Source organism: Thamnophis sirtalis, unplaced genomic scaffold (genome assembly GCF_051295495.1).
Source record: "Thamnophis sirtalis isolate CommonGarterSnake01/CBP01778 unplaced genomic scaffold, rThaSir2_p1.2 scaffold_3, whole genome shotgun sequence".
Taxonomy (NCBI): Eukaryota; Metazoa; Chordata; class Lepidosauria; order Squamata; family Natricidae; genus Thamnophis; species Thamnophis sirtalis.
In genome coordinates this window covers 1,342,452-1,552,071 of record NW_028261383.1, presented here as the reverse complement: position 1 = coordinate 1,552,071, position 209,620 = coordinate 1,342,452, and the positions used below count along the sequence as shown (strand labels likewise).

General features: G+C 45.3%; 6 protein-coding genes, 1 long non-coding RNA gene and 3 pseudogenes across 7 annotated transcripts; 8 read left to right on the top strand and 2 right to left on the bottom strand.

Annotated features, from left to right (window-relative positions):
• Positions 1-6,640: 6,640 nt before the first annotated feature.
• LOC148047000 (uncharacterized) lies at positions 6,641-7,828 on the top strand (annotated as a pseudogene).
• A 14,850-nt stretch (positions 7,829-22,678) lies between these two features.
• LOC148046999 (uncharacterized) lies at positions 22,679-24,147 on the top strand. Its single transcript, XM_087711789.1, has 2 exons — positions 22,679-23,917; positions 23,992-24,147. Exons 1-2 carry the CDS (start codon positions 22,679-22,681, stop codon positions 24,145-24,147), a joined length of 1,395 nt encoding a protein of 464 aa, XP_087567915.1.
• Positions 24,148-40,079: 15,932 nt separating this feature from the next.
• On the top strand, positions 40,080-87,493 carry LOC148046998 (uncharacterized). Its single transcript, XM_087711788.1, is given in 9 exon segments — positions 40,080-40,760; positions 40,842-41,310; positions 54,218-54,301; positions 54,350-55,395; positions 55,470-55,564; positions 77,754-77,833; positions 86,446-86,556; positions 86,614-87,396; positions 87,399-87,493. Coding segments are annotated over 9 exon segments (3,444 nt in total).
• On the bottom strand, positions 62,192-69,393 carry LOC106555408 (uncharacterized). The gene is made up of 2 exons (XM_087711205.1): positions 69,313-69,393; positions 62,192-63,969 (listed from the first exon to the last, which is right to left on the bottom strand). Exon 2 carries the CDS (start codon positions 63,942-63,944, stop codon positions 62,700-62,702), a length of 1,245 nt encoding a protein of 414 aa, XP_087567331.1. The 5' UTR covers positions 63,945-63,969; positions 69,313-69,393; the 3' UTR covers positions 62,192-62,699.
• Positions 87,494-91,717: 4,224 nt separating the features above from the next.
• LOC148046997 (uncharacterized) lies at positions 91,718-98,019 on the bottom strand. The gene is made up of 4 exons (XR_015696103.1): positions 97,922-98,019; positions 95,167-95,255; positions 94,329-94,442; positions 91,718-93,617 (listed from the first exon to the last, which is right to left on the bottom strand). It is a non-coding gene; the product is annotated as an uncharacterized LOC148046997 (long non-coding RNA).
• Positions 98,020-106,929: 8,910 nt separating this feature from the next.
• Positions 106,930-119,309, top strand: LOC148046996 (uncharacterized). Its single transcript, XM_087711204.1, has 2 exons — positions 106,930-108,526; positions 118,939-119,309. The coding sequence occupies exon 1, from the start codon at positions 106,930-106,932 to the stop codon at positions 108,238-108,240; it is 1,311 nt and encodes a 436-aa protein (XP_087567330.1). The 3' UTR covers positions 108,241-108,526; positions 118,939-119,309.
• On the top strand, positions 116,211-127,902 carry LOC148046995 (uncharacterized). Its single transcript, XM_087711785.1, has 3 exons — positions 116,211-118,758; positions 123,841-123,954; positions 125,903-127,902. The coding sequence occupies exons 1-3, from the start codon at positions 116,773-116,775 to the stop codon at positions 127,262-127,264; spliced, it is 3,462 nt and encodes a 1,153-aa protein (XP_087567911.1). The 5' UTR covers positions 116,211-116,772; the 3' UTR covers positions 127,265-127,902.
• A 5,553-nt stretch (positions 127,903-133,455) lies between these two features.
• On the top strand, positions 133,456-161,527 carry LOC148046994 (uncharacterized; annotated as a pseudogene).
• A 6,482-nt stretch (positions 161,528-168,009) lies between these two features.
• Positions 168,010-178,532, top strand: LOC148046993 (uncharacterized; annotated as a pseudogene).
• Positions 178,533-183,726: 5,194 nt separating this feature from the next.
• LOC148046992 (uncharacterized) lies at positions 183,727-196,733 on the top strand. Its single transcript, XM_087711227.1, has 2 exons — positions 183,727-184,932; positions 195,245-196,733. Exons 1-2 carry the CDS (start codon positions 183,812-183,814, stop codon positions 196,272-196,274), a joined length of 2,151 nt encoding a protein of 716 aa, XP_087567353.1. The 5' UTR covers positions 183,727-183,811; the 3' UTR covers positions 196,275-196,733.
• The last annotated feature ends 12,887 nt before the right edge of the window (positions 196,734-209,620 follow it).

The following is a 209,620-nucleotide window of genomic DNA, read 5'->3' as shown; positions in this document are numbered from 1 at the left end:
CCTCTTCAATCAATCAACTGTAACTGTTCTGGACTGGCTACGCAACCTCCCGTTTCAGTTATAAATTTAAATATCTTGGCAAAATGTAGATTGGGGGTGGGGAGTCATAAATGCTTATTTATTTTTACTTATCTATCAAATTATTTTATTCCAATCTCATTTTAAATTCTATTCTCTTCCAATCTTGTTTGATTGAATTTTGATAATAATTTATGTTTGGAATGCTGCACTTTGATACGGCCTAATGGACTAATTAATAAAGTAAAGTAAACCTTGACAAAATGCCCAGGGAAGTCGAAACTGAAATATTGTGCAGTTACACTTGCTTTGTCTGTGAAATGGGATGACATGTTTTGCCCAGAGGCTTTTTCTGAGAGAGGAACCAGAAGGAATTCTGGAAGGAAGGTGAAATTCTGGCTGAGTTAGGAGGAGAAGAGAGGAAGGACATGTTGACCAAAGAGAAAAAACACTTGGAAATTATGTTTGCTTCAGCACTGCCTAGGAGGAGACCCCCACCCAAACACCTGAATAGTATCCATGAGCTGGAAGGGACCTTCTAGTGCAGCCCTCCTCTCAAGCAGGAAAACTGTAGGAAGTTATCACCCAGCCCTCTCCCAGAAAAATGAAATATCCTAGGAAATATTGAAAAGGCAGAATATTATATTTCCCTGGATGTGAAAAGGAAGAAAGATGTTTTAAGAGAGAATAGCTCCTTGTAGCTTCCTGCCCCCACCCACTTTGTCAATGGGCCATTAAGATGGCCAAGCTAGTCCCTTTACATAATAAAGAGTTCTCCCCTTCAGCTCCAGGGGGATGGGATTAAGGCAGTGTTTCTCAACCTTGGCAACTTGAAGATGTCTGGACTTCAACTCCCAGAATTCCCCAGCCAGCATTCGCTGGCTGGGGAATTCTGAGAGTTGAAGTCCAGACATCTTCAAGTTGCCAAGGTTGGGAAACACTGGATTAAGGCATGATGATAATATTGGCCCTTTACCCAACTCGCCACATGGCATCTGAGAACTCAACCAAACCTGGATTCAAAACGCAGCCTAGAGAGTTGTCCCTGCATGGGCCCATGGGAGTCTGACAACCAATCAGAATACAAGATGAAAGGCCAGAGAGGGCATAAAACCAGGGACTTTCAGCATCTCAGCCTTCCCTTCTCTTTTCTCCACCAAGATAGAAGCATGTGATCACATTTTCTGTTCAGGACTCAAGCCATGTGGTCGTGTCCACCATTAAAACCATCTTTCCAAGCAGCCTCCATGTCTCCAGTGTCTTTTTCCCCACTTGGAGCTGAACCCAGAAGGACATTTCTTTCATCAAAACCTATACTATTTTAGATTAGCAACTGTCTAGTCCATCAAGTGCCCAAACTGCAATGCGTGTGCATGCAGATGCATGGGCGTGCGCCGGAAATCTAAAAACCAGCTGGTCAGTGCGCATCTATGTGCCAGCCAGCTTGCCTATTGGTTTCCAGCACATACATCCATGTTGGCCAGCTGGAGGACCAGAAACCCGAAGACCAACTGGCCGGTGCACGCACGCATTTTTTTGGCTGGTTTTTTTTCGGGGGGGGGGGGCTTATTCTGGGCCATTTTTCAGACTTTTCAGACCATTTTTCGCGCATTTGGGGGGCCAGAACAGCCCCAAAATGTCCTGAAAATAGCCCAAAAGCAGCCTGGAAAACAGCGCCAGCAAAGACCAGCTGGCAGCCAGAGGAGCATATGTGCATGTCACCTCTGGAATCATGGGTCTAGTCTTCTCTTAAAAACCTCCAGAGATGAAGCACCCACAACTTCTAAAAGCAAGCTATTCCACTGGTCAACTGTCCTCACTGTTAGCAAGTTTCTCCTTAATTCCAGGTTGCTTCTCTCCTTGATTAGTTTCCAACTATTGTTTCTTGTCCTGCCCTCTGGTGCTGTGGAGAATAGTTTGACCCCCTTTTCTTTGTGGCAGGCCCTCAAATACTGGAATACTGCTATCATGCCTCTCCTAGTCCTTCTTTTCTTTAGACTAGCCAAGCCCAAATCTTGCGGCCATTTTTAATATGTTTTAGTCTCCAGGCCTTTGATCATCTTAGTTGCTTTTCTCTGATATTTTTTCCCAAAGTCTCAACATCTTTTTTTGTAGTATGGTGGCCAAAATTGGTTGCAGTATTCCAGGTGAGGTCGTACTAAGGCTTTATATGGCGGTAGTTATACTTCACGTGATCTTGATTCTATTTATAGAACCCAGGATTGTATTTTTTGGAGGTGGCTGCACACTGCTGGCTCATATTCAAGTGATCGTCCACTAGGACTCCAAGGTCCCTCTCACAGTGTACTGGCTTTGAGCCAGGTCTCACCTAATCCATACTTATACCTGATGAAAGAAATGTCCTCCTGGGTTCAGCTCCAGAGATGAAAAGTTCTTCCTCCCGAGAGCCCAGAGTGAAGGAGCCTCCAGATAAGTTCCCCCCAAGCCCACCCCCAGGAGAGACGTCCCTTCAGCACCAAGGACTCTGCGTTGGCCTGTGGGACAGACCCTCCCTCCAGAAGTTGCTTCCTGCTGCAGCTGCCCTGGGACTACAATTGAGGAATGGGAAGGCAAAGTTCTCTCCTTGGGGGGCCAGCTGGTCCTGAGTTCAAATCCCGATGCTGCCAATCTCACCTTTGAGCCTGCTATGGCCTGGCCCAGGTCCTGCTTTGATCAAAGGTCCGCAGAGCCAGGTCGGATGATCTCCGAGGAAAAGGCTTGATTGAAGGGGGTGAGTCTGGGGGACCTGAGGAGCCCCTTTCTCCCTCCTCCTTCTCTCACAAGAACTGAGGGCGCCTCTCAGGCGCGCTCCTCCTGCAGACAAGCCCCCTCCTTACGGGGAGCCTCCTTCCCCGCTTCGCTTCCAGGGAGCCAGCACCCCCCTCCCCCGCAGCAACATCGGGGGAATCCTAGCAGAGCCCATCGATGCTGCCACACAAGCGCTCCCAAAGAGAGGGGAGAAAGACGCAGATGGTCCCAGCCCCAGAGGCCGCATCTGTGGGTCTGGATTGGGGGGAAGGGAGCGTTCTCCTTGAATTTGGGAGTAGCCGCGAAAGCGAAATTACCAATTGGAATTCTCCTTTCTGCAGCGTCATCAGTCTCCGGGCAGAGTCTCTTGTCTTCAAACGCTGGAGAGTTCAGTCTTTCAGCGCAGCTCGAGCGGGTCGTTCATTGCAGACGCAAAGGAGAGCGTGGACTTCTTATTGCCCTCCCCACCGATCAGGCGTGGCGTGGGGCTTCATTGGATGAAAAAAGGGGAGGCGCAGCCCCAGAGTTCGTGAAGACTTTGGGGGTTTCTGAGTCGATGATTGCGGAGTCCTTGGGCACCTTAACACACACAAATGCAATTTCCCGCGTGGGAGAGTCCCTCCCCTAATCACGTGGGGTCGCTGAGACCCCCCGCCCCTCCCGAAAACTCCCCCCCCCCAACAGCTACTCCCAGCCCCCTCCCCTGTTTAATGGAGAATCCTCCGCTCGGCTGTCTCGGGAAAGGCGCCGCTTCCAAGGAGAGGGAAAAAAAGCGAGTTCCTTTCTTGAAACCCGTGTCTCCCCTGCACTGAACGTCTGGAAGGAGCGGCTTCTTCGGATTTCCCGCCCCTCGACCCCACATGTGAAGCTATTTCCCTCTTTCTGTGGTTCGGGATCCCATTTTTTGCTGGCAAAAAGGACCCGAATGAAGATCCCGGAATAAAGTTTGGCCATTTCTCCTTCGTTTTTTTCGGATAACTTCCACCACTTCTTCCCCTAATCTCCTCTTCAGCAGAAAAACAGATGAAGTGGCAGAGGGGGCTGGGGGGGGGGGCTGCCTTTAAAAGGGAGGGAACTTCAGCTGTCAATATTGTCAAAGGGAGACAAATCAATATTATAAAAAAAACTCTACTCTGCAGAGGACTAGCAGGGTTCCCAGGCCTCTTTCCCCTCTCAGATGCTGAGCTGCCCCCATGGGAACAAAGATGCGCGCGCACACAGACACACACAGAGACACACACACAAAATCACAGACACTGGAAGAAGTCTCGGAGCACGTCCTCCTGGCTGGAAAGGGAGATTAGAGGGGAGGGGCGGAGGGGGGCCAAGGGGCGGGGCCGCAAAGTGGGGGGCGGAGCCCGAGGGGATAATATTATACTCCCCCGCCTCCCCCGCGCAACGCAAGCTGGATCTCCGGTTCCTGCCTCCAGTTCCGCTTCTTCCTTGGAGGATCGGCGTTAGATGCCCCGGGAGAGGCTTCTGGATCCCTCTCAGGTAAGGCTGTTCTCCCTCCAGGCCGCCCCTCCAGCCAGGAGATCTCCTGACCCCCAGGAGGAAGGGAGCTGCGGATCCCACTCAGGGTTTTCCTCGGGGAGATCCGGCTCCGGCGTTGCCTGCAGGGAGGGAATCCCTCCCTTCCCTCCAGAGGGGCAAAAGGGGGAGTCCGTCAGCACATGGAAAAATGGAGCTTTAAAACCTTTGTTGAGACTAAGCTCATTGCAATGGGGAGGGGGAGGGTTTGGGAGGGAGGGAAAGTTTAAATAGAATTGAGTTCCTGTTTCTTTCCTCTCAATATAAAAGGGGAACAATGAAATCCTTTGCTTTTTTTACTGATGATTACTTTGCTTCTGATTTTAAAAGCTGGGTAGAGTCAGTAGGGCTGAAAGCCCTATGAAGCGGTATATAAGCAAGCAAACAAACAAATAAACAAACAAACAAATAAATAAATAATAAATAATAAATTTATTTTCCTCCTTCTTCCCGGAAGTGGCAGCCCTTCCTGATGGATGTTTTACAAAGCACAAATTCTAAGGATGTGTGGGAAGTACACCCCAAAAGGACAGTGCCAGGAACCTCATAGCACCAGAAACCTCATTAAAAAGTGCCAAGAAACTCCAGTCAGCCCTTCCCCCTTTAAGGAAACCCCAGGCAGAAGCACTGGCTGAAAGAAAACCCCAGAGCAGCTCTGCTAACAGAGCTGACAATGGAAACACTTTTTAAAACTTATAGCCTGGGCACTGCACACACACTTCCCGCCCCTCTGCCTATTCCCTCTTCCTGGATTCACTCACAGTTTTTAAGGCTCACAGCCTGTGCACAGCATACACTCTTCCAGCCCCGGGACTCCGTTCTAGAGAATTTGGAAATCATGGCTCAGTTGGAGAAGCGGCTTCCTGTGCAAAGGGCCAATCAGTTAAGGAGAAATCAAACTGGCCAGTGCTTACGGTCATATTCCATTAATTCTGTCACTTGGTCAAAGAATGCAATAAGGTTTCTCTGCCATGGTCTGTTTTTGACCAACCCATGTTGGATTCTAGTAATAGCTTTGCTTGTTTCTAGACTTCCCCAGATCCCTTGCTTGATTATCTTTCCCAGGATCTTCCCAGGTACTGATGTCAGGCTGTTGAGCAATTTCACGGGTCATTAAGCAGACAAAGTCCCAGATAAGCAATCTGATGTTCTCTTATGTGGGAGGAGAGGCCATGTGAGTCCTGGCACAGGACATGGGCCGGTTGAGTGGGTCCTGAAGAAGCTTTGGAGATGCTTTGGGAGATGTTGCTTGGAAACAAACTGGAATATGTAGCTTGGAGAATGGCAGAAGACTGCAGAAGGCCATCGGTCTCAGCATTAAGGCTGCATTTAACACAGGAAGTGGGGACACTGGGCTGAAGTCCAGTCAGTGGCAGCTGGCTGAAAGTGGTGAGGGCCTCCATTTAAGGCCCAACCCCAGCATTGCTGTCAGTCAGGGCACTTTGCATGGCTGGGCTGAGGCGACTGTGGTTTCCAGGAGTGGCTGCAGCTTGGCATCCTATTTCAGGACCCCCAATTCATGTGGAGGGCTATTCCATGGCTCCAGGAGAGACCCCCCCCCCACCCTACAGACCCCCTCCACATCCATTGGCTGGGCTTTTCTCCACTTAAAAAAACCATCATATCACTTAATATCCGCAAACAGGAGTTTGGGATTACGGTGGTTGAGACCTGATCCCTCATTTACCGACTGTTTCACTGAATGACCAAGATTCCAGTCTCAATTGTAGCTACATTCAGATTTCCTTTTCACTGTGTCAAGGGGCAGAAACCAAGGAGGAAAAGATAAGAGTCAAGGATCAGCAGAAGAGTTTGCCTCCTAGGCGTGTGGGGTGACAAAAATAACTGGAGGTTTCGTCTCAGGTGTCCTGGGGGCCCATGTCCCATTTTGGAGGAGGAGGCAAGACTGGAAGACCTTCAAGGTCCCCTCCAAATGTAAGTTTTTGTGATTCTCTGTGTTTCTCAAAAGAAAATACAATTCTTTTGTTCTTCTTTCCAGCAGGAAAACAGCTGTGACCAAAGATGTACCCACAAGATACTATCTGCTATCAGTAGATAGTAGGAATTCAGAAAAGCCGCCACCGCCAGAAAGCATGGAGGGTGGGAAACTCTGGGATCCCCCGTCAGACACAAGCAGCACCCCAAAAGATCACAAAAGAACCCATGAATGCTCAGAGTGTGGGAAATCTTTTAGTCTCCACTCCCTCCTTTTGACCCACAGGGAGGTCCATGTGGGAAGTAGATCCAGTCAAGGTTTGGAAGAAGAGAAATCCTTCTCTGGAAAAGCCAAAGTTCTCAGAAGATCCCTGAGACTAAAACCCTATAAATGTGAGACTTGTGACTTATGCTTTCGGCAAAAGTCATACCTTCGTGCACATCAGAAAATCCACACTGGAAAGAAACCTCATCAATGTCTGGAATGTGGGAAATTTTTCCGTAAAAAAGCCTATCTCAGAAAGCACGAGAGCATTCACACCAAACCTTACAAGTGTTGGGAATGTGGGAAGAGCTATTCTCAGGAGTCAGATCTTCAGCGCCATAAAAAGATTCATTTGGGAATAAAGCCTTACAAATGCTTTGAGTGTGGCAACGGTTTTACCCTGAGTTCATCTCTTCGCAGTCATTTGAAAATACACACAGGGGAGAAAAACGAAAAGTGCCTCGAATGTGGGAAATGTTTTATCCATAAATCATCCCTGGTGCGACATCAGAGAATTCACACCGGAGAGAAACCCTATGAATGCCCAGAATGTGAGAGACGATTTGTGGATTCTTCTCACCTTCGTATGCACCAGAAGAGGCATGACGGGGGGAAAACCTATCAATGTGGGGAGTGTGGGAAACAGTTTCTTACACAAGGAGAGGTCCAGGTTCATGAGAGGAGCCACACGGGGGAGAAGATATTCAAATGCGGGAAGTGTGGGAAAAGTTACCCTACACAACGAGAGATCCAGGTTCATGAGAGGAGCCACACGGGGGAGAAGCCGTTCAGATGTGAGGAGTGTGGGAAATGCTTCTTCCGAAAACACCACCTTGAAAGCCATCAGAGCATCCACACGGGAGAGAAGCCTTACAGATGCGTAGAATGTGGAAAAGGCTTTCGATTCGTGGGAGAGCTTTCGATACATCATAAAACCCACGCAGGGGAGATGCCATATCAATGCAACGAATGTGGAAGCTTTTATATTTCCATATCAGCCTTTAGAAGTCACGTGGAGAGTCACACAGAGGAAAAAACTACACATGTTTAGACTGTGGGAAAGCATTTGCTCATTAATTTTCACTTAAGAGTTCATAGCCGAATCCATAAGGAGGGAAACCTCACAAATGCTCAGAGTATGATAAATGTTTTTCACGGAAAGATTTTCTTGTGCTGCATCAATGAATCCACACTGGGAAGAAAAAAGTCTGCAATGTGGGAAATGTTTTGCCCAACCTTCAGAACTTTGCAGTCCCACCAGAAATCAGTCAGGAGACTGGCATCACAAGTGTGCAGAGTGTGAGAAACCTTTTCATTGTAAATCAGAACTAAAAATGTACCAGAAAGTCCATAGCAGAGATAAATCTGTTCAGTTGGGAACAAGGTGGAAACTTTTTTTCCCCAAAAATCACACCTTACCGTTCATCAGCAATTTCACAGTGACAGGAGGGAAATCCTACAATTATTTGGTATTAGGAGTGTGAGGGTGTTTTGCTGACAAAGCTGAATTAGTAACTTACCACCATGATGTCACAAAAGACCTACGAGGGTTTGGAGATTATATATAATGTTTTGCAGAGTATAGATAGTCCTCAAGTTATGTCCATAACTGGGAATGGATTTCCAGTCATCAATCAAAGCACACAGGTGTTTTTGTTAATTCTTACTAGAGCTTTGTTGATTCATGAGGAGAACCGGAGATTCAGAAAGGAGAAAAATGGGATGAGGCTTGAATGAAGATCCATCTGGTTTTTTATTTGGAGATAAATTATAGAGGTGGTTCTTTTAGGGTTGAAGTTGAATTTGCTGGCTGAGGATGAAGAGGGAAAGTTATTTTTTCCCTTTATCTTTTTTGGAGAGGTTTATTTCTCTTTTCACCTTGTCTTTTTCATATATTCACTGACATATATTTGTATTATGTTTCTTTGTTTGATCTCTGTATGCAATCCTTAATAAAATTATTGTTCAAAATAATCAAGAGAACTGCTTTCAGGATACGGGCTGGGAGTTCAAAAAAGTCGAGATGGCCGATAGATTGTGCCATGCTTTGCAGTCAAAGTTCTGCTGATTTTTAGCTTTATATGTGATGCCCTTTAAAACAGCCGCCATCTTGATTCTTTTGACTCCATCTTCTCTAGTTGGACACTACTAACTTAAAAGAAGTTGATTTTGGATGAACTTTAGGGAAAATGTTCTGAAGATTTGGATGGACTCCTGCTCCTAAAGGCAGATCATTGTTGGTTACCTACATGTGCCTGACACATTCATGATTAATTGGACCACATCTTACTTAGAACATATAGGTCACCGGAAGTACGACTTTGAATTATGTAATCAGTTTTGTGTGAATAGTTAATTGATAACAGGTTGCATTTTAGGCACCCCAACATTCAGTGAATGTCAGGCTAGTTAGTTTCAAGTGCTCATAATGGAGGGTCACACAAGCACCATACTAGTGGCTGTTATAGACCACACTAAGACCTGAAGATACCTGAATTTTTTAAAAATCCCAAGGGTTAAAATAAAATGTTTACCATTCACTTAAGAGAGAACACCAACAAAGTTTTCAAGCAGCTGCCAAAAAAGCCAGCTTTAAATTGCTGGGACTCACCGGCACTTTGAAGTGCAGCTTAGAGGTTGGTTCCAACTGTATCAGAGATGTCCGCCCAGAGAAGCTGCCTTTATTAAGAGACAGTCAAAGGCCTTTCCCACCTTCCTCCCTCCTGGGGGTTAGATAAGGAGGTCGTGGGTGAAGGCTGTAGAAAGCCAAAGACTCAATGTTCCTAGGAGATCTCTCCTTTGACCGACAGCCCCAGTCCAGCCCAGGAATGGATGAGGTTTCAGTCTCAATGGATGGTGGGAAGAGAAGCTCCGTGGACTGAGATAACAGGGGCTCTTTGGCCAGACATAAGGTGGGGCAGCAACACCGTTGTTAAGTGAATCTCTGGCTTTCCCATTGATTTTGCTTGTCAGAAGGTCACAAAAGGTGATGACCCTGGGACATTGCAATCTTCAGCAATAGAAACAAGTTGTTAAGCATCTTAATGTCAATCACATGTCCATGGGGCTCCTGAAATGGTCACAAGTGTGATAAACTTTATTTATAAATAAATAAATAAATAAACAAACTAAACTAAACGGTCATAAGTCACTTTTTTCAGGGCAATTGCAACCTTGAAAGGACACTAAATGAAGTTGTTGCAAGTCGAGGACTACCTGTGCTTGTAGTGGCCCAATGAGAACAAGCAAGAGATCTGGGCTGCTCCCCAAAACTCCACTCCTTCCTGTCCCAGGGGCTCTGCCGATTGGGAGATGACCAACCCAGAGGGCGAGATTGCAGGAAACTCACCCAGGCTCATGGTCTTCAGAGAACCCCCCCCCCCCAAAATCAATTTAAATTTTCACCATGGAGGATCATCATGTAACCTTTGCACCAGAGGCTACTACAGATCAGTATAAGGCTTAATGATAGCTGAGAGTAAAATTAAGCATTTACTATCCAGTTAGTTGGAATCACCAACCCAGTTTTCTAGCAGGAAGAAAAAAGGCGACAGAAGATGGCTGGGACTTCCTGGCCCTTTGAACCGAGTTTTCTTTAACATAAAATAAACCGAAAAGGGGGAATCTCTCTTTTGGCCTCTCTGCCTGCCCTCCTATACAAGTTGTTAGCCGCCTTGAGTCCCCTCAGGGAAAAGGGCGGCCTATAAATAAACTCAACTGAACTGAACTCACCCAGGTCCTTTCTGGAATATTTCTTGGCAAATGGCCAAGCACTTTAAAAAGAGTTTCTTTGTGAACATCTTGAAAAGTTGCCGCTTAGCTTAATGGCCCAGTTTTGGCTACACACAATATCACAAACACACAAACACTGGAAGAAGCTTCGGAGCACGTGGCCCAGGCTGGAAAGGGAGATTAGAGGGGAGGGGCCTAGAGAAGAAGAGGGGGAGGCCAAGGGGCGGGGCTGAAAGGCGAGAGGCGGGGCCCGAGGGGATAATATTACCCGCCCCACTGCTTCCCCCCCCCCCCCCACTGCTGGATCTCCGGTTTCTGCCACGTGTTCAGCTTCTTCCTTAGAGGGTCGGCGCTGGATCTCCCGGGAGAAGCTTCTGGATGCCACTCAGGTAAGGCTGTTCTCCCTCCAGCCAGGAGATCTCCTGCCCCCCAGGAGGAAGAGAGCTGCGGATCCCGCTCTTCGGCTCGCAGGGTTTTCCTCGGTGAGATCCGGCTCCGGCGTTGCCTGCAGGGAGCGAATCCCCCCCTTCCCTCCAGGGGGACAAAGGGGGGAGACTTTCCCTGGGCTGGATCTGCCCCCACCTTGCCCGGGCAAAGCTATCCTGGGGGGATCTGTGAAGGAGCTTCGGGGGAGGTTGCTTTCAGAAGATCTCTGTGGTCCGTTGGAGCACGAGGTCTCTGAGCATGCAGATCTCGGAAAGCCCGTTGCAGGAACGGAGCTTTGGAGCATTTCTTGAGATTCCTAGTGTGGCATTAAAACGCCCCGACCTCGTTTCAATGGGGTGGGGAGAGTTTGGGGGAAAGGAAAGGTTTAAATCCACCGAATTGAGCTCAGGTTGTCTTAGCCCACCTGAGATCCTCTTTTTTCTGCTCCGTCTAAAAGGCGAGCAAGGAAACCAATGGCTTTTTTTTTTTAATTGAAAATTTTAAAAACAAAACTTTTACAAATATTTACCTCCCTCCCCCTACGTTTCCAACCATGTTCTTTTTGCTGCCAATGTCAACAATTTTATTATCACTTTGTTCATATTTTTCTTCATTTTTTTAACTCTATCCTCAAATTTCATCGTTTTATAAATATTTTCAACTCTTCCCTCTATTTTTTCTGTTTTTTGTTCTATGTTCTCCATCCTCTTTTCAATGTTTTTGTGCTTATTTATACTTTTTGAATTTCAAACAGAATCATTGGCAATGCTAATTCTTTTTCTTCTTCATGTTGCGCCATTCTTCCAGGTTATAAACACTGCCACTAAAACATCCAAAGCTTGAGTCTGACCACCATTTCGGCTTCGCCTTCCAGGAGCCTGCTGCTTCCCCCTCAGGTAAGCAACTAAGCCCCGGCGGCGGGACTCGGGAGGCTTCGGGTGGGCGGCCCGGCCTAGCTTTCGCAAAAACTGTGGGCTGGCGGCGAAGGCGGCCTAGCTTTCCCCCCCCCGCCCCCCTCTCCAGACCTGCTTAGTGACCCTAGCCTTGTTGTCCCTCCACAGTCCAGTCCAGTGTCTTACCTGTTCCTGCTGCCTCTCTGCCTGCCTGCTCCCTGTTGCTTCCATCCATTGCTGCAAGGATCCATCGCATCGGAGTTCTGTTGATTTTGCCTGTTGGTAAGTGACCCAGGTTTTTTTCTTTTAATGTATTTTAAAATAATATTTTATTTATTGTGCATAGGATTTTTTAAAATAGTTTTATTCTGTGTGGATTCTTTTTTAAAATTGTCTTAGACTATTTAAAAAAAGATTCTATCCAAAATAAATGAAAATAAACCATTTTTAAAAATTCTATATTGTGCATAGGATTTTTAAAAATGCTTTATTTTAATTTATTTTGGATAGAATCTTTTTTTAAATAGTCTAAGACAATTTTAAAAAAGAATCCACACAGAATAAATTGAAGTTAAACATTTCAAACTATTCCACACAGAATAAATTGAAGTACAACTATTTTAAAAAATTCTATGCACATTACATTTCAAAATATTGAGTATAGAATTTTTAAAAATAGTTTTACTTCAATTTATTCTGTGTGGAATAGTTTGAAATGGTTACAGTGTAAATTATTGCTGGTGTAATACTTAATAATGGTTTTTAAGGATTTCTTTTATTTATAGAATATCTTTTAAAATTATTTTTGGGGGAATTTTATTTTTTAATTGTTTATAAAATATATTTACTACAAGAAATGTTCCTTTTTGCAAATGTTTTCTTTGTGATGCAATATGTTCAGACCAGGTTTATGTGTCTCAAAGTGGCTGCTATTCTATGGGCAGGCCAGGTTGGTGCAAGGCAGCTTTGCCAGATTGAGTGTGTTTCACCCTCATTGAATTTTATATCGTATAAAATCGTATAATTTTAATTTTTTTTTAGATTATTAACATAATGAGTAAGAAAAGAGGATGCAAATTCAACGATGATCTAAGAAGAGAATTTCCTTTCCTTAAAAAAACCAAAAGCGATCACATGGTTAAATGTGAGAAATGTAATGGTGAATTTTCTATTTTGCACGGCGGGAAGAATGATATTTCAAAGCACTTGGACACACAGAAACATAAAAGATATTTAAATGCTGCTGCATCTTCCTCCAAAATACAGGATTTTTTTGGGAAAACAACTTATGGAGACGAAGAAAAGAAATTAGCATTAGCAGAAGGACTTATGTCTTTTCATGCTATTAATCACCATTCCTTCAGATCTATGGACTGTACATCACAAGTTGTCAAAACGTTAGTCAACAAAAATTTTTCCTGCGCTAGAACAAAATCAGAGGCAATTGTGTGTAATGTGCTTTCCCCATATGCATTTTCAGAATTAAACAAAAATCTAGAAAAAATTAATTTTATATCCATATATTCTAATACATCTAATCATAAGGATATAAAGTTATTTCCAACCATTATTAGATTTTTTGATTCGGAAACTGGAATACAAATTAGAATTTTAGATTTTGTTTCTTTGCCCGGCGAAACTTCTGAAATAATTTTCAGTTCCTTTATTAATATTTTGGAAAAAAACAATTTAAAACATAAAATAATTGCACATTGTGGAGACAACACGAACACAAATTTTGGAGGAAAACCAAGAAGAGATACAAATAATATTTTTTATAAATTAAACAAAAACCTTAATCAAAACATTATTGGTGTTGGTTGTGCAGTGCACATAATACATCACGCTATTCAAACAGCTGCTGATTTGTTGCCCGTAGATGTGGGAAATATTGTTCTTAAAATATATTCTTATTTCTATACATACACTGTGCGCGTTGAAATGCTTAAAGAATTTTGTGAAACTGTGGAAGTCGAATATCAGAAAATACTTGGATGCAGTAAAACGCCCTGGTTAGCTCTTTTGCCAGCTGTCGAAAGAATTTTGAAAATATACGATCCTTTGAAGTCCTACTTTCTATCACAGGATAAATGTCCTAGATTTTTAGAAGAGTTTTTTGAAAAAGAATCTTCAAAAATTTGGCTAGAGTTTGTACACAATCAAGCAGCTGTTTTTCAAAACAGTATAAAACTTATTGAAGGTGACAAAATTTCGGTAATCGAAGTAGCGAATGAAGTTAATAATTTAAAATTTCAGTATCAAGAGCGGTTAGAAAATATTTTTATTCCCATAACTATCCGTAATAGTATAAGCCAGCTAGAAGAACAAGGTGCAATAAATCATGCAGAGATCATCAATGACATTCAAAAGTTCTATAGTAACTGCATAGATTATTTAGAAGAGTGGACGGTACAGTACAATGATATTGAACATTTTCATTGGGTTGCATTAAAACAAGAACTTAATTGGAATGATGTGCAAAACTCATTCGATCATATTAATCAAAATTTCCCAAATAGTAATATTTCTGAAAGTAATCTTTTGGATGAGATATCATTATTAAAAATATATATTGATAAGGAAAAGGTTGAATCTTGGGCATCAGCAAAAATCACAATAGAGAACAAATGGCTAGAAATATTTCATCATTTTCAAACAAACCATATTTCATACAATAATGTATTAAAAATTGTGGAATACGCGCTGTCCTTACCAGGAACTAATGCTGCGACTGAACGCGTTTTTTCTATGGTAAATGAAGTGTGGACATCAGAAAAATCACAATTAAGTGTTGAGACTTTGAAAGCCATTTTATGTGTGAAATATAATTTAACAAATTCTTGTGAAGAATTTCATGACCTTTTAAACAACGACAGCAATCTACTAAAAAAAATTCAGTCAAGTGAGAAATATGACAAAGAATAAAATAATACTGTATATAATTTTGGTAAATATATTTATAAATGTAAATGTAAATAAATGTATTATATTTGTAAATTATAGTTATGTTGAAATAAATATATATATATATATATATTACAATACTATTTTTGCGTTCTATGAAAATTTTTGTTGCTCCATGTAAAATTTTTAATCAAAACACACACACACACACACACACACACACACACACACGGTCAATGGTGTCCCTCTTTACAAATATGAATATCTGGTCACCTTACATTAGGCTCCTCTCCAGATTATAAAAAGACTGCTTGTGCACACGCCCCTCTTGCAGAAGTCAACGCAGGAACTAATGTTGGAGAACATTATGGTGAGCTTGGCAGGCTGGATTGCTGCCACGTCTTATCTGTGCTGGATTGCTGCCCAAGCTTGTCTGTGCCGGTTTGCTGCCAAGGACCTGTCTTTCTGTTAATTAAATGCCGTAACTTATCTTTGGCTCGGAGTGTCTGTTGGTGTGGAACGAGGGGGTCAGAACACATAACTATTGTTTTTAAAGATCAAAACATTTAATAAAAAAAATTTAAAAAAATAAACAACACATACAAATAAAACTTTTCTTTGTTTTGCTCCTGGGGGAGTTTTATTTGCTTTTGATTCCATGTTGCTCTTTTGGTTGATTTTTCTTTTTACTAGATGGTTCTTTTAACTTGTTCAGAAGGCCTCCGCACAGCCTGTTTTTGAGAAAGTTTTTTTTCTTGCTATTCTCTTTTTTTTGGAGGGATTCATTTCAAAGAGCCGAGGTGGCACAGTGGTTAAATGCAGCACTGCAGGCTACTTCAGCTGACTGCTAGTTCAGCAGTTCAGCTGTTCAAATCTCACCGGCTCAAGGTTGACTCAGCCTTCCATCCTTCCGAGGTGGGTAAAATGAGGACCCGGATTGTTGTTGGGGGCAATATGCTGACTCTGTAAACCGCTTAGAGAGGGCTGAAAGCCCTATGAAGCGGTATATAAGTCTAACTGCTATTGCTACTGCTATTTCCCTTTTTTCATTGTCTTTTTCATATATTTACACACAGATATTTGTATTCTTTCTGTGCATATAATCCTTAATAAAAGTATTGCTCAAACCAATCAGGAGGGCCTTTTTCAGGAGACGCACTGGGAGGGGCCACGACAGACAAGATGGCTGTGCAGTCAAAGTGGGGGGAGGAAGTGGGTCTCAGATCTCCACTGGAGCAGGAAATGAGGGGCAAGGAGGAGGAGGAACCCATCAGGGAGTCCAGGGCCCATAGTTCCCAGCAGCTATTTAAGAGGAGGGAGCCACACTTCTCAGAGGAGGGGCAGGAAACATGAGAAAAAGGCTTCAGGACGATGCCCCCTTGAGGAGAAATGGGGAATTGTCTCTTCCAGAGAGATCCACTTTTGGTGGGGGGTCTGGAGGGGGGAGGAAAATGAGGGGAAGGGGAGGCACTTCCTGATGCGCTGCTTCCACCTTCCCAGAGTAGAAAAGGGCAGGCAGACGCTCAAATGGTCCAGCAGTCCTCCTAGCATTCTGGAGGGGCCCTTGGATCATGGTGGGGCCTTGGTGAGGGGGATTACAATAAGGATACTTACCCCCATCCTCCTGGGTTCTTCCAGCGCTTCAACCCCCACCTATCCTGGATACACCAAACGTTTCTTTTACTAGACGGGAGGGCAGTGTGGGCTTCCTCCCCCCCCCACTCTCAACCGGAATCATCTGATTGGAGGGGTGGACTAGATGCCCCCTTAAGTACTTTTAAGGCCCTCACGAGTCCAGGTTGGGTCTGCCAAGATTTCAAAAGGGGAAAGTGGAGCCAGGGGTCTCTATGGAGAGCCTCCATCCTCCAGGTCATGGTTGTCCCTAAGATGCTTTTCCAAAAGGAAACCGGACTTTCTTGGGTTTTTTCCCCCTGAAAACGTTTCCCTTCTCATCCCAGAAGCTTCTCCAGTTCTGACTGAGTGGTGGAGGATGGAAAGATTGATATTCCTTGCAGTCCTTTGGTTCTGAATCAGGGTGCAAAGGGGTGCGGAGCCTTCCTGAGGCTGCTGAAAGGACCCTGTTGTAGACCGTAGGAGGGGGGGGGCTCCTTTCCACCCTCCCTCTGTTGTGGGAGGGTTCCTCATTTTGGCAAAGATGGCCGCTTTGGCCCTTCTCTCCATCCAGGGCTCCTCTCTGTCCAGAAGGTGGACGTGGCTGTCCCAGAAAGAGCCACCCAGGTCTTTTCAGGTGCCGATGGGCCTCTCCTCCTGATGGGTTTCTCCTTTGAGACACAATACAAATCCTTCCTTTCTCCCCCCCCCCTCCCAGTCAGTCAGAACTGCAGAAGCTTCTTAGATGAGAAGTGAAACATTTTCAAGGATTCTTTTTTCCTTCTGACTCAGTCCCGGGTGGGGGGGGAGCCCCCAACAGCGGCCAGTCCGGAGTCTTTTTTAGAGGATAACAGGAGGGGGGAAGGCAGAGAGACGCTGGGGCCCCCAGACACCCCTCCCTGCAGCCCTGTTTCTGCCTGCATTGGCTGGCTAAATTTTCAAGTTTCCGTCGGAGCAGCAGCGATGAAAAGTTCTTCCTCCCGAGAGCCCAGAGTGAAGGAGCCTCCAGATAAGTTCCCCCCAAGCCCACCCCCAGGAGAGACGTCCCTTCAGCACCAAGGACTCTGTGTTGGCCTGTGGGACAAACCTTCCCTCCAGAAGTTGCTTCCTGCTGCAGCTGCCCTGGGACTACAGTTGAGGAATGGGAAGCCAAAGTTCTCTCCTTGGGGGGGCCAGCTGGTCCTGGGTTCAAATCCCGATGCTCCCAACCTCACCTTTGAGCCTGGTATGGTCTGGCCCAGGTCCTGCTTTGATCAAAGGTCCGTAGAGCCAGGTCGGATGATCTCCGGGGAAGGAGCTTATTGAAGGGGGTGAGTCGGGACCCTGAGGAGCCCCTTTCTCCCTCCTCCTTCTCTCACAAGTACTGAGGGTGCCTCTCAGGCCCCCCTCCTCCCACAGACAAGCCCCCTCCTTACGGGGAGTCTCCTTCCCCGCTTCGCTTCCAGGGAGCCAGCACCCCCCTCCCCCGCAGCAACATCGGGGGAATCCTAGCAGAGCCCATCGATGCTGCCCCACAAGCTCCCCCAAAGAAAGGCGAGAAAGACGCAGATGGTCCCAGCCCCAGAGGCCGCATCTGTGGGTCTGGATTGTGGGGAAGGGAGCGTTCTCCTTGGACTTGGGAATTGGGAGTAGCCGCGAAAGCGAAAGGACCAATGGGAATTCTCCTTTCTGCAGCGTCATCAGTCTCCGGGCAGAGTCTCTTGTCTTCACACGCTGGAGGAGAGAGTTCAGTCTTTGGGGAGGGGGCGCAGCTCGAGGGGGGCGTTCATTTCAGAGCCAGAGGAGAGCGTGGACTTCTTTTACCCCTCCCCACCGATCAGACGTGGAGTGGGGCTGCATTGGATGAAAAAAGAGGAGGCGCAGCCCAAGAGCCCATGAAGACTTGGGGTTTCAGAGTCTGAAATTGGCTGGTTAAATTCCCTGTCTCAGCATCAACTCCTGGAGAGATAAAACGCCCCCCCCCAAGAGCCTAGAGTGAAGGAGCCCCCAGGAGATGCCCCCCAAGGAGAGACACCCCTTCAGCAGCAAGGACCCTGTTCTACGCCTGTGGGACAGACCCTCCCTCCAGAAGTTGCTTCTTGCTGCAGCAATCCCGGGCGACAGATGAGGAATTAGAGGCGAAGGTTCTCCCCTTAGGGAGCCAGCTGGTCCTGCGTTCAAATCCTGATGCTGCTGTGGCCTGGCCCAGGTCCTGCTTTGAGCAACAGTCCTGCAGAACCAGTTCAGATGATTTGGGGGGGGAGGCTTGACTGCAGGGGGTGTATGGGTGATGTGAGAAGGGGACTCCCAGATTCCCTGGTTATACCCAACTTTTCTTCTCCCCACAACTTGTCCTACTATCAGCATTTCCATGAAGTTGGGGTTCATTCCTCTGTCCCCTACAGCCCCCCAAGGTCATCTTAAAGGGAGGGTGTCCAGGGCCCCTCAACAAAGGAAGTTTGTGGGACCCAATTCAGGGGAGCAACCCCCCCCCATATGCTTCTTCCTCAATTTCCACTTCCCATCCAGGTTCGGATTCAGCAATGGGGCATTATAGGATTGGGGGGGGGGGTCTGGGTCTCCTCAAATTCAGGATCTCCCCCCAAAAGGGAATTGAAGCTCAATTTCCCACACCTTAAAAATGGAGATTCAGAAGAAAAACTGAAGTTGCAAAAACACTTTTGCCAAAAAAAAAAAAAGCATCTTTTTCGATGCAGGAAACTCAGTCTCTATTTCAGGCTCCGGAAGATCCCACTCCCACCCAGCGACGAGTGGCGGGGGGGCATGTCTTATCCACATCGGGGGGCCTCTCCGCCACCCCTTCCCACCTCGGCCACAACAAGGGAATGGGGGGGGGCTCCCTCTTCGTCCAGCGTGGGGGGATTGCGACAAGCAAGGGGGCGGAGACCATGCGGAGATCGAGATTCCTGCAGGATCCCGCCTCTCTTGCTCAGAACGTCTGGAGGGAGCGGCTCCTCCGCATTTCCCGCCCCTCGACCCCAAACGTGACACAGATACCTATCGGAGGATCAGAGGAGGATTCGGAGCACGTGGTCCTAACTGGGGGCGATATTGGACTGAAGGGGCAAAGAGAGGAAGAGGCTAAGGGGCGGGGCTTCAGGGCGGGGGCCGAGAGGAGAACAGAAGCCCCGCCCCATCCCATCCCCCCTACCGGATCTCCATTTCCCTCCGCGTGTCCCGTTTCGACGCTGGATCCCTCGGGAGAGATTCCTGAATCCCGCTCGGGTCAGGTAGGGCTTCTCTCCCTCCAGCCTGGAGATCTTTTCCCTGCCAGGAGGGAGGGAGCTGCGGATCCCGCTCTTAGGTTTGCAGGGTTTTCCTCGGGTAGATCCGGCTCTTGCGTTCCCTGCAGGTAGGGATCCCTCCCTTCCCTCCAGGGAGACAAAAGGGGTTCCGTCCACGCCTGGATCTGCCCCCTCCTCGCCAAGGCTCTTCGGGGAGCTCCGGGTGGAGCCGGGAAGGAGCTTTGGGGAAGTCGCTTTCAGAAGGTCCCTCTATGATCCGTCAGAGCATGAGGTCTCTGAGGAATCCTATCCAGCACGTGCACGTGGAAAAATGGAGCTTTAAAACCTTTGTTGAGACTAATCCCATTGCAGTAGGGAGGGGGAGGGTTTTGGAGGAAATAAAAGTTTAAATAGAATTGAGTCCCTCTTTCTTTCTTCCCAATATAAAAGGTGAACAATGAAATCCTTTGCTTTTTCACTGATGATTATTTTGCTTCTGATTTTAAAAGCTGGGTAGAGTCAGTAAATACCAGCATTTTCCTTCTTCTTCCCTGAAAGGGCTATGAAGTGGCAGCCCCTTCTTGATGGATTTTAGGTTCCACCACAAAACCGCGATGCCCTTATCCGCGCCGACATAAGTGCGGAGGCAAATCCGCGGCGTCCGAAGCACTAATAAAAAAACGACCCTACCGCCGCGACAACAGCGCGGTGACAGAAGGGCGTTCTACATGCTTCGTTCTTTGCCTCCAAAGGTAGCCCTCCTCCTCCAGCTGACAGCGGCAGCGGGCACGGGGCAAAGCGGGCTGCCCAGCAGCAGCAGCCCGCGGGAAGGGTCCAGCACAGCCGCGGGGGGCATCAGGAAGCGGAGGAGGACGTGGCAGCGGCGGCGGCTGAGGCTCTCCCGGGCCGGCGAAGCGGGCTTGCCCGGCAGAGGCAGGCTGCCTTCTTCTTCCTCAACAACATCTCCTTGGACGGGCGGCCTGTGCCGCCGGCGCCTCCCCCGGAGGAAGAGGCAGGGCGGGCGGCGGCGGCGGCGGCTGAGGCTCTCCTGGGGCCGGCGAAGCGGGCTTGCCCGGTGGCGGCGGCCGCCCATCCAAGGAGATGTTGTTGAGGAAAAAGAGGGCAGCCTGCCTCTGCCGGGCAAGCCCGCTTCGCCGGCCCCGGGAGAGCCTCAGCCACTGCCGCTGCTGCGTCCTCCTCCGCCGCCAGCGTCGGCGGCCCTGCTCGGGCCCCCCGCGGGCTTCCTGCTGCCCTCCGCGGCTGAGCTGGACCCTTCCCGCGGGCTGCTGCTGCTGGGCAGCCCGCCTTGCCCCGTGCCCGCTGCCGCTGTCAGCTGGAGGAGGAGGGCTACCTTTGGAGGCAAAGAACGAAGCATGTAGAACGCCCTTCTGTCACCGCGCTGTTGTCCCCGCGGTGATGACGCGCGATGATGACGTCGCGACTTTAGTGACGCGATTTAATCTCCGCTATTTTGCGTAGCGCGGTTTTGTCGTGCCACGGGATTTTATACAAAGCACAAATTCTAAGGACGTTTTGAGGCAGGTCTTGTAAAGCAGGTAACAGAATAAACTGATGGCCAAAATTTGGCTGCCTTTCATCATTGTAAATATTTCCCAAAAGGCCTATCCAAGATGGCTCTAGGGCCCAGGAAGCCTTGGATATTTGCAGCCTCCAAAAGAGCAGGAAAAAGCAGCCCTTTTCACACCTGCTCTTCCTCATCTGATCTCTCTCACCTTCCTTTGAGTTTCTCTACTCACAACTATGCATTGGTCCCTCCTGGGCTTCCACATTGCTGGTTTCTTCCATGTTGGCTTATCAAGATCTTCTTGAATTTTAGATCCTCTCTCCGTTATTTGTAACATAAACAATTAATTCCATTTCCTCCTCCCTCTTCCAGGTCATTTATAGACTATCTTCAACATTACAGTCAGCATCTGAGTCTCTTTCATTTCTCTTTGCAGGAGACCAGTGAGGATGTCTCTATGAACTCCAAAGAGGGGAAAGGGGCTTTGTGGGATCACAACCCACAAGTTTTATCTGTGACTCCGTTCTAGAGAATTTGGAAATCTTGGCTCAGTTGGAGAAGCAGCTTCCTGCGCAAAGGGCCAATCAATTAAGGAGAAATCAAACTGGTCAGTGGTTACGGTCATACCTGGCCTTGACCCAGAGGTGTAACAAGTAACCTAGAGACCTCTTAACTGCAAATTTAAAAGTGAGTAAATAAATCTTGGTGACATCTTGATTTGGAAAATATGCATTTTTATCTTTAGTGGACAAATGAGCAATGTAGAAAAATTGGCTTTTGCTCCAAAGGTGCTGAATGAAAGTAAAATATAGTTCCATTCGGGTCTACACATTGAGTGCTATTGGTCAGCCAGTTATAAATCCATCTGGTGGTGATGCTGTCAATCCCTCATTTTTCTTCTTTTGCAAAGAAGTAGGCCGGGGTCTACTTTGTCACACCCCTTCCCGAAATCCAAGTATATTGTCTGCACTGGATGTTCCTGTTCCATTAATTCTGTCACTTGGTCAAAGAATGCAATAAGGTTTCTCTGCCATGGTCTGTTTTTGACCAACCCATGTTGGATTCTAGTAATAGCTTTGCTTGTTTCTAGACTTCCCCAGATCCCTTGCTTGATTATCTTTCCCAGGATCTTCCCAGGTACTGATGTCAGGCTGTTGAGCAATTTCACGGGTCATTAAGCAGACAAGGTCCCAGGTAAGCAATCTGGGGTTGCCTTATGTGGGAGGAGAGGCCATGTGAGTCCTGGCACAGGACATGGGCCGGTTGAGGGGCTCCTGAAGAAGCTTTGGAGATGCTTTGTCTCAAAGGACCTCCCCTGCCGCAGAGACTCCCCTGCATCCCCTGGCTGGGCCTTCCTCCACTTAAGAACCCATCAGATCACTTAATATGATCCCAAACAGGAGTTTGGGATTATGATTGTTCAGACCTGACCCCTCATTTACTGAATGCTTCACTGAATGACCAAGATTCCAGTCCCAATTGTAGCCATAAGTTGAGGACTAGCTACATTCAGAGCTTCCTTTTCACTGTGTCAAGGGACAGGAACCAAGGAGAAAAAGATAAGAGTCAAGGAACAGCAGAAGAATTTGCTTCCTAGGTGTGTGGGGTGACCAAAATAACTGGGTATTTCATCTTCGGTGTCCTGGGGGCCCATGTCCCATTTTGGAGGAGGAGGCAAGACTGGAAGACCTTCAAGGTCCCCTCCAAATGTAAGTTTTTGTGATTCTCTGTGTTTCTCAAAAGAAAATACAATTCTTTTGTTCTTCTTTCCAGCAGGAAAACAACTGTGACCAAAGATGTACCCACAAGATACTATCTGCTATCAGTAGATAGTAGGAATTCAGAAAAGCCGCCACCGCCAGAAAGCATGGAGGGTGGGAAACTCTGGGATCCCCCATCAGACACAAGCAGCACCCCAAAAAATCACAAAGGAACCCATGAATGCTCAGAGTGTGGGAAATCATTTGATTTTCAGTCCCTCCTTTTGATCCACAGGAAGGTCCATGTGGAAAATGGATCCAGTCAAGATTTGGAGGAAGAGAAATCCTTCTCTGGAAAAGATGCCAAAGTTCTCAGAAGTCCCCCAAGACTAAAACCCTATAAATGCGTGGAATGTGACTTATGCTTTGATCAAAAATCAAACCTCCTTACACATCAGAAAATCCACACAGGAAAGAAACCTCATCAATGTCAGGAATGTGGGAAATTTTTCGGTCAAAAAGCCGACCTCAGAAACCATGAGAGGATTCACACAGGGGAGAAACCTTACAAGTGTTGGGAATGCAGGAAGAGCTTTTTTTACGAGTCAGGTCTTCGGCGCCATGAGAAGATTCATTTGGGAATAAAGCCTTACAAATGTTTTGAGTGTGGGAATTGTTTCACCCGGAGTACATCTCTTCACAATCATTGGAAAATACACACAGGGGAGAAAAATGAAAAGTGCCTCGAATGTGGGAAATGTTTTATCCAGAAATCACACCTGCGGCGACATCAGAGAATTCACACCGGAGAGAAACCCTATGAATGCTCAGAATGTGAGAGACGATTTGTGGATTCTTCTGAACTTCAGACACACCAGAAGAGGCACAAGGGGGAGAAACCCTATCAGTGTGGGGAGTGTCGGAAACAGTTTCTTACTCAAGGAGAGATCCAGATTCATGAGAGGAGCCACACGGGGGAGAAGCCGTACGAGTGTGGGGAGTGTGGGAAATGCTTCTCCACAAAACAACACCTTGGAAGGCATCAGAGGGTCCACACAGGAGAGAAGCCATACAGATGCATAGAATGTGAGAAATACTTTCGATTCGTGGGAGACCTTTCAATACATCATAGAACCCACACAGGGGAGAAGCCATATCAATGCAACGAATGTGGAAGATTTTATCGTAGCTCATCAGCCCTTAGAAGTCATGTGAAGATTCACACAGGAGAAAAAAACTACAAATGTTTGGACTGTGGGAAAGCATTTGCTCATTCATCCCGCTTTAGAAGTCACAGCCGAATCCATACAGGAGAGAAACCTCACAAATGCTCAGAGTGTGATAAATGTTTTTCACGGAAAGATTCTCTTGTGCTGCATCAACGAATTCACACTGGAGGAAAAAATGTCTGCAATGTGGGAAATGTTTTGCCCAACTTTCAGAACTTTGCAGAAATCACGCAGGAGACTGGCATCACAAGTGTGCAGAGAGTGAGAAATTTTTTCATTGTAAATCAGAACTAAAAATGTACCAGAAAGTCCATAGCAGAGATAAATCTCTTCAGTTGGGAACAAGGCGGAAACATATTTTTTTCAAAAATCACACCTTACCGTCCATCAGCAATTTCACACAGTGACAGGAGGGAAATCCTACAATTGTTTGTTATTAGGAGTGTGAGGGTGTTTTGCTGACAAAGCTGAATTAGTAACTTACCACCATGATGTCACAAAAGACCTACGAGGGTTTGGAGATTATTATATATAATGTTTTGCAGAGTATAGATAGTCCTCACGTTATGTCCATAACTGGGAATGGATTTCCAGTCATCAATCAAAGCACACAGGTGTTTTTGTTAATTCTTACTAGAGCTTTGTTGATTCATGAGGAGAACCCGAGATTCAGAGAGGAGAAAAATGGGATGAGGCTTGAATGAAGATCCATCTGGTTTTTTATTTGGAGATAAATTATAGAGGTGGTTCTTTTAGGGTTGAAGTTGAATTTGCTGGCTGAGGATGAAGAGGGAAAGTTTATTTTTCCCATTATCTTTTTTTGAGAGGCTAATTTCTCTTTTCACCTTGTCTTTTTCATATATTCACTGACATATATTTGTATTATGTTTCTTTGTTTGATCTCTGTATAACATCCTTAATAAAATTATTGTTCAAAATAATCAAGAGAACTGTTTTCAGGATATGGGCTGGGAGTTCAAAAAAGTCAAGATGGCCGATAGATTGTGCCATGATTTGCAGTCAAAGTTCTGCTGATTTTTAGCTTTATATGTGATTCCCTTTAAAACAGCCACCATCTTGATTCTTTTGACTCCATCTTCTCTAGATGGACACTGCTGACTTCCAGGGTGGAATCAAAAGGAGTAGATTTCTGGTGAACTTTAGGGAAAGTTTCCTGGAGATTTGGATGGACTCCTGCTCCTAAAGGCAGATCATTGTTGGCTACCTACATGTGCCCGACACATTCATGATTAATTGGACCATATCTTACTTAGAACATATAGGTCACCGAAAGTACGACTTTGAATTATGTAATCGGTTTGGTGTGAATAGTTCATTGATAACAGGTTGCATTTCAGGCACCCCAAAATTCTGTGAATGATATGCTAGTGCAGTGGTCCCCAACCTTTTTATCGCCGCGGACCAGTCAGCCTTTGATAATTTTACCGTGGCCCGCTGAGCGCGCGCAGGGGCACACGAGGCTCTCTTCCCTGGAGCCTTTGCGCTGCAGCCTGGTCCTTCGCCTCCCCCCCCATTTAATTTCAACTTCACCCACTTCTTCTCCATTAGCCATAAGCTTTGCTTTCCAGAGGTTCATTGAAGTTGCACAACTTTCTTCTTAAGATATATGATGTTCCTAGTGGCGCAGTTTTCTGCAGTTCCACTGGTGTTATTGCAGTAAGCTTCAGTTTATTGATGTGTTTTGTAAAACATGGTACCAAGTGCCCCATTGGCAATGGGTATCACTATTACAAATTTCTTCCATAACCGTGTAGTTTCAATGGCCAGGTTGCGATATTTGGTGATTTTTTCCAGTTCTTATTCTCCTGGCACACCAATATCAATAAATAATTCCTCCTCTTCCTCTTCCTCCTCCTCCTCCTCTCCTTCTCCTTCTCCTTGGTTGCATGGTCACCCTGATATTTAGACTGGTATTGGAATTTTTGTTCTTGCATTGAGTCTTTCGGTGCGGGCTGGAAGCCAGGTGGCGCCTCAGAAGTAAAGCTGCCGCCGCTGACACCGTTCCTTAGAAGCGACGGAGCGGCTGAGGCAGGAAGGCGCACGGCGGTGGCAGCTGTTCAGCCAGCCGCCTCGCAGGAGAAGAGCCGCTCTTGGGTTTCGCAGGGGGCGGCACTGGCGGCGGTACCAGCAGCGCCCGGGGATTCCACCAGCGCGCGCGCAGACCTTTGGGCAGCTGTTCAGCCAGCCGCCTCGCAGGAGAAGAGCCGCTCTTGGGTTTCGCAGGGGGCGGCGGTGGCGGCGGTACCAGCAGCGCCCGGGGATTCCACCAGCGCGCGCGCGGACCTTTGGGCAGCTGTTCATGTCCCCCGGCCGCTGCGTGGCCCGGTGCCAGGTACTCCACGGCCCGGCACCGGTCCGCGGACCGGGGGTTGGGGACCACTGTGCTAGTGTGTTAATTTCAAGTGCTCATAATGGAGGGTCACACAAGCCCCATACTAGTGGCTGTTATAGACCAGTCTAAGACCTGAAGATACCTGAATTTTTAAAAAATCCCAAGGGTTAAAATAAAATGTTTACCATCCACTTAAGAGGGAACACCAACAAAATCTTCAAGCAGCTGCCAAAAAAGCAAGCTGTAGATTGCTAGGACTCATTGGCACTTTGAAGTGCAACTTTGAGGTTGGTTCCAACTGTATCAGAAATGAAACACAGGCCAGATGTCCCCCCAGAGAAGCTGCCTATATTAAGAGGCAGTCAAAGGCCTTTCCCACCTCCCTCCCTCCTGGGGGTTAGATACGGAGGTCGTGGGTGAAGGCTGTAGAAAGCCAAAGGCTTAATGCTCCTAGGAGATCTCTTCTTTGACCAACAGTCCCATCAGGAAACCCACCCAGGCTCATGGTCTTCAGAGCCCTCCCCCCAATTTAAATTCTCACAATGGAATTATCATCATATAACCTCTGAGGAGCTCTTTGACCAGACATAAGGTGGGGCAGCAATACTGTTGTTAAGTGAATCTCTGGCTTTCCCATTGATTTTGCTTGTCAGAAGGTCACAAAAAGTGATGACCCTGGGACACTGCAATCTTCAGCAATAGAAACAAGTTGTTAAGCATCTTAATGTCAATCACATGTCCATGGGGCTCCTGAAATGGTCACAAGTGTGATAAACGGTCATAAGTCACTTTTTCAGGGCAATTGCAACCTTGAAAGGACACTAAATGAAGTTGTTGCAAGTCGAGGACTACCTGTGCTTGTATTGGCCCAATGAGAACAAGCAAGAGATCTGGGCTGCTCCCCAAAACTCCACTCCTTCCTGTCCCAGGGGCTCTGCCGATTGGGAGATGACCAACCCAAAGAGGGTGAGGTTGCAGGAAACTCACCCAGGTTCATAGTCTTCAGAGACACCCCCAAAATCGATTTAATGTCTCATCATGGAGGATCATCATGTAACCTCTACACCAGAGGCTACTACAGATCAGCGTAAGACTTAACGATCACTGAGAGTAAAATTAAGCATGTACTATCCAGTTAGTTGGAATCACCAACCCAGTTTTCTAGCAGGAAGGAAAAAAGGCGACAGAAGATGGCTGGGACTTCCTGGCCCTTTGAACCGAGTTTTCCTTAACATAAAATAAACCGAAAAGGGGGAATCTCTCTTTTGGCCTCTCTGCCTGCCCTCCTCAACCAGGTCCTTTCTGGGATATTTCTTGGCAAATGGCCAAGCACTTTAAAAAGAGTTTCTTTGTGAACATCTTGAAAAGTTCCCGCTTAGCTTAATGGCCCAGTTTTGGCTACACACAACATCACAAACACACAGACACTGGAAGAAGCTTCGGAGCACGTGGCCCAGGCTGGAAAGGGAGATTAGAGGGGAGGGGCCTAGAGAAGAAGAGGGGGAGGCCAAGGGGCGGGGCTGAGAGGCGAGGGGCGGGGCCCGAGGGGATAATATTACCCGCCCCACTGCTTCCCCCCCCACTGCTGGATCTCCGGTTTCTGCCACGTGTTCAGCTTCTTCCTTAGAGGGTCGGCGCTGGATCTCCCGGGAGAAGCTTCTGGATGCCACTCAGGTAAGGCTGTTCTCCCTCCAGCCAGGAGATCTCCTGCCCCCCAGGAGGAAGAGAGCTGCGGATCCCGCTCTTCGGCTCGCAGGGTTTTCCTCGGTGAGATCCGGCTCCGGCGTTGCCTGCAGGGAGCGAATCCCCCCCTTCCCTCCAGGGGGGCAAAGGGGGGAGACTGTCCCTGGGCTGGATCTGCCCCCACCTTGCCCGGGCAAAGCTATCCTGGGGGGATCCGTGAAGGAGCTTCGGGGGAAGTTGCTTTCAGAAGATCTCTGTGGTCCCTCGGAGCACGAGGTCTCTGAGCATGCAGATCTCGGAAGGCCCGTTGCAGGAACGGAGGAAACGGAGCTTTGGAGCATTTCTTGAGATTCGTAGTGTGGCATTAAAACGCCCCGACCTCGTTTCAATGGGGTGGGGAGAGTTTGGGGGAAAGGAAAGGTTTAAATCCACCGAATTGAGCTCAGGTTGTCTTAGCCCACCTCTTTTTTGTGCTCCATCTAAAAGGCGAGCAAGGAAACCAATGGCTTTTTTTTTTAATTGAAAATTTTCAATTTTCAATTTTTAATTGAAAATTTTAAAAACAAAACTTTTACAAATATTTACCTCCGTTTCCAACCACGTTCTTTTTTGCCAATGTCAACAATTTTATTATCACTTTGTTCATATTTTTCTTCATTTTTTTAACTCTATCCTCAAATTTTATCGTTTTATAAATATTTTCAACTCTTCCCTCTATTTTTTCTGTTTTTTGTTCTATGTTCTCCATCCTCTTTTCAATGTTTTTTGTACTTATTTATACTTTTTGAATTTCAAACATAATCATTTGCAATGTTAATTCTTTTTCTTCTTCATGTTGCGCCATTCTTCCAGGTTATAAACACTGCCACTAAAACATCCAAAGCTTGAGTCTGACCTCCATTTCGGCTTCGCCTTCCAGGAGCCTGCTGCTTCCCCCTCAGGTAAGCAACTAAGCCCCAGCAGCGGGACTCGGGAGGCTTCGGGTGGGCGGCCCGGCCTAGCTTTCGCAAAAACTGCGGGCTGACGGCGAAGGCGGCCTAGCTTTCCCCCCCCGCCCCCCTCTCCAGACCTGCTTAGTGACCCTAGCCTTGTCCCTCCACAGTCCAGTCCAGTGTCTTACCTGTTCCTGCTGCCTCTCTGCCTGCCTGCTCCCTGTTGCTTCCATCCATCGCTGCAAGGATCCATCGCATCGGAGTTCTGTTGATTTTGCCTGTTGGTAAGTGACCCAGGTTTTTTTCTTTTAATGTATTTTAAAATAATATTTTATTTATTGTGCATAGGATTTTTTAAAATAGTTTTATTCTGTGTGGATTCTTTTTTAAAATTGTCTTAGACTATTTAAAAAATGATTCTATCCAAAATAAATGAAAATAAACCATTTTTAAAAATTCTATATTGTGCATAGGATTTTTAAAAATGCTTTATTTTAATTTATTTTGGATAGAATCTTTTTTTAAATAGTCTAAGACAATTTTAAAAAAGAATCCACACAGAATAAATTGAAGTTAAACATTTCAAACTATTCCACACAGAATAAATTGAAGTACAACTATTTTTAAAAATTCTATGCACATTACATTTCAAAATATTGAGTATAGAATTTTTAAAAATAGTTTTACTTCAATTTATTCTGTGTGGAATAGTTTGAAATGGTTACAGTGTAAATTATTGCTGGTGTAATACTTAACAATGGTTTTTAAGGATTTCTTTTATTTATAGAATATCTTTTAAAATTATTTTTGGGGCAATTTTATTTTTTAATTGTTTATAAAATATATTTACTACAAGAAATGTTCCTTTTTGCAAATGTTTTCTTTGTGATGCAATATATTCAGACCAGGTTTATGTGTCTCAAAGTGGCTGCTATTCTATGGGCAGGCCAGGTTGGTGCAAGGCAGCTTTGCCAGATTGAGTGTGTTTCACCCTCATTGAATTTTATATCGTATAAAATCGTATAATTTTAATTTTTTTTTAGATTATTAACATAATGAGTAAGAAAAGAGGATGCAAATTCAACGATGATCTAAGAAGAGAATTTCCTTTCCTTAAAAAAACCAAAAGCGATCACATGGTAAAATGTGAGAAATGTAATGGTGAATTTTCTATTTTGCATGGCGGGAAGAATGATATTTCAAAGCACTTGGACACACAGAAACATAAAAGATATTTAAATGCTGCGGCATCTTCCTCCAAAATACAGGATTTTTTTGGGAAAACAACTTATGGAGACGAAGAAAAGAAATTAGCATTAGCAGAAGGACTTATGTCTTTTCATGCTATTAATCACCATTCCTTCAGATCTATGGACTGTACATCACAAGTTGTCAAAACGTTAGTCAACAAAAATTTTTCCTGCGCTAGAACAAAATCAAAGGCAATTGTGTGTAATGTGCTTTCCTCATATGCATTTTCAGAATTAAACAAAAATCTAGAAAAAATTAATTTTATATCCATATATTCTAATACATCTAATCATAAGGATATAAAGTTATTTCCAACCATTATTAGATTTTTTGATTCGGAAACTGGAATACAAATTAGAATTTTAGATTTTGTTTCTTTGCCCGGCGAAACTTCTGAAATAATTTTCAGTTCCTTTATTAATATTTTGGAAAAAAACAATTTAAAACATAAAATAATTGCACATTGTGGAGACAACACGAACACAAATTTTGGAGGAAAACCAAGAAGAGATACAAATAATATTTTTTATAAATTAAACAAAAACCTTAATCAAAACATTATTGGTGTTGGTTGTGCAGTGCACATAATACATAACGCTATTCAAACAGCTGCTGATTTGTTGCCCGTAGATGTGGGAAATATTGTTCTTAAAATATATTCTTATTTCTATACATACACTGTGCGCGTTGAAATGCTTAAAGAATTTTGTGAAACTGTGGAAGTCGAATATCAGAAAATACTTGGATGCAGTAAAACGCCCTGGTTAGCTCTTTTGCCAGCTGTCGAAAGAATTTTGAAAATATACGATCCTTTGAAGTCCTACTTTCTATCACAGGATAAATGTCCTAGATTTTTAGAAGAGTTTTTTGAAAAAGAATCTTCAAAAATTTGGCTAGAGTTTGTAGAGGTTTAGAGGTTTATTGGGATTTATATGCCGCCCTTTTCCCTAAGGGGACTCAGGGCGGCTTACAACCACAGGGGAGGGGAAGTGCAAGGTCAAAACAAAACAATTTGTGAACAAAAGAAAAATAATAAAACACAACTTTCATTCAGCAATCAAACACTCGGGCGGATGGTTGGAAACCTATTCCCAGGCCTGCTGGGAGAGCCAGATCTTGAGGGCTGCGCGGAAGGTCTGGATCGTGGTGAGGGTGCGGATCTCCATGGGGAGCTCGTTCCATAGGGTCGGGGCAGCAGCAGAGAAGGCTCTCCTCCGTGTGGTCGCCAGTCGGCATTGACTGGCTGATGGAATTCGGAGGAGGCCTAGTCTGTGCGATCTAATTGGTCGATTTAGGGAGGTAATCGGCAGAAGGCGGTCTCTCAAGTACCCAGATCCACTACCATGGAGTGCTTTAAAGGTGGTCATTAGTATCCTGAAGCGCACCCGGAGACCAACAGGTAGCCAATGCAGCTCGCGGAGGACAGGTGTAACGTGGGCGAACCGAGGTGCGCCCACTATCACTCGCGCGGCAGCATTTTGGACTAGCTGTAGTCGCCGGATGCACTTCAGGGGCAACCCCATGTAGAGCCCATTGTACACAATCAAGCAGCTGTTTTTCAAAACAGTATAAAACTTATTGAAGGTGATAAAATTTCGGTAATCGAAGTAGCGAATGAAGTTAATAATTTAAAATTTCAGTATCAAGAGCGGTTAGAAAATATTTTTATTCCCATAACTATCCGTAATAGTATAAGCCAGCTAGAAGAACAAGGTGCAATAAATCATGCAGAGATCATCAATGACATTCAAAAGTTCTATAGTAACTGCATAGATTATTTAGAAGAGTGGACGGTACAGTACAATGATATTGAACATTTTCATTGGGTTGCATTAAAACAAGAACTTAATTGGAATGATGTGCAAAACTCATTTGATCATATTAATCAACATTTCCCAAATAGTAATATTTCTGAAAGTAATCTTTTGGATGAGATATCATTATTAAAAAAATATATTGATAAGGAAAAGGTTGAATCTTGGGCATCAGCAAAAATCACAATAGAGAACAAATGGCTAGAAATATTTCATCATTTTCAAACAAACCATATTTCATACAATAATGTATTAAAAATTGTGGAATACGCGCTGTCCTTACCAGGAACTAATGCTGCGACTGAACGCGTTTTTTCTATGGTAAATGAAGTGTGGACATCAGAAAAATCACAATTAAGTGTTGAGACTTTGAAAGCCATTTTATGTGTGAAATATAATTTAACAAATTCTTGTGAAGAATTTCATGACCTTTTAAACAACGACAGCAATCTACTAAAAAAAATTCAGTCAAGTGAGAAATATGACAAAGAATAAAATAATACTGTATATAATTTTGGTAAATATATTTATAAATGTAAATGTAAATAAATGTATTATATTTGTAAATTATAGTTATGTTGAAATAAATAAATAAATATATATATATATATATTACAATACTATTTTTGCGTTCTATGAAAATTTTTGTTGCTCCATGTAAAATTTTTAATCAAAACACACACACACACACACACACACACACACACACGGTCAATGGTGTCCCTCTTTACAAATATGAATATCTGGTCACCTTACATTAGGCTCCTCTCCAGATTATAAAAAGACTGCTTGTGCACACGCCCCTCTTGCAGAAGTCAACGCAGGAACTAATGTTGGAGAACATTATGGTGAGCTTGGCAGGCTGGATTGCTGCCACGTCTTATCTGTGCTGGATTGCTGCCCAAGCTTGTCTGTGCCGGTTTGCTGCCAAGGACCTGTCTTTCTGTTAATTAAATGCCGTAACTTATCTTTGGCTCAGAGTGTCTGTTGGTGTGGAACGAGGGGGTCAGAACACATAACTATTGTTTTTAAAGATCAAAACATTTAATAAAAATTATTTTTTAAAAATAAACAACACATACAAATAAAACTTTTCTTTGTTTTGCTCCTGGGGGAGTTTTATTTGCTTTTGATTCCATGTTGCTCTTTTGGTTGATTTTTCTTTTTACTAGATGGTTCTTTTAAGTTGTTCAGAAGGCTTCCGCACAGCCTGTTTTTGGGAAAGTTTTTTTTCTTGCTATTCTCTTTTTTTTGGAGGGATTCATTTCCCTTTTTTCATTGTCTTTTTCATATATTTACACCCAGATATTTGTATTCTTTCTGTGCATATAATCTTTAATAAAAGTATTGCTCAAACCAATCAGGAGGGCCTTTTTCAGGAGACGCACTGGGAGGGGCCACAACAGACAAGATGGCTGTGCAGTCAAAGTGGGGGGAGGAAGTGGCTCTCAGATCTCCACTGGAGCAGGAAATGAGGGGCAAGGAGGAGGAGGAACCCATCAGGGAGTCCAGGGCCCATAGTTCCCAGCAGCTACTTAAGAGGAGGGAGCCACACTTCTCAGAGGAGGGGCGGGAAACATGAGAAAAAGGCTTCAGGACGATGCCCCCTTGAGGAGAAATGGGGAATTGTCTCTTCCAGAGGGATCCACCCTTGGTGGGGGTTCTGGAGGGGGGAGGAAAATGAGGGGAAGGGGAGGCACTTCCTGATGCACTGCTTCCACCTTCCCAGAGTAGAAAAGGGCAGGCAGACGCTCAAATGGTCCAGCAGTCCTCCTAACATTCTGGAGGGGCCCTTGGATCATGGTGGGGCCTTGGTGAGGGGGATTACAATAAGGATACTTACCCCCATCCTCCTGGGTTCTCCCAGCCCTTCAAGCCCCACCTATCCTGGATACACCAAACGGGAGGGCAGTGTGGGCTTCCTCCCCCCCCACTCTCAACCGGAATCATCTGATTGGAGGGGTGGACTAGATGCCCCCTTAAGGACTTTTAAGGCCCTCACGAGTCCAGGTTGGGTCTGCCAAGATTTCATAAGGGAAAAGTGGAGCCAGTGGTCTCTATGGAGAGCCTCCATCCTCCAGGTCATGGTTGTCCCTACGATTCTTCTCCAAAAGGAAACCGGACTTTCTTGGTTTTCCCCCCCCTGAAAACGTTTTCCTTCTCATCCCAGAAGCTTCCCCAGTTCTGACTGAGTGGTGGAGGATGGAAGGATTGATATTCCTTGCAGTCCTTTGATTCTGAATCAGGGTGCAAAGGGGTGCGGAGCCTTCCTGAGGCTGCTGAAAGGACTCTGTTGTAGACCGTAGGAGGGGCGTCCTTTCCCCACTTCTGTTGTGAGAGGGCTGCTGGTTTTGGCAAAGATGGCCGCTTTGGCCCTTCTCTCCATCCAGGGCTCCTCTCTGTCCAGAAGGTGGACGTGGCTGTCCCAGAAAGAGCCACCCAGGGCTTTTCAGGTGCCGATGGACCTCTCCTCCTGATGGGTTTCTCCTTTGAGACACAATACAAATCCTTCCTTTCTCCCCCCCCCCTCCCAGTCAGTCAGAACTGAAGAAGCTTCTTAGATGAGAAGTGAAACATTTTCAAGGATTCTTTTTTCCTTCTGACTCAGACCCGGGGGGGGGGAGCCCCCAACAGCGGCCAGTCCGGAGTCTTTTTTAGAAGATAACAGGAGGGGGGAGGCAGAGAGACGCTGGGGCCCCCAGACACCCCTCCCTGCAGCCCTGTTTCTGCCTGCATTGGCTGGCTAAATTCTCAAGTTTCCGTCGGAGCAGCAGCTCCTCCAGAGATGAAAAGTTCTTCCTCCCGAGAGCCCAGAGTGAAGGAACCCCCAGATAAGTTCCCCCCAAGCCCACCCCCAGGAGAGACGTCCCTTCAGCACCAAGGACTCTGCGTTGGCCTGTGGGACAGACCCTCCCTCCAGAAGTTGCTTCCTGCTGCAGCTGCCCTGGGACTACAGTTGAGGAATGGGAAGCCAAAGTTCTCTCCTCGGGGGCCAGCTGGTCCTGGGTTCAAATCCCGATGCTCCCAACCTCACCTTTGAGCCTGCTATGGCCTGGCCCAGGTCCTGCTTTGATCAAAGGTCCGTAGAGCCAGGTCGGATGATCTCCGGGGAAGGAGCTTATTGAAGGGGGTGAGTCGGGACCCTGAGGAGCCCCTTTCTCCCTCCTCCTTCTCTCACAAGTACTGAGGGTGCCTCTCAGGCCCGCTCCTCCCACAGACAAGCCCCCTCCTTACGGGGAGTCTCCTTCCCCGCTTCGCTTCCAGGGAGCCAGCACCCCCCTCCCCCGCAGCAACATCGGGGGAATCCTAGCAGAGCCCATCGATGCTGCCCCACAAGCGCCCCCAAAGAAAGGCGAGAAAGACGCAGATGGTCCCAGCCCCAGAGGCCGCATCTGTGGGTCTGGATTGAGGGGAAGGTAGCGTTCTCCTTGGACTTGGGAATTGGGAGTAGCCGCGAAAGCGAAAGGACCAATGGGAATTCTCCTTTCTGCAGCGTCATCAGTCTCCGGGCAGAATCTCTTGTCTTCACACGCTGAAGGAGAGAGTTCAGTCTTTGGGGAGGGGGCGCAGCTCGAGGGGGGCGTTCATTTCAGAGCCAGAGGAGAGCGTGGACTTCTTTTACCCCTCCCCACCGATCAGACGTGGAGTGGGGCTGCATTGGATGAAAAAAGAGGAGGCGCAGCCCAAGAGCCCGTGAAGACTTGGGGTTTTAGAGTCTGAAATTGGCTGGTTAAATTCCCTGTCTCATCATCAACTCCTGGAGAGATAAAACGCCCCCCACCAACAGCCTAGCGTGAAGGAGCCCCCAGGAGATGCCCCCCTAAGGAGAGACACCCCTTCAGCAGCAAGGACCCTGTTCTACGCCTGTGGGACAGACCCTCCCTCCAGAAGTTGCTTCTTGCTGCAGCAATTCCGGGCGACAGATGAGGAATTAGAGGCGAAGGTTCTCCCCTTAGGGAGCCAGCTGGTCCTGGGTTCAAATCCTGATGCTGCTGTGGCCTGGCCCAGGTCCTGCTTTGAGCAACAGCCCTGCAGAACCAGTTCAGATGATTTGGGGGGGGGGCTTGACTGCAGGGGGTGTCTGGGTGATGTGAGAAGGGGACTCCCAGATTCCCTGGTTATACCCAACTTTTCTTCTCCCCACAACTTGTCCTACTATCAGCATTTCCATGAAGTTGGGGTTCATTCCTCTGTCCCCTACAGCCCCCCAAGGTCATCTTAAAGGGAGGGTGTCCAGGGCCCCTCAACAAAGGAAGTTTGTGGGACCCAATTCAGGGGAGCAACCCCCCCCCCCATATGCTTCTCCCTCAATTTCCACTTCCCATCCAGGTTCGGATTCAGCAATGGGGCATTATAGGATTGGGGGGGGGGTGTCTGGGTCTCCTCAAATTCAGGATCTCCCCCCCAAAAGGGAATTGAAGCTCAATTTCCCACACCTTAAAAATGGAGATTCAGAAGAAAAACTGAAGTTGCAAAAACACTTTTGCCAAAAAAAAAAAGCATCTTTTTCGATGCAGGAAACTCCGTCTCTATTTCAGGCTCCGGAAGATCCCACTCCCACCAAGCCACGAGTGGCGGGGGGGGGCATGTCTTATCCACATCGGGGGGGACTCTCCGCCACCCCTTCCCACCTCGGCCACAACAAGGGAATGGGGGGGGGGACTCCCTCTTCGTCCAGCGTGGCGGGATTGCGACAAGCAAGGGGGCGGAGAGCACGCGGAGATCGAGATTCCTGCAGGATCCCGCCTCTCTTATCCTCGACCCCTTTTCCCACTGCGGAGATCCCAGCCTCTTTCTCCGCCCCCCACTCCTTCCCCCAGGAGCAGCGAGGGTCCCTCTCCTCCCACAGACGAGCCCCCTACTTACCCCCTTCGCTTCCAGTAGAGCCCATGGATACTGCCCCACAAGCCCCCTTAAAGAGAGGGGAGAAAGACACAGATGCTCCCAGCCCCAGAGGACGCATCGGTGGCTCTGGATTGGGTGGGGAGGGAGCGTTCACCTTGAACTTGGGAATTGGGAGTAGCCGCGAAAGCGAAAGGACCAATGGGAATTTCCCCTTTTGAAGCGTCATCAGTCTCCAGGCAGAGTCATGTGTTCACACGCTGGAGGAAAGAGTTCAGTCTTGGGGACGGGGCGCAGTTCAAAGGGGGCGTCCGTTGCAGACCCAGAGGAGAGCGTGGACTTCTTTTTGCCCTCCCCACCGATCCGGCGCGGAGTGGGGATGCAGTGGAGAAAAAAAGAGGAGGGCAGCGGCCCCAAAGCTTCAGTCTTGGGGGTCTCTGAGAGGACTGAACGGGGAATCCTTGGGCACCTTAAAACACCTGCGCACGCACAAACAGAGAGTGTGAAATTTCCCGCGTGGGAGAGTCCCTCCCCTAATCATGTAGGGTCGCTAACACCTCAGCCCTTCCCGAGCCCCCACCCAACATTCCACTCCCCTGGGAAATTCTCCGCTGCGCTCTCTCGGGAAAGGCTCAGCTTCGCTTCCCGGGAAAAAGAACCGAGATTCCTTTCTTGAAACACGTGTCTCTCTTGCTCAGAACGTCTGGAGGAAGCGGCTCCTCCGCATTTCCCGCCCCTTGACCCCAAACGTGACACAGATACCTATCGGAGGATCAGAGGAGGATTCGGAGCACGTGGTCCTAACTGGGGGCGATATTGGACTGAAGGGGCAAAGAGAGGAAGAGGCTAAGGGGCGGGGCTTCAGGGCGGGGGCGGGGGCCGAGAGGAGAACAGAAGCCCCGCCCCATCCCATCCCCCCTACTGGATCTCCATTTCCCTCCGCGTGTCCCGCTTCGACGCTGGATCCCTCGGGAGAGATTTCTGGATCCCGCTCGGGTCAGGTAGGGCTTCTCTCCCTCCAGCCTGGAGATCTTTTCCCTGCCAGGAGGGAGGGAGCTGCGGATCCCGCTCTTAGGGTTTTCCTCGGGTAGATCCGGCTCTTGCGTTCCCTGCAGGTAGGGATCCCTCCCTTCCCTCCAGGGAGACAAAGGGGGTTCCGTCCACGCCTGGATCTGCCTCCTCCTCGCCAAGGCTCCTCGGGGAGCTCCGGGTGGAGCCGGGAAGGAGCTTTGGGGAGGTCGCTTTCAGAAGGTCCCTGTATGATCCGTCAGAGCATGAGGTCTCTGAGGAATCCTATCCAGCACGTGCACGTGGAAAAATGGAGCTTTAAAACCTTTGTTGAGACTAATCCCATTGCAGTAGGGAGGGGGAGGGTTTTGGAGGAAATAAAAGTTAAAATAGAATTGAGTCCCTCTTTCTTTCTTCCCAATATATAAGGTGAACAATGAAATCCTTTGCTTTTTCACTGATGATTATTTTGCTTCTGATTTTAAAAGCTGGGTAGAGTCAGTAAATACCAGCATTTTCCTTCTTCTTCCTTGAAGGGGCTATGAAGTGGCAGCCCCTTCTTGGTGGATTTTATACAAAGCACAAATTCTAAGGACATTTTGAGGCTGGTCTTGTAAAGCAGGTAACAGAATAAACTGATGGCCAAAATTTGGCTGCCTTTCATCATTGTAAATATTTCCCAAAAGACCTATCCAAGGTAGCTCTAGGGCCCAGGTAGCCTAGAATATTTGCAGCCTCCAAAAGAGCCGGAAATAGCATCTCTTTTCACACCTGCTCTTCCTCATCTGATCTCTCTCACCTTCCTTTGAGTTTCTCTACTCACAACTATGCATTGGTCCTTCTTGGGCTTCCACATTGCTGGTTTCTTCCATGTTGGCTTATCAAGATCTTCTTGCATTTTAGATCCTCTCTCCGTTATTTGTAACATAAACAATTAATCCCATTTCCTCCTCCCTCTTCCAGGTCATTTATAGACTATGTTCAACATTACAGTCAGCATCTGAGTCTCTTTCATTTCTCTTTGCAGGAGACCAGTGAGGATGTCTCCGTGAACTCCAAAGAGGAGAAAGGGGCTTTGTGGGATCACAACCCACAAGTTTTATCTGTGACTCCGTTCTAGAGAATTTGGAAATCTTGGTTCAGTTGGAGAAGCGGCTTCCTGCGCAAAGGGCCAATCACTTAAGGAGAAATCAAACCGGTCAGTGGTTACGGTCATACCTGGCCTCGACCCAGAGGTGTAACAAGTAACCCAGAGGCCTCTTAACTGCAATTTTAAAAGTGAGTAAATAAATCTTGGTGACATCTTGATTTGGAAAATATGCATTTTTATCTTTAGTGGACAAATGAGCAATGTAGAAAAATTGGCTTTTGCTCCAAAGGTGCTGAATGAAAGTAAAATATAGTTCCATTCGGGTCTACACATTGAGTGCTATTGGTCAGCCAGTCATAAATCCATCTGGTGGTGATGCTGTCAATCCCTCATTTTTCTTCTTTTGCAAAGAAGTAGGCCGGGGTCTATTTTGTCACACTCCGTCCCGAAATCCAAGTATATTGTCTGCACTGAATGTTCCTGTTCCATTAATTCTGTCACTTGGTCAAAGAATGCAATAAGGTTTCTCTGCCATGGTCTGTTTTTGACCAACCCATGTTGGATTCTAGTAATAGCTTTGCTTGTTTCTAGACTTCCCCAGATCCCTTTTTGATTATCTTTCCCAGGATCTTCCCAGGTACTGATGTCTAGCTGATGATCAATTTCACGGGACATTAAGCAGACAAGATCCCAGGTAAACAATCTGGGGTTGCCTTATGTGGGAGGAGAGGCCATGTGAGTCCTGGCACAGGTCATATGCCAGTTGTGGGGCTCCTGGAGAAGCTTTGGAGATGCTTTGTCTCCAAAGGACCTCCCCCGCCCCAGAGACTCCCCTACATCCCCTGGCTGGGCCTTTCTCCACTTAAGAACCCATTAGATCACTTAATATCCACAAACAGGAGTTTGGGATTATGATTGTTCAGACCTGACCCCTCATTTACTGAATGCTTCACTGAATGACCAAGATTCCAGTCCCAATTGTAGCCATAAGTTGAGGACTAGCTACATTCAGAGCTTCCTTTTCACTGTGTCAAGGGACAGGAACCAAGGAGAAAAAGATAAGAGTCAAGGAACAACAGAAGAATTTGCTTCCTAGGTGTGTTGGGCGACCAAAATAATTGGATATTTCATCTTCGGTGTCCTGGGGGGCCATGTCCCATTTTGGAGGAGGAGGCAAGACTGGAAGACCTTCAAGGTCCCCTCCAAATGTAAGTTTTTGTGATTCTCTGTGTTTCTCAAAAGAAAATACAATTCTTTTGTTCTTCTTTCCAGCAGGAAAACAGCTGTGACCAAAGATGTACCCACAAGATACTATCTGCTATCAGTAGATAGTAGGAATTCAGAAAAGCCGCCACCGCCAGAAAGCATGGAGGGTGGGAAACTCTGGGATCCCCCATCAGACACAAGCAGCACCTCAAAAGATCACAAAAGAACCCATGAATGCTCAGAGTGTGGGAAATTTTTTAGTCTCCACTCCCTCCTTTTGACCCACAGGGAGGTCCATGTGGGAAGTGGATCCAGTCAAGGTTTGGAAGAAGAGAAATCCTTCTCTGGAAAAGAAGCCAAAGTTCTCAGAAGATCCCCGAGAATAAAACCCTATAAATGTGAGACTTGTGACTTATGCTTTCGTCAAAAGTCATACCTTCGTGCACATCAGAAAATCCACACTGGAAAGAAACCTCATCAATGTCTGGAATGTGGGAAATTTTTCCGTAAAAAAGCCTATCTCAGAAAGCACGAGAGCATTCACACAGGGGAGAAACCTTACAAGTGTTGGGAATGTGGGAAGAGCTATTCGCAGGAGTCAGATCTTCAGCGCCATAAAAAGATTCATTTGGGAATAAAGCCTTACAAATGCTTTGAGTGTGGGAATTGTTTTACCCTGAGTTCATCTCTTCGCAGTCATTTGAAAATACACACAGGGGAGAAAAACGAAAAGTGCCTCGAATGTGGGAAATGTTTTATCCAGAAATCACACCTGCGGCGACATCAGAGACGTCACACCGGAGAGAAACCCTATGAATGCCCAGAATGTGAGAGACGATTTGTGGATCCTTCTGACCTTCAGAGACACCAGAAGAGGCATGACGGGGGGAAACCCTATCAATGTGGGGAGTGTCGGAAACAGTTTCTTACTCAAGGAGAGATCCAGATTCATGAGAGGAGCCACACGGGGGAGAAGCCGTACAAGTGTGGGGAGTGTGGGAAATGCTTCTCCAGAAAAGACCTCCTTGGAAGGCATCAGAGGGTCCACACAGGAGAGAAGCCATACAGATGCATAGAATGTGGGAAATCTTTTGCTCAAAATGGAAACCTTTGGATCCATCATAAAACCCACACGGGGGAGAAGCCATATGAGTGCAACGAATGTGGAAGATTTTATCGTAGCTCATCAGCCCTTAGAAGTCATGTGAAGATTCACACAGGAGAAAAAAACTACAAATGTTTGGACTGTGGGAAAGCATTTGCTCATTCATCTGCCCTTAGAGTTCACAGCCGAATCCATACAGGAGAGAAACCTCACAAATGCTCAGAGTGTGATAAATGTTTTTCACGGAAAGATTCTCTTGTGCTGCATCAACGAATCCACACTGGAGGAAAAAATGTCTGCAATGTGGGAAATGTTTTGCCCAACCTTCAGAACTTTGCAGAAATCACGCAGGAGACTGGCATCACAAGTGTGCAGAGAGTGAGAAATTTTTTCATTGTAAATCAGAACTAAAAATGTACCAGAAAGTCCATAGCAGAGATAAATCTCTTCAGTTGGGAACAAGGCAGGAAACATTTTCTTTTCAAAAATCACACCTTACCGTTCATCAGGAATTTCAGTGACAGGAGGGAAATCCTACAATAGATAATTAAATTATAATGGTTGTTCTTTTAGGGTTGATGTTGAATTTGCTGGCTGAGGATGAAGAGGGAAAGTTTATTTTTTCTATTATGTTTTTTGGAAGGGTTTATTTCTGTTTTCACCTTGTCTTTTTCATATATTCGCCGATATATATTTGTATTATGTTTTTTTGATCTCTGTACAACATCCTTACTAAAATTATTGTTCAAAATAATCAGGAGAACTGTTTTCAGGATACAGGCTAGGAGTTCAAAAAAGTCAAGATGGCCGATAGATTGTGCCATGCTTTGCAGTCAAAGTCCTGCTGCTTTTTAGCTTTATATGTGATGCCCTTTAAAACAGCCGCCATCTTGATTCTTTTGACTCCATCTTCTCTAGATGGACACTGCTGACTTCCAGGGTGGAATCAAAAGGAGTAGATTTCGGGTGAACTTTAAGGAAAATGTCCTGGAGATTTGGATGGACTCCTGCTCCTAAAGGCAGATCACTGGTGGCTACCTACATGTGCCTGACACATTCATGATTATTTTGCACCACATCTTACTTAGAACATATAGGTCACCGGAAGTACGACTTTGAATTATGTAATCGGTTTGGTGTGAATAGTTAATTGGTAACAGGTTGCATCTCAGGCACTCCAAAATTTAGTGAATTTAGTTAGTTTCAAGTGCTCATAATGGAGGGTCACACAAGCACCATACTAGTGGCTATTATAGACCAGTTTATGACCTGAAGATACCTGAATTTTTTAAAAAATCCCAAGAGTTAAATTAAAATGTTTACCATCCTGTTAAGAGAGAACACCAACAAAGTCTTCAAGCAGCTTAGAGTTTGGTTCCAACTGTATGAGAGATGAAACACATGCCAGAGGTCCCCCCAGAGAAGCTGCCTTTATTAAGAGACAAAGGCCTTTCCCACCTCCCTCCCTCCTGGGGGTTAGATACAGAGGTTGTGGGTGAAGGCTGTAGAAAGCCAAAGGCTCAATGCTCCTAGGAGATCTCTTCTTTGACCAACAGCCCCATCAGGAAACCCACCCAGGCTCATGGTCTTCAGAGCCCCCCCCTCAATTTAAATTCTCACGATGGAATTATCATCATATAACCTTTGAACCGGGGGCTACTACAGATCAGTGTATGACTTAATGATTGCTGAATTAAAAGCTGCTGAGAGTAAAATTAAACATTTACTATCCAGTTAGTTGGAATCACCAACCCAGTCTTCTAGCACAGTGGTCTCCAACCTTGGCAACTTTAAGACTGTGGACTTCAACTCCCAGAGTTCCTCAGCCAGAGGAACTCTGGGAGTTGAAGTCCACAGGTCTTAAAGTTGCCAAGGTTGGAGACCACTGTTCTAGGAGAAAGAAAAAAAGGTGACTGAAGATGGCTGGGACTTCCTGCCCCTTGAACAGAGTTTTCCTAAACAAAAAATAAACTGAAAAGGGGACTCTCCCTTTTGACCTCTCTGCCTGCCCTCATCACCCAAGTCCGATCCGGGATATTGATCTCCATGGTTTTTTTTTTTACGTGTTTCTTCGTGAACACCTTGAAAAGTTCCCTGTTAGCTTAATAGCCCAGTTTTGGAGCTTTCTAACTTGCTTGTTTGTGGATTGGCCAATTGTACTGTTAAGGTTGCAACAGTTTCCTGGAGCCAGTGAAATGCCAGAGAGAGTGAGACTTGAGACGAGGCTTGCAAAAAATAATCAGCTTTTATTTATGGTTATCGTAAAGATGGTGACAAAACTATATCCAAAATATTCAAACAGATGCATGTAAGAAATATCTACACCCTGCAAGAGTGGCTCAAGAGTATTCTATACATTTTGGGCAGATAGAAACAAAGTTTAATCAGAGACAAAGATTCCTTACCAAAGTGATCTTTAAAGGGTTCTATTGTTCAAGCTCCTGTCTCTGTCTACCTTATCTGTGGAGTATTCCTATAGCCTTGTGTAGGGGATGGCTGCCCCCTTTGACCAAGTTGTTTTTCGGCAGAATGTTTTAAGGCAATGATGGCTAACCTTTTCCCCGTTGCGTGCCAAAAGAGGGGGGAGCACAGGGGGGGTCGTGCACGGGTGTGCCCACCCATAATACTATGTGTTCTGTCTCCCCTCCATCTGGTAATGAACACAGACACAGGCTTAGCTGTTTGCCACTCTTTATACACAGCAATTATAATCCTGTTGGCTGAAAGCCCAGACACAACTCACTGGCAAGATGTTAGCAGCAACCCAGACTCCCAACAGACACGGGAAAACAAGGCAGACCAGACAAGGAGTTCTCCAGATTAGTACGAATGGTTGTGTCCTGCAAAAGGACTCCTCCCAAAGTCTCTTCTTATATACTCTCTTGGGAGGGGCCAAGCCACAACCACCTGGCCTTCATTATCTCTTATGAGTCTGTCTCTGTAACTGCTGCCTCCATTTCTCTGCCCTCCGTTGCATGGCATCAGGGACAAACTCCCTTTGATCTTCCACACTGCTCCATGCCTCAGGCGCATCCTGGTGGCCAACCAGCCTCTGTGGTCCCTGCTCTGAGTCTGAACTTTGCCCAGGATCCTCCACTTCTTCCATAGCAGACTCATAGGGGTCCTCGCTATCGGTCCATCTGCAGTTCCAACTGCTCCTGCTGGGCCACAACAGCTATGCATGCAACCCCCATGCTCCCTGCTTTTGACGTGCAATGGACCCATTTTTCGCCCTTCCCAGGCTCCAGAGGCTTTCTAGGAGCCTGGGGAGGGCAAAAATTGCCCCGAGGTCCTACGGAATGTGAAAATCCAGCCCGACAGCCAAACCGGAAATCACTTCCGATTTGCTCATAGGGCCGTTTTTCGCCCTCCCTTCAGGGAAGCCTCCGGAGGGCGGAAAAGGGCCTTAAAAGATATATCTCGGAAGGCCCATTGCAGAAACGGAGTAAACAAAGTTTTAAAGCATTTCTTGAGATTCATAGTGTGGTATTAAAACGCCCCGACCTCGTTTCAATGGGGAGGAGAGAGTTTGGGGGAAAGAAAAGGTTTAAATTCACCGAATTGAGCTCAGCCCACCTGAGATCCTCTTTTTTCTGCTCCGTCTAAAAGGCGAGCAAGGAAACCAATGGCTTTTATGCGAATGTTTATCTTACGTCCGCTTTCAAAAGCTGTTTGGAGTCTGTCCAAAGCAACATTTTCCTTTTATTTTTATCTATTTTTGCCCTGAAGAGGCTGTGATGGGTCAGCCCCTTCCTGGTGGTTGTTTTACCAAGGAGAAATCCTAAGGAAGTTTAGAGGCCCATCTTACAAAGCAGGTAAGAGAAGCTGATGGCTAGAAAGGCTGCCTGAAATCATTTTCAAGTTTCAAGTTTAATTTTATTTATAGGCCCAAAATATTTTAAATATTTTGTTCAAAATGCCTATCCTATCCAAGGCAGCTCCAGAAACTGGAATACAAATTAGAATTTTAGATTTTGTTTCTTTGCCCGGCGAAACTTCCGAAATAATTTTCAGTTCCTTTATTAATATTTTGGAAAAAAACAATTTAAAACATAAAATAATTGCACATTGTGGAGACAACACGAACACAAATTTTGGAGGAAAACCAAGAAGAGATACAAATAATATTTTTTATAAATTAAACAAAAACCTTAATCAAAACATTATTGGTGTTGGTTGTGCAGTGCACATAATACATAACGCTATTCAAACAGCTGCTGATTTGTTGCCCGTAGATGTGGGAAATATTGTTCTTAAAATATATTCTTATTTCTATACATACACTGTGCGCGTTGAAATGCTTAAAGAATTTTGTGAAACTGTGGAAGTCGAATATCAGAAAATACTTGGATGCAGTAAAACGCCCTGGTTAGCTCTTTTGCCAGCTGTCGAAAGAATTTTGAAAATGTACGATCCTTTGAAGTCCTACTTTCTATCACAGGATAAATGTCCTAGATTTTTAGAAGAGTTTTTTGAAAAAGAATCTTCAAAAATTTGGCTAGAGTTTGTACACAATCAAGCAGCTGTTTTTCAAAACAGTATAAAACTTATTGAAGGTGATAAAATTTCGGTAATCGAAGTAGCGAATGAAGTTAATAATTTAAAATTTCAGTATCAAGAGCGGTTAGAAAATATTTTTATTCCCATAACTATCCGTAATAGTATAAGCCAGCTAGAAGAACAAGGTGCAATAAATCATGCAGAGATCATCAATGACATTCAAAAGTTCTATAGTAACTGCATAGATTATTTAGAAGAGTGGACGGTACAGTACAATGATATTGAACATTTTCATTGGGTTGCATTAAAACAAGAACTTAATTGGAATGATGTGCAAAACTCATTCGATCATATTAATCAAAATTTCCCAAATAGTAATATTTCTGAAAGTAATCTTTTGGATGAGATATCATTATTAAAAAAATATATTGATAAGGAAAAGGTTGAATCTTGGGCATCAGCAAAAATCACAATAGAGAACAAATGGCTAGAAATATTTCATCATTTTCAAACAAACCATATTTCATACAATAATGTATTAAAAATTGTGGAATACGCGCTGTCCTTACCAGGAACTAATGCTGCGACTGAACGCGTTTTTTCTATGGTAAATGAAGTGTGGACATCAGAAAAATCACAATTAAGTGTTGAGACTTTGAAAGCCATTTTATGTGTGAAATATAATTTAACAAATTCTTGTGAAGAATTTCATGACCTTTTAAACAACGACAGCAATCTACTAAAAAAAATTCAGTCAAGTGAGAAATATGACAAAGAATAAAATAATACTGTATATAATTTTGGTAAATATATTTATAAATGTAAATGTAAATAAATGTATTATATTTGTAAATTATAGTTATGTTGAAATAAATAAATAAATAAATATATATATATATATATATATATATATATATATATATATATATATATATATATATATATATATATATATATATATATATATATATATTACAATACTATTTTTGCGTTCTATGAAAATTTTTGTTGCTCCACGTAAAATTTTTAATCAAAACACACACACACACACACACACACACACACACACGGTCAATGGTGTCCCTCTTTACAAATATGAATATCTGGTCACCTTACATTAGGCTCCTCTCCAGATTATAAAAAGACTGCTTGTGCACACGCCCCTCTTGCAGAAGTCAACGCAGGAACTAATGTTGGAGAACATTATGGTGAGCTTGGCAGGCTGGATTGCTGCCACGTCTTATCTGTGCTGGATTGCTGCCCAAGCTTGTCTGTGCCGGTTTGCTGCCAAGGACCTGTCTTTCTGTTAATTAAATGCCGTAACTTATCTTTGGCTCAGAGTGTCTGTTGGTGTGGAACGAGGGGGTCAGAACACATAACTATTGTTTTTAAAGATCAAAACATTTAATAAAAATTATTTTTTAAAAATAAACAAGACATACAAATAAAACTTTTCTTTGTTTTGCTCCTGGGGGAGTTTTATTTGCTTTTGTTTCCATGTTGCTCTTTTGGTTGATTTTTCTTTTTACTAGATGGTTCTTTTAAGTTGTTCAGAAGGCCTCCGCACAGCCTGTTTTTGGGAAAGTTTTTTTTCTTGCTATTCTCTTTTTTTTGGAGGGATTCATTTCCCTTTTTTCATTGTCTTTTTCATATATTTACACACAGATATTTGTATTCTTTCTGTGCATATAATCCTTAATAAAACTTGCTCAAACCAATCAGGAGGGCCTTTTTCAGGAGACGCACTGGGAGGGGCCACGACTGACAAGATGGCTGTGCAGTCAAAGTGGGGGGAGGAAGTGGCTCTCAGATCTCCACTGGAGCAGGAAATGAGGGGCAAGGAGGAGGAGGAACCCATCAGGGAGTCCAGGGCCCATAGTTCCCAGCAGCTACTTAAGAGGAGGGAGCCACACCTCTCAGAGGAGGGGCAGGAAACATGAGAAAAAGGCTTCAGGACGATGCCCCCTTGAGGAGAAATGGGGAATTGTCTCTTCCAGAGGGATCCACCCTTGGTGGGGCGTCTGGAGGGGGGAGGAAAATGAGGGGAAGGGGAGGCACTTCCTGATGGACTGCTTCCACCTTCCCAGAGTAGAAAAGGGCAGGCAGACGCTCAAATGGTCCAGCAGTCCTCCTAGCATTCTGGAGGGGCCCTTGGATCATGGTGGGGCCTTGGTGGGGGGATCACAATAAGGATACCTACCCCCATCCTCCTGGGTTCTCCCAGCCCTTCAAGCCCCACCTATCCTGGATACACCAAACGTTTCTTCTACTAGACGGGAGGGCAGTGTGGGCTTCCTCCCCCACCCACTCTCAACCGGAATCATCTGATTGGAGGGGTGGACTAGATGCCCCCTTAAGGACTTTTAAGGCCAGGTTGGGTCTGCCAAGATTTCAGAAGGGAAAAGTGGAGCCAGTGGTCTCTATGGAGAGCCTCCATCCTCCAGGTCATGGTTGTCCCTAAGATTCTTTTCCAAAAGGAAACCGGACTTTCTTGGTTTTTTTCCCCTGAAAACATTTCCCTTCTCATCCAGGAAGCTTCCCCAGTTCTGACTGTGGTGGAGGATGGAAGAATTGATATTCCTTACAATCCTTTGGTTTTGAATCAGGGTGCAAAGGGGTGTGGAGCCTTCCTGAGGCTGCTGAAAGGACCCTGTTGTAGACCGTAGGAGGGGCGTCCTTTCCCCTCCCCCTGTTGTGGGAGGGCTCCTAATTTTGGCAAAGATGGCCACTTTGGCCCCTCTCCCCATCCAGGGCTCCTCTCTGTCCAGAAGGTGGACGTGGCTGTCCCAGAAAGAGCCACCCAGGGCTTTTCAGGTGCCGATGGGCCTCTCCTCCTGATGGGTTTCTCCTTTGAGACACAATACAAATCCTTCCTTTCTCCCCCCCCCCTCCCAGTCAGTCAGAACTGAAGAAGCTTCTTAGATGAGAAGTAAAACATTTTCAAGAATTCTTTTTTCCTTCTGACTCAGTCCCGGGGGGGGGGGGAGGAGCCCCCAACAGCGGCCAGTCCAGAGTCTTTTTTAAAAGATAACAGGAGGGGGGAGGCAGAGAGACGCTGGGGCCCCCAGACACCCCTCCCTGCAGCCCTGTTTCTGCCTGCATTGGCTGGCTAAATTTTCAAGTTTCCGTCGGACCAGCAGCTCCTCCAGAGATGAAAAGTTCTTCCTCCCGAGAGCCCAGAGTGAAGGAACCCCCAGATAAGTTCCCCCCAAGCCCACCCCCAGGGGAGACGTCCCTTCAGCACCAAGGACTCTGCGTTGGCCTGTGGGACAGACCCTCCCTCCAGAAGTTGCTTCCTGCTGCAGCTGCCCTGGGACTACAGTTGAGGAATGGGAAGCCAAAGTTCTCTCCTCGGGGGGCCAGCTGGTCCTGGGTTCAAATCCCGATGCTCCCAACCTCACCTTTGAGCCTGGTATGGTCTGGCCCAGGTCCTGCTTTGATCAAAGGTCCGTAGAGCCAGGTCGGATGATCTCCGGGGAAGGAGCTTATTGAAGGGGGTGAGTCGGGACCCTGAGGAGCCCCTTTCTCCCTCCTCCTTCTCTCACAAGTACTGAGGGTGCCTCTCAGGCCCCCCTCCTCCCACAGACAAGCCCCCTCCTTACGGGGAGCCTCCTTCCCCGCTTCGCTTCCAGGGAGCCAGCACCCCCCCTCCCCCGCAGCAGCATCGGGGGAATCCTAGCAGAGCCCATCGATGCTGCCCCACAAGCTCCCCCAAAGAAAGGCGAGAAAGACGCAGATGGTCCCAGCCCCAGAGGCCGCATCTGTGAGTCTGGATTGTGGGGAAGGGAGCGTTCTCCTTGGACTTGGGAATTGGGAGTAGCCGCGAAAGCGAAAGGACCAATGGGAATTCTCCTTTCTGCAGCGTCATCAGTCTCCGGGCAGAGTCTCTTGTCTTCACACGCTGGAGGAGAGAGTTCAGTCTTTGGGGAGGGGGCGCAGCTCGAGGGGGGCGTTCATTTCAGAGCCAGAGGAGAGCGTGGACTTCTTTTACCCCTCCCCACCGATCAGACGTGGAGTGGGGCTGCATTGGATGAAAAAAGAGGAGGCGCAGCCCAAGAGCCCGTGAAGACTTGGGGTTTCAGAGTCTGAAATTGGCTGGTTAAATTCCCTGTCTCAGCATCAACTCCTGGAGAGATAAAACGCCCCCCCCAAAGAGCCTAGAGTGAAGGAGCCCCCAGGAGATGCCCCCCAAGGAGAGACACCCCTTCAGCAGCAAGGACCCTGTTCTACGCCTGTGGGACAGACCCTCCCTCCAGAAGTTGCTTCTTGCTGCAGCAATCCCGGGCGACAAATGAGGAATTAGAGGCGAAGGTTCTCCCCTTAGGGAGCCAGCTGGCCCTGGGTTCAAATCCTGATGCTGCTGTGGCCTGGCCCAGGTCCTGCTTTGAGCAACAGTCCTGCAGAACCAGTTCAGATGATTTTTGGGGAGGGGAGGCTTGACTGCAGGGGGTGTCTGGGTGATGTGAGAAGGGGACTCCCAGATTCCCTGGTTATACCCAACTTTTCTTCTCCCCACAACTTGTCCTACTATCAGCATTTCCATGAAGTTGGGGTTCATTCCTCTACAGCCCCCCAAGGTCATCTTAAAGGGAGGGTGTCCAGGGCCCCTCAACAAAGGAAGTTTGTGGGACCCAATTCAGGGGAGCAACCCCCCATATGCTTCTCCCTCGATTTCCACTTCCCATCCAGGTTCGGATTCAGCAATGGGGCATTATAGGATTGGGGGGGGGGTTTCTGGGTCTCCTCAAATTCAGGATCTCCCCCCAAAAGGGAATTGAAGCTCAATTTCCCACACCTTAAAAATGGAGATTCAGAAGAAAAACTGAAGTTGCAAAAACACTTTTGCCCCCCCAAAAAAGCATCTTTTTCGATGCAGGAAACTCAGTCTCTATTTCAGGCTCCGGAAGATCCCACTCCCACCCAGCCACGAGTGGCGGGGGGCATGTCTTATCCACATCGGGGGGCCTCTCCGCCACCCCTTCCCACCTCGGCCACAACAAGGGAATGGGGGGGGCCTCCCTCTTCGTCCAGCGTGGGGGGATTGCGACAAGCAAGGGGGCGGAGACCACGCGGAGATCGAGATTCCTGCAGGATCCCGCCTCTCTTATCCTCGACCCCTTTTCCCACTGCGGAGATCCCAGCCTCTTTCTCTCCCCCCACTCCTTCCCCCAGGAGCAGCGAGGGTCCCTCTCCTCCCACAGACGAGCCCCCTCCTTACCCCCTTCACTTCCAGTAGAGCCCCACAAGCCCCCTTAAAGAGAGGGGAGAAAGACACAGATGCTCCCAGCCCCAGAGGACGCATCGGTGGCTCTGGATTGGGTGGGGAGGGAGCGTTCACCTTGAACTTGGGAATTGGGAGTAGCCGCGAAAGCGAAAGGACCAATGGGAATTTCCCCTTTTGAAGCGTCATCAGTCTCCAGGCAGAGTCTCATGTGTTCACACGCTGGAGGAAAGAGTTCAGTCTTGGGGCGCAGTTCAAAGGGGGCGTCCGTTGCAGACCCAGAGGAGAGCGTGGACTTCTTTTTGCCCTCCCCACCGATCCGGCGCGGAGTGGGGATGCAGTGGAGGAAAAAAGAGGAGGGCAGCGGCCCCAAAGCTTCCGAAGACTTGGGGGTCTCTGAGAGGACTGAACGGGGAATCCTTGGGCACCTTAAAACACCTGCGCACGCACAAACAGAGAGTGTGAAATTTCCCGCGTGGGAGAGTCCCTCCCCTAATCATGTAGGGTCGCTGACACCTCAGCCCTTTCCGAGCCCCCCCCCCCCCAACATTCCACTCCCCTGGGAAATTCTCCGCTGCGCTCTCTCGGGAAAGGCTCAGCTTCGCTTCCCGGGAAAAAGAACCGAGATTCCTTTCTTGAAACACGTGTCTCTCTTACTCAGAACGTCTGGAGGGAGCGGCTCCTCCGCATTTCCCGCCCCTCGACCCCAAACGTGACACAGATACCTATCGGAGGATCAGAGGAGGATTCGGAGCACGTGGTCCTAACTGGGGGCGATATTGGACTGAAGGGGCAAAGAGAGGAAGAGGCTAAGGGGCGGGGCTTCAGGGCGGGGGCGGGGCCCGAGAGGAGAATAGAAGCCCCGCCCCATCCCATCCCCCCTACTGGATCTCCATTTCCCTCCGCGTGTCCCGCTTCGACGCTGGATCCCTCGGGAGAGATTCAGGTAGGGCTTCTCTCCCTCCAGCCTGGAGATCTTTTCCCCGCCAGGAGGGAGGGAGCTGCGGATCCCGCTCTTAGGGTTTTCCTCGGGTAGATCCGGCTCTTGAGTTCCCTGCAGGTAGGGATCCCTCCCTTCCCTCCAGGGAGACAAAAGGGGTTCCGTCCACGCCTGGATCTGCCCCCTCCTCGCCAAGGCTCTTCGGGGAGCTCCGGGTGGAGCCGGGAAGGAGCTTTGGGGAAGTCGCTTTCAGAAGGTCCCTCTATGATCCGTCAGAGCATGAGGTCTCTGAGGAATCCTATCCAGCACGTGCAGGTGGAAAAATGGAGCTTTAAAACCTTTGTTGAGACTAATCCCATCGCAGTAGGGAGGGGGAGGGTTTTGGAGGAAATAAAAGTTTAAATAGAATTGAGTCCCTCTTTCTTTCTTCCCAATATATAAGGTGAACAATGAAATCCTTTGCTTTTTCACTGATGATTATTTTGCTTCTGATTTTAAAAGCTGGGTAGAGTCAGTAAATACCAGCATTTTCCTTCTTCTTCCCTGAAAGGGCTATGAAGTGGCAGCCCCTTCTTGGTGGATTTTATACAAAGCACAAATTCTAAGGACATTTTGAGGCTGGTCTTGTAAAGCAGGTAACAGAATAAACTGATGGCCAAAATTTGGCTGCCTTTCATCATTGTAAATATTTCCCAAAAGACCTATCCAAGGTAGCTCTAGGGCCCAGGAAGCCTTGAATATTTGCAGCCTCCAAAAGAGCAGGAAAAAGCAGCCCTTTTCACACCTGCTCTTCCTCATCTGATCTCTCTCACCTTCCTTTGAGTTTCTCTACTCACAACTATGCATTGGTCCCTCCTGGGCTTCCACATTGCTGGTTTCTTCCATGTTGGCTTATCAAGATCTTCTTGAATTTTAGATCCTCTCTCCGTTATTTGTAACATAAACAATTAATCCCATTTCCGCCTCCCTCTTCCAGGTCATTTATAGACTACCTTCAACATTACAGTCAGCATCTGAGTCTCTTTCATTTCTCTTTGCAGGAGACCAGTGAGGATGTCTCCGTGAACTCCAAAGAGGGGAAAGGGGCTTTGTGGGATCACAACCCACAAGTTTTATCTGTGACTCCGTTCTAGAGAATTTGGAAATCTTGGTTCAGTTGGAGAAGCGGCTTCCTGCGCAAAGGGCCAATCAGTTAAGGAGAAATCAAACCGGTCAGTGGTTACGGTCATACCTGGCCTTGACCCAGAGGTGTAACAAGTAACCCAGAGACCTCTTAACTGCAAATTTAAAAGTGAGTAAATAAATCTTGGTGACATCTTGATTGGGAAAATAAGCATTTTTATCTTTAGTGGACAAATGAGCAATGTAGAAAAATTGGCTTTTGCTCCAAAGATGCTGAATGAAAGTAAAATATAGTTCCATTCGGGTCTATACATTGAGTGCTATTGGTCAGCCAGTCATAAATCCATCTGTTGGTGATGCTCTCAATCCCTCATTTTTCTTCTTTTGCAAAGAAGTAAGCCGGGGTCTACTTTGTCACACCCCTTCCCGAAATCCAAGTATATTGTCTGCACTGAATGTTCCTGTTCCATTAATTCTGTCACTTGGTCAAAGAATGCAATAAGGTTTCTCTGCCATGGTCTGTTTTTGACCAGCCCATGTTGGATTCTAGTAATAGCTTTGCTTGTTTCTAGACTTCCCCAGATCCCTTGCTTGATTATCTTTCCCAGGATCTTCCCAGGTATTGATGTCAGGCTGTTGAGCAATTTCACGGGTCATTAAGCAGACAAGGTCCCAGGTAAGCAATCTGGGGTTGCCTTATGTGGGAGGAGAGGCCATGTGAGTCTTGGCACAAGTCATAGGCTGGTTGAGGGGCTCCTGGAGAAACTTTGGAGATGCTTTGTCTTCAAAGGACCTCCCCCGCCGCAGAGACTCCCCTAACATCCCCTGGCTGGGCCTTCCTCCACTTAAGAACCCATCAGATCACTTCATATCCGCAAACAGGAGTTTGGGATTATGATTGTTCAGACCTGACCCCTCATTTACTGACTGCTTCACTGAATGACCAAGATTCCAGTCCCAATTGTAGCCATAAGTTGAGGACTAGCTACATTCAGAGCTTCCTTTTCACTGTATCAAGGGACAGGAACCAAGGAGAAAAAGATAAGAGTCAAGGAATAACAGAAGAATTTGCTTTCTAGGTGTGTGGGGTGACCAAAATAACTGGATATTTCATCTTCAGTGTCCTGGGGGGCCATGTCCCATTTTGGAGGAGGAGGCAAGACTGGAAGACCTTCAAGGTCCCCTCCAAATGTAAGTTTTTGTGATTCTCTGTGTTTCTCAAAAGAAAATACAATTCTTTTGTTCTTCTTTCCAGCAGGAAAACAACTGTGACCAAAGATGTACCCACAAGATACTATCTGCTATCAGTAGATAGTAGGAATTCAGAAAAGCCGCCACCGCCAGAAAGCATGGAGGGTGGGAAACTCTGGGATCCCCCATCAGACACAAGCAGCACCTCAAAAGATCACAAAAGAACCCATGAATGCTCAGAGTGTGGGAAATTTTTTAGTCTCCACTCCCTCCTTTTGACCCACAGGGAGGTCCATGTGGGAAGTGGATCCAGTCAAGGTTTGGAAGAAGAGAAATCCTTCTCTGGAAAAGAAGCCAAAGTTCTCAGAAGATCCCCGAGAATAAAACCCTATAAATGTGAGACTTGTGACTTATGCTTTCGTCAAAAGTCATACCTTCGTGCACATCAGAAAATCCACACTGGAAAGAAACCTCATCAATGTCTGGAATGTGGGAAATTTTTCCGTAAAAAAGCCTATCTCAGAAAGCACGAGAGCATTCACACAGGGGAGAAACCTTACAAGTGTTGGGAATGTGGGAAGAGCTATTCGCAGGAGTCAGATCTTCAGCGCCATAAAAAGATTCATTTGGGAATAAAGCCTTACAAATGCTTTGAGTGTGGGAATTGTTTTACCCTGAGTTCATCTCTTCGCAGTCATTTGAAAATACACACAGGGGAGAAAAACGAAAAGTGCCTCGAATGTGGGAAATGTTTTATCCAGAAATCACACCTGCGGCGACATCAGAGACGTCACACCGGAGAGAAACCCTATGAATGCCCAGAATGTGAGAGACGATTTGTGGATTCTTCTGAACTTCAGACACACCAGAAGAGGCACAAGGGGGAGAAACCCTATCAATGTGGGGAGTGTCGGAAACAGTTTCTTACTCAAGGAGAGATCCAGATTCATGAGAGGAGCCACACGGGGGAGAAGCCGTACAAGTGTGGGGAGTGTGGGAAATGCTTCTCCAGAAAAGACCTCCTTGGAAGGCATCAGAGGGTCCACACAGGAGAGAAGCCATACAGATGCATAGAATGTGGGAAATCTTTTGCTCAAAATGGAAACCTTTGGATCCATCATAAAACCCACACGGGGGAGAAGCCATATGAGTGCAACGAATGTGGAAGATTTTATCGTAGCTCATCAGCCCTTAGAAGTCATGTGAAGATTCACACAGGAGAAAAAAACTACAAATGTTTGGACTGTGGGAAAGCATTTGCTCATTCATCTGCCCTTAGAGTTCACAGCCGAATCCATACAGGAGAGAAACCTCACAAATGCTCAGAGTGTGATAAATGTTTTTCACGGAAAGATTCTCTTGTGCTGCATCAACGAATCCACACTGGAGGAAAAAATGTCTGCAATGTGGGAAATGTTTTGCCCAACCTTCAGAACTTTGCAGAAATCACGCAGGAGACTGGCATCACAAGTGTGCAGAGAGTGAGAAATTTTTTCATTGTAAATCAGAACTAAAAATGTACCAGAAAGTCCATAGCAGAGATAAATCTCTTCAGTTGGGAACAAGGCAGGAAACATTTTCTTTTCAAAAATCACACCTTACCGTTCATCAGGAATTTCAGTGACAGGAGGGAAATCCTACAATAGATAATTAAATTATAATGGTTGTTCTTTTAGGGTTGATGTTGAATTTGCTGGCTGAGGATGAAGAGGGAAAGTTTATTTTTTCTATTATGTTTTTTGGAAGGGTTTATTTCTGTTTTCACCTTGTCTTTTTCATATATTCGCCGATATATATTTGTATTATGTTTTTTTGATCTCTGTACAACATCCTTACTAAAATTATTGTTCAAAATAATCAGGAGAACTGTTTTCAGGATACAGGCTAGGAGTTCAAAAAAGTCAAGATGGCCGATAGATTGTGCCATGCTTTGCAGTCAAAGTCCTGCTGCTTTTTAGCTTTATATGTGATGTCCTTTAAAACACCCGCCATCTTGAATCTTTTGACTCCATCTTCTCTAGATGGACACTGCTGACTTCCAGGGTGGAATCAAAAGGAGTAGATTTCAGGTGAACTTTAGGGAAAATGTCCTGGAGATTTGGATGGACTCCTGCTCCTAAAGGCAGATCATTGGTGGCTACCTACATGTGCCTGACACATTCATGATTATTTTGCACCACATCTTACTTAGAACATATAGGTCACCAGAAGTACCACTTTGAATTATGTAATCGGTTTGGTGTGAATAGTTAATTGGTAACAGGTTGCATCTCAGGCACTCCAAAATTTAGTGAATTTAGTTAGTTTCAAGTGCTCATAATGGAGGGTCACACAAGCACCATACTAGTGGCTATTATAGACCAGTTTATGACCTGAAGATACCTGAATTTTTTAAAAAATCCCAAGAGTTAAATTAAAATGTTTACCATCCTGTTAAGAGAGAACACCAACAAAGTCTTCAAGCAGCTTAGAGTTTGGTTCCAACTGTATGAGAGATGAAACACATGCCAGAGGTCCCCCCAGAGAAGCTGCCTTTATTAAGAGACAAAGGCCTTTCCCACCTCCCTCCCTCCTGGGGGTTAGATACAGAGGTTGTGGGTGAAGGCTGTAGAAAGCCAAAGGCTCAATGCTCCTAGGAGATCTCTTCTTTGACCAACAGCCCCATCAGGAAACCCACCCAGGCTCATGGTCTTCAGAGCCCCCCCCTCAATTTAAATTCTCACGATGGAATTATCATCATATAACCTTTGAACCGGGGGCTACTACAGATCAGTGTATGACTTAATGATTGCTGAATTAAAAGCTGCTGAGAGTAAAATTAAACATTTACTATCCAGTTAGTTGGAATCACCAACCCAGTCTTCTAGCACAGTGGTCTCCAACCTTGGCAACTTTAAGACTGTGGACTTCAACTCCCAGAGTTCCTCAGCCAGAGGAACTCTGGGAGTTGAAGTCCACAGGTCTTAAAGTTGCCAAGGTTGGAGACCACTGTTCTAGCAGAAAGAAAAAAAGGTGACTGAAGATGGCTGGGACTTCCTGCCCCTTGAACAGAGTTTTCCTAAACAAAAAATAAACTGAAAAGGGGACTCTCTCTTTTGGCCTCTCTGCCTGCCCTCATCACCCAAGTCCGATCCGGGATATTGATCTCCATGGTTTTTTTTTTACGTGTTTCTTCGTGAACACCTTGAAAAGTTCCCTGTTAGCTTAATAGCCCAGTTTTGGGGTTTTCTAACGTGCTTGTTTGTGGATTGGCCAATTGTACTGTTAAGGTTGCAACAGTTTCCTGGAGCCAGTGAAATGCCAGAGAGAGTGAGACTTGAGACGAGGCTTGCAAAAAATAATCAGCTTTTATTTATGGTTATCGTAAAGATGGTGACAAAACTATATCCAAAATATTCAAACAGATGCATGTAAGAAATATCTACACCCTGCAAGAGTGGCTCAAGAGTATTCTATACATTTTGGGCAGATAGAAACAAAGTTTAATCAGAGACAAAGATTCCTTACCAAAGTGATCTTTAAAGGGTTCTATTGTTCAAGCTCCTGTCTCTGTCTACCTTATCTGTGGAGTATTCCTATAGCCTTGTGTAGGGGATGGCTGCCCCCTTTGACCAAGTTGTTTTTCGGCAGAATGTTTTAAGGCAATGATGGCTAACCTTTTCCCCGTTGCGTGCCAAAAGAGGGGGGAGCACAGGGGGGGTCGTGCACGGGTGTGCCCACCCATAATACTATGTGTTCTGTCTCCCCTCCATCTGGTAATGAACACAGACACAGGCTTAGCTGTTTGCCACTCTTTATACACAGCAATTATAATCCTGTTGGCTGAAAGCCCAGACACAACTCACTGGCAAGACGTTGGCAGCAACCCAGACTCCAACAGACACGGGAACACAAGGCAGACCAGACAAGGAGTTCTCCAGATTAGTACGAACGGTTGTGTCCTGCAAAAGGACTCCTCCCAAAGTCTCTTCTTATATACTCTCTTGGGCGGGGCCAAGCCACAACCACCTGGGCTTCATTATCTCTTATGAGTCTGTCTCTGTAACTGCTGCCTCCATTTCTCTGCCCTCCGTTGCATGGCATCAGGGACAAACTCCACACTGCTCCATGCCTCAGGCACATCCTGGTGGCCAACCAGCCTCTGTGGTCCCTGCTCTGAGTCTGAACTTTGCCCAGGATCCTCCACTTCTTCCATAGCAGACTCATAGGGGTCCTCGCTATCGGTCCATCTGCAGTTCCAACTGCTCCTGCTGGGCCACAACAGCTATGCATGCGACCCCCATGCTCCCTGCTTTTGGCGTGCAATGGACCCATTTTTCGCCCTTCGCAGGCTCCAGAGGCTTTCTAGGAGCCTGGGGAGGGCAAAAATTGCCCCAAGGTCCTCCGGAATGTGAAAATCCAGCCCAACAGCCAAACCGGAAATCACTTCCGATTTGCTCATAGGGCCGTTTTTCACCCTCCCTTCAGGGAAGCCTCCGGAGGGCGGAAAAGGGCCTTAAAAGATATATCTCGGAAGGCCCATTGCAGAAACGGAGTAAACAAAGTTTTAAAGCATTTCTTGAGATTCATAGTGTGGTATTAAAACGCCCCGACCTCGTTTCAATGGGGAGGAGAGAGTTTGGGGGAAAGAAAAGGTTTAAATTCACCGAATTGAACTCAGCCCATCTGAGATCCTCTTTTTTCTGCTCCATCTAAAAGGCGAGCAAGGAAACCAATGGCTTTTATGCGAATGTTTACCTTACTTCCGCTTTCAAAAGCTGTTTGGAGTCTGTCCAAAGCAACATTTTCCTTTTATTTTTATCTATTTTTGCCCTGAGGAGGCTGTGATGGGTCAGCCCCTTCCTGGTGGTTGTTTTACCAAGGAGAAATCCTAAGGAAGTTTAGAGGCCCATCTTACAAAGCAGGTAAGAGAAGCTGATGGCTAGAAAGGCTGCCTGAAATCATTTTCAAGTTTCAAGTTTAATTTTATTTATAGGCCCAAAATATTTTAAATATTTTGTTCAAAATGCCTATCCTATCCAAGGCAGCTCCAGAAACACAGAATTTTTGTGCTTTGCAGCCTCCAAAAAGAGCAGGAAACAACTGCCCTTTTCCCCATCTGACCTTTCAGATTTACTATTTACAACTGTTTCATCTCCTGTCCTCGACCCCTTTTCCCACTACTAAGTTTTCAAGGGGGAAAAAAATCCAAGAAAGTCCAGCTTCCTTTTGGAAAAGCATCTTAGGGACAACCATTACTTGGAGGATGGAGGCTCTCCATAGAGACCCCTGGCTCCTCTTTCCCCTTTTGAAATCTTGGCAGACCCAGCCTGGACTCCTAAGGGCCTTAAAAGTCCTCAAGGGGGCATCTAGTCCACCCCTCCAATCAGAGAAAGATTCCCGTTGAGAGTGATGGGGTGGGGGGTTGAAAAGGAAGTCCACACTGCCCTCTGGTCCTGGCATGAAGGAGCCCCCTGAAGCTGCAACACCCCCCCAGACAATATCTTCCCCTCTCTCACCTTTTCTGCTTCTATTTGAGTGGGGGTCCGAGTTTCTCTTCCAAACTCTCCCTTTGGGGCCCCCTCCCTTTGAGATGGACTTGTGGGGGCTACAAGGGAGTCTATTTGGGCGTGGGCAGGAAAGAGGCATTGAAAGTTGTTCAAAGGAAGCTCTCAGGGCTGAAGATTGCGGGGGGGGGGGGGGGGAGAAGAAAAGTTTGGGGTATCCAGGATAAGTGAGGGTTGAAGGGCTGGAATAGCAGTAGACTTATATATCACTAATTTCAATTATGTATAATCCCACCAATCATCTATCAAGTATGCTTATGTTCATTATTGTTCTATAGCAATAGCAGTAGACTTATATACCGCTTCATAGGCCTTTCAGGCCTCTCTAAGCGGTTTACAGAGAGTCAGCATATTGCCCCCAACAATCTGGGTCCTCATTTTACCCACCTCGGAAGGATGAGTCAACCCTGAGCCGGTGAGATTTGAACCGCTGACCTGCTGATCTAGCAGTAGCCTGCAGTGCTGCATTTAACCACTGCGCCACCTTGGCTCTTGGAAGAGCCCAGGAGGATGAAGGTAGGTATCCTTATTGTGACCCCCGTCCCCAGATGCCCCCCAAAGGCCCCACTGGGATCCTCTCGGCTTCCACGTTCAGCAGCAGGCTTGGTCCCTTCACAGGGTCGCTTTTCTCCGCGCCCAAGAAAGATCAAAAGGTGCGGAGCAGCAGCCTTTAAGTACAAAGCTGGCATAGCCGCCTACAGGTAAGAAAATGGACCAGTGAGGGAAGGAGCCCCCCTGAAGCTGCCGGTGTTGCAGCCATCCCCCCATCCCGCAGTTGGAGCTCCCAAGCGGAAGATGTCCTCGGCTGTTGTGAAAAAAGCGGCAGCTCTGGGTGTGCCACACTCGCTTCATCCTCGAAGAACGATTCGGGCGTGGCCCACCAGCTCCTGCCACTTCTTCGCAAAAGCTGAAGACGGAAAAGTTTGCTCAAGAGAATGCTAACATGTAAGGCGGACGCGTCACAGGGCGGCGTAGCCCAAGCTCTCTGGCACGGGTAAAGAAGTGTGCGGAGGCGAAGGGGAGAGAGAGAAGAGAGAGCGCTGGGCAGCAGCCACAGGAGGAGAAGGTCGGTTCTTCTCCTTCGCCCCTGCCTGGAATAGGATGCTCCCAGCGCAAGGAGACCGAGAGAGGGAGGCTTAAGATGGGTCTCCACCCTAACCCAGAGGCAGCTGGGGCTTGGCCTCGCCCTCGGGCTACAGGCTCCCCGCCTCCTCAAGGCTGGAAAGGAAGCCCGCTCCTCCCACCAGATCCACTCAAGGAAGGAGGGAGGGGGAGAGAGAGAGAGGGAGACCGACGGGGCCAAGCTGCCTCTCCCCGAGCCAGAAGAAGCAGCAAGCACCAGGCTGAGGCTCTTCGCTGTCATTTTTTGGGGGGGAATCCCCAGAAGCATGTGATCAGGGCGGCGTGCTGCTCCGAGAAGCCATGCTCAGCTGCCTCCCACCTGAGGATGGTGGATGGAGCGGTCCAGGTGCAGCGAGTGCCGCAGGGCCAGGAAGCACTGCCAGAGGCGGCCTATGGAGAAGCCGTGCGGGTGGGCCCAGCACTCTGCAGCAGTCCATGTGGAGCTCCGGCGGCTGCAAAGCGCGGCACGAGGGGCAGAAGCCGCCAAACCCAGCCAGGGCCCGCAGCAGCAGCAGCATCTGTCCACCTGGGATCAGGTCCGCCATGGGGGACTCGTGTGCATCGCCCGCTGCCATATCTGTCCCCGCCATGCTCCTCTCCATGCAGCAGGAGCTCTTCGCTGTCCTGCTCGGGAGACGGAGCCCGGGGAGGAAGGAAACGGCAGTCCGATTGCGGCGCGAGGGAGCCCCAGGCTGATCAGGGAAGCGTCTGCCAGCTGCCTTGGCTGCCCGGCAGTTATTGAGGGGGGGACCCCCCCCCCAACAAAACACCTTTGCCAGAGCTAAGGGAGTGCATGCAAACTACCCACCGTCACTGGGAGCGACCAATGCTGAAAACTCTGCAAAAGACGGGAGGGAAAAGGGGGTTGTTGTTATTGGTAGTAAATGGCTCTATTAAGTGTAATGCGAGAATGTGTCGTTCTCCGGCCTAGGAGGACTCGCTCTTGGCAAAGGCTGGCAGGCGAAGGCTTTTGGAAGGGAAAACCAAATCCCAAAGAGTTGAGAGAGGCACTACCTTCCCGGTTCTCCGGAGTGCAGTCAGAAAGAGTCCCAGAGATGGGCCATTTTTTGCAAAAATGGAGGTGTTTTTGCCTTCCCACAGAAGCATTCTGCAGGCTTCAACAGGGCTGGGGGAAGGCAAAAACACCTGTTTTTGCAAAAAACAACCTGTTTTCTGCCCATTTTCCGGAAAAAAAGGCCGTTTTTGCTTTCCCCCAACCCTGCAGTGTTCCTGGGGGCCAGGGAGGACAAAATCCTTTTTCCTCCTGGGTAGTTTGCAGACGCTCCCTTAGCTATGGTGAGGCTGGGGGCCCCACCCTGTCAAAACTTTTGGCCTTTCGGTGGGCATGGCTTGGTGAGGGGGTCATGTGACTGAGTGTCTGTGAGTGATGTCAACGCTCACTCAGTCACATGCCCCTCATCTAGCCACGCCCACAGAACTGGTAGTAAAAAAGTTTGAAACCCACACCTGGGGTGGATCCTATTGGACAATTCCCCATCTCTCCTCTAGGGGGCGTTGTCCGGTAGCCTTTTGTCTCATGTTCCCTGTCCCTCCTCTGAGAAGTGCGGCTCGCTCTTCTAAGAAGCCACTGGCAATGATGGGCCCTGGGCTCCTTGATGGGTTATTCCTCCTCCCTGCACCCCATTTCCTGATCCAGTGGAGGTCCAAGAGCCACTTCCTCCCCCCGCTTTGACTGCACAGCCATATTGCCTGTTCTGGCCCCTCCCAGTCCATCTCCTGAAAAAGGCCTTCTTGATTGTTTTGAAAAATACTTTTATTAATGATTATATGCACTGAAAGAAACTTAATATCTGAGTGAATATATGAAAAAGGCCATGAAAAAAGAGAATAGGAAGGATAAAAGATTCCCTCTTAAATAGAAATACAATAGCAGACCTTGGAGGTTTTCTAGTCTAACCCCCTGCCTAGGCAGGAAACCCTATACCGTTTCAGACAAATGGCTATCCAACATCATCTTAAAGACTTCCAATGTTGGGGCATTCACAACTTCTGGAGGCAAACTGTTCCACTGATTAATTGTCTTCATCCTCATTGTGTGGTTGTTCTGCGGTATGGATTCTCTGATGCTTTAAAAGAGTAACTTTCTGAGAAAAACATTTATTACACTCTGAGCATTTATAGGGCTTCTCTCCTGTATGGATTCGGCTGTGACGTATAAGGGAGCCTGACTGAATAAATGCTTTGCCGCATTCCAAACATTTGAAGTTTTTTTCCCCCGTGTGAATTTTCATATGCGTTCCAAGGGCTGATGTGGTACTATAAAACTTTCCACATTCGTTGCATTGATATGGCTTCTCCCCTGTGTGGGTCCTATGATGTATTGAAAGGTCTCCCACGAATCGAAAGCATTTTCCACATTCTACGCATCTGTAGGGCTTCTCCCCTGTGTGGATCCTCTGATGGGTTTTGAGTTGTTGTTTTAGGGAGAAACATTTCCCACACTCCCCACATTTGAATGGCTTCTCTCCCGTGTGGATAGTCTCATGATTCCGGATCTCTGTTCGTGTAAGGAAACTTTTCCCACACTCCCCACATTCATAGGGTTTTTCTCCTTTGTGCCTCCTCTGGTGTATCCGGAACTCAGAATGATCCACAAATCTTCTCTCACATTCTTCGCATTCATAGGGTCTCTCTCCAGTGTGACGTCTCTGATGTTGCACCAGGCTTGATTTAAAGATAAAACATTTCCCGCATTCGAGGCACTTTTCGTTTTTCTCCCCTTTGTGTCTTTTCTCGTGACTGTAAAGAGACTGACGCAAGGTGAAACGTTTTCCACAATCAAAGCATTTGTAAGATTTGATTCCCAAATGAATCTTCTCATGGGCCCTAAGGCTTGCCTCCTGACGAAAGCTCTTCTCACATTCCCAACACTTGTAAGGTTTCTCCCCTGTGTGAATCCTCTCATGGCTTCTGAGGTTGCCTTTTCCACGGAAACGTTTCCCACATTCCAGACACTGATAAGGTTTCTCTTCGGTGTGGATTCTCTGGTGTCTAAGAAGCTTTGACATTTGATCAAAGGGTAAGTCACATTCCTCACATTTACAAGGTTTTGGTTCTGGGGGGCTTCTGAGACCTCCGGCTTCTTTCCCAGAGGAGGATTCCACGTTCTCCAAACCTTGACTGCTTCCCACATGGACGTTCTGGTGGGTCAAAATGATGCAGCAGAGAGGGAAGGATATCCAACCCTCTGGGTGTTCCTGGTTACTTGGAGTGCTGCTTGTGTCTGATGGGGGATCCAGGAGTTTCCCTCCCTCCATCCTTTTTGGCAACTGCTGCCTCGCTCTAAGAAAGAAAGAGAGAAAGAGAGAATAATATTTCCTTTTCAGAAAACACATCTCAGCCTTAGGGACCATGAAGGTCCTCCAATCCCACCCACTGCCCAGGCTCCTCAGTACGCGCCATTAATCCAGCCCGTGTGGGACCGCTAGGCTGCCTCGCCCACCCACCTTCAGGAGGCCAGGGAGGCCTTCTGAACAACTTAAAAGAAACATCTAGCAAAAAGAGAAGTCAACCAAAAGAGCAACATGGAAACAAAAAGCAAATAAAACACCCCCAGGAGCAAAACAAATTAAAGTTTAATTTGTATGCATTGCTCAATGGCCTACGAAATTGGTCCCACTCACCCGGTCAAATGGCCACCTAGCTACCTCCCCCTCCCGCCAGCCAATCCGGGGACCATGAATTTACCCCTCGTTGAAAACGTTTGAGGACTCCTGGCCTAGGCAATAATTGTGGGGCTCCCTCGGGGTGGGGGCTGCTCCAAGACAGGGGTCTGCAACCTTAAACACCCGAAGAGCCATTCGGACCCGTCTCCCACCGAAAATAAAACACGGGGAGCTACAAAACCTGGGTGGGTGTGGCCAACTCAACATCACTCCCATCCTGTAACATCTCACACACACACACTGGAATTCCTAGCCCTCTCTCTCCCCTGCTTCTCTCACACTTTTTTCTTTTTCCTCCCCCTCTCTTTCCCTCCCCTTCTCTCTCTCTCTCTCTCTCATTTCCCTCTTACTCTCCCTCCAGCTCTCATTTCTGTGTCCCTAGCCCTCTCTCCCCCTGCTTTTCTCTTTTGTTTCTCTTTTTCCTCTCATTTTCTCCCTTCATCATTTTCTGATTTCTCTTTTTTCTCCCCTTTTTGTTGCAATACGCGCAGGCATACATTAGCTATGCTGAAACGCGTATAGAATAGAAGCAATGATTAACCATATGATTGGATCAGTAAGACCAACTGTTTACCTCCTAACACTAAGTAAGATCAGCAATCACAGACTCTTAATTATAAGCGTTGATTAAATCAGGGAGTTCGTTGATTAAATCAGGGGTTACAACTGTTTAACTCTCAAACATTAATTAAGGATTGGAAGTTTACACGATGATAAAAGGTTTATTGACTATGGGTATTCTTTAGGTCTACATGGAAGTAAATGAGTTACCATATACTGTAAGCTTGCACAATCATGATTGGTCCCCATTGGCTATGTGAATCCACCCCTCCCTTGTGTATGCTCAATAAAAAAGGACCCCCAGACTTCGTTCTGGGTCGGTTTCATCCCGAAGGAAATTCGTGTCCGAGTGTTTCTTCCACATTGGCTTCATGAACGACCCGCGGAGAAATCGCACCTTTTCTCCCTCTCATCTCTCTCTGTGCCTCCCTCTGTTTTCCTCCTTCCCTCCCTCTCGCATGTGTGTCTCTGTGTGTTTGTTTTCCCTCTTGAAACATTTCCAAAAACAGGCGAGGGTTGGGGTTTATGTTTTTTGATCATGTTCTTTCTTCTTCTTTCGGTGCTTTTTACCATATATTTTAAATCAAGAGTCATTTCAGGGTCCCAGATAAATGAAGCTTTTTCCTTCCCATGTGGCTCCCTGTCGGCTGGCTGGCCCCGCCCCTCATCCTCCCCTCCCAATCACACTTCATGTGGCCTGAGAAGGCCGATGGTGGGGATGGAAATTCACTCCACATTCCAGAGCAGGAAGAAAGCCCCCCTGTATTTGTCTCTCATCTCGCGGGCGCTTGTTGGTGCTGTGCGCACATCTTTGTCACTCGGGCAGATGCGCGACTTGATCGCCCAGCTGCAGTTGTAATGGGCTCCAGGAGGAGGAGGGACCTTCTCACGCAATGAGTGACTGGGAGGGGAAGGGGCGGGGCCATCCAGTGATGGGTTCAGCAGACAGGTAACCACACCAGCGGGAGGAAAGAGCTTCATTTATCTGGGAACCTGAAATGACTCTTGATTTAAATCATATGGTAAAAAGCACCCAAAGAAGAAGGGAAAAAAAAAACATCAGCACAAAAAAAAAAACCTTGCCTATTTTTGGAAACAGAAACATGAGACAGAGGGGGGGGAGGGAGGAAGAAATGAAAGAGTGACAAAGAGAGATGAGAGTGAGTGATGACAGAGAGAAAGAGGAGATGAGGGAGAGAGAGAGGGAGAGAAGGAGAGAGACAGAGGGGGGGGAGAAAGAGAGAGGGAGAGAGAGGGGGAGAGAGGGAGAGGGGGAGAGAGAGAGACCGAGAGGGGGGAGAAAGAGAAAGAGAGGAGGGAGAGAGAAGGAGGGAGAGGGGAGAGAGAGAGAGGGAGAAAGAGAGGGAGGGAGAGAGAGGGAGGGAGAAAGAGGGGGGGAGAGGGGGTGTTTCCTAGAGAAAATAAATACCTGGGTAGGCGTGGCCGGTTGGGGGGGGGTTCATGTGACTGGGTGGGAGTGAGTCATGTTGAGTTGGCCCAGCTAGGTTTTTTTAGCTCCCCGGTATTTTGTTTTCTGTGGGAAATGGGTCCAAATGGCTCTTTGAGTATTTAAGGTTGCAGGCCCCTGGGCTGGTGTAACCAAGCAACCCCTTTCTCATCCCCTTTTCGTCCTTCTGATTTTGTAGTTAGGAGCTCCACCCCACTATGACTATTTCATCCTGACTATCTTGGCAAATATTTTGTATATTCTACAAAATACTACCAAAAGGAAAAGCCTGGATCCGGGAAACTACAGATCAACCATCCTGATAACAAAACCTGGGAAGGGCCACCATTCTGAGGGGTTCGTTTGAGCCTGGAACTGTCTTGAAGGGACAGTGAGGAATGAGAGCAGGGGCAGAGGTGAAGGGGGGCAGCAGAGGTGAAGGGGGGCGCCACAAACCTCCCAGGACCCAGATGGGAAAAAAGACAGCCATTGTGAGTTGTCAAAAGTTGAGGCAGCTTCACAAAGGGAGAGAAAGAAAAGGCCTTGAAATGTCTAGGTGAGATCTTGTTAATACCCCAGGGGCACACTGTATTCAAAAGTTTGTTTGTTTTTCTCCCTGAATGAATGACTGAGAACAAAGAGAGAAAGCAAAAGGCCGGGGAGTAGATTACCCCTCCAGGAAGTAGTGGCAGAGAAGCAAACACCAATATAAGTAAAGGATTCAGAAAATAGTTTTGGGAGGATGGTTTAAATTTTGATATTGATATTTGAAGAAATTGATCTCCGAGATTGCTCTTGGAACTTTTTTCCTAACTACTCTTTTAAGAACTGTGCCATCTAGTGGCAACAGAGAGATATGCAACTGGGTTGGCAGGCATTTCTGTGGTATGGGAAAAATAGAATACATGGTTATTTTCAGACACTATGTAAGAAATGGTTTATACGCAGTACGGAAAAAGTAAAAGAAAAGCACTATATGGGAGTACAAATGTGGCTTTCAATGGTAGAGGCTTTGACACATCCAAATATTAGTAGTATGAAAAAGGTTATTGGGTACAAAGATATATTAACAGCACAGGGGCAACTAAAACAGATGAAAGAATTAGAAGAACAAGGGATTGATATAGGATGGTTTAAACAAATGCAAATACAAACAAGATATGAGAAAGATATCAAAGAGTATGGTTTTAATATGGAAAACTCAGAATTAGATAGGATACTCATGGGAACAGATGAAAAAATGATTTAAAAATTGTAGAATTATCTACTTAGAATATACCTAGAACAGTGTTTTTCAACCACTGTGCCGCGGCACACTAGTGTGCCGTGACATAGTGTAAGGTGTGCCGTGGGAGAATTACTTTATATATAGTCAATATAGGCACAGAGTTAAATTTTTTTAACATTTTCTAATGGTGGTGTGCCTCGTGATTTTTTTCATGAAAAAAGTGTGCCTTTGCACAAAAAAGGTTGAAAAACACTGACCTAGAAGAAGAGGTTAAAGAAACAATGATAAGATGGGCAAAAAACTTTGGATATAGAACAGAATTAGAAAAATGGCAACAACTATGGGAAAGGAATTATAATCTAACAATGGTGACAGCATATAAAGAGAATTTATATAAAATGTTTTATAGATGGCACATGACATCTGAAAGATTAGCAAAAATGTTTAAGGAAAATCAGCTAAATGTTGGAAATGTCACCAATTGCCAGGAACATATTATCATATCTGGTGGATGTGTAGGGATGCAAAAAGTATTGGGTTAAAATACAAACACGGTTAGAGAAAATGATACATAAATCCATGGAGTTTAAGCCTGAGATATTTTTATTGGGTATTCTACCAGAGAAATACAGTAAAGAAGATTCATATTTGATTGTACAAATAATAACAGCAGCTGGAATTGTATTTGTACAAAACTGGAAAGCAGACAAAATCCCATCGGTAGGGGAGGTAATAAAGAAGATATTATACTGTGCAGAAATGAATAGGTTGACATTGAGAATAAAGGACAAAGAGGAATCAGTGTGCTACAGGACATAGGGGCGATTTTATGAGTGGCTTGAAAAAGGATATAAATAGAAAGAAAAAGGAACAAAACATGAAATAAGTATCTCAGATGACACATGATTAATATAGGGGAAGGGGAAATAAGAAAACATCAAAACGTAAATATACAGGCGGAAAAATGATATGAACTATAGCAATAGCAGTTAGACGTATATACTGCTTCATAGGGCTTTCAGCCCTCTCTAAGCGGTTTACAGAGTCAGCATATTGCCCCCAACAACAATCCGGGTCCTCATTTTACCCACCTCGGAAGGATGGAAGGCTGAGTCAACCCTGAGCCTGTGAGATTTGAACAGCCGGAACTGCAGTCGCCTGCAGTGCTGCATTTAACCACTGCGCCACCTCGGCTCCATGTGTCCGAACTGACACGTGTTAAATAACAATTATAAGAATGTATATGTAAGAATGAATTTGAAAGGAAAAAAAAACTTTTTACAAAAAACCTCTGGGAAAATCCCTAAAAAGATAATCAAACAATGGATCTGTGAAAGACTAAAGACTGTGAAAAGCTAGCATTAGAGGCCAACATGAGTTGGTCAAAAACAGATCAGGGCTGTTAGAACTTATTGCATTCTTTCACCAAGTGGCAGAATTATTGGGAGCAGCAAAACTACTTGGACACAATATTATTGGAGTTCAGCAAGGAAAGTGACAAAATAAACCACAGCCTACTTCGTGGCAAGAGAGAAAAATGAGGGAGACAGAATTACTACAGATAGATTCATAACTGGCTGACCAATCGCATTCAACGTATAGTCCTCAATGGAACTAAGCTAGGCCTTCACCCAGCACCTTGGATTATTACGGCATTACTGTTTTGTCAAATGAAGATTTTAAAAATACATGCTTATTTTCCAAACCAAGATTTGTTTACTCACCTTTAAAGTTAACCTTAAGAGATCTCTGGGTCCCTTGTTACCCCTCTGAGTCAAGGCCTGGGATGACCCTCACTGCTGACTAATTAGGATTAATTGCTCCTTAATCGGCTGGCCCTTTGTGCAGGAAGCTGACTCTCCATCCGGGCCACGATTTCCAAATTCTCTAGAGGGGAACTCCGAACAAGGACGCCCCTTCTCCTCTCTGGAATTTAGGGTCTCATTCCCACTGGTCTCCTGCAAAGAGTAAAGAAAAAGGCCTGATTGCTGATGGGAATGCTGAACATAATCCATAAGAGGGAGGAGAAAATAGGACTATTTTTTGAGTATACAAAATAACAGAGAGAGAATCGCAACTTCAAGAAGGTCTTGATAAGTGAATATGGAAGAAACCATCAAGATGAAGTCCAACAGAGCCCAATGCATAGTTGTGAATAGGAAAACTCAAAGGTCCGATGGGGCACACAGCATGCGTGAAAAGGGAAGGGAGGGATACGATCCCTGCAGGCAACGCCCAAGCCGGATCCCCCTAAGGAAAAGCCTGCGAGCCGAAGAGCGGGATCCGCAGCTCCCTTCCTCCTGGGGGGCAGGAGATCTCCTGGCTGGAGGGGCGGACGGGAGGGAGAACAGCCTTACCTGAGAGGGATCCAGAAGCCTCTCCCGGGGGATCCAGCGCCGACCCTCCAAGGAAGAAGCGGAACACGAGGCAGGAACCGGAGGTCTAGTTTGGGAGAGGGGGAGGGAAGGCGGGGCGGGGGATTATACTATCTCCTCGGACTCCGCCCTCGCCTTGAAGCCCCGCCCCTTGGCCCCCCGCCTCTTCTACCCCCCCCGCCCCTCCCCACTTATCTTCCTTCCCAGCCAGGAGCGTGTGCTCCGAAACTTCTTCTGTTCCTCCGATCGGCGTCGGTGTCGAGGGTGCCTCTGCCCATGGGAAGAGTGTCCCTCTCTGCACATTGGAAGCGGGGCTGCTCCTCTTGCTCCAGGGTGTGTGTGCATGTGTGAAAGCTTAAGCTCTGCGGATGGCCCTGACAGAGTTGCGCAAAGACTGTTGGGGGGGGGGGGGTTGATGGAGAGTTGGGGGGGGGTGCATGATGGTCTCTGTGGTCGATCGGTGGGTTTGCGGCTCCGGATAAGAGGGGAGGAGGCGCACCTCGAGGCCCGATCCTGGCCCGGAGGAAGAGCAGCTCCGTCTCCCTTCGATTTAGGAGCTCCTCTTTCCTTCCATGGGGTGCCAAGGTGGGAAATCGGAGGGGGAAACCTTGAGTAGGAGGAACTCCGTTACCCGAGTGGATCAGGGATTGTTTGGGATGATGATTGGCCAGTGTTAGAACCTGGGTTGTCCTTTCCAGCTATTGTCCCTCTCGGAATGGCAGGAAACGTCATTGTGTACATTTTGAAAGGACCTGGTTGATGAGGACAGGCAGAGAGGCCAAAAGAGAGATTCCCCCTTTTCAGTTTATTTTATGTTAAGGAAAACTCGGTTCAAAGGGCCAGGAAGTCCCAGCCATCTTCAGTCAGCCTTTTTTCTCCCTACTAGAAGACTGGGTTGGTGATCCCAACTAACTGAATAGTACATGTTTAATTTTACTCTCAGGAGCTTTAAATTCAGCAATCATTAAGCCTTACACTGATCTGTAGTAGCCTCTGGTGCAGAGGTTACGTGATGATCCTCCATCGCGAGAATTTAAATCGAGGGGAGGGGGTCTCTGAAGACCATGAGCCTGGGTGGGTTTCCTGCAGTGTCACCCTCTTTGCGTTGGTCATCTCCCAAACCTCAGAACCCCCGCGACAGGAACGAGTGGAGTTTTGGGGAGCAGCCCAGATCTCTTGCTTTTTCACAGAGGGACAATACAAGCACAGGTAGTCCTCGACTTGCAACAACTTCATTGAGTGACCTTTCAAGGTTGAAATTGCCCTGGAAAAAGTGACTTTTGACCATTTATCACACCCTTTGGCCATTTCATAATATTTTTTTAAAAAATAATAAAAAGAAGAGACAAAATAGAAAGAGATAAGAAAAATACAAGAGACTAAGGATAGAACTACAGAAAGATCTGTGGGAAGTTATCATCCAGCCCTGTCCCAGAAAAATGCAATATCCTAGGAAATATTGAAAAGGCAGAATATTTCTTTGTATATGAAAACAAAGAAACATGTTTTAAAAGAGAGAATAGCTGCCTGTAGCTTCCTGCCCATCCCCAGGTTGTCAATGGGCCATTAAGAAGGCCAATCTAGTCCCTTTTACATAATAAAGACTTCTCCACTGCAGCCCCAGGGGGGATGGGAGTAAAGGCATGATAATATTGGCCCTTTACTCAACTGACCACGTGGCATCTGAGAAATCAACTAAACCTGGATTCAAAACACAGCCCAGAGAGTTGCCCCTGCATGGCCCTATGGGAGTCTGACAACCAATCAGAATACATTTCTTACACAGGAACAGGAAACAGAGAGGTGGGACTAAACAGGTTATAAAAAGCCTAGCAAGCCCCTTCCTCAGCCCTTCTCTTCTTCACCTACATCAAAGCATGTGATCACCTTTTCTGTTCAGGGCTCAAGCCATGTGGCCCTGTCCAACAATAAACCATCTTTCCAAGCAGCCTCCATATCGCCAGTGTCTTTTTCCCCACTTGGAGCTGAACCCAGAAGGACATTTCTTTCATCAGATCAACACAAAAAAAGAACCAAATCGATTTTACAAAATATGTCAATTTTGATAAAAAAAACTAGCATGAAAAATCAAGTGTTAAAGAAAATTTCTTTGAAAACGCAAATAAACTTAAGAAGATGGTTGGCATATAAATTTTAAAAAGGGAAAGAAAAGAAATTGATAGAGAAATTAGTGGACGATGAAGGAAATACTATCAAAATGACCACAAAAAGAAAGTGATTCAAAACTACTACGAGAAACTATAATCGAGATAATCTCAGAAGAAAAAATAAAACAATATTATAAAAAGCGGAACTACCGAAAATACCTGTGACACTGAAAGCAATGTTAGATGAATGTATATCAAAAGTGGAATTAATAGAAGCAATCAAGAGGCAAAAAAAAAAAAGGAAAACACCAGGTCTGGATAGATTGCCAGGGGAATTATATAAAGGCTTACAAGACACTTTTAAGTATCCCAATGTTGGAAGTATTCAACCAACTTTTGTTAGAGGCAAGGGTACCAAATTCATGGATGGAAGCATATATTACCCTCACACCGAAAGAAGATGCAGACCTACAACGGATTAAAAACTAATATAGACCGATATCTTTATTGAATGCTGATTGCAAAATATTTGCTTCAATAATTGCAGAAAGGCTAAAAAGATTTTTAAATCTATTTATACAGCCAGATCAAAATGGTTTTCTACCTAAGAGACAAATTAAAGACAATATGAGAATAATTTTAAATACATTGGAGTATTATGAAGCACATCCAGAGAAGCAAATGGTGTTGATCTTCTTAGATGCACAGAAAGCGTTTGATAATGTGAGCTGGCAATTTATGCTAGCACAAGAGATGGATTTTGGGGAGACATTTATTAACATGATTAAGATGATATATTATAAACAAGCTGCAAAGGTAATGGTAAATGGACGCTATGGAACAATCTCCCCGTGGAGATCCGCACCCTCACCACCGTCCAGGCCTTCCGCACAGCTCTCAAGATCTGGCTATCCCGTCAGGCCTGGGGATAAGACTTTACTCTCGCCCCTCCCGAATGTTGAATGAATGTTGTGTTTTTACCGCTAATTATTTTTACTCACATTTTCTTTTTGTGTTTTGTCCTGCACTCCCCTCCCCTATTATTGTAAGCCGCCCTGAGTCCCCTCAGGGAAAAGGGCGGCCTATAAATGTTTAATAAAACTAAAACTAAAACTAAACTAAACTAAATGGCGATATGACTGAGAAGGTAAGCATTAAGATAGGTACAAGACAAGGATGTCCCTTGTCTCCACTATTATTTATATTTACACTGGAAGTATTAAATAGAAACATTAGACAAGATAGAGATAAAAGGCATGGAAATAAAAGAAACGTATAAACTACAGGCGTTTGCAGATGACTTAGTTTTTTTTCTTGGAAGATCCACAAGAAACAGGGCCTAAATTAATAAAAAAGATAGAAGAATATGGAGAAGTGGTAGATCTGAAAATTAATAGAAAACTAAGATCTTAGTAAAAAAAATCTTACAGATAAGCCAAAAAAGAGTTAATGAAGAGAATAGATATTCAGATTACAAAGAAAGTAAAATACTTAGGGATTCAGCTGACAGCAAGATGTGTAACGATTAAAGAAGATAACTATAATAAATTGTTGAATTAAATTCATATAGATCTGTATAAATGGGAAAGTCTGCAATTATTAATAGGAAGAATAGCTACAGTTAATATGAACATATTGCCAAGATTATTGTACTTCTTTCAAACAATTCCGATAAAATTTGAAAAATATATTTTGAGGAACTTAACAGAATAATACATGAATACATTTGGCAAGGGGGAAAAGGAAGAATTAGCTTTAAAATGTTGCAGGATTCAAGAAGTAGCTGAGGTTTTGGGTTACCAAATTGGAAATTGTTGCAGTATAGCATAGCTGTGCTGAAACGTGTATAGAACAGAAATAATGATTAACCATATGATTGGATCAGTAAGACCAACTGTTTAACCCTTAACACTAAATAGATCAGCAATCACAGACTCTTAATTACAAGCTTGATTAAATCAGGGGTTACAACTGTTTAACTCTCAAACATTAATTAAGGATTGGAAGTTTACACGATGATAAAAGATTTATTGACTATGAGTATTCTTTAGGTCTACATGGAAGTAAATGAGTTACCATATACTGTAAGCTTGCACAATCATGATTGGTCCCCATTGGCTATGTGAATCCACCCCTCCTTTGTGTATGCTCAATAAAAAAGGACCCCCGGACTCCGTTCTGGGTCGGTTCGTCCCGAAGGGAATTCGTGTCCGAGTGTTCCTTCCACATTGGCTTCATGAACGACCCGCGGAGAAATCGCAGGAAATTGTATTATCAGGCGGCTATATTAACATGGATGAAAGAATGGATTGTATTGAGACAATCAAGATTATTGATTTTGGAAGGAAATGATTTGCAACTAGTTGGGCATGCTTTCTTGTGATATAGGGAAAGTAAGATACATGGTTATTTTCAAAGACATTACATAAGAAATAGCATTAATGTTAGTATGGGAGAAAATTGAAGAGCAACATTATTTAAAGGTACCAGTTTGGCTTTCAACAATGGAAGCACTGACTCACCCAAACATTATTAACATGGGAAATACTGTTAGTTATAAAGATATTTTGAATGAAAAGGGGGAACTCAAAACTAAACAAGAATTAAGGGATCGAGATAGTATGGTATTCACAAGTGCAGATATATTCTAGATATGAGAAAGATGTTGAGTTATATGTTTTTTTATACAGAATTAACAGAATTAGATAAAAAACACAGAGGAACAGAAGAAATATTGATAAAGAAATTGTATAGCTAGGGCATAAAACTGGAAGATGAACAAGTAAAGGAGGCAATGATAGCATGGGCAAAAATATTTAGACATACAATAAATGGCAGAAACTGGGGGATAGGAATTACAAATTAACGATGTCAACTGCATATAAAGAATATTTGTATAAGATGTTTTATAGGTAGCATTTTACACCGTCGAGGTTAGCAAAGATGTTAAAGATAAGTCCGCTAAATGTTGGAAGTGCCACCAGATACCTGGGTCTTATCATGTGTGGTGGACATGTGTAGAAGCAAAAAATATTGGACAAAAATACATACATGGTTGGAAAAAGATGATAAAACAGAACATTGATTTAATATTGCTGTTGGGGATTTTACTTGAAATTTATAGTAAAGAGAATACATATCTAATTATTCACGTATTAACTGCATCTAGAATTGTATTTGCGCAACACTGGAAAAGTGAAGAGATTCCTACTGATGACAAGGTAATTAGGAAAATATTAGAATGTGCAGAAATGAACAGATTGACGTTGGCAATTAAGGAGAAAGAACAAACTGCATTTTATACAATATGGAAATTATTGTCAGGGTTCCAAATAGCAACCAAAATTAAATCAGAGTCCAAGGCAAAGTATTGCTCAAAGTTCCAATTCATTGAGAGAGCTATGTTGGCACATCTGGGAAAACCCGAATCTGAAAGTTTCACGGTTTTCCCCACCCCGTTGAAAGTTCATGATCTTGCCTCCACACCCACAACTCCATCACATGGTCCAATCTTCCACGGCCATGCTGGCAGTTCCACCCTTCCAGTTCAGGTCAGGTGCAGAGCTGTAGAGACAAAGGATGGCCTTGGCCTTCCAGAAAGGAATTTTATTTTGGCTACATAGCATTTACCTCCGTACCATCCCCCCTCCCATTTTCCCACAATAGAAACGGCAAAGTAGAATAATAGAAAGTGTGGCAGGCCAAAGATCCCAAAGGAATATGGCTGCAGGCCTGACAATTATTTTATCAACGGTTAGAGAATAAAAATTGAAGTTGGAAATAGAAAATTAAAGAAGAGTAGAAAATATGTTAAGATATAGATATAAATAATATAATTGTTAGTATTATGATGATGATGACTCTTCTGTTTAATGTAATAATTACTTTTTATTAGAAATATGTTAAGTGGAAAAAATGAACAGGTTCACTATGTTGAATTGTTTAATATACTATAATTTGAAGATTAGATAATTAATATTAGTGTAAATGATGTAAATTTTGATAGATATTGCACAGATATTTGACACACTGTTTAAGGAAAGATGGAACGATGATGATCATATTTTTTTAAAAAAGAAATAAAAACTAAAAAAAAACACATGGACATGATTGACATTAACATGCTTAACTTGTTTATATTGATGAAGGTTGCAGTGTCCCAAGGTCATGTGATCACCTTTTGTGACCTTCTGACAAGCAAAATCAATGGGAAAGCCAGAGATTCACTTAACAATGGGGTTACAACCCCGCCTCATCTCTGGCCAACGAGCCTCTGTTGTCTCAGTCCATGGAGCGTCTCTTCCCACCATCCATTGAGACAAGCCTCATCCATTCCTGGGCTGGACTGGGGCTGTTGGTCAAAGAGATCTCGTAGGAGCATTGAGCCTTTGGCTTTCTACAGCCTTCACCCACGACCTCCGTATCTAACCCTCAGGAGGGAGGAAGGTGGGAAAGGCCTTTGACTGTCTCTTAATGAAGGCAGCTTCTCAGGGGGGACATCTGGCCTGTGTTTCATCTCTCATACGGTTGGAACCAACCTCTAAGCTGCACTTCAAAGTGCCGATGAGTCCCAGCAATCTACAGCTGCCTTTTTTGGCAACCGCTAGAAGACTTTGTTGGTGTTCTCTCTTAAGTGGATGGTAAACATTTTATTTTAACCCTTGGGATTTTTTTAAAATTCAGATATCTTCGGATCCTAGACTGGTCTATAATATCCACTGGTTGTGTGACCCTCTATAATGAGCACTTCATAATGTGAAGTGCTGAAGGTTGGGCAAAATATTTCCCACACTGCAGATATTTTCCCCCCAGTGTGGATTCGTTGATGCATCACAAGAGAATATTTCCGTGAAAAACATATATACACACTCTGAACATTTGTGAGGTTTCTCTCCTGTATGGATTCGGCTGTGAACTCTTAAGGAGAAACGAATGAGCAAATGCTCTCCCACAATCTAAACATTTGTAGTTTCTTCCTCAGTGTGACTTTCCACATGACTTCGAAAGGCTGATATGGAAATATAAAAGCTTCCACATTCGTTGCATTGATATGGCTTCTCTCCTGTGTGGGTTTTATGATGCCTTGCCAGGTGGTGTTTTCGGAAAAAACATTTCCCACACTCCTCACATCTGAATGCCTTCTCCCTGGTGTGGCTTTTCTCATGAACCTGGATCTCTCCTTGTGTAAGATAACTCTTCCCACACTTTCCACATTTGAATATCTTCTCCCCCATGTGGCTCCTCTCATGAACCTGGACCTCTCGTTGTGTAAAATAACTTTTCCCACACTCCCCGCATCGATAGGCTTTCCCCCCCTCGTGCTTCTTCTGGTGTCTCCGAAGGTCAGAAGAATCCACAAATCGTCTCTCACATTCTGGGCATTCATAGGGTTTCTCTCCGGTGTGAATTCTCTGATGTCGCATCAGGGTTGATTTCTGGATAAAACATTTCCCACATTCGTGGCACTTTTCGTTTTTCTCCCCTGTGTGTATTTTCAAATGACTGCGAAGAGATGAACCCCGGGTAAAACCATTCCCACATTCAAAGCACTTGTAAGGCTTTATTCCCAAATGAATCTTCTTATGACGCCAAAGACATGACTCCTGAGAATAGCTCTTCCCACATTCCCAGCACTTGTAAGGTTTCTCCTCTGTGTGAATGCTCCCGTGCCTTCTGAGATAGGCTTTTTTACGGAAAAATTTCCCACATTCCAGACATTGATGAGGTTTCTCTCCAGTATGGATTTTCTGATGTGCACGAAGGTATGACTTTTGCCGAAAGCATAAGTCACATTCCTCACATTTAAAGGGGTTTAGTCTTGGGGGGATTCTGAGATCTTTGGAGTTTTTCCCAGAGAAAGATTTCTCACCCTCCAAACCTTGACTGGATCCACTTCCCACATGGACCTTCCTGTGGGTCAAAAGGAGGGAGTGGAGACTAAAAAATTTCCCACACTCTGAGCATTCATGGGTTCTTTTGTGATCTTTTGGGGTGCTGCTTGTGTCTGACGGGGGATCCCAGAGTTTCCCACCCTCCATGCTTTCTGGTGGCAGCGGCTTTTCTGAATTTCTACTATCTACTGATAGCAGATAGTATCTTGTGGGTACATCTTTGGTCACAGCTGTTTTCATGCTGGAAAGAAGAACAAAGGAATTGTATTTTATTTTGAGAAACACAGAGAATCACAAAAACTTACATTTGGAGGGGACCGTGAAGGTCTTCCAGTCTCGCCTCCTCCTCCAAAATGGGACATGGGCCCTCAGGACACCAAAGATGAAATATCCAGTTATTTTTGTCACCCCACACGCCTAGGAGGCAAACTCTTCTGCTGTTCCTTGACTCTTATCCTTTCCTCCTTTGTTCCTGCCCCTTGACACAGTGAAAAGGAAGCTCTGAATGTAGTTACTCCCCAACTTATGGCTACAATTGGGACTCGAATCTTGGTCATTCACTGAAGCAGTCGGTAAATGAGCGGTGAGGTCTGAACAATCATAATCCTAAACTCCTGTTTGCGGATATGAAGTGATCTGATGGGTTCTTAAGTGAGGAAGGCCCAGGCAAGGGATGTTGGGGGTGCTGAAATAGGATGCAAAGCTGCAGCCACTCCTGGAAGTCTCAGTCACTCCATCCCAGCCATGCAAAGACCCCTGACTTGACAGCAATGTTGGGGCTGGGCCTAATGTGGAGGCCCTCAACACTTTCATCCAGCTGCCACTGACCCCAGGACTGGACTTCAGCCCAGCGTCCCCACTGCCAGTGTGAAATGCGGCTGTAATGCTGGGACTGGTGGCCTTTGCAGTCTTGTGCCATTCTCCAAGTTGCATGTTCCAGATTGTTTCCAAGCAACGTGTCCCAAAGCTTCTCCAAAGCTTCTTCAGGACCCCCTCAACCAGCCTATGACCTGTGCCAAGACTCACATGGCCTCTCCTCCCACATAAGAGAACATCAGATTGCTTACCTGGGACCTTGTCTGCTTAATGACCCGTGAAATTGCTCAACAGCCTGACATCAGTACCTGGGAAGATCCTGGGAAAGATAATCAAGCAAGGGATCTGGGGAAGTCTAGAAACAAGCAAAGCTATTAATAGAATCCAACATGGGTTGGTCAAAAACAGACCATGGCAGAGAAACCTTATTGCATTCTTTGACCAAGTGACAGAATTAATGGAACAGGAACATTCAGTGCAGACAATATACTTGGATTTCGGGACGGAGTGTGACAAAGTAGACCCCGGCCTACTTCTTTGCAAAAGAAGAAAAATGAGGGATTGACAGCATCACCACCAGATGGATTTATAACTGGCTGACCAATAGCACTCAATGTGTAGACCCGAATGGAACTATATTTTACTTTCATTCAGCACCTTTGGAGCAAAAGCCAATTTTTCTACATTGCTCATTTTCCCACCAAAAATAAAAATGCTTATTTTCCCAATCAAGATGTCACCAAGATTTATTTACTCACTTTTAAAATTGCAGTTAAGAGGCCTCTGGGTTACTTGTTACACCTCTGGGTCAAGGCCAGGTATGACCGTAACCACTGACCGGTTTGATTTCTCCTTAAGTGATTGGCCCTTTGCGCAGGAAGCCGCTTCTCCAACTGAACCAAGATTTCCAAATTCTCTAGAACGGAGTCACAGATAAAACTTGTGGGTTGTGATCCCACAAAGCCCCTTTCTCCTCTTTGGAGTTCACGGAGACATCCTCACTGGTCTCCTGCAAAGAGAAATGAAAGAGACTCAGATGCTGACTGTAATGTTGAAGATAGTCTATAAATGACCTGGAAGAGGGAGGAGGAAATGGAATTAATTGTTTATGATATAAATAATGGAGATAGGATCTAAAATTCAAGAAGATCTTGATAAGCCAACATGGAAGAAACCAGCAAGGTGGAAGCCCAGGAGGGACCAATGCATATGTGTAAGTAGAGAAACTCAAAGGACAGCGTTTCATTGTTCACCTTTTATATTGAGAAGAAAGAAAGAGGAACTCAATTCAATTTAAACTTTTCCTCCCTCCCAAACCTCCCCTCCCCATTGCAATGAGGTTAGTCTGAACAAAGGTTTTAAAGCTCCATTTTTCCAAACCTTCTGAAAGCGACCTCCCAAAAGCTCCTGCCCGGATCCACCCGGAAGTCTGGGACGGGCGAGGAGGGGGCAGATCCAGCCTAGGAACGGAGCCCCCTTTGTCCCCCTGGAGGGAAGGGAGGGAGCCTCTCCCTGCAAACAACGCCAGAGCCGGATCTCCCCGAGGAAAACCCTGCAAACCTAAGAGCGGGATCCGCAACTCCCTCCCTCCTGGCGGGGAAAAGATCTCCAGGCTGGAGGGAGAGCAGCCCTACCTGACCCGAGCGGGATCCAGGAATCTCTCCCGAGGGATCCAGCGTCGAAGCGGGACACGCGGACGGAAATGGAGATCCAGTAGGGGGATGGGATGGGGCGGGGCTTCTGCTCTCCTCCAGGCCTCCGCCCCCGCCTTGAATCTCCCCCCCCTTCGACTTCTCCTCTCCTTGCCCCTCCGCCCCTCCCAGTTAGGACCACGTGTTCCGAATCCTCCTCGGATCCTCCGATAGATGCCCGTGTCGAGGGTTCTTCTGACCATGGGAAGAGTGCCCCTCTCTGTACAGGAGGCTGCCCAACCTGCTCCAGTGTCCTTGTGTAGGAGCTGCCTTGTTTCTTGCCTTGCAGTTGTTTCTTCACCTCTTACAGTGATCTGCAAGAGCTACTGGTGCAGAGTTTATATCATGAGAATTTAGATTGGGTGGGGGTCTCTGAAGACCCTGAGCCTGGGCGGGTCTTCTGCAAAGCCTCAGGCTCTTTGGGTGGGTCATCTCCAAATCCCCAGAGCCCCCAGTATAGGAAAGAGGAGAGTTTGGGGGAGCAGCACAGATCTCATGCTTGCTCCTATGGGGGCAATACCAGTATATACTGAGAGGGGAAAGAGGCCTGGAAACCCTGCTAGGCCTCTGCAGAGCAGAGTTTTTTTCTTTATAATATTGATTTGTCTCCCACCTTTATTAGTTTTACACTCAAGGCAGTGAAGATACCCCACACATCCCCCTCCTCCTATTTTCCTCACAACGACCCTGCGAGGGGGTTCAGGCTGAGAGAGTGACCGGCCCCAGGTCTCCCCAGCTGGCTCTGATGGCCAAGGAGGGCCTGGACCTTCCTTTCTAGCCCCGGTTCATTCATTTGACCTCAGCTCCAGAATCGAGAGGGCAGCTTTTCCTGCACAGCTGAAGTTCCCTCCCTTCAAAAGCCCCCCCCCCCCCCAGCCCGCTCTGCCACTTCATCTCATTTTCTTCTGAAAGAGGGTCCCGGGAGATTAGGGGAATAAGTGGTCGAAGGTATCCCAAAAAAGCGAAGGAGAAACGGCCAAACTTTATTCCGGGATCTTCATTCGGGTCTCTTTTGCCAAAAACAAAAAACCCGGGATCCTGAACCACAGAAAGAGGGAGATTCCTTCACATGTGAGGTTGAGGGGCGGGAGCCGCTTCGTCCAGACGTTCAGTGCAGGGGAAACACGTGTTTCAAGGAAGGGACTCGCTTGTTTCTCCCGGGAAGCGGAGCTGCGTCTTTCCCGAGACAGCCGAGCGAAGGATTCCCCAGTGAAAAGGGAAGGCTGGGGGTACTGTTGAAGGGGTAGAGTTTTCGGGAGGGGCGGGGGGGGGTCTCAGCGATCCCACATGATTAGGGGAGGGACTCTCCCACGCGGGAAATTTGTGCGTTTGTGTGTGTTAAGGTGCTCAAGGACTCCGCAGTCAGACGACTCAGAAACCCACCAAGTCTTCACGGGCTCTGGGGCTGCGCCTCCTCTTTTTTCATCCCATGAAACCCCACTCCACGCCTGATCGGTGGGGAGGGCAAAAAGAAGTCCACGGCCTCCTCTAGGTCTGCAATCAACGCCCCCCTCGAGCTGCGCCCCCTCCCTAAGAACTGAACTCTCTCCTCCAGCGTTTGAAGACAAGAGACTCTGCCCGGAGACTGATGACGCTTCAGAAGGTAAGAGTCCCATTGGTACTTTCGCTTTCGCGGCTACTCCCAATTCACAAGTTCAAGGAGAACGCTCCTTTCCCCCCAATCCAGACCCACCGATGCGACCTCTGGGGCTGGGGCCATCTGTGCATTTCTCCCCTCTCTTTGGGAGCGCTTGTGGGGCAGCATCGATGGGCTCTGCTAGGATTTCCCCGATGTTGCTGCCGGGGGATGCTGGCCAGGATCCCTGGAAGCGAAGGGAGGAAGGAGACTCCCCGTAAGGGGGGGACTTGTCTGTGGGAGGAGCGGGGCTGAGAGGCGCCCTCAGTACTTGCGAGAGAAGGAGGAGGGAGAAAGATTCCCATTGGTACTTTCGCTTTCGCGGCTACTCCCAATTCCCAAATTCAAGGAGAACGCTCCCTGCCTTCCCCCCAATCCAGAGCCACCGATGCGGCCTCTGGGGCTGGGACCATCTGTGTCTTTCTCCCCTCTCTTTGAGGGGGCTTGTGGGGCAGCATCCATGGGCTCTACTGATTCTGCTGGTGGGGGCTCTGGCCCGGATCCCTGCAAGCGAAGGGGGAAAGGAGACCCCCGGTTAGAAGGGGGCTCGTCTGTGGGAGGAGAGGGGCCCTCGGTGCTCCTGGGGGAAGGAGGGAGGGAGGAGAAAGAGGCTGGGATGCCAGTAGTGGGAAAAGGGGTCGAAGACAAGAGAGGCGGGATTCTGCATGATCTCGGCGTAATCTCCGCCCCCCTCGCTCGTTGCCTTTCCCCCCGCAGGACGAAGAGGGAGTCCCACTCTCATTCCCTTGTTGTGGCCGAGGTGGGCACGGGTGGCGGAAAGGCCCCCGATGTGGATAAGAGGAAGCCGGACTCCTCTCCCGCCCCCCGTGGCTGGGTGGGAGTGGGACCTTCCGGACCCCGAAATAGAGCCTGAGCCCCAAAGTTCCCTGCCTCGAAAGAGGAAGGAGACAGAAAGCGAAAGGGAAAAAGGGAAACTGGGGTCCCCCTGATTTTGCTTGTGGGGGCTCTGGCCCGGATCCCTGCAAGGGAAGGGGGACAGGAAACCTGGATCCCCAAATTCCATCAAAAGTATATGAAAATGATGCTCTTTTTTTTTTTTTTTGCAAAAGTGTTTTTACAACTTCAGTTTTTCTTTTGCATCCCCCATTTTTTAAAGGTGCGTGAAGTTGAGCTTCAATTCCCTTCTTGGGGACACTCTGAATTTGAGGAGGGGACCCAGAACACTCTCCACCCAGTAATTCCCCATTGCTGAATCAGAACCTGGATGGGAAGTGAGAACTGAGGGAGAAGCATATTAGGGGGGTTGCTAATAGCAGCCCCTTTTTCCCTCTTCCTTCCCCCAGAAGTATTGAGGGCGCCTCGCAGCCCCGCTCCACCCCGACGAGCGCCCTCCTTACCGGGCGCCTGCTTCCCCACTTCGCTTCCAGGGATCCTGATCAGCATTTCCCGTAGCAACATCGGAGTTCAGTTTTGGGGAGGGGCGCAGCTCGGGTGGAGCTTTCGTTGCAGACCCGGAGGAGAGTGTGGGCTTCTTTTTGCCCTCCCCACCGATCCGGAATGGAGTGGGGCTGCAGTCGCTGAAAAAAGAGGAGGCGCAGCGACCCCAAGCTTCCGACCCCAAAGCTTCTTTGGCCACTTTGAAGGGAGTTCCTCAATAGAAACACAGGGAACAAGGCAGCTCCTACACAAGGACACTGGAGCAGGAGGGGCAGCCTGTACATTCCGATGTACAGAGAGGGGCACTCTTCCCATGGTCAGAGGAGACCTCGACACAGACACCTATCGGAGGATTCGGAGCACGTGGTCCTAACTGGGAGGCGATATTGGAAGGAAGGGGCAAGGAGAGGAGGAGCCTAAGGGGCGGGGCTTCACGGCGGGGGCGGAGCCCGAGAAGAGAGCAGAAGCCCCGCCCCATCCCCTCCCACCCCCCTACTGGATCTCCATTTCCCTCCGCGTGTCCCGTTTCGACGCTGGATCCCACGGGAGAGATTCCTGGATCCCGCTCGGGGCAAGTAGGGCTACTCTCCCTCCAGCCTGGAGATCTTTTCCCCGCCAGGAGGAAGGGAGCTGCGGATCCCGCTCTTCGGTTTGCAAAGTTTTCCTCGGGGAGATCCGGCTCTGGCGTTGCCTGTAGGGAGCGGCTCCTTCTCTTCCCTCCAGGGGGACAAAGGGGGCTCTGTCCCCGGGCTGGATCTGCCACCTCCCCGCTGGGCCAAAGCTCCCTGGGGGGCTCCGGGTGGATCCAGGAAGGAACTTTTTGGTAAGTTGCTTCAGAAGGTCCCTCTGTGGTCGGTCAGAGGACGAGGTCTCTGAGCAATCCTATCCAGCACGGGGAAAAATGGAGCTTTAAAACCTTTGTTGAGACTAATCCCATTGCAATAGGGAGGTGCAGGGTTTGGGAGGAAAGAAAAGTTTAAATAGAATTGAGTCCGTCCTTCTTTCTTCTCAATATAAAAAGTATGGGAAGGTTTGGAAAAATGGAGCTTTAAAACCTTTGTTGAGACTAACCTCATTGCAATTGGGAGGGGAGGGTTTAGGAGAGGGGAGTTTACATTGAATTGAGTCCCTCTTTCTTCCCTCTCAATATAAAAGGTGAACAATGAAATCCTTTGCTTTTTTCGCTGACTTTGCTTTTGATTTTAAAAGCTGGGTATAGTCAGTAAAAAACAGTATTCTCCTCCTCCTTCCATGAAGGGGCTATGAAGTGGCAGCCCTTCTTGGTGGATTTTATACAAAGCACAAATTCTAAGGATGTGTGGGAAGTAGGTTCCACCACAAAATCGCGGAGGACAAAATCGCGCTCGACGAAAGCGCGCATTTGACGTCATCACAGCGCGACGAAAACATCGCGCTGTGATCGAAAAATGTAAAAATAAAGCTAAAACCTTACCCTAACCCCCCCAAACCTAACCCTAAACCTAACCCTTAACCTAACCCTAAATCTAACCCTAAACCTAACCGTTAACGTAACGCTAAACCTAACGCTAACCCTTAACCTAACGCTAAACCTAACGCTAACGCTCTAAACCTAACCCTAACCCGTAACCTAACCCTAACCCTTACCTTTATGTGAATCGGCTTGCTTTAATTTTAATTTTATTTCAATTTTTGATTTTTTTTGTCACGCTGTGATGACGTCACATGCGCGCTTTCGTCGAGCGCGATTTTGTCCTCCACGCTTTTGACGGGTCACGTGGGAAGTGCACCCAAAAAGGACAGTGCCAGGAATCTCATAGCACCAGAAACCTCAGTAAAAAGTGCCAAGAAACTCAAGCCAGCCTTCCCCCTTAAAGGAAACACCAGGCAGAAACACCTGCTGGAAGAAACCCCCAGAGCAGCCCTACTAATGGAGCTGACAATGGAAACACTTAGAGCCATCAAGATAAGGGACATCAGGCCAAAAATAACTCACCTGGAACTTCCTTTTTCCTAGGCAGAATCACCCCCCCCCCTTTTGGGATTCATTTCTTTTCAGCCTCCCTGCTACTTCCCAGCTGGGAAGGAACCAGGGAAATTATTTGTATCATAAACAATTAATTCCATTTTCTCCTCCCTCATCCGGGTCATTTATAGACTATTTGTACAACATTCAGCATCTCAGCCTCTTTCGTTTCTCTTTCCAGGAGATCAGTGAGGATGTCCTTGTGAACTCCAGAGTGGAGAAAGGGGCTTTGTGAGATCAGAATCCGCTGGGGCAACTGAGGCTTCCAGGAGTGGCTGCAGCTTTGCATCCTAGTTCAGCACCCCCAATTCATGAAGGGGGGGGCTATTCCATGTCTCCAGGACCTCCCCCACCCCGGAGACTCCCCCACCTCCCTTGCCTCGGCCTTCCTCCACTTAAGAACCCATCAGATCACTTAATATGATCCCAAACAGGAGTTTGGGATTATGATTGTTCAGACCTGACCCCTCATCTACCAACTGCTTCACTGAGTGACCAAAATTCGAGTCCCAATTGTAGCCATAAGTTGGGGAGTAACTACATTCAGAGCTTCCTTTTCACTGTGTCAAGGGGCAGGGACCAAGGAAAAAAAGATAAGAGGCAAGGAACAGCAGAAGAGTTTGCCTCCTAGGCGTGTGGAGTGATAAAAATAACTGGAGGTTTTGTCCCTGGTGTCCTAGGGACCCATGTCCCATTTTGGAGGAGGAGGCAAGACTGGAAGACCTTCAAGGTCCCCTCCAAATGTAAGTTTTTGTGATTCTCTGTGTTTCTCAAAAGAAAATACAATTCCTGTATTCTTCTTTCCAGCAGGAAAAGATGCTGTGAGCAAAGATTTACCCACGAGATAGTATCTGCTATTAGTAGATAGTAGAAATTTAACAGAAGCCACCACCGCCAGAAAGCATGGAGGATGGGAAATTCTGGGATCCCCCGTCAGACACAAGCAGCACCCCAAAAGATCACAAAACAACCCATGAATGTTCAGAGTGTGGAAAATCCTTTAGTCTCCAGTCCCTCCTTTCGATCCACAGGAAGGTCCATGTGGGAAGTGGATCCAGTCAAGGTTCAGAGGGTGAGAAATCGTTCTCTGGTAAAAACTCCAAAGATCTCAGGAGCCCCCCAACACTAAAACCCTTTAAATGTGAGGAATGTGACTTATGCTTTGGTCAAAAGTCATACCTTCGTACACATCAGAAAATCCATAGAGGAAAGAAACCTCATCAATGTCTGGAATGTGGGAAATTTTTCCGTAAAAAAGCTCATCTCAGAGACCACAGTAGGATTCACACAGGGGAGAAACCTTACAAGTGTTTGGAATGTGGAAAGAGCTATTCTCAGGAGTCAGGTCTTCGGCGCCATAAGAAGATTCATTTGGGAATAAAGCCTTACAAATGTTTTGAGTGTGGGAATTGTTTCACCCGGAGTACATCACTTCACAGTCATTGGAAAATACACACAGGGGAGAAAAACGAAAAGTGCCTTGAATGTGGGAAATGTTTTATCCAGAAATCAACTCTGGTGCGACATCAGAGAATTCACACTAGAGAGAGACCCTATGAATGCCCAGAATGTGAGAAACGATTCGTGGATCCTTCTGACCTTCAGAGACACCAGGAGAGGCACAAGGGGGAGAAACCCTATCAATGTGCGGAGTGCGGGAAATGCTTCTTCCGAAAACACCACCTTGAAAGCCATCAGAGCATCCACACGAGAGAGAAGCCCTACAGATGCGTAGAATGTGGAAAAGGCTTTCGACTCGTGGGAGACCTTTCGATACATCATAAAACCCACACAGGGGAGATGCCATATCAATGCAACGAATGTGGAAGCTTTTATATTTCAATATCAGTCTTTAAAAGTCACGTGAAAATGCACACAGAGGAAAAAACTACAAATGTTTAGACTGTGGGAAAGCATTTGCTCATTCATTTTCCCTTAGAGTTCGCAGCCGAATCCGTACAGGAGAGAAACCTCACAAATGCTGAGTGTGATAAATGCTTTGTTTACGGAAAGATTCTTTTGATGCCTCAACGATTCCACACTGGGAAAAAAAAATCTGGAATGTGGGAAATGCTTTGCCCAACCTTCAGCACTTTCCAGGCACATCAGAAATCACGCAGGAGACTGGCATCACAAGTGTGCAGAGTGTGAGAAACCTTTTAATTGTAAATCAGAACTAAAAATGTACCAGAAAGTCAATAGCAGAGATAAATCTCTTCAGTTGTGAACAAGGCGGAAACTTTTTTCCCCCAAAAAATCGCACCTTACCGTTCATCAGCAATTTCACAGTGACAGGAGGGAAATCCTACAATTGTTTGGTATTAGGAGTGTGAGGATGTTTTGCTGACAAAGTTGCATTAGTAACTTACCACCATGATGCCACAAAAGACCTACGAGGGTTTGGAGATTATTATATATAATGTTTTGCAGAGTATAGATAGTCCTCACGTTATGTCCATAACTGGGAATGGATTTCCAGTCATAAATCAAGGCACCCAGGTGTTTTTGATAATTTTTACTAGAGCCGTGTTGATCAATGAGAACTGAAGATTCAGAGAGGAGAAAAATGGGATGAGGCTTGAATGAAGATCCCTCCGTTTGTTTTATTTAATCAGCCAGATGCATCTTCATTCAAGCCTCACTCCATTTTTATGGGGTGATAAATATAGTAGTGAATATGCTGGCTGAGGATGAAGAGGGAAACTTTATTTTTCCCATTATCTTTTTTGGAGAGGTTTATTTCTCTTTTCACCTTGTCTTTTTCATATATTCACTGACATATTTGTATTATGTTTCTTTGTTTGATCTCTGTATAACATCCTTAATAAAATTATTGTTCAAAATAATCAAGAGAACTGTTTTCAGGATAAGGGCTGGGAGTTCAAAAAAAGTCAAGATGGCCAATAGATTGTGCCATGCTTTGCAGTCAAAGTCCTGCTGCTTTTTTAGCTTTATAGATGATGCCCTTTAAAACAGCCGCCATCTTGATTCTTTTGACTCCATCTTCTCTAGATGGACACTGCTGACTTCCAGGATTGAATTAAAAGAGGTTGATTTCAAATGAACTTTAGGGAAAATGTCCTGGAGATTTGGATGGACTCCTGCTCCTAAAGGAATATCATTGGTGGCTACCTACATGTGCCCGACACACTCATGATTAATTGGACCACATCTTACTTAGAACATATAGGTCACCGGAAGTACGACTTTGAATTATGTAATCGCAGTGGTTAAAATGCAGTACTACAGGCTACTTCTGCCGACTGCCAGCAGCCTGCAATTTGACAGATCAAATCTCACCAGGCTCAAGACTGACTCAGCCTTCCATCCTTCCCAGTTCCATAAAATGGGGAAAAAAGCTGGAAACGATAACCCAGGTTCTAACACCGGCAAATCACCATTCCAAACAAGCCCTGATCCACTTTGGTAATGGGGCTCCTCGCACTTGGGGTTTCCACCTCTGATTTCCCACCTTGGCACCACATGGAAGGAAAGAGGAGCCCGTAAATCAAAGGGAGACGGAGCTGCTCTTCCTCCGTGCCATGATCGGGCCTTGAGGTGCGCCTCCTCCCCTCTTCTCCAGCGCCGCAAACCCACCAACCAACCACAGAGACCATCAAGCACCTCCCTACTCTCCATCAAACATCCCCCCCAACAGTCTTTGCGCAACTCTGTCAGGGCCATCCGCAGAGCTTAAGCTTTCACACATGCACACACCCTGGAGCAAGAGGAGCAGCCCCACTTCCAATGTGCAGAGGGACACTCTTCCCATGGGCAGAGGCACCCTTGACACCGATGCCGATTGGAGGAACAGAAGTTTCAGAGCACGCACTCCTGGCTGGGAAGGAAGATAAGAGGGGAGAGGCGGAGGGGAAAGAAGAGGCGGGGCTTCAAGGTGAGGGCGGAGTCCAAGGGGATAATATAATCCCCCACCTCCCCTTCCCTCCCCCTCTCCAAAGCTGGACGTCTGGTTCCTGCCTCCAGTTCCGCTTCTTCTTTGGAGGGTCGGCACTGGATCCCCCTGGAGAGGCTTCTGGATCCCTCTCAGGTAAGGCTGTTCTCCCTCCAGTCCGCCCCTCCAGCTAGGAGATCTCCTCCACCCATAGCAGGAAGGGAACTGCGGACCCCGGTCTTTGGCTCGCAGGCTTTTCTTTGGGGTGATCCGGCTTCGGCGTTGCCTGCAGGGAGCGGATCCCTCCCTTCCCTTTTCACACATGCTGTGCCCCATCTGACCTTTGAGTTTTCCTATTCACAACTATGCATTGTTGGACTTCATCTTGATGGTTTCTTCCAATGCACTGACCGATTTCAGAGACCTTCAAGCACCCCACCCCCCCAACTCTTGCAGTGCCTTTGCGCAATTCTTTCAGGGCTATCCGCAGAGCTTAAGCTTTCACACATGCACACACATATGCACACAATCACACAGACACATACTGGAGCAGGAAGGGCAGCCTCGCTTCCAGCCTGCAGACACTCTCCCCATGGTCAGAGAAACCTTTGTCAGGGACACACATCAGAGGAGGTTTTAGAGCATCTGATCCTGGCTGTGAGGGGAGGGGCAGAGGGGGAGGAGAAGAGGTGCTAAGGGGAGGGGATGAGAGGACGAGGTGGAGCCCAAGAGGAGTATATGAGCCCTGCCCCTCCTCTCTTGGCCCACTGGCTGGATTTCCACTAAATCCATGATTCCCGCTTCTTTCCACCACAAAAAGAAGGGGTAATTTCCACCACAAAAAGAAGGGGGGTAGGTGGGGCTACTCTCCCTCCGGCCTCCAGGCCACCCTTCTAGCCAGGAGATCTTCTCCCCACCAAGATGAAGTGTTCTGCTCTTCGGCTTGCCAGGGTTTTCCTCAGGGAGATCTGGCTCTGGCATTGCATGCAGGGAGCAGCTCCCTCCCTTCCCTCCAGGGTGGCAGAGGGGGCTCTTTCCCCTGCCTGGATCTGCCCCCACCTCGCCCAGCCAAGGCTTCCTGTGTAAATCCGGGAAGGAGCTGTGGAGAGATTGCTGTCAGAAGGTCTCTCTGTGGTCTGTCAGAACACGAGGTCTCTGAGCTTGCGTATCGCACAAGTGCATTTGAAAATATAAAGCTTTAAAGCATTTGTTGAGATGTGTAATGTGGTTTTAATACGGACTGATCTCAATGCAATGGGGAGAGAAAGGTTGTGAGGGGAGTTTAAATTATTGAATTGAGCTAATTTTGTCTTAAGGTGGAAGAATTCCTCTTTCTTTCCTCTCAATATAAAAGATGAACAATGAAATCTTTTGCTCATAAGTGTTCTTCCTCGAGTGTTGTAGGCTTACTCGGGGCATGCAGTTAATTCCACGCTTAGGAATATTCAGATCAAGTTTATTATCAGGCATTCTTAATAGCAAAACTTACAGTTCGGTATTAAAATACTTCTGATTTTCCATAATCTGTCCCATCACATGGTGTAAAAAGATGATGATTTCACTCCCATGCTGAGCGGAGATACAAAACACTACTATTCTGGTTTACAAAGGCATTTAAACTGGCCGGCTATAAACTTTGCACGCAGGCAAAATGTCCCAGTGGCCAATCAGAAACATAGATGTGATCACATGTTATGGAACTACATTTCCCCTAAGGCAATCTCTGCCTACATTTCCCATGAAATGCATTCAGCCCGCCAAAGCCATTAATCCGGCCTGCGCTGGACCACCAGGCTGCCCCGTCCACATCGCCCCACCCACCCTTTGGCTGAGCACAGGACTTACCTTCACAAGCCCCATGGGCTGGAACTGAAACAATTTTGTCCTGCAGAGAGGTTCTGGAGGCAAGGGATTTGAAAAACAGACCACACAAACACCCCAGGAGGGGGAAAATGGGCCTATTTTGCCTGTTTTTGGCTGGCAAAATGCTTCTGGAGGTAGGGAGGATGAAAAATGGGATGCACACATCCCAAGAGGCCAAAAAACTGGTGAAAAGGGCCCATTTTTCACCTCCCCTGCCTCCAGAAGAGAGGGGGGAGGAGGGAAACAGGGAGAGACAGAGAGAGACAGTGGAAGAGAGAAAGAATCAGAGAGAGAGGGAGATTTCTCAAGTTCCTTGGAGCTGAGAAGTGATGAAAGTAAGGTGACCAGATTTTCAGATTGGTAAGAGGGACACCATTGACGGGGGGGGGGGGGGGTCTTGATTAAAAATTTTATATGGAGCAACAAAATTTTTCATAGAATGCAAAAATAGTATTGTAATATATATATATTTATTTCAACATAACTACAATTTACAAATATAATACATTTATTTACGTTTATATTTATTAAATATATTTACAAAAATTATGTACAGTATTATTTTATTCTTTGGCATATTTCTCACTTGAGTGAATTTTTTTTAGTAGATTGCTGTCGTTGTTTAAAAGGTCATGAAATTTTTCACAAGAATTTGTTAAATTATAATTCACACATAAAATGGTTTTCAAAGTTTCAACACTTGATTGTGATTTTTCTGATGTTTACACTTTATTTACCGTAGAAAAAACACGGTCAGTCGCAGCATTAGTTCCTGGTAAGGACAGCGCGTATTCCACAATTTTTAATGCATTATTGTATGGAATATGGTTTGTTTGAAAATGATGAAATATTTCTAACCATTTGTTCTCTATTGTGATTTTTGCTGATGCCCAAGATTCAACCTTTTCCTTATCAATATATATTTTTAATAATGATACCTCATCAAAAAGATTATTTTCAGAAATATTATTATTTGGGAAATTTTGATTAATATGATCGAATGAGTTTTGCACATCATTCCAATCAAGTTCTTGTTTTAATGCAACCCAATGAAAATGTTCAATATCATTGTACTGTACCGCCCACTCTTCTAAATAATCTACGCAGTTACTATAGAACTTTTGAATGTCATTGATGATCTCTGCATGATTTATTGCACCTTGTTCTTCTAGCTGGCTTATACTATTACGGATAGTTATGGGAATAAAAATATTTTCTAACCGCTCTTGATACTGAAATTTTAAATTATTAACTTCATTCGCTACTTCGATTACCGAAATTTTGTCACCTTCAATAAGTTTTATACTGTTTTGAAAAACAGCTGCTTGATTGTGTACAAACTCTAGCCAAATTTTTGAAGATTCTTTTTCAAAAAACTCTTCTAAAACTCTAGGACATTTATCCTGTGATAGAAAGTAGGACTTCAAAGGATCGTATATTTTCAAAATTCTTTCGACAGCTGGCAAAAGAGCTAACCAGGGCGTTTTACTGCATCCAAGTATTTTCTGATATTCGACTTCCGGAGTTTCACAAAATTCTTTAAGCATTTCAACGCGCACAGTGTATGTATAGAAATAAGAATATATTTTAACAACAATATTTCCCACATCTACGGGCAACAAGTCAGCAGCTGTTTGAATAGCGTTATGTATTATCTGCACTGCACAACCAACACCAATAATGTTTTGATTAAGGTTTTTGTTTAATTTATAAAAAATATTATTTGTATCTCTTCTTGGTTTTCCTCCAAAATTTGTGTTCGTGTTGTCTCCACAATATGCAATTATTTTATGTTTTAAATTGTTTTTTTCCAAAATATTCATAATGGAACTGAAAATTATTTCGGAAGTTTCGCCGGGCAAAGAAACAAAATCTAAAATTCTAATTTGTATTCCAGTTTCCGAATCAAAAAATCTGATAATGGTTGGAAATAACTTTATATCCTTATTAGATATATCAGAATATATGGATATAAAATTAATTTTTTCTAGATTTTTGTTTAATTCTGAAAATGTATATGGGGAAAGCACATTACACACAATTGCCTCGGATTTTGTTCTAGCACAGGCAAAATTTTTCTTGGCTAATTTCTTTTCTTCGTCTCCATAAGTTGTTTTCCCAAAAAATTCCTGTATTTTGGAGGAAGATGCAGCAGTATCTAAATATATTTTATGTTTCTGTGTGTCCAAGTGCTTTAAAATATCATTCTTCCCGCCGTGCAAAATAGAAAATTCACCATTACATTTCTCACATTTTACCATGTGATCGCTTTTGGTTTTTTTAAGAAAAGGAAATTCACTTCTTAGATCATCGTTGAATTTGCATCCTCTTTTCTTACTCATTATGTTAATAATCTAAAAAAAAAAAAAATTATACGATTTTATACGATATAAAATTCAACGAGGGTGAAACACACTAAATCTGGCAAAGCTGGCCTGCCCATAGAATAGCAGCCACTTTGAGACACATAAACCTGGTCTGAACATATTGCATCACAAAGAAAACATTTGCAAAAAGGAACATTTCTTGTAGTAAATATATTTTATAAACAATTAATAAATAAAATTCCCCCAAAAATAATTTAAAAAGATTTTCTATAAATAAAAGAAATCCTTAAAAACCGTTGTTAAGTATTACACCAGCAATAATTTACACTGTAACCATTTCAAACTATTCCACACAGAATAAATTGAAGTACAACTATTTTTAAAAATTCTATACTCAATACTTTGAAATGTAATGTGCATAGAATTTTTAAAAATAGTTGTACTTCAATTTATTCTGTGTGGATTCTTTTTTTAAATAGTCTTAGACTATTTAAGAAAAGATTCTATCCAAAATAAATTAAAATAAACCATTTTTAAAAATGCTATGCACAATATAGAATTTTTAAAAATGGTTTATTTTAATTTATTTTGGATAGAATCTTTTTTAAATTGTCTAAGACAATTTAAAAAAAGAATCCACACAGAATAAAACTATTTTTAAAAATCCTATGCACAATAAATAAAATATTATTTTAAAATACATTAAAAAAATAAAAGAAAAAAACCCGGGTCACTTACCAGTAGACAAAATCAGCAGAACTCCGATGCGATGGATCCTTGCAGCGATGGATGGAAGCAACAGGGAGCAGGCAGGCAGAGAGGCAACACGAACAGGTAAGACACTGAACTGGACTGTGGAGGGACAACAAGGCTAGGATCACTAAGCAGGTCCGGAGAGGGGGACGGGGGGGAAGCTAGACCACTTTGGCCGCCAGCCAGCAGTTTTTGCGAAAGCTAGGCTGCGGCGGGTAATGCCTTCCCTTGCGAAAACTAGGCCGCAGCTGTTGCAGTATGATGCATAGGTATGCTGGAACACTATACAATAGCAGTAATCATTTACCATAAGACCAGAGGTCACAAACTGTTAACTCTCAGTACTAAGTAGGTCAGAGGTGACAATTGGTTAACTCTCAGCATTAACTAGGGGTCAGAAGTTTGCATGCTGACTTTGCAATATCAACTAGAGGTCAGAAGTTTGCATGCTGGTAAAAGATTTATTTGCTGACTATGGGCATTCTTTAGGTTCAGAGGTCTACATGGAAGTAAATGAGTTACCATATACCATAGACTTGTACAACCATGATTGGTCCACATAGACCATGTGACTCCACTCTTTCCTTGTGTATGCTCAATAAAAGAGGCCTCCGGATTCTATTCCGTGTTGGCTCATCCCGAGAAAGACCTGCCTCCGAGTCTTCCTTCATCATTGGCTTCATGAATGACCCGCGGAGAAATCGCACACAGCGGTTACTGCCAGCCCACGGCCTCGCTATGGAAGGCCTTCCCTTGCTAAAGCTAGGCTGCCGCCGCCCACCCGAAGCCTCCTGAGTCCCGCCACCAGGGCTTAGTTGCTTACCTGAGGGGGAGGCAGCAAGCTCCTGGAAGGCGAAGTCGAAATGGTGGTCAGACTCAAGCTTTGGATGTTTTAGTGGCAGTGTTTATAACCTGGAAGAATGGCGCAACATGAAGAAAAAGAATTAACATTGCAAATGATTATGTTTGAAATTCAAAAAGTATAGATAAGTACAAAAAACATTGAAAGGAGGATGGAGAACACAGAACAAATAACAGAAAAAATAGAGGGAAGAGTTGAAAATACTTATAAAATGATGAAATTTGAGGATAGAGTTCAAAAAAAATGAAGAAAAATATGAACAAAGTAATAACAAAATTGTTGAAATTGGCAGCAAACCGAACGTGGTTGGAAACGACAGGAGTGGAATGTTGAAAGGAGACGTTAACGAACTGGAACCCTATCTCAAACCTCAGAACATGGAAGAGGAAAAGGCAGAAACAATGAGAGAAATTCTGGCAGAAGCACCGGTAATAACTAAAGGCAAGCAGATGGAAGGAACAGATGGAGGGTTTTGAGTCTTTACAAGATACGCAAGGAACAACAAGGTGCCAAGAGAATTTCACATAAGACTTATCAAGAAAACAATTAGAATACAAATACCACAAATGGCAAGAGATATAAGACTGTACTACTACTGGAAGGATACAGGAAGATGAAATGAAATATTAGAATAAAAATTAAGTTAAACTTAGTTAAATTTAGAATATTATGTATAAAATAAAGTAATAATAGTTATTGCTAAATAAATGATTAATAATAATACATATATATATATATAATTGATTGATAGATAATATGAAATTTTATATAAATTATAGGTGAGAACTATGGAGAGGATGTTTAAAAGCTTTGTTATAAAAGATAAATAATTCTATGTAAAATAGAATATGAAGATGTAATACTATTAGATGATTTCAGGATGATGTAAATGCCATAATATAATTTTATCTTAAATTTAGAATATTTTACATAAAAGGATGTAATAATAGCTATAGTCAAATGAAAGTTTAATAACTATAACGATTGTATACATATATATTAGAATGGATGAGTCTTTATGTAAATTGCAAGTGAAGACTATTGTGAGAAAACACAAAATCGACACACTGTAAGTAATTGGAGGATTTTTATTTTGTGTGTGTTTATGTCTGTTTGTTTTATGTTTGTCTAAAAATAAAGTTTGTTGTTTTTTTAAAAAAACTTCCTTAGGTTTTCTCCTTCGTAAAACACTCAACAAAAAGGGGCTGCCCCATTCCAGCAAAAATAGATAAAATAAAAGGAAAATGTTGTTTTTGAGACTCCACACAGCTTTTGAAAGCGGAAGTAAGGTTTTCCTCGGGGAGGAAAGTATTTGCATAAAATCCAATGGTTTAATGTATTAATAGAAATGGATTTGGAAACAGAGTTAGTTAAAGACTGTATGATAAAGTGGGCACAAAATTTTGAAGAACCAATAATGTTGGATACATAGGAAAAGATTTGGGTAACAAATGTAAAATTTACACAAGCCCAAAATTTGAGAGAAAACTTTTACAAGATGTTTTATAGATGGCATTTAGATCCTTAAAAACTGGCCTCTATGTATCCGAATTTACAACCCAAATGTTGGAGATGTGATTGTCTCAATGCTACATACTATCATATATGGTGTTCTTGTAAAAAGGTAAAAGCATTTTGGATAAAAATATGGTGGATTATGCAAAATGTTCTTTAAAAAAAGATAAAGTTTACCCCTCAGTTATTCTTGTTAGGTATAATCACTGATTGTACAGTTATAGAGACTAACTTGATTTTGCATTTAATAACCGCAGCAAGACTGTTGGTGGCGCAATACTGGAAGAAGGAAGATTTGCCTACTATTCAAGAATGGACATTAAAAGTAACAAACCTAGCAGAGATGGCTAAAATATCAGCATATCTCAAGGATCACTCAAATGAGAGATATAAACTGGAGTGCAGAAGATGGATTGACTATACTCAAAATAAATATGGGAGTAAGAAATTCCAGATAGTTTATGACTGAAGAAGCAAGGAATGATATAATCTGTTTAGAGTTAGCCTAGCAAAGAGGAGTTAAATTAAAGCTCAAATGGAAGATGATATTAACTTTCAAGTTTATCTTAGAATATCTTTGTTAAAGAATTTTACCCTGTATTGGTTCTGGGAAGTCGGGGGGGGGGGGGAGGTAAATATTTGTAAAAGTTTTGTTTTTAAAATTTTCAATTAAAAAAAAGAAGCCATTGGTTTCCTTGCTCGCCTTTTAGACGGAGCAGAAAAAAGAGGATCTCAGGTGGGCTAAGACAACCTGAGCTCAATTTGGTGGATTTAAACCTTTCCTTTCCGCCCAACTCTCCCCACCCCATTGAAACGAGGTCGGGGCGTTTTAATGCCACACTACGAATCTCAAGAAATGCTCCAAAGCTCCGTTTCCTCCGTTCCTGCAACGGGCCTTCCGAGATATGCAATGCTCAGAGACCTCGCGCTCCGACAGACCACAGAGATCTTCTGAAAGCAACCTCCCCCAAAGCTCCTTCACGGATCCCCCCAGGATAGCTTTGCCCGGGCAAGGTGGGGGCAGATCCAGCCCAGGGACAGTCTCCCCCCTTTGCCCCCCTGGAGGGAAGGGGGGGATTCGCTCCCTGCAGGCAACGCCGGATCTCCCCGAGGAAAACCCTGAGAGCGGAAGAACGGGATCCGCAGCTCTCTTCCTCCTGGGGGGCAGGAGATCTCCTGGCTAGAGGGAGAACAGCCTTACCTGAGTGGGATCCAGAAGCCTCTCCCGGGGGATCCAGCGCCGACCCTCCAAGCAAGAAGCGGAACACGTGGCAGGAACCGGATGTTCAGCTTGGGAGGGGGGGCAAGGCGGTGAGGCGGGTAATATTATCCCCTCGAGCCCCGCCCCTCGCCTTTCAGCCCCGCCCCTTGGCCTCCCCCTCTTCTTCTCCCTTCGCCCCTCCCCTCTAATCTCCCTTTCCACCCCGGACCACGTTCTCCGAAGCTTCTTCCAGTCTCTGTGTGTTTGTGATATTGTGTGTAGCCAAAACTGGGCCATTAAGCTAAGCGGGAACTTTTCAAGATGTTCACAAAGAAACTTTTTTTTTAAAAGTGCTTGTCCATTTGCCAAGAAATATTCCAGAAAGGACCTGGGTGATGAGGGCAGGCAGAGAGGCCAAAAGAGAGATTCCCCCTTTTCAGTTTATTTTATGTTAAGGAAAACTCGGTTCAAAGGGCCAGGAAGTCCCAGCCATCTTCTGTCGCCTTTTTTCCTTCCTGCTAGAAAACTGGTTTGGTGATCCCAACTAACTGGATAGTACATGCTTAATTTTACTCTCAGCGATCATTAAGTCTTATACTGATCTGTAGTAGCCTCTGGTGCAAAGGTTACATCATGATCCTCCATGGTGAGAATTTAAATTGATTTTGGGGGGGGGGGGGTGTCTCTGAAGACCATGAGCCTGGGTGAGTTTCCTGCAATCTCGCCCTCTTTGGGTTGATCATCTCCCAATCGGCAGAGCCCCTGGGAAAGGAAGGAGTGGAGTTTTTGGGAGCAGCCCAGATCTCTTGCTTGTTCTCATTGGGCCACTACAAGCACAGGTAGTCCTCGACTTGCAACAACTTCATTTAGTGTCTTTTCAAGGTTGCAATTGCCCTGAAAAAAGTGACTTATGACCATTTATCACACTTGTGACCATTTCAGGACCCCCATGAACATGTGATTGACATTAAGATGCTTAACAACTTGTTTCTATTGATGAAGGTTGCAGTATCCCAGGGTCATCACCTTTTGTGACCTTCTGAAAAGCAAAATCAATGGGAAAGCCAGAGATTCACTTAACAACGGTGTTGCTGCCCCACCTTATGTCTGGCCAAAGAGCCCCTGTTATCTCAGTCCATGGAGCTTCTCTTCCCACCATCCATTGAGACTGAAACCTCATCCATTCCTGGGCTGGACTGGGGCTGGTTGGTCTGTGGGAAGTTATCATCCAGCCCTCTCCCAGAAAAATGAAATATCCTAGGAAATATTGAAAAGGCAGAATATTTCTCTGGATGTGAAAAGAAACATGTTTTAAAAGACAATAGTTGCCTATAGCTTTCTGCCCATCCCCAGCTAATGGGCCATTAAGATGGCCCGGCTAGCCCACTTTACATAATAAAGACTTCTCCTCACTGCAGCTGTAGGGGGAAGGGATATTATTCAACTGACTACAAGGCATCTGGGAACTCATCACAGCCTAGAGAGTAGCCCCTTGCATGGCACCATGGGAGTCTGACAACCAGTCAGAATACATTTCTTACACAGGAACAGGAAACAGAGAGGTGGGACTGAACAGGGTATAAAAAGCCTAGCAAGCCCCTTCCTCAGCCCTTCTCTTCTTCTCCATCAACATTGAAACATGTGATCACCTTTTCTGGTCAGGGCTCAAGCCATGTGGCCCTGTCCAACAATAAACCATCTTTCCAAGCAGCCTCCATGTCTCCAGTGTCTTCTTCCCCACTTGGAGCTGAACCCAGAAGGACATTCAACAGTCAAAGCAGAGATCTCCTAGGAGCTTTGAGCCTTTGGCTTTCTACAGCCTTCACCCACGACCTCCATATCTAACCCTCAGGAGGGAGGCAGGTGGGAAAGGCCTTTGAGTGCCTCTTAATAAAGGCAGCTTCTCTGGGGGGACATCTGGCCTGTGTTTCATCTCTGATACAGTTGGAACCAACCTCTAAGCTGCACTTCAAAGTGCCGGTGAGTCCCAGCAATCTACAGCTGGCTTTTTTGGCAGCTGCTTGAAGACTTTGTTGGTGTTCTCTCTTAAGTGGATGGTAAACATTTTATTTTAACCCTTGGGATTTTTTTAAAATTCAGGTATCTTCAGGTCTTAGACTGGTCTATAACAGCCACTAGTATAGTATATAGTATACATAATTCAAAGTCGTACTTCCGGTGAGCTATATGTTCTAAGTAAGATGTGGTCCAATTAATCATGAGTGTGTCAGGCACATGTAGGTAGCCACCAATGATCTACCTTTAGGAGCAGGAGTCCATCCAAATCTCCAGGACATTTTCCCTAAAGTTCCTCTGAAATCTATTCCTTTTGATTCCACCCTGGAAGTCAGCAGTGTCCATCTAGAGAAGATGGAGTCAAAAGAATCAAGATGGCGGCTGTTTTAAAGGGCATCACATATAAAGCTAAAAACCAGCAGGACTTTGACTGCAAAGCATGGCACAATCTATCGGCCATCTTGACTTTTTTGAACTCCCAGCCCGTATCCTGAAAACAGTTCTCTTGATTATTTTGAACAATAATTTTAGTAAGGATGTTGTACAGAGATCAAACAAAGAAACATAATACAAATATATGTCGGCGAATACATGAAAAAGACAAGGTGAAAAGAGAAACAAACCCTTCCAAAAACATAATAGAAAAAATAAACTTTCCCTCTTCATCCTCAGCCAGCAAATTCAACATCAACCCTAAAAGAAAAACCTCTATAATTTAATTATCTATTGTAGGATTTCCCTCTTCTCACTGTGTGAAATTGCTGATGAACGGTAAAGTGTGATTTTTGTTCCCGCCTTGTTCCCAACGGAAGAGATTTATCTCTGCTATGGACTTTCTGGTACATTTTTAGTTCTGATTTACAATGAAAAATTTCTCACTCTCTGCACGCTTGTGATGCCAGTCTCCTGCGTGATTTCTGCAAAGTTCTGAAGGTTGGGCAAAACATTTCCCAGATTGCAGACATTTTTCCCCCCAGTGTGGATTCGTTGATGCATCACAAGAGAATCTTTCCGTGAAAAACATTTATCACACTCTGAGCATTTGTGGGGTTTCCCTCCTGTATGGATTCGACTGTGACTTCTAAAGCGGGATGAATGAGCAAATGCTTTCACATAGTCCAAACATTTGTAGTTTTTTTCCCCTGTGTGAATCTTCACATGACTTCTAAGGGCTGATGAGGTACGATAAAATCTTCCACATTGGAATTCGGAAACAGAATTAGTTAAAGATTGTATGATAAAGTGGGCTCAAAATATTGAAGAACCAATAATGTTGGAACCATGGGAAAGAATATGGGTAACAAATGTGAAATTCACACAAGCTCAAAATCTGAGAGAAAATTTTTATAAGATGTTCTATAGATGGCATTTAGATCCTAAAAAGCTGGCTTATATGTATCTGAATGTACAGCCTAAATGTTGGAGGTGTGGTTCTCTCGATGCTACATATTATCATATATGGTGGACCTGCCAAAAGGTTAAGGCATTCTGGATAAAAATATGGTGGATTATGCAAAATATCTTTAAAAGAAGGATAAAGTTTACTCCTCAGTTATTCTTACTAGGTATATGTACTGACTTTACAGTAGTAGAGACTAACTTGATTCTGCACCTAATAACGGCAGCAAGACTGTTGGTGGCGCAATACTGGAAGAAGGAAGACTTGCCTACAACTCAAGAATGGACATTCAAAGTTACAAACTTAGCCGAGATGGCTAAAATATCGGCATATCTTAAAGATCACTCAAATGAGAGATATAAACGAGACTGGAAAAAATGGATTGACTATATACAAAATAAATACAGGATCAAGAAATTCCAGTTAGCCTATGCTTAAGATCAGAAATGATTTAAATTGTTTAAAGTTAGTTCAGCAAGAAGAAGCTAAGGTCAATGTAGAATGTCATTAATTTCTTTATTTCTTTTTTCTCAATAGATTTTAGACTGTGTTTGTTAAAAATCCATACCATGTACGGGTTCTGGGAAGTCGGGCGGGGGGGGGGAAGGAGGAGGGAGGTTGGGGGAGAGGGAGGGAGGGGTATACATTAGGCTAGACAAGAATTTGGTGGTAAACTAGAACTATTTTGACACACAAATTTTTTTACTTCGATGTCTTACTGATTGAGGAATGATGAAATGTTTGTTTTAAAAGAAATAAAACTTTTGAACCGGAAAAAAAAAATCTTCCATATTCGTTGCATTGATATGGCTTCTCCCCTGTGTGGATGTTATGATGTCTCCAAAGTCCATCCTTATCAGCAAAACCTTTGCCACATTTTCCGCATCTGTAGGGCTTCTCTCCTGTGTGGACCCTCTGATGCCTTCCAAGGTGTTGTTTTGTGGAGAAGCATTTCCCACACTTGGGGAGTTGGACAAAGTGCCAATATTATCATGCCTTAATCCCTTCACCCTGGAGCTGAAGGGGAAAACTCTTTATTATGTAAAGTGGACTAGCTCAGGCTTTAATGGCTCATTGACAAAGGGGGATGGGCAGGAAGCTGCAGGCAGCTATTCCGTCTTTTAAAACATGTTTCTTTCTTTTCACATCCAGAGAAATATTATGCGCTTTCAATATTTCCTAGAATATTTCATTTTTCTGGGAGAGGGCTGGGTGATAACTTCCTACATTACCCTTCACCAGGGACTTCACACCGTGACAGAAGAGAAATCCTACAATTGTTTGGTTTGGGGAAAATACCTTTTCTAGTCACATAACCTCAAATTCAATCAGGGAGTACATCATCAAACAGAAGTGCATACATCTCTGAAGTGTTAGGAGGTTTGGCTCACAAAGCAGCAGCACAAGTAAATTACTAGAGACATTAAATGTAAAGGTTCCCCTCGCACATATGTGCTAGTTGTTCCTGACTGTAGGAGGCAGTGCTCATCTCCGTTTCAAAGCCAAAGAGCCAGCGCTGTCTGAAGATGTATTTGTGGTCATGTGGTCAGCATGACTAAATGCCGAAGGAGCACGAAACGCTGGTCCAGTCACCTTGGGCCAGTCAATCTCTCAACCTAGCCTGCCTCACAGGGTTGTTGTCCGAAAAATAGTTGAAAGATGTGGGATATGTTCCCTGCCTTGAGTTATTTGTAATAACAATAAAGGCGGTGTTGGAAGAAATGTCCTTCTGGGTTCGGCTCCAAATGGGGAAAAAGACACTGGAGACATGTAGGCTGCTTGGAAAGATGGTTTATTGGTGGACAGGATCACATGGCTTGAGCCCTGAACAGAAAAGGTGATCACATGCTTCAATGTTGGTGGAGAAGAGAAGCAGAGTCCCTGGTTTTATGCCCTCTATGGCCTTTGATCTTAAGCTTGTATTCTGATTGGTTGTCAGACTCCCAGGGAGCCATGCAGGGGCAACTCTCTAGGTTTTGAATCTAGGTTTGGTTGAGTTCTCAGATGCCATGTGGGGAGTTGGGTAAAAGGCCAGTATTATCATGCCTTAATCCCATCACCTTGGAGCTGAAGGGGGAGAACTCTTTATTATGTAAAGGGACTGGCTTGGCCTTCTTAATGGCCCATTGACAAAGTGGGTGGGGGCAGGAAACTACAGGGAGCTATTCTCTCTTAAAATATGTTCCTTCCTTTTCACATCCAGATACATATTCTGCCTTTTCAATAATTCCTAGGATATTAAATATTTTTCTGGGAGAGGGCTGGGTGATAACTTCCAACAGTACCAAAAAAGGCAGATGTATTTTGCCTCTCCTTACTAGCACTTCAAACTGAGTTCCTCAACAGAAAGACCTAAAAAGACATCTCTCTCACTGGCCCCATACAAGCGCAACACACGCACACACAGAGACACAGAGACGGCCCCCCTTTCAGCGTGCAGAGGGACACTCTTTCCATGGGCAGAGGAACCCCGGACACGGCTGCCCAGCGGAGTAACTAGGAGTCAAGGCTCTGGAGGCAGGGAGGGGCGGAGTTGGGGCTGCCAAGGGGCGGATCCCTCGAGAGAGAAGAAGCCCCGCCTCCGTCTCTCCCCTCCCTCGGCCTGGATCTCCGCTTCCCAATGCGAGTCCCGCTTCTTCCTTGGAGTATCTGCGCTGGATCCCTCGGGAGAGGCTCCCGGATCCCGCTCGGGGCAGGTGGGGTTGCTCTCCCTCCAAACCGCCCATCCTGCCAGGAGATCCTCCCCCCGCCGGGAGGAAGGGAGCTGTGGATCCCGCTCTTCGGCTCGCCGGCTTTTCCTCGGGGAGATCTGGCTCCATTGTTGCCTGCAGAGAGCGGATCCCTCCCTTCCCTCCAGGGGGACAGAAGGGGCTCCGTCCCCGGGCTGCATCTGCCCCCTCCTCGCACGGCTTAGGCTTCTCGGGGCGGGGATACGGGGGGATAAGTGAAGAAGCTTTTGAGGAGGTCGCTTTCAGAAGGTCTCTCTGTGGTCCGTTTGAACAGGAAGCCTCTGAACCTCCGTTTCCTTCAAGTGCAGTTGCAAAAATGGAGTAAAAGGAGCCTCAAAAGGTGTTTTGCGATATGCAATATGCAATTAACCCGGACTGAGCTCATTGCAGTGGGGAGGCTGGGACCTGGCAGTTCCTCCTTGGTGGATCTTTTGGAAAGCACAAATTTTCAGGAAGTCTTGTGAGCAGCTGATAGAAGAAGCTGATGGCCAGAAGGTCGTCTTACATAATTGTAAATATTTCCAAAATCTCTGTCCAAAGTAGCTGTAGGTCCCAGGATGCCTGGAATTCTTATGGCCTTACAGCCTCCAAAAAGAGCAGGAAAGAGCAGCCCCTTTCATTGATGCCCTTCCCCCCTTTGATTCCTTTCACCTTCCTTTGAGTTTTCCTACTCACAACTATGCATTGGTCCCTCTTGGGCTTCATCCTGCTGGTTTCTTCCATTTTGTAACATCCACAAACAACCCTATTTTTCCCTTCCTCATCCAGGTCGTTTATAGATTAACTCTAGAGAAAAGAAGGACGTTATTGGATCAGAAACCACAAAATTTTGGCCGGGACTCCGTTTTAGAAAATTAAGAAATTGTGTCCTGGTTTGAGAAGCAGCTTCCTATACAAAGGACCAATCAGTTAAGGAGAAATCAAACTGGTCAGCAGTGAGGGGTCATCCCGGGCCTTGACTGAGAGGGGTAACAAGTGGCCCAGAGACCTCTTGAAGGTGAGTCAATGAAACCTGGTTTGGAAAATATGTTTTTAAAAAATCTTTATTTGGCAATGCAATGAAATTGGGTTTTTCTACCAAGGTGCAGAGTGAAGGCATAATTTGTTTATATTAGTTATAAGAAGGCACTCTTGATCAGGTTGGAGGTGGACCCTGGGCAGAAGGCTATGGAGTGGGGGAGTCACATCGGCTGGGTGGATGCAGCCCTGAAGCACAAAGAGGCTGCCTGGGGACTCAAGTGGAGGTGGGGCTGTCCCTGCTCAACTTTCATCCTGTCCCTTTATGGGGAAATGTCCTCTCAGCCCAAACTGGGTCTTGTTTCAACGATACAATTTTAGCTATGAGGTGTGCAGATTGTTCCTGTTTAGGGCTTGTCCCATAATGCACTTGGGGTTACAGTTTAGTAAGCTGAAGCGCTTAGGCCTTCTCCTAAAGGTTAAACGTTAATTGAAATTCTCTAGATCCTTTATTGCAGATCCTTTATTTGGGTCTTTTCCTTCTGAAGGTATTCAGTGAGCCCCCACCCCAATTCAGAAACTTTAGGAACAAATTTAGCCCAGGATTAAGCCATGTCACAGATTGTTGGTTTATTTATTTTTCTTCTATAGCTTTCGGGGCCAGTTGGGATAACAAACAGGATCCTTCATTTCAATTTTGGGGAGCTCTGTGTAGCTTTACTTCCTCTGATCGGCAATGATCCTTTTCAGGGTGCCTGTGCTGTCGCCTCTGGAGAAGAATGAAACGGCAAATCGGAGCCATTTCCCCATCCTCCTTTCCTGTGTGGTCTTCTAAATGTCAGGATTCCAAGTAATAGATCCATCACAAAAGCTTTATTGGAAAAATGAAATTGGCTCTTTTAATATAGTCCTTGACTTCCTTTTTTCATCTTGGGCCACCAGAACTGTCTTCTGGCCAGGCACAAGGTTTTTAAGCAACTGAAATGCCCTTTCTGCTTGGAGTCATGGCTTTGTTGGAGAAGTTGAAGCCTGGAGCAGCCCCTCGATGAGATAGGTGGCAGTTTTAAACAGCACACAAACAGCACAAAGGAGAGGAAGAGACTGAGCCGTGAAAGGGATCCATGCAGGGAGAGCCAATGTGTCACAAGGAAGCCAGGATGAAGGAGTCATGATGGGATGGAGCTCGTAAGTGGAATAATCAGAAAAGGGAAGAAAAAATGGGTTGCTTACATTCACCTCAACTCTCTTTCCTCCTCTTTGGCTTCCGTGATGCCTTAATCTTTTGGGGTGCCTGTAGGTAGTCCTCGACTTATAACTACCAATGGAATTGGAATCTCGCTTGTTTAGCAAAGTGGTCATTATGTGAGGTATCACGTGATGGCTTTGCTCAATTAGTGTAATAATTTCACTGGTCATTGAGTGGATGAAGTCCCAGGTGAGAAGCACGGCTTTGTCTTGTGGGGGAGAGAGGCCATCGGAGTCCCAGCAGAGTCTGCATTTGACTTGAGGGGTTCCTGGAGAAGCTTAGAGATGCTTTGGGACACGTTGCTTGGAAACAACATGGAACAGGCGGCTTGGAGGATGGCACGAAGGCTGCAGAGGCCTCCAGTCTGGGGATTAAGGGCACATTTCTGGGTGGCAGCAGTGACACTGGGCAGGGTCACCCCCTTCAGGCACCCCTCCACCTCTTCCCTGCGTCTGCCTTCACTTAACAACTTCCCCAAAATCACTTAATGAACACAACAGCATAAGTGTTTTCCTTCTAGAGATTTTGTGACTCTCTACATTTCCAAAAAGGAAATACTCTTCTTTTTTCCTTCCAACAGTGGATAAAAGATTGTGACCAAAGATTTACCTTGAAGACAACAGAGGGTAGAAAATCAAGACAGCAGCCGCCCAAAAGGATGATGGAGCCTGGGAAACTCTTGGATCCCCCATCAGACATAAGCAGGAGTCCGAAAAAATCCTATGAATGCTCAGAATCTGGGAAATCCTTTGCTCATGGGTCCCTCCTTTCGACCCACAGGAAGGTCCATATGGGGAGTGGATCCAGTCAAGATTTGAAGGGTCAAAAATCCTTTTCTGGAAAAAATAACGAAGATCTTAGGAGCCCCACAACACTAAAACCCTATAAATGTGAGGAATGTAACTTATCCTTTGCTCATAAGCCAAGCCTTCGTACACATCAGCGAATCCACACTGGAGAGAAACCTTATCAATGTCTGGAATGTGGGATTTTTTTCCGTGAAAAAGCCATTCTCAGAAACCACGAGAGAATACACACAGGGGAGAAACCTTACAAGTGTTGGGAATGTGGGAGGAGCTTTTCTCAGAACTCAAGTCTTTGGGCCCATGAGAAGACTCACGCAGGAATAAAATCTTACAAGTGCTTTGAGTGTGGAAAATGTTTCACCCAGAGTTCAGGTCTTCGGAGTCATTGGAAAACACACAGAGGGGAGAAAAACGAAAAGTGCCTCGAATGTGGGAAATGTTTTATGTCGAAATCAACTCTGATGCGACATCAGGGACGTCACACGGGAGAGAGACCCTATGAATGCCCAGAATGTGAGAAACGATTTGTGTATTCTTATGAACTTCGGAGTCACCAGAAAAGGCACAAAGAGGAGGATCCGAATCAATGTGGGGAGTGTGGGAAAAGTTTTTTTTCGCCAGGAGCATTACAGGTTCATCAGAGAATCCACAGGGGGGAGAAACCCTACAAATGTGGGGAGTGTGGGAAATGCTTTTCCCAAAAACAACACCTTGCAACCCATCAGAGGGTCCATACAGGAGAGAAGCCGTACAGATGCGCAGAATGTGGAAAATGTTTTGCTCAAATGGGAGTCCTTTGGACACATCATAAAACCCACACAGGGGAGAAGCCATATCAATGCAATGAATGTGGAAGATTTTATCGTACCTCATCAACCCTTAGAAATCATTTGAAAATTCACACGGGGGAAAAAAATCACAAATGTTTGGACTGTGGGAGAGCATTTGCTGAGTCATCTGCCCTTAGAGTTCACAGCCGAATCCATACAGGAGAGAAACCTCACAAATGCTCAGAGTGCAATAAATGTTTTTCACAAAAAGTGTCTCTTGTGAAGCATCAACGAATCCACACTGGAGAGAAACCATATAAATGTCTGGAATGTGGGAAATGTTTTGCCCAACCTTCAGCACTTCACATGCACACCCGAAGTCACACAGGAGAGTAGCCTCACAAGTGTGCAGAATGCAAGAAACCTTTTGCTGGTAATTCAAAGCTAAAAAAGCACCAGAAAGTCCATAGCAGAGATAAATCTCTTCAGTTGTGAACAACATTGGAAAGCCTTTTTTTTTCTATATTCAGATGTTAACATTTGCCAGGAACTTTACACAATGACTGAAGGGAAATCGAAGAAATATTTGATGTGGGGGAAATGCTTTTCCTAGTCAGGCAACCTCAAATCCCATCAGAGAGAAGACAATGAGGCAAAAGGGCATAAGTGTTGGGAGTGTGAGGTTGATTTGCTCACAAAGCCGCATTAGTAATTTATGTGGGGAATAGTTATATTGTTTTGCAGAGAACAGGAAATCCTTTGCTTAGGACCAAAACATGGAATGGATTTCCAGTCATACTGTCAGGCCTGCAACTGGTTCCTTTTTAAATCTTTGGCCTGTCACACACTATTATGTTTTTTTTTCATTAGTGGGTAATTGGGAGGGGAAATAGTAAGGAATAGAATGTGTTGTTGTCAAAATAAAAAAAAATCCTTCTAGAAGTCAAGGTCATCTACACCTCGGAGCCTGACCGGCACTGGATGGGTGGAAATGCCAGCATGGCAGTGGAAGATTGGACCATGTGATGGACTGGTGGGTGTGGGGACAAGATCATGAACTTAACACTGGGTGGGAAAACACGGGAAGTTTTCAGATTCGGGTTTTCCACAGATGTGCCAACATGTCTCTCTTAAGAAATTGGAAGTTTGAGGAAAGCTCTGCCTTGGACTCTGATTTATCAAATTTTGGATGATATTTGGAACGCTGACACATAGGTTGCTACAGTTGTAAGTGAAGGCACCCAGGTATTTTTACCAATTCTTACTAGACTTTGTTGATAAATAAGGAGAACTGAAGATTAAGAGAGGAGATAATTGGGTGAGGATGGAATGAAGATGCATCAGTTTTTCTTTTTAATTTAAGGATAAAGTGTTGATGTTGTGTATGGTTGCTAAAGATGAAGAGGAAGTTTATTTTTCTTATCATTTTTGGAGGGATTTTTTTCACATTGTCCTTTTTATGTACACAGACACACACACACCAATACTTGTATTGTTTCTTTGTTGGATCTGCAAATACAATCCTTAATAAAATTATTCTTCAAAATAATCAAGAGGACTGTTTTCAGGGTTTGGATTGGCAGGATGTCAAAAACCTCAAGAGGGCAGTCAAATTGTGCCATAGTGTTTAGTCAGAATCTTGGTTGTTTTTTTTAGCTCTGTGTGTGATGCCCTTTAAAACGGACAGGAGGCCAGTTGTTTACAAACAGCTGCCATCCCAATTCTTTGGGCTCCATCCTCCCTCCCTGGACCACTTTGTCTCCCTGTGTTGCATTCAAAGGGGAACTTTAGAAGAAATGTCTAGGGCTGGGATTTGGAGGGATCCCTGCTCTTGACTGACACACCCAGAATTAAATGAACCGCATCATACTCAGGACACACATTGTAAGTCACAAGAAGTGCTACTTTCAAAGATGTGGTTTATTTATTGCAAATTGTAAATTGACACCAAGTTGCGTTTCATGGGACCCCCAAATTCAGTTACCGTGAGGCTGTTGTGTGTGCAGTTAAGGCCACTGTATGCACACTTGTGGATTTAACCATAAATTTACATTTCTTTAAGTCTATTCTGACTCTTTACTGAGATATTACATTATTATTCCTAAATCATGTGACATTAAATATTTTATTTGCTTATTTCCATCAGTCCAAACCCAATATATCTATTTTTCATTAAAATATCACTTGAAGTAATGTACGTTTAATGAGATCTTTTTGTGGGATTCCTGAACCTCACTAAAGAGGACCTACCTTAACTCCTCGTTTGCCTTTAACCCTGGTTAATTCTCTCCTCCATCCTCCATGGAATGGCATCTCCTCAGCCCAACACAGCACAATGTTTGTCTAGCTGTTTTACCTTGGAAGTGGCCTTTTCCCTCTTGACCCCATAAAAATGTCCTTTATGACACCATTCCTGAGCTGGGATCAGCCTGACTCCTATTGGTTACTTCAGGGCCAGAAACCTCCTCCAAGCACAGGGCGGAGCCCCCTGTGAGCCCCTTGATTCTGACACCTGGTTCCCCAGAGGTGCCTGGTACCCGGATGCTCCTCAGGTCTCATGGAGGCTTTTCTTCCTCCCACACCCCCCATGTGCCTCTGTGAGCCTCCAGCTCCTCCTGCCAACAAAGGGGGTTTCATAATTTGTGGCCCTTCCTGTGTGGGGCTGTTTCCTTCCCTTCTCAACTCAAGTGGGAGAGGCTCAGATTGGGTCGGTCCCCCCTTTCAGCGCAGGGCTCATCAGGCACAGCTGGAGGGCAGAGGCAGCCATGGGGTTCACCACAGGCAGCCATCACCTTACGACCATTGGAAGTTATGATGGACACATCCCCAAATGGGACCTATGACCCAGACCCATAATGGGCAGATTCCATTAGGTCAAGGACCACTGGTGCTTATTCATTATCACATTTAGAAACTTAAAATCTCACCCACAGAGTGACTTATAGCAATAGCAGTAGACTTATATACCGCTTCATAGGCCTTTCAGGCCTCTTTAAGCGGTTTACAGAGAGTCAGCATATTGCCCCCAACAATCTGGGTCCTCATTTTACCCACCTCGGAAGGATGGAAGGCTGAGTCAACCCTGAGCCGGTGAGATTTGAACCGCTGAACTGCTGATCTAGCAGTAGCCTGCAGTGCTGCATTTAACCTCTGCGCCACCTTGGCTCTGACTTATTTGTTGGGAAAACATTTCTCCGTCCCTTTGACTTTTGTGTCCGGCCTTCTTGTGAGACACAACTTGGGAGGTTGGGGTGGTGGTGGTTTCCACAACAAAAATAAAACCAAAACCAAGAGAACCAAAAAGAATCACACACACTCCCTTGCACACACAGACACACACACACCACAATCTCCAACCCTCCATTCCCAGCCTTCCCCTGTCCCAGACATTGGGGAGGGAATCTCTAAAGCCTTCCAGAAGATGGGGGGGGGGGGAGGCTGCATTAAAGTAAAGGGTTAACATAAAATGTAAAGTTAAGCCGGACAAGAATGCCTTATCCATTCCACAGGGGATTAAATACCCTATCTACCTGACTAGGTTTAGGCAGGAAATTGGTAAGATTCTAATCCTCGTAAGGCAATCAAGATATCCTGTCACTAGGGGTTAATGTGTATGAGGCATACGTGAATGTGAAGAATGTGTATTTAGGAGAATGATCAATATCCTGCCTGATAAAGTATAAAAACCTGTAACCATCTGCCCTTCTGGGGTTCAGATTCTGCTTGAGCTATCGCTGCTGAACCTTGCGCAATAAACCTTTCCCTTCGACAAAGATCTCATTTCTGGTCTCATTTCTGCAACAGCATGGCCTTCCAGAAAGGGCTCTTCCATGGGGTAAGGGGTGCAGCAGAAAGGTCACACTCCCTGGGTCCTGCTAAATGCTGAATCTTAACCGTCAGGATCTGGGTTAATTATCACTTTCATAACAATATGTCTCCCCTTCTTCGGATGCTTGTTGCAAAAGTGAGCAAGGGCCCTGCCAGCCACACTCACCTCACACAACCTCTGGCCTTGAACTTGGGTTTGGATCCTTACATTTCTGCTTCTCCTTGAACAGGGATTGATTTTCCTAAAGATGCAGAGCCTCAAACATGCATGTTTGTCTGTATGGATGCTGGTGTATGTCAGAATTCCTCTATATTCTCAACCTTCACAACTTTTAAGATCTGTGGAGTTCCGCCCCCCGAATCCCCAAACAGGCATGAATTCTGGGAGCTGAAGGCCCCCCCATCTTCAATGATGACCATTCCCAACCAACGCCCAGGACACCCAGTAAGGCCTAGTGGTTATGGCCCTGCATTAGAAAGCCTGAGGCCATGGGTTCCAGTCCTGCCTTGGCCATGAAAGCCAGCTGGGTGACCTTGGGCCAGTCACTCTCTCAGCCTAGCCTGCCTCACAGGGTTGTTGCCGGGAAAATAGGTTGAAAGATGTGGGATAGGTTCCCTGCCTCGAGTTATTTGTAAAAATAATAAAGGCGGATGTAAACAAAAACGTAAAAATGAAATGATTTCTATTTTCAGCCATGTTTCCCTGTTGTTTTAGTCTGGCTCTATGGGCAAAATCTGAGCTGCTCCCCCAAACTCTCTTCTTTCCTGTCTTGGGGTCTCTGGGGATGAGGAAAACAAAGAATGTGAAAAGACCCCTCCATGCTCAGAGAAGCCCCCACCCCCATTTAAACTCTCAGGATGGAGGGTCATCATGTAACCTCTGAACCAGTGGCTGTCACAGATCAGTGTGAGATGTGATGGCAGCTGAATTAAAAGCTCCGGGGAGTAAAAATAAATATTTATTATCCAGTTAGGAAGGAATACCTGTAAATGGTGTAGGAAGTTATCACCCAGCCCTCTCTCCCAGAAAAATGAAATATCTTAGGAAATATTGAAAAGGCAGAATATTTCTCTGGATGTGAAAAGGAAGAAACATGTTTTAAAAGACAGAATAGCTGCCTGTAGCGTCCTGCCCATCCCCCTTTGTCAATGGGCCATTAAGAAGGCCAAGATAGTTTCTTTACATAATAAATAGTTCTTCACTTCAGCTCCAGGGGGATGGGATTAAGGCATGATAATATTGGCACTTTACTCAACTCATCACATGGCATCTGAGAGCTCAACCAATCCTGGATTCAAAACACAGCCTAGAGAGTTGCCCCTGCATGGCCCCATGGGAGTCTGACAACCAATCAGAATACAGCTCATGATCAAAGGCCAGAGAGGGCATAAAACCAGGGACTCAGCATCTCAGCCTTCCCTTCTCTTCTTCTCCACCAACATTGAAGCATGTGATCCCCCTTTTCTGTTCAGGGCTCAAGCCATGTGGCCCTGTCCACCAATAAACCATGTTTCCAAGCAGCCTCCATGTCTCCAGTGTCTTCTTCCCCACTTGGAGCCGAACCCAGAAGGACATTTCTTTCATCAATTGAAAGGTACCCAAAAAGGCAGATGTATTTTGCCTCTCCTTACTAGCACTTCAAACTGATACCTCAACAGAAAGACCTAAAAAGAGATCTCTCTCTCTCACTGGCCTCATACAAGCGCAGCTTACGCACACACGAAGACACAGAAACGGCCCCCCTTTCAGCGTGCAGAGAGGGACACTCTTTCCATGGGCAGAGGAACCCCGGACACGGCTGCCCAGCGGAGGAACAAGGAAGGAGTCAAGGCTCTGGAGGCAGGGAGGGGGCGGAGTTGGGGCTGCCAAGGGGCGGATCCCGATAGGGGAGCAAAAGCCCCACCCCCGTCTTTCCCCTCCCTCGGCCTGGATCTCCGCTTCCCACCGCGCGTCTCGCTTCTTCCTTGGAGGATCGGCGCTGGATCTCTCGGGAGAGGCTCCCGGATCCCGCTCGGGGCAGGTGGGGCTGCTCTCCCTCCAAGCCGCCCCTCCTGCCAGGAGATCCTCCCCCCTCCAGGAGGAAGGGAGCTGCGGATCCCGCTCTTCGGCTCACCGGCTTTTCCTCGAGGAGATCCGGCTCCATTGTCGCCTGCAGGGAGCGGATCCCTCCCTTCCCTCCAGGGTGACAAAGGGGGCTCCGTCCCTCGGATGGATCTGCCCCCTCCTCCCACGGCTTAGGCTTCCCGGTGGAGTATACGGGGGTGGAAATACGCGAAGAAGCTTTTGGGGAAGTTACTTTCAGAAGGTCTCTCTGTGGTGCGTTTGAACAGGAAGCCTCTGAACCTCCGTTTCCCTCAAGTGCAGTTGGAAAAATGGAGTAAAAGGAGCCTTAAAAGGTGTTTTGCGATATGCAATGTGCAATTAACCCAGACTGAGCACATTGCAATGGAGAGGCTGGGATGTGGCAGCTCCTCCTTGGTGGATCTTTTAGAAAGCACAAACTCTCAGGAAGTTTTGAGGATGGTCTTGTGAACAGCTGATAGAAGAAGCTGATGGCCAGAAGGTAATCTTACATAATTGTAAGTATTTTACAAAATCTCTGTCCAAAGTAGCTGTAGGTCCCAGGATGCCTGGAATTCTTATGGCCTTGCAGCCTCCAAAAAGAGCAGGAAAGAGGAGCCCTTTTCTGATCTCTCTCACCTTCCTTTGAGTTTTCCTACTCACAACTATGCATTGGTCCCTCTTGGGCTTCATCCTGCTGGTTTCTTCCATTTTGGCCCATCAAGATCTTAGATTCTGTCTCCTATTATTTTATATCCTCCTCAAACAACCCTGTTTTTCCCTTCCTTGTCCAGGTCATTTTTAGATTAAGAGTAGCATTGTGTCAGCATCTGAGCCTTTTTTATATCTCTTTGCAGGGGAGCAGTGAAGGTCTGGCCCTGAACTCCAGAGAGAAGAAGGACATTCTTAGATCAGAAACCACAAAATTTTGGCCTGGACTCCTTTTCAGAAAATTAGGAAATCTTGGCCTGGCTGGATTAGAAGCTTCCTGCACAAGGGGCCAATCTGTTAAGGAGAAATAAACCGGTCAGCAGTGAGGGTCATCCCTGGTCTTGACTCAGAGGGGTAACAAGTGACTCAGGGACCTCTTAAGCTGTAATTTTAAAGGTGAGTCAATGAAACTTTGTTTGGGAAATAAGCATTTTAAAAAATCTTTATGTGGCAATGCAAAACAACTAGGTTTTTCTGCCAAGGTGCAGAGTGCATAATTTGTTTAATCTATATTAGTTATAAGAGGTTGGAGGTGGACCCTGGGCAGAAGCCTAAGGAGTAGGGGAGTCGCATCGGCTGGGTGGATGCAGCCCTGAAGCCCAAAGAGGCTGTCAGGGGACTCAAGTGGAGGTGGGGGTCTCCCTGCTCAACCTTCATCCTGTCCCTTTATGGGGAAATGTTCTCTCAGCCCAAACTAGGTCTTGTTTCAATGATACAATTTTAGCTATGAGGTGTGCAGATTGTTCCTGTTTAGGCCTTGTCCCATAATGCACTTGGGGTTACAGTTTAGTAAGCTGAAGCGCTTAGGCCTCCTCCTAAATCTTAAATCTTAATTGAAATTCTGGGGATCCTTTATTTGGGCCTTTTCCTTCTGAAGGTATTCAGTGAGCTCCCACCCCCACCTCAATTCAGAAACTGTAGGATCAAGTTTACCCCAGGATTAAGCCATGTCACAGATTGTTGGTTTATTTTTTCTTCTATTACTTTCGGGGCCAGTTGGGATAACAAACAGGATCGTTCATTTCAATTCTATGCAGCTTTATTTGCTCTGATCGGCAGTGATCCTTTTCGGGGTGCTTGTGCTGTTGCCTGTGGAGAAGAATGAAACGGCAAATCAGAGCTATTTCCTGCAAGGCAAAACATGCAGAGGAAATTAGTCAAGGCTCACCTCATCCCCCTTTGCTCCCCCCCTGCCCCCGGATGCTCTTTTGGCTTTTGAGGGAACTCATCATGAAACTGCTTAATCAACCTGTCTGTTTTTACATCCCAGCTCTTGAGCCATGTGGCTTCAGAAAGGGGGTATCCCTACCAATGCACAAGGTACTGCAACCGTCCCCTATGCAGCCTTGAACCTAAAATCTCCTTTACCTCATAATGTGTCTCCCCCTGCACAACTCGGGGCTTTAGGGTTGCTCGATCTACCAGTCTGATGAGTGAGCTTATCGCTGGTTTTAACAGGCTTCTGTGAATGACCTGATGCAATTTCCCTAACAGTGGAGTGAGTTTAAGCTGTACCGAGACCGGGTTGATTATTCTCTCTATTGGGAAAGGTCCTTTCAACTTTGGTCCAACATCTTGCGTGGGAGTTCTTAGTTTAAGGTACTTTGTCAAGAGGTGGACCTTGCTCCCTACTCGGAACGGCTCTTGGGGTCTATGGCGTGTACCCGCTTTGCATTTTATAGGTTTTTGCTGCTTCCCGTAGGGCACACTCGGTATCTTCCCACCCCTCCTTCAAAGACACCATCCATTCATTTAGGGATACCGACGAGGGGGATTTCCTTAGGGAGTTTAGGTGTGGGAACGATCTCCATGCCGCTAGGGACCTGAAAAGGAGTTAGACCAGTGCTGCGATCCACAGCATTCTGGTATGCCATCTCAGCGAACAGCAGCAATTCTGCCCAATTAGACTGCTGACGGTTGACGTAACACCTTCAATATGGCTCCACCATTGCGTTTTCTCGTTCGGGGGCCCCATTGGTACTCGGATGGAAAGCCAAGCTAAGCCCCTGCAGGGACCCGCTGGACCTAACAAACTCCGTCCAGAATTTGGTAGTGAATTGGAGCCTCCTGTCAGAAATAATTCTGCTTGGGATGCCATGCAATCTGTCTTATTAATAAATAGCTTGGCAAAGTTTTCTTGCTGTGGGGAGCCCAGAGCAGGTGGTGAAGTGGGCTTTTGTGACTATACATTTCCGAAAAGGAAATACTCTTCTCTGTTTCTTTTTTCCTTCCAACAGCAGATAAAAGATTGTGACCAAAGATTTACCTTGAAGACAACTGTCAACAGATAGTAGAAAATCAACCCAAGGCAGCAGCTGCCCGAAAGGATGATGGAGCCTGGGAAACTCTTGGATCCCCCATCAGACACAAGCAGGAGTCCGAAAAAATCTTATGAATGCTCAGAATATGGGAAATCCTTTGCCCACAGGTCCCTCCTTTTGACCCACAGGAAGGTCCATGTGGGAAGTGGATCCAGTGAAGGTTTGAAGGGTCAAAAATCTTTCTCTGGGAAAAACTCCAAAGATCTCAGGAACCCCCCAATACTAAAACCCTATAAATGTGAGGAATGTGACTTATGCTTTGGACGAAGGTCACACCTTCTTAGACATCAGAAAATCCACAACGAAGAGAAACCTCATCAATGTCTAGAATGTGGGAAGTTTTTCCGTAGAAAAGACCATCTCAGAAACCATGAGAGGATTCACACAGGGGAGAAACCTTACAAGTGTTTGGAATGTGGGAAGAGCTTTTCTCAGATGTCAAATCTTATGGCCCATGTGAAGATTCATGCAGGAATAAAGTCTTACAAATGCTTTGAGTGTGGAAAATGTTTCACTCACAGTTCAGTTCTTTGGAGTCATTTGAAAACACACAGAGGTGGGGGAAAGGAAAAGTGCCTGGAATGTGGGAAATGTTTTACCTCAAAATCAATCCTGTTGCAACATCAGAGACTTCACACTGGAGAGGGACCCTATGAATACCCAGAATGTGAGAAACGATTTGTGGATTCTTCTGAACTTCAGAATCACCAGAAGAGGCACAAAGTGGAGAAACCCTACAAATGTCAGGAATGTGAGAAATCCTTTGCCCGCAGGTCCCTCCTTTTGACCCACAGGAAGGCCCATGTGGGAAGCGGATCCAGTCAAGGTTTGGATGGTGTGAAATCTTTCTCTGGAAAAGACGGCAAAGATCTCAGAAGCCCCCCAAGACTAAACCCCTATAAATGTGAAGAATGTGACTTATGCTTTGGTCAAAAGTCAAAACTTCTTACACATCAGAAAATCCACACTGGAGAAAAACCTTATCAGTGTCTGGAATGTTGGAAGTTTTTCCGTACAAAAGCCCATCTCAGAAACCATGAGAGAATTCACACAGGGGAGAAACCTTACAAGTGTTGGGAATGTGGGAAGAGCTTTTCTTGGAATTCAAATCTTTGGTCCCATAAGAAGATTCATGCAGGAATAAACTCTTACAAATGCTTTGAATGTGGAAAATGTTTCAACCAGAGTGAAGGTCTTCGGTGTCATGTGAAAATACACACAGGGGAGAAAAACGAAAAGTGTCTCGAATGCGGGAAATGTTTTACTCTGAAAGGAAATCTGGTGCGACATCAGAGAATTCATACTGGAGAGAAACCCTTTGAATGCCCAGAATGTGGGAGACGGTTTGTATATTCTTATGAACTTCGGAGTCATCAGAAGAGACACAAAGAGGAGAATCCGTATCAATGTGGGGAGTGTGGGAAAACTTTTATTAAGCCAGGACTGCTTCAGATTCATCAGAGAATCCACACAGGAGAGAAGCCGTACAAGTGTGGGGAGTGTGGGAAATGCTTCTCCAGAAAAGACCTCCTTGGAAGGCATCAGAGGGTCCACACAGGAGAGAAGCCATACAGATGCATAGAATGTGGGAAATCTTTTGCTCAAAATGGAAACCTTTGGATCCATCATAAAACCCACACAGGGGAGAAGCCATATGAGTGCAACGGATGTGGAAGATTTTATCGTACCTCATCAGCACTTAGAAATCATGTGAAAACTCACACGGGGGAAAAAAACTACAAATGTTTGGACTGTGGTAAAGCTTTTGCTCAGTCATATACCCTTAGAATTCACAGCGTAATCCATACAGGAGAGAAACCATATAAATGTCTGAAATGTGAGAAATGTTTTGCCCAACCTTCAGCCCTTCGTATCCACACCCAAAGTCACACAGGAGAGCAGCCTCACAAGTGTGCAGAGTGCAAGAAACCTTTTCCTAGTAGATCAAAGCTAAAAAAGCACCAGAAAGTCCATAGCAGAGATAAATCTCTTTAGATGTGAACAACATTTGGAACCCTTTCCCCCCCAATATTCAGATGTTAACATTTACCAGGAACGTCACACAATGACAGAAGGGAAATCGTAGAAATATTTGATGTGGGGAAAATGCTTTTCCTAGTCAAGCAACCTCAAATCCCATCAGAGAGAAGGCATAATTGTTGGGAATGTGAGGATGATTTTATTTTTTATAAACATATCAGTGTGTGAACAGTGTGGTACCTGAGTATCATACAAAAAAATTAAGAGTAATCCTATTTGTTTCATTTAATAAACTTAAATAATACTAGTAGTAATACACATCTTTATATTAAATTATAATATATCATTGTTTAGTTATTCAATATTTCAATGTTATTTTTATACCAATCGCCCTATCTTAATTATCATACCTTTTCTTATGAATAAAATGTTATCAATCATATTTGTTGCATTTAACAAACAACTAATATTAATACAAACATTTATATTACAATAAAATCTTCCATTATTTCTTATTCAACTTATTTGGTTATTCAATATTTCAATATATTGTTTTATATCAATCACCAAATTCTACATAACACAACTGAGATATTATTAATCATATTTGTTACTTAACATATATATGCATATTCATATTGAATTATCATCTTTCATTTTTGTAGTCAGTAATTCTATATATTGTTTTATGCCAATCCCCATTTTATTTAAACACACTTATTTATACCATCTTTCATAAAATATTATCGGTCCTATTAACTGGATTTAACACATTTCTATATTTAAATTAATATCATTCATTATTTGCTTATTCTTCTAATCCATCGTTTTTTAATTATTCAATGTTTCAATATGTTATGTCAATCTTCATCTACTACTTATTATAATTTTAATACAAATGAAGTATTGTTAATATATTTATTACATTTAACACATACCTGCATTCATATTGAATTATAATTTAGTAATGCCATCCTTCAAGTTTTAATTTATCCTCTTATTATTGTTTGAGAAAAATACCCCAGATATATTTTCTTTAAACGTAAAAAAACTAAACCAGGAGACTATAGACAACAAAAAGCTTTATTCATCGATAAGAGCGTATTATCGAGAGCTACCATGCGCCTGATAGGGTTCTCAAAATGAGAGGGAATAACTACAAGGTATACAAGTGGGACTTAAATACACAAATCGAAGGCTCATGAGTATTATCAAAGTGCGTCATAATACAATTACAAAAATACATGTGCGTGATCGACAACAATACTTGGCAACAATTAACCTCAGTTGGCACTTAAAATTCTGGGAACTTCAGGTGAATTCCTGTAACATGTGTGTGTCAATGTCATGTTACCAGTGACCTTTCAGAATGTCCCCCAAAAGCCTTTTATTTCCCGCTTTACAGTAGCTAGCTAATTATCAGCTTCCTGAACAACATATCAGCTTCATAATTATCAGCTTCCTGAACAACATATCTTCCTGGGTCCTGCTAGATGCTGAATCTTAACCGTCAGGATCTGGGTTGATTATCACTTTCATAACAATACGTCTCCCCTTCTTCAGATGCTTGTTGCAAAAGTGAGCAAGGGCCCTGCCAGCCAGACTCACTTCACACAACCTCTGGCCTTGAAGGTGGATTTGCATCAGAGGTGGGTTCCTACCAGTTCGCACCTATTCAGTAGAACCAGTTCGTCAAATCTACTGAACCGGTTAGAAGAGGTTCCACCAGTGGACCTGGAAAGCAGGCCACACCTACAGAAGAGGTTCTAAAATTTGTTGAAACCCACCACTGGTCCTTGGATATGATTATTCTACACTATCATGCTCATGTTTATAAAACTCAGTGCCTCTGTGAAAGGTAAGGATGACTACTGCGTTTGTGGTGCAATCAGAACATTGTGTGTGTTGAAGTTGTTTTAACACAAACCAAAGATGCCTTTTAAAAAACAAGTTTACATCATATTCTTATGCATGCCAGTACTGTGTGTGAGGTAATTTAAGGTGGTTCTGACAAGTATCCTCAGCATCTTCATATCCGGTCACATGGGCGGCAAGCCACTCCCATCCGGTCACATGGGCGGCAAGCCACTCCCACAAAGGAGGCCACACCCACAGAGTAGGTTCGAACAATTTTTGAAACCCACCACTGATTTGCATCCTTACATTTCTCCTTCTTGAACAGGGATTGATTTTCCTAAAGATGCAGAACCTCAAACATGCATGTGTGTCTGTATGGATTCTGGTGTATGTCAGTATTCCTCTATATTCTCAACCTTCACAACTTTTAAGATCTGTGGAGTTCCGCCCCCCGAATCCCTGAACAGGCATGAATTCTGGGAGCTGAAGTCCCCCCATCTTCAATGATGACCATTCCACTTGGAAAAGAAAAATGTTTTACCTATGTTTTAATTGAAGGAGTTAAGTGATAATACAATTATGTCGTGAAATGGATTAATAACGATACAATGAAAGGCTGATATATATATGAATTGAATAATTTAGATTTTTTTGTTTTAAAATGGATAAGGATAACAATGCATTTATGTATACTTGATAGAAGATTGATGATATAATGTATAACTCTAAGTATATATTATAAAGATATTCTGTTGTTGATAAATAATTTTAATTAGGAAGTAATCAAAAATTGGTATATATATGAAGTGAGTATTTATAATACCTTGTTGAAAAATGAAGGAATAACATCTTTGCTTGAATGTATGACGTACAAGAACAATAATGAACATAAGCATACTTGATAGATGATTGGTGGGATTATACATAATTGAAATTAGTGATATACAAATATAAATAGTGGGTAATTTTTTTATATTGTAAAAATATTCAGAATGGGATAAGTGATTATCTAAAGGTATATTGTTATTAAACAGACAATCAAGAATGTAAGGGAATTAGGTTTATTGAAAAAAAATATTCATCGCAACTGAATATATGTTGTACAATGAAAGTGAAGTATTTAGTTATATTAGATGGAAAATCTGTGATTGTATAGGTAATTGAGAATATGGATGCAAAAACTCTTTTAACCAAACGACATGCTGTACGTAATGGATGAGAATTTTTTAATATTTTCTTTAAATGTTTAAAAATAAAAGAAAAAAATTGAAAAAAAAATGATGACCATTCTCAACCAACGCCCAGGACACCCAGTAAGGCCTAGTGGTTATGGCCCTGCATTAGAAAGCCTGAGGCCATGGGTTCCAGTCCTGCCTTGGCCATGAAAGCCAGCTGGGTGTCCTTGGGCCAGTCAGCCTAACCTACCTCACAGGGTTGTTGCCAGGAAAATAGGTTGAAAGATGTGGGATAGGTTCCCTGCCTCGAGTTATTTGTAAAAACAATAAAGGCGGATGCAAACAAAAACGTAAAAATGAAAAATGAAGTGATTTCTATTTTCAGCCATGTTTCCCTGTTGCATTGGTCTGGATCTCTGGGGAACAAGCAGGAGATCTGAGCTGCTCCCCCAAACGCTCTTCTTTCCTGTTTTGGGGTCTCTGGGGATGAGGAAAGCAAAGAATGTGAGAAGACCCCTCCATGCTCAGAGAAGCCCCCACCCCCATTTAAACTCTCAGAATGGAGGGTCATCATGTAACCTCTGAACCAGTGGCTGTCACAGATCAGTGTGAGACGTGATGGCAGCTGAATTAAAAGCTCCGGGGAGTAAAAAATAAATATTTATTATCCAGTTAGGAAGGAACGCCTGTAAATGGAAAGGCACCAAAAAAGGCAGATGTATTTTGCCTCTCCTTACTAGCACTTCAAACTGAGTTCCTCAACAGAAAAACCTAAAAAGAGATCCCTCTAACTGGCTGTAATGGATCGCAGGATACACTGGCCTCATACAAGCACAGAGACAGGCGCGCATGCGCACACAGACACAGAAACAGACACAAAGAGACGAGAGCAGGGGCGTGCACGCCTTTCCATGGGCGGAGGAACCCCGGACACGGTTGCCCATCGGAGGAACAGGGAGTGACGGCTCTGGAGGCAGGGAGGGGGCGGAGCTGGGGCTGCTAAGGGGCGGATCCCTAGAGGAGAGGAGAAGCCCCGCCCCCGTCTCTCCCCGCCTCCGTCTCTCCCCTCCCTCGGCTTGGATCCCCGCTTTCCACCGCGTGTCCCGCTTCTTCCTTGGAGTATCTGCGCTGGATCCCTCGGAAGACGCTTCCGGATCCCTCTCGGGGCAGGTGGGGCTGCTCTCCCTCCGGCCCCCAGGCCGCCCCTCCTGTCAGGAGATCCTCCCCCCGCCAGGAGGAAGGGAGCTGCGGATCCCGCTCTTCCGCTCGCCGGCTTTTCCTCGGAGAGATCCGGCTCCATTGTCGCCTGCAGGGAGCGGATCCCTCCCTTCCCCCCAGGGGGGGCCAAAGGGGGCTCCGTCCCCGGGCATAATCTGCCCCCTCCTCGCACGGCTTAGGCTTCCCGGGGGGGGGGATACGGGGGGATAAGTGAAGAAGCTTTTGGGCAGGTCTCTTTCAGAAGGTCTCTCTGTGGTCCGTTTGAACAGGAAGCCTCTGAACCTCCGTTTCCCTCAAGTGCAGTTGCAAAAATGGAGTAAATGGGCCTTGAAAGGTGTTTTGCGATTTGCAATGTGCAATTAACCCAGACTGAGCTCATTGCATTGGGGAGGCTGTGATGTGGCAGCTCCTCCTTGGTAGATTTTTTTGGAAAGCACAAAGTCTCGGAGTCTTGTGAGCAGCTGATAGAAGAAGCTGATGGCCAGAAGGTTGTCTTACATAATTGTAAGTATTTTACAAAATCTCTGTCCAAAGTAGCTGTAGGTCCCAGGATGTCTGGAATTCTTATGGCCTTGCAGCCTCCAAAAACAGCAGGAAAGAGCAGCCCTTTTCTGATCTCTCTCACCTTCCTTTGAGTTTTCCTACTCACAACTATGCATTGGTCCCTCTTGGGCTTCATCCTGCTGGTTTCCTCCATTTTGGCCCATCAAGATCTTCGATTCTGTCTCCTATTATTTTATATCCTCCTCAAACAACCCTATTTTTCCCTTCCTTGTCCAGGTCATTTGTAGATTAAGCGTAATGTTGTGTCAGTATCTGAGCCTTTTTTTATTTCTCTTTGCAGGGGACCAGTGAAGCTCTAGCCCTGAACTCTAGAGAGGAGAAGGACATTCTTGGATCAGAAACCACAAAATTTTGGCCGGGACTCCGTTTTAGAAAATTAAGAGATTGTGTCCCGGTTTGAGAAGCAGCTTCCTGTACAAAGGACCAATCAATTAAGGAGAAATCAAACTGGGCAGCAGTGATAGGTCATCCCTGGCCTTGACTGAGAGGGGTAACAAGTGGCCCAGAGACCTCTTAAAGGTGAGTCAATGAAACTTGGTTTGGAAAATAAGCTGTTTAAAAATCTTTATGTCGCAATGCAATAAAATTGGGTTTTTCTGCCAAGGTCCAGAGTGAAGACATAATTTGTTTAATCTATATTAGTTATAAGAAGGCAGTTTCGGGCAGGTTGGAGGTGGACCCTGGGCAGAAGGCTACGGAGTAGGGGAGTCGCATCGGCTGGCTACCTGGGGACTCAAGTGGAGGTGGGGCTGTGCCTGCCCAACTTTCATCCTGTCCCTTTATGGGGAAATGTTCTCTCAGCCCAAACTGGGTCTTGTTTCAACGATACAATTTTAGCTATGAAGTGTGCAGATTGTTCCTGTTTAGGCCTTGTCCCATAATGCACTTGGGGTTACAGTTTAGTAAGCTGAAGCGCTTAGGCCTTCTCCTAAAGGTTAAACATTAATTGAAATTCTCTAGATCCTTTATTGGAGATCCTTTATTTGGGCCTTTTCCTTCTGAAGGTATTCAGTGAGCCCCCACCCCAATTCAGAAACTGTAGGATCAAATTTAGCCCAGGATTAAGCCATGACACAGATTGTTAGTTTATTTGTTCTTCTATTGCTTTCAGGGCCATTTGGGATAACAAACAGGATCATTCATTTCAATTTTGGGAAGCTCTGTGTAGCTTTACTTCCTCTGATCAGCAATGATCTTTTTCGGGGTGCCTGTGCTGTAGCCCCTGGAGAAGAATGAAACGGCAAATCGGAGCCATTTCTCCATCCTCCTTTCCTATGTGATCTTCTAAGTGTCAGGATTCCAAGTAATAGATCCATCACAAAAGCTTTATTGGAAAAATGAAATTGGCTGATATGTGGTAAAAACCAACTCTGAAGGGCTCTTCCAAGAGGAAGAGACTGAGCCATGAAAGGGATCGATGCAGGGAGAGCCAATGTGTGACAAGGAAGCCAGGATTAAGGAGTGATGGGATGGAGCTCATAAGTGGAATAATCAGAAAAGGGAAGAAAAAACGGGTTGCTTAGAATCACCTCAACTCTCTTTCCTCCTCTTTGGCTTCCGTGATGCCTTAATCTTTTGGGGTGCCTGTAGGTAGTCCTCTACTTATAACTACCAATGGAATTGGAATCTCGCTTGTTTAACAAAGTGGTCATTATGTGAGGTATCACCTGATGGCTTTGCTCAATTAGTGTAATGATTTCGCTAGTCATTGAGTGGATGAAATCCCAGGTGAGAAGCACAGCTTTGTCTTGTGGGGGGGAGAGGCCATTGGAGTCCCAGCAGAGTCTGCATTTGACTTGAGGGGTTCCTGGAGAAGCTTAGAGATGCTTTGAACATGCTTTGCTTGGAAACAATATGGAACAGGCGGCTTGGAGGATGCCATGAAGGCTGCAGAGGCCTCCGGTCTGGGGATTAGGGGGGCATTTCTGGGTGGCAGCGGTGACACCGGGCTGAAGTCCAGTCCTGGGGTCAGTGGCAGATGGCTGAAGGCCCCAGAACTCCACTTAAGGCACCATCTTGGCACTTCTGCCCCATTACAGGGCCCAGGTAGGAAGAGTGAGGCTTCAGGGGGCGGCTGCAGCTCTCCTACTTCATGCGTGGCCTGTGCTGGACTTCCAGGGTCTCCCCCCCCACCCCTTCAGGCACCCCTCCACCTCTTCCCTGGGTCTGCCTTCACTTAACAACCTCCCAAAAATCACTTAACGACCACAACAATGTGTTTTCCTCCTATAGATGTTGTGACTCTCTACATTTCCGAAAAGGAAATACTCTTCTCTGTTTCTCTGCAGATAAAAGATTGTGACCAAAGATTTACCTTGAAGACAACTGTCAACAGAGGGTAGAAAATCAGCCCAAGGCAGCAGCCGCCCAAAAGGATGATGGAGCCTGGGAAACTCTTGGATCCCCCATCAGACACAAGCAGGAGTCCGAAAAATTCCTATGAATGCTCAGAATGTGGGGAATCCTTTGCCCGCAGGTCCTTCCTTTTGACCCACAGGAAGGTCCATGTGGGAAGCGGATCCAGTCAAGGTTTGGATGGTGTGAAATCTTTCTCCGGAAAAGACGCCAAAGATCTCAGAAGCTCCCCAAGAATAAAGCCCTATAAATGTCTGGAATGTAACTTATGCTTTGGTCAAACGTCAAGCCTTCTTACACATCAGACAATCCATACTGGAGAGAAACCTTATCAGTGTCAGGAATGTGGGAAATGTTTCCGTGAAAAAGTCATTCTCAAAAACCACGAGATAATCCACACGGGGGAGAAACCCTACAAGTGTTTGGAATGTGGGAGGAGCTTTTCTCATAAGTCAAATCTTTGGTCCCATGAGAAGATTCATGCAGGAATAAAGTCTTACAAATGCTCTGAGTGTGGAAAATGTTTCATTCACAGTTCAGGTCTTCGGAGTCATCAGAAAACACACACAGGGGAGAAAAACGAAAAGTGCCTGGAATGCGGGAAATGTTTTACCCTGAAAGGAAACCTGTTGCGACATCAGAGAATTCACACTGGAGAGAAACCCTATGAATGCCCAGAATGTGAGAAACGATTTGTAGATTCTTCTGAACTTCGGACTCACCAGAGGAGGCACAGAGAGGAGAAACCGTATCAATGTGGGGAGTGTGGGAAAAGTTTTATTAAGCCAGGACTGCTTCAAATTCATCAGAGAATCCACACAGGGGAGAAGCCCTACAAGTGTGGGGAGTGTGGGAAGTGCTTTACCCAAAAACGCTCACTTGGAAGGCATCAGAGGGTCCACACGGAAGAGAAGCCATACAGATGCATAGAATGTGGGAAATGTTTTGCTCGAAATGAAAACCTTTGGACCCATCATAAAACCCACACAGGGAAGAAGCCATATCAATGCAATGAATGTGGAAGATTTTATCATACCTCATCAGCCCTTAGAAGTCATGTGAAAATTCACACGGGGGAAAAAAACTACAAATGTTTGGACTGTGGGAAAGCTTTTGCTCAGTCATATACCCTTAGAATTCACAGCGTAATCCATACAGGAGAGAAACCATATAAATGTCTGAAATGTGGGAAATGTTTTGCCCAACCTTCAGGCCTTCGCTTCCACACCCAAAGTCACACAGGAGAGCAGCCTCACAAGTGTGCAAAGTGCGAGAAAACTTTTCCCAGTGGATCAAAGCTAAAAAAGCACCAGAAAGTCCATAGCAGAGATAAATCTCTTCAGATGTGAACAACATTGGGAACCCTTTTGTTCCCAATACTCAGATGTTAACATTAACCAGGAGCTTCACACAATGAAAGAAGGGAAATCGAAGAACTATTTGATGTGGGGAAAATGTTTTTCCTTGTCAGGCAACCTCAAATCCCATCAGAGAGAGGACAATGAGGCAAAAGGGCATAAGTGTTGGGAATGTGAGGATGATTTGCTCACAAAGTCGCATTAGTAATTTATGTGGGGAATAGATATCATTTTTTGCAGGAAATCCTCAACTTAGGACCACAACTTGGATTGGATTTCCCGTCATATATTTCTACAGTCGTAAGTGAAGGCACCCAGGTGTTTTTGTTAATTCTTATTAGACTTTGTTGATCAATAAGAAGAACTGAAGATTTATAGAAGAGAAAACATGGTGAGGGTTCAATGAAGAGCCCCCCCCCCATCTTCAAAGATGACCATTCCCAACCAACACCCAGGACCTCCAGTATGGCCTAGTGGTTAAGCCTTGCATTAGAAAGCCTGAGGCCATGGGTTCCAGTCCCTCCTTGGCCATGAAAGGCTGATGGGCGACCTTCACCAATCACTCTGTCAGCCTTGCCCGCCTCACAGGGTTGTGGTCAGGAAAATAGGTGAAAAAAGATGTGATATGTTCCCTGCCTCGACTTATTTGTAAAAATAATAAAGGTGGATATAAATAGAAACAAAAAATGAAATAATTTCTGTTTCACAGTTGCTTGGCAATATTTTCAGCCTTGTTTCTCTGTTGTATTGCACTGCCTCTATGGGGAAAAAGCAGGAGATCTGGGCTGCTCCCCCAAACTCTCTTCTTTCCTGTCTCGGGGTCTCTGGGGATTAGGAGAGCAAATGTGAGAAAACCCACCCATGCTCAGAAGACCCCCCCCCCCCAATTTAAACTCTCAAGATGGAGGATCATCATGCAACCTCCGAACCAGTGGCTATTAGAGACCAGTGTCAGAACTGATCAGAGACATGCAGGCAGGGGAGGCAGAGCCTCACCACTGTCATCATGAAAAGAAAAGGAAATGTAAAAGGAAAAGGGCTGAGCTAGTTGCTGCCAGAGTCACAGTGGACGACTCTGCTTAGTGCTTAACTGTTTAAAAAAGCCTCTAAAAAGTGCCCTCTACAGGAGGAGGCGGGAGAACGACATGCCTCATCTAGTCTGGTGTTTTATGATCACTCGAGCAGAGTTAAGCAAGGGTTAAAAGCCAAAAAATTCCTGATGTAGATGAGGCACGTCGTTCTCCCTCCTCCTCCTGTAGAGGGCACTTTTTAGAGGCTTTTTTAAACAGTTAAGCACTAAGCAGAGTCATCCACGGTGACTCTGGCAGCAACTAGCTCAGTCTGACCTCAGCTCTTGCCTTTTTCCTTTTACATTTTTTTTCTTTTCATGATGGCAGGCAAGAGGAGAGTTGAAATCCTCTCCGAAACAGCTGAAAAAGGTACATGTGTGGGTCGGAGGGAGGGGGAGGAATTCAAACTTCATCTTCAAATGTAGATCCCTCCCCAAGTGTAGTTTGATTGCATGCAGAGCTATGTTGCCTTTACTTACACATACACACACACAAACACACACACAGCTGGATAAAAGTATATAAGCCCAGCTTCACTGATTACAAGTTTGAAAAGGCAACGTGGCTCCACCTGCAATCAAAGGCTCAGATCGGAAGGCAGCAGGGGAATGGGGGGGGGGATGGCAGAGGAGCTGCTTTCAAGCCATTGGGAAATATATCCAATCCAACTTCTGTGTTTGTGTTTGTTTGAGAGTGAGTGAATGAGAGAGGGATCCAACTTCTCTGTGTGCATGTGTCTGTTTAAGAGGAGGGAGGGAGGGAAGAAGGAGGGGGAGGGAGAAGAAAAAGAATGAAGCAAAACTTCGCGAAGGAGAAAAACAAATGCTGTCGCTTTAAATGGGAACTGAGCATGCCTGACTGTGGAATTCTCGGAGTTGAAGTCTAATTAGAGGAAGGGAAGGGAGAAAGAGAGAGGGTGGGGAGGGAGAAATGTGAACATAAAAGCAAGAAACGTCTGGAGGGAAGGGTATTGATTTTGCACTTTTCATCTACCTATTGAGTCCTTCCCAATAGGGCAGTGGGCCTCAACCTTCCTAATGCTGTGAGCGTTTAATACAGTTCCTCATGTTGTGACCCCCAACCATAAAATTATTTTATGTTTTCCGTATTTTTTCAAAAATATGTGTTTTCCGATGGTCTTAGGCGACCCCGGTGAAAGGGTCGTTCGACCCCCCCAGAGGGGTCCTGACCCACTTGAGAACCACTGCAATAGGGATAGGCAGATGGTGTTGCTTAGTAATATTAAAGACATTCTTCCCAGAAGTAAGCTATTCCAAGTACATATAGTCCTTGCTTAACTACCACAATTGGGACTAGAATCTTGGTCCTTGAATAAAGCAGTTAAGCAAGATATCATGATTGCTCAAGTGACTGCCCAACAAAGGCAATCCCAGGACTCAAGTGATCTTGACAATCGATCATTAAGCAGATGGATTCCCGAGTAAGGAGCAAGGGGTACTTTGGGAGGGTGGGAGATCCTAGAGGCTCTGCTCAGAAGCGGAAAAAATCCGGCTGAAATCCAAGGAGGGTTTTAACACCCCCCCCGAGGGAGAGATATTTGCATAGGACCTGTGCAGTTTTCGGGGAGGGGGTGTTTCTCCATCCTGAACAAAATAAAATAAATGATTAATTTAATTGTTATTTTTAATCTAATTTTTTAAATTTTATTGTTAATATTAATTGGTTTTGGTTTTGGATGCTTTATTTAATTTCCTTTTTAACATTTGTAATATGTTTTTTTTTTTAATGTTGTACGCCGCCCTGAGTCCTTTGGGAGAAGGGCGGCATATAAATCCAATAAACAAACAAACAAACAAACAAACAAACAAACAAACAAACAAACCAGTTGTCTCAGGTCCCAGCTAGAAAATCCTTTGCATCCTCCTCCCCAAAAAACAAATACACAACAGCCACAGAAAAGTTAAAAACACAACTTTCTACTTGTCACAATTCCTCAGACTCCTCTTATTTTTACGCCAAAGCTCTTAATATTATAATTATTTTAATCATATAAACTAACTACATTGTAAAACTCAGTCACATACCCTAATAGACATATTTCTTTCTGGCGGTGTTTATCTTTTGTTATTCCTGATTGGCCTATTACCAGCACAAAAGGTGTGAGGATTGCTCTGGTAGTTTTGAGTTAGGTGCCAATTCCTGGAGGAAACAGGGATGGCATTTATAGAAGAAGGAAAAGGAGCCATGAAGGATCCAGATCCCAATGCAGGAAGGATGTAATGTTCCCGTGGTTCGTCCATGAGGCCAATGTGGAGAAAAGACAGGACACGATCTTTCTCGGGATGGAGAGACCCAGATTGTAGGTCTGAGAGCCCCTTTTATTGAGATAGGACAAAGGCAGGAGGAGCAATAGCATGTGGTTAAAAACAGCCTGTAAAAGTACAATTTCTAATCTACTGCTCAGGGAAGTTCTGTCTATATGGTCAAATCCTGGGCGTCATTGGTAGGGCACATCTCAGGATGTTATGTTATGAACTATCAGGATGTTATGGGGTTTTAGGAGTTTGTTTTCTCCTGTGAGGTTCAGCGTGGCTCTGCATGCCCTGTTATGAACTGGGCCATGGGTGACTCACACCTATACAAGGGGTTATATTACAACAGAAGGATACAACTGACCACAGGCACATGCTTTCGCAGAGGCACCTGTGTCACAAATGCCCAACAACCAAATGCTCAAAAGCAAAACACCTTTACAGCAGCACAATACATATATACATATTACAATAGAACAAATTCCTATAACGTAACAAATTTCTACTTCATGTGATAATACATTACTTTTTATTTATTACCATTCCCTTCATTTTTCTCCCTTTTCCTCAAATGATAGAATTCTTTCTATCATGATGAATGAGGGGTGCATATATTGGAAGAAATGTCCTTCTCCAAGTGGGGAAAAAGACACTGGAGACATGGAGGCTACTTGGAAAGATGGTTTTAATGGTGGACAGGACCACATGGCTTGAGTCCTGAACAGAAAAGGTGGTTACATGCTTCAATGTTGGTGGAGAAGAGAAGGGAAAGCAAGGAAGGAAGAAAAGCTGAGTCCCTGGTTTTATGCCCTCTCTGGCCTTTGATCTTGAGCTTGTATTCTGATTGGTTGTCAGACTCCTATGGGCCCATGCAGGGGCAACTCTCTAGGCTGCGTTTTGAATCCAGGTTTGGTTGAGTTCTCAGATGCCATGTGGGGAGTTGGGTAAAAGGCCAATATTATCTCATCACTCTGGAGCTGAATGGGAGAACTCTTTATAAAGGAACTAGTTTGGCCTTCTTAATGGCTCATTGACAAAGGGGGATGGGCAGGAAGCTGCCGGCAGCTATTCTGTCTTTTAAAACATGTTTCTTCCTTTTCACATCCAGAGAAATATTCTGCTTTTTCAATATTTCCTAGGATATTTCATTTTTCTGGGAGAGGGCTGGGTGATAACTTCCTACACATATTTAGCAGGGATAGTTTGGAGGACCATAATATTTGCAGGCTTATGATGAGTGGTGGCAGGCACGGAGGATGCAACAACTGCCACCCCAAAAGGCCAGCAACTTGTGTTGCCAACAAACCAACCAACCAACAAATTATCAGTGGGGCACCTTGACTCATAAGCATTTAAAAACGCACTCCGGCGCAAAAGAGGGAGGGAAGAACAGCTTCAAAAAAAAAATAAAACAAGCAATCCAAAAAGAGGCACTTGGAGTCAACACTCCAAAATATCAGATTCCATCCAGATGGAAGCAAATTCTCCAAAAGGCAGCTGTCAGAGACAAACAAACAAACAGTGACATAGGATGGAGCCCTTTGACTCCGACATCAAAGAGGGAGGGAGGAAGAACAGCTTCAAAAATAGCAGGCTAAGCAGCTTCAAAATAAAACAAACTTACTGAGGTATGTTAAGTCAAAAGAGGGAATGATAAAGGTGCACAAGCAGGTCACCCATTTATCCCGAATTTCTCAGAAGAGAAGAAAAAAATGATTAAAATGAGTAGAAAAACCGCACCACCCCCCTTAATGACGCAGAAGGAGGGGGGGTGCACATAGGCAATCACAGGTCACCGGATCCCTCCCACTTATCACTCCCGGAGGCGTCGCCATCCCTGCCCTTCCCTCCGCCACTCTGGGGCGGCCACCGGGGAGCTTCACGGAACTGAGGCTGCAATAGGGGGAGGGGGCTACAAGGCGGAGGGTGGAGCCAGAGAGGAGAGCGGAAGCCCCCCTCCCCTTCCCCCGGGCTGGGTCTCCGCTTCCCTCCGCGATCCCCGCTTCTTCCTTGGAAGATCGGCGCTGGATCCCTCGCGTGGCAGGTGGGGCTGCTCTCCCTGCAGCCAGAAGATCTTCCCCGCGCCAGGAGGAAGGGAACTGCGGATCTCGCTCTTCGGCTCGCCGGGTTTTCCTCGGGGGAGATCCGGCTCTGGCTTTGCCTGCAGGGAACGGATCCCTCCGGGGGGGACAAAGGGGGCTCCGTCCCTCGGCTGGAACTACCCCCTCCTCGCCCGGCCAAGGATCCCCCCCCCGCTGGACCCGGGAAGGAAGCCTTTGGGGAGATCGCTTTCAGAAGATCTCTGAGTGGTCGTTGGAAGAGGAATCCTCGGAACATCCATTTCGCTCAAGTACAGTCGGAGAAGTGAGTGAAGTGTAACTTTAAAGCGTTTACCGAGATTGTAATGTGATATTATCACACCCGGAACTCGTTTTAATTTGGGGGTGGGGTGGAGGGACGGGGGAGGGTGGTGTTGGGGAAAGAAAAGGTTTAGTTGGTTGAATTGAGCAACGGATTAAGGGTCAAAAATTCAAAATTCCCTCTTTGACTCAAATGAGAATCAATCGACAGATTAACAGAGTTGGAAGGGACCTTGTAGGCCATCTAGTCCAACCCTCTGCCCAAGGTGTCCAATCTCTCCTTGAAAGCCTCCAGTGATGAAGCTCCCACAACTTCCGAAGGCAACTTCAGTTCCATTGGTTGATTGTTCCCACTGTCAGAAAGTTCCTCCTTGTTTCTAAGTTGAATCTTTCCTTGGTCATTTTCCATCCATTATTCCTTGTCTGGCCTTCGGGTGCTTTGGAAAATAGGTTGAAACCCCAGCCCTCCTCTCTGTGGCAGCCCCTCAAATATAGGAAGACTGCTACATGTCATTGCTGGTCCTTCTTTAGACAGCCATGCCCAGTTCCTGTAACCGTCCATCGTATGTTTTAGCTTCCAGTCCCTTAATCACCCTGGTTGCTTTTCTCTGCACGTTTTCTAGAGTCCTCCGGGATTGGGCAGCCTATAAATCTAATAAATTGAATTGAAATGAATTGAACCCAAAAATGGATAACAGAGTAACAAAATAATAGAGTTGGAAGAGACCTTGGAGGACTTCCGGCCCAACTCTCTGCTCAGGCAGGAAAACCCCTAACATTTCAGACAAGCCCTTCTCCAGTCTCTTCTTAAATTCTCCAGTGATGCAGCACCCGGATCTTCTGGAGGCAACCTCTTCCTAATTTTTAATTTTTCTCACTTTCAAAAGATTTCTTCTAATTTCCATCCACGGCTTCTTGTCCTGCCTTCAGCTGCTTTGAAGAATAAATTGAGTGGCTCTTCTTTAAGGCAGCCCCTCCAATATTGGAACACTGATATCATGTCAGATCCTTTTTCCTTCCAATTAATCCAAAAAATATAGGATTGAATATTTTTTGTTTTTATGCTAATGTTTAGTTTGATATTTTTTTTGAAAAGTTGGGCAGAATCTCCACAGATCAATATTTTCCTTGTTTTCTGAGATTGTGATGTGGCAGTCCTTTGTTGTTGGATGTTTTACAAAGGACAAGTTTTATGGACGTTTTGAGGCTGGTCTTGTTCTCAGATAACACAAAAAGCTTGTGGCCACCAGGCTGCCATCCATAAATGTAAAGTTTTTTCGAAATGCCTAAACCAGGCGGCCCTAAGATTTTGTGATTCTCTATCAATCTCAAAAGGAAACACTGTTCTCTCTTTTTTCTCTTCCATCAGCAGGAAAGCAACTGTCACCAAAGATTTTCCTGCAAACCAACTATCAACAGATAATAGAAAATCAGCCCAAGGCAGCAGTTGCCAGAAAGGATGGAGTCCATGAAACTCTTGGATCCCCCCTCAGACACAAGCAGCACTCCGAAAAACCACAAAAAATCTCATAAGTGCTCAGAGTGTGGGAAATCCTTTGCTCTCCAGTCCCTCCTTTTGACCCACAGGAAGGTCCATGTGGGAAGTGGATCCAGTCCAGGTTTGAAGGGTGAGACATTTTTCTCTGGAAAAGACCCCAAAGATCTCAGGAGCCCCCCAACACTAAAACCCTATAAATGTGTGGAATGTGACTTATGCTTTGATCAAAAGTCAGGACTTCTTAGACATCAGAAAATCCACACTGGAGAGAAACCTCACCAGTGTCTGGAATGTGGGAAATTTTTCCGTGAAAAACCCACTCTCAGAAACCACGAGAGAATCCACACAGGGGAGAAACCTTACAAGTGTTGGGAATGTGGGAAGAGCTTTCCTCAGAGCTCAAGTCTTTGGATCCATAAGAAGACTCATGCAGGGATAAAATCTTACAAATGCTTTGAGTGTGGAAAATGTTTCACTCGGAGTACGTCTCTCCAGAGTCATTGGAAAATACACACAGGGGAGAAAAATGAAAAGTGCCTCGAATGTGGGAAAAGTTTTACCTTGAAATCATCCTTGGTGCTGCATCAGAGACTCCACACCGGAGAGAGACCCTATGAATGCCCAGAATGTGAGAAACGATTTGTGTATTCTTCTCAACTTCAGATACACCAGAAGAGGCACAAAGAGGAGAAACCGTATAAATGTGGGGAGTGTGGGAAAAGTTTTGTTACACGAATAGAGCTTCAGGTTCATGAGAGAATCCACACAGGTGAGAAACCCTACAAATGTGATGAGTGTGGGAAATGCTTCTCCCAAAGACAAAACCTTGGAACCCATCAGAAGCTCCACACAGGAGAAAAGCTATACAGATGCATAGAATGTGGAAAATCTTTTGCTTATAAGCAAGTACTTTGGAGACACCATAAAACCCACACAGGGGAGAAGCCATATCAGTGCAATGAATGTGGAAGATTTTATCGTACCTCATCAGCCCTTAGAAGTCATGTGAAAATTCACACAGGGGAAAAACATTACAAATGTTTAGACTGTGGGAAAGCATTTGCTCGGTCATCTCATTTTAGAAGTCACAGCCGAGTCCATACAAGAGAGTAGCCTTACAAGTGTGTGAAATCATTTCATTGCAGATCAACATTAAAAATGCACCAGAAAGTCCATTCCAGAGATAAGCCTGTTTAGTTATGAGCAATGTGAAAATATGTTTTTTTCAATGTCACTTCTTATAAGTGAATAGAAGAGAAGAGAATAACAGAATTGGAAGGGACTTTGGAGGTCTTGTAATCTAACCCCCTGCTCAGGCAGGAAACCTTACACCACTTCAGACAAATGATTATCCAATATATTCTTAAAAACTTCCATTGTTGGAGCTTTCACAACTTCTGGAGGCAAGTTGTTCCACTGATGAATTCTTCTAACTGTCAGGTAATTTCTCCTTAGTTCTAGATTGCTTCTCTCCTTGATTAGTTTCCATCCATTGCTTTTTGTCCTACCCTCAGGTGCTTTGGAGAATAGCATGAATCCCTCTTCTTTGTGGCCACCCCTGAGATATTGGAACATTGCTATCATTTCTTCCCTAGTCCTTCTTTTAATTAAACTAAACGGTTCCTGCAACCGTTCTTCATATGTTTTAGCTTCCAGTCCCCTAATCATCTTAGCTGCTCTTCTCTGCACTCTTTCTAGAGTCTCCACATCTTTTCTACATCGTAGCGGCCAAAACTGGATGCAGCATTCCAAGTGTGGCCTTACCTAGGCCTTATAAAGTGGTATTAACCCTTCACGTGATCTTGATTCTATCTCTCTGTTTATGCAGCCTAGAACTGTGTTGGTTTTTTGGCAGCTGCTGCACACTGCTGGCTCATATCCATCTCACAGTTATTACTATTGAGCAAGGTACCACATATACTGTACCTGTGCATTTTGTTTTTCTTGCCTAAATGTAGAACCTTACTTTTTTCACCACTGAACTTCATTTTTTAGATAGCATCCAATGTTCAAATTTGTCAATCTGTATGTTAAGCCTATCTTCTGGAGTGTTGGCTATTCCTGCCAGCTTGATGTCATCTGCAGATTTGACGAGTTCCCCATTTATTCCCTCATCCAAATCATTGATGAAGATGTTGAAGAGTACTGGGCCTAAAACAGAGCCTTGGGGTACTTCACTGCATACTTCCCTCCATGTAGATGCAGTTCCATTGAGGACTACATGTTGAGTGCGGTTGGTCAGCCAGTTATGAATCCATCTGGTGGTGATGCTGTCTAACCCACATTCTTCTACTTTATCTAGTAGTAGGTTATGGTCTTCCTTATCAAATGCCTTACTGAAGTTGAAGTAAACAATATTGACGGCATTCCTCTGGTCTACTAATTTTGTCACTTTGTCAAAGAATGCAATAAAATTAGTCTGGCATGACCTGTTTTTGACAAACCCATTTTAGCCTTTGGTTATTACTTAGTGTGCTTCTAAGTGTTTACTGATTCATTGCTTGATTATCTTTTCCAGAATCTTCTCTGATATTGAGGTCAGGCAGGCTGATAGATCTGTAGTTTCCTGGATCTATTTTTTCCCCTTTTTTGAAGATGGGAACTACATCACAGTGTTGGGATTAAAAAACTTTTTCTACCGGTTCTGTGGGCATGGCTTGGTGGGCATGGCAGGGAAAGGATAGTGTAAAATCTCCATTCCCACTCCATTCCAAGGGAAGGTTACTGGAAAATCCCCATTCCCTCCCGATCAGCTGGGACTCGGGAGGTAGAGAATAGATGGGGGCGGGGTCAGTTAGAGATGGTATATTTACCGGTTCTCTGAACTACACAAAATTTCCACTACCAGTTCTGCAGAACTGGTCAGAACCTGCTGAATACCACCTCTGGTATGGACATTTGAGTCCATTTCGATTGACCCTGTGTTTACTGTCTACATAACCTGTGTTGTATCTGACTGCCACTACTTTCTTGCCACCTGTTTAATTAGAGCACATGGTATGGCACTCACTATTAAATGCTTGGTTTTGCTTGACAGCAAGGCTGATAATCATACCCGCACAAACATCTGTAACATTTATAATCCTATAAATTTTAGATTGTTGGGGATCGATACGTTCTGTGTTAATTAATTCTCTGTCCCCGCTATTCAGAAAATCTGTGAATTTAATGCCAAGCAACTCAGATCCTTCCTTTGTACAGTTTTTCATTGGATCAGCTGCAGGCATCATGACTAATAAAACCAAAGCCTTCCCTTTTACACCACTCCTTTAGCCACACTTTAAACTGCGTTACATGCTGGCCTTTTCCTTTTTGTTCCTTATATACTGGTAAAACCTCTGAAAAGATAAGCCTACAACCTATATTATTAAGTTCATACCCCAAGCTCTGGAAATCATTCTGCACAGACAGTACACCTGGCATACACCTGACCTCTTTCACCACTGGCTGGCCCCACCCCTCCCAGCCCCTCCTTTTCTTGCCCCAACTGCCTCTGTGCTCATCCTCACACCCGTGGCTCAACTCTTTGACCACCTGCCCCCCTTGCCTGCCTTCGTGCTCGTCCTCACACCCCCAACTCCATCCTTGGCCTTTTTCCCTCCTTCCCAAACCTGCCTTCATGCTTGTCTTCATGGGTTCACTGACAAATGTGCGATAGACATATGCGCGCCGACAAAACCGGCACGGACAAATGAGCGCCGTCAAAATCGCTAATTGATTTTCGACAATAGCGCGCAGACAAATGTGCACCGACAAATGCGCGTCATCAACAAATGTTTGAAATGTTTATTGCATTTGTATGCCGCCCTATCCCGAGAAACCCTAACCCTTTATTGTGCTTATCATCACGATTTTGATGTTGTGTTTTAATCGGCGCTATTTTGTCGGCACGCATATGTCTATCGTGCATTTGTCGGGTCACGGTCTTCATGTCTGCGGCTCAGGCCTTGGCCCACTTGCTTGGCTTGCCTTCCTACTCATCCTCACATCTGTGGTATAGCTGCTCTTCGCTCGTTTCCCTCCCTCGCCCGCTTGCCTCCCTTGCCTGCCTTTGTGCTTGTCCTCATGATCGCAGTTCACCTCTTCGCCCATTTTCTTCGCTGGCCTTGCTCACCTGCCTTGGCTGCTCAGGCAGACGGGTGCTTAGCCCAAGAAAATGCTGGCAACGGTTTCCTTGACATTTCAAGCAAATGACTGCAATAGATGAAAACTAATCAAGATAGAAGCAACCTAGAAGTAAGGAGAAATTTCCTGACAGAATAATTAATCAGTGGAACAACTTGCCTCCAGAAGTTATGAATGCTCCAAAACGCTGGAAGTTTTGAAGAAGAGACTGGACAGATAATTTGTTGTCTGAAATTGCATAGGACATTGATGGCGAATCTTTTTTGGCTCCTGTGCCAAAAGCGGGGGGAACGCAGGGGGGGGTCGTGCGCGGGCATGCCATACCCATAATGCTATTCCCCCCCCCTCCGTGTGCTTTTGGCATGTTTTTTTCGCCCTCTCCAGGCTCCAGAGGCTTTCTAGGAGCCTAGGGACAGCAAAAACAGCCGCCCCTGCCCCCCCCCTCCCGGACATCCTCCGGAGGCCTCAGGAGAAGCCTCCTGAAGGTCCCTGAATGCTCTGGAGGTCTAAAATTGGCCCTACGGACAAACCAGGAGTGATTTCTGATTTGCTTGTAGGTCCATTTTTTGCCCTCCGAAGCCTTCAGGGAAGCCTCCTGAAGGCTCTGGAGGGTGAAAAACGGACCTACAGGGAACCCAGAAGTTCGGGAATTGTGATGTGCGGTTTGTCCATAGGGCCGATTTTCAATCTCCGAAGCCTTCAGGGGCCTTCAGGAGGCTTCCCTGAAGGCTCCGGAGGGCAAAAATTGGCCCTATGAGCAAACTGGAAGTCCGTTCCTAAACTTCCGGTTTGCCCGTAGGGGCGGTTTCTTGTGCTCCGGAGGCTTCAAGGAAGCCTCAGGAGGGCAAAAAACTGCCTCAATACAAGGGCGAAGTCCTCGCATGCCGTAGATTCGCCATCACGGGTATAAGATTTCCTGCCTCAGCTAGGGGTTGGATTAGAAAATCTCCAAGGTCCCTTCCAACTCTGTTAAATCCTGTGGAAAAGATATGAATGATGATAGAGATTTTGTGGAAAACATTTTTTTTTAAATTCCAAAAGCAAAAGTGTCCAAAAGCAAAAAATATTGTCAGAACAATCGCTGTAAGTTCAGCAGGAGCGGAAAAGGGTTTTTCAAAGATGAACATAATATGTTCAGAGAAGAGAAGTCGCCTGCTTCTAATCTAACAAACATAATGACTATTAGTCTAATCAGCCGACCTCTGAAGGAATGGGATCCTACTCCAACAGTGAAAAAATGGTTAAGGGTAAATCACACAGCCAGTGTGAATGGCTGTGTGATTGTGCTCCCGTGAAAATGAAGAAAATCGCAAGTGAGGACGTCAATCAAAAACCAATATCTTACATAACATTTTTATTGGCTTTTGTCAGGTATCATATAATAGTTTTTCATTAAAATTATAAAACGTTTATAATAAAATCTAGTTTTGTGTACCTCTTTTATTGTTCTTATTTAAGCATGAAATGCATGAAATAAGGCGATGTGCAGAGTGGCTGGGGGGGGTTGTTGAGTAGAGGCCGTAGGATGAGACCAAGGTGAGGTGCCCCTTGGTGTGAGATCAAGTTGGCCACGCCCACCCAGTCACATGACCACCCACCACGCCTACCCAGCTGGTCATTAGGGCAGAGAACCGGGGTTGTTAAATTATTTGAATCATAAGTTGTTACAAAGGTCAAGGAAGGCACCCAAGTATTTTTGTTAATTCTTACTGGATGTTTATTGATCAATGAGGAGAACTGGAGATTTAGACAGGAGAAAATGGAGCGAGGGATGGAATGAAGATGCATCTGGTAGCTTATTTAGAGATAAAATGTTGATGTTGAATCTGCTGGCTGAGGATGAAGAGGGAAAGTTTCTTTTTCTTACTGTCTATTTTGGAGGGATTTTTTTTTTTTTTGCTTTTTTCACATTGTCTTTCATATGTCGAAACGCACAGTATATTCACAGACATACTGTACATATTGTATTGAGTTTCTTTCTTTGATCTCTGAATATAATCCTTAATAAAAGTAAATCCTTAATAAAAACGAAATTCTTTTTTTTCTCATTAAATCTACACTCAATGCCCCATTATGAGAAACGAAAACAGAATTTTAGAAATGTCTTCAAATGTATTAAAAAAGGGGAAAAAAGGGAAATAAGACATTGGCATAAGTATTCAGACCCTTCACTCAGTTACTTTGAAGAAGCAACTTTGGTGGCAGTTACAGCCTCCAGTCTTTTTAGATAGGAAGCGACAAGCTTTGCACATCTGGATCGGGGGATTTTCTGCCCTTCTTCCTAGAAAATATTTTCAAGCTCAGTCGGGTCGGATGGTGACCGTCAGTGGAGAGCCATTTTCATGTCCCTCCAGTGTTCAATAGGGGTCTGCTTGGGCCATTCTAGGACATTCGTAGAGTTTCCCCTAAGCCCCTCCTGTGGTCTCTTGGCTGTGCGTTTAGGATCATTGTCATATCCAATCAATTTAATCTACCACAGGTGGACTCAGCTCAGGTAGAGAAACATGTCAGCAGCTGTCAAGAGAAACGGGAGGCACCTGAGCTAAATTTTGAAGTCTTGTTGCAAAGGATATGCATACTTATGCCAATGGGATATTTCACGTTTTCTTTTTTTAAAATAAATTTACAGGCATTTCCAAAATTCTGTTTTCACTTCAGCATTATGAGGTACTGAGTGCAGAGTAATGAAAAAAAAAAATGAATTTCAACAACTGTAGAACCAGCATAACTAAACTGACAAAAGTGAAGAAGGGCTGAATACTTAGTGAATGCACTGTAGTTGCTGATGTGCTCAGAAGCCAGGATCAACCCTATTGGCTACTTCAGGGGGCTTCTGACATCTCCCCGCCCCCTCCAAGCACATGTCAGCCCCTTGATCCAGACACCTGGTTCCCCCGAGGCGCCTGGTACCCGGATGCTCCTCAGGTCTGATGGAGGCTCTTTCTCCTTATGGATTTCGGGCTCTCTGGGAAGAAGGTCCAGTCCTGGGAGACACAGAAGGTCAACTGGAAGTAGGGAAAAGAGCCCAGTGTGCCTGTTTCACACTGCTAATTCCTTCACACACACACACACACACACACACACACACACACACACACACACACAATCTCCACCTGCCAGCCTTCAGCTCCTCCTGCCAACAAAGGGGGTTTCATTATTTGTGGCCCCTCCTGTGTGGGATTCTCTGTCCTTCCTTCCCTTCTGAGCTCAAGTGGGAGAGGCTGAGTTTGGGTCGGTCCCCACTTTCAGCCCAGAGCCCATCAGGCACAGCTGGAGGGCAGAGGCAGCCATGGGGGTTCACCACAGGCAGCCATCACCTTGCGACCATTTGAAAGTACAAGAGAGCCCCCCCCACACACAAAAGGTCCTTTATGACGGAGGTCCATAATGGGCAGACGACCATAAGTTGAGGATCACCTTTATGTATTGATTTTTAGTTATTACCGAATTTAGAAACCACCAATATCACCCAACAGTGATTGATTTGCCTTGTTAGGAAGACTGTTTCATTCTATGGCCGCCTCTCTTGTGAAACACAGTGGGGGGGGGGGCTCACATCAAAAATAAAACAAAAACCAAGATAACAAAAAAACCTTGGTATATGAAACACACACATACGCGCGCACGCGCACAAACCTCTAATCCTGCAATCCCAGTCTTCCCGTTCCAGAAACGAGGGGTGAGGTTTGGGGGGGATGGTGACAGGGGATTGCCCTCTAGTGCTTTCCCACTTTTATAACAATATGTCTCTCCCAAACTAACTAAAGAAATCCAGGGAAAAGAAGAATCAGAAATCTACCAGATATGGGATAAATGGTATAGGTGGATGGAGGAAAGAAACAAGAATCAATGAAGGAATATAACAAGACTCAAAAAATAATAGTTGTGAGTAAAATAAGAGGGTTAAGAATGGTGAAATCCAAATGAAATACAATAGAAGGGGAAATAATATAAGGTGAGCGGTATCGATTGATAAATTGCTATTAGAAAGAACAGGAAGCTCCTGTTCGTATTGCATTGTGTAAATGTGGTGTACGTCTAAGTTTTGTGTGTGTGTATTTTACATGTTTGTTAATTTAAAAAAACCCAATACGTCTCTCCTCCTTCAGATGCTTGTTGCGAAAGTGAGCAAGGGCCCCGACAGCCACACTCGCCTCGAACAAGTTGGGGTCTTGAATGTGGATTTGAATTCTTACGTTCGTCCTTGAGCACAGGGTGGTTTTTATTTAGAGGCACACTTCTCCAACACGCATGTGTGTCTACACAGAGATTGATGCATGTCTACATACGACCATACCCGTGTTTCTCAACTTTGACAATTTTAAGCTGTGTGGATTCAACTCCCAGAATCCCCCAGCCAGCATGAATTCTGGGAGTTGAAGCCCCCCCCATCTTCAAAGATGACCATTCCTAACCAACACCCAGGACATCCAGTATGGCCTAGTGGTTAAGGCCCTGCATTGGAAACCCTGAGGCCTTGAGTTCCAGTCCCGCTTGGCCATGAATGGCTGATGGGCGACCTTGGGCCAGTTTCTCTCTCAGCCTAGCATACCTCACAGGGTTGTTGCCAGGAAGATGTGTGGGATATGTTCCCTGCCTTGACTTATTTGTAAAAATAATAAAGGATATAAATAAAACCATTAAAAATCATTTCTATTTCGCAGTGGCTTAGCAATATATTCAGGCTTGTTTCCCTGTTACATTGTGCTGTCTCTATGGCAACAAGCAGGAGATTTGAGATGCTCCCCCAAACTCTCTTCTTTCCTGTTTTGGGGTCTCTGGGGATTAGGCTGTGAGGAAACCCTTCCATGCTCAGAGACCCCCCCACCCAATTTTAATTATCAGGATGGAAGGTCATCATGTATTATCCTGTTAGGAAGGAACACCAAAAAAGTAAAAGTACCAAAAAAAGTAACTGGAGATGGCTGCTGAATACTGGCACTTAAAAAATTTTTTTTTAAATTAATGTTCTATTTATTACATTTCTTAGTGCTTAATAAACATCATGTTATCTGGATATTTACCTGTAAGTTGCTTAACAATACAAAGTCACTTCTTACTCTCCACCCCTTTTTCCAAACCTTTGGTAAAACAAGTTCCACCTTTGATAATATCCTGTGTCTTCTTTACGTTTGATTTTTAGTAAGTCTTTCTGCACAATCTAAAATCTTCTTAATTATCTCTTTCTCTTATGGTATCTCTTCATTTTTCCAATATTGTGCGAAAATAATCCTCGCTGCTGTTAAGACCTGTAATATTAAATGCACACGTTTCCTATAATTTTTTTTCTGATCTCATCCCTAATAAAAACATTTCAGGTTTAAAATCTACCTGTTCCCGTTATCTTTTCTCTTTGTATATTTTGGCCCAATTTTTTTTTAGCTTTATCACAAGTCCACACATAGGATAAAAATGTGCCCATTTTTCAAATTACATTTCCAACATTTGCTAGACAAATTTCTATGCCCTTTGAACGGAGTTCCTAAAGGGGAAAAACCTAAAAGGGGCTTCTCTGTGTCTGGCTTCATACAAGCACAAACTGGAGCAGGGGAGGAAGCCCCGCTTGCAGCCTGCAGGGAGGGACACTCTTCCCATGGGCAGAGGAAGCCTCGACACCCACGCCCACCGGAGGCACAGAAGTTTCGGAGCACGTGGTCCCGGCAGGGAGGGGAAGGGCGGAGGGGGAAGGAGTTGGTCAAGGAGCGGGGCCAGAGAGGAGAGCCGGAGCCCCGCCCCCGCCTCTTCCCTCCCCCCCGGCTAGATTTCCGCTTCACTCCGCCTCTTCCGCTCCTTCCGTGGACGGTCGGCGCTGGATCCCTCGGGAGAGGCTTCCGGATCCCTCTCGGGGAAAGTGGGGCTGCTCTCCCTCCGGCCTGCAGGCCGCCCCTCCAGCCAGGAGATCCTCCCCCCGCCAGGAGGGAGGGAGCTGCGGATCCCGCTCTTCAGCTCGCAGGGTTTTCCTCGGGGAGATCCGGCTCCATTGTTGCCTGCAGGGAGCGGATCCCTCCCTTCCCTCCAGGGGGGGGGGGCAAAGGGGGCTCCGTCCCCGGTCTGGATCTGCCCCCTCCTCGCCCGGCCAAGGCTCCAAGGATCCCCGGGGGGATCCTGGAAGGATCTTTTTGATAAATTGCTTCAGAAGGTCTCTCTGTGGTCACTCCGAGGTCTCTGAGCATCCATATCCCAGTTGGAAAAACAGAGTTTAAAGCTTTTGTTGAGGTTTGTAATGTGATCTTAACACAGACTGACCTCATTGCAATGGGGGGGGGGGGGGGAGGGAGAGAGTGGGAGAAAAAAAAAGACTTTAAATGAACTGAATTGAGTTCATGTTGTCTTAACCCACGAAAGATCCTTTTTCTCTGAGCTCAATTTAAAAGGGGATCAAATGAAATCCTTTGTTCTTATGCTAATGTTGAATCTGCTTGGGGGAACCAGGAGAAATCCGTATTTTCCTTCTTTTGCCCTGAAGGGGCTGTGATGTGGCCCTTCATGGTGGATGTTTTACAAAGCAAAGAGTTTAAGGAGGTTTGGAGGCTGGTTGTCAGATGCCACCTGGTCTTGTGTTTTGCTACTATTCCCTGAGTGGCTGCCATGAATCAGAGGGAGGGGGAATGTTTTTGGGGAGGAAATGAAAGTATCTTCTCCATACTCTGCTTCAAGATCAGCCTCCATCCCAACTACATACCAAACTGCTTGTCAATTATGAAAATATCTTGCCAGAAGAGTGTGTGTGTGTGTGTGTTGGTAGGAAGTTGGAGGGGGGGCCTGAACCTTCTGGATTTGCACTACTGCAATGTACTTGACCTCTAATAAAACTATACCACACTCAACAAATGAAGCCAGTGACTCTTTCTATTTAGGAGTTTAAGCTGTGTCAGGTCTGACATAGTTCTTGTGAGAGGGTAGCAGAAGGTGGCCTTTCCTAATTGTCCATATTTTCCAGAATTCCTGTCCCAAACAGCTCTGGGTCCTAGAAGGCCTTAAATCTTTGTTCTTGCAGCCTCCAAAAAGAGCTGGGAAAAAACAGCCCTTTTCACACCTGCTCTTCCCCATCTGATCTCTCTCATCTTTCTTATATATTGAGTTTTCCTACTCACAACTATGCAATGGTCGTTGACTGTATCTTGCTGGTTTCTTCCCTTTTCTCTCAATTAAATCTTGGTTTGAAGCTTTTATTTTTAATCGATCCAGTCTGGGTCGGTCACCAGGATGAGAAGTTTTGTCTTATAGCAGTAGACTTATATACCGCTTCATAAGCCTTTCAGGCCTCTCTAAGCGGTTTACAGAGAGTCAGCATATTGCCCCCAACAATCTGGGTCCTCATTTTACCCACCTCGGAAGGATGGAAGGCTGAGTCAACCCTGAGCCGGTGAGATTTGAACCGCTGACCTGCTGATCTAGCAGTAGCCTGCAGTGCTGCATTTAACCACTGCGCCACCTTGGCTCTTCCAAGCTTTCAGACTCATGCTGGAGCCCATCCTCGGGAAATTTCTCTCCAGCACAGGGATCTGTTGCCTAAACACTCAAAGAGCCATTTGGACCCATTTCCCTCAAAAAAGAAAACACCACAAACCCTTTTGACATCTAAAATGAAGATAACAGTGCTTATATCATTTTTTTTTTATCTTCATGCTATATTAAAAAAAACCTATAATGTTCCATTTATGAAATAAATGAACTGTTACAGAGAAAACACTTTTATTTCTGCATGCAACAAAAACATTTTGGACTCTGAATATAAGACCACCACCCCCTCTCCCTCCCTCCCTCCCTCTGTGTGTGTGTGTGTGTGTGTGTGTGTGTCTGTCTCTGTGTGTCTGTTGTCTCTCTTGATGTTTCTCTGTCTTTGTTTCTCTATGTGTCTCTTCCCTCCCCCCCTCTATCTTATCTATTTTAGTCCAAAAAGCTCGAAAGACAAAACCTCTGATGATCCCAGTGACCGACCCAGATTGGATCCTGCAACTTAATCCTGGGACTCATTTCTTTTTCTTCATTTGTTTTTTATCTTCACTTGACAAAACGACAATGCAATTTAATTTTTTGCCTTAACTTTCTGCGTTTCGTATATAGGCAGTCCTCAACTGGACTGCAATCACACTTATTGAGCAAAGTGATAATTACTGGAGACATCACATAACAGCTTTGCTCAAGAACTGCAATTCCGCCCTTGATTTTGTGGTTGTTTTTGGCAATAGCATGTTGACAGATACATAGTGATTTACAGCACCCTCTGAGTAGTTTTCAAGTGTCAGCATCTGGCCCGCAACAATTTTGTGCTTTTCTGTGTTTCTCGAAAGGAAATAATGTTCTCATCTTCTTTTTTTCTTCCACCAGCAGGAAAACAGCTGCGGCCAAAGATTTACCTGCAAGGCGACTATCAACAGATAGTAGAAATTCAACCCAAGGCAGCAGCCACCATAAAGCATGGAGGCTGGGAATCGCTTGGATCTCCCATCAGACACAAGAAGCACTTCAAGAACGCCCAAAAGAACCTATGAATGCTCAGAGTGTAGGAAATCCTTTGCTCGCAGGTCCCTCCTTTTGACCCACAGGAAGGTCCATATGGGAAAGGGATCTAGTCAAAGTTTGGAGGGTGAGAAATCTTTCTCTGGTAAAAACTCCAAAGGTCTCAGGAGCTCCCCAATACTAAAACCCCATAAATGTGAGGAATGTGACTTATGCTTTAGTCAAAAGTCACACCTCCTTAGACATCAGAAAATCCACACTGCAGACAAACCTTATCAATGTGTGGAATGTGGGAAATCTTTCCGTAGAAAAGGCACTCTCAGAGACCACGAGAGAATCCACACAGGGGAGAAACCTTACAAGTGTTGGGAATGTGGGAGGATCTTTTCTCAGAATTCAAGTCTTTGGCTCCATGAGAAGATTCATGTAGGAATAAAGTCTTACAAATGCTTTGAATGTGGAAAATGTTTTACCCAGAGTTCAGGTCTTCGGAAACATGAGAAAACTCACAGAGGGGAGAAAAACAAAAAGTGCCTTGAATGTGGGAAATGTTATACCTTGAAATCAAGCCTGGAGCGACATCAAAAACTTCACACTGGAGAGAGACCCTATGAATGCCCAGAATGTGAGAAACGATTTATGTATTCTCATGAACTTCAGAGACACCAGAAGTGGCACCAAGGGGACCTACCCTATAAATGTGGGGAGTGTGGGAAAAGTTTTATTTCGCCAGCCTATGTTCAGATTCATCAGAGAATCCACACAGGGGAGAAACCCTACAAATGTGTGGAGTGTGGGAAATGCTTTTCCCAAAAACAACATCTTGGAAGGCATCAGAGGTTCCATACAGGAGAGAAGCCATACAGATGCATAGAATGTGGAAAGTGCTTTGTAGACAAGCGAGGCCTTTTGGGTCATCATAAAACCCACACAGGGGAGAAGCCACATCAATGCAACGACTGTGGAAGATTTTATAGTACCTCATCAGCCCTTAAAAGTCATGTGAAAACTCACACGGGGGAAAAAAATCACAAATGTTTGGAGTGTGGGAGAACATTTGCTCATTTATGTTCCCTTACAAGTCACAACCGAATCCATACAGGAGAGAAGCCCCACAAATGTTCAGATTGTGATAAATGTTTTTCTCGGAAAGATACCCTTGTGATGCATCAACGAATCCACACTGGAGAGAAACCGAATAAGTGTCTGGAGTGTGGGAAATGTTTTGCCCATCCTTCATCACTTCTCATACATACCCGAAGTCACGCAAGAGAGCGGCCTCACAAGTGCACAAAGTGTGAGAAATCTTTTCATAGTGAATTGGACCTTAAAAAGCACCAGAAAGTCCATAGCAGATAAATCTCTTCAGAAAAACCTTGTGGGATCCTCCCCTTTTTCTCCCCAACAGTCATATCTTAAAGTTAACCAAGAACTTCACAAACTGACAGAAAGGTAATCCTACAATTGTTTTGTGTGGGGAAAATGGTTTTCCTAGTCAACCACCTCAAATTCCATCAGAATACACAACGATGCAAAAGGGCATGTAGGTGCTGGGTGTGAAGTTGTTTTGCTCACAAAACAGCATTAGTCACTTATCTGAGTCATTATACAAAAGAGTTATGAGAGTGCAAGGAGTAGATATAATGTTTTGCAGAGTACAGAAAGTCCTTGACTTATGACCACAACTTGGAATGGATTTCTGATCATAGGTTGCTACAGTCGTAAGTCAAGGAACCAGGTATTTCTGTTAATTTTTACCAAACTTTGTTGATCAATGAAGAGAACTGAATATTTAGAGAGGAGAAAATGGGTTGTGGGGTGGAATGAAGATGCATCTGGTGATTTATTTAACAATAAAGGGTTGATGTGGAATATGCTGGCTGAGGATGAAGAGGGAAAGTTTATTTTTCTTGCTATTTTTTTGGAGGGATTGTTTTTCTTTTCGTTTATTGGTTTTGTATGCCACCCACTCCGGAAGGACTCCGTTGTCTTTTTCATATACAAGACACGTCTTTTTCATACATGGCATCGGACCTGGGTACCTGAGAGACCGCCTCCTGCCGATCACCTCTCTCAGACCAATTAGATCGCACAGGTTGGGTCTCCTCTGGATTCCATCTGCCAGCCAATGTCGGCTGGCGACTCCCCGGGGGAGGGCCTTCTCTGTTGCAGCTCCGGCCCTCTGGAACGAGCTCCCTGTTGAGATCCGGACCCTTACTACCCTCCCGGCCTTCCACAAAGCCACCAAGTCCTGGCTGTTCCAGCAGGCTGGGGGGAGCTGAGAAGCATCTACCTCCACGGAAATTGTGAATGTTGGTTTTGTTTTTAATATGTTGTCTTTGTCTCGTTCCCCCCTTTCCCTTGTCTTTTGTGAGCCTCCCGGAGTCCTCCGGGAGTGGACGGCATACAAGACAAATAAATAAATAAATAAATAAATAAACACACACACACACACATACAGGTTTGTATTAAGTCTCTTTGATTTGTAAATATAATTCTTCATATAGTTATTGTTCAAAATAATCAAGAGGGGTGTTCTCAGGGCAGTTTGGGAGTTCAAAAAAGTCAAGATGGCCGATAGATTGTGCCATGCTTTGCAATCAAAGTGCTGCTGCTTTTTAGTTGTATATTTGATGCGCTTTAAAACAGCCCCCATCTTGATTCTTTTGACTCCATCCTTCCTTGCTGGACAGTTTGGACTTTGGGATTGAATTGAAAGGAGTAGATTTTGGATGAATTTTCAGAGGAAAAATGTCCTGGAGATTTGGATGGACCCCTGTTCTTAAAGGCAGATCATTGGTGGCTACCTACATGTGCCTAACACACTGGTGATTAATTGGACCACATCTTACTTGGGACACCCATCGTAGGACACAAGAAGTGCAGCTAACAATTACCTAGAGGAAAACTACAGAAAGAAAATGAAACTTAAGAGAGGATATCATTTTTAAAATATAGAATGACTGGATTTGAACGTTTTATTGGCAACATCTTGAAAAGGCATTTTAAAATGCTGGAAACATTGGACTGATTATTGGGAAAAGTGAAGGAAAATTATTTGAAGGAATCGGAAGGCTGTTAAATTGGGTGTCACATTGAAATTCTAGGCGGTGATGCCAACTACCGGTGAAAAAGGAAATACACTATATGTTCATAAGGCTGGGAAGACCTTGGAATAATCTTTAACCCTGAGTGGATGTAAACACATCTGGAAGATTCTGTTTTTTGCTGTATATTCTGATACCTATTAGTTTCATGACGCAACATTTCTGAGACTTTTGAAGGTTGCTAAGGCGAGTGGTTGATGAAGACCTGGAACTATTATTGGAATCAAAGAGCTCATTAGGTGGCGAACACAAGGGAAAATCTGGAAGGAGTAAACTAACTGGTGGAGGACTATAAAGAATTATAAATATCATGTACTTCGAAGAATGACTCTGGGACTGAGTGAATAGTTTTAAGACTGCCTTTTTGATTTTACAGACAATTAAGAGTGTGGGATTTTGATAGGTTTGGAGTAATTTCTGGACTTATTAAAATAAGGTAAGATGCTTCAACAGGAAATAACAAGTTTACATCAAAAAGAAATGTCATTGATGTTTCAAAATATCTATAAAACCATAACAAAGAGCCACAGGGAGATAAAGGATTTGAAGTATGATATAGATGAGAGTCTAGAAGATTTGGCAGCAAAAAGCAGAGGTAGACGAGGGAACACTTAGATCAAGAAAGAATAATAACAGGGAGACAATAAAATTTCAGAGGAGGAGTACGGAAAGCATGCTAAAAATTCAATAAGAATTGAAGTACTAAAATGAATGAGAGATAATGGGTAGAAATAGAATATTCAGTATAAGATACATGCTATCAAGACCTAGAATAGAGGTAGGAATATTGTTACGTATACTCCTATCATCCAGTTAAGAGGGAACACCAACAAAGACGTCTAGCAGCTGCCAAAAAAGGAGTTGCGGATCACCAGCATTTTGAAGCGAAGCTAGAGGTTAGTTCCAACCGTATAAGAGATGAAACACAGACACGATCCCCATAGAAAACAATGCAGGTGTTCCAATCCAGTCTCCTTTTTCAAGCATCCATCATAAGCTTCTGCAGTGGAGCAAGTAAGTTTCTTGGATGCTTGAAGAAACATCCTTCTCAACCCCTGGGTGTTTCAAGTAGAGTCAGCATTCTAGGTGTTCTGTATTGAATATATAAGTTGTGTCAAGCCCTGCTAAAGTGAAACTAACCTTTAAATGGCCCTAACTGTTAACTGTAACACTTTTGGAGGGAAACTTTGAACATTCATATTTGGGCCGGCTTTTTCAAGTATTATGATTGGTGAAGGCCCTGTGGGCCCAGAGTATAAATTACAGGGATTTGCCTGAAGTTCCTCAGTTCCAGTTTTGAGTCAATAAATGCTGTTGTATCTACGCTGGTCAGTTCTTGCCTACTGAAGCCCACTACACAGTAATATGTTTGACAATATTGTTCAATATTCAATTTACTGTGAATTGCAAGCTGACACCAAGCTGTTTTGAGTGTCCCAAAATTCAGTTAATGTGAGGTTGTCCCAGTACAGTCCTGTTTTTAACCATAAATAAAATGAATAAATAAGTCCAGTCCCAAATAACTCCTCTGATCTAATCTGGGGCGATCCAGTCTGGCCTAGTGGTTAGGGCCCTAGGCTAGAAAGCTGGAGACCGAATTCAAGTCCTTCCTGGGCCATGAAAGCCAGCTGGGGTGACCTTGACCAGTAACTCAGTCTAACCCGCCTCACAGGGTTGTTGTGAGGAAAATACCAGGAGGAAGATATGTGGGTTATGTTTCTTACCTTGAGTAATTGGCAAAAGCAATAAAGGCAGGATATAAATAAATATATTACAAAATTCTACTCAGCAGTGTTTCCAGGCCTCTTTCCCCTATCAGCTGCTGAGGGGTCATACTTGTCCTAGGCCAGTGTTTTTCAACCACTGTGCTGCGGCACACTAGTGTGCCGTGACATAATGTAAGGTGTGCCATGGGAAAATTACTTTATATATAGTCAATATAGGCACAGAGTTAAATTTTTTAAACATTTTCTAATGGTGGTGTGCCTCGTGATTTTTTTCATGAAAAAAGTGTGCCTTTGCACAAAAAAGGTTGAAAAACACTGTCCTAGGCTACAGGGAAGGTCAACTGAAAATAGGAAAATGGGGTCCTTCTGCTATTTCATGCTGCTAACCTCCCCCTCCCCCCATGTGCCTCTGTGAGCCTTCAGCTCCTCCTGCCAACAAACGGGGTTTCATTATTTGTGGCCCCTCCTGTGTGGGATTCTCTGTCCTTCCTTCCCTTCTCAGCTCAAGTGGGAGAGGCTGAGTTTGGGTCAGTCCCCTCTTTCAGCCCAGAGCTCATCAGGCACAGCTGGAGGGCAGAGGCAGCCATGGGGGCTCACCACAGGCAGCTATCCAGCTGCAACCATTTGAAGTAATGACAGACCACAGCCAAAAGAGGTCCTTCGTGTCTACGATCCATAATGGGCAGATGGCCATAAATTGAGGATGAGCTGTACGTAGTTGCAGGGGCTCAAAACAATACAAACTGCTAAATCCTCGACTTACGACCTGTGAAACGCCTTCTGATGTAGGACGGCGCTCATTGGCTAAGACGCGCAAGGCGGCAAGAGGGGGATTGCGAAGAGCTGATTGGTTGTCCTGACTGACAGCTTGGTCGAAGTAGCTGTCCGACAGGGAGTGGTGCTGAAGTTGTTCCCGAGTTGTCTGTTAGCTTAAGGTTGATGGAAGAGTTGTGGTTAATGCCTGAGTCACCTCCTTTTGTCCCTCCGGCTCACAAGGGAGTACGAACCAAAAGCAAGAGAAGCAAAGAATCTGGCGCCTGAAACACACACACACACACACACACACACACACACACACCCCTCCAATCCTGCTGTCACAGCCTTACTCCGCCCCAAATATTGAGGGCAAAACAGCCTCCTACAGCTTTTCAAAAGGCCCGAAGAATGGGGAAAGGTCCCAGGATCTGGGTTGTCAGTTTCATAAAGTTTTATCTCGTTCCTTCTTCAGCTGCTTCTTCCAAAAGTGAGCAAAGGCCCTGCCAGCCACACTCTCCTCAAACAACTTCTGGTCTTGAAACGAGGATTTCGATCTTTACATTTCTCCTCCTCCTTGAACGGGGGATCATTTCCATAAAAATTCACAGTCTCAAACGCCCTGTGTGGGTCTATATGGACATGGTACATGCATGTTTACCTCCATATCCGTATTTCTCAACCTTGGCAACTTTAAAGCTGTGTGGATTTCCACTCCCCCAACCGGCATGAATTCTGGGAGCTGAAGCCCCCCCCCCATCTCCAAAGATGACCATTCCCAACCAATACCCAGGACTTCCAGTGTGGCCCTAGTGGTTAAGGCCATGAAAGCCAGCTGGGTGACTTTGAACCAGTCATTCTCTCAGCCTCACGCACCTCACAGGGTTGTTGTGGGGAAAATAGGTGAAGGAAGGTTGAGTTATTTGTAAAAACAATGAAGGCGAATGTTAATAAGTAAGTAAAAAAAATCATTTCTATTTTGCAGTGGCTTCCCTGTTGTGTTGCCTCTGATTTCTAATGTCACAGGCTCGGGAAGCTGAGGGCCCTCAAATTTTCTGTCCTGGTTAGGGTTAGCACGGGCACGGCGGGGGGGGGGGGGCGGCGGCAGGAGTTTACGCGGCACGGCCGGTCTCCTAGGATCTCCTAGGCGTCGCCCGCGCCCTCTCAAACTACCGCCAGTCGCCCCGTGTTCAGCAAAGCAAACGCGGGGAAGTCCTTTGTAGGCGGCTAGAACTGGCCGCCCGCAAAGGATATCCCCGGACTTGTTTTGATGAGCACGGGGCGACTGACGGTAGTTTGCGCCGGCCGCGCCCGCTCAAACTACCGCCAGTCGCCGCGTGTTCAGCAAAGCAAGCCCGGGGAGGTCCTTTGTAGGCGGCCAGTCCTAGCTGCTTGCGCCCGGCGCTGCGGCTTGAAGTAAAGCCTCAAAGCCCCCGCCGCCACCGGAATAACTGCTGCCACCTCCTCCTCCTCCAACAGCACTGCCGGATTTGCCGCCGGGCGCTGCGGCTGAGGTGAAGCCGCCAAAGCTCCCGCCCGTGGCAGTGACGCCTCCCCCTCCGCTCGGAGCACCTGAGCTGAGCCCCGCGTTACCCCTGCCACCGCCTCCTCCTCCGCCGTGCTTTTGAGCCAGTAGGAAGGCGGCGGAGGGGGCGGGAGCAGCAAAAAAAAAAAGGTCCCATGCCTTCTCAAAAGCACGGCTGACTTCTCCTTCCTGGCTCTTTGAACGGAGTCCCGAAAAAGAAAAGCCTAAAAGGGGCTTCTCCTTGCCTGGCTTCATACAAGCACAGACGCCCCCACTGGAGCAGGAGGAGGGGCAGCCCCGCTTCCAGCGTGCAGGGAGGGACACTCTTCCCATGGGCAGAGGAACCCTCCACACCCACCGGAGGAACAGAAGAAGTTTCGGACCACGTGGTCCCAGCAGGGAGAGGAGGGGCATAGGGGACGAATGAGTTGGCCCGTGGGCGGGACCAGACAGGAAAGCCAGAGCCCCGCCCCTTCCTCTAGCCCTCCCCTCCCCTGGCTGGACTTCCGCTTCCCTCCGCCTCTTCCGCTCCTTCCTCGGAGGATCTGCGCTGGATCCCTCCGGAGAGGCTACCGGGTCCCGCTCGAGGCAGGTAAGGTTGCTCTCCCAGGAGATCCTCTCCCCGCCAGGAGGAAGGGAGCTGCGGATCCCGCTCTTCGGCATCTCGGGGTTTTCCTCGAGGAGATCCGGCTTTGGCGTTGCCTGCAGGGAGCGGATCCCTCCCTTCCCTCCAGGGGGACAAACGGGGCTCTGTTCCCGGTATGGCTCTGCCCCCTCCTCGCCCGGCCAAGGGTCCCCGGGGGATGCTGGTAAATTGCTTCAGAAGGTTTCTCTGTGGTCCGTCAGAGGTCTCTGAGCATCCATATCCCACAGGTGCAGTTGGAAAAACGGAGTTTAAAAACTTTTGTTGAGGTTTGTAATGTGCTCTTAACACAGACTGACCTCATTGCAATAGGGGGGGGGGGAGAGTTTGGGAGAAAAAAACGTTTTAAATGAACTGAATTGAGTTCATGTTGCCTTAACCCACAAAAGATATTTTTTCTTTGAGCTCAATTAAAAAGGGGATGAAATGAAAACCTTTGTTTTTCTACTAATGTTTAATCTGCCTCTAAATACTCGTTTCTTCTGATTCCTTTGGTGGAATCAGGAGAAATCCGTATTTTCCTTCTTTTGCCCTGAAGGGGCTGTGATGTGGCTCTTCATGGTGGATGCTTTACAGAGCAAAAGGTTTTAAGGAGGTTTGGGGGTTGGTTGTCAGATGCCACCTGGTCTTTTCCTGTGTTTTGCTACTATTCCCTGAGTGGCTGCCATGAATCAGGGGGAGGGGGAATGTTTTGGGGGGAGGAAATGAAAGTATCCCCTCCAGACTCTGCTTCAAGATCAGCCTCCATCCCAGCTACATACCAAACTGCTTGTCCATTATGAAAATATCTGGCCTGAACTGTGTGTGTGTGTGTGTGTGTGTGTGTGTGTGTGTGTGTGTATTCGTAGGAAGTTGGGGGGGTGAACTTCTGGATTTGCACTACTGCAATGTACTTGACCTCTAATAAAACTATACCTCACCCAACAAATGAAGCCAATGACTCTTTCTATTTAGGAGTTTAAGCTGTGCCAGGTCTGACATAGTTCTTGTGAGAGGATAGCAGAAGGTGGCCTTTCCTAATTGTCCATATTTTCCAGAATTCCTGTCCCAGACAGCTCTGGGTCCTAGAAGACCTTAAATCTTTGTTGCTGCAGCCTCCAAAAAGAGCTGGGAAAAAACAGCCCTTTTCACACCTGCTCTTCCCCATCTGATCTCTCTCATCTTTCTTTGAGTTTTCCTACTCACAGTTATGCATTGGTCCCCGTTGATTTCATTTTGCTGGTTTCTTCCATTTTCTCTCATTTAAATCTTGGTTTGAAGAAATTGTTTTTTAATGGATCCAGTCTGGGTCGGTCACCAGGATCAGAGGTTTTGTCTTCCGAGTATTCGGACACATGCTGGAGCCCATCCTCAGGAAATTTCTCTCCAGCACAGGGGTCTGTAACCTAAACACTCAAAGAGCCATTTGGACCCATTTCCCACAAAAAAGAAAAACTGGGAGCCACAAAACCCTTTTGACATCTAAAATGAAGATAATACAGCTTATATCATTTTTTTATTTTCATGCTATATATATAAAAAAACTATAATGTTCCATTTATGAAATCAATGAACTGTTACAGAGAAAACAAATTTTTATTTCTGCATGCAACAAAAACATTTTGGACTCTGAAAATAAGACCTTTCTCTCTCTCTTTCTTTCTGTGTATCTTGTCTCTCTCTCTCTCTGTCTTGTCTCTGTGTCTGTCTATCTGCCTCTCTCTCTCTTTCTCTGTGTGTCTCCTCTCTCTCCCCCCCCCCCCCTCTCTCTGTCTACCTCTCTATCGAGTCCGAAAGCTTGGAAGACAAAACCTCTGGTCCTTGTGACTGACCCAGATTGGATCCTGCAACTTCATCCTGGCACACGTAGATTCGCCTTCATTTATTTTTTATCTTCATTTGACAAAAGGGCAATTGAGTGAAAGTTTTTGCCTTACCTTTCTGTGTTTCTTATAGGGCCATGATGGCAAAACTTTTAGAGACCAAGTGCCAAAACTACAACCCAAAACCCACTTATTTACCTCGGAGTGCCAACACGGCAATTTAATCTGAATATTAAAGGTTTTAGTTTACCGTATTTTTCAGAGTATAGGACACACCTTCCCCCCCCTCAAAAAAAGAGCATGGAAATGTTGGTCCATCTTATACACCTAGGATGGGGAACCTATGGCATACGTGGCATTGCCCTGTCGGCTGAGTTCAGCCTTTTTTAAGCCATTTTTTATCCTCCCCAGGCTCCAGAGGCTTTATAGGAGTCTGGGGAGGGGAAAACAGCCTCTCTCGCCCCCCATGCTGCCCCGAGAGGCCTTCTGGAGGCTTCAGGAGCTTCCCTGAAGCCTCCGGAGCGCAAAAAAACAGCCCTACGGGCAAACTGGAACTTCAGAAACGGACTTCCGGTTTAAGCCCTCTGGAGCCTTCAGGGTCCAAGCTTCCGGAGGACAGAGGACAAAAAACAATCCAACAAACAATCCAAGAAGTCACTTCCCCATCCAGCCAGCCCCACCTGACCTGCTCCCTGCTGGTTTCTGTAAAACCTTGCCATTCTTGCTCTAGTCTTCCTCCACAGGACAGGGTCTCATTTCTGCCCTAGGGCAGCGAACTCCTGGTGGGCTGGAAGTGAATATGAATGGCCTGGCCCCCCAGAGCTTCCTCGCTCAGTTGTTGCACAGATATTTTTTTTTTGCTTACGGGTTGGTGCAGGAGGCTTTCCAGGGTGAAAATGAGGCGCGGAAAGCGTGGGTTTTTTTCCCCGTTTTGGTCCTGTAAAGCCTCCTGCACCAATCTCGAAGCAAAAAAACCCTGCAACTGTTTGAAGTCTGAAGGAAGCCTCCAACTGAACAAGTTTGCTGTTCAATGCGAGTGTCCCCCCCCAGTGGTGGGTTTCAATTTTTTTAGAATCTGTTCTGTGGGTGTGGCCTATTTTGTGGGTGTGGCTTGGCAATCATGTGACCGGGCAGGTATGGACAACTGGACATTACTCATGCACACTCAGTCACATGATCACCCCCCCCCCAAGCCATGTGGCAAAATTTTGTAGGGACTCCTATGAAGGGGGGGAAAGAGAGGGGAAGACCTTCCAAAAATAGACAACTGGAGGATTAAGGGCCGAAATTAGGGAGATCGGAGAAGGCAGGATAGAGGGGAATCCAGTAGAAAGCTATCATACGCTGGGGAAAGAACTTTGGGAGATCGGCCACTGCTGTCTGGTGGATTGTGCCACTGGACCTCTCCATGCTTCGCCGTTCATCACCTCCACTCTCAGGTATGGGACCTGACACCGAATTGGGCTAGGATAGTGTGGACGGGCGGGGGGGAGAGAGCAATGGATCTGCTTCCGGACAGGCGGGGGTGAGCGAGCGAGCGACAGGGCCGGGGCAGACGTTCCGGAAGTTACTTCCGGGTCCACCGGTCAAACCTCCTCACCAGATCGGTAAATTTCACCATCCGGTTCTCCCTAGCTGGTGCGAACCAGCAGGAAACACCCCACCCCCCTCGAATGCTCATGCGTCCCTGGCCCTGGCATTGCCCTGAAAACCAGCTAGCCAGTGGCAGACATGCCTGCATTTGCATGCTAGTGAAGCTGGGCTGGGGCAGCTGGCATGTCTGCAGCGAGGGCTCTGCGTGCCACCTGTGGCACGCGTACCATAGTTTCGCCATCACGGCTATAGGCAGTTGTGGAGTTACAACTAAAACTGGGCTGCAATCTCACTTGTTGAGCAAAGTGGTCATTATGTGAGACATCACATGATTGCTTTGCTCAAGAACTGCAATTCCTCTCTCACTGTTGTGGTTATTATTAACAATAGCAATAGCACTTTGACTTAGATACATAGTGCTTTACAGCACTCTCCGAGCAGTTTAAAAATGTCAGCATCTGGCCCTCAGCGATTCTGTGATTCTCTGTGTTTCTCAAAATGAAATAATCTTATCTTCTTTTTTGTTCCACCAGCAGGAAAACAGCTGTGACCAAAGATTTACCTGAAAGGGAACTATGAACAGATAGTAGAAATTTAGCCCAAGGCAGCAGCCACCAGAAAGCATGGAGGGTGGGACTCTCTTGGATCCCCTATCAGACACAAGAAACAGTTCAAGAACACCCAAAAGAACCCATGAATGCCCCGAGTGTGGGGAATCCTTTGCCCGCAAGTCCCTCCTTTTGACCCACAGGAAGGTCCATGTGGGAAGTGGATCCAGTCAAGGATTGGAGGATGAGAAATCGCTCTCTGGTAAAAACTCCAAATATCTCAGGAGCCCCCCAACACTAAAACCCTATAAATGTGAGGAATGTGACTTATGTTTTGGTCAAAAGTCAAACCTTTTTAGACATCAGAAAATCCACACTGGAGACAAACCTTATCAATGTCTGGAATGTGGGAAATTTTTCCGTGAAAAAGCCCATCTCAGAGACCATGAGATAATCCACACAGGGGAGAAACCTTACAAGTGTTGGCAATGTGGGAAAAGCTTTTCTCGGAACTCAAGTCTTTGGCTCCATGAGAAGATCCATGCAGGAATAAAGTCTTACAAGTGCTTTGAGTGTGGAAAATATATCTCCCAGAATTCATCTCTTTGGAGTCATGAGAAAACACACAGAGGGGAGAAAAACGAAAAGTGCCTTGAATGTGGAAAAGGTTTTACCTCGAAATCGAGCCTGAAGCGACATCAAAAACTTCACACGGGAGAGAGACCCTATGAATGCCCAGAATGTGAGAAACGATTTATGTATTCTCATGAACTTCAGAGACACCAGGTATGGCATAAAGGGGACCTACCCTATAAATGTGGGGAATGTGGGAAAAGTTTTATTTCGCCAGGAGAGCTTCAAATTCATCAGAGAATCCACACGGGGGAGAAGCCATACAAGTGTGGGGAGTGTGGGAAATGCTTTTCCCAAAAACAAAACCTTGTAACGCATCAGAGGTTTCACACGGGAGAGAAGCCCTACAGATGCGTAGACTGTGGGAAATGCTTTGCTCAGAGTGGAGTCCTTTGGAGACATCACAAAATCCACACAGGGGAGAAGCCACATCAATGCAACGACTGTGGAAGATTTTATCGTACCTCATCAGCTCTTAGAAGTCATGTGAAAACTCACACAGGGGAAAAAAACTACAAATGTTTAGACTGTGGGAGACAATTTGCTGAGTCATCTGCTCTTAGAGTTCACAGCCGAATCCATACAGGAGAGAAACCTCACAAATGCTCAGAATGTGATAAATGTTTTTCAAGGAAATATAGTCTTGTCAGGCATCAACAAACCCACACTTGAGAAAAACCATATAAATGTCTGGAGTGTGAGAAATGTTTTGCCCAGCCTTCAGCCCTTCGCATGCACACCAGAAGTCACACAGGAGAGTGGCCTCACAAGTGTGCAGAGTGTGAGAAACCTTTTCACTGCAAATCAACATTAAAAATGCACCAGAAAGTCCATAACAGAAATAAACCCCTTTAGTTGGGAACAATGTGGAAAACATTTTTTAAAAAAACATCACATGTTATAATTCACCAGGAACTAAATTATAAGTGTGTGGTAACCATATATATATATAATGTTTGGCAGAAGACAGGAAGTCTTTGGTTTATGAGCACAATTGGGAATGGATTTCTGGTCATTAGTTGTTACAGTCGTAAGTCAAGGCAGTCAGATATTTTTGTAATTTTTTTTCTAGCCCTTTGTTAATGAATAAGGAGAACTGAAGATTTAAAGGGGTGAAAATGGGGTGAAGGATGGAATGAAGATGCATCTGGTGATCCAATGTTGGCTGAGGATGAAGAGGGGAAGTTTCTTTTTCTTCCTACCTTTTTTGGAGTGATTTATTTTCTTTTTTTCCACATTGTGTTTTTCATATATTCATGCACATATACAGTATGTTCACAAACCTACTGTACTTAATTATATTAAGTGTCTTTGTTTGACCTGCAAATGTAGTCCTTAATAAAATAATTCAAAATAATCAAGAAGACTCTTTTGAGAACACAGACTGGGTGGTCAGGTCAAAAGAGTCAAGATGGCTGTCCATGGGGTGCCATGCTCTGCAGACAAAAGTCCTGCTGCTTTTTAGCTCTGTGTGTGATGAGCATTGAAAAAGCAGCCATCTTGGTTCTTTAGGCGCCATCCTCCCTCGCTGGATACGTCCGATTACGAAATTGAATTAAAAGGAGTAGATTTGCCATTAGCTGTACAAAAAATGTCTTGGTGGTTCGGATGGACCCCCTGCTCTTAAGGGCAAATCGTAGGAGGCCCCCTATATGTGCCTGACATGCTCAGGATTAATGGGACCCCATCTCACTTAGGACGTATGGTGCACTTCGAGCCCCTTGACTTGCCAGTGTTGTAATGGTGCAACTCTACACTTGATTAAATTCATGAAAGAATTGGGCTCCCCGTTGTACACACAGGCACCCCAATATCCAATCCTCCACTTCGAACCCCACTTTGTCCCAGGACCTGGGGGAAAACAGCCTCCTACAGCTTTCCCGAAGACTATTAAGGGTGGGGAGGCCCTGCAGGATCCCCCAGGAAAGGGCCTTCCACAGGGCAGGGCCTGCTGCAGAAAAGTCACACTTCCTGGGTCCCCCTAGATGCCAAATTGTAATGGTCAGGATCTGGGTTAATTATCACCTGTATAATGGTTTATTTCCCTTTCTTCAGCTGCTTTTCCTTCTGGAAGATTTTTATAAACACACTCCTCAAACACACGTTTCTACATGGACACTGATGCATGTTTACATAGGTCCATATCCATGTTTCTCAACCTTCACCATTTTAAGCTCTCTAGATTTCAACTCCCAGAATCCCCCAGCCAGCATGAATTCTGGGAACTGAACTCCCCCCCCCCATTTTCAAAGATGACCATTCCCAACCAACACCCAGGACATCCAGTATGGCCTAGTGGTTAAGGGCCTGCATTAGAAAGCCTGAGGCCATGGGTTCCAGTCCTGCCTTGGCCATGAAAGGCTGATGGGCGACCTTGGGCCAGTCTCTCTTTCAACCTAACACAGAGTTGTTGTGAGCCAAATAGGTGAAGGAAGATCTGTGGGATATCTTCCCTGTCTTTGAGTTATTGTAAAAATAATAAAGGCAGGTATAAGTAACTAAAAATTAAATCATTTCTATTTGGCAGGGGCTTGGCAATATTTTCAGGCTTGTTTCCCTGTTGCCTTGTGTTGCCTCTTATGGGGAAAAAGAATGAGATCTGAGCTTCTCCCCCCACAAACTCTCTTCTTTCCTGTCTCGGGGTCTCTGGGGATTAGGAAACCAAGGAATGTGAGAAGACCCCTCCATGCTCGGAGACCTCCACCCAATTTTAATGTTCACGATGGGAGGCCATCTTTTAAACTCTGCCCCAGTTACTGCCACTTTAAATGGAGTTCCTAAAGAGAAAAACCTTAAAAAGGGCCTCTTTGTGTCGGGCTTAATACAAGGGCGCACAGAGACACAAATATACACAAACAATAACACACGCACACAGGCGCGCCGGGGGAGGAGGGGCAGCCCTGCTTCCAACGTGCAGAGACGGGCACTCTTCCCATTGGCAGAGGGAACCTCGACACCAAAGCCCATTGGAGGAACAGAAGAAGTTTCGGTGCAAGGGGAGGGGCGGAGGGGGTAAGGAGATGGACAAGGGGCGGGGCTGCAGGGCGGGGGCGGAGCCCGAGAGGCGAGCGGAGACTCCTCCCCCATCCCTCCCCCTGGCTGGATCTCCGCTTCCCTCCGCGTGTTCCGCTTTGCAGGAGGAGGATCGGCGCTGGATCCCTCGAGAGAGACTTCTGGGTCCCGCTCGATACAGGTGGGGCTGCTCTCCCTCCGGCCTCCAGGCCGCCCCTTCTCCCAGGAGATCTCTCCCCCGACCCCAGGAAGGGAGCTGCCGATTCCGCTCTTCGGCTCGCAGGGTTTTCCTGGGGGAGATCCAGCTCCGTCGTTGCCTGAAGGAAGCGGATCCCTCCCTCCCCTCCAGGGGGACAAAGCGTGCTCCGTCCTTCGGCTGGATCTGCCCCCTCCTCGCCCGTCCAAGGCTCCCCGAGGGGTGGATCCGGGAAGTAACTTTGGGGTAAGTTATTTTCAGAAGGTCTCTCTGTGGTCCGTCAGAGGTCTCTGAGCATCCCTATCCCACACGTGCAGTTGGAAAAACGGAGCTTTAAAACCTTTGTTGAGATTTGTAATGTGCTCTTAACACAGAGCGATCTCATTGCAATGGGTGGGGGGGGGAGAGTTTGGGAGAAAGAAAAAAGGCTCTAAATGAATTGAATTGAGTTCATATTGTCTTAACCCACAAAAGATCCTTTTCCCCTGAGCTCAATTTAAAAGGGGAACAAACACATCTGCTAACTACAGCTAGAATAGCATTTGCCCAATGCTGGAAACAAAATAATACCCCGCTCGGACGAATTAGTGATAAAAAAAACCTTTGGATTGTGCAGAAATGGACAAATTAACACTGAAATTAAAAAAGAAAGAAGAGTCGGAATATTATGAAATTTGAAACAATTGGTACAAATGGCTGCAAAACAGGAATAAAATTAATTAAGCCAAAAAACAATATATATAAATATATATAGAACTGTGTATAAAGTGTGTAAATATAGAAGCAAAATATTATATACATGTGCAGGTATGACATAACAATGTTGATGTAATGACAGTAAGGTGTTGTAGAAGGGAAAAATAAAAAAAATATCTGCAAATTTAAAAGGGGAACAGATGAAATCCTTTGTTCTTATGCTAAAGTTGAATCTGCTTGGTGGAATCAGGAGAAATCGCTATTTTCCTTCTTTTGCCCTGAAGGGACTGTGATGTGGCCCTTCATGGTGGATGCTTTACAGAGCAAAGATTTTAAGGAGGTTTGGAGGCTGGTTGCCACCTGGTGCTCTCCTCTCCTCCCTGACTATTCCCTGAGGGACGGCCATGAAGGGGGGGGGGGGAAGAAGAATCCTTGGGGGGGGGAAATAAGGGTGGTATCTCTTCCTGACACTGCTTCAAGGTCAGCCGGCATCCCACTTAATAACAAACTGTCCTTGGACCCCTTGCCTGAACCTCTTTTTTGGGATGGCGGAATGGGAGGAGATTGGCTCTTTTCCCACCCGCCCTTCCCACTCCGTTCCTCTTCCTTTTGAGTTTTCCTTCTCACAACTATGCATTGATTCCTCTTGGTCTTCCATCTTGGTGGTTTCTTCCATTTTATCTGAAGTCTTCGGAACATAAGCATTTCTTTTTTATGGATCGGGTATCAGGATCAGAGGTTTTATTTTCTGAGGTTTCGGACTGGAGGCCATCCTCGGAGAACTTCTCTCTAGCAGAGTATATCTTGTTGTGTGTGTGGTGTAGTTGTGTATGAGGATGGGCTCCAGCACGAGTCCAACTCCACCACGGTTGACCCTGGTGACCGACACAGATTGGGTCCTTCAACTTCATCCTGGGACACGTATATTCGCCTTCAATTGTGTTTTATCTTTGTTTTACAACACAGCAATGCAGTGAAAAGTTTTTGCCTTGACTTTTTGTTTCCGATAGGCAGTCCTCGAGTTAGGAATACAACTGGGCTGCAAACTCATTTCTTGAGAAAAGTGGTCATTACATGGGACATCACATTAACCGCTTTGCTCAAGAACTGCAATTCTGGCCTCACTGTTGCAGTTGTTATTAGCCAGGGATCCCCAAACTTTTTAAACAGGGGGCCAATTCACTGTCACTCAGACTATTGGGGGCCCAGACCGGCTGGGTGGGCGTGGTTAGCTGTTCCTGTGACTAGGTGGGTGTGGCCAATTTCACAGTCCATTAAACCAGTGGTCTCCAACCTTGGCAACTTTAAGACCTGTGGACTTCAACTCCCAGAGTTCCTCAGCCAGCAAAACAATGCACACAAATTAAACTTTGGTTTGTTTTGCTCCTGCGGGTGTTTCATTTGCTTTTGTTTGCATGTTGTTCTTTTGGTTAACTTTTCTTCTTACTAGACCATTTTTTGTCTTCAAACATTTTTATTTCATTTTCGTTTTCCTTTATACAATCAGTATAAAGTACTTGAGTACTTGAGAGACCGCCTTCTGCCGGTTACCTCCCTCCGACCGATAAGATCGCACAGACTGGGCCTCCTCCGAATCCCATCCGCCAGTCAATGTCGACTGGCGACTACACGGAGGAGAGCCTTTTCTGTTGCAGCTCCGACCCTGTGGAACAATCTCCCCATCGAGATACGCACCCTCACCACCGTCCAGGCCTTCCGCACAGCCCTCAAGACCTGGCTATCCCAACAGGCCTGGGGATAAGCCTCTAATTTGCCCCACCCGAGTGTTGAATGTTGAATGCAAGTTGTGTTTTTATTATTTTATTTTGCTCACATATTGTTTATTTTGAATTGCACCCCCTCCCTAATGATTGTAAGCCGCCCTGAGTCCCCTTAGGGAAAAGGGCCGCCTATAAATCCTAATAAAATACTAAAAAAAAAATTACCAAAAAATCACTTAAATACTGTGCAATTAAAAAGAAAAAAAAGCAATAAATACAACTCATAACACTTCTATCCTTCATACACCCTTTCTTCTACCCCTCCAACTTTCATTTCTCCCCTCCAACAATCCCCTCTTCTACTTCCCCTCCCCCTCAACCATTCCTTTCTCCCCTTCCCACCATCTCACCCTCCTTACATTCCCTTCTCACTCCCTTTTCATTCCTCCCTCTTCTTTCCCTCTACTCCTCACTTCGGTGTATTTTTACTATTCTTTGGTCTATTCATTTTGTAATTTACACTAAAATTATAAGGAAAAAAAAATTTTAGGGAAAAGAAAAAGAAAGAAAGAAAAAGAAAAAAAAGCAACAGTATCCAAGTGCATTCATTGTTTTAAAAATTGAATCTACATTTCCACCCTCCCCCCCATGAACCCCCCTCCCAGACCCCCTTCCGACTTCCCAGATCCCATTCCCGACATCGTTCCTTATCAAGCAAAGTCTGGAGTATATTGAAACCAGATAGATTAAAAGTTAAAAAATAATAAAAATAAAAAATAAAGGAAAAAAAAGAAAAAAAATAATTAAAAAATAACAGGGGGAACCCCCCCCCCCAGAAAAAAATATCAATAAACTCTCTACCTTAAACTCAGCTTCCCATCAGTGTTAACACTTAAACAATGTACATCATTCCTAATCTCAATTAATTTATTACTTGCAGGATTTCAAACTATGTTGAAACCAAGTGAGTTAATCAAATAAAATTCTACTTTAGCTAGGGACCTTGTCTCTTTATCTAAATATGTATCCATTTCCAAACCTTTAATATATCCCTTTTACTTCTTTCTCTATAAAGCAACTTAAACACCTCAAATATTTCTCTCGGTTTCTGTTCCAACTCCACTCATCCTGCCTCTACCCGTGTCCATATATATATTTTATTATCATCCGTACACCTCCCCTATTTGCTCCGCCTTCCTTCAAGCTCCCGAGTATATTCTTCCAAACTTATGTTCAAATAAATGTTACTATAAAAGTCAGCTTACTTTCTGGCTCAAAATAATCTCTAATTAATCCTTCACTACCCTCCCATCTGCGCCACCCTTCCCAACTCAATTCAACCTAAACCACAATCCAAAAGCGTCACAATCTCCGCCTTCCCCACCCTAGAGAATAAAACATAAGCAGTTTATGTAAAAGTTCCAAATTGTCCATCAAGTCTTTTTTTTTTTTTAAAGTCCCATACAATATAATTTCCGAGGTGATCAGCATCATTTCTTACAACCTTAATGTCTCTTGATCGGTATAGCGCTATGCCATTTTCTACAAAACATAGTCACAGAGTGTTGTTCAAGTTAAGATTAAGCAAATATTTTGAAAGCATAACTAAATCCTTGTTCTCCGCTCTACTGCCTTTCCGAAGGGGAAAAACGACAGCTCCCGCCTTGTAATTGTGTGATTGGTTAATTCTGTTGTACTTCTCCTTGTATTTGTCCAAGTCCGGGTAATTCAGGAAGTCCCGCCTTTAAGATCTTATGATAAAAATCTCGGGCTTCACAAGCTGAGTTGAGGCGATGTTTCTGATCATTAAGTGTGACTGTAATACCAAATGGCGCTTCCCATCTGTACCGTATCTGATTATCTCTAAGTTCTTTAGTTAAAAAAGCATAGTCTCTCCTGGCTTTTAACATCTGGGGAGGCACCTCTTTGAAGACGATCAAATCCTGTCCATCAATTCGCAGCCTGTTGTTGTAGAACTCTTGCAGCATCGCGTTTCTGGACTCTTTTGTAGCGAAATATATAACCACATCTCTCGGAAGCTGTCTCTGTTTTGCTGTCCACGAATTATGGCGGTAAATTTTTTGGATCTGCCAATCAAAGTTGAGTCCCGGACCGCCCACCACACGACTGAACGCCTCAAAAAAGGTCTGCTTCAAATTCTCCTGTTCGTTTTCACGCAATCCCCTAACTCTTATTGCAAACGCAGTCTTTTTATAATTTGTCATAACAAGTAGTCTCTCTGCCATTTCAATTTCCTGTTGCAACTTTTCGATTTTAGATGTCAAATTAAAATTATCTTGTTCCAAAAATTCCAATTTATCCTCCATTCCTGCAATGTAGTCTGTCATCACGGTTATCGCTTCAATGGTATCGTTCCTTGTTCGGGCAATCTTAGCATCCAATTGATCACATAGTTCCGAAATAAATTGCATTATTTCCTCTTTAAATTCTCTGAGAGTTTCAAAAAGAAATTCTTTCATTAACAAATCTCCAGTAGGGGGCGTAGAAGGCAAAGACTGTGGCTTTATCGCGATTACTTGGGATGCATTGTTAAGAAAACGCTTGGAATTTTTTGACTTGGGAGCCATTATAAAAAAAAACAAGCGAACAAACAAAGTCTCTGCACACCCTGATTTGCAATAAAATACTTTGAGTAAACTTTGGCAATTAGTAAAGAAAAGTTTTCAGAAAAACAGGGCTGATTAAATATATCAACTGCGAAGGTTATAAAATCGCCATTTTGAAAAACAGTTAAACAAAGGAGTTTTTGGTTAGATTGAAGCTGGTATTTAAATAATGATAAACAAAAAAGGATTTCAGGAATGGTCACTGCCCCGACCGATTTTAAATAGCTTAAATTTGTTCTGAGGGGGGAGGATGATCTGCCTTGGGCTGAAAAAAACAGCCGAGAAGATCTGGCTGGAGTAAAAGAAAAAAAGCTCAGCTTTGTGTTGCACCTCTTCTCTGTTCACAGCGAAAAACAAAAGGCTGTGAATTTCAAAGAGATTCTAACGACTGAGCTACTCCCTGCCCCTTTCTGCCTAAAAGGGGAGATATCTATAGATCTTTTAGATATACAGACCAGAACTCTGGGGGGAGCTCCATTGAGCCCCCGACGACGACAGGATCCTCCCCCGGAAGTCTTACTAGACCATTTTTTAAATTGCTTAGGAGTCTAGTGGTCCACTTCAGGAAACTCAGTTTTACAATAATTCTTCTCAGCCCCAAGGAGCTTACAGTCAACAAGTCAGTGTCTCTCTCCCTCCCTCCCTCTTTTAATCTCTTTATCTTAATATTTTCTAGGGGTAGGGGAGAAGAAAATGGGCCAATTTTTTGACTCCTGGGGCATTTGTGCAGACAATTGTTCGTATCCCACCCACCCCCCCGCCACAAGCATTCTTCAGGCCAAAAATGGGTAAAAACAAAGTTAAGTTCTGCACTTGGCTGAAGGTCAGCGGTGCGATATATTCCGGGCAGCCTCATAGTCCTGTGTGGGCCGAATTAATGGCTTTGGCTGGCCATATGCAGCCCGCGGCCCGTAGTTTGAGGACCGTTGTTATTAGCAATAGCAATGGCATTTCGACTTAGACACATAGTGCATTACAGCATTCTCTGAGCACTTTACAAATGACAGCATCTGGCTCTCAACAATTTTGTGATTTTCTGTGTTTCTCCAAAGCAAATAATGTTCTCATCTTCTTTTTTGTTCCGCCAGCAGGAAAACAGCTGTGACCAAAGGTTTACTTGAAAGGCAACTGTCAAGAGATAGTAGAAATTCAGCCCAAGGCAGCAGCCAAAGGGCAAGCATGAAGCGTGGGAAACTCTTGGATCCCCCACCAGACTCAAACAGCCCTCCAAGAACGGCCAAAAGAACCCATGAATGCTCAGAGTGTGGGGAATCCTTTGCTTGCAGGTCCCTCCTTTTGACCCACCGGAAAGTCCACGTGGGAAGTGGATCCAGTCAACGTTTGGAGGGTGAGGAATCTTCCTTTGGGAAAAACTCCAAAAATCTAAAACCCTATAAATGTGAGGAATGTGACTTATGCTTTCAACAAAAGTCAAGGCTTCTTACGCATCAGAAAATCCACACTGGAGAGAAACCTTACCAATGTCTGGAATGTGGGAAATTTTTCCGTGGAAAAGCCCATCTCAGAATCCACGAGGGAATCCACTCAGCAGAGAAAACTTACAAGTGTTGGGAATGTGGGAAGAGTTTTTCTCAGAAGGCAGGTCTTTGGTCCCATAAGCAGACTCATGGGAAAAAGTCTTACAAATGCTTTGAGTGTGGAAAATGTTTCAACCAGAGTGCAGGTCTTCGGAGTCATGTGAAAATACACATAGGGGAGAAAAATGAAAAGTGCCTCGAATGTGGGAAATGTTTTACCCTGAAAGGAAACCTGGTGCGACATCAGAGAATTCACACTGGAGAGAAACCCTTTGAATGCCCAGAATGTGGGAAACTATTTATGCTTTCTGCTAACCTTAAGAAACACCAGATGCGTCACAAAGGAGAGAAACCCTATGAATGTGGGGGGTGTGGGAAATGTTTTGTTACACAAAGTGAGCTTCAGATTCATGAACGAATCCACACAGGGGAGAAGCCATACAAGTGTGCGGAGTGTGGGAAATGCTTCTCCTATAAAGGAAACCTTGGAAAGCATCAGAGAGTCCACACGGGAGAGAAGCCATACAGCTGCCTAGAATGTGGAAAATCTTTTCCTTATCAGAATGGACTTTGGACACATCATAAAACCCACACAGGGGAGAAACCATATCAGTGTAACGAATGTGGAAAACTTTATAATAGCAAATCAAACCTTAGAGTGCATATAAAAATTCACACAGGGGAAAAAAACTACAAATGTTTGGACTGTGGGAAAGCGTTTGCTCAGTCATCTTCCCTTAGAAGTCACAGCCGAATGCATACAGGAGAAAAGCCCCATAAATGCTCAGCGTGTGATAAAAGTTTTTCACAGAAAGATTCTCTTGTGATGCATCAGCGAATCCACACTGGATAGAAACCATATAAATGTTTGGATGGTGGTGAATGTTTTGCCCAACCTTCAGCCCTCCACATCCACACCCGAAATCACACAGGAGAGTAGCCACACAAGGGTCCAGAGCGTGAGAAACCTCTTCATTGCAAACCAATGTTCAAAATGCATCAGAAAGTGCATACCAGAGATAAACCGATTTAGTTATGAACAATGTGAAAACGTGTGGTTTTTTTCCCAATGTCACATCTTATAAGTCACCAAAAACATCACACAGTGACAGGAGGGAAATCCTAAAAAATGTTGGTTTGGGCAAAATATTGTTTTTTCTATTGAAGCAACCTCAAACCCCATCAGAGAATACACAATGAGGCAAAAGGACGTAACAGGTAGCTAACCTTTGGGGCAGATTAGCAAACCAGCTGATTCCACCCCTGGCTGGCCCCTCCCTTCCCCTTCCCCTAATGCCCACAGCCTTGCTGCTCTTCACCCGCTGGCCTCCCTCACCTTGCATTTGTGCTCGTCCTCACGCCCACGACTCAGCTCTTCGCCCATATTCCTCGCCTGTCTTGGCTCCTCGGCCAGACGGGTGTTTAGCCCAAGAAAATGCTGGCCACTATTTCCTAGACATTTCAAGCAAATGATTGCAACGGATGAAAAGTAATCAAGGAGAGAGGCAACCTAGAACTAAGGAGAAATTTCCTGACACTTAGAATAATTAAGTTGTAACAGTCAAAACACCTAAGTATTTTTCTTAATTCTTACTGGGCCTTTATTGATCAATGAGGAGAATGACGATTTAGACAGGAGAAAATGGAGCGAGGGATGGAAGGAAGATGCATCTGGTAGCTTCTTTAGAGATAAAATGTTGATGTTGAATCTGCTGGCTGAGGATGAAGAGGGAAAGTTTATTTTTCTTACTGTCTATTTTGGTAGTTTTTTTTTTGCTTTTTTCACATTGTCTTTCATACAATGTACAAACGCACAGTATATTCACAGGTATACTGTACATATTGTATTGAGTTTCTTTCTTTGATCTCTGAATATAATCCTTAATAAAAGTAAATCCTTAATAAAAACGAAATTCATTTTTTTCTCATTAAATCTACACTCAGTGCCCCATTATCCCATCTTATTTTGGAGGGATTCCCCCCCTTTTTTTCACATTACCTTTCATATGTAGAAACACATACATACAGTATATTCACAGAAATACTGAATTGTATTTCTTTGATCTGTGAATATAATACTTAATAAAAGATGTGTTCCAAATAGTCAAGAAGAGTGTTTTTAGAGCATGGAGTGAGTCAAGATGGTGCCATGCTCTGCAGACAAAATCCTGCTGCTTTCTAGCTTTATGTGTGTTTCCCTTTAAAACAGCCGCCATCTTGGTTCTTTTGGCTCCCTCCTCCCTCTTCCGACTTTGGGATTGAATGGAAAGGAGCAGATTTTCCATTCACTTTAGGAAAAATCTCTTGGCGATTCGGATGGAGCCGCTGCTCTTAAGGGCAGATGATGGGTGGCTGCCTAAATGTGCCTGACACGCTCGGGATTAATGGGACCCCACCTCACTTTGGACATTCAGGCCTTTTGCCCATTTTGTTATGCTGCAGCCTGATTGTGCAGTTGTTGAATTTCATTTTTCCCCTCATTAAATCTACACTCTGTTCCCCATAATGAGAAATGAGAACAGAATTTTAGAAATGTTTTCAAATGAATTAAAAAAGAAAAAAAAAACTGGAACGAGACATTGGCATAAATATTCAGACCCTTCACTCAGTTACTTTGTTGAAGCACCTTTGGCAGCATTTACAGCCTCCAGTCTTTTTTGGGTATGAAGCAATAAACTTTGCACATCTGGATCGGGGGATTTTCTGCCCTTCTTCCTTGCAAATCCTCTCCAGCTCAGTCAGGTCGGATGGCAACCGTCCATGCAGAGCCATTTTCAGGTCCCTCCAGAGATGGGAAGGAAGGTGGGTGGGATATGTTCAGTGCCTTGACTTATTTCAGTTGTGGGTTCTGGATCCCGTTGCAACAGGTACGGTTGCAAAGGGGCCCGGCGTCCTCCACATGAATGCGTGCAGTGCCCATGTGCATTGTGCATGTTTCTTACCATCCAGCGACGCCTCCGCAATGCTCCGGCTGCTCGGCAGAGCATTGCGCAGGCACGAAATCGCTGAAGAGTTTAAAGACAGGTAAGGAGGGCAGGCGGGTGGGCCCTCCGGGGCACCGTACGGGAACGGTCCCCGGTGCTCCGGGCAGTATCGCCTGCAACCCACCACTGACTTATTTGTAAAAAAAATAAAGCCGGATATAAGTAGGAAAAAAATCAAATCATTTCTATTCCGCAGTTGCTGGGCAACATTTTCAGCCTTGTTTCCCTGTTGCATTGTGTTGGGAACAAGCAGGAGATCTGAGCTGCTCCCCCAAACTCTCTTCTTTTCTGTCTCGGGGTCTCTGGGGATTAGGAAACAAAGGAATGTGAGAAGACCCCCCTCCATGCTCAGAGACCCCCACCCAATTTTCATTCTCAGATGGAGGGTCATCATGTGACTTCTGCCCCAGTGGCTGTTCCAGATCAGTCTTAAGACCTGATGATACCTGAGTGAAAAGTTCCTGGGAGTAAAAATAAATATTTATGGTAGTGGCGGCATTACGAGGCTCCGCCCACCCACCCAGACATCATCATGGACCTTCTGCGGATGCGCTTCCACTACCTAACAGGTGGTGAAGAGGATACCATTACTGGGGCACTTCTCTGGGCCTAAGCAGGATTGAGTAGGGGGACGGGAGCAGAGGGAAAGGGAAGGGAAACCCAGGACATCCAGTATGGCCTAGTGGTTAAGGCCCTGCGTTAGGAAGCCTGAGGCCATGGGTTCCAGTCCCCTCTTCGCCATGAAAGCCAGATGGGTGACCTTGGGCCAGTTGCTCTCTCAGCCTAGCCCACCTCACAGTGCTGTTGTGAGGAGAATAGGCGGAGGAAGATGTGTTCCCTTCTTTGAGTTATTTGTAAAAATAATAAAGACAGATATAAATAAAATAAAAATACAATTCCCATTTTGCAGGGGCTGAGCAGTATTTTCAGGCTTCTTTCCCTCTTCTGTTGCCTCCTTCGGAAGAAGCTTGAGACCTTGGCTGCTCCCCCAAACTCTCCTCTTTCCTGCCCCCCCCCCTCTGGTGATTGTCAGCTGACCCCCCAAGAATGTGAGTCTCTGCAGAAACCCCCCCCCACTCAAAGACCCCTCCCCCATTTAAGTTCTCAGGAGGGAGGGGCATCCCATAACCTCTGCCCCAGCGGCTGTTGCAGATGACTGTAAGGTGTGACCGTCACTGAATGAAAAGCTCCTGGGAGGAAAATGAAAGATTTCTTTTCCACTTAGGAGGAAACAGCCATAAAGTCTTTCGGCAGGCAGGAAAAAGCCAACTCTGTGTTTCTGCTAGAAGTTACTGGAACTTTGAACGGAGTTTCTGAAGAGGAAAAAAGTGTCTGGGCTCATTAAAACAACAATCTCTCCCCCCCCCCCCAAGGAGGAGAGGCAGCCCCACTTCCAGCGTGCAGAATGGATGGGGAGAAAGAACTATTTGGAACGCTGCCAACAAAGAAAAGATTATTTTTTTCTATGTGTTTGTGTGTGTGAGTGGGTAATTATTCTAGAAAGCCCCAGAGGGCAGGAGAAGAAACAATGGATGGAAAGTAATCAAGGAGCGAAGCAACCTGGAGTTAAAGAGACGCTTCCTAAGAGAACAATTCACCAGTGGAAGAGCTTTGCCTTCAGAGGTTTTGGGTGCTTCATCACTGGAGGCTTTTAAGAAGAGGCTGGACGGTCCCTTGTGAGGAATGGGATAGGATCTCCTGCTTCAGGAGGGGGCTGGACTAGAAGACCTCCAAGGTCCCTTCTGTTCGGATTCCTGAGAGCAAGGGGCGTGGTTACTTGCAGAAGGCGGAGCCCGAAGGGAGAGTAGAAGCCCCGCCCCGGCCTTCCCGTCTCCGTCTGAGGCTGCGCGTTCATCCCCGAGTTTTCCTCCGCTGCTCAGCATGGCCGCTGAGTCCTCCGGAGAGGCTCGCTCGGCCTCCCCTTGAACAGTTGGGGCTCCTTCCGCTGCGGTCCCTTCCTGCCAGGAGGGCTTTTCCTTCGCAGGAGAAAGGTAGCTGGAGTGGCCCCTCTTCCCCAGAGGGTCCCTGACCCTGCGAGGATCCCGGGATGGGAGGGCTGGGACTGGGCGTCTCTGGGAACAGAGGGAAGGCTCCCTACAGACGGAGCTTTTCCCCTAAGGATTATGGGGGGGATGGAAGGGAAACCCCCAGAGAGGCTCCTCGCCTCCCCCGTTCAGTTTGGGGGGTTCTTTAAGGGGGGGGGAGTTAAGTTGCTTTGAACTGAGCTCAGGATCTCCCAACCCGGAAAAGGTCCTTTTTCTTTCTTCTTAATCTAAAGAGAGAGAGAAAGCGGATGTTCTTTGGCTTTCGGTTGCTTTTGTTTGGCGAAACGGAAGAAAACCTTTAAAAACCCAACGATTATTATTGTTTGGTTTTGTGCTAAAGGGGCTGCGATGTGGAGGTTCACAAATGACACCTTTGAAAGCCCTTTGGACTGGAGGCTGGTCTTGTTAGGAAGCTGCAGAATAGAATAGAATTAAAGTTAGAATTTAGAAATACGAATTGAATTCTTTATTGGCCAAGTGTGAATGGACACACAAGGGATTTGTCTCGGGTGGAGCTGCTCTCAGTGTACATAAAAGGACAAGATACTTTCATCAAGAATCATCAGATGCAACACTTAGTGAGAGTCCTAGGGTACAAATAAGCAATCAGGAAACAATATCAATGTAAGGATGAAAGCCACTAAGTTACAGTCTTGCAGTCATAAGTGGGAGGAGATGGGTGATAGGAACGATGAGAAGACTAATAGTAATAGTAATGTAGCATTTGTGAAAAAACTGTTCTTGTGTCTAATTGTCTTGATGTGCAATTTCTGTCCAGGATGTGAGGGGTCTGTAGATATTTTCACAGCCCTCTTTTTGACTTGTGCAGTTTACGGGTCCTCCATGGAAGGCAGGTTGGCAGCCATTGTTTTTTCTGCAGTTCTAATTCTCCTCTGAAGTCTGTGTCTCTCTTGTTGGGTTGCAGAGCCAAACCAGACAATTATGGAGATGCACATGAGAGACTCAATGATTCCTCTGAAGAACAGAATCAGCAGCTCTTTGCAATGCAGTGAAAAGTTTTTGCCTTGACTTTTTGTTTCCTATAGGCAGTCCTCGAGTTACGACTACAACTGGGCTGCAAACTCATTTCTTGAGAAAAGTGGTCATTACACGGGACATCGCATTAACCGCTTTGCTCAAGAACTGCAATTCTGGCCTCACTGTTGCAGTTGTTATTAGCCAGGGATCCCCAAACCTTTTAAACAGGGGCCAATTCACTGTCACTCAGACTATTGGGGGGCCAGACCGGCTGGGTGGGCATGGCTAGCTGGTCCTAGCTGGCTGAGGAACTCTGGGAGTTGAAGTCCACAGGTCTTAAAGTTGCCAAGGTTGGAGACCACTGCATTAAACAATGCACACAAATTAAACTTTGGTTTGTTTTGCTCCTGCGGGTGTTTCATTTGCTTTTGTTTGCATGTTGCTCTTTTGGTTAACTTTTCTTCTTACTAGACCATTTTTTAAATTCCTTGGGAGTCTAGTGGTCCACTTCAGGAAACTCAGTTTTACAGTAACTCTTCTCAGCCCCAAGGAGCTTACAATCAACAAGTCAGTGTCTCTCTCCCTCCCTCCCTCTCTCTATCTCTTTCTCTTAATATTTTCTGGGGGTAGGGGAGAAGAAAATGGGCCAATTTTTTGACTCCTGGGGCATTTGTGCAGACAATTGTTCATATCCCCCCCCGCCCCAAGCATTCTTCAGGCCAAAAATGGGTAAAAACAAAGTTAAGTTCTGCACTTGGCTGAAGGTGAGCAGGGCGATATATTCCGGGCAGCCTCATAGTTCTGTGTGGGCCGAATTAATGGCTTTGGTGGGCCATATGCAGCCCACGGCCCGTAGTTTGAGGACCGTTGTTATTAGCAATAGGAATGGCATTTCGACTTAGACACATAGTGCATTACAGCATTCTCTGAGCACTTTACAAATGGCAGCATCTGGCTCTCAACAATTTTGTGATTTTCTGTGTTTCTCCAAAGCAAATAATGTTCTCATCTTCTTTTTTGTTCCGCCAGCAGGAAAACAGCTGTGACCAAAGGTTTACTTGAAAGGCAACTGTCAAGAGATAGTAGAAATTCAGCCCAAGGCAGCAGCCAAAGGGCAAGCATGAAGCGTGGGAAACTCTTGGATCCCCCACCAGACTCAAACAGCCCTCCAAGAACGGCCAAAAGAACCCATGAATGCTCAGAGTGTGGGGAATCCTTTGCTTGCAGGTCCCTCCTTTTGACCCACCGGAAAGTCCACGTGGGAAGTGGATCCAGTCAACGTTTGGAGGGTGAGGAATCTTCCTTTGGGAAAAACTCCAAAAATCTAAAACCCTATAAATGTGAGGAATGTGACTTATGCTTTCAACAAAAGTCAAGGCTTCTTACGCATCAGAAAATCCACACTGGAGAGAAACCTTACCAATGTCTGGAATGTGGGAAATTTTTCCGTGGAAAAGCCCATCTCAGAATCCACGAGGGAATCCACTCAGCAGAGAAAACTTACAAGTGTTGGGAATGTGGGAAGAGTTTTTCTCAGAAGGCAGGTCTTTGGTCCCATAAGCAGACTCATGGGAAAAAGTCTTACAAATGCTTTGAGTGTGGAAAATGTTTCAACCAGAGTGCAGGTCTTCGGAGTCATGTGAAAATACACATAGGGGAGAAAAATGAAAAGTGCCTCGAATGTGGGAAATGTTTTACCCTGAAAGGAAACCTGGTGCGACATCAGAGAATTCACACTGGAGAGAAACCCTTTGAATGCCCAGAATGTGGGAAACTATTTATGCTTTCTGCTAACCTTAAGAAACACCAGATGCGTCACAAAGGAGAGAAACCCTATGAATGTGGGGGGTGTGGGAAATGTTTTGTTACACAAAGTGAGCTTCAGATTCATGAACGAATCCACACAGGGGAGAAGCCATACAAGTGTGCGGAGTGTGGGAAATGCTTCTCCTATAAAGGAAACCTTGGAAAGCATCAGAGAGTCCACACGGGAGAGAAGCCATACAGCTGCCTAGAATGTGGAAAATCTTTTCCTTATCAGAATGGACTTTGGACACATCATAAAACCCACACAGGGGAGAAACCATATCAGTGTAACGAATGTGGAAAACTTTATAATAGCAAATCAAACCTTAGAGTGCATATAAAAATTCACACAGGGGAAAAAAACTACAAATGTTTGGACTGTGGGAAAGCGTTTGCTCAGTCATCTTCCCTTAGAAGTCACAGCCGAATGCATACAGGAGAAAAGCCCCATAAATGCTCAGCGTGTGATAAAAGTTTTTCACAGAAAGATTCTCTTGTGATGCATCAGCGAATCCACACTGGATAGAAACCATATAAATGTTTGGATGGTGGTGAATGTTTTGCCCAACCTTCAGCCCTCCACATCCACACCCGAAATCACACAGGAGAGTAGCCACACAAGGGTCCAGAGCGTGAGAAACCTCTTCATTGCAAACCAATGTTCAAAATGCATCAGAAAGTGCATACCAGAGATAAACCGATTTAGTTATGAACAATGTGAAAACGTGTGGTTTTTTTCCCAATGTCACATCTTATAAGTCACCAAAAACATCACACAGTGACAGGAGGGAAATCCTAAAAAATGTTGGTTTGGGCAAAATATTGTTTTTTCTATTGAAGCAACCTCAAACCCCATCAGAGAATACACAATGAGGCAAAAGGACGTAACAGGTAGCTAACCTTTGGGGCAGATTAGCAAACCAGCTGATTCCACCCCTGGCTGGCCCCTCCCTTCCCCTTCCCCTAATGCCCACAGCCTTGCTGCTCTTCACCCGCTGGCCTCCCTCACCTTGCATTTGTGCTCGTCCTCACGCCCACGACTCAGCTCTTCGCCCATATTCCTCGCCTGTCTTGGCTCCTCGGCCAGACGGGTGTTTAGCCCAAGAAAATGCTGGCCACTATTTCCTAGACATTTCAAGCAAATGATTGCAACGGATGAAAAGTAATCAAGGAGAGAGGCAACCTAGAACTAAGGAGAAATTTCCTGACACTTAGAATAATTAAGTTGTAACAGTCAAAACACCTAAGTATTTTTCTTAATTCTTACTGGGCCTTTATTGATCAATGAGGAGAATGACGATTTAGACAGGAGAAAATGGAGCGAGGGATGGAAGGAAGATGCATCTGGTAGCTTCTTTAGAGATAAAATGTTGATGTTGAATCTGCTGGCTGAGGATGAAGAGGGAAAGTTTATTTTTCTTACTGTCTATTTTGGTAGTTTTTTTTTTGCTTTTTTCACATTGTCTTTCATACAATGTACAAACGCACAGTATATTCACAGGTATACTGTACATATTGTATTGAGTTTCTTTCTTTGATCTCTGAATATAATCCTTAATAAAAGTAAATCCTTAATAAAAACAAAATTCATTTTTTTCTCATTAAATCTACACTCAGTGCCCCATTATCCCATCTTATTTTGGAGGGATTCCCCCCCTTTTTTTCACATTACCTTTCATATGTAGAAACACATACATACAGTATATTCACAGAAATACTGAATTGTATTTCTTTGATCTGTGAATATAATACTTAATAAAAGATGTGTTCCAAATAGTCAAGAAGAGTGTTTTTAGAGCATGGAGTGAGTCAAGATGGTGCCATGCTCTGCAGACAAAATCCTGCTGCTTTCTAGCTTTATGTGTGTTTCCCTTTAAAACAGCCGCCATCTTGGTTCTTTTGGCTCCCTCCTCCCTCGCTGGATACTTCCGACTTTGGGATTGAATGAAAAGGAGCAGATTTTCCATTAACTTTAGGAAAAATCTCTTGGCGATTCGGATGGAGCCCCTGCTCTTAAGGGCAGATGATGGGTGGCTGCCTAAATGTGCCTGACACGCTCGGGATTAATGGGACCCCACCTCACTTTGGACATTCAGGCCTTTTGCCCATTTTGTTATGCTGCAGCCTGATTGTGCAGTTGTTGAATTTCATTTTTCCCCTCATTAAATCTACACTCGGTTCCCCATAATGAGAAATGAGAACAGAATTTTAGAAATGTTTTCAAATGAATTAAAAAAGAAAAAAAAAAACTGAAATGAGACATTAGCATAAGTATTCAGACCGTTCACTCATTTTCTTTGTTGAAGCACCTTTGGCAGCAGTTACAGCCTCCAGTCTTTTTGTATATAAAGTGACAAGATTTGCACATCTGGATCGGGGGATTTTCTGCCCTTCTTCCTTGCAAATCCTCTCCAGCTCAGTCAGGTCGGATGGCAACCGTCCATGCAGAGCCATTTTCAGGTCCCTCCAGAGATGGGAAGGAAGGTGGGTGGGATATGTTCAGTGCCTTGACTTATTTCAGTTGTGGGTTCCGGATCCCGTTGCAACTGGTACGGTTGCAAAGGGGCCCGGCGTCCTCCACATGAATGCGTGCAGTGCCCGTGTGCATTGCGCATGTTTCTTACCATCCAGCGACGCCTCCGCAATGCTCCGGCTGCTCGGCAGAGCATTGCGCAGGCACGAAATCGCTGAAGAGTTTAAAGACAGGTAAGGAGGGCAGGCGGGTGGGCCCTCCGGGGCACCGTACGGGAACGGTCCCCGGTGCTCCGGGCAGTATCGCCTGCAACCCACCACTGACTTATTTGTAAAAAAAATAAAGCCGGATATAAGTAGGAAAAAAATCAAATCATTTCTATTCCGCAGTTGCTGGGCAACATTTTCAGCCTTGTTTCCCTGTTGCATTGTGTTGGGAACAAGCAGGAGATCTGAGCTGCTCCCCCAAACTCTCTTCTTTCCTGTCTTGGGGTCTCTGGGGATTAGGAAACAAAGGAATGTGAGAAGACCCCTCCATGCTCAGAGACCCCCACCCAATTTTCATTCTCAGATGGAGGGTCATCATGTGACTTCTGCCCCAGTGGCTGTTCCAGATCAGTCTTAAGACCTGATGATACCTGAGTGAAAAGTTCCTGGGAGTAAAAATAAATATTTATGGTAGTGGCGGCATTACGAGGCTCCGCCCACCCACCCAGACATCATCATGGACCTTCTGCGGATGTGCTTCCGCTACCTAACAGGTGGTGAAGAGGATACCATTACTGGGGCACTTCTCTGGGCCTAAGCAGGATTGAGTAGGGGGACGGGAGCAGAGGGAAAGGGACGGAAACACCCAGGACATCCAGTATGGCCTAGTGGTTAAGGCCCTGCGTTAGGAAGCCTGAGGCCATGGGTTCCAGTCCCCTCTTCGCCATGAAAGCCAGATGGGTGACCTTGGGCCAGTTGCTCTCTCAGCCTAGCCCACCTCACAGTGCTGTTGTGAGGAGAATAGGCGGAGGAAGATGTGTTCCCTTCTTTGAGTTATTTGTAAAAATAATAAAGACAGATAAATAAAATAAAAAAACCATTCCCATTTTGCAGGGGCTGAGCAGCATTTTCAGGCTTCTTTCCCTGTTCTGTTGCCTCCTTGGGAAGAAGCTTGAGACCTTGGCTGCTCCCCCAAACTCCCCTCTTTCCTGCCCCCCTCCAGGGCTCTGGTGATTGGCAGCTGACCCACCCAAGAATGTGAGTCTCTGCAGAAACCCCCCCTCACTCAGAGACCCCTCCTCCCATTTAAGTTCTCAGGAGGGAGGGGCATCCCATAACCTCTGCCCCAGCGGCTGTTGCAGATGACTGTAAGATGTGACCGTCACTGAATGAAAAGCTTCTGGGAGGAAAATGAAAGATTTCTTATCCACTTAGGAGGAAACAGCCATAAAATCTTTCGGCAGGCAGGAAAAAGCCAACTCTGTGTTGCTGCTAGAAGTTACTGGAACTTTGAGCGGAGTTCCCGAAGAGGAAAAAAGTGTCTGGGCTCATTAAAACAACAATCTCTCTCTCCCCCCCCCTCCCCCAAAGGAGGAGAGGCAGCCCCACTTCCAGCGTGCAGAATGGATGGGGAGAAAGAACTATTTGGAACGCTGCCAACAAAGAAAAGATTATTTTTTTCTATGTGTCTGTGTGTGTGTGAGTGAGTAATTATTCTAGAGAGCCTCAGAGGGCAGGAGAAGAAACAATGGATGGAAAGTAATCAAGGAGAGAAGCAACCTGGAGTTAAAGAGACGCTTCCTAAGAGAACAATTCACCAGTGGAAGAACTTTGCCTTCAGAGGTTTTGGGTGCTTCATCACTGGAGGCTTTTAAGAAGAGGCTGGACGGTCCCTTGTGAGGAATGGGATAGGATCTCCTGCTTGAGGAGGGGGCTGGACCTCCAGGGTCCCTTTTGTTCGGATTCCTGAGAGCAAGGGGCGTGGTTACTTGCAGAAAGCGGAGCCCGGAGGGAGAGCAGAAGCCCCGCCCCGGCCTTCCCGTCTCCGTCTGAGCCTGCGCGTTCATCCCCGAGTTTTCCTCCGCTGCTCTGCATGGTCGCTGAGTCCTCCGGAGAGGCTCGCTCGGCCTCGCCTTGAACAGTTGGGGCTCCTTCCGCTGCGGTCCCTTCCTGCCAGGAGGGCTTTTCCTTCGCAGGAGAAAGGTAGCTGGAGTGGCCCCTCTTCCCCGGAGGATCCCTGAGCCTGCGAGGATCCCGGGATGGGAGGGCTGGGACTGGGCGTCTCTGGGAACAGAGGGAAGGCTCCCTACAGACGGAGCTTTTCCCCTAAGGATTATGGGGGGGTTGGAAGGGAAACCCCCAGGGAGGCTCCGCGCCTCCCCCGTTCAGTTTGGGGGGTTCTTTAAGGGGGGGGGAGTTAAGTTGCTTTGAACTGAGCTCAGGATCTCCCAACCCGGAAAAGGTCCTTTTTTCTTTCTTCTTAATCTAAAGAGGGAGAGAAAGCGGATGTTCTTTGCTTTCGCTTCCTTTTGTTTGGCGAAACGGAAGAAAACCTTTAAAAACCCAACGATTATTATTGTTTGGTTTTGTGCTAAAGGGGCTGCAATGTGGAGGTTCACAAATGACACGCTTGAAAGCCCTTTGGACTGGAGGCTGGTCTTGTTAGGAAGCTGCAGAATAGAATAGAATTAAAGTTAGAATTTAGAAATACGAATTGAATTCTTTATTGGCCAAGTGTGAATGGACACACAAGGGATTTGTCTCGGGTGGAGATGCTCTCAGTGTACATAAAAGGACAAGATACATTCATCAAGAATCATCAGATGCAACACTTAGTGAGAGTCCTAGGGTACAAATAAGCAATCAGGAAACAATATCAGTGTAAGGATGAAAGCCACTAAGTTACAGTCTTGCAGTCATAAGTGGGAGGAGATGGGTGATAGGAACGATGAGAAGACTAATAGTAATAGTAATGTAGCATTTGTGAAAAAACTGTTCTTGTGTCTAATTGTCTTGATGTGCAATTTCTGTCCAGGATGTGAGGGGTCTGTAGATATTTTCACAGCCCTCTTTTTGACTTGTGCAGTTTACGGGTCCTCCATGGAAGGCAGATTGGCAGCCATTGTTTTTTCTGCAGTTCTAATTCTCCTCTGAAGTCTGTGTCTCTCTTGTTGGGCTGCAGAGCCAAACCAGACAATTATGGAGATGCACATGAGAGACTCAATGATTCCTCTGAAGAACAGAATCAGCAGCTCTTTGCAATGCAGTGAAAAGTTTTTGCCTTGACTTTTTGTTTCCTATAGGCAGTCCTCGAGTTACGACTACAACTGGGCTGCAAACTCATTTCTTGAGAAAAGTGGTCATTACACGGGACATCGCATTAACCGCTTTGCTCAAGAACTGCAATTCTGGCCTCACTGTTGCAGTTGTTATTAGCCAGGGATCCCCAAACCTTTTAAACGGGCCAATTCACTGTCACTCAGACTATTGGGGGGCCAGACCGGCTGGGTGGGCGTGGCTAGCTGGTCCTAGCTGGCTGAGGAACTCTGGGAGTTGAAGTCCACAGGTCTTAAAGTTGCCAAGGTTGGAGACCACTGCATTAAACAATGCACACAAATTAAACTTTGGTTTGTTTTGCTCCTGCGGGTGTTTCATTTGCTTTTGTTTGCATGTTGCTCTTTTGGTTAACTTTTCTTCTTACTAGACCATTTTTTAAATTCCTTGGGAGTCTAGTGGTCCACTTCAGGAAACTCAGTTTTACAGTAACTCTTCTCAGCCCCAAGGAGCTTACAATCAACAAGTCAGTGTCTCTCTCCCTCCCTCCCTCTCTCTATCTCTTTCTCTTAATATTTTCTGGGGGTAGGGGAGAAGAAAATGGGCCAATTTTTTGACTCCTGGGGCATTTGTGCAGACAATTGTTCATATCCCCCCCCCCCGCCCCAAGCATTCTTCAGGCCAAAAATGGGTAAAAACAAAGTTAAGTTCTGCACTTGGCTGAAGGTGAGCAGGGCGATATATTCCGGGCAGCCTCATAGTTCTGTGTGGGCCGAATTAATGGCTTTGGTGGGCCATATGCAGCCCACGGCCCGTAGTTTGAGGACCGTTGTTATTAGCAATAGCAATGGCATTTCAACTTAGACACATAGTGCATTACAGCATTCTCTGAGCACTTTACAAATGGCAGCATCTGGCTCTCAACAATTTTGTGATTTTCTGTGTTTCTCCAAAGCAAATAATGTTCTCATCTTCTTTTTTGTTCCGCCAGCAGGAAAATAGCTGTGACCAAAGGTTTACTTGAAAGGCAACTGTCAACAGATAGTAGAAATTCAGCCCAAGGCAGCAGCCAAAGAGCAAGCATGAAGCGTGGGAAACTCTTGGATCCCCCACCAGACTCAAACAGCCCTCCAAGAACGGCCAAAAGAACCCATGAATGCTCAGAGTGTGGGGAATCCTTTGCTCGCAGGTCCCTCCTTTTGACCCACAGGAAAGTCCACGTGGGAAGTGGATCCAGTCAAAGTTTGGAGGGTGAGGAATCTTCCTTTGGGAAAAACTCCAAAGATCTCAGGAGCCCACCAACACTAAAACCCTATAAATGTCAGGAATGTGACTTATGCTTTCAACAAAAGTCAAGGCTTCTTACGCATCAGAAAATCCACACTGGAGAGAAACCTTACCAATGTCTGGAATGTGGGAAATTTTTCCGTGGAAAAGCCCATCTCAGAATCCACGAGGGAATCCACTCAGCAGAGAAAACTTACAAGTGTTGGGAATGTGGGAAGAGTTTTTCTCAGAACGCAGGTCTTTGGTCCCATAAGCAGACTCATGGGAAAAAGTCTTACAAATGCTTTGAGTGTGGAAAATGTTTCAACCAGAGTGCAGGTCTTCGGAGTCATGTGAAAATACACATAGGGGAGAAAAATGAAAAGTGCCTCGAATGTGGGAAGTGCTTTACCCTGAAAGGAAACCTGGTGCGACATCAGAGAATTCACACTGGAGAGAGACCCTTTGAATGCCCAGAATGTGGGAAACGATTTATGCTTTCTGCTAACCTTAAGAGACACCAGATGCGTCACAAAGGAGAGAAACCCTATGAATGTGGGGGGTGTGGGAAATGTTTTGTTACACAAAGTGAGCTTCAGAATCATGAACGAATCCACACAGGGGAGAAGCCATACAAGTGTGCGGAGTGTGGGAAATGCTTCTCCCTTAAAGCAAACCTTGGAATGCATCAGAGAGTCCACACGGGAGAGAAGCCATACAGCTGCCTAGAATGTGGAAAATCTTTTCCTTATCACAATGGACTTTGGACACATCATAAAACCCACACAGGGGAGAAACCATATAAGTGTAACGAATGTGGACAACTTTATAATAGCAAATCAAACCTTAGAGTGCATATAAAAATTCACACAGGGGAAAAAAATCACAAATGTTTAGACTGTGGGAAAGCGTTTGCTCATTCAGGTTCCCTTAGAAGGCATCAGCAAATCCACCATGCATAGAAACCATATAAATGTTTGGAGGGTGGTGAATGTTTTGCCCAACCTTCAGCCCTCCACATCCACACCCGAAATCACACAGGAGAGTAGCCACACAAGGGTGCAGAGCGTGAGAAACCTCTTCATTGCAAACCAACGTTCAAAATGCATCAGAAAGTGCATACCAGAGATAAACCGATTTAGTTATGAACAATGTGAAAACATGTGGTTTTTTTTCCCAATGTCACATCTTATAAGTCACCAAAAACATCACACAGTGACAGGAGGGAAATCCTAAAAAATGTTGGTTTGGGCAAAATATTGTTTTTTTCTATTGAAGCAACCTCAAACCCCATCAGAGAATACACAATGAGGCAAAAGGACGTAACAGGTAGCTAACCTTTGGGGCAGATTAGCAAACCAGCTGATTCCACCCCTGGCTGGCCCCTCCGTTCCCCTTCCCCTAATGCCCGCAGCCTTGCTGCTCTTCACCCGCTGGCCTCCCTCACCTTGCATTTGTGCTCGTCCTCACGCCCACGACTCAGCTCTTCGCCCATATTCCTCGCCTGCCTTGGCTCCTCGGCCAGACGGGTGTTTAGCCCAAGAAAATGCTGGCCACTATTTCCTAGACATTTCAAGCAAATGATTGCAACGGATGAAAAGTAATCAAGGAGAGAGGCAACCTAGAACTAAGGAGAAATTTCCTGACGCTTAGAATAATTAAGTTGTAACAGTCAAAACACCTACTGTATATACTCAAGTATAAGCCTAGTTTTTCAGCCCACTTTTTGAGCTGAAAAAAGCCGCCTCGGCTTATACTCGAGTCAGTGAAAAATTTGCCCGAAATGGAGGAGAAAAAGGGGCGGGGCCATGCCGCTGGGTGACGCTCGTGAATGGCCCAGCGCCCCTGAGTTTCCCCTCCCTCTGTGTCAGTTTGCCACGCAGCGTGCACCGCACCATCCCCCCTCCTCACGTTCTAATGTAATGCAGGGCTATCTTACGATTCCCCTTCCTCCCCCTCCTGCCGCTCTGCAACGATGTCCCACCTCCTCCTTGTTATGGCAAGCAGCCACATAGCGATGTCCCACCTCCTCTGGTACAGTGATCCAATGATAGGAATCACTGTGCCGTGTGTCATAGGAGGCGGGACATCGCTCCCGCGGCTGCACGGGACATCATCATCACAGCGGGACATCAGCATCATGAGGTGAGTGAAGTATTTCATTGAATACACCGCTAGTTTACTGTTTTTCTTTGAAATAAATATTCAAAAACATTATTGGTATCTATTTTTATTTTTGAAATTTACCGGTAGCTGCTGCATTTCCCACCCTAGGCTTATACTCGAGTCAATAACTTTTCCAGTTTTTTGTGGTAAAATTAGGTGCCTCGGCTTATATTCGGGTCGGCCTATACTCGAGTATATACGGTAAGTATTTTTCTTAATTCTTACTGGGCCTTTATTGATCAATGAGGAGAATGACGATTTAGACAGGAGAAAATGGAGCGAGGGATGGAAGGAAGATGCATCTGGTAGCTTATTTAGAGATAAAATGTTGATGTTGAATCTGCTGGCTGAGGATGAAGAGGGAAAGTTTATTTTTCTTACTGCCTATTTTGGAAGGATTTTTTTTGCTTTTTTCACATTGTCTTTCATACAATATACAAACGCACAGTATATTCACAGGTATACTGTACATATTGTATTGAGTTTCTTTCTTTGATCTCGGAATATAATCCTTAATAAAAGTAAATCCTTAATAAAAACGAAATTCATTTTTTTCTCATTAAATCTACACTCAGTGCCCCATTAGCCCATCTTATTTTGGAGGGATTTCCCCCCCCCTTTTTTCACATTACCTTTCATATGTAGAAACACAAACATACAGTATATTCACAGAAATATTGAATTGTATTTCTTTGATCTGTGAATATAATACTTAATAAAAGATGTGTTCCAAATAGTCAAGAAGAGTGTTTTTAGAACATGGAGTGAGTCAAGATGGCGTCATGCTCTGCAGTCAAAGTCCTGCTGCTTTCTAGCTTTGTGTGTGTTTCCCTTTAAAACAGCCGCCATCTTGGTTCTTTTGGCTCCCTCCTCCCTCGCTGGATACTTCCGACTTTGGGATTGAATGAAAAGGAGCAGATTTTCCATTCACTTTAGGAAAAATCTCTTGGCGATTCGGATGGAGCCCCTGCTCTTAAGGGCAGATGATGGGTGGCTGCCTAAATGTGCCTGACACGCTCGGGATTAATGGGACCCCACCTCACTTGGGACATTCAGGCCTTTTGCCCATTTTGTTATGCTGCAGCCTGATTGTGCAGTTGTTGAATTTCATTTTTCCCCTCATTAAATCTACACTCTGTTCCCCATAATGAGAAATGAGAACAGAATTTTAGAAATGTTTTCAAATGTATTAAAAAAGAAAAAAAACTGAAACGAGACATTGGCATAAGTATTCAGGCCTTTCACTCAGTTACTTTGTTGAAGCACCTTTGGCAGCAGTTACAGCCTCCAGTCTTTTGGGTATAAAGCAATAAGCTTTGCACATCTGGATCGGGGGATTTTCTGCCCTTCTTCCTTGCAAATCCTCTCCAGCTCAGTCAAGTCGGATGGCGACCGTCCATGCAGAGCCATTTTCAGGTCCCTCCAGAGATGGGAAGGAAGGCGGATGGGATACGTTCACTGCCTTGACTTATTGTTAAAAATAATAAAGCCGGATATAAGTGAGGAAAAAAATCAAATCATTTCTATTCCGCAGTGGCTGGGCAACATTTTCAGCCTTGTTTCCCTGTTGCATTGTGTTGGGAAAAAGCAGGAGCTGCTCCCCCAAACACTCTTCTTTCCTGTCTCGGGGTCTCTGGGGATTAGGAAACAAAGGATTGTGAGAAGACCCCTCCCTGCTCAGAGACCCCCACCCTATTTTAATTCTCAGATGGAGGCTCATCATGTGACTTCTGCCCCAGTGGCTGTTCCAGATCAGTGTAAATCCTGATGATACCTGAGTGAAAAGTTCCTGGGAGTAAAAATAAATATTTATGGTAGTGGCGGCATTACGAGGCTCCGCCCACCCACCCAGACATGGTTCCACCACAAAACTGCACTCGACTAAACCGCGCTCGACTAAACCGCATCGCTTACGTCATCAGCAGGGCGACAACAGCGCGGAGACAGAAGCACGCTGTAAACCTTAAACCTAAAATTAACCCCTAAACCTAAACCTAACCCCCCTAAACCTAATCCTAAACCTAACCCTAAACCTAACCCTAAACCTTACCCTTACCTTAAGTTGAATCGGCTTACTTTCAAAGCGCTATTTAAAGCGCCCTTCTTTCTCCGCGCTGGCTGTTGTCGCCCTGTTGATGACATCAGCAACGCGGTTTAATCGGGCGCGGTTTAGTCGAGCGCGGTTTTGACAGGTCGCGCCCAGACATCATCATGGACCTTCTGCGGATGCGCTTCCGCTACCTAACAGGTGGTGAAGAGGATACCATTATTGGGTCACTTCTCTGGGCCTAAGCAGGATTCAGTGGGGGAAGGGGAAGGGTAGGAGGGAAGGAGAAGCCCATCTGGCTTTCCTCTGAGGTGGGGAAGACCCAGTATCCCCTCCTTGGTCTGCCCACTGCACTCGCAGAGCCTTGCTGTGGTGCCTCGGCTGTGGTGGGGCCAGGAGGGTTTGCACGAGAGGAGAAGGAGAGGGAGGGAAGCCTCCACCGTGGGTTGACTCCTTCCTCTCCCAGCCCCAAGGAGACCACGCAGGGCTTTCCAAGAGGGTGAGAAGAGAGAGAGAGGGAGACAGACAGACAGACAGTCAGACAGAGGGGGGGAGAGAAAGAAAGGAGGATGAGAGATGAGAGAGAAATGAGAGGGATCGCAAGATAGAGGGTAACAGAGAGGGAGATAGAAAAAGAAAGACAGACGAGAGAAAGAAAGATGGGAGAGAGGGAGATATATAGTGAAAAATCCTCAATAAAAGAATTGTTCAAAATAATGAAGAAGAGTCTTTTTAGAGCATGGACTGAGTCAAGATGACCTTCAGATGGTGCCGTGCTGTGCAGTCCATGCACTGTAGTTGTTGATGTGCTCCAAATGTTGGATCTGCCGGACTCCTTTTGGCTACTTCAGTGGGGCTTCTGGCATCTTCCCGCCCCCTGTGAGCCCCTTGATCCGGACACCTGGTTCCCCCGAGGCGCCTGGTACCCGGATGCTCCTCAGGTCTGATGGAGGCTCTTTCTCCTTATGGATTTCGGGCTCTCTGGGAAGAAGGTCCAGTCCTGGGAGACACAGAAGGTCACACACACAAAGAAACACACACACACAGGCACACAAACACATACCATCTCCACCTGCCAGCCTTCAGCTCCTCCTCCAACAAAGGGGGGGGGGTTTCATTATTTGTGGCCCCTCCTGTGTGGGATTCTCTGTCCTTCCTTCCCTTCTGAGCTCAAGTGGGAGAGGCTGAGTTTGGGTCGGTCCCCCCTTTCAGCCCAGAGCCCATCAGGCACAGCTGGAGGGCAGAGGCAGCCATGGGGGTTCACCACAGGCAGCCATCACCTTACGACCATTTGAAAGTACAAGAGAGCCCCCCCCCACACAAAAAAGGTCCTTTATGACGGAATCCCCCAACTGGCATGAATCCCAGGAGCTTTAAGTCTTTAAGAATGACCATTCCAAACCAACACCAGGACATCCAGTATGGCCTAGTGGTTAAGGCCCTGCGTTAGGAAGCCTAAGGCCATGGGTTCCAGTCCCCTCTTCGCCATGAAAGCCAGATGGGTGACCTTGGGCCAGTTGCTCTCTCAGCCTAGCCCACCTCACAGTGCTGTTGTGAGGAGAATAGACGGAGGAAGATGTGTTCCCTTCTTTGAGTTATTTGTAAAAATAATAAAGACAGATATAAATTAATTTGCAGGGGCTGAGCAGCATTTTCAGGCTTCTTTCCCTGTTCTGTTGCCTCCTTGGGAAGAAGCTTGAGACCTTGGCTGCTCCCCCAAACTCCCCTCTTTCCGGCCCTCCTCTGGTGATTGTCAGCTGCCCCACCCAAGAATGTGAGTCTCTACAGAAACCCCCCCCCTCACTCAGAGACCCCTCCTCCCATTTAAGTTCTCAGGAGGGAGGGTCATCCCGTAATCTCTGCCCCAGCGGCTGTTGCAGATGACTGTAAGATGTGACCGTCACTGAATGAAAAGCTCCTGGGAGGAAAATGAAAGATTTCTTATCCACTTAGGAGGAAACAGCCATAAAGTCTTTCGGCAGGCAGGAAAAAGCCAACTCTGTGTTGCTGTGACAAGTTACTGGAATTTTGAACGGAGTTTCTGAAGAGGAAAAAAGTGTCTGTGCTCATTAAAACAACCATCTCTCCCTCTCCCCGCCCCCCCCCCCAAGGAGGAGAGGCAGCCCCACTTCCAGCGTGCAGAATGGATGGGGAGAAAGAACTATTTGGAAGGCTGTCTCTATGTGTGTGTGTGGTTGTGTGTGTGAGTGAGTAATTATTCTACAAAGCCCCAGAGGGCAGGAGAAGGAACAATGGATGGAAAGTAATCAAGGAGCGAAGCAATGTGGAGTTAAAGAGACGCTTCCTAAGAGAACAATTCACCAGTGGAAGAGCTTTGCCTTCAGAGGTTTTGGGTGCTTCATCACTGGAGGCTTTTAAGAAGAGGCTGGACGGTCCCTTGTGAAGAATGGGATAGGATCTCCTGCTTGAGGAGGGGGCTGGACTACAAGACCTCCAGGGTCCCTTCTGTTCGGATTCCTGAGAGCAAGGGGCGTGGTTACTTGCAGAAGGCGGAGCCCGAAGGGAGAGCAGAAGCCCCGCCCCGCCCTTCCCGTCTGCGCCTGCGCGTTCATCCCCGGGTTTTCCTCCGCTGCTCAGCATGGCCGCTGAGTCCTCCGGAGAGCGTCGCTCGGCCCCGCCTTGAACACTTGGGGCTCCTTCCGCTGCGGTCCCTTCCTGCCAGGAGGGCTTTTCCTTCGCAGGAGAAAGGTAGCTGGAGTGGCCCCTCTTCCCCGGAGGATCCCTGAGCCTGCGAGGATCCCGGGATGGGAGGGCTGGGACTGGGCGTCTCTGGGAACGGAGGGAAGGCTCCCTACAGACGGAGCTTTTCCCCTAAGGATTATGGGGGGGATGGAAGGGAAACCCCCAGGGAGGCTCCTCGCCTCCCCCGTTCAGTTTGGGGGGTTCTTTAAGGGGGGGGGAGTTAAGTTGCTTTGAACTGAGCTCAGGATCTCCCAACCCGGAAAAGGTCCTTTTTCTTTCTTCTTAATCTAAAGAGAGAGAGAAAGCGGATGTTCTTTGCTTTCGCTTGCTTTTGTTTGGCGAAACGGAACAAAACCTTTAAAACTCCCAACTATTATTACGTTTTGTTTTGTGTTGAAGAGGCTACGATGTGGAGGTTCACAAATGACACCCTTGAAAGCCCTTTGGACTGGAGGCTGGTCTTGCTAGGAAGCTGCAGAATAGAATAGAATTAAAATTAGAATTTAGAAATAGGAATTGAATTCTTTTTTTGGCCAAGTGTGAATGGACACACAAGGGATTTGTCTCGGGTGGAGATGCTCTCAGTGTACATAAAAGGACAAGATACGTTCATCAAGAATCATCAGATGCAACCCTTAGTGAGAGTCTTAGGGTACGAATTAGCAATCAGGAAACAATATCAATGTAAGGATGAAAGCCACTAATTTACAGTCTTGCGGTCATAAGTGGGAGGAGATGGGTGATAGGAACGATGAGAAGACTAATAGTAATAGTAATGTAGCATTTGTGAAAAAACTGTTCTTGTGTCTAGTTGTCTTGGTGTGCAGTTTCTGTCCAGGATTTGAGGGGTCCGTAGATATTTTCACAGCCCTCTTTTTGACTCCTGCAGTTTACGGGTTTTCCATGGAAGGCAGGTTTTTTTTTAGAGTTTTTAGAGGTTTTTTTTTTTAGAGTTTTATTTGGCATTTTCCCTGAGGGGACTCAGGGCGGCTTACAACTCATGGGAGGGAGTGCAAGACAAAACATAAAATGTGAATAAAATAAAATAAAACAGTAAAACACAACATTCATTCAGCATTCGGGCGGGGCGGATTAGGATCTTATCCCCAGGCCTGACAGGATAGCCAGATCTTGAGGGCTGTGCGGAAGGTCTGGACGGTGGTGAGGGTACGAATCTCCACGGGGAGATCGTTCCAAAGGGTCGGAGCTGCTACTGAGAAGGCTCTCCTCCGCATAGTCGCCAGTCGGCACTGACTGGCAGATGGAATTCGGAGGAGGCCCAGTCTGTGCAATCTGATGGGACGGAGGGAGGTAATCGGCAGAAGGCGGTCTCTCAAGTATTCAGATCCACTACCATGGAGGGCTTTATGGATGGTAAGTAGCACCTTGAAGCGCACCCGGAGATCAACAGGTAGCCAGCGCAGCTCACGGAGGATAGGTGTTATGTGGGCGAACCGCGGTGCACCCACAATCACTCGCGCGGCCGCATTCTGGACTAGCTGAAGTCGCCGGATGCTCTTCAAGGGCAGCCCCATGTAGAGCACATTGCAGTATTCCAGCCTAGAGGTCACAAGGGCTCGAGTGACTGTTGTGAGGGCCTCCCGATTCAGGTAGGGCCGCAACTGGCGCACCAGGCGAACCTGGGCAAATGCCCCCCTGGTCACAACTGACAAATGATGGTCGAGAGTCAGCTGTGGATCCAGGAGGACTCCCAAGTTGCAAACCCTGTCTAAGGGGTGTAATATTTGACCCCCCAGCCTGAGTGATGGAACATTGGCCAAATTATTGGGAGGGAAACACAACAGCCACTTGGTCTTGTCTGGGTTGAGCACCAGTTTGCTAGCTCTCATCCAGTTCTTAACAGCCTCAAGACCCCGGTTCATCACGTCCACCGCTTCATTGAGTTGGCACGGGGCGGACAGATACAACTGTGTGTTGTCCGCGTATTGATGGTATTTTATCCCGTGCCTCCGAATGATCTCGCCCAGCGGTTTCATGTATATGTTAAATAGTAGGGGGGATAAGACCGAGCCTTGCGGCACCCCATAAGTTAGGGGCCTCGGGGATGATCTCTGCCCCCCAACCAACACCGACTGCGACCTGTCCGAGAGGTAGGAGGAGAACCACCGTAAAACAGTGCCTCCCACTCCCACCTCCCGTAGTCGTCGCAGAAGGATACCATGGTCGATGGTATCGAAAGCCGCTGAGAGGTCAAGGAGAACCAGGATGGACGCATGGCCTCCATCCCTGGCTCTCCAGAGATCATCGGTCAATGCGACCAAAGCGGTTTCTGTGCTGTAACCAGGTCTGAAGCCGGACTGGAAGGGGTCAAGGTAACTAGCTTCCTCCAAGGACCGTTGAAGCTGGAAGGCCACCACCTTCTCAACAACCTTCCCAACAAAGGGGAGGTTGGAGACTGGATGGTAGTTGTTAAGAACGGCTGGATCCAAGGATGGTTTCTTCAGGAGGGGTCTCACCACCGCCGCTTTAAGTGGGGCGGGAAAGTGCCCCTCCCGAAGGGAGGCGGTAACGACTGCCTGGATCCAGCCTCGTGTCACCTCACTGCTGTTGGCAACCAGCCAGGAGGGACACGGGTCCAGTATGCAGGTGGAGGCACTCACAGCTCGTATGGCCTTGTCCACATCCCCTGAGGCAACATCCTGGAACTCAGCCCAGAGATGGTCTGCCAAGTTATCCCCCTGTGTCTCGGCTGGATCTGCAGAGGTGGAGTCCAAGTCCGACCGAAACCGAGCAACCTTGTCCGCCAAGAACTGGACATACTCCTCAGCCTTACCCTGTAGGGGGTCCCCCGCATCCCTCCTATTTAGGAGGGAGCGGGTTATCCTAAACAGGGCGGCTGGGCGGGACTCGGCGGACGCAACCAAGGTGGCAATATGTGTTCTTTTAGCTGTCCTCAATGCCCTGATGTATTCCTTGGTGCATGTTGTCAGAAGTGCTCGGTTCGCTTCGGACTTATCGGACCTCCACAAGTGCTCTAGGCGTCTCCTCCGGCGCTTCTTCTCCCGGAGCTCCTCGGTGAACCAAGGAGGCCTCCGGGATCCGCCGACCCGGAGGGGCCGTAGTGGCGCAATCCGGTCAAGGTTGGCAGCCATTGTTTTTTCTGCAGTTCTGATTCTCCTCTGAAGTCTGTGTCTCTCTTGTTGGGTTGCAGAACCAAACCAGACAGATATGGAGGTGCACATGAGAGACTCAATGATTCCTCTGAAGAACAGAATCAGCAGCTCTTTGGGCAGTTTAAGCTTCCTGAATTGGCACAGAAAGAACATTCTTTGTTCTGCTTTTTTGATGAGGTTTTTGATGTTAGGTGTCCATTTGAGGAGCAAACAGAGAAGGCGGAAAGGAGCAGGAAAGGGGAATGTGGGGAGGGGAAAGGAAGGGGGAGGAAAAGCCAATTGCGCTTTGAATGAGAGAAGGGAGGAACGAGGGAGAAAAGGAAGAGGAGATTCAGGAACAGGACAGACTCAGAGACCTCCAGCATTTCATGGCCCTGAAGGAGGAAAAAATTCAACTTTGCCCATATCATTCAGGTAGTCCTCAACTTACGACCACAGTGGAGCCCCAAATGTCTGTTGCTAAGTGAAGCGTTTGTTAAATGAGTTTTGTCCCCTTTTGTGACCTTCCTTGCCACAGTTGTTAAGTGAATCAGTGCAGTTAAGTTAGTCCCACGGTTGTTAAGTGAATCTGTTTTTTCCGATTGGCTTTGCTTGTCAGAAGGTCACAAAAAGGGGATCATGCGACCCCAGGACACTGCAACAGTCATAAATACGAGTCAGTGGCCAAGCATCAGAATTTGGATCATGCGACCATTGTGGGATGCGTTGAGCAGAGGGTCGGGCTGGAAGACCTTCAGGATCCCGTCCAAGGGAGATAGCTTTTGTGATTCTCTATATTTCGCAAAAGGAAATTTATTTCTCCTCTTTTCCCCCCTCATCTCACAGAGAGTAAAAGATTGTGACCAAAGATTCACCTGCAAGGCATCTATCAACAGACAGTAGAAAATCAGCACAAGGCAGCAGCCAAGAGGAAGGATGGACCGTGGGGAAGTCCTGGATCCCCCATCAGACACAAGAAGCACTCCAAAAAACCACAAAAAACCTCATGAATGCTCAGAGTGTGGGAAATCCTTTGCTCGCAGGTCCCTCCTTTTGACCCACAGGAAGGTCCATGTGGGAAGTGGATCCAGTCAAGGTTTGGAGAGCAAGAAATCTTTCTCTGGGAAAAACTCCAAAGATCTCAGGAACCCCCCAACACTAAAACCCTATAAATGTGTGGAATGTGACTTATGCTTTGGACTAAAGTCACACCTTCTTAGACATCAGAAAATCCACACTGGAGAGAAACCTTATCAATGTGTGGAATGTGGGGATTTTTTCCGTGAAAAAGCCCATCTCAGATACCACGAGAGGATTCACACAGGGGAGAAACCTTACAAGTGTTGGGAATGTGGGAAGAGCTTTTCTCGGAAGTCAAATCTTTCGTCCCATGAGAAGATCCATGAAGGAATAAAGCCTTACAAATGCTTTGAGTGTGGAAAATGTTTCACCCAGTGTTCAGGTCTTCAGAGTCATGTGAAAACACACACAGGGGAGAAAAACGAAAAGTGCCTCGAATGCGGGAAATATTTTCCCTCGAAATCAAGCCTGGTGCGACATCAGAGAATTCACACTGGAGAGAGACCCTTTGAATGCCCAGAATGTGGGAGACGATTTGTGTATTCTTATGAACTTCGGAGTCACCAGAAGAGGCACAAAAAGGAGAAACCGTATCAATGTGGGGAGTGTGGGAAAAGTTTTATTAAGGCAGGACTGCTTCAGATTCATCAGAGGGTCCACACAGGGGAGAAGCCGTACAAGTGTGGGGAGTGTGGGAAATGCTTCTCCAGAAAAGACCTCCTTGGAAGGCATCAGAGGGTCCACACAGGAGAGAAGCCATACAGATGCATAGAATGTGGGAAATCTTTTGCTCGAAATGAAAGCCTTTGGATCCATCATAAAACCCACACAGGGGAGAAGCCACATCAATGCAACGAATGTGGAAGATTTTATCCTACCTCATCAGCCCTTAGAGGTCATGAGAAAACTCACACAGGGGAAAAAAACCACAAATGTTTAGACTGTGGGAGACAATTTGCTAGGTCATCTGCCCTTAGAGTTCACAGCCGAATCCATACAGGAGAGAAACCTCACAAATGCTCAGAATGTGATAAATGTTTTTCTCGGAAATATACTCTTGTGATGCATCAGCGAATCCACACTGGAGAGAAACCGTATAAATGTCTGGAGTGTGGAAAACGTTTTGCCGGAACTTCAGCACTGCGCAAACACACCAGAAGTCATACATGAGCGTGACCTTACAAGTGTGCAGAGAGAAACAATTTCATTGCAAATCACTGTTAAAAATGCACCAGAAAGTCCGTAACAGAGATAAACCTGCTTAGTCGTGAACAATGTGGAAAACACTTTTTAAAAAAATGTCACATGTTATAATTCACCAGAAACTGAATTACCATATTTTTCGGAGTATAAGACGCACCTTTTTTTTTTGATAATTTTTTTTTATTTTTTATTTTCAAAACAAACACAACACAAAGGATCTTCCTTCTTTATATACTGTAGAAAGTATATCAGTTATAAAAGACTTTCGTGCATCTCTTCCACAGTCATCAACCATAATTCATATTAACTCAAGTATTTTAACTCCGATATTTATACATGCTACCATCATCATTTTCATTTGACTATAATTGTTTAAACATCCATCATAAAATACACCAAAATTTAATACATAACCACATACTGGCATTTCATTTACTACTTCTGAAATCCTCCAATAGCACTGAATCCTTATGGCCTATTCTAGCTAAACATCCACAATATTTAGTAACAAAATTTTCTAATCCTCCTTTCCAAATCACTGTTTACAATTTACATCCAGTTTCCTTATGTTGTAACCATACAAACATACATAAATTCATACATACATACATATATATGGTGTTATGTTGTTATCATTATCCCTCCTTTATTTGACTATATTCTGTATCATAACATTTTTCCCTTTTCCCCCCTTTTGGGAAGCTCTTTAACTGATTGAATTACATTGATCAATTTCTGTGCCAGCAGAAACACCTACCTATCTACTGTATTTCTATCTCTATTTTTCTCTCTTTATCCCTCTACCTACCTACCTACCTACCTACCCTTTCCTACCTACCTATTGTATTTCTCTCTCTTTCTCTCTGTATCCCTCTACCTACCTACCTACACGCACTTCCCTACCTACCTACTGTATTTCTCTCTCTCTCTCTCCCTATTTCTCTCTCTCTCTCTCTCTCTCTCTCCATCTACCTACCTACCTACTGTATTTCTCTCTCTTCCTCTCTCTCTATCCCTCTACCTACCCACCTACTCTCTCTCCCTACCTATCTACTGTATTTCTATCTATCTCTTTCTATTTCTCTCTCTCTATCCCTCTGCCTGCCTACCTACTCTCTATGTCTCTCTATTTCTCTCTGGAGGAGGGTCAGCCGTTGGTCGATGCGTCACCGTGGAGTTTGGATGCAGGGCGCCAGGGTGCCTGTTACGCTTGCAAAGGTGACATTGCACCTTGGCTGTGCACGTTTTGGCTACGTGCTCTGTGGAATCACAACACTTAAAGCAGATTTGGTACTCCCTGATTAGAGCTTTCCTCTCTTCCATGGGCTTCATTCTGAACTCTCTACATTCGTTCAAAGGGTGGGAAGTTTCGTGGAATGGACAGGATGGGACTTTGTTTGTTTGTTGATGGTTTAATCGGAACTGCCCTTGGTAGGAGCACATCTGGCGTGCTCCTGGTGGAGTTGAAGATTTGGGTTTTGTAGGCTGACGCACTTTCCCTTGTGTCTAGTGTGGGACTGTTAATCGGTCCGTGGTTCGGAACACGGCTCCCTGGGGATCCTGGCCTTTTAAAACCTTGAGCTTGGGAATCAATATACGTCATTGCTGGTGGACAAAATCTGCAAGGACAGCAAAGGGGGGATCGATCTACCTACCTACTTTTTTTAAAAAAAAAATGCCTCTTCAAAACCTTGGTGCGTCTTATACTCCGAAAAATATGGTATATGTGTATATATATTGACAGAGAATTGGAAGTCTTTGATTTCTGACCATAAGTGGGAATGGATTTCTGATTATAAGTTGCTACAATCATCACCTGCACCCAGATATCCTTGTTATTTTTTACTAGCCCTTGTTAATGAATAGGGAGAACTGAAGATTTAGAGAGGAGAAAAATGGGTTGAGGGTGGAATGAAGATGCATCTTATTATTTTATTTAGTGATAAAGGGTTGGTGTTGAATATGCTGGTTGAGGATGAAGAGGAAACATTTATTTTTCCTACTATCCTTTTGGGAGGGATTTTTTTCTTTTTTTCAGATTGTTTTTTCATATGTTCACGGACATACATACAGTATATTCACATACTGTACACAGTTATATTAAAGGTCTTTGATCGGCGTATATAATTTATTAATAAAATTATTATTCAAAGCAATGAAGAGTGTTTTTTAGAGCACGGACTGGACGGTCAAAAGTGTCAAGAAGGCAGTCAAACGGTGCCATGCTCTGCAGTCAGAGTCTTGCTGCTTTCTAGCTTTGTGTGTGTTTCCCTTTAAAACAGCCGCCATCTTGATTCTTTTGGCTCCCTCCTCCCTCACTGGATACTTCCGACTTTGGGATTGAATGAAAAGGAGCAGATTTTCCATTAACTTTAGGAAAAATCTCTTGGCGATTCGGATGGAGCCCCTGCTCTTAAGGGCAGATGATGGGTGGCTGCCTAAATGTGCCTGACACGCTCGGGATTAATGGGACCCCACCTCACTTTGGACATTCAGGCCCCCTTGACTTTTGCCCATTTTGTTATGCTGCAGCCTGATTGTGCAGTTGTTGAATTTAATTTTTTTTCTCATTAATCTCTACTCCGTAACCCCATAATGAGAAAAGAAAACAGAATTTTAGAAATGTTGTCAAATGAAGTAAAAAAGAAAAAAAAACTGAAACGAGGCATTGGCATAAGTATTCAGACCCTTCACTCAGTTACTTTCTTTCTTTTTAAAAAAAAAATTATTACATAAACAACACATACACGCAACAATGAAAAAAGAAAAATAAAAAGAAAAAAGAAAAAAAACCCATCATCACATACAGCATGTCGTTTGGTTACAGGTGTTTTAACATTTACCATTCTTATACATTTATTATTTCATTTAATAGGTCATAATATACAGTTTGGGTTGCTTTGTTTATCATCCCTTCCTCCTGTTATAACGCCACCTTATTTTCCCTTTCTTTTCTCCCTCCCTCCCTTCTCTACTTTCTTCCTTCCTCCTCTCCTTTCCCTTCCTTCTTCCCATACCTCTTCTTTGCTCTTGCTCTTCCTCTTCCCCTTCCTACCCTCTTTCCTCCTCTTTGTCTCCTTTCCATCCTCCTCTCCTTACCTCTTTCTTCCTTCCCCCGTCTTCCTCCTCTCTCCCTTTCTTTTTCTATTGTTGTTGGTGTATCTATTTTAAACAACCCCCGCTATGCCCCAATGTGGGAGGAAGATCACTACTTCCATTCTCTGTCCTTCCGCTCATCACAAGAGACCATCCAGGCAGAAACCCAATGTTTTTACTGTTGCCTTTTTGTTACATTTTGTTGTATTTGTGCTGATAAATAAATTAACATGGTTGTTAGGTGAATAGGGCTTCCCCATTGTCTTTGCTTTTCAGAAGTTCACAAAAGGGGATCACATGACCTTAGAACACTGCAGCCATCATAAATATGGGTCAGTTGCCAAGCATCTGAATTTTGGTCACATAACCACATGGATGCTGCAACGGTCATAAGTGTGAAAAATTGCCATAAGTCATATTTTGATGTTGTAACTTTGAATGGTCACTAAATGAATTGTTGTAAGTCGATTCCTGTATGAATGCCACTTTATCTGGGAGATGTGCTTTAGCAACTTCTGCATTTCCCCCCCTTTTTTATCTTTGATTCCCCAAAGTCACTCTTAAAAATGGCAGAATATAACTATTGGGAATAACAAATGACAGGGTCTGTATCATATAGTAACATTATAAAATTACAAATTACAATGAATTTTTTTTAAAACTGAAAAAGACAGAAAGGTTTACTATTAATGTACCAAAGCGAAGAAAGAATAAAATAACATTCATGTTTTTTTTAAAATCAACTTCTGCAGAGATCCGTCTGGGGCATTTAATGGCTGCAAAAATCTCTGCTCCAAGCTACTCTTGTTTCTACTCTTGTTAAGAAAACTTAACTGATGAGCTTTGCAGGGGTCCAGCAAGAAGAAGAGCTGAGCAAGTCATTGGTCATCTAAGACAGTGTTTCTCAACCTTGGCAACTTGAAGATGTCTGGACTTCAACTCCCAGAATTCCCCAGCCAGCAAATGCTGGCTGGGGAATTCTGGGAGTTGAAGTCCAGACATCTTCAAGTTGCCAAGGTTGAGAAACACTGATCTAAGATCTCTCTGCTCCTGCTTGAGACAGGGAAGTAAATGCGCTAAAGAAAAGAAAGGGTAGCTGAAGGTTTTGGTGACGATCGCAATATTTGCTCGTGTTCATAAGATCTGTTTCACATTGCTAGGCAACTGTTCAAATCTTTGTGACTTATTTGCTCCATGAAAGATCCAGGTAAGCGGCAGCTTTTAATGCTTCTTTCGATAGCTTCCGAATTTTCACCGGAAACTTAAAAAGTCAACCAAAAAAAGTAGAGATGCTAATTTAAATGATGTCTTCTCCCTGGGTCAAGTCTGGACAGATGGGTTGTGCTGAAGACCAGGACGATAATTGCTATAGCAATAGCAATAGCAATAGCAGTTAGACTTATATACCGCTTCATAGGCCTTTCAGGCCTCTCTTAAGCGGTTTACAGAGAGTCAGCATATTGCCCCCAACAATCTGGGTCCTCATTTTACCCACCTTGGAAGGATGGAAGGCTGTGTCAACCCTGAGCCGGTGAGATTTGAACCGCTGAACTGCTGATCTAGCAGTAGCCTGCAGTGCTGCATTTAACCACTGCGCCACCTTGGCTCTTGCTATGCCCCAAGAGCACCGGCACAATCATCCAAACTCACCCAAGGAGAAAGGCATGTGAACCTTCCACTCTCAAAGAAGTATAGATCATAGCTCACTTCCAGAAGAAAAACTGAGTTGAAAGCAACAGGAATAAAATGGGTAAACACCCCCCCCCCAATAAAAAGCAAAACCCCAATTGGAAATTAGATTGCTGGAGCACAAGGATTTACTTGCTTCCTAGAGGACTGGCTTATGTTTGAAAGATTGCCAGATGACAGATCTGCTGGGAGATACCGTATATACTCGAGTATAGGCCGACCCGAATATAAGCCGAGGCACCTAATTTTACCACAAAAAAACTGGAAAAGTTATTGACTCGAGTATAAGCCTAGGGTGGGAAATGCAGCAGCTACCGATAAATTTCAAAAATAAAAATAGATACCAATAATGCCATTGCCCATTGAATAACATATACAGCCTGCCTGTGCCCATTAAATATACAGTAGCCATTGTAAAAATTTGCTCTGCATAACAAATTATTATCACACAATACCGGTGTATTCAATGTAATACTTCACTCACCTCATGATGCTGATGTCCCGCTGTGATGATGATGTCCCGCCTCCTATGACACACGGCACAGTGATTCCTATCATTGGATCACTGTACCAGAGGAGGTGGGACATCGCTATGTGGCTGCTTGCCATAACAAGGAGGAGGTGGGACATCGTTGCAGAGCGGCAGGAGGGGGAGGAAGGGGAATCGTAAGATAGCCCTGCATTACATTAGAACGTGAGGAGGGGGGATGGTGCGGTGCACGCTGCGCGGCAAACTGACACAGAGGGAGGGGAAACTCAGGGGCGCTGGGCCATTCACGAGCGTCACCCAGTGGCATGGCCCCACCCCTTTTTCTCCTCCATTTCGGGCAAATTTTTCACTGACTCGAGTATAAGCCGAGGCGGCTTTTTTCAGCTCAAAAAGTGGGCTGAAAAACTAGGCTTATACTTGAGTATATACAGTATATTTTACTAGAAAGCCTTCCAGTCCAAGATCAAGAAGTATGGTCATGAAGTTATCCATGCATAGGGAGTTCCTGGACAACAAACTATGCTGTATGTATAGCACAAAAGGCTAAATAAATATAATGTTGGAAGAAATATCCATGTGGTTCAGTTCCAATCTGGGAGAAAGACACTGGAAAAATGGAGGCTGATTAAAAAGATGGTTTAACATGCGATTTCTCCGCGGGTCGTCCATGAGGCCAATGATGAAAGAAGACTCAGAGGCAGGTCTCTCTCGGGATGGGCCGACACGGAATAGAATCCGGAGGCCTCTTTTATTGAGCATACACAAGGAAAGAGTGGAGTCACATGGTCTATGTGGACCAATCATGGTTGTACAAGTCTATGGTATATGGTAACTCATTTGCTTCCATGTAGACCTCTGAACCTAAAGAATGCCCATAGTCAGCAAATAAATCTTTTACCAGCATGCAAACTTCTGACCCCTAGTTGATATTGCAAAGTCAGCATGCAAACTTCTGACCCCTAGTTAATGCTGAGAGTTAACCAGTTGTGACCTCTGACCTACTTAGTACTGAGAGTTAACAGTTTGTGACCTCTGGTCTTATGGTAAATGATTACTGCTGTTGTATACGTGTTTCAGCACAGCTATGCTATACTGCAACATTAATAGCAAATGCACTATACCGCTTCATAGTACTTTTACAGCCTTCTCTAAGTGGTTTATTGCCCCCAACAATCTGGGTCCTCATTTTACTCACCAAGGCTGAGTCAACCTTGAGCCGGTGAGATTTTAACTGCTGAACTGCAGCTAGCAGTCAGCTGAGGTAGCCTGCAGTACTGCATTCTAACCACTGCGCCACCTCGGCTCTTAATGATGAACAGAACCACCAGCATTTATGGTTCTGGTGCAGCTGACAAAACTGAATTGAGAGTGGGGTTTTTTATACCTTATTTTAGCCTTTGCTGTTGAGCTTCCTGTTCCTGTACAAGAACATGTGTTCTATTGGCTGTTGTCAGCCTACATGATGGGGTCATGTAGGAGTCATATAGGGATCATAGCTATAGGCAAAAGAGGAAATGCAAATCCTAGGTGTTTGAGCTTTTCTGGTCAGCCTCTGGCTTATTGTTTATCTGAGCTCCCAGGTAAAGCTTGGACTGCCCTGGGATGGTGCAATGGAGGTGCTTGTGTTCTGAAAGGGTGTTGAGCAATTCCTATTGTGGCTAAATGGCTTTCTCCTGTTTTGGATATTGACAGAGGGTGCTACATGTAATCCTACCATTCTGTCTTTGTTCAGACTTTACTGCAGAGAGTTTCAAAATATCTTGTCTTGAATGGATTACCAAATCTGCATTTCTAAAAGGCACCTCCTCAGTTTCTGCTTGGAGGGAGGGAGACTGAAGCTGCTTCCTGCCTCTAAAAACATGTTTCTCCATTAGGGAAATACAATATTTTGCCTTTTTAATATTTCCCAAAATATTTCATGCTTCTGGGTGATGACTTTCTACAATAACAAAGGAATAAAAAGTGCAGTTTACCTTACAGTTTACGCCATTGGATTTGGAGCCCATCAGTATGGTTAGGAGGGAGCACGACTTTTTAACCAGACTTATGTACATAAGTCTGGTTAAAAAGTCGTGCTCCCTCCTAACCATACTGATGGGCTCCAAATCCAATGGCAATGTCCGTTTTGCTCTGCGAATTCATGGAGAGCTAACCCTAACCCTAAGTGGAATTTTCCCCAATGGCATTCCCCATGTATTTTACTAGGAAATATACAGGGCGGGGCATAACCTTTTCCTAGCGGGTCACAGCAACACTTGTACAGGGCGGGGCATAACCTTTTCCTAGGGGGTCACAGCAACACTTGTAATAACAACACAAATAATTCATACACCATTCGAAAGCCCATCAAAAACTGAGTTTATTGACACGATTTAATAGTCAGTATGACCACCATTAGCCCTTCGAACAGCATTCAAACGAGGTGGATAAGAACACAACAAATCTTCAAACAGTTCCGTTCGATTTTCCAGATGTTTCAACACAGTTTCCAAATTCATTCTCAAAGTTTCAACCGAAACAAATTTAACATTTAATAGCTCATTCAATTCAGTTTTTTATGGGCTTTAAAATGAGGTGTCGCGGAAGTTGTAAACTGCTGTCGATCTTGCTGTGACCCCCTAGGAAAAGGTTATGCCCCGCCCTCTGGAAAATCTGGAAAATCGAACGGAACTGTTTGAAGATTTGTTGTGTTCTTATCCACCTCGTTTAAATGCTGTTCGAAGGGCTAATGGTGGTCATACTGACTATTAAATCGTGTCAATAAACTCAGTTTTTGATGGGCTTTCGAATGGTGTATGAATTATTTGTGTTATTATTACAAGTGTTGCTGTGACCCCCTAGGAAAAGGTTATGCCCCGCCCTGTATATTTCCTAGTAAAATACATGGGGAATGCCATTGGGGAAAATTCCACTTAGGGTTAGGGTTAGCTCTCCATGAATTCGCAGAGCAAAACGGACATCGCCATTGGATTTGGAGCCCATCAATATGGTTAGGAGGGAGCATGACTTTTTAACCAGACTTATGTATATTTCCTAGTAAAATACATGGGGAATGCCTTTGGGGAAAATTCCACTTAGGGTTAGGGTTAGCTCTCGATGAATTCGCAGAGCAAAACGGACATCGCCATTGGATTTGGAGCTCATCAGTATGGTTAGGAGGGAGCACGACTTTTTAACCAGACTTATGTATGTTTCCTAGTAAAATACATGGGGAATGCCATTGGGGAAAATTCCACTTAGGGTTAGGGTTAGCTGTCCATGAATTCGCAGAGCAAAACGGACATCGCCATTGGATTTGGAGCCCATCAGTATGGTTAGGAGGGAGCATGACTTTTTAATTATACTTATGTATATTTCCCAGTAAAATACAAGGGGAATGCCATTGGGGAAAATTCCACTTAGGGTTAGGGTTAGCTCTCAATGAATTCGAAGAGCAAAACGGACATCGCCATTGGATTTGGAGCCCATCAGTATGGTTAGGAGGGAGCAGGACTTTTTAACCAGACTTATGTATATTTCCTAGTAAAATACATGGGGAATGCCATTGGGGAAAATTCCACTTAGAGTTAGGGTTAGCTCTCCATGAATTCGCAGAGCAAAACCGACATCGCCATTGGATTTGGAGCCCATCAGTATGGTTAGGAGGGAGAACGACTTTTTAACCAGACTTATGTATATTTCCTAGTAAAATACATGGGGAATGCCATTGGGGAAAATTCCACTTAGGGTTAGGGTTAGCTCTCCATGAATTCGCAGAGCAAAACGGACATCACCATTGGATTTGGAGCCCATCAGTATGGTTAGGAGGGAGCACGACTTTTTAACCAGACTTATGTATGTTTCCTAGTAAAATACATGGGGAATGCCATTGGGGAAAATTCCACTTAGGGTTAGGGTTAGCTCTCCATGAATTCGCAGAGCAAAACGGACATCGCCATTGGATTTGGCGCCCATCAGTATGGTTAGGAGGGAGCACGACTTTTTAACCAGACTTATGTATGTTTCCTAGTAAAATACATGGGGAATGCCATTGGGGAAAATTCCACTTAGGGTTAGGGTTAGCTCTCCATGAATTCGCAGAGCAAAACGGACATCGCCATTGCATTTGGAGCCCATCAGTATGGTTAGGAGGGAGCACGACTTTTTAACCAGACTTATGTATATTTCCTAGTAAAATACATGGGGAAATGCCATTGGGGAAAATTCCACTTAGGGTTAGGGTTAGCTCTCCATGAATTCGCAGAGCAAAACGGACATCGCCATTGGATTTGGAGCCCATCAGTATGGTTAGGAGGGAGCACGACTTTTTAACCAGACTTATGTATATTTCCTAGTAAAATACATGGGGAATGCCATTGGGGAAAATTCCACTTAGGTTTAGGGTTAGCTCTCCATGAATTCGCAGAGCAAAACGGACATCGGCGTTGGATTTGGAGCCCATCAGTATGGTTAGGAGGGAGAATGACTTTTTAACCAGTCTTATATATGTTTCCTAGTAAAATACATGGGGAATGCCATTGGGGAAAATTCCACTTAGGGTTAGGGTTAGCTCTCCATGAATTCGCAGAGCAAAACGGACATCGCCATTGGATTTGGAGCCCATCAGTATGGTTAGGAGGGAGCACGACTTTTTAACCAGACTTATGTATATTTCCTAGTAAAATACATGGGGAATGCCATTGGGGAAAATTCCACTTAGGGTTAGGGTTAGCTCTCCATGAATTCGCAGAGCAAAACGGACATCGCCATTGGATTTGGAGCCCATCAGTATGGTTAGGAGGGAGCACGACTTTTTAACCAGACTTATGTATATTTCCTAGTAAAATACATGGGGAAATGCCATTGGGGAAAATTCCACTTAGGGTTAGGGTTAGCTCTCCATGAATTCGCAGAGCAAAACGGACATCGCCATTGGATTTGGAGCCCATCAGTATGGTTAGGAGGGAGCACGACTTTTTAACCAGACTTATGTATGTTTCCTAGTAAAATACATGGGGAAATGCCATTGGGGAAAATTCCACTTAGGGTTAGGGTTAGCTCTCCATGAATTCGCAGAGCAAAACGGACATCGCCATTGGATTTGGCGCCCATCAGTATGGTTAGGAGGGAACACGACTTTTTAACCAGACTTATGTATGTTTCCTAGTAAAATACATGGGGAAATGCCATTGGGGAAAATTCCACTTAGGGTTAGGGTTAGCTCTCCATGAATTCGCAGAGCAAAACGGACATCGCCATTGGATTTGGAGCCCATCAGTATGGTTAGGAGGGAGCACGACTTTTTAACCAGACTTGTGTATATTTCCTAGTAAAATACATGGGGAAATGCCATTGGGGAAAATTCCACTTAGGGTTAGGGTTAGCTCTCCATGAATTCGCAGAGCAAAACGGACATCGCCATTGGATTTGGAGCCCATCAGTATGGTTAGGAGGGAGCACGACTTTTTAACCAGACTTATGTATATTTCCTAGTAAAATACATGGGGAATGCCATTGGGGAAAATTCCACTTAGGGTTAGGGTTAGCTCTCCATGAATTCGCAGAGCAAAACGGAAATCGCCATTGGATTTGGAGCCCATCAGTATGGTTAGGAGGGAGCACGACTTTTTAACCAGACTTATGTATATTTCCTAGTAAAATACATGGGGAAATGCCATTGGGGAAAATTCCACTTAGGGTTAGGGTTAGCTCTCCATGAATTCGCAGAGCAAAACGGACATCGCCATTGGATTTGGCGCCCATCAGTATGGTTAGGAGGGAACACGACTTTTTAACCAGACTTATGTATGTTTCCTAGTAAAATACATGGGGAAATGCCATTGGGGAAAATTCCACTTAGGGTTAGGGTTAGCTCTCCATGAATTCGCAGAGCAAAACGGACATCGCCATTGGATTTGGAGCCCATCAGTATGGTTAGGAGGGAGCACGACTTTTTAACCAGACTTATGTATGTTTCCTAGTAAAATACATGGGGAAATGCCATTGGGGAAAATTCCACTTAGGGTTAGGGTTAGCTCTCCATGAATTCGCAGAGCAAAACGGACATCGCCATTGGATTTGGCGCCCATCAGTATGGTTAGGAGGGAACACGACTTTTTAACCAGACTTATGTATGTTTCCTCTGTAAAATACATGGGGAAATGCCATTGGGGAAAATTCCACTTAGGGTTAGGGTTAGCTCTCCATGAATTCGCAGAGCAAAACGGACATCGCCATTGGATTTGGAGCCCATCAGTATGGTTAGGAGGGAGCACGACTTTTTAACCAGACTTGTGTATATTTCCTAGTAAAATACATGGGGAAATGCCATTGGGGAAAATTCCACTTAGGGTTAGGGTTAGCTCTCCATGAATTCGCAGAGCAAAACGGACATCGCCATTGGATTTGGAGCCCATCAGTATGGTTAGGAGGGAGCACGACTTTTTAACCAGACTTATGTATATTTCCTAGTAAAATACATGGGGAATGCCATTGGGGAAAATTCCACTTAGGGTTAGGGTTAGCTCTCCATGAATTCGCAGAGCAAAACGGAAATCGCCATTGGATTTGGAGCCCATCAGTATGGTTAGGAGGGAGCACGACTTTTTAACCAGACTTATGTATATTTCCTAGTAAAATACATGGGGAAATGCCATTGGGGAAAATTCCACTTAGGGTTAGGGTTAGCTCTCCATGAATTCGCAGAGCAAAACGGACATCGCCATTGGATTTGGCGCCCATCAGTATGGTTAGGAGGGAACACGACTTTTTAACCAGACTTATGTATATTTCCTAGTAAAATACATGGGGAATGCCATTGGGGAAAATTCCACTTAGGGTTACGGTTAGCTCTCCATGAATTCGCAGAGCAAAACGGACATCGCCATTGGATTTGGAGCCCATCAGTATGGTTAGGAGGGAGCACGACTTTTTAACCAGACTTATGTATATTTCCTAGTAAAATACATGGGGAATGCCATTGGGGAAAATTCCACTTAGGGTTAGGGTTAGCTCTCCATGAATTCGCAGAGCAAAACGGAAATCGCCATTGGATTTGGAGCCCATCAGTATGGTTAGGAGGGAGCACGACTTTTTAACCAGACTTATGTATATTTCCTAGTAAAATACATGGGGAATGCCTTTGGGGAAAATTCCACTTAGGGTTAGGGTTAGCTCTCCATGAATTCGCAGAGCAAAACGGACATCGCCATTGGATTTGGCGCCCATCAGTATGGTTAGGAGGGAACACGACTTTTTAACCAGACTTGTGTATATTTCCTAGTAAAATACATGGGGAAATGCCATTGGGGAAAATTCCACTTAGGGTTAGGGTTAGCTCTCCATGAATTCGCAGAGCAAAACGGACATCGCCATTGGATTTGGAGCCCATCAGTATGGTTAGGAGGGAGCACGACTTTTTAACCAGACTTATGTATATTTCCTAGTAAAATACATGGGGAATGCCATTGGGGAAAATTCCACTTAGGGTTAGGGTTAGCTCTCCATGAATTCGCAGAGCAAAACGGACATCGCCATTGGATTTGGAGCCCATCAGTATGGTTAGGAGGGAGCACGACTTTTTAACCAGACTTATGTATATTTCCTAGTAAAATACATGGGGAATGCCATTGGGGAAAATTCCACTTAGGTTTAGGGTTAGCTCTCCATGAATTCGCAGAGCAAAACGGACATCGGCGTTGGATTTGGAGCCCATCAGTATGGTTAGGAGGGAGAATGACTTTTTAACCAGTCTTATATATGTTTCCTAGTAAAATACATGGGGAATGCCATTGGGGAAAATTCCACTTAGGGTTAGGGTTAGCTCTCCATGAATTCGCAGAGCAAAACGGACATCGCCATTGGATTTGGAGCCCATCAGTATGGTTAGGAGGGAGCACGACTTTTTAACCAGACTTATGTATATTTCCTAGTAAAATACATGGGGAATGCCATTGGGGAAAATTCCACTTAGGGTTACGGTTAGCTCTCCATGAATTCGCAGAGCAAAACGGACATCGCCATTGGATTTGGAGCCCATCAGTATGGTTAGGAGGGAGCA

Bases quoted from the DNA above. Each gene is read 5' to 3' on its own strand.
- LOC148046995 (XM_087711785.1), top strand. From the start codon at position 116,773: ATGATGGAGCCTGGGAAACTCTTGGATCCCCCATCAGACACAAGCAGG. The intron at 118,759-123,840 runs TAGATGTGAACA...TTCTCTTTGCAG, and splicing joins ATAGCAGAGATAAATCTCTT to GGGACCAGTGAAGCTCTAGC. The intron at 123,955-125,902 runs GTTTGAGAAGCA...AACAGAGGGTAG, and splicing joins AATTAAGAGATTGTGTCCCG to AAAATCAGCCCAAGGCAGCA.
- LOC148046999 (XM_087711789.1), top strand. From the start codon at position 22,679: ATGGAGGGTGGGAAACTCTGGGATCCCCCATCAGACACAAGCAGCACC. The intron at 23,918-23,991 runs GTCTGCAATGTG...TGGCATCACAAG, and splicing joins TTCACACTGGAGGAAAAAAT to TGTGCAGAGAGTGAGAAATT.
- LOC148046996 (XM_087711204.1), top strand. From the start codon at position 106,930: ATGGAGCCTGGGAAACTCTTGGATCCCCCATCAGACATAAGCAGGAGT.
- LOC148046992 (XM_087711227.1), top strand. From the start codon at position 183,812: ATGAAGCGTGGGAAACTCTTGGATCCCCCACCAGACTCAAACAGCCCT. The intron at 184,933-195,244 runs GCATCAGCAAAT...ACACCTTCTTAG, and splicing joins CATTCAGGTTCCCTTAGAAG to ACATCAGAAAATCCACACTG.
- LOC106555408 (XM_087711205.1), bottom strand. From the start codon at position 63,944: ATGGAGGGAGGGAAACTCCTGGATCCCCCATCAGACACAAGCAGCACT.